This window comes from Equus caballus, chromosome 25 (assembly GCF_041296265.1).
Source record: "Equus caballus isolate H_3958 breed thoroughbred chromosome 25, TB-T2T, whole genome shotgun sequence".
In the NCBI taxonomy this organism is placed as follows: Eukaryota; Metazoa; Chordata; class Mammalia; order Perissodactyla; family Equidae; genus Equus; species Equus caballus.
Window position 1 is genome coordinate 45,388,003 of NC_091708.1, and position 250,095 is coordinate 45,638,097.

At 57.5% G+C, this 250,095-nt stretch overlaps 7 protein-coding genes, 3 long non-coding RNA genes and 3 other non-coding genes across 24 annotated transcripts; 6 read left to right on the forward strand and 7 right to left on the reverse strand.

Annotated features, from left to right (window-relative positions):
* Positions 1-890: 890 nt before the first annotated feature.
* Positions 891-3,595, reverse strand: LOC138920704 (uncharacterized). The gene is made up of 3 exons (XR_011432361.1): positions 1,992-3,595; positions 1,781-1,840; positions 891-1,474 (listed from the first exon to the last, which is right to left on the reverse strand). It is a non-coding gene; the product is annotated as an uncharacterized lncRNA (long non-coding RNA).
* A 15,530-nt stretch (positions 3,596-19,125) lies between these two features.
* MIR9042 (microRNA mir-9042) lies at positions 19,126-19,270 on the reverse strand. The gene has a single exon (NR_128057.1). It is a non-coding gene; the product is annotated as a microRNA mir-9042 (primary transcript).
* Positions 19,271-36,257: 16,987 nt separating this feature from the next.
* On the reverse strand, positions 36,258-40,832 carry LOC138920699 (uncharacterized). The gene is made up of 4 exons (XR_011432355.1): positions 40,718-40,832; positions 40,029-40,165; positions 37,795-39,804; positions 36,258-37,564 (listed from the first exon to the last, which is right to left on the reverse strand). It is a non-coding gene; the product is annotated as an uncharacterized lncRNA (long non-coding RNA).
* Positions 40,833-125,441: 84,609 nt separating this feature from the next.
* LOC106782575 (basic proline-rich protein-like) lies at positions 125,442-140,920 on the reverse strand. Its single transcript, XM_070250898.1, has 3 exons — positions 140,909-140,920; positions 138,121-139,247; positions 125,442-126,085 (listed from the first exon to the last, which is right to left on the reverse strand). The coding sequence occupies exons 1-3, from the start codon at positions 140,918-140,920 to the stop codon at positions 126,076-126,078; spliced, it is 1,149 nt and encodes a 382-aa protein (XP_070106999.1). The 3' UTR covers positions 125,442-126,075.
* Positions 138,363-147,346, forward strand: PPP1R26 (protein phosphatase 1 regulatory subunit 26). 8 transcript variants are annotated; one of them, XM_023629292.2, is made up of 2 exons: positions 138,363-138,540; positions 141,764-147,346. In XM_023629292.2, the coding sequence occupies exon 2, from the start codon at positions 142,085-142,087 to the stop codon at positions 145,715-145,717; it is 3,633 nt and encodes a 1,210-aa protein (XP_023485060.2). In that variant the 5' UTR covers positions 138,363-138,540; positions 141,764-142,084; the 3' UTR covers positions 145,718-147,346. The 8 variants fall into 8 exon arrangements, with proteins under 8 accessions (XP_023485060.2, XP_023485057.2, XP_014591623.3 ...); XM_023629289.2 differs by having other exon boundaries at positions 138,370-138,540; positions 141,603-147,346; XM_014736137.3 differs by lacking the exon at positions 138,363-138,540 and adding an exon at positions 139,143-140,796 and having other exon boundaries at positions 141,603-147,346.
* A 4,778-nt stretch (positions 147,347-152,124) lies between these two features.
* On the reverse strand, positions 152,125-156,076 carry PIERCE1 (piercer of microtubule wall 1). The gene is made up of 3 exons (XM_023629296.2): positions 155,934-156,076; positions 154,833-154,911; positions 152,125-152,571 (listed from the first exon to the last, which is right to left on the reverse strand). The coding sequence occupies exons 1-3, from the start codon at positions 156,074-156,076 to the stop codon at positions 152,383-152,385; spliced, it is 411 nt and encodes a 136-aa protein (XP_023485064.1). The 3' UTR covers positions 152,125-152,382.
* A 227-nt stretch (positions 156,077-156,303) lies between these two features.
* MRPS2 (mitochondrial ribosomal protein S2) lies at positions 156,304-160,742 on the forward strand. 2 transcript variants are annotated; one of them, XM_023629293.2, is made up of 4 exons: positions 156,304-156,440; positions 157,354-157,470; positions 157,960-158,089; positions 159,647-160,742. In XM_023629293.2, the coding sequence occupies exons 1-4, from the start codon at positions 156,332-156,334 to the stop codon at positions 160,224-160,226; spliced, it is 936 nt and encodes a 311-aa protein (XP_023485061.1). In that variant the 5' UTR covers positions 156,304-156,331; the 3' UTR covers positions 160,227-160,742. The 2 variants fall into 2 exon arrangements, with proteins under 2 accessions (XP_023485061.1, XP_023485062.1); XM_023629294.2 differs by lacking the exon at positions 156,304-156,440 and adding an exon at positions 157,080-157,202.
* A 680-nt stretch (positions 160,743-161,422) lies between these two features.
* LOC111770634 (uncharacterized) lies at positions 161,423-177,425 on the reverse strand. Its single transcript, XR_002803998.2, has 3 exons — positions 176,864-177,425; positions 170,822-170,896; positions 161,423-169,708 (listed from the first exon to the last, which is right to left on the reverse strand). It is a non-coding gene; the product is annotated as an uncharacterized lncRNA (long non-coding RNA).
* Positions 177,426-191,012: 13,587 nt separating this feature from the next.
* On the forward strand, positions 191,013-195,331 carry LOC111770668 (major allergen Can f 1-like). 2 transcript variants are annotated; one of them, XM_023629577.2, is made up of 7 exons: positions 191,013-191,404; positions 191,770-191,900; positions 192,424-192,494; positions 193,034-193,144; positions 193,939-194,040; positions 194,205-194,231; positions 195,193-195,331. In XM_023629577.2, the coding sequence occupies exons 1-6, from the start codon at positions 191,315-191,317 to the stop codon at positions 194,228-194,230; spliced, it is 531 nt and encodes a 176-aa protein (XP_023485345.1). In that variant the 5' UTR covers positions 191,013-191,314; the 3' UTR covers position 194,231; positions 195,193-195,331. The 2 variants fall into 2 exon arrangements, with proteins under 2 accessions (XP_023485345.1, XP_070107002.1); XM_070250901.1 differs by lacking the exon at positions 195,193-195,331 and having other exon boundaries at positions 194,205-194,547.
* A 6,200-nt stretch (positions 195,332-201,531) lies between these two features.
* Positions 201,532-205,147, forward strand: LOC111770656 (epididymal-specific lipocalin-10-like). 2 transcript variants are annotated; one of them, XM_023629554.2, is made up of 6 exons: positions 201,532-201,749; positions 202,344-202,483; positions 202,817-202,887; positions 203,235-203,342; positions 204,270-204,368; positions 204,806-205,147. In XM_023629554.2, the coding sequence occupies exons 1-6, from the start codon at positions 201,639-201,641 to the stop codon at positions 204,832-204,834; spliced, it is 558 nt and encodes a 185-aa protein (XP_023485322.2). In that variant the 5' UTR covers positions 201,532-201,638; the 3' UTR covers positions 204,835-205,147. The 2 variants fall into 2 exon arrangements, with proteins under 2 accessions (XP_023485322.2, XP_070107803.1); XM_070251702.1 differs by lacking the exon at positions 201,532-201,749 and adding an exon at positions 201,786-202,266.
* Positions 205,148-215,848: 10,701 nt separating this feature from the next.
* On the forward strand, positions 215,849-215,979 carry LOC138920843 (small nucleolar RNA SNORA17). Its single transcript, XR_011432752.1, has one exon. It is a non-coding gene; the product is annotated as a small nucleolar RNA SNORA17 (small nucleolar RNA).
* Positions 215,980-217,233: 1,254 nt separating this feature from the next.
* Positions 217,234-217,367, forward strand: LOC111770730 (small nucleolar RNA SNORA43). The gene has a single exon (XR_002804136.2). It is a non-coding gene; the product is annotated as a small nucleolar RNA SNORA43 (small nucleolar RNA).
* Positions 217,368-220,961: 3,594 nt separating this feature from the next.
* Positions 220,962-230,059, reverse strand: DIPK1B (divergent protein kinase domain 1B). 2 transcript variants are annotated; one of them, XM_023629299.2, is made up of 5 exons: positions 229,892-230,059; positions 226,182-226,316; positions 223,684-223,791; positions 223,404-223,580; positions 220,962-222,823 (listed from the first exon to the last, which is right to left on the reverse strand). In XM_023629299.2, the coding sequence occupies exons 1-5, from the start codon at positions 229,952-229,954 to the stop codon at positions 222,011-222,013; spliced, it is 1,296 nt and encodes a 431-aa protein (XP_023485067.1). In that variant the 5' UTR covers positions 229,955-230,059; the 3' UTR covers positions 220,962-222,010. The 2 variants fall into 2 exon arrangements, with proteins under 2 accessions (XP_023485067.1, XP_023485066.1); XM_023629298.2 differs by having other exon boundaries at positions 221,681-222,823; positions 223,404-223,601.
* Between the last annotated feature and the right edge of the window lie 20,036 nt (positions 230,060-250,095).

The window sequence follows — 250,095 nt, forward strand, 5'->3', positions numbered from 1 at the left end:
ACTATGTCCCACCAATCAGTTACGGACCGGATACGACATGAGGCCCCGCGACCAGCCTCGCCCTGACCAATGCCAGGCTGGTGGGCGGTTCTGAGGGTTTCAGCTCCTCACTGACAGGAAAGGGGCGCTAGTTCAGCTTGAGGACACTTGTCAAACACCAGACGGCTTCTCCTCGTCACTCCCTCCCGTTCCCGCGTCCAGGAGGCGCTGGTGAGGGCTCGCAGGAATGTAAAGAGGATGCACAGCCGGAGCTGTAGCCGCTTTCCAAGGATCTGGCTTTCCTTCAATACATACACACACATGCACACACGCACCAACGTGCACAAGCACACGCGTGCTCACATGCACACACCTCCCAACCCCATGAGCCGCAGGAGAGACCTGTCTGGAAAGGAGGCGTTCCTGGGGTGCCACAGAGCAGGGGCCGACACGCGGTGAGGCCGAGACATTAAGCACACGATGGGGAAGAGTCCTCCACCACGTAGAACTGGACTTCAGGGTCGTCCAGCCCGAGAGGGCAGGAGCAGGACCTGTGTGCACCCGCGTTCCCATCACCACGTGGAGAGGTTCAAGTCTTCCCTCCATCCAGAATGACTTCCTTCCCTAGCGCATCTCCCAAGCCCATCTGCCAGCGGCGCCACCTCCTCCTAGAAACCTCCCCAGGTTGGAATCCCCTCTCCCTCCCTGGAGCTCGCTCTGCATTTCGCCCAGACCCCCCTGGTGCAGTGACTGCCTTGAATTATGGTGCTCAGCCTCCAGCTGGGTCTCCGGGCTGCTCCTTAGCACGTGGAGCCCAGCTCCCTTCGCTCGGCCAGTCCCATCCCCACCCCACCCTGGCACAGCACTTCGTAGTCAGAACTTAACGATGTGGATTAAGGCTGCTCCAGCTAGAGAAGCCCAAGGTGACCTGGCCTACATGCCAAACTATATGACCCGGTGGATTTTTTTTATGGTATGAATTAGGACCGCCCCAGGGAGAGAAGCCCGGGGCATCCTCACCTGCATGCCGATCTATATGGCCAGATTCGTATCTAAAGTTATAGGACCGCACAATAACCAGACCCCATCTGCACTGAAATCATTTAATGACTTTTTACATCATCTTTTCTTTTTCCAGTAAAAATAAGTCACGTACCCATGCCTTATAAAATTAGCCTTAACCCTCAACTCAGGGCAGCAGAAGCTCTGACTGCCCATGGGTCCTGTCCCCATGCTATTCCACACTATTCTCTAAATAAAAAGAGCACCTCTGCCAGATCTTGAGAGTCCAAGAAATCTTTCTTTCGACTCCTCAGCTCACCGACCCCGCATCACTTAATACTTAACGTCACGCAGTCTCAGTGGCTCCTGCCTACCAACAACGTAACCGTCTGAAGAGTGAGGGTTTCACTGGCTCGTTGCAAACCCGGACTCCTCCCAGCCAGGGTGGGGCATGGTCTGAGTGACGGCTTCCCTGTGCGAAGGTGACGGTGACCTTGAGAGAGGCAGAGTCACAAATGGAGCAACAGTGCCTTCAGGCAGCCTTGGCTCCCTCCTCCCCTCCCAGCCCCCATCACCCCCCACCACCGCCCGCCTGGCCCTCACGCCCCGCCCAGGGAGCCGCAGGACCCACAGGGACCCACTCGGTGGACACAGAGGCTGAGGCGCCCCGAGTCACACACATGTGCACCGGCCTCACGGTGGAGGGGGACCAGCATCCAGACCCCCAGCGTGGTCGGCGCCTTTTCCACAGCATCCCGCTGGGGTTTGCCATCAGCAAATGCGGGGACTGACATTTTACCTGAGCATCACAGCTCTCCAAGCACAGTTCCATCCATTGTCTGCTGTGGGCCCCCCGACTCTGCGAAATGGCATTTATAATAGAGAGATCAGCTGTCAAGAGCAGCACAGAAAGGACGCCGCAGAGCTCGCCCGAGGGGTCCAAGCCTGGGGCCCTTTCAGATCTCCCCAGATGCTCGACATCTCCAAAGGCTCCCCTTAGACGTGCTCACCTGTGGAGGCAGCACACGGATTACTCAGCCCTCCTGTAGGGAGAGGTCTCCATTTCCACGGCATCAAGACTGACCCCATTCCTGCCTTCCGCCCGCCACCCCCGCAGAGCAGACGCTTCCTCCAGGCTCAGCCCACCAGGTCCTCCGGGACGCCCCTAATGGTTAATCAGACACAGTTGGCGAGATGCCTGCACAAGCGCCAGCGATGACAACCGTGCCAGGAGCCAGGCATAATCACGGCTCGGGTCTAATTCAGGAAAAACAGATCTGACTTCGGGTGACAGCATGCCAGTTCTGAGAGGATTGTAAGTGCCCCGTGGTTCTTCTGTATATGGCCTGATCACAGCCCCCGTTCCTCTGATTACCCCCTTGGGACTTTCTGAGCCGGGGTCAGAGCTGGATGACCAGACAGGGCATCTGTGCCCTGAGTTACAAGCGGGTGGGCTGCACCCCGAGCGTCACTGTGGGCCCTAACTTCTCCAGGAAAGACGTCTCAGAGCCACAGCCTGCCGTCTGCACAGGGGGCTCACAGGGACCCTTTTCTTGTTTCAGATCCCTTTGGGATCCTATTAGCACCGACTCAGAGAGTCCAGCACCGACAGATGACTTAGTACAAACAATAGCATCTAAGGGCCTTGTTGGGTCTCCCTGTCTCTCTTCCTCCTCATGTTAGGAGCCCAAACGCCACCCCCTGAAATAAATATTCCATGGGAGGCGATTTTCCAGCCAGCATCCACTGGCACAGCCTGCTCTGTGCCCTGATGGTGGCAAAGCCTCAATCCAGGCTTGGCAGCCGACAAGGACCAAGTCTTTCCAAACGAAGCAATGTTTGTTTTTAATTACTGAATTAACTACTGACATCTTTGCTCAGCTCCCCCGCGCTGGGGGGGTTAGTGCCAAAGACACTGTAAGCCCTCGGAGCCTGCATTTCTCTGGGTGAACATCTTGCCTGGCATTGCAGCCCGGCCCTCCCTAAACTGACACGGAGCAGCCCAGAGAGTGCAGGGGCTCAGCAGCCGTGGCCCAAGGAGGTGGCCGTGGGGCCAGCCCCACAGAGCTCCGCGGGGCCAGGGAGATTTCTCAGGGTGCCCAAGGGGAGCCACGCTCTTGTCGGCCCAGCGGGAGCTGGCCCTGGCATCCTGACCACACAGCCACAGGGACAACTGAACCCTGAGTGACCTCCAACCCCGACGGCAACAGGGGCTCTCTCACGCCGAATCCTTCCCCACGCCGTGCCATGCCGGTGATCTGTCTTCTTCTTGTCTGATTCTTTGCTTTGAATCAACTCAGTCGGGACATGCTCACTGAGACCGTCTAAACCACGAGGTCGAGCCCTGAGCTGGCTCAGCCTGGGGCCACAGGGCCCACTCATGGATGCATTCCCCTCCCCATAAGGGCCAATCGCAGCCAGGATTCCTCCCACTGCCCTTGGAATTTTCCTACAGGGCCTGGCCGGTGGCCACTGGCCACCCCCAGGCTCTCCCCGCCCAGGTGAAGGCAGGCTCTGCGTGAGTCCCTGCTTCATCCAGAGGTGTCAGCTCTGTCACCCCTGAGACGGGAGGTGCAGGTCTGGGCAGCAAAAGGGGCTTCCTGGGGCTCAGGCAGGTGCCCGAAGAGGCCAGGGCAGGGGGTAGTGACCAGGAGGACTCACCACGGGCCACTAGGGACCCCCGAGACTCCAGGAAACACCAGGGGGGTGCCTGTCAAGAGGACTTGGGGTTCTGTAAAAGCAGGTAGGTGACTGGACCAGAGAAATCCTGGTGACAGCTTCCATGTGGCCCACCGTCACCAGCCCCAAAAGGGGCAACCTCCCCATGGGAGCAGAGGACCCAAATAGAAAGCAATGGAGCCTTGAGAGGGGCTCAGAGTAATGACCAATGGACCCCTGGGACCCCAGGCTTAGAGCTGGTCAGAGGGCAGGGCTGGCTGAGCTGACCCCAAGGACACATAGAATTGGGACAAAAACTGGCTTCTGGGAATGAGGAGCGAGAGTGTCGGCATCCAGACAATGAATGGGGTGGAGGGGCAACCTTTTCCCCCCACATTCCTGAGCCCCAAAGGCAGGACCTTGGCCTGGCCAGCTCTCAGATTACCCAGAGCGCCAAAGGTGACCCCCCCCCAGCACAGAGCAGGGCCCCCCAAGGCTTGTATGTCCCTGTCCAATTAAAGACAGACCCCACTAGCACCCAGGGCCTGCAGCCTGAAGCTGGACAGGGAGAATGTTCAGAGCAGTGGACTTCAGCCTGGGCGGATTCTAGCCCCAGAGGACACAGGGCAATGGCTGGAGGCATGTTGGGTCGTAATGACTGGAGGAGGGCGCTCCTGAGGTCCAGTGGGACAGACAGGCCTACTGTAAGCATCCTGCAGTGCCCGCGACAGGGCCACAACAGACACTGGACCCAGTGTCAGCAGTGCAGAGGCGGAAGGCAGCTCCAGACCAGGAAAGGGATGGTCTTACGAATCCCAGGCAGGACCCTCCCAAGACTCAGGCACCCTCGGCGGCAGCCCCAACCTCAGACGTGGGTATGGATGGGTCTCTACAACTCCACCAGGCATCCCCTTCCCGGGCACGTTTCCTGCGTGGAAACCAAAGTCCACCTACAACTGAAGGCAACTGGCCAACCAGGGCTAACAATCCAGGTGTCTGGTGGACTGTGGCACCCTCTCCATGTCCCCTGGGACTGAGCACACCCTGGGCACATCCTGGGAGTGTAGGAGTGTCTTCCATTCTCTTACCTCCACACGTCCACCATACACACACCACAGACATGTACTCCCACACACATGGGCATGCTCACATGTGCACACATGCACACACATGCAAATGCACGCATACTTGTGTGCACACATGTCGTGCACACATGCACACGTCGCACACACATACAGCGCGCACACACACACACATACATGCTCCCACATGCACAAGCCCATGCACACTCTTCCTTAAAGGGTTGCTCTCCTTTCCTGAGCCCGGCCGCCACCTGGCTCATCCAGCCAATGGGAGGGAAACGAGCTCAGATTAAGACGTCATGATGAAGTTTGATGCGGCCCCGTGCCGCCTCTGTGTCTGCCCGTGAGCGTCGGCCAGGCATTAGTATTCCATGCACTCTGCTCCCTGCTCACCCCAATCCTTCACGGCCTCGCACGGCACCCTTTTCATCCCTTATATTAGGGCTCACATCCTCGCTGAGCTGATGTGGCATCCGCTGTCCTTCTGAGGCTGAGGTTTTACAAGAATAAATGCAAACGACAGCAGTCCGTATTTACAGACCGGACCCGAGGTGGCCAGCAGGGGCCCGGCTGCTTCATTATCCAGGGGAAGCTGCACGATGCCCACTTCTGGAAAACCTTCCAAACTGATTTTGCTTGATCTCTCGGTAGCAATTTTGTTCAAAGCCTCCTTTCTTGTTGCATTTGCTTTTCAGGCATTTTTGGCCCACAGTGATTACTTTATAATCATGGGATTGTAAGACCTGCTGGAATTCACACGGCCCAGGCCTCACTGTAAAGCCGGCCCTGGGCAGAGCTACTCCAGAGCAAAGGGCACCTCCAACGAGCAGAGGTGATGGGTCGTGTCCCGATCTCCTCCCCAGGAGCTGGCAGTGCTCTTGAATCTGCCCCCAGTCTCTCCTGTTCTAGGACTTGTGCTTTTCCTCCTCTCTGCCGAGAACCACACTGCTTGGCAGGCCTGGCTTGCCTGCTCACGGAGGGACCAGCCTGGACCACAGCCCAGAGATTTCCCGGGGATGAGGAAGCACAGGGTCGGCCCTAGAGACGCAGACTCTCTCTTCCAAGCCAGGGGCACTGGGCTCCAGAATGTTCTCCCAGGCCCTCGTGGCTCCCTAGTCAGCACCACTGCCCAGCATGGGCAGGAGACAGCCCACAGCCCCAGCCGGTGCCTCGTCCACCCGGGTTGGGACCCTCACATACGGCCTTGGCTCAAGGCTTCCTTGTTCCTCCTGGCTCCGAGCTCAGAAAAAAGATCTCCAAAATATGAATTATGTATTAAAAAGCCAGGCAGAGCAATCACAGGCAATAAATAATTCTGAGCTACAGACACATTAGTTAGCTGTACAATCCACTTACAAGCCAAACCAACCGTCTTATTAATAACAGGCAGAAGGAGGGGCACTGCTAATATGGAGAGGGGGCCGGGGCGTCGCACGCTCAGGGCTGCCATGGCGCTGGCCAGACTGCTCCTCAGTGTCATCCCCAGGGCATCTGCTCAGCGGGGCCACTGGCTCGGGACGAAGGGGCCGGCAGGGACTTCACGGTGTTCAGACTTGGAAGGGAGGGCGTTCATGGAAGTGCCGCTCTGTTGAAGAGCGAGCGCGTCTGGTTTCACGGACCAGTCTGGCAACGCATCACCTGACTAGCTCTCCTTTATGGGGTGCAAAGGATTCCATGCAGCTCCAGAACATTCTTGATGAACAGATAAGAATTCTATTGAAGTGAGCACCTAAGTGATTTGTGGTTCAACTGGACATTCTTAAGTGCTCCTCGGGACGTTCTGCTCTCTAAGCTATTTTTGCTATTATCTCGGTAAATTTGCTGGCATCACGTGTTTGCAATGTCTTAAAAAGCTATTTGCTAAGCAAAGGTCAGCCTGGACCCAGAGCCTACTTAAACAATCCCAGATTAGCAGGCACGTCCTTGCTGGTGATGGAAGGTGGCTGCCGGACGTGAACACCATCCGAGGTTTGGAAAGCGCAGGGCTGGGGAGTCACGTCTCCGTCATCCTCAGCAGCATTTCGTAGCCGCACTTCCTGGAGCACTGTCTCGTGGACGCACATCGTTGTCGTAATTTCAGAGTGCTTTCTTTGTGCCAGCCCCGAGATGTTTCACGTGAGGCTCATTGGATTTCAGCCATGTTACAAAGTAACCACTCTCATTACCCCTCTTTACCTACAAAACGAGCGAGCTTAGGGTCCCAGGGCTGGCGAGAGGAGCAGAGCCAGGATGCACCACCACAGCTGCCCCGACCCTTGACCTCTGAACTGTTCCGGCTCCCATCACCCTGCAGTAGGGTCAGAAGGGCGGGCATCGACGCCCTGGTTCACAGATAAGGAGACTGAGGGCAGGAGGAGGATGCCATTTGTCCTAAGGCACGTCCCTAGTGAGTGGCGGGGCCGGGGCGTGGTCCAGGCACCTAAGCCAGAGCCTGACTCCAGGGAGCTGGCCACAGTGAGTCCACTCATGCCTTATATCCTGGAAGACGGTGGTGGGCAGGGAACCTTTCTTAGAGCCAAGCTCTCGCCTGCAGAAAGCTCCATCTCCTGCTCCCAAGGGTAGGCCCCTGGGCCCCCACAGCAGAGTCATGTCCAGAACGCCCCGCCCTTGCCTCACCAGCCTGCGTCTCAGTGAGAAGATGCACAAAGGGCCCTGGACAGTCAATGGCCCGCTGGATTGCTGCTGTGCAGACTCCGGCTCTTGCTCTCTCTTCCTCCGATTCAGGGATCCATTTGGCTGAGAGAGCGCTCATTTATCATGTCCTAAAATTGCAGGCCCATAATGCACTTGCCTGCAAAAGAGCCATGCCCACTGGCCCCGCCTCTGCCTCCACAGGGGTGCCGGGGGACAGCGCCCAGGTCGGAAGGCTCGGGGAGCAAGCATCTTTTCCCTTAAGTGAAATTCACGCTGGGTCTATCCAAGCTCCTCTCCACATGTTAATGCCTTAAAAGCTTCAGCTTTCTCTCTGGGTCAATTTCCTTCCAACCAAATATTAGAATTAAGCTTTGAAAGCCTGCTGCCGTGGTCTGAGTGCCAGACCAGGCCATCAGAGCCCGGCACTGCATCACGCCGGCGTAAATATTTAAAGAGATGCTGGGAGCAAAGAGCTCTCAGGAAGCGAGGACTGGGGAAGGGCTGTGGGGGGCCGAGAAGGACGTCTGAAGGTTTGTCTGGCAATGACAGGAGCCATCTGGCAGGGAAATGTCTGAACCCCAAGGGTCGCTCTGACAACGGCCATGAGACTGAGCGATGGGGTTGAGAGCAACTCTGGGCCCCTGGGAGCAACGTCTGGTTCAGTCTTCTCGGATAGAGGAATCCGATTTACAGAGGGGGAAACTTAGGCACAGAGAGGCTGACAACCTGCCTGAAGCATAATCCAAAACTCTCAGGGACAGTTTGACTTGTGCGTTTTCTCCTGCGCTTTGGGCAACCCCAGAATAGCACCGCTGGAAGGAACACAGAACTCATCAGTCCGGACCCTCGTTCCACAGAAGGGAAACCGAGGCCCCGACTTATCCAGATGGGTGGGGGTGGAGAGGAAAATTGAGTCAGGCTTTGTCTCTCCAGCATTCACACGTCCGTTCATTCAGTTGCTCGTTTCACAGATGTGCATGGCACACAATGGACCCTTGAATTAGTGAGTGAATAGACGAATGAATGAGCATCTACTCGGTGCCAAGCAAGTCCCAGACATTGGGACCCTAAGATGGGAGAACCATGGGTCCTGATCCAAAGAGTGGAGGGGGAAGATAGACAACTGGTGACCCCAGCGCGGGGCAGGGACTGGGATGACAGAGCTGCCGTCCAGCTGGAGCACGTGTTGGATTCGTCTCTGAGCCCAAACTGCCGAGGGGGAGGGTCACGGAGGGGAGGATCATGAGCCATCATCAAGTGGATCCTCCTTCCTGCAGTAACTGAGGGGTGGTCCGTGCAAACACGGATGGAAGGCACGCGGGCTTTCCCTCGAAGCCCAGTCTTATGGCGTATTCCATATTTGGGAGCATCCGTTTTGGGCTAGGCGTTGGGCTTCCCCACAGCCTGTGCTGAGTCCGTGTTGGCTGGTGCCCTGGTTGGAGCAAACGCTAGTGGAAAACAACCTTTATGCTTTTTTCTCTGTCCAGGGATGGCACCTCCGCTCTGCCTCCCTCTCATTTCCAGCTTCATAAACCGTCCCTTGGCTAGGGAGCAGGGTGGCCCTGCAGAGCAGCACCCAGGGCGTGGAACAACAGGACAGCCGTGGGTCTGACCTTGGCCAATAAAAGGACATCCTTTCTCTCTGTTTGGTGTCCACATGTGCAAAGCGGGGATGATAACCAGGGCTCATCCTCTGGTCGTCCGAGGATGAAGGGACACGATCCTTGTGAAATGCCCATTAGTGCCCAGCACATGGTAGGGGCCAAAGGATCTCCAGCCTCTGCTCCTTCATCCTCCGTCAACCGCCTGTGGTCTGTCTGGACCAGACCCTGCCCTCAGACATGTGCAGTGCAGCGAAGGATGCAGCCAGGAAAATACAAGATTTCAAAATGGGGGCAGAAGATCAAACCGGTCCTGCAGGGGGCCGTGAGATGCTCTCTGGGGACAGGCCTCCCCCAGGGCCACGGCTCCTCACCTAGGACCGGGAGGGTGTGAACCGTGTCTGCGCTGGACGAGAGACAGGGCCTCAGCCCGGGGTCAGCCCTCAGGCCAGGCTGTGGTGGGAACACCCCCGGCTTGTTCTCTTTGCACCAACACTCAGCACATGTGGTCAGATCGTCTTCCAGAGCTTCTCAGAAAGCCAACAACCACTGGCTTACCGGGCTCAGAGTGCCACCCGGGGGGGGGACACAGCTCCCTGCCACATGGCTAGCAGGGGACACCTGGCGCCCTGCTGGCATCGGCCCCAGCTCTCTACGGAGGGCACTTAAGTCACCACTGTATAGGAGTCCTGAAGGCATTTGTCCCCACCTTCCAGATGCCTCTCTTATCTCATGGGGCCCCCCTCAGTGCCCTCGCTGGCTCTTCCTCCCTCCCTGACCTCAGAAACGGTGGAAGTCCCCAGGCTCTGTCTGCAGCCATCCCCTCCTCCCCGTCTCCACCCGCTCCCTTGGTAAACCCGCCCGCTCCTACCAGAGGAACACCATCTATTTGCTAAGGGTTCCCCGGTCCACACCCCCAGCCCGGACCTGCTCCACCCCTCATGCGGGCACCCAGGCTCCTCCTGGACACCTCCACCTGAGATCCAATAGGTCCCTCGAGGAACGGGGGTGAAGCAGGACCCCGAATTTCCCTCCTGCCCCATCCTCCCACACTCTCGAGCAGCGCAATTTGCTCAGTTGCTCAGACCAAGAGCCGGGAGGCCTCTCTCCCTCATGACTCACTGTCAAAGGCTCGGAACATCCCTTCAGCTCAGCCTTTAAAACTAGCCACAAACAAACATCTACTCACCAGCCCACTGCGGCCCCTGGTCCAGGCCGCCGGCCTCTCCCCAAGCACCCCGGGGCCCCCTCGCCTCCCTGCTTTTATTCTTGCCTCTTGGCAATTGTTTCCAACAACTGCTCATTTGTACTGCCACCTGCACACGTCACTTGCTGCTAAAAACATCTGGTGACCATCCAGAGCCCTGTAAACCAGCCCAAGGCCGCAGCTGGCCCCACCTCCTGCCCCGCTGCCCACTGCTCCCCAGGGCCCTGCCTTCCTGCCGCCTGGCACCAGATTCCTGTCATAGCAGCAGCAAGTCACTGAAGACCTGCTGCTTAAACCACACACCTTAGCTATCTTGCGATTCTGGAGGTCAAGCCTGAAATGGGTCTCAGGGGGCTAGAACCGAGGTGTGGGCCGGGCCTGCTCCCTCTGCGGCTCCAGGAGAGAATCTGTCTCCAGCTTTTCCCAGGTCTAGAAGTGGCCGCATTCCTCGGCTCGTGGCCCCAGCCTCCATCTTCAGAGCCGGCAGCTCGACATCTTCTCTCTGACTCTGAGCCTCTGCTTTCCGTGGCGCAGCTCCTCTCTCCCCGCCTCCCTGACGACACTTCCGTTAAAATCGCAGCCGCAGGAAACACCAGAAGCAGACCCTCGTGGGGAGACATTGTAACCGGATCGACCAGGAGTCACCGTCAGAGCTTGGAACCTGCTTCCACATCGAGGCCCTGGTCATTGCGGGATTCGTCCCACACAGGGCCAAAAAAAAAGCTCTGGGAACCAGGCACGCCCTCCCTGGGTGCCCAAGCACATCTGCCTTGACCCTCCAGGCCCCAAACCTCCGCCTGAGCCCAGATGCAGCCCCAGAGGTCAGCGGGGCCTCACCCCAGTGAACGTGGCCGGGGAGCTGGGCCTGGCAGGACCCATGTGGCTGTTCTAGACGGTGTCTAGGGTTTGGTGGGTTTGATCCATTCGATCTCACAGGAAAACAAACAACCATTGTGAAGCCAGAGCTTGGCAATCCTTGAGCCTGTCGGCAGCCCCAGGGCAGCCTTCCCGCTCAGACTCAGAACAGGGGAATAATCGCAGACTCCAGGGCAGTGACCCCTCCGTCTACACTGGCTAGAGCCCACTTCTGTGGACAGAAGAGCACCGAGGTTTCCTGCGCAGGAACAGTCGGTGCCGATGCCAGTCCTTCCTCGCCCGCAGCCAGGCACGCGGACGACTCCGCAGGAAGCTGCTCACATCACCGAGCGGCACTGTGACAAGCTTCCATCAAGCAAACAGGCTCTCGCTACTCTGCTGACTTCAGAGAAGGTTTCCAGTTGTGCTGTCGGCTTACAGGTTGTATCTCACATTCCTGGGGTGACAGGCTTTCCCACAGCCACGTCACCCGTCACCCAGGGCAAAAATAGGGTTGAAACTCAATGCTTAAAACCCGCCAAATTTCTTGTCCAGGGCTCATGGAAGAGCACGTTTCAAGATAGTAAGAAACTGTTTTTATCACAAGATAAACAATTATTGCACGTATTTCAGCAACATGTTGCTGCTCCCCTGTGTAATTTCCTCATAGATGTAAATCCTCACCGTAGGTTCACACGGCAGCGTTTCTGAAGCACCTGCCATGGGCGTGGAGGGGCACGGCGGGGACAGGACAGGACAGCCTGGCCCCTGCCTTCACGGGCCGGGGACCCAGCAAGCGAGTCCAGGCCAGTCCACTGGGACAAACAGTCATAGCCGGGTGAGTCATAGCGGGTCACAGTGGGGCGGGAGCCCCCCACATGCTGGGCATGGGGAGAGCTCTCTGCAGCAGTGACATTTCGACAGACTCAGAGTCTGCAGAGGGGTCACCTGGGGCTGGGGAGGGGGCAGGTGAGAAGGGCCTGCGTTTCCTGCAGGTGTGTGAACCAGCTAAGGGGTCATCCGCCCAGACGAACGGAATGCCTGGGGTCCGTCCGATTACTCCAGACCCCTGGGGTTTCGTTCAGCTTGCAAATTCTGCATCACTGCCGCCTGTTTCGTTCTGCAGACCCCTCCCCGCTCAGCTGAAGCCCTTGTTCAGTCAGCGCATATCCTCCCCAGCTCCTGCCTTCTTGTTTCTTTTCTTCTCTTTTGCATGTAAAACCAAATCCACGCACCAGCTCTGGAAACCTGTTTCTGGAACAGCAGCTCTCTGGAGCAACGGGCACCGCACGTCATGAACTACCCAGCTGACCCCCATGTCAGGGTCTGCAAGATCCTCATCACCAGCCCGGTTGTTGCATAACACCGAATTATCGGCCTGAGGAAGAATCTTCACAAAGAACTCAAGATTCACGGGAAATTAGCCCGAAGTCTGGAGCTCTCTTGACGGTGGAGCCTCATCCACCCCAAAATGGCCTCAAGTGACCAGCGCAGGGGACGCCACCCAGCCTGCTTCAAGTGCACCCAGCACAGAAAGTACCGTTGTCTCCTTGTTCTGCGCATGTGTCCTGATGCCCACGGGAGCCTGGAGGGAAGCGTGGAGGGACAAGCCCAGAGGACTGTCTCGTGTGACCCTGACCACGATGCACAAGGTCCCTGCCGTCATCACATCCATTTTGCACACGAGTAGACTGAGGCTCAGAGAGGTGGGGAGACGAGGCAGAGGACAGCTGGTGAGCGACTGAGGCAGCTGCAGTGTGTCAGCCTGGGAACATCCCAACAACAAAGACAGCACGGTGACAAAGCCAGAGCAGTGGCCCCAGCTGCTTCCCTTGGGCCAGAGCCGTCCTGGGGGCCTTCTAACCAATGACTGGCAAGTCGCTCAGAGCAGGGCCCCCTGTTTCTGCAGCAGGACAGCGCCCTGAGCCTCCCAGCCTGTCCGGCGCTCCTACATCCTTGAGTGACACGTGTCACCCTCTATCCCTCTCCAGCCCATGGAAATGGCACTTCCAGGGCCACACTTGGGCTGACCATTTGGGGGGCTCTGTCTCCCAGCAGATTAGCTGTCTTATGTGAAGAGAATATTTCCAGAGCCAAGAACTTCCCAGGGTCGTCGGCACCTCTCACCTCCCCCGATGATCAAATTCGACAGCTTAAAAAGTGAACTAGGCCCCAGAGACACAGACGCCAAAATCCCCATTGAGGAGACGTGTTGGGACGTCCCGTGAAATCCCGCCAGGTCTCCGCCCGCGGGAAGCACCGACCCGTCTGACGGGCGCTGGAGCAGTCCCGGGGCGTCGCACGGCCGAGGCCCGAGGCTGCTGGGAGCAGAGACTGGGCCACCTGAGGGTCCCTGGGGTCTGGGCAGTGTCCTTGGATGAGAAAGGAGGGAGTCGGACCCATGAGGAGAAGCCACCTGTGCTGGCCTCGTTTACCCCGAGACACGTGAAGGGGAGAGAATTGGCATCTTTAGGTGCATAAAGGACCGTTATGAGAGAAAAGAGGAGCAGGGGAGGGCAGCCGGAAGCGAGATGCAGGCTTACACTCTTGGCTCTGCTCAGTGTGGTTGGACCACGTGAGCCTCGAATTCAGACAGGCTCAGGCTCAAACATCTGCTTGCCAACGACTGGCTGTGTGCCCTTGAGCAAGTGCTTTGACCTCTCTGAGCCTCCGTTTCCTCATCTGCAGAAGGGGAAGAATAATATCTGTCTCCAGGATGGCCGCCAGGACCCGGAAGCACTGACTATTTCCTCCCCTCCTGCGGTCCCAAAACATGATGATGGAGATGACGGTGGTGGCGGCGGCCACTCATGACTCTTGAGAGCTGACTCTGGACAGAACTAACGGAGACGAATCCTCACAAATGTGTGATGTAGATACTGTTATTTGTCCCATGTTACAGATGAGGAAGCCAAGACTCAGAGACGTCTCTCAGAGAGTGATTTGCCTGAGATCACACAGCTGAAGGCAGGGCAGAGCCAGACCCGCTCCGAGAGTCATCATCTCTACTGAGCCTCCTGGACTCCGTCTTCTCAATAAGTCTGGTGGAGCGGGACTTAAACATCTAACAGATCTTTCCAGACTTAGCCACCTAGACTAGCGCTGTTGAACAGAAGTTCCTGCACTGACAGGAATGTTCTAGATCTTCGCCATCCAACATGGCAGCCACATGTGCCTGCTGAGCCCTTGAAATGCTGCTGGTGCGACGGAGGAGGCAAATTTCTGGTCGCGTTGGGTCTTGATTCATTTAGACGTGGGGAGACACTCACGGCTCCAGGCGGCCGTGTTGGATGGCGCAGCTCTAGACATCATCACGCGTTAACCGAGCCCTCCTCCGATGCTTTCAAGGCGCCCACCCTGCCCAGACAGGCCGGGGAGGCTCACTCAGGAAGCTGCTCACTGACGGTGGACTCCAGTGGCGCCAGGATGGACACACGCTAAGGCCAGCTGGGGGCTCCATCTCCCACCCATGGGAAGGTGTGCGGGGCCCGGGAAGAGTTGTTGTGCCCACCCCGGGCGTGTCGCTGGGATGCTGCCCTTCCTCTCTCCCAGCTCTGGGCCTCCCCGGAGGCTGCAGTGTGCACCCAGCAGGGTCGGATTCCAGGGAGCGAGGCCGTGATGTGAGGCAGGGACAGTCTGCGTGGAGATCAAGGTGAGGCTTCCGGTTTCATATGCTAGGTTCCGGCCAAACTTTGCCCTCATGGTCCCCGTGCCCCTGAGAGACCTCCTTTGCTCAGCTACAGAATGGAGGGAAGAGGGGCACCCCACATCCACCGCCCCGTGGGGTTGTGAGGATGGGCTTGCAGTCCTGGTGTGGAGGGAGGAGCCGGTTCCTGGCGCATCCCCAGGGCTCAGGAGGGCGGCCTCCCCACCACCACGCTGAGAGGAGGCCGCTCACTCCAGGAGGCAAAAAAACAGCCACGGCCATAATAACTTCCTAAAACCCTGGACGCAAAGGCGGCCCCGGCAGGCTCGGGCAGGGCCGCTCCGCCGGGCGGCTCCCACTTCCTCCTAAACAGCACTCCGGCGCCCGGAGACTTCCAGGAAGATTAAGCTGAAAACTCTCTTTTCCAGCGTCGGCTGCGAGAGGAGAGGAAGTTGCCATGGAAACAGCATCTGGCAAATTCACTTGAGTTTTAGAGGCGAGGAAAGGATAAAGAAAATTCAGCGCAGCCCCGGACGCGCTGCCTCCCTCGCTTTCCCCAACATGCAGGCGATGGGGTCGAGGGGGAGAGAAGGGAGTGCTCTAAAACTCGCGGAGACAAGCTATTTAGGATTTGTTTATGGCTCTTTAGTATCCAGCATTCCAAGTCTGGTTTTGACTGTTTTGTTGCCAAAAGGCAGCACCCGACGTTTGGCGTTGGACGAGCGGAATGGCAAGGAGAGGTACGAAGGCTTCCGTGCCGCGCGCTTCCCACGAAGCCAGCTCCTCTGCGGCCTCTGTGGCTTTCAGCACAGAAGAAGGAGCTGACACGGACGCCCACCCTGCCCACAGAGGCCTGGGGCCAATGGAGTCTCCCTGTGCCCATCGCATATGTGCATCCGACGTATTCAAAATAGAAATATTTATCTATTCAATATACGCAAGTTTACATGCGAATACACATACGTGGGTGAAGTATTTACTCAGAAACATTCAGAGCCCCCTGACCACCAGGCTGTGTGCCAGGTGCTGAGAGTTAGGGGCTGAGACCCACAGAGCCTCGTGGAATTTCCATCCCTGGCAGCACAGAGAAGCTCCCGGGTGGCTCCTGCAGCGGGGGGCAAGCCCTGAAATTGGGGAGGATTGTGTGAGCACACAAGAAACAGCCGCCTCACTACATCTGGGACAGGGAAGGAGGATGCCAGAGAGGCTTCATGGAGGAGGCGGCGTCCAAGCTGACTTCTGCAGCACAGTTCAGCCACCTGAAGAAGGGGCAGGTGGAGAAGCAGGCAGCAGGGGCCCCTGCAGTGCGGACCTGAGTGACGTGAAGCCCGGCCAAGCAGGGCGACAAGGACAGCATAGCCAAGAGGCTGGGCAGGACTATCCTCGGGGCCTCATCAGCAGGAAGAAGTTTGGAGGTGAGCCCATCACAACCGGAGTCCCCCACATCCTGGCAGGGTATTCAGCAGTCAGAACCATCCTGGGCTGCCGGGCGGGGTCCAGGTGTCCAAGGGCGGGGACTGGAGCTGACACCACGCAGAGGCTGCAGCCGAGACCCAGGAGGACAGGAGGGCAGGCCATCCGATGGCCACTGCAGGGAGGTGGAGTTATTGGCTCTGCTGCCTCGGCCAATGAAGGGCTGGGGGCCTGTGGGGACCAGGAGAGCCAGGAAGGTCAGGGCCAAGCCAAGATGCTGGAACACTGGCACAACTGGAAACTGGGAAAGGCCTCCTAGGGCCTTGGGACCGGTGCTGGAGGGTGCAGGGCGTGTGCCCTGGGACTTCCATTCCAGGCTCAGGCTGGGCAGGTGGGGGAGGCTGAGAACAGGTCCCTGCGAGAGTCTCCTCTCGGAGAGAGAATGGATGACAAGGCGCTTCCTGCTCACACCCTTGTTTATATGCAAATTGAAACTTTCTAAATTGCATTTATTTCCAAATCTAATTTGGTGAGCCATATATATTCATCATAGAGCATGATGGGACATATTGGAAAGCCCCCAAAAACAGAAATGCCTACAGTCCTGCCCCCCAGAGTGAGTGACAGGCAATGCGCATGTGCACACCTTTCCATTTCCTCCTGTGCACAGAGGAGCTTTCCATCAGTGTGGCACCAGGTCGACAGTGTTCTGAAGGCTGTTCTTTTTAATAGATACAGTCCTCTTCCTGGGCCCCTCTCTGGCACCCCGTAGGTGACCAGTAAACGTCGGCTAAATAAATGGATGGAGGAAGGAACATTTTTTTCCTCATTCATTCTCTTCTGCAATCTTATTTTTCCAACGTTTTGGGTGGCTACCTGATGCTCCACTGTGCAGGCAAGCCGCGCATGTCAACCCTCCCTCATGCCGGGTGTCGATGCTCTCTCCAGGTTTTGCACTATTTCAGACGCTGCCCAGTGGACGTCCTGGCGGTCACGTCTTTGACCTCATCTCAGATGACTGGGTCGAAGGATGCCCACTTCTGCAGGGCTCTTGACACGTGTTCATCCAGTTGCTGTCGGGAGAGGACACACCCACGTCCCCCCCAGCGCCCACGCTCCCACAACCCCCCTTAGACAGCTGCTCCCTAACTGCTTTTTGGAAAGAAAAGTCTATTCTTTGTACTTTGAATCTTCCCAAACCCTCTGTGTCAAAGACTAATTGTTGGTAGTTTTTTCCAATCCACGTGGATCAATACTAGTAAAATGAAGAAAAAAATAACTTTAAAAAAATCCAGAAATTATAAGCTCCAGTGTTTTCTATTGGATTCGACAAAGTTCTCCTGGCAAATCCCGCCTGAGTTTCTCAGTCTGGGGTAGCTTTTTCATCGTGCGCGCTCGCCAGCCAGCTCCTGCCCTGGGTCCCGCGCACAGACCACACCGCGGCGGCGCTGGGTGAAACGACTCGTTCTAGCAGCGCAGACGACCCGTGCCTCAGAACAGCCACGCCATGTGCATCTCCAGTCCCGTGAGGGATGCGGGGAAGGACTCGGTATTCCCATTTTAGAGAAGAGCAAATCGAAGCTCAGACGCTTGCCACGGCCGCCCTGGGATTGTGGGCGAGTCGAGAGGTCAGAACGTGGGTCCAGGTCCTCAGATGCCAATCCAGCACCCTACCGCCGTTTTCCAAAGCAGAGGGACCCTGCCCTCTGACACAATGACAAGTTAATGAGGCTCCCTGGCAGTTGTCCAGCCAGCCAGAGGCCCTTGTCTTTGCCCGCCCAGGGGGCTCATTTAGGCCAGAACAGCTTGAGCGGTGCTCAGGCCGGGGTGTGGATGGAGAAATCGGCCTCCCAGGGTGCCCTCCGTCTAGAGCTGGAGGCGCTGCTGGGGAGCTTCTGCTAGGTCCTGGGAGAAGCCCCCCGCCCCAAGCGCCGGCTGCCTCCCCATTGGCCACGATGCCTCACACACACAGAGCAGTGCCGGCTGAAGGAGCCGCATGTGAGATGAGAGCCTGCGGTGCCCCTGGGCTGAAACGGGTAGACGGATGAGGCAGAACAGCAGGGGCCTGTCCACCTGCCACATCCACGTCCCCAGGCGCACACATGCGGGTATTTACACACACAGGCATACACATGCCCGCGCACACAGGTCCCCAGCTCCTGCTGAGTGAGGACTGCGCCAACAGGTGCCAGACCACACCCACTGGAACAGCAGAAATTGAAGCCCGTCCACACTAATTGTGCTTGGGAGGCAAGCGGAACTCTCGTACACTGACCGTGGGCGTATAATCCACACAAACACTTTGGGAAACTGTTGACAGTTTCTCATCAAGTTAAACAAAGAGTTACCATATGACCCAGTAGTCCTCTTCCTGGGTGTCCACCCGGGAGAAGCAAATTGACGTCCGCCCAAGGCCTGGACGTGAGTGCTCATCACAAGTTTACTCATTACAGCCAAAAGTGGAAAGAAAAACGAAGTGCCCTTAACAGGAGGAGATGGGAAGTGTGTACCATGTGTGGCATCTGGAGGAAGTCTGGGGAGCACAGAGGTGGTCATGGAGGCCCCAAGGCCCAAGCTGGCTGCTTGAAAGTCCACGCCCACCTTTGACATTCAACCAGTAACGGGCAGTGGTGAAGGGTGGCCGGTCCAGCTCCCGGCTCTGACGGGCCGCCCCAGCAGCTGTCCTGGGGCTGGTGCTGACTCGGGGCTTCCAAGGCCACAACGGGCGGCTGGGGCAATCAGAGGACCCTGAGCTTCCGTTCCTCCAGATCTGTCCAGCTGATTCCGACCTGCCGGGCACATCGCAGGCACTCAACAAGTGTCTGCTGAGTAACGAGGAATGAATGTCTTGGGAGAGCTTTGCCCCACTCTTGTTCTGTGGCCTGGAACACCCCTCACCAGTTTAGTAAAGAGCCGGGTCCCGCCTTAATGCGCTGCGAGAGCTCGGCCCTTCTGGGTCCAGTTTTCCCATCTGTGAGACGGGCAGCCGAGCTGGGTGGCCTCTGAGTGTCCTCCCTTCCAGCTCTGCCATCCAGGATGCCACCCCGCCCCAGACCTCAGTGAGGGAGCTGGTTGCACAGACACATTGCACTCTGGACCCACGAGCACAAACAGGTCCCGTCCTACCTCGTCCTCTGGTGATGGAGCTCAGACGTGGACAATGGCCCACGCACCTCCACCTGAGCCGTTTACCTCGCTCGGATCAGGACTGATGTAACGTGCTCTCCAAGTAATCAGAAATGACTTCAGTTTTGAACAAACGGCTTCATCAAAGCCTTGTAACCTTATCTAATCTGGAATTAGATGGTTTGATGTTTGAGGTCTGGTGTGAGCACTTCACCAAAGATTGATTGTTTTCCTTTATGAGGCTGCAGTGACTAACTGTCGAGTGCTGTTTTATAGACGGTGCAGGAGGAAAACATTTACCAAGAAATAGCCCGATCCTGCTCCCTCCCGGATCTGGGCATTGATCACCTAAAATCCACACAACAGCGGGGAAGGAAGCGAATTCCGGGGCTCTCCCTGAAGCTGGAAATGGCATCCGTCGTGCGTGCCAGACTGGGACACAGTGTGCTGCTGCCCGTCACCTGCCCGCGGGTGCAGACGGCGCCTTCGACGTCCACAGGCAGGAGGGGGAATCACGCTCAGAACCTAGGGGAGCTCAGGAGACAGCTGCCCTCTCAGTCAGGCCCCTGACCAGGCAGTCCTCGGTCCCCACCAGGGAGAACATCTTAAGCAGGTGACTGCAGGCCTACACAGCCTGGGCTTGCTCCCGAGAACTGCAAACAGGCCCCACCCAAGGGTCCAAGAAGATGCTCCTTGCCCAGACTCCAGGCAGGCTGCTCGGAGCCCTCTTCTCATCTGGGCCCTGACCTGGGCTTCGGAGTCTGTCTCAGCCCGATGCCGCACTAAATAGAATGTGTCTGCTCTTCTCCTGTTGATCTTTTGTCAGTTTAGTTTAGGCCCAGCTACAGTCCTAAGAGGGCAGAGGAACCGCTCCCCTCCTTTACAACAACCAGATCACCCCGTCCCAGTGAGACCCATGGGCCCCGGGCCCAGACACAGGACCAGCGCCTGGAGTAGAGGTGGGCGGATCCGTGAGGGACTACGGAGGGGGTTCGGGCTGGGCCTCCAGTGGGGAGGGGACACAGGGAGGAGAATTCCCAGGCCAGAGTGAAGCTGGCCTTGAATCGGCCCCGCCCGCGGGTGTGGGCAGGCCTCCACCTGGGGCTCCCTCTCGGGGGAAGGTGGTGCTGCGTGAGGTCCAGCCCTGGGTGGACGCTCCCACCAACACCCTGTTTTTCTTCCTGCTCCTTCTGCTCTGTTTCCCAGGCATCTCTGGCCCTCCAGTGGGAGCCAGGTCAGGGGCCTGAGCAAGTTCCGGGCTTGCGTTTCTGAGGAGGAGAGAAATAGGAGTTGTGAAGGGCCTGCCTGCAACGCCCCAGCCTCCCCATCTTAAGCAGCAAGCCCGGGTCAGGAGGCAAGTCTGTCTCAAGGCGAGAGTCCTGAGCCAGCCTCCCTCCACCCTGGCCGGCAGCTAGAAACGGCAAAACAAGTCTAGGTCTAAATGTGCTGTCAGTCGCTCAGCGCCTTGGGGCGAGTTCTTCAGTTCTGAGGGCGTCCCACTCCCTTCACCACCGCCCGCCACCCACTCCCCACTCCCACCTGCCCTCAACCCCAGATCTGAGCCCTGGGGAGGCTGAGGCTCAGTCTTGGGGACCTGCCACAGAAGGGCAGCTACCACTGCCCTGGGGACCAGGTGTGTGGTCAGAGTTCCCACGCCCCGGGGGAGATGAGCAGGACTCAGAGGCCTGGCCAGTGGCCCTCTGGGAACTTTCTGAGGGTCAGAGACCCCCACCCCGGGTCTGGGGTGGAGGCAGCCCCTCTTCAGGCTCAGGTCCCTTCTTGGAGCCGTGACTACACGAGGAGGCTGTGTGGGGTCATGGGGGGGTTCCCACATTGTGAGTGTAGAGATCTGAGTTCTAGTTTTCTCAGGGAAAATGTGGAATGATTCTAGTCTCCCAGAAGGGGAGGAGGACGAGGGAAGCATCCGGAACATGATGGGTGTTGCTTCTCTGTTTGCTAAGTGAAAGGGCAAAATGAGAATTCACCGTATGATGGATGGTACGTAAACCGTGGAGGGCTGCTCACAGCCTGGAAGAAGAATTCCGGCTTTGCAGCCTCTACAGGGGAGCCGACTCCACCCGGGGGCTCCGGGTAGGCTGTCCACTCTCGGCCAGACCTCGCAGGTCAGCAGCACGAAGCCACCATGCGTAAAAATAGCTGGTCCCACTCTGCGGAGGCATGAAGACAGACACAGACATTCTCATTTCTGGTGATTATCGGAGTGTCAATCCTGTCCCGTCCCATCCTCTCCCTGTCAGACCCGGTTCTTCTGAAATCTTGACAAGCCTCCGGGTCATTCCACTGGCCGCCGAGAGCAGAGAAGCGCCCAGCACCGCGGAGCCTGCAGGTTTTCTCCGGTACCAAGTAATCACCTCCTTGTTGCTTTCGTGCCTGCCGGGCAAGCTCTGTCAGCGGGAACTTCACATCCGAGGCCACAGATGAGTGAACGTCTCAAAGACAGAGGGCACGTGGCCCCCGGCAAGGCAGCTGGGCTCCCCGCGGGCCCGTCCTGGACGGCGCCTGGGGTTCTCCAGGGGCCATTCCTTTTCAGGTCTGTTGGGAGCCGGCAAGGGGTGGGGGGCCTCTCTGGAGGCAACTTAGCAACAGGAGCAAAACAGTAAAATTGGAGGATCCTTTGCCGGGGCAATCCCACTTCTGGAACGTAGGTCCGAAGGACTAATTCAACAAGGGCTGGAGGACATCGATCTCAGCAGTCTCTGAAGGTGAAAACCCAAAAACTCCTCTGTGTAGGGAGCTGACTGCGTTAATGAGGCCACCCAAGGGAGCCCTGGGCGCCAGCACGGGTGGCACAGTGTCAGTGGTCCTGGTTGTGGAAGGATGTCCGGCACCGAGCGTTCACAGAACAAGCAACTGGCTGTAACTCCCAGACGGTCACCCTCGATGAAAGAACGCAGATGCCGACGTGAATGCCAGGAAGGCGATCAGCGAAACACGGGACAATGACATTCTAAGTGATTTTTTTCTTTTAGATAATATTTTACTTTCTAATTCTTCAACAGCAAGCCTGTAATACTTAAGGAGAAAAAGTTAAAATACTCCTAGACACAGGCACTCTCAGATGCTCACACGCCACTCACACCCCAGGAAGTTCTCCTGGGCAGAAGCCAGGGGCTCCGGTGGAGGGTGGGCTTTCCCTCTTAAGAGCACACTGAAGTTTGGCTACAAAGCCTGGTCCCAATGCCGCCCGGCCGGACTCCAGGCTGGCGCCTTCCTGGCCCCTTCCCACGAGACGCCCGAGCCGTGGGCTTGCTGGCCCCTGGGCTCAAGGTCAGTCTGTCCTGGGGGCTGGGGGAGGAGGGTCAGGCAGGTTCCAAGCCAGGTCCCTGGGGAATGGCCTGTCCTCCTGAAGCTTCTGCAGCTCTGAACTGGGGACATTGGCAATTCTCCTCCCCCAGGGCTGTTTCAAAGATGAAGCAAGGTGCGGATGAGAAAGGATATTATAAAGGTAAAGAACCGCGTAAATGAACGTGATTATAGTCGCCGCCCTCTCCCTACAGAGCACAGAGAGACAAAGGGGGCGCCGGCCGGGGTGCTTGGCTACAACCTCCCTTCTGCAGCTGCAGTCCCGGCCCCATTCCCGCCCCTGCGCTGGCCGTACACACTCAGAAGCTCAGGGGCACTCTGCATTGTAGCCTAAAAAAGCTGAGAATAGGAGGTGATTATTCCTGCCCCCCCTCACATGCACACACAAAAATGCTGTGGTTTATAGAAGTCAGTTGCTAGTAACTCTCTGACTCTGTATTGTTAAATCCCTGGGCCCGCCGCTAACCCATGTGAGTTTGGGTGGGTGACGCAGGATGTGATAAGGGGTTCACTGCTCGTGCTTCCCTGTGCAGTCTCTGCCCCACCACACCCGTGCCTGCTTCTCTCAATATTTCCCTGCATCTATTGTGTTTTCCTGCACGTGTAAACCCCCGGACATGTGTGCAAACAAATACACACCCCCAAACCCCATGAAGACAACAGAGTTGTCTCCTGTACATTTTTGTGTGTGATTGGTACAGTCTGATATTCGAATGGATAGAGGGATGGATGCATGGACGGTGGGTAGATGGATGGGTAGATGGATGGGTAGATGGATGGATGGATGGATGGATGGACGGTAGATAGATGGATGCATGGATGGTGGATAGATGAATGGGTAGAGGGATGTATGGATGGACGGCAGGTGGGTGGATGGATGAGTGGATAGGTGGATGGGTGGATGGGTGGATGGATGGTGGATGGATGGATAGATGGAGAGACGGGTGGATGGATGGTGGATGGATGGATGAATGGATGGGTAATGGATAGATGGGGATGCAGGGACTGGATGTATTCTGTCCTAAGCCTTTGCAAAGAGCAGGCTGTCTGCTCACAATGGCATTCCTCACCATGAGAACTAAGCCACAGTGAGAGCACTACAAACCCCTCCTGGCACCACCTCATGAGGCATCTTCTGACTTTGCCCTTGTGCACGAGAGTAGCAACAGATTTCGCCCTCTGACATCTCTGTCGTCTCTCTCTGAGTCAGAGAAGCCCCGGGGACTTGAGAAGACTCCCTTGCTGTTGTGTAGCCATCGAAACAGATGGTCTGGCCAGGCCAGGTGGAAAGGCCTCCGGGAGAGCTCGCAGCTCTGCGCCAACAGACTGTGGCGGCCAGGCCTTCGGGAATGAACCCTGTGCCATGCCAGTGGGCCAGGGGCCTCTCCAGGGTGCTTCTTGGGAGAATGGCCCACTGGCCCCTGAGCCCCCTGCTCCCTGCAGGCACGGCTGCTCTGCCAGGAGCGGGGGAGGGGAACCACCTGGTGTTCCCCAAGCTTTGGTGGGGGGGCGGGAATGCCTGCACCCAAGGACCAGGCTTGAGCTCAAGCCCTATCTCTCCTACTTTACCATGTTCACATGCAAATTTTATCCCATCTTGGGACAACTATTTCCACTAGAAACTTCTCTGAATGCCAGGAGACTGTCAGTAGGAAAGCATGATCCAATATGCTAATATTTGCTTTCTATGCAGGGGGTTTTGTTGTGGCTGTTTTTCAAGCCTCTTTTTTTTGGAGAAGCAGAGAGCTGTCTCCACGGTCTGCTCCTCCCGGGCCCTCCTTGAGGGGCGCTGATCAAAGAGAGGCAGGAGAGGAAGCGGAAGGAGGTGAGCAGGCGTTCGTGGACTCAGACGCTGCTCTCCTGACCCAGCCGCACGGGGGTCCCATTCGGAGTGATTTCCTTCCCAACCTCCCTCCCAGGGTCTTTCAGAAAGCTCGGAAAATCAACGCACCTTGGAATTTCTTTTAAACAGCTGGGACTCTGGCCTGTGGCCAAGAAGGGCGCGTCTTCCGTGCCCCACACCTCTTCCTCGGCCCTCCCTGCCCAGGCAGAGGGGCCAGCAAACTGATTTGCAGGGAACACTGTGTGACAGGGACCACGGCCCCTTGGGGCACAGGCGGCTGGGCAGGGGGCCTTTATCTGAGGGAGAGGTGCTAGGGGATCCATGGCCCCCTCACAGCCCTTCTGCCCCTGCGGCCACCGGGCAGTCACCCAGACAGACAGACCGACACACCAGCTGACCCTGCATCTAGGTGCACCCCGTGGTACCCGCCGTGGTGCTGCCACCTCTGTCGTCATCTGTTCTTCCTTGCTTCCTTTCTTTCTTTGTTTTTGGAACTTTTTATTTTATTTATTTGGAATTTTTACTTGATCTGATTCCAAACTTAGAGAAAAGTTGCAAAAATAATGCACTGAGCTCCGTCTACACTCCGCCGCATTGTTTCAGCATTTGACCTCTTTCTCTATCTCCCTGTCACGGTCCCTCACGTGTGCATATGGATGATTTTCTTCAGGACCATTTGAAAGTAAATTGTAGGCACGATGCTTCTTTACCCTTAAACACTTCAGTGCACATTTCTTAGAACAAAGACACGTTCTCGCATAACCACCAATACAATTACGGAAATCCAGAAAACCTATATTCCCGTGTTATCATCAAATTACACGCAGCCTGCATTCACACGTCACCGTCATCTCCATCCCGTCCTTAAAAGCTTTAGTTTTCTCTCAGTCCCAGGTCCACTCAGGATCCAGTGTCACACTTGGGATCACAGCTCCTCAGCCCCTTTGACGGGGAGCAGCCCCTCGCCCCGTCTTTGTCTTCCTTGATGTGTAGGTTTCTGACGAGCACGGTGCCATTACTTTGTCAAATGTCCCTCTCAGGTTTGTCCCATGTTCCATCACACTACACGCAGGCTGTGCGTTTGTGGCAGGAAGTCAGTGGGGACGAGGCGTCTTGTCCGTGCACCCCGTGGGCTGCTGGTCCCCGTGTGCTGCTGCCAGGCCTCTCGGGGACAACACAGGGGATGTTCACAGAGGCACGTCCACCCCTGAAGTCCAGCTCAAGGCCGCAGCTCAATGGAACCTGACTGCTTTCCATGTGTGTAACCCTCATCTCCAACGTCACCCTTGACCTCAGAGGTTACGCCTTTGCTCCATCCAAGAAGACACAGGAAGTAGCTTCGAAATCCCAACCCCATCCCACCCAGAGAAACAAACCTGATAGCTGCTGCTAACAGAGTTCTTTTTGCTTTTAGACTGAGGACGTGGGGTCAAAAGACTGTTCAAGATCACTTGACTCAGCTCTTTATCCCCTGCAGTGTGGTCATGTTATTCACTGAAATAAGTTAGAAAATGAAGCAACACACACGCAGGCACACACATCTTGCACTTCGGGACGCTTTCGCCCCCTGTCATTCACAGAGCGCTTCCTGGTTCTGCTCTAAGCCGCGTGGTGTGCCGTGCGCACGAGCCGTGGCACCTTCCACACTGCCCCTGGGTGTGAGCACGTAGGTTGCTTCCAATATATTGCAAATGCCAACCGTGCTGCAGTGAATGCCCTTGTGCACACATGGCTTTGGATTTTTGGAGGAGTAGCCGCAGGTAATTTCCCAGACGTGGGACTCTGAGTCAGGCATAAACGCATGCTCAGCCGTGGGAGATATGGCCAATTCCGCTCCATAAGGATCGCACCAATTTGCCTTCTCTCCAGCCACGTGTTGCGGGCTCTGTGAGATTTGCCCATTGGATAGGTGACAATCGCACAGGTGAGTTCTAACTCATACTTTACGTAAGTCTTTTGGACTTTGTTCCGTTTTCATTTCATCCTTTCTAGGGAGGCAGTGTGGCCTTGCATAAGGAATTTTACATATTCCACGGCAACCTTTGTGCATCCCTGAGCGCTTTGCAAACATCTTCTCACTTGCTCCTCCCAGTCACCCCAAGGGGGAGCGTTGCTCCATTTTACAGATGAGAATACTGAGGCTCAGAGCTGAGAGGCTTGCCCTGGGTGCCCAGCGACTGGGAGACAAGATTCTGACTCTGACGCAGGGCTCCGTGCCCCTACAAATGCTCTCCTGGTGAGTGTATGCAGACCCTTCCCCCCCAGCGAGACACAGGGCCGAGAGCCGCCCCTGCCCAGGTGAGCCCAGCCCAGCTTTGCCTAAACACAGCTGAGTCCCAAGTGGATCAGAGAAGCTGCCTCCTCCACGGGCCCCAGCCCCCTGCTCTCCTTAAGAAGCCTCTAGAAATAATGCTTTTGGTTATGAAATATTTCAAGTACTCGAAAATTAACACGAAAAACACCCATGTACCCACCACCCAGATTTAACAGATGCTCACATTTTGCCATATGTTCCAGAACTGTCTCTCTTTTGACAGGAATAAAGCATCAGAGACAGCTTCCCTCGCCACCCTCCTCTTTCCGTCTCCTCCCTCGCTCTCCGAAGGAACAGCCCTCCTGGAACTGATGTTTCTCCGGCCACGAGTGGCTTCGTATTTCTGCCCCACGCGTGTGTGTCCTTAAACAACACCCAGCGCTGCCCTGGGGGCTTCAACGCTGGCACAAGTGGCGTCACGGTCTGTGGGCCTTCACGGCGTGCTCTGCTCATTCAGGGCGGCCTGTCCACGTGGGTGCAGGTGGCGGTAGCCCGTCGTTTCTCCACTGCCTGCGATCCCACTGCATGCACAGACCTCTGCTTATCCGTCCTCCTCCTCCTGGAGCTCTCAGGTCGTGCTCGACGTTTCACAGTTGCCGACCGCGCAGCCCTGCTTGAACCTCCTGCAACGCCCCCACTGGGCATCGTGCGAGAGCATCGGTGGCGAAGGGACCGGGTCAGGGAAAGTGGGCACCATCAGCCTTACTGGTTTTGCTGAATTGCTCTCCGAAGGGGTTGCACCCAGTGGCGCGCATGGACTCCATGCCTCACCATCAAATGGCTTCGTCTTTGCCGACTAGCAGACATCCTTGCTGCTGTAACTCACGTTGAACTCACATTTGCACAAGGCTGGTGCCATGCTGGGTCTCCAAGTACCTCTCTCGCTTCCTCTTCTGTGTGATTCCCGGCTCTGTGTGCATCAGTCGGTCCCAGCGGGAAGCAGACACGTGGTCAACCTGGGTAACTGATGATTTACGGCACTGTGGGCGGGGCGTGGGGAGACCACAAGGCTGTAACTGCTCCAGAACCAGGAGGGGCAGGGCAGGGCTGTGGGGGTGTTCCCCTGAACCCAGACAGGAGGGGTCTTGGAAGGAGCAGCATTCTCGATTGCCCGAGGGGCCTCGCCACCGAAGCCAGAGGGCACCGAGAGCCGAGGGGAGTGTTTGCCACAGATCAGCACCCCGGGCGCGGGAGGGAGGAACAGAAGGGAGAGGGGACAGGAGGGAAAGTGGACCGCCAACACCCGCCCTTGGTCTGTTTCGGGCAGAGCAGTCAGCTGAGGCTCTGCAGCCAGAGAGAGTAGGGTCAAGGCTGCCCGCACCAATTACGTGCAGGCCGTGGCCTTGGGCTTAATCTTTCCGAGCCTCAGTTTCCCCATCTCTGAGTTGGGGAAAGCAGCAGGACCTCCGGCCGGAAGAGGGTGAGAGTCATCAGAGCCGAGGTGCGTAAAGCCCCCCAGGACGCTCTCAGAAAGATGGCGGCTGTCGGGCCGAGTCTCCTTCCCAGGACAGGGGATCAGGACTCCCAGCCGGGGCCTGGGAGAGCACCGGGAAGACAGAGGCCGTGGACAGTGAGGCCGGTAGCCAGAGAGGAGGCTGCTCGGGCACAGACCGTTTCCTGAGGATGATTTCGGTGCAGATGACTCACAGAGGCGTTGATCTGCACCCACAAGATTGTGGGGAGGCCTGAGGGGGAAGAGGAAATTCCTCTCCCATAGAAGCTTCCAGAATAGTGAGAGTTAGGAAAAAGGTGTTTTCTTCCTCACTTTCCTCTTCTGAGAGCCCTGGATTCAAGAAAAGATTTTTCAGAAGCCTTTTGCCCTGATCTCATTGTCTCTTGGAAACCCCAGGCTCTCAGAAGACAAATCTGACCCCCCACCATCGTTGTCCTCTCTCCTCCTGAAAAGAAGGTGGCCCCAGGTGGACACGGGAGCGGTCAGAGGGAGGGGGAGGCCAGCAGGTGGTGGGCCTGTGTCCAGATCTAAAGGAACAACACTGAAGGAGCCAGCACGTCAACAGCAAGAACGTATGTTGCCAAAGGGGTCTTACCAAAAGCCAACAGGACCCACAATCCGGAAGCAGAGAACACATGGCGGAGAGTTCCCGTGCCCTAAAGCCCCCAAAGATTCGGACGCACAGTGTGGACCTGACTCAGCTCATCCTTGAGAAGTTAGGCGTGTTGAAACTTCTAAGCTGACCAAACACCAAAAGAATAGAAATATAGATCACAACATCCAAAGTAATGGGGGCGGGGGGAGAATGAGGGGAAAAAGGCCAAAAGAAATAAGAAGGAGAGGGAGGGAGGAGAGAAAAGACAGACAGGTAAAAAGCAGTAAAGGAGATTAGTTAAATAAATCCGGTATGTCACTAAGCAGCACATGCATAGTTGGATGCAACAGTGTTGCCCTAGATAGAAAATGGCTCTATGCTGTTTGGAAAAGAGAATATCTAAAACATAGACTCGGGGAACATGGGAGGCTGGAACAGAGGATACTGGACAATTGTAGCCAAAAGACAGTTGAGGTGGCTTCATGAGTACCAGATACAATAGACCTTCCAGGCACAAGCGTCACTGGAGACAGGAAGGGACCATGCACACAGCAGAGTTCACTTCACCAAGAAGCCGCAACGATTCTCAGCTTAGGTGATGGTGCGTCCACGAGGTGAAGACCGACAGCACTCCAAGGAGGGACGCATCCGCCCGCGCGGTGGAGATGCTAACGCACCTCTCATAACTGACACATCAAAAACCCAGGAGCCACACCGGAGGGTTGAATAATCTAATTAAAACACGCACCACCTAATGGACAGTTCAAACGGGCACCCCCCCAACTTCAGAGCGCACATTCTTTTCCAGCACAAAAGGAAATGTTTTTAAAAATTGATGACATGCTGGGATGAAAACACGGCTCAGCAAATACAAAAGCTTTAGGAACATCCAGACCACATTCTCTGAACACAAAGCAATTAAGTTGGCAATCAGCGACAAGGGGAACACTAGAAAAACTCTATGTTGGGAAATCAAGAAAAATAATTCTAAGTAACTCATGCTTCAAAGAAGGCACCAAAATAGAAATTAGAATATATTTAGTACTAAAGGAAACAAAAATACTGCATGTCAAAACTTGAGAAATACAGCTCAAACAATATTTACAAGGAAATTTATAGTGTTAAATGATTATTTTCGAAAAGCTGAAAATGTGTGAGCTAAGCATCCATCTCAAAAATTAGCAAAGGAACAACAGACTGAAACAAAGAAAGGAGCACAAATTGCATAATGAATAAAGTAGAAAAACACACACCAGAGAGCATCGGATAAACCAAAACCGGTTCACAGGGGAAATGGATGAAAGAGACCAATCTTTGGAAATGTTGATCATGAATAAAACAAAATATGGAAGAATAAAAAGTATTAGGAATTAAAACATAATTACGTATGTAACCATGGCTAAAGAGTTAAGAGAATATTCTATCGATAAACAGAAGCTTTATGCCAATGTATTTGAAAGTTTAGATGAAATTGACAAATTCTAAGATTTAAAACATGCCTTCCAAAACTGACTGCATATAAAGAGAAAACCTAAATAGTCTTATAACCATTAAGGGAACTGAATCCGTAATTTAGCATCTCCCCACAGAGAAAACACCAGGCGTAGAAAATTTCACCCAGAGCTGTGACAAGCTTCCATACCAAGGGTCTGGTACAGAATCAAATACTACAAGTCAATCCGAGAGACAGACCCAGACAGCAAAAGCAGCAGAAAGAGACCAGAGCAGGCGAGCCTGGTCGGCGTCCCTCACCCTGTTCACCGCTCTCCCCACGGAGACGATGCAAGAGGATGGGGCTGGCATTCATTCAGGCCAGCTGCAAAGACGGGCTGTCACCCACTGCCACACAGACCCTGCCCTGTCCTGTCCCGCCCACCCAGGCCCAGCTCATGGGCTGCGTTGGCCTCATGTCACTCACAGGTGAGGAGACCTGCGGCCCAAGAGCCCCACAGCCAGGCCTGGGCAAAGGGCGGCAGTCCCTGGGAGTCAGGGGACCCAGTTTCGATATTGCCCCCTGCTCTGCTTTGTGGTGGCGCATGCAGGGACCCCGCATCCCTGGGCTCAGGCCTCCCCTGTGACATGATGGTGCCAACCTGGCCCCCATCCACCCTGCCCTTCCGTATATGTCAGATGCCTGCTGCCCACGTGAGGAACACCTGGACCCTGCGTGTGAACAGGGTGCACCTCCAAGGGCAAGGACACAGAAAGCCCGTGCCCACCGCAGCCCTACGCGGGATGCCTCTAGCCAAGGGTGGCTACACCCCATAGTGCTCAATCCTCCGCCTCCCCACTCCTCTCGCTTTGCCCCAGCTGAGTGGGGCTCTTCTCTCCACTGATTTCAGACAAGAAGGCAGGTCCCCAGACTGCACCATGGAGCTCTCCTGGCCCTGGGCAGAGCCACCTGCTTTCACACGACAAGGCCAGGCCACCAAGAGCAGGGGTGATTGGCGGATCCACTCCTACTTCCTCCTTCCCAAGGCCCGGCGGCTGGAGCCCAAGGCCCGGCGGCTGGAGCCCCCACCACACGTACCTTCTCCTTGCTGACTGGTTACACAGCTCCATCCTCCCGGGGCCCCTGGGGGTGGACGAAGGCATGGCCCAGCCAGGCAGCTCCCAAAGGGCTGCTTCTCCCTGTGCTGTGCACCTCGAGTGGGGAAAGGAGCCGTGGGCTCCCACTTCCGTCTGAGGCCATTTTGAGGCTGGGAACGCCTGAAGTAGCACCAGGAGGTGAGGGGGGAGGTTCGGCTAGGATTCATCCCTCTGGCCGTACAAGGGCCAGCAAGAGCCAACTGGGTGGGCCTTGGAGCCCTTGGAGAAGGATGGTGGAGCCCGTGGGCTGGATGTCTGAGGTAGGAAAGCTGGGATTTAGGGCCAGGTGGCATCTTTGGCAGCACAGTCCATGGCCCCCCTCGCAGTTCCCCTGGGCTCTGAGTGTGGCAAGGACAGGCCCCAACCTCCTCCTGTCTGGAAAGGAAGACCCTGCCTCCTGGCACAGTGGTTTGGGGATCAGAGATGCAGCTGACAGCATGAGGGTGCTTGGCAGCCTGTGGCCAGCACTAATGCCAACGTCCAGGAGCCAGGACTCCCCAGTTGGCCCTCACCTACATGGGAACATGGGCATGATTGGGGTGCACGGCTGAAGGAGGGGAATGTGCCATTCTTCACCACAGACAGGTGCACAGGGACACCACTCGGGCCAGAGCTCCCGGGCCAACCCCACTCACAGGCACAGGAGGGCACAGGGGGTCCACAGGGCTGGGCAGGGAGGTGTCAGCATCGGTCAGACACCCCTGCACCTCTCCCACCCGTTTGTAAGGGGGCCACTCTGGCCTGAGGCTCCTGCTTTCCGGCTTCAGTTTCATGTCACGTGTTGCAAAGACTAAGGATACAGGGTGTAGGCGGTTGGCGTGGGAGCGGGTCCAGCGTCACCAGGCCTTTGGTGGTGGTGGCAGGAGCAACAGAGATCAGAGGGGCTCTTACAGCTTCTTCCCACTCAGGCTTCGGAGCACCTGCTCTGTGTCCAAACCAAAAAGTTCACGGTAAAGGGGCAGGGAGGAAGGAAGGGTCCTGAGAGAGGACAAGAACGAAGGTGCCAATGCTGGCCTTGCTACGGGAGCACTTCTGATCCAGCTAGGCAGCACCCATGAGGCAGGGTTCACCTGAGTGACTGCCACCGGCTGTACGGTGGTGAGTGCGGCATGCAGGCCCACTCAGTCCTCACAGCGACCCCGGGAGGAGAGTCTCAGCACATCCCACAGGGGAGGAGCCGGAGGCTCACGAGGCAGACAGGCCCGGCAGGGCCTTATGAGCCATGGAGGGAGAGGCCCTGCTCCCAGCCGATGCTCCCAGCCACACGCAGGTGAGACGCCACATCCGAAGGGATTGATGGATGTGGATCCCTGTGGATGGCCTCTCTCCAGTGCGGGATTGGCAAGAGGCCCTTGTGGTCCCCATTTTCCCGGCCCAGTTGTCTGAACAGTAAACTCAGACATGACCAATGTCAAAGACCCCATTCTGCTTCTCAATGAGGCCCCGCGGCTTGTGTGGAGGCCACACAGAGCCCTGGGGAGCAGGAAGGCCCCATCACCTGCCTGGTCTCCTGGGGATACCCAGAGGATCCTGCCGCAGGAGATGATCACCACTCTGAACCCCGCAAAGATCAGAGCCCTCAGTCCCGCAGGTCAGCAAAAGGCAGCGGGATGCAGGGGGCTTCACAGGGCCAGACAGTTTGGGAGCACAGAGCGCACCGGAGGAGGCCCCTGTCCAGGCGCGGCCTGGGAACCGGTTCGATCACACGCAGCCGGCTAGCAGGGGGCCTGCCCAGCCCCTCTGGCTGGTCTGAAGAAACACTCAGTGGGGGGAGGTTTCTCCAGACTCTCCACCCTCCACCTCCCAGGGCCTGAAAGGAAGGTGCCGGGGCTCCGAGGAGCTTGAGACCCATTTCAGCCAGGTCGGGGAGACTCCCCTGGGGAGACATGCAGATATTCAGACACTGCCCGAGTCACCCCACCTGGCAGGGCGGCGACATGCCCCTGCTCTGTCTGGTTCCAAAACCCTCATTCTTAACGGTTAAACCCATTGGCTTTAGGAGTTAATGTAAATTTTTCTTTCAAATCTCGCATGGCAAATAAACTCCCCCAAACCCTCCATAATCAGCCAAAAGACAAGATAGGGGAATCTGTTAGTAGCTACGGGTTAATCTCCTTAAAACAAGAAAGGATCTCCCACGGTGAGAAGAAGACCAATAACCTGACATAAACTGGGCAAAACGAGGTGACAGTTAGAAAAAGGCAGAAAATGGTCCTCATCAGAGACGAGCCTGAGAAGCATCCACCTCGGTCACACAGAGGTTCCACTTCTTGCCCCCAGGTTGGCTTGCCGAGCCCCACAGAGGAGGCCGCAGGAGGAGGCCAACCCGGGCGAGGGATGTGGGTCTCACAAAGCGGCATTCCCGTTGATCCTCGGGGCCCTCACGGCACCGTCAGGAGCTGCCCTGGAGCTGCTCCACCACAAGCATGAAAGAGCCGGGTAGTATCATCCCGCTTAATACAACCCAACTGGAAGGGGCTGAGAAGACCCCTCCGTCCCCACCCTGGGGGAAGATGGAGCAAATCGCCCAGGTACACCCTGAGCGAGGGAGGAAGGGCAACACGACGTGATGCTCTCAGTGCAAGAAGGAGGAAGCCAAATGATGCGGCTATAGGCTTGTTCGTGCAAAAGAACATCTGGATGGATAGACCGGAGACGAATAGCAATGGTTCCCTAGGTGGGGGGAGGTGGGAAGAGGAGAGGAGTGGCGGAGGGAAGATTCTCCAAATACATTTTTGCTAAATAGTTTTGACGTATCTCTGCTTCTATATCTTCCTGAAACAAAATTAAGACAAACAGAAAAAAAGATCACCCCACAGACCACTTGCTAATGGCAAAAGGAAGTCACACCTCTTTAAGGTTGGCACCTGGACCAAGTGACCACTCTTAGCATCAGTGCTTCGAGCCCCTGATGCTTTTGGCCCTGCTGGGAGCCAGCCCCACCCACAGTCCTCTTGCCAGAAATGTGCAGCCTGAATCTGATGGAGCCTTTAAGCTAACTTCCTGTTTCAGCAAGTACAGGGGTTGGAGGAACAAGCTGGCCCAACCTCAGGGAACAGCTGGAAGGTGGGACATGCTGTAAGGCCACCAGCTTGAGCTCTTTGGGAAAAAAAAATGTCATACATTAAGATTTAATTTTGCATCTTTGACTGCACTCCTTCTAATCTCTAAGGCTTGTCAACTTAAAAAGCAAATTTGCCTGTTATTTTATCTCAAAATGAGTTTATTCGGGAATAGCCGAAAGAATTGCAATTTGGGATATGCATGCCAAGGGAAACCACAGGCAAATCTAGAGAACACAGGAGGGAGCTGCTTTTATAGAGAAAAGGGGGAGAGGGCAGGGCTGCTCTAAAGGGAAGTCCGTTGGGGGAGAGGAACAGATCAGGGCGGGGATGGCTCCTCATTGGCTGAGCTGTGGCGTTTCTGATTGGCTGGGCTGTTGCTGGGTGGGGAGAGAAGTCTTCCTTAGTAGTAAGCAGTTTTAATTCTTGTTGAAGATGCGAGTCTGTCTCTTCCTGTTGGGTGTAGTTGATGATGTGTGATGGGGTGAGAGCTGTCCCTGCAGGCCCTCCGGATCCAATTTAGTTAAGGATCTTTTATTAATTTACGCAGGCTTAAGTCCTAGTGTCATTTCGTGTACTGAATTAGTAAATAACAGTTTTAGGCTTTTAGAAAATAAAAATTATATTTATAAATTTTAAAAAGTGAGTGTCACAATAAAGTGGGTGAACCTTCTAGCTTAAAAGTCACTAAAGAGATATAAATAAATTGTGTGAAACTTAATTGAATTCTAGTTCAAAACATACTTATGAAAGACTTTTGGGGGCATTTTGGGCATTTTCATACGGATTGGCTTTTCCATAGAGCTGGGAATTATTACTGACTTTTCGGTTGATACCATATGGTGGTTGTGTAAGAGAACGTTCTCTTAGGAGGTGCAACCTTCAAACATCAAGAGGTCTGCATCTTAGTTTCCAATGGTTCCATGAAACCAGAGGGAGACGGAGAGAGAGAGAGGCAGGGAGAGAGAGAGATGGAGACGGAGAGACAGACAGACAGACAAAGAGATGGAGACAGAGAGAGAGGCAAGTTTGTAAATACTTTGCAGAAACCACACTGGGGTGGGGGGGTGATGGGGAATCATGTGCATAGGCCAGGGGATCGGGCCCCCAGCTGGAGCCCTGGCTCCTCCAGGTGAGTCAGGGAGGCCTCCAGTGGCGTGGGGGGGGAGGGGGGGGTCCCCTGTGGGAGAGGAATGACACTCATGGAAGGAAGGCCAACAGCTCGGGAAGTGTGGGGAGGACAGGTATCAGCCCCAGAGCAGCGACCGGTCCTGCATGGAGCGTGCATTCCTGCAAGCAGGTGGGCGCCACTCTGCCGAGAGCGAGGCTGAAACCATCGTGGACGGCCACTAAGGAGGTGACTCTTGGGCTCGCATGGGGGAAACCTGCTGCCCAAGGTCAGGAGCCCTGCCTGATCCCCCAAAGCCTAATGGTTATGATTGTGGTCACATTAATTAATTACTCACTCTGCGTGATGGAATTGTACCCCGTCAACACAGCTAGCTCAGCTCTGTCTCGCAGAAGTCCCTTTCCGGCATGGTCTGAGTCAGCGTGGGCCACAGTGAGACTAGCTGTGCCTGATCGACCTGGAAACCTGTGCCCCCACACCCCTCGTCTCTGGTGCCCCAGGCACCAGCCCCTCCTCTTCCTTTCCCCCAGCCCTGGGCCAGGAAGACACTGGCCTCTCCTGCAGGACCCCCGAGGTGCCGTCAGCGACCTGGAGACAGTGCCAGGCCCCTGGGGACTCCAGCCCACCCCACTGCACGTCCACCTCCCTGGCTGACCGCAGGCCCTGGACACACAGCACCCGGACTAGGGGGAGCAGAGTGAGGCATGCACCTTGGGCGCAAAACTTAAGGAGGCAACACCAAATACAGGAATCAAGATAGATATTTTAATGCAATACATTTTAAGTCAAAAACTAATGCAAAAAAAATCCATGATGAAGAAATACCAAAATCTTTAAAGAAAGAAAGAATCGGTGACATCAGGATTACGGCTGTGCTGAGACATGTCAACCCTGAGGACAAAGGAAATAAAACATCATCGGTAATGGTGATCCAGCCCCGGGGCCCACGGAGGCCGCCCAGAGCCGGGCTCACAGGCCCCGAGGGCGCCAGGGCCCATCCCAGTCAAGGAGCCCGCGTCTCGCTCCTGGGGCCTCCGACCTCTCGTTGCACCAGCTGCTGCATGACATGCACGGCAGGGATGTCTCCTAAAGCCCTAAATGCTCATTGGGCAGCTTTTGCCCTCCTCCCCGGCCGCGGTGCCCACCCAGCCGCCCTCCTGCACCCTGCGGCAGTGAGGCGGTCCCGCACCTGATGCAGGGGGGGCATGCGGCCGGCGTGCTGGGGGTAGCTTGATGGCCTGATTTAATTTATTAATCAGCTGGAAGCTGTGCAAAGGGCGGGTCGTGGAAGCTGCACGTGCAATGTGTGGTCTGTCAGCTGAGCTGCTATTATAAATTTGCTCAGCTGTGACAGACACAGGGTTGTTCTGGCTGCGAGAAAAAATAAACGCCTGACCCGTCATTTTCTTGCCGACGGAGCTAAATGCTCTCGGGGGCCCGCCCGAGGCAAGAGGCGGAGGGCCGCCGCCTCCTCCTAGCGGATCAGTGGGTCCAGAGGTCCAGCCTGAATTTGAATCCAGCTCCGTTGCTCACCAGCCACGCGACTTTGGGCCACTGTTCAGGACTGTGGCTTTCTCATCTCAGGATGTGGAAATAACCGGCCCACTGGTGGGTGCTGGGGATTAAATGAGGAAGGGCTTCGAGGGGAGACGGGGTCATTGTGGCCAAAGCGTGTGGACGCAGCTGGCAGAAGCCTGGATGGCCAGGCAAGTGGGCACCGTCCAGAAGGAGGCGAGCCCCGGGAGCCGTTTGAAAGGTGGCTGGGTCTCAGGGCCAGGAGGTGAGCGGGGCACCTGGAAAGCGAGAGGCACATAATCCAGTGGGAGGTGGCGAAGGGCGAGGCCACGCGGGTGGAGAGGGGCTTCTCAGGGTTGGACAGACGTGAGCCATTGGGTCAGCTGGAAGTCAGGAAATGTTCCAGGAGGACCCGGAGCTGGAGGGGGCAGAGCCGGCTGCTCAACACCCTCTCTTCCTACGTGTGATTTGAAAAGGTAATTAGGCCTGTTCGGATCAGGAACTTGTACCTCCATTATATAAAGAACTTGTACAACTCTGCAATAAAAAGAGAAGTAACACGATTTTAAAATGGGCAAAGGACTTAAGAGGCATCTCTTCAAAGAGGCACTCAAACGGCCAATAAACACGTGAAAAGATGCTCAACATCATTAGTCATCAGGGAAACACGGATCCAAACCACAGAGACGCCACCAGGACGATGATAATCAGGGCGCCAGGTCACAACAAGTGCAGGCGAGGATGTGGGGGGATTGGAACTCTCGTACCTTGCTGGCGGGAGTGTAAAATGGTGCAGCCACTTTGGGAAACAGTCTGGCTGTTCTTCAAAAGGTGAAACATCCAGTTACCACCTGAGCCAGCGATTCCACTCCTGGGTATTCACCCAAGAGAGGTGAAAACGCACATCCTCACAGAAACGTGTACGTGAATGTCCAGAGCAGCGGTAGTCGTAGTAACCAAAAGGCGGCATCAAGTCGAATGTCCATCAATGGACGAATGGGTAACGAAACGTGGTCCATCCACATAGTGGAATAGTATTCAGCCTTAAAAAGGAACCAAGCACAGACACACGCTGGGACGTGGACGGACTTTGAAAACATGATGCTGAGGGAAGAAAGCCAGATCCAAAAGACCACATGGTGTATGATTCCCTTTATACGAAATGTCCAGAACAGTAAATCAACAGAGACAGAATGGGGATCAGTGGCTGCTTAGGCCTGGCGGGGGATGAGGGGTGACAGCTAAGGGGTCGGTGGTTTCTCTCTGTACTGTACTGGAACCTTGTTAACATGCAAACTGGGCCTCAGTCCATCCAGGGAGAGCCTTCCTTCCAACACAGGAGGGAACAGACCATGGGCGACAGCTCTGACTGCCCGTGGTTACTTGCTCCCACCCCCTGTCTTGGAGGGGGCGTCAGGTGGATCTGTTCAACCCCATTTTGCACTGGAGGAAGCGAGGCCCCAGGCCCTGGGGTGCGGCAGGCAGGAGCAGCCGGGCCCCAGCAGCCTGCTCTTGGCCCCGACCTGGGATGCCTCTGGCCGACCTGCCTGCCTGAGGGACCTGTCAGAGCCAGGTCATGGGCCCCAGGACGCTCTCAGCCATGTCCAGCTTATCCCGCTTGAACAAGGTTTATTTACGTTTGTTTTCTCTTTCCAGTGGTTCCCGTCAGCGCTGGCAATAGATGGGTATGTGTTGATGGATTTTTCAATCTGTGCCCATAAAAAGATTGTATTTTGACTAGTTTAATGCTTTGTTGTAGCATGTGCAATCCTGGTGTGACAATTACTGAGTAAATATCTACAGCCCCGCAGGACTGAGAAGGGCCGTGTCCGTGAGGCCCCGGGCAGCCGGACCTGGCCCCCAGGAGCCGGCAGCTACAGGAGTTAAGATTTGGGAACTGCGGGCCATGGGCAAGAGTGGCCGTTCCAGGTTAGTAGAGCTCGCACTGGCCCTGCATCAGGGGACCCTGTCCCCATCCCCAGGGCCAATGCCCGCCGCCCTGCTTCTGGCTGAAGAGGGCGGAGGTGGCAGAGAACCACCAGTGGGACACCCGGTGCTGTCAGTGTGTCCTCAGCTCAGCTGGTGGAGTCTGCGATCCTCACCAGCCGTGAGGGAGGCCCCGTTCCTCAAAGTGGGGACACCTGGCCAGCTGTGCCCTGACAGCAAATCCCCACCCAGGCCCTTGGGACCAAACACTTCCCCCAGGCCTGGCTGAAACATGAGCGGCTGAAAGAGAGACCGTGCACACACATACACACACGCACATGCACATACATGTGTACACAGATACCTACACACATGCACACACAGGCATGTGCACACAGACACATACATGCAGGCACACACACATGCACATACACATGTACACAGATACCTACACACAGGCGTGTGCACACAGACACATGCATGCAGGCACACACGTGCACACATGCACATACACATGTACACAGATTCCTACACACAGGCACACACAGACATGTGTGCACACAGACACGTGCATGCAGGCACACACATGTGCACACATGCACCTACACATGTACACAGATACCTACAGACATGTGTGCACACTGACACATACATGCAGGTGTACATGTGCACACACACGCACACATGTACACACACGCACACACCAATTGGCCCTCCTCAGGTCTGAGTTCCTGGATGCCAGTTTATCCATGGGGCACAGGCCCTGGCTGGGGAGTCAAGGATTTGGGGCCACACCTAGGACACCTTTGGCCTCAGAGGGCTGCACAGTGACTGCTCCTGCGTGGCAGGCCCTGAAGGACCAGATGGGAAGGGCTCATTTTAATGGGGAGGCCAGGCCCAGGGGAGCCTCCTTGATGGACCTGAGCCCCAAGAGGACAGAGCAGGGGACAGGCTGGGGGCGGGGGCAACACCTGTGGTGCCAGAATGTGGCCCAGGTAGACCCAACGGGACACGGGCTGGGCAGAAGCTGAGGGTCAAGTCCAGCCCGTATAGCCTGGGCACCTCAATAACTCACCCCCTCCTCCAAGACTCATTTCCTCCACAAAAACGGAAGCTGTTGACGCCGATGACACTCAGCTCTCCAGTGCTGCCTCTCTGCCTGGCCGGGGCTGAACACTGCACACAGTGTGCTCTTTAATCTTCACGACAACCCTAGGAGGCAGGGCAGCATGATTACCACCCTCATTTTTGCGGAGGAGAAAACGGAGGCACAGAGAGGTTAGGAACTTTTCCAAGATCACACAGCCGTTAAGTGCTGGGCCAGGGTTCAAAGCCAGGCCATCAGATCCGGTAATTTGTAAAATTGTAAAATTACTGCATCCAGTCAATTTGTCAGAAATGACAGAAGGCCTTTGCAAACCCTACACTGCCCTCAAGAGGCAAAGGCTCCTATCTTCCTGGGCTCTGAGCCCCTGGAGTCACCGAGGCACGGATTCCTCAGAGCCTCCCCCGGGGCATCTTCCCACCTAAACGCCAGCCAGAAGCACAAATCGCTGGCCGTTTGTCTTCAGCTCATGAAAAGGCCCAGAGCAAAGATGATTGAGGACACAGACTGTGGGTCCAGCCCCGCTGGGAACTCTCCCGGCCAGGTCTACACCATCCACGCGAAAGGACCAAGCACCTCCACCCCAGCGCCCCCGCCCCCCGGCTCCAGCGGCCCCCCACTCCCCGCCAGCCCTCCCCACCGACCGCCCGCAAGCCTACCCATGGGTTTCCGGCGCACTGCTGTGAATAATTTATCATTTGTTCTTGAGCAAAGAGAGGATATATAAATATCCGTACATACGGGCATGGCGAGCACGCACACGTGTGTGTGTATGTGTGTATGTCTTTAAACCTCGTAAACTCTTCCTCTGATCTAATCCGGAATAAATTATCTGTAATGAAAGCGGTCGGTTTGCTTGCAGACAACACTTTAAATTCTACCACCTCCACTAATAGCAAGGCTGTTGGCGTGCAGGCTTCATCCATTATTATTGTGAGCAGGTTGCTCATGTTTTTAATGCAAAAGAGAAAAAAAAACGTCCATTTCTAGAAAACACAGTGTGTAAGCAAGGATCTGGGCCTCCTGGGGGGAAGACATTTAGCCCCCGCGGCTGTGTTCTGGGAATTCTCTGCGCTGCAGCGCTGCAGGCAGGAGCCGCCCCCCAGAGCCCCTGCAGAAGTGCAGGGGAGGGGCACGCATTGAAGCCCCCTCTCCCGGGACTCGCTGGTCCTCTGCAGATCCTTCTTCTAGTGGCTGATCCTTGCTCCTGACCCTGAACCCTCATGCTGATACCCAGGGTCTCACCAGGAACCCCAACTCTCACATCACAGATCAGAACTCCCCTGTCCAGTTTCCAGCTCCCGTGGAGCCCTGCACCTGGCCAGAGGCCGTCAGCAGGGGGAGGGGTTCCATTTGTGCCACTTCACCAGAAGCATCAGGAGACCCAGTACCTCTTCCCAACAGAGGGTCCCTGGACCAACACCATCATATTAGTCAGGACGGGACAGGCTCTGCTGATGTAACAGGCAGCCAAGAAGTCTCGTGGCTTACCTCCTGAGCCAACTTTCTGCTTTCCCTTTTGCTGTGGCCAGCAGCTGTCAGGGCAGTTCCGCCCAAGCTGAGACTCAGAAACCCCGTCTGGGCCCTTCTGTGGCCCCGTACCCAAGCACATGCCTTCAGGGTCACTATGGCAGGGGAGGGACGGCAAGGGAACTCATCCTGGAAGTGACATGCATCACTTCTGCCCTCAGCCCCAGCCAGAGCCAGCCAGCGGCCTGCCCTAAGTGTAAGGGGATCTGAGAAATGCCTGGGAAAGGAGGACACGCCTCAGAACCTCTGGTCCAGCGGCACGGCCATCCAGGGCGGAGCTCCCACCTGGGAGACAGAGGATCCTCAGGATTCATCGAGAACTGCTGGAGATGAGCGAGGACCCGAGTGCCAGCACGCACCGCCCGTGAGCCTCCTGCCCTCTGAGGCCTCTCTCCTGCCCAGCCTGGCCCCGCCTCCATGCAGGCTCCAGGCTGTCTCCAGCGAGAAGTTTCTGCCAGGAGCCCCAGCATGTTCCCGGCATAGGGCCCTTCCACAGGGCCCCACTGTCGTCGAGACAGAGGCCCTGGTTCCTCAGCGCACAGGCAGTGACCTCGAGGACCCCCAGATTGCTCCAGCCACATGAGTGAGCCCTAGAATCATGCACCGAGTCGGGGTGCTTTACAGCACAGAGTGTCAGCCGGCTAGCTGCTCGGTGAAGGCTAACTGAGATCGTGGCTACAGTCCAAAAAGCGTGAAAGCCAGCACTTAGAAGACCTCCTGGCCATCCCCAATTGCATCTTCCCCTCCCCCCATTTCCAGCTCTCTGCGACACCTCGCTCCCCAGGGTCAGGCACCCCTCCCTGCAGCTCTCGCAGGCAATTGTCAACCCCTGCCTGCTGGCCTGCCTCCCCCTCGGGCAGAGAAAGAGCTCCCAAGAGAAGGCTGAGTCATGGCTCCCACAGCTGGAAGGGGCACAGAGGCTGCGCACTAAGGATGTATGGAACATGCGCATGCCGAGCACAGAGCAGATCTGGGAGTCGCTCGCAGCACACCCACAGCGGGAGGAGGAACTGTCTCTGTCCGGGGCACACGTCCAGCAGGGCTGGCCCTTCGGAGGACTCCCTCCTCGGCTTGTAGATGGCCACCCCTCCCTGTGTCCTCACAGCTTTCCTCTGGGTGTGTCTGTGTCCTCATCTCCTCTTGTTGTAGGACACCAGTCGGATCAGATCAGAACCCACCCTAATGACCTCATTTTAACTCAATCACCTCTCTAAAGGGCCCATCTTCAAATACAAACACATTCTGGGGTCCTGGGGGTTAGGACCTCCACGTATGAGTTTTCGAGGGGACATAATTCAGCCCATGACAGCACTCGATAAACGTCTGTTGAATAGACGATGACAATGACTATAAACAGTCTCCTTGGTGGACACAGTGCATAGCCGACCCAGGGCTACGTATTTGACTAAGGGCCTAGTACTGGACTAAGCAAATACCTCACCTAATTGTCTCACCAAGTCTTAAAAAGGAGTCACTAGCCCCCTTTCCAGGTGAAGAAACCAGAGTTGAAAGAGGATCAAGAACTTACCAAGGTCACGAACCAGGAGCCAGAGCCAAGACAAACCCAGGCCTGTCCGACTCCAGCCCCAGGCTCTTAGGGACCATGCTGGAAAGCCCAACACGCTGGAGCAGCTCCACAAACAATAACCCAAGCTACCCTACCCACCACCACGGCCTAGCACCGTTCCGAGTCCGTTGTCTCCCTCACATCATCTAACGTAGTCTTCACAACAATTGTGTGAGATGGGCGTCTTGATTCTTTTTTCACAAAGGAGAAAATTAAAGCCAGAAAGATGAAGTAATTTGACCAACTGCTTAAAAGATGGATGGATGATTGGATGATTGGATGATTGGATGGATAGATGGATGGATGGGTGGATGGGTAGATGATTGGATGATTGGACGGATGGATAGATGGATGGATGGATAGATGGAGCCCCCTCCAGGGGCTCGCATTTAATTAAAAGTGGGGCCTCGGCACCTCCTCACGGGAGCCTCTCCCGGCCTCCGCGCTCTGGGAAGTCAGGAAACGCTGGGTTCAAGGCTCCGAGCAGCCCTAACACAGCTGGAAATGGGGACAGTCCGGAACGAAGCCACCTTCCGGAAGGACCCTCAGGCTGGAGGGGACGTGCCATCAGGGGCCATTTCCTGAGCTGTGGCCTGAGCCTGTGTGGACAGAGAGCTGCCTCCCAGGGTGGACGCCACCTAACAGTGTTCCTGTGGGAGCCCCTTGGCTTCACACTGTGGGCGCGTGTGTGCATGTGTACACGTGTGTGCGTGCATGGGCGTGGGGTGCATGTGTGTGTACATGTGTGTACATGTAGGAGGTACATGTGTGTGTGAATGCGTGTGCACACGGGTGTGGTTGGGCATGTATACGTCTGTGGGCATGCATGAGCGTGTACATGTGTGTGCCCAATTCCAAACTCTGGCCAGAGCTGAGCTTTTCACCTGCGTCACACAGACGGCGCTGTGCCTGCCTTTAGCGGGAAAGACTGGCCCAGGGGAGGGCTCCTTTCCCAGGGAAGCAGCGGAAACCCCGTGCGGACGGGCTCCTACGGGCTGTCTGGACGGGGAAGGCAAAACGCAGGTTCCGAACTTCGGGCGTCAGCGAAGGGGCAGAGCAGCCCTCCACACGGCGCTGGGTGGTGGCCACCAGGATGGGTGACAGCAGGCTCTTCTCCCAGGTCCGACTTTTCTCCCTAACAGCAAACCTCTCTGGCCCCACCCTTCCTGGGTCCCCACAGCACCCAACACCAGTTCCCTCCCTCGGGCCTCAGGGTCACCTTCAGCAGGGAGGGGGCAGGAGAAATGCTGGGTGGGGGCAGGAAATCTTACCCCAAGACCAGCAATTCTGCCCGATGGAAGGCACTGAAAGTACCACCCCACCATCCCCCCATCCCCCATCACGGGCTTGCTGGGGGCAGGTGCAGTGTCCACCAATCCAGCATCCAGCCGACCAGGGTCCGAGAGAGGACTGTCACAGCCCGTGGTCAGGCCAGGCCCAAGGGTGACAAGCATTGAGGAAGGCCTCAATGGCACCCCCCTCGTCCCACAAGGGGGAGGGCAGGACCTGGCCTGTCACCATGGTGACCCAGCTCCTGGCACACTCTGGCCACCCTCAGAAGGTGCAGGGAGCTGAAGCCAGAGCCAGACATGAGTGCTGGGAACAGGCCATGGGGGGAGGCCAAGCCAACCAGGCGCAGCCTGCTCCTGACCTCCACCCTCGTCAGCGGAGTGAACCAGACAGCTGGACACCGTCTGAGGTCACGGCCAGACTGCTGGATACACAGCAGGGGCTGGACTGTTCTAGGTTGTGGGACTCTGTAGCCATGCGTCCCTAGATGGGCTGGGGTTTCCCGAGCTCCAGCCATGCCTGTCATACGCTTCTTGTCGTTGCTGTGTTGTGGACACTCCCAGTAAAGGAGCAGGAGATGCGGAGGTCCGGGGCCCCCGAAATCACCATCCCCGGCCGCAGGGGCACCCACCCTCTCTGGACTGAAAGCCGGCAGCTCTCCCCCCAGGGACAGTTACGTCCCACCACCCGGGGCTGTGGTGGGGTCAAGTGAGGCCTGTCCAGGGAGGGCGGAGCAGGGTCTGACCATGCGGCATGTGGTCAGCAGACAGTGGCTGCTGCAGAGGATGCTGGCCGCCACTTCCGCTCCTCGCTCCACAAACCACATTCCTGCAAGAATAAGACATGATGACCTTGGGCGTGGGCTTGTGACCTTGGCCTCCCTTGCTCACTCAGCCAGCGCGTCTCGGGCCCCCTCATGCAGCAGGCCCTGTGGGGGCTGGAGCCTGAGGGCAGGGGGCCAGGAACTCCAGGGGCTCAGGGCGCAGCGGGAAGACGTCCATGGACCCGACACTCCCCCTGCTCAACCATCAGAGCTCCCTAGTGTCCGGGGCCCCCCTGGGAGGGCCAGTCACAGGGGCCTCCAGGAGGGCTGTGGCCTGGGGCTGGAGGATGAGCCCGAGCTGGACAGGAGGCGAAAGTGGGGAGCGTCCAGGACGGAGGCTATGAGAAAAGCCACAAGAGGGGAAGGCCGACGTGGGGAGCCGAGCCCCAGGGACAGAGACTCCACTCAGCCAGAGAGGGCCCTCACTCCTCATCCAGAACTTTCTATGCCAGTATGGCCAACAACTTCTGGCCCCGAGTCCACACCATCAGGGTAGGGACAGGTGAAGGAAAGTGAGGACAAGCACACCCTCCGAACCCGGGGAGGAAGCGTGGTCGACCCACGCCGGCATCTTGCCTCTTTACCTGCTCACAATCCCGGTCCCCCAGGGTCAGGGAATCTCAAGGTCCTCCCACAGCCAGCCTTTCCCAGCTGGTCCACCACCACGCACAACTCTGGGCAACACCATTGACATCGTGTCTCAACAGACAGCACCCCCTGGAGAAATGTAGCGTGCAACCCGCACAGCTATATATGGAAGCCCCGGGGTGAGCTCTGTGCCGGCCCTTGCAGCAAACGCTGGTCTGAGAAGCCTCTTGCCGCGAGCAGCTCCAGGCACATCCCTAACCTCCCAAGGCGCTGTGCGTGATCGGCGGGCTCACAAACATCCAGGAACACACCTTCTCCACCGCAGTGTTGTCTATGAAAGTTAAAACTGAAAATAACCTAATTTTCAACAACAGAAGAACGGTTATGTGAATAATGGTGCTGACTCGTAACAGATTATCATGACTCTATTAATAAAGCACGTGTCCCAGCGCAAACACAGACACGTGATCACTGCAGACTAGACAGGGAGGGGCAGGCAGCGGAAGTGTGCGGAGCATCATTTTGTAAAAGTATACGTTTGAGTTTATGAAGCACATAGAAAAGTCCAGAAGTCCCTATGCCAAACCCGTCGTGAGGCTATTTCTGGGCAGAGTCCAGATGTCTGCCCTTCCTTCTCCTCACTCTCCTGCATTTTCTCATGTTTCTGTGATGCATATGGATTGCTTGAGCTACTTTTTAAGATTCCAGGAGTAACCATCAGTCATAAAAGAGACTGCCTGGGACGTCTGAGGAGTGTGGCAGGTCGAGGTACGGGGCCCAGTGTCCGGGCGTACAGGCCAGGGGGCGGGCAGTGGGGGCCCGCTTCCCTGCGGAGCCTCAGCCAGGCGGGGTCGTTCACATCTGGGAGGACAAAGTGGAAGCACCAGGAGGCCGGAGCCGGCCCCAGCCCGCTCTATCTCCAGCCTTGCTCCTCGGGGCCTGGCTGCCACAGCAGGTCCCCAGGAGGCTCTCGTATTGGGCAGGGGGCAGCCCCCAGGAGTGAGGAGTAAAGACAGGGAGTGGGGAGTGGGGCCCACACACCTCTCGCCTGGCCACGCTCACCCGCAGCGCTGGCCCGTCCCCACCCCAGGACCGGCGGAACTAAGCTGGCCAGCCCTTGGTCTTGCAGGGGAGGGGGTTCCTCTAAATGCCACCTGCTCTGTATGAGATCCAGGGCTCCTGACAGGTGCACTCACACCTTAATGTCTGCACCGGTGCGGGAAGTGTGACCCCACACCAGGAGCTCCCCAGACAGACACAGGCCTTGACCTTCCCCATCCAGAAGACCCAGCATCCTCACACACAGGCGCCCAGGGTCTTCCCCAGTGCGGACCAGCTGCCGGGTAGACACCCTACCTGAGACAAGTAGCTCCTGTGCCCCAGAAGGAAAAGGAAGGACTCGGAAGGGCGAATCCACCCAGGGCTGCTTGGGGAGAACGAACCACACTCTCTTGGGGTTTGACTGACAGCCCGGCTGGGCTCCTGGCTCTGTTTTCCTCCATTGTTTCCAGAACGAGTTCTCCTCCGTCCCCCCACTGCTCCCACAGCTGCGTCCCTGCTTCCTCCTGGACCTTCTCTGTGGTTTCCATCCTGGTGACTCAAAGCCAACCAGAAGGGCTGGATTTTAAAATTCTATTAAAATGTCAACGATGTCGTGTGAGCCCGGGAATTTCACATCTTCAGAAATCTTTGCCTCCGTGCTAGTCCAAAAAAAATTAAAAGCCTGCTGCCTGCTGCTCTGTAATGCAAATGCCGTAAATCCCGAAGATTAAGAGACCCCACCCCGCCCCGGGAGCTCCCCTTCCCAGTGTGGCTAGTAATCGGGCCTCTGATTACATTTCCTGTTTGTAACAGGCGAATAAAATATTTAGACGGCATCAGCCGATGGTTGCAGGCACAGCCCGGCGGCCCACAGCTGCACCGCCCCCGACAGGAAGGCAGGAAGACGAAAAACTAAAGCAAAACAAATGCCAGATAAATGCCAATGCATTGTTTTAAAAATTCATGAACACTAACCTCCCGTGCAATTTATTTTGGTTTAAGTAGTGAAAAGACCCATCCAACTTCCCGAAGAGATGCCAGTTAACTAGGAATTTCCGAGAAATCCCGTTCGCTGGCTTCCCAGGGTGTGCGGGGTGTCCCAGCAGGCTCCCGGAGTAGGGGGTCTCCGGAGGCCCTCCAGAACCTGACAACAGCAGAATGGTGACAGCCAGCACACACGAGCATCAGGACCCGGGGCTCCCAGCACTGGCCTGAGGTCTGCCGTCCACAGCCAGCTCTGGACATCAGCTCTGCCAGTGACCGTGGGCTAGTCCCATACACACCCTGGGCCTCGGCTTCTCCCTCCGAGACATGGGGGTAATCAAGCAGGACGCAACTGTGGGTTTGGGGAGGGTCTTGACGGCACCCACGCAGGCATTGCCAGAGGCCCAGTGCCCAGGCAGAGGGGGCATCCTTACCGTGTGACCCGAAAAGGGACAGTATGCTTTGCACTGAGGCCAAATCGGCCGTCCAAACTGGGTACCACGTTGCTGCAATTCCGGAAATTCCTTCCTGTTGTGCAAAAAGCAGAGCCAAGTGCAGGCACCAGAGGGAGAGATGCAGGACCCAGGCCCCAGCCCCATCGGAGCCATGTGGAGGGTGGAGGGGTCAGCCTCCGGGGCCACTGGCAACCGGCGCTCTGCAAATGGTGACAAGCCAGCTCTGAAGCTGCGTGTGTCGGAGACGGAGCCCGTTCCAAGGAGACGTGGGGAAGTGCTGTTGCTCCACACTAGCTAATGGAGGTCTGTTTGTGCAGGAAACCGCTGGCAGGATAGACTTTTATAAAACCTAATTTGAGGTGGAAGGGATCGGTTGCTGCAGAAGGTTCCGGAAGGCATCTGCTGGCCACTGGCAGGTGTGTGGAAAGCAAGGGAGGCAGCGAGGGGCCCCGGACCCAGGCATCAACAGGCACCTGGAGTTCCAGGTGCAGGCCCCCAGCCCAGGGGGCCAATGGAGAAGGACACCCAGGTTGGGCGGACGGGTCTTTCACCAAGAAGTGGCTCAGGGGCACTGGTGGGCCTGGGAGAAATGGGTGCAGGAAAATCTGGGTGCTCGGGGCTGCCTGAGGGCCCCACCTCACAGGGGAGGACACTGAGGCCGGAGAGAAGCCCCTGGTCAGAGCCCCAGCTCCCCACCGCCAGGTGCCCCATGCTCCCCCAGGCTGCCCACTCAGTGGGTCCAGAAGGCAAGAGGCAGGTAGGACGCAGCCTGGGGTGGGGGAGCTCCACCAGCTTCGTGACAGTCCACACAGGATGTGGCCCAGGCTGGTGCTCGCCTTTGGGGGGCTCCCTACCTCAGTTCCTGCCTGACTGCCATCTCTGGTGCCCGGCCTCCCCGTGCCAGCAGGGCCTGCTCACCGCACTCAGCTGGCAGCTGGCAGGGAGAGACCCATGAGGTCCAGTGGTGACTTGACCCAGCCTGAACCTAGCCCCCACGGCCGAGCCTCCCTGTGGTGGAGGCGAACGCTCGAGCCTGGGCTCAGCGAGCACCCAGGTTTCACTGCACCCACTTCTCCCAGGCCCACCAGTGCCCCTAAGCCACTTCTTGGTGAAAACATAAGCCCGGGGAGGCCTGACATCAGGATATGGCTCTCTCCTAGGAGAGGCCTGGGAGGTGGAGACACAGATTTCTTCACAAGATGTGCCCTGTTCTCCATCCACCCAGAGACCCAGGGCTGGCCATCTGCAAACAGATTGGTGAGTGGACGCGGTCCAGGTTGCTGGCCAATGCAGTCTTCCCAGTGGCTGGATGGAGATCATGTGGTTGACCTCCTAGAGCCACGGCTGGGCAGCTGTCCCTGGGCAGGGGCAGGGTGGACAGACCCATCAGGCACAGTGGGCACAGCCTGGCCCTCGGAGTGCCACTGAGGAGCTGGGGAGTCCGAGATCCAGCCTGCAGGAGCCCTGGTGCTGGAGGAAGGGCCTCTTTCCTAATTTGCACAGAGGCGCCGTCAGGGCTCGCGGGGGCCCTACCCAGGGAGCAAGACAAGGGGCTGCAGCCCCCAACATAGAGCATGCAGGACCCCGAGTTCCAGGCCGTCCTCAGCTCCGCTGGGCACAAAGGTCACCCCCTTCGATGGATCCAAAGCTTCCTCAGGGATGCTGGGAAGGCGCGGAACCCCTGCCCTGGACTCTGAGCCCTGCATATGTGCGGTGTGGGCAGGAGGAGAGGAACAGTAGCAGGAACGTGGTGACACCTGTCACTACTGCAGGCCAGGCAGTGTCTGCCAACGCCGCAAGGCAGCCCATTGCGGGAGCCTCGGGTATCCGGTTTGACAGAGGATAAATGGAGGCGCCTGGGGCAGAGCATGGCCCTCGGGGGCTGCTCGGAGCTTGAAGGAGTCAGCCCACCAGCGAGTGGGCAGCCGGGCTCCCCGCCCTGCAGCTGCGCCTGGACCCCAGCTAGGCCCTGCCCATCGCACACCTTCCCTGAAGCCCTTGGTACAGGCGCACTGGGAATGGTGTGGATGGACAAGTGAGGACAGAGTGCGGGACTTCATAATGGACCACAGCCCGCGTCCCTGCCAGGCCCCCGCTCACCTCCGCCCCACCCAGGTCCACCCAGAGGACGTCCGGCCTCTTCACTCCTGCGGCCTGCATGGGCCAGTGCCCCAAGGAGGGGTCCAGCCGTGGCAGAGACACCCTGAGAAATACCGTGGACCAGCAGCCTTCCAGGGCACGAGGAAGCCCCATGCCTGCCTCTCTCTGGCACGTGGACCTCAAAAAACAAAAGAACATATTGGGGCCGGCCCGGTGGCACAGTGGTTAAGGTTATGCCCTCTGCTTCGGCAGCCCGGGGTTTGCTGGTTCTGATCCCAGGCGTGGACCTAACACCACTTATCAAGCCATGCTGTGGAAGGCGGTCCACGTGTAAAATAGAGGAAGATGGGCACAGATGTTAGCTCAGGGCCAGTCTTCCACAAAAAAAAAAAAAGAAAAGACTATAAGGCTTGAGTTCTATGCAGCCACCAAAAGCTCAGCTCACGTGGCTGCAGCCAAGTGTTGAAAGGATGGGTTTGGGCTTTTTCTCCCTACTTTTAAACATCTTTTAGAGATCCCTAGCAACACCTCTGGGAGCCAGCGCTGGGCAGGTGACACGTGTTTAGGTGCATCAAGGTCCCTGTCTGCACCCTTGGGACAGGTCACCCTGGTCATTTGGGGAGGAGGCTCTCCACCCAGTGGCTGCAGGGCTGTGGGCGGCCAGGGTCCTCTGAACCAGCCGAGCTTGGGGGAAGCATCTGTCTTCACCCTGAGACTCCGGACCTGCCTCTCTAGGACCTTTCTCCCTACAGTGACAGCCACAGAGTGGGGTTCAGTGACATGCCAGGTGCGGTAGGCCCCTCGCTGATACCCCCACCTCACTGGGGACGGGACACCCACCACCCACTAGGACCCTCTTCTTGTATAAACCTAAATTTGCCTTTTGGACATCATTGCTGGGATCCCAAATTTGCACAGCCCAGCAATTAGGGGGGACCTCAGAGATAGAGGGGGGAAGGTGGCATCACGTGGACATCAGTGGGCTCTGCAAGAAAGACGTGAAGGGGACAGGCTCATTCTCTCCGCTGTCAGATGTTCAATCTGCAGTGTCATGCTGGGGGAAACAAGAGGTAACACCATCAGAGGTGAGAGATGGCTGTCAGTCAGGCGCCCGCCTTGTTCCCAGGTCCCCGATTGTCTGGCACTGGGGTGCGGGGCGGGGGCCGGGGGGCTGAGCTTTCAGGGCGAGAAAGTTGAAAGCTGCTCCCTTTCCTTTTGCATGACATCTGCCAGGGCCACACTGGACAGGCTACAGTGCGTCACTCGCTCCGTTAGGAGCAAACGGATGAGGGGGCCGGGCCTCCCCTCTGAACCAGCATCTCCCAGCCCTGGGAAGGAGGAGGGGCTTGACGGGGGCTCCTCGGTTCCTTCGGAAGACATGGGCCTGAGGGCCTGCACGTGTATGTGTGTATGTGTGCCTGTGTGTGCATTCGTGTGTGAGTGAACACATGCATGTGCACATATGCATTCTCAGTGTGCCTTTGTGTACATGTGCCCGTAAGTGTGTATGAATGTGTGTTGCATATGTGTGCCTACGTGTGCATGTGCATACATGTGCGTGTGCATGCATTTGTCTACCTGTGTGTATGCATGAGCACATGTGTGCTTCTGTGTGTAAATGCATCTGTGTGTGCACTGTGCATGTGTGTGTGCACGTGTGTGCACTGCTCATGCATGTGAGTGTGAGCGGCTCCAAGTGGAGACTGCCCACCCTGCATGGAGGGGTTCAGCCTGTGAGGTTTACAGTGCTCCCCCATCCGTCTCAACTGCAGCCCCAGCCCAGCCCTACTCCTGAGCAGGACACGAGCCCCCGCCCATCTCCCACCACAGACCTGGCTACTAACCCCATGCTGGCCCTGCCCATGGCGGGGACCCAACCCGGAGCCCCCCTGCCTCCAGGCAGCAGAAAAGGGATAGTGGCAGTGTGGGCGTCGGGCAGCAGAAAATGAGGACAGTCCGTGGGGAAAGCGAGTGTGGCCGCCTTCTCCAGAACTCACTTTTCCACACCACCCTCTCAACACGGCCCTCCCAATGGCTTCAAACACATTTCTGCCAGGAAACAAAACGCCCCCCTCTCCCCTCGTTCGGGATCTCTTCACCTTCCCCAGTTAGCGCCTCTCGTCCTCCAGACCTCGGCTTCAGACTCCCTCCAGAAGGTGCTCCTGACCCCCGGGATCAGCCGGATGCTCCTGGGATGAGGGGTTGTGGGGCAGTCACGTCCGTCGCCCCGTGGCCTGTAGGGCCCTTTGGGCAGGGACAGCATCCCGTGTGCCACTGGTGTGTCCCGGCCCCAGCCGTAGCTGGCACACCTGGCACTCTGCAGACACCTCCCCCCGATGAATGGACGTCCCCCTTCCGGGCCAGGCCCACCGAGACACACGGGGCCCTCGTCTCACTCTCCCACCAGAAGTGGGTGCGAGACTCCTTGGGGTCAGGTGTTTCAGAACACAAAACAGAACAGCTGAGCTCCTGCAATGGGCCAGGAAGCTTCTGGATGCTTCCACGTCGATTTTCTCATTTCAGCTCTAAAGAAGTCTGACTCAGTGATCCAGCCAAGAGCTTGGCTGTCAGGCAACACCTCCTGTGCACAATTCCCCAGCACGCCGGCCCCTGAAAGGTTCCCCAATTCCTCCCACAGAAAAGGGGAGGAGGGGACTAGCCTTGGTCCTGCCCCGGCCTTTTGGCCTCCCCTCTGCCTGGACGCTTTCCCCAGACCTCATGTGATGGCACCCCTGCTATTCAGATCCCAATGCAAATATCCCCCCTTGGCGGAGGCACCAGGGCCCCCACACTCAGAACCTGGGCCCCCGCAGCAAACTCCCCCGGCCTGATTGTCTTATCTTTCTCCACCTCTAGTTGCCTTCTTTTGTTTATCTGTTTACTCCTTATCACCCCTCCCCTTGCAGTGGGGTTCTCTGCTCCAAGCGGGTAGGTATTTTGGGTCCTGCACCAGCTAGGCCCTCAAGGAATGTTTGTTGAATGACTAAAAGAAAGACTGAAGGGCTAAAGACTGTGGAGGCCCAAAGATGAGTCTCCCCTGGACTTGGCGAGTTGTCAGCAGTGTAGGGGTGAACCCCGGGAATCTCTGTGCCTCCCCAAGTGAGGCCAGAGCTGGCAAGGACAGAACCGAGGTTGCAGTGTGTGGCCACACTCCCGAATCTGCTGCACTGGCCCTGCTGGTGACCTCAGGCCCCCAACCCAGAGCCTCAGACCGCTCACAGCGGGGCACATCACCCCAAAGGACCCTCACCAGAAAGCCCAACCCAGGAGATGCACTTGGGGAGCTGCTGGTCGGGATGCTGGGGTCCACTCAGATCCCTTACCGCCAGTCCCTGAGCCGAAAACCACAGATAGGGACGCTGAGGCGGGCCTCCCAGTCAGGACAAGGCGCAGGGTGCTGGTGCCCGGGCACTGCGCCCTCTAGAGCCCGGGAGAAGCCCCTTGCTCCTCCCTGGAGGGCCTGGGTGCCAGGCAGCATTTCCGCTCCTTTCCAACCCCGACTCCGTCTGCATCCGTCGCGGCCTCCCCGGCAGAGCTCAGTCAGCAGGTTCTCACACCTTCCCAGGTTCGTCCACCGCTGCCCCCACCACAGGCTCTGGTTGAGTCTCGTCTCAGCGCAGCCAGGCCTTTGTGGCCAAAGTCAGGAGCCAACATGAGGAGGCTGGGAGAGACAGGGGGAGGCTGGAGGAGGTATTCGGAGGCAGGGGGAGGTTTGGGAGGCAGGAGAAGGCAGGGGGAGGCGGGGGAGGCAGGGGGAGCCTGGGGGAGACAGGGGGAGGCTGGAGGAGGTATTCGGAGCCAGGGGGAAGTTTGGGAGGCAGGAGAAGGCAGGGGGAGGCGGGGGAGGCAGGGGGAGGCTGGGGGAGACAGGGGGAGGCTGGAGGAGGTATTCGGAGGCAGGGGGAGGCAGGTGGAGGCAGGGGGATGCTGGGAGAGGCAGGGGAGGCAGCAGGAGGCTGGGGGAGGCAGGAGGAGGCAGGGGCAGGTTGGGAGAGGTTGGGGGAGGTTGGGGAGGCAGGAGGAGGCAGGGGGACAAGGGGAGGCAGGGGGAGGCAGGGGAGGCTGGGTGAGGCCTGTCTTGTGCCCTCTTCTCATGGTGACCTCCAGGTGGAAGCACCAGGTCATATTCTGAGGAGTCCCTTTGGCAGAGGATCCAGAACCGCCCGGTTGGTGTGAGTGACCCCTGAGCACCCTGGGCCCCAAGTCGGGCCTCTGGGCACTGCTGGGGAGCCTCGAGCCCCTGGAGCCTGTGGATGGAAATGGTGCTGGGTCATAGACGAGGCTGACATTAATGGCGCTGCCCCAGAGCAGGAGGCTGAGGTCCCATTAGGCTGCGACGACTGACCGGGGAGCCGTGAGCAGGGCCTGGAGAGAGCCAGAAGGAAGGGCTCGGCCTTGCCCAGTCTCGGGCTCAGGTTCCCAGCAGCCTTCAGTGTCGAGCCCAGCCAGCTGTGAGGGCGTGTCTCTGCCGGTCTGACCTCAGCTCTCTTGCTGCAGAGACGCCAGGAGGCCCTCAGATCTGCGCTTCTCAAGCCCAGAGTGCACGCGGCTCAGCCGTCAAAGTGCACCTCTAGCCGCTCCAGGCAACACCAATCCTCCCACCGGAGTCCGACCAGCAGGGAGGGGAGTACACGGTGCACGGACCTTGTTAATCAGTCACATGGCACTCGACCATGCAGACGCCTTCTGAGAAATGCGACAGTAGGCGACTTCGTCATTCTGGGAACATCACAGTCACTTACACACACGCAGATGGTACAGCCTCCTACACACCTAGGCTACGTGGTACGATTCTCATGGGACCATTGTCGTGTGTGCAGTCCGTCATTGATCAAAACGTCATTATGACTGTAGTAAGGGGAGGGGGGCCCAGAGAGGGGGAGCAGCATGCCAGAGGCACACAGCCTCTGATCTTGACAAATGACTCCCCAGCCTCTTCCTGCCTCCCCCAGCCTCCCCTGCCTCCCCAAGTCTGGCCCTCAGGTGCCCTGCCCAGGGTGCTCTGGGCTTCCACTGCTGTTCTATGCAGGAGGAATGGGTGTCAGGAGCAGCCAACCGTTTCTGCCCTCATCAGCTCGTGGTATGTGGACAGATGTTCCTCCAGCTGTGGAGATCAGCTGCCTGGAACCATGACACATTCAGAGCTGTGCCTTTTGCATAGTAGGTCAGCCCAGAGATGTTCGTGAGCCTGTAAGAGTCTCAGTTAAACCTACCACCCTCATAAGCAATAGCACGACTTCATAAAAGAATTAATGTTAATTCATTAATATGGGCAGGTCAGGGCTGAGTCTGGGGCTGAGATGAAGTCTCAGCCTGGGGCTGGGACCAGGGCTGAATCTGGGACTGGGATCAAGGCTCAGCCTGGGGCTAGGATCAGGGCTGAGTCTGGGGCTGGGATCAGGGCTAGTCTGGGGCTGGGATCAGGGCTCAGCTTGGGGCTGGGACCAGGGCTGAATGTGGAACTGGGATCAAGGCTCACCCTGGGCCTGGGATCAAGGCTCAGCCTGGGGCTAGGATCAGGGCTGAGTCTGGGGCTGGGATCAAGGTTCACCCTGGGGCTGGGATCAGGGCTCAGCCTGGGACTGGGGTCAGGACTCAGTCTAGAAGAGAGACAGGGCTCAGCTCGGAACTGAGGTACAAAGAAAGAGCTCCCCGGCTGGGAGGCAGAATCTCTTCTCCGGGACAGCCAGAGCCCGTACCACCCACGTGATGCTCTATGGTGCTGGGAGCAGCAAGATATTTCCACCAGCTGCCTGATGTGATCCCCCGTAAAGCCATAAAGCAGAAACTGACTTTGAAATGGCCCTTTCTCCGCCCGTATCCTCGGACATAAATTTAAATAAAACGGCAATTTAAATGCCTGCGACACTGAGGAGGCGGCATGGGGCTGTCTCTCCAGGCTGCGTGGGGAGACAGAATGCGGCCCTAAACCCATCATCCTGAGCCGTGCCAGTGAAGGTCGGCGCTGGGGCAGCGGGGAGAGCGACCAGCACCTGGCACATGGAAGGGGCACCGGGGACCTGCGTCTTCCCCTCCGTCTTCCCCTCTGAGCCTCTGCTGGCCCCCGTTCCCAGGGGGACCGGAGGAGCAAGCTCTGTCCCATTAGAGGAGGTGCCGCAGCTGTCGCCCTGGGTCTCCGCCTCTGGGAAAGCGGGGAATATATAAGGTCTATTTTGTACTCTATTTGGGAGACTTGCAGGACTGAGCGGATTCCTCACCCGCTCTAAGCACTTGTAAATCCCCCAGCTGCGTTTCCGCTGGGCTGGGAACCACAGGGGAGCGCTAACCGGGACTGAGCTGATCTGACTTGTGCCAGAGCCGTGCTTCTGGAACCTGACCCCCAGAGGGCTGGGACCACCCCAGGGCGTCTGACTCAGCAAGTCTGGGGCGGCAGCTGAGGACGTGCATTTCTAACATGTCCCCAGGTCTGCTGCTGGCCCCGGACCCACTTTGAGAACCGCAGTGCTAAAGAATACTGGCCCGGGGCTGTGTGGGGGGCATGAGCAGTGGGCGGAGTAGAAGCAGAAAGTGAGGTGACCAGCAGGGTCTGCAGGCAGAGGAGAGGGGGAGCCGCCCTGCCCCAGGGACCCGTCCCAGCCTCGCGCATTAGGAGTGCCGCTCAGTCATGGCACCCATGCCCACAGCACTGGGCAGGGCACCCATATCGACGGCCACCTGGCCTTGGGCTCCTGCCCACGCTCATCTAGAGCGTCTCTCTCCTTCCTCACACAGCAACCTGGATACACAGCTCCCCTTACAGGTGGACAAGCCAAAGCTCAGGGAAGTGGGGACCCACGACGTCCTCTTGGCCAGGGAGGGGCCGCGGCTGGCAGACTCCAAATCTGGAGCTTCCTTCCCAGACCTCTCTGCCTAACCCTGGCTTTCCAGCCAGGTGCCACGTGCCAGTGTCTGGGAAGATGTGCCACAGCCATGGTGCCCTCAACCCCATCCCGAGACAAGCCCGGACCCACCCCTCCTGGCAGCGTCCGTCCTGTGGACAGCCAGGCCTCCCCGCTCCTGTCTCCACGGCCCAGCCCCACAGGAGGAAGGCTATCAGGCCGCCGACAGGAGCTTCGGCAGCTTTTATGGGCCACCTTTGCCAAGATTTGCAGCTGGCACTAAAAGACAAATGCAACTCGACAATAGAAAGGAAGGAAATGGTTATAGTGATGAGCTCCAGGGGTCTGTGTGTCCCCAGCCCGCGGAGAGGGTGGGAGTTGGGGGGTTGGTCCTGTGACACCAGCGGGAGGTGAGGGCAGGGGCCAGTTATGAAAAGAGGCTGTCAGGCTGGCATCAGGACAGGTGTGATCAGGGAACCTAATGAGCCAGCGAGGAGTAGATGGCTCAGAGCTCCCCGAGGAGCAGTGGGTAGACGTGAGCTCACAGGTGCTGGGTCACAGGTGTGTGCTCACTGGTGTGTGCCCACTGGTCCATGCTCACAGGCATGTGAGGAAAGGGCTTGGGGACCTGTAGAGGGCTTGCAAGTGACAGGACTTATTGGTCATCGAGAAAAGCAGCAGCAGGGTCAAGAACGCAGTCTACAAGCAGAGTCAAGGATCAGAAACTACCTATGGGCACGGGGCTGGGCTCCATCTGCACCTGGAGCACTGATGGGGGAGGGGTCTTGTCGGTCTGGGATTAGGGTCAAGGTCATTCCCCAGCCTGGCAGCACAGTTCTCAGTAGGTGGGGCTCGAGGCTGAGCGGAGGTCAGGGCGGAGCCAATGTCGTGGGTGGCCGGAAGCTGAGGCACCGGACAGCCCAGCAGGGAGTGTTCACGCAGAGCGTGGGCCTGGCTGAAGCAGGCGGACACAGACTAGATGGTGTTCACAGGCAGCGAGGGGCACGTCACTGCTTTTCCTCAGCCAGGGTCCCTTGCCTACAGCCTAGATAAGGTCCTTCAGACCCCTCCCAGCGCAGGGTCAGTCCAGAGCCCTCTCTGCAGGGCTCAGCCAAGGGCCAGGTTTCTCCGACTCTGTTTCCTGCTTCCCTCAGCCCCCACCACCCCCCACCAGCCCCCAGCAGCCCCCACTGGCCATCCATGAGCCTAGATGTGTTCCCATCCAGATCCATTCTCCTCCGTCTGCACCTGCCCGGACCTGCTTCCTTCTCTCCCCCTTCTGCCAACCCAAATGAGGGACCTGCCCATCAGCCCAGCAACACATCACCCTCTGGGACAGAGACAGAGGGCAGGGGGTCCTTTCGCTGATTACTCAGGGTAACACTGGGAGAAGAGGGGGCATTCGAAGCTGTTCAGCAGGAGGTCCAGAGCTCAACTTTTGAATTTCATTTCTAGAATCCCCTTGACCTCCTTGGAGAAGAGACTGATTCTGGGCGCGGAGGAGGAAAAACACCAGCCAAGCCTGGAGCATCCTGTGATGTCAGGAAGTCAGGAAGCGCACAGATCGGGTCGGAGCAAGCTGAGGGGGCACAGGAGCCAAACCAAGGGAGCGCTCCGGCCAAAACAGGAACCGTGTGAGCGGGAAAGGAAGTACCAGGAGTGTTGAAATAAATGTCCGTGGGTCCATGCTCACGTAAAAAACTAACTGAACAAATAATTAAATGGAGGAGAAGAGTCAGCTCTTCCTTAGAGAAGGATTCTAATTAATGAGTGTAGAAGAAGCGAGGGAAACGGAATATGACCATCAAAATGCCACAGCAACAGTTGCTGCCAGCAAGATTCACCAATGGAGGCTCAGAACAGAGAAGGAGAGTTTAAGAAGGAACAATGTATTTGCATAGTCTCGAAGTAGCTCCCTCAAGATACTTATTAGTTACACAGAGAAAAATAGTAACTTTGCAGTAGAGAAATCCAGCAGACACCGGTTTCGTGAAAGATCAGGGTTAATATCCCCTAAGATCTGTCGCCATCACGTTCTCCCAATGTGACACACGGAGAAGGGCACCTCGCTTCCCTCCTATTCCCGCCAAAAATGCCAAAAGTATTTGACAAACCCAGGTGGGGGGATGTTCCACAGAATAACTGACCAGCACTGTCCCTAAGGCAGACAAGAGGACAGAACGAGGAAACGGCACGGATGGGAGAGACCCGGGGACCCCACAACCAAACGCAAGGTGACCTCCCGGACGGGAGCCTGATGGACCGTGCAACAGGGAAAGGGCAGCAGGGAAGGCTGGCGAGGTTCCAGTGAGCAACGTGGTTTAGCTGATGGTGTCACACCACGTTAGCACGCGGCTCTCGCTAATCGCGTTACTGTTGTGAAGACGGGAACATTAGGGGAGGCCAGCTGGGGTGTACAGAAAAATCTCGTCTGATTGTGCAACTTTGCTTTTTATTTTCTTTCTAGTTTGAAATTATTTCAAGTGAAGAAAGCATCTCCTCGGCCATATTTATCTGCTTGGATCCAGCCCGGCCCCCAGCGTCTCAGCCCTCCCTCTGCATCTCTCCTCCCTTCTCCATCCCCCGCACCCTGGACAGCCCTGAGCAAAGCTCTCTGACCTTCCCAAGTGGGGACAGTTCCCCACGAGGAGCTCTGGCACCTTCCTCGCCCTGTGACTCGCCAAGCAGCCCTTGGGGGGAGCCCCACACCCACTGCCCCCTAGTCTGGCTTTGTAGGTTGTGCCCTTATAAAGACGACATCTGCGGTAGGCAGGCCAGCCCTGGCAGGCAGTGCTGTAGCACAAGGCCAGCTCCTAGCCACTGGCAAGTCTATCAGTGGCTGCCGTGGGGTCAGGCGCCCATCTGTGGCCAGGATGGCAGGTCACATGATACCGAATATGGCAACCTATGCACAAAAATCCTTTTTGAAAAAAAAATTTGCCCACCCAAATGATTCTCCCATCTCCCCTTCCATAAACGCCCATCTTAAGTTTTCTGTTTAGAAATTTCTTCTAAAGAATTGAGGTTCCCCAGCCCCACCTAGGGAATCTGGTCAAGGGATGGCGTCAACAGAGGCAGCAAAGAGAAAACCAAACTGCCACCGGTGGCCTCCTGTCCCGCTGCTCCGTCCAGAAGGGCCTCAGCCTCTGGGAACACAGAGAAACACCCAGAACAGTGAGCCCCCTGCCCAGCCGGCTCCCCACCCCAGTCCTCCGGGAACCGAACCCTCTTAGCGAGCAACTGCCAGGCCTGAGTCATTTCCATCCAATCAAGGCGGCAGCAGGAGGCATCCGTGAAACACGCTGTACGACTTCACACTGCGAAATAGATTAATAAACCATTATGATAAGCAAGCTGATTATTAGCATGACAACGAGGCTCTGGAGCTAATTGAAGCCATCCAGCAAAATGTCAGCGCCTTCTTGGGGTATGAAATATTCATTGCACCCAAGCCCCAGCTGGGGAGCGGAGGTTTCTCTACCTTTGCCCGTATGGCCAAATGTCAGGGGCTCCTTCCCCTGTGACAAGGTCTGACCCACGGATCTGAGTCACACTCTCGCGGGGGCCGTGGCCTTCTCCAGAGGGGCATGGGGCTTTGTTACAGCTGTGGCCCTTTTCTTGGTCCACTTCAAGAGAAGAGAGAAACTCTGTGAGTGTGCAGGGGTTCAGCCCCTATTCTTAGGGGGGTCTCAGCTAGGGCAGGGGCTGGGTCCCTGGGAGGTGGGGTGCAGGGCTGCCTCTTCTGGTGAATTTCAGCTGTGTTCCTCTGAGGTGCCCACCCCAGGGAATTTGAGGCCGCCTGCAGGCAAATTGCATGTTCCACAGCCAAGAGCAGTGCTGTTCCAGACCCCGAAAGTAGCCTTCAGCAGCCTTACCCTCTCCCTGTCGCTCAGCCAGCAGCCTGAGTGCCCCTCCTCCAGCCAGAGGCCCTTCAGCCAGCTCCATTCACGGTGGGGCGCAGGATGCGACGGCATCATGTGGACTGGCTGGTCCCTGTGCCGAGCCTCATATCCACTAAGCCTCAAGCTTGGTGGAGGCCAGGAGCCTGTCAGTCTCGGGGTCAGGATGGCTCCTGGTGGGATGACTCCAGGTGGGATGACTCCAGGTGGGATGACCCCAGGTAGGATGACTCCAGGTGGGATGGGTCCAGGTGGGATGACCCCAGGTGGGATGGCTCCAGGTGGGATGACCCAAGGTAGGATGGCTCCGAGTAAGATGACCCCAGGAGGAACGGCTCCAGGTGGGATGGCTCCAGGTGAGGTCAGAGTTCTGGGGCAGGAATGCACTTACCAGACTTGTCCTTCCTCGGGCCTTGCTTCCTACTTGTGAACTGGGTGGCCTGACAGTGCAAGGGGACATGGAGCATGCGTGTAAAACTGATGCAGAACCAACAACTGAAGCTGTGCTTTTTATTATCATTTATTTCTTCAGCAGAGCCCCGGTGGAGTGCCACATCCAGGAGCTGCGAACCCCCATAGAGAGCAGAGGCGGCCAGATGGCGGTGCTGGTCAAGGCAGACCAGAGCTCCCGTTGCCAGAGGAAGGCTGGCCAAGGGCAACGTTTGACCCAGAGAGCAGGGGCTGAGGGGGGTACCCCAGGCATCAGTGACCAGGCGGTGGGGTTACTACGGCCTGGAAAGGCAGTCCCAGCTCCCTAAACCTGCTGGGCACAAGGGTGACCCCAAAGGAAAGGGAGCAGCTCCCCAGTCCCCTCCCGTGGGGTAAACAGTAATGGCCTCTTCCCATATTGTCATGGCAACCGCACTTTTTAACAAGTATCTGACTCTCTGTTGTGTGTTAGATGTCGTGGGATTGACGTCAAGTTTTCTGACACCAACTGAAAAAAAGAAGCTGCTCTACACCATGGCATTTTTTAATTAAGGTGAATTAAAATTCCTCTGGTTTGAAGACATTTTAAAGGCTGCTGTGACAGCCTGGAAATCATTATTGCCCTCCTGGGGCTCCGTCTGACCCCAGCTGTCTGCAATCCGACCTCCCACTGACACCACAGTGCAGACACTCCCAACAGGGCGTGCGACAGGGACAGAGTCCCAGCACCTGCCCCGAAACGTGGAAGCCCCCATCTCTTGCTGGGGTGGGAACGGACGCAGCCTCCGGGGAGCACACGCCAGCCCTGATCAAAAGCTTGAAAAAATATACACCATCACCACGGGGATTACCAGGGAACACCAAGGAAGGGAGTTCTGATCCGTCCCACAACCTGGATGACCTTGAGACAGTATGCTGGGTGGGAGAGGCCAGACACACCCCCACACGCTGTAGGATTCCTTTCACACAAGTGTCCAGAGGAGCCGAGGCCATCGAGACAGAAAGCAGACCAGTGGTTGCCAGGGGCGGGGGGAGGATGGAAGTCGTGCCAACGGGGACAGACGTTTCCTTTTGGGGTGATGAAAATGTCCTCAGATTGGTTGTGGTGTCTGCACAACTCTGTAAATACACTAAAAATCACTGAATTGTACACTTAAATGGATGAATTGTATGGCACGTGAATTATTTCCCAATAAAACTGGTTTTTAAAAATCGCTACACAGGCGCTGGCCTGGTGCTGTAGTGGTTAAGTTTGTGTGCTCTGCTTCCGCAGCCCGGGAGTCATTGGTTCAGTTCTGGGCACGGACCTGCACACCGCTCATCAAGCCATGCTGTGGCAGCATCCCACATACAAAACAGAGGAAGATTGGCACAGATGTTAGCTCAGCAACAATCTTCCTCAAGCGAAAAAAAGGAAGACTGGCAACACATGTTAGCTCAGGGCCAATCTTCCTCACCATAAAAAAAAGATCACTACACAACAATAATACATTCATTCTGAAATATATATATACACATATACCCTCTAGGAATTTTCCTAAGGAAATAATTGAGCATGTGCACATAGATATTAGAATACTTTTTTTAAAAACCGCTTTAAATATCCAACGGGAGGGCTTGGAGTCAATGCTGGTCCATGCGTTCACTAGAACATTGCGCAAACAGTAACTTCCAACGATGTGGTAGAAATGCATTTGTTGACACAGATACGTGTTTGTGAGGAGTTGTTGGGCGTCAGGTTAGAAACAGCAGGTGTGGACATCGTAAAAGCACACGCCTCGCGTACACGGAAGCTGCTAATGATAAACAGGGGCTGCTTCCAGGTAAGGGGTTTCGGAAGATGTTTTTCCCTCCTTTTTTCAATTCTCAGCATTGTCTGGGTTTTCTATTTTGACCTGTCTTACTGGTGTAACAAGCCGATACGAGTTAGTTTTTGGAGACGGCCGGAGGGAGGACCAGCCAGGATCCCGAGTGCAGAGAAGGATGGTTTTGCTTTGAGCAAACAGAGCTGGCGGGGGTGTGGGTGGCGGGCGGCAGCAAAGCAGAGCGGAACCGGCCTCCCCAGCGCAGAGTGCACTTGGCGGGAAGGACCTGGGTGAGACCTGCCCCTCTTTGCCTCCGTCCTGTGTGAAATGGAAGTGATAAATCCCGGGTCCTGGGAGTTGAGCCCCAGAGGCCCCAAGGCGGCCGCTGGCAGGAGAGGCCCGCTATAGGGCCTGAAGCCGGCTCCGCAGCCTCGGCCTCCCAGGGACACTGGCCTGAATGCCAAGCTCGGGCCCCGGGGCTGGGAGGTCGGTGCTGGGCCCGCTCCCTCTGCCTACACATTATTTCCTGCTAATCAGCATCACTCAGCCCCAAGAGATGCCAGCCCAGAGCCCACCGGCTGCTCGGAGGAGCTGCTCCCCGGTTCCGGGGCACGCTTGGCTGGGTTTGGGAAGACTGGGCATGAGCAGAGCTGACAGCCCCATCTGCTTCCTCCGAGGAGCCCGAAGCACTGGGAGCGGGCACGGAGCCCTGTTCAACAGCCAGGGCCCAACCTGAGGGGGGAGCAGCCCTCCCAACCAGAGCCCTGGGCCGCCCCGCCCCGCGGCCCTGCCAAGGTGCAGGAGACTGAGAGTCAGGACCCAACATCCAGACGCCAGCCTGGGGGGCAGGCGTGAGGCCTGGATGCTCCACGCAGATGGGGACACGGGCTACTGCAGAGGGACAGAGACAATGGCTAGAGCAACGGCCCGTGACATTAGTTGAGCGCTCCCTAAGTGCTCTGACGGACCGCTTCCCTCAACCCTCACGCTAGTCGGGCACCCCCATAACCGACGGCTCTCCGGGACCAGTTCAGCCGATCCCATCTGATCAACAGAGTCATTAAGACGATTTTCAGGAACTGAGATCCCTCGTTCAGTTCAGGCCAGGTGAGACCACCAGCCCATCAGCTGGGCCTGCGCAGATGCCCGATAAGTGACCTTTTTGATGTCAAAGATCTGAAAACTCGACCCTCGGATTGTGGGAAGGCCGCCACTTTGTGCACACACATCCTGTGAGGAGGCGTGGAGTCTGACTGCACCGGCGCAGACCGTCAGTCACCTCCTCTCTCCTCGCCTCCGATCACCTGTCCCTGCCCTTCAGACCTCCCGCCCTCCACCCCACAGATGGAGCCCCAGGCCCTGGATCAGGGAGACGGATCCAAGGTCACATGCCCGTCTCCTTGCAGATGGGTCTCACAAAATAAAGCTACAGCTTTTCTCCCAAACGCTGAGCACATAATAATTGGCTTTTTTTTTAGTGCACATCTGGCAAGAGAACCCCAATTTTGTGTAGATTCACCCCCTTTCACAGATGAGGCAACTGAGGCCCAGGAAGGTCATCACCCTGCTAGTAATCGGCAGAGCTGGGGCCCAGACTCCAGTCGGCCTGGTCGGGAGCCTGTGCTCCCAAGCACACGGTGAAGGGTCTGGGACTCCTGAGTCTGGGACTTCCCACCCTGCACCCACAGTCTTCCAGAGTGGGCGGGGCAGCATCTCAGCTCCTTCCCCACGGGGAGGGAGGGCAAGAGGCTCCATCCGAAAGTCTGACAGCGGGCAGGCTGGGCAGGGTGGCAGGACCCGGGCAGCCTGGGTACAGAAGCTCCCATGTGGCAGGCAGGGGCCTGGAGGCTGGCCAGGGGGCAGAAGCTGGGAGCCTGGGCTGGTCCTGGGCCCTTGAGAGGGCAGAAGAAAAGTGGAGGCTGCCCATCGGAGAGTGCCTGTCCCAGCTTGGGTTCCCTGGAAACAGATTCCTGGGAGAGAGGGCCATGTGCATTTTTATCAGGAAGGGCCCGTGGAGACTCGCCTGTAAGGAGCTGGAAAAGGCAGGGTGGCAGGGTGGGCAGAGGGCGAGGCTGGCCTCCAGTGAGGGGGCAGCAGCCGAGGCCTCAGCAGAGCACGCTGGACGGGGCAGGGATGGGGCAGTCTCTGGAGCCGGGAGGCCCAACAGAGTTGCCCCCAGTGGAGGCAAGGGGGTCAGGCCTCTTCACCCCCTGCATCAGCTAGTCATCGGCACAGGCCACAAGCCCCCCCGACTCGAAGGGGCGGCCACCTTGGACCAGGAGGGTGCCAGGGACGAAGGGCAGAAGGCAGCTGCTGTGAGCAGGTATTGCCAGCAGCCAGGGGTGGGGGGTGGGGGGTGGGGGGTCCTGGGCCGAAAGAAGGAATTCAGATGGGGCACCACAGCGTCCTCTGAAGCCTATAAGGGTGCAGAACCCCGTCAGGGCCAGGAGATGCCCACATCCTGCCTAAAGAGGTCTGGGGTGGAGGCCAGGCTCCCAGGTCCTAAGAGGAGCCCTTCCTGGCTCCAACGCCCGGGGCCTCCCCTCTGACCAGCCCCTGCCTTGTGGCAGCCACGCCCACAGGGTCCTGCGTGGGCGGTGTTGCCTCCTTCTCGGGGCCAGTGCTGTTCAGAAGAAGGTGATGCAGGGGCAGCAGGAGGGGGCTGAGACGCCCTTCATTCCCGCCCTCCAGCAGGAGACCACTGCCATGAATCAGTGCCCCTGTGCCGCTCCCCACTTACAGCCCAGCAGGCACCCACGGGCCCCGCTCGCAGGACAGAAGGTGGCAGAGCACCCTGGGACAGCGCCTCCCTGGGCAAGAACACTGGGTTTGCAAAGCGGTGCTTTTTCTCTTTATGAAGATATTAGAGCTCATTGTGGGGACTCCAAACCCAGCTGAGCAGAAAGAAGTCTCCCCAAACCCCATAGAGAGAGAACCTGCTGGAGCTTCACGGCCGCCTTCCCGGGGTACATCTGTGGGTCTGCAGACATAGGGAGTTTCACGAGCACACGTCGGGCTATCCGTGCTACCCGTGATCTGCTCGTTTCACTCAACAGCAGGATGTCCGTGGACATGAATGTGCTTTCAGCCACTCTAATTACAGGTGTCAGAACCTCAGCGAACCACCCGGGGGCCAAGGCCAGTGTGCAGGGAGAAGGTGTCTCCTGGTGCAGGAGGACCTGGAGAGGTGGGTGCCTGGGCAGAGCAGACAGGAGGCCTGAGCGAGGGCTGCAAACCCACGAGGCCTTGGTTTCCTCGCCTGAGAAGTGGGGTTGGCACAGGATCTGTTGACTTTACAGCTGTGGCCACATCTGCTGAGCGGGAAAGCCCTCGGGAACGTGAGGACGGCGAGAGGGAGATTGGAGCTGAGGAACCAGAGACAGCCCAGCTGCAGTAACTTCTCGCCTCAATCAATAGCTATTTCTCTGTTCCAAATTACTTTCTTCTCCCCCTGAAACCATCAGAGGCACCTGCTGCCGATCAGCTATGACACTTTAAAGAAATGCTATCGGAATTTCCGGACTCGGGAGGGTTCTCCGGGCCCGCTGTTTGCTCAGCCGTCTCCAGCAATGCCAACAGAGAGGGAAGACACAGACAAAGAGCGACTGCACTGAGCTGAGCAGTCAGCTGTGGCCACGGTGGGGGCCGCCATGGCACGTGCGAGGCCGCGGGGGCCCCAGAGCAGCCCCAGTGGGACCTCCACACGATGGCAGGGCTAGGGGCCAGACTTTGGCCCTGACCTTGTCGCTCCCCTTCATGGACCTGCTGTAACTGGCCCTCGACTATGTGGCAGGCTGTGCGCAGGGGACAGGGCTACAGAGACAGAAGGAGGGAGTGTCCAGGAGCAGAGGGGGCAGGAGGCCACACAGAAGCACCTCTTGGAGCGGCAGTGTGCTCACAGCAAGAGGGAAGCAGGGCCCCAGGGACCCTAGTCCTCTAAGCACGGACAAGAGACCCTCGGGCAGGATGTTCCTTTGATGGGAACATGTCCCACCTATTCCCAGCTATAGGAGATTGGATGAGGGCCCTCAAAAGGTGTGTCCACCTCCTCACCCCTGGACCCTGTGAATGTGACCTTATTCGGGAAAAGGGTCTTCGCAGATGCGATTAAGGTCAAGATCTTGAAATGAGGAGATAATCCTAAATTAACCAGACGGGTTCTAAATCCAGTGGCAAGTGTCCTTATAAGAGCCAGAAGAGGAGAGACACAGAGCAGAGGAGAAGCCACATGAAGATGGAGAAGAGACAGGATTGATGTGGCCACAAGCCAAGGGACACCTGGGGCCACCAGGAGCTGGAAGAGGCAGGAAGGATCCTCTCCTAGAGCCTCTGGACCCCTTGATTTCAGACTTCTGGCCTCCAGAACTGGGAGAGAATAAATTCCTATAGTTTTCCACCATCAGTTTGGCAGCCCCAGGAGACTCACGGACCAGCCACGGAAGACAGTGCACCCAGCAGTGGGGTAGGTGGCTCCGGTGTGAGACCTGGGTTGGAATCTTGGCTCTACTAGCTGTATCCTTGGGCAAGTGACTCAACCTCTCTGAGCCTCAGTTTCTACATCTTAAAATGGAATAGCACTAGAACCTTCCAGAAGGTCGGAAGTGATTACGTAAAATGACATCTAGTACACGCCAAGCTCATATGAAGGGGCCACCATTCCTAGGCCCCATTTCCCAGAGATCCCATCCATGCCCCATTGTGTCACCTCTACCCAACTTCACCAAAGCCCCCAGGGACCCATGTAGAAGAGTTTGAGGGTCTTAGGGAGTAAGCATGATTCCTATTCTACAGGTACCAGAGCCCCTCCAGGCAGGCCAGGCTCCTGTTCTTCACTCTCACAGCTCCGGGCCATCCTTCACGGCACCCACAATAACAGCAGTGACGATCATAGTTGCGGTGATAGAAAAACACTTGGCAGACATTCTTCTGAGAACTTCACACTTGCGAGTCACCAGCACCTCATAATAAGCATACAAGGTCAGCACTATTGTTATTCCAGTTTACAGGTAAGGCACAGAGAAGCTTGTAACTTGCTCGACGTCCCAGGAGCCGGGATGCCCACCAGGCCATCTGAACCTTTATCCTGTTGACAGTTCTCATAGTCAACATTACGGTTGGATTCACGTGGTGGCCCAAGAGACACCTCTCTCCCAGCAGATTCTAAACAGCCCTGTCTGGTTGTGCTGGCTGCCCTGTCTCTTGGCACATAATAGCTGCTCAATTAGTACCTGAGGAATAAGTAAGTAGCTGGATGGATGGATGATAGATGGTGGACAAATATTGGATGGGTTGATGAATGGATGGATGGATGCTGGGTAGATAGATGGATGACAGGTGAATGGATAGATGGGTGATGATGGATGGGTGGGTGGATAGAGATGGAAGGATGGATGGGTTGGTGAAGGCTGTCCAGCAGAGGTACTGGCTTCTCAGGGTGCGCTAATGCCAGAGGAGTGGAGAGAGTAGAATTTGGAATTTGAGGGCCTGGCCTCAGTCCAGCCCTGCCGATCCTGTTGGAGTGAATTGCTGGGTCCCTACACCATCTCTTGAGGACCCTCTGAGCTCCAGGGTCAAGTCTGTGAGTCAGAGTTTTGAGTCCTTGATTCTTTCCTCACGCATGCCGGCATTTGGAGAACAGAGTTTGGAAAGCATTTTCTGTGTACTCTGTCACTTAAGCCCCCGAGATCAGGCCCTGGGCAATATCCTGTTGGGGTCATCAGCCATGGCTCTCAGGGGAGGTGGCTTCCTTGGCTGAGGTCTCAAAGTCAGGAAACAGTGGCCTGGGAATTAAACGGGACTCTCAGTGTCAAGGGCAGGGCTCTTTCACCAACCTCACAGTGGCGCCAAGGGAAGAACAGGGGCTTGGGGGCCACACAGACGTGGACTTCACTCAGGTCGTCAGCCATCACCAGCTGAGTGACCTCGGCTGAGCATAAACAACGATGCCAACTTTTCAGGTTGTTGGAGAGAAAAGTGTCAGTGCCCCGGAAGCATCCGGCACCTGCGGGCTTCTGAACCGGGATGCACACGGTTTCCGGAGCCCGTGACCCTCATTCCTGCATCACTGTGTTCCACTGAGCATCAGCCCTGGGGGCTTCCTGCAGCTCGGGGCTTGGATCCCAGTTTGCAAACAGGACCTGGATGGACAGGTCAGTCACCAAGAGATTCAGCGGTGGCCTCTGAGGCCTCATCAGGCCATGGCCCAGCCAGGGGTCCATAGCCAAAGCCAAGAGGCTCGTGCCTCAAGTAGCCCAAACCCAGTGGCACCCCCTCGTCAGCGCCACTCTCTGAGTGGATGACACACGTGGACCACTGTGCCCCACCACAGCAAAGAGGGGGCAATGCCGCCTGCCTTTGAGCCAGGGGACCTCCGGATGCTCTTCCCTCGGGGCAGAGAGGCGGCTCTGGCTGTTGAGGCTGCAGCCCTCACCCATGTGTAATTAAGAGAAAGAACGTGATAATGACCTTCTAATCACCGAGGGGCTCTCGCAGGCAGCACCTGCTCGTTCCTGCTAATTGGAGGGAACTGCTGCCAGACACAGACGTGGGGCTGCCCCCCACCAGCTCCCCGACCATCCTGACCATCCCTCGCCTGATGCTGCCTCCAGGGGAAGTTTGGAGGGACGGGACTGCCCCCAAATGTCCCCCGAGTGGGCAAAATGGGGCATCAGGGACTCTGGGGTGAACGATGTGCCCCAGTTTTCCTATTTCAGACTCAGTCAAAGCTCCAGGTGTTTCCAGGAAGCCTCCCCAGGACAGAAAGACAGCCCCTGGCTCCAGGCCCTTGACCCCCGAGCCTCAGTTTCCCACCTGTAAAATGGAGAAAATGCTACCTGCCTTCGTGGAAACGGTGAGAACAAGACTCCATGTGTCACCAAGAGGGCCCAGCGAGTGCCAAAGAACCGTGATTCACTCTGTGCCAGTCACTTTCGGTTTTTACAAGAAAGGAAGGGGAGGCAGGGACAAGAGTCCGGGCGGGTCTGGTCCTGGGTCGCATGCACATGGATGGGGGTTGGAGGGGGGGTTGGAGTCTGAGAACACCTGATAGGCAGGGATGACGGGGACAGTGAGGCTGGCCACTCTCAGGACAGGCCTGGCCTGGCTGTCCTCTGCCCATGAGTTTCTAGAACAGGAGATCCCAGCTGGGCTGATAACCACACCAGCTGGACCAGTTAACTGTGGCCGACATTAGACTGTCTTTTCAACCTTGAAAAATACATTAAAATTAAAATAAATAAATAAATGTAGGAATTAAAGTCTGAAGGATGCACACGGAGCCTTGGCCAGGGGCTCAGCAGGACTGGGGCCCCATCCAGCTCCCCACTGTATCTCCAGCGCCTGACCCTGTGCAGATGCCCAGGGACCGAGGGGCCAAGTTGGTTCTGGAGAGCGGGGCCCCCGCAGGGGATGTAAACAGGTGTTTCTCCCCCTGCAGACTCCCAGAACTCAGAGGTCTGTGTGGCCCCGGCTCCTGGGCCTCAGGAGGCCCCAGGCCTGGCTCTCCGCTCTGTAGTGAAGTGGGCTGCTGACGCCCTCTGAGCATGCTCAGCTCCGATCACTGCCCCTACTGCCCACAAGCTCCTTAGCCTGGCGCCCTTGCCAGTTGCAGCCCCTCCAGCCTCCTGTCCTGCCACTGTCCGCCTCGTGATGGAAAACCGCCAGCCAGCTCCACCCTGGGAAAGAGGAGGGCAGCCCTGCCTTCCAGGAGCCGGCCAGGCACTCACCCCGGGCCTCAGCGCTCCCCAGTGGGGCCGAACAGCCTCGCAGCATGCCGACATCAAACAGGCCACCCCGGAACCGTGATGCGGAAGACAAAACTAGACCCCTCCAAAGCTCCTCTAGCACAGCCCAAACCAAGGCCTCAGAATGCCCTCCATCCCCTCTGCTGGCCAAGGCGAGCTGCAGCTCCTTCACAGCCACAGCCGCGCCAGCTCTGCCCCGGCCCGGAGAGAAGGTTTGTCAAGACGCCCGATCCTAGGATGAGCCTGCTTCCTGAGAGCACCAACCCAGAGCAAACCCCACTTCCTTGAACCCCCCCGAAAATCACCCAACACAAGCCCGAGTCCCACTCAGTCCTTCCTAACGCCCTGCTGTGGAGACACAGGGGTCCCCAGGGTGCGCATTCTCCATCGCTGCAGCCAGTAATAAACCGACTTGCTCATGCACGGGGTGTCCCCGGGGGCCTTTGGTTGGAGGACACGGACAGCACGGTATGGCACCACATTTCCTCCAGTGCTCCTACTGGTCTCTCGTCCAGGAATGCCCTGAAAATGCCCCTACGCCCTCTCTCCACTCACCAATACATACGGCCAATTCCTACCCGTCCCATAAATCTCCCCCAGACGGCCCCTCCTCCAGGAAGCCTTCCAAGCCCTTCAGACTGACTTTGCTGTCCACATCTGTGCCCCGGCCCCCTCGAGTCCCCATCACAGTCCTTGGCAGGCTGTGCTGTGGCTGCCTCGTTCCCCGTCAGACCTGCAGCACCATGAAGAGGGGCAGAGCCCTGACTGCCTTGGCCTCCCCGGGGCCCAGGGCCAGGCCCCACCAAGAGGAGATGCACGAGGAAAGTTCAGAAGCGGTCTGGTCTCTGGCCCACTCAGCCTGGCCAGCCAGCGTTGTCAGCATCCGGGTCTGTGCAGCCCACTTGCCCTGATGTAGCAGAAACCAGAAAGCGCCAGGTAAACGCATGTCACTTCTGCACGTCCCCCAGCCCCTCCCCACTCTCTGTGGGCAAGAAGCTGGGCGGACGGCTCCTGACGGGGGCCGATTTCCCTCATCAATCCTCTTGGGAGCCAGTGGCCTCTTGAGGGCGGACACTATGCACCACAGGTGGAAAGCTCTAGAAAGTGAAGGGGCCCTGGTTTGGTTTCCCAGACCTCTAAGAGAATTCTCTGGGCCTGGGGTTGGTTTTAACAAGGGTAGTCTTTTGAAACTGTTTGTGCGGGGGGGGGGAAGGGGGGGGAACAGCAGGGGGGATTTCTTCAGGAAAGGAAAGGCAATAACCAGTTTGACGTGAACACCTGTGCTGGGGAGATGCGCTCCAGCCCGCTGAACTGGAAGCCCCTTCAGGGCCATGTCCTCACCTGGGAAGCGTTCCCCTCCCAGGGCCACTGCCCCGAGGAATGCTGATGCCACCCGGCTGCCCCCCAGCCCCATGTCCCCACCCGAGGCGCCAGCGCAGGACATGGCCCAGCCTCGTCAGCAGGACTCAGTTGGCACCCAGGTGGGGCTGCTGAGAAAGTGGCCCGAGCACTGGCGGCACGAGCCAGCTCAAAAACTACCCAGGCCAGGAACTTTGTATTTTGAAAGAGGAGCCCTGGACCTCCATATGCAAAAAAACGAACTTAGACAGCCCTTACTCCTTTTATAAAAATTAATTCAAAACGGATCATAGACAAAAATGTAAAATGACTCAACTCCTAGAAGAGAACAGAGGAGAAAACCGAGATGACCCAGGGTATGACAATGACTTCTTAGATTTAAAACAAAATCCACGAAAGAAACAATTATCAGACTTCCTTAAAATTAAAACCTTCTGTTCTGTGAAAGATGCTGTTAGGAGAATGAGAAGACAAGCTGTAGACTGGGAGACAATATTTGCAAAACACATCTGATAAAAGACTGATATGCAAGCTTTACAAAGAACTGCTAAAACTCAACAGTAAGAAAAAAAAGATTAGAAAATGGGCAAAATATCTGAACAGACATCTCCCCAAAGAAGATACACAGACAGCAAAGAAGCACGTGAGAAGAAGCTCCACACCGCCTGCCACTGGGGAAACGCAAAGCAAAACGAGGCACCGCCACACGCCTATTTGAGCGGCCAAAATCTGGACCACTGACAGCTCCAAACGCTGGGGAGGACGTGGGGCCGGGAATGCTCACCCACTGCTGGTGGGGACGCAAAACGGTCCAGCTGCTATGGGGACAGTTTGGCGGTTTCTTACAAACTAAACGTATTCTTGCCGTATGACCCAGCGATGGGGCTCCTTGGTATTTACCCAAAGGAGATGAAAATTTATGTTCACCAAAAACCTGCTCACGGATGTTTATAGCAGTTTCATTCGTAATTAATTGCCAAAACTTGGAAGCAACCAGGACGTCCTTCAGCAGGTGGTGGATAAATAAACCGTGATCCATTCAGACAAGGGAATATTATTCAGCGCTTAAAAGAAATGAGCTATCAAACCACAAAAGACTTAAAGGAAGCTTAAGCGCTTATTAAGAAGTGAAAGAAAGTCTAAAAAGGCTAAGTACTGTGTGTCTCCAACTATGTGACGTTCTGGAAAAGGCAAAACTGCGGAGACAGTAAAAAGCTGCGTGGCGGCCAGGGGCCGGCTGGGAAGGGACGATGGGCGGAGCACAGGGGACTTTTAGGGCAGTGCAGTGACTGTGTGACACCGTAATGACAGCTGCAAGTCGGTATACAGTTGTCAAAACCCAAAGAATGCACAACACCCAGAGTGCATCCTCCACTCGGCTCCACTTACATTTTCTGTAAACCCGAAAGTGCCTAAAAAAAAGTCTATTACTTTAAATTTTTAAAGAGGAGCCCAAAAGAAAGAAGCCAGAGGGTGGCATTTCAGCCAGCAGGAGGGCTTCCCTCATGGTCTTGCAGCAGGTGGGTGAGCCGGCCCTCCCCGCAAAGCCGGTGCCACCAAGCTCAGGCCTGGAACGTCTTCAGACGTGTGACCTCCAGCCAGGGCTGCAGGAAGGCAGGGGACCCTGGAGGGCGAGCGTCCTGAGAGTCACCATGCTGGATTCCAAGGACCTTACTCACTTCGCTGAGTCAGCGCCCCTTCATTCATTCATTCATTCAAAATGTCGCTGGCATGCCTACCAAGTGTCCTGCATGTTGCACCTCCATTTGTTCATTTATTTGTAGACTCAGTCATTCATTCATTCACCGTCTTCTCTGTCTAGGAAGAAAGCAAACATCAGCTTCTGCCCCAGACAGAGCGACCACGAACCCTAATTAGTGCTGTCAGAAATAACGAGGTTTCTCGGGTTCTCATTACCAGGGAAATCATTCGAGAGAAGCTGCCTGGAGCACAGCGGGCCGGGTCGTCTCCCCCAGGAAGGTGCTCCCACCGAGCTGAGCAGCAGGTGAAGGTCAGTTGAGCACGGAGCCTCCGGGAGGGGAAGCTGCTGGCCTTCCCTGGCGGGGGCACTGACACCAAGCCGAGCAGTCGGGCGGGGAACTCGCCGCCGGAGACGGCCCTGCCAGCTGGAGCAGAGGTGGCCAGGCAGCCACGAGGGTCACTGTCCTAGTCAGCCAGCATGCATCTAGGCCTTTAGCACTTGTTTGCTGGTGGCTGCTGTCCACAAAGGAGACACAGAGATCCAATTGCTCGTCGGTGCGTTACCTAATTCCTATTCATACGCCCGTTTATTCAGCCGTGCGAGCGTTTTTCACGTGTTCGATGAATATCTACCGTGCGCCGAGCACCTTCCTAGGGAGCCACACATTCGTTTATGAGTCAACGCGTCCGCAGGCTTCAGACATTCAGCTGTTCAATCCCACAGGTGGTTTGTGGGACAGAACTGCCAGGGCCCCTGGGAGAGCAGGGAGCGCTTGCCAAGGAGGGGCCTCCAGCTCCGGGAGGTGAAGCATGGAGTAGCTCCAAGTCGCCTGGGCAGCAACCACCCTTGCAAGTGGATCCCAAACACCAACAACGGTGAGCCTTCCCGGTAGCGGAGGTCACACCACCTCCAGGAAGTCTGCAGGCTTGCAGCCTCTTGGCTGCAGAGTCCAAGTCACGCAGGCTGTGGGCCCCATGGCCCCCACGAGTCATGGGGACCTGCCTGGCTCAGCCTCACGATGCCCAGCAACGTGCACACTGCGGCCGGTGCACCAAGAGCTCGCTGTACAATGAAATATTCATCCCTGCTGGCAAAGCCTGGCCCTGAAATACAGTTTGGAGAAGAAAAAAAGAGTCATCAGGCATATAATAGTTGTGTTAACAATGCTTTATTTGGAAGTGAATTCCACCTGACGGCGTCCCAGCCAGCAAGAATCAGGGCCCAGCCAACTGGTCCTGCCAGCCATGGGATGATCTCTCATTTCCGTGACATCGGGAGACGGGCTCGCCAGCGGGAGACACACCTGGGCAAGGCACAGACCCAGCTTGAGGTTATGGCCCACGGTCCTCCACTTAAGGCAAGCCATGAAATTTTAACAACTTCCTGAGGTTTGCCAAAACACATCTCTTAAAGGGGAGAGTGAGCGAGAAATGCTCTGCGTGGAGACTGCACATCCAGTCTGGCTGAGCCACAGGGGCGAGGAAGAACTCATTCTTTCCCTGACCAGCTTCCCCAGGGCGGGAAATACCCTGCACCTGCTGCCTCCATCTCCCCTCACCCCAGCTGCTTGGGCCCCCAGGTCACTGCCCTCCGAGGCGGGCATGCCCACAGGGTCTCACAAACTTGGACTTCCCCGACAACCCCAGCTCAGCCCCAGCCTCCAGCTTCCTTCCTTGGAAACCCCTCCCCAGGACAAAGGCACCCCTCGTGCCAAGGACAGTGCCCCTCTGGGAAGGGCCGACTCATGCCCACGTGCTCCTCTGAGCTGCTTTCTGGAGGTAATTTCCATGTAATTAGAATACAGGGAAACCTCATTATTTCAGACACCACTAATTAGGGGTTTGTGATCAGCCTGTCTGAGGCCCGCCGAAGTTGACATTTGCTTTCTCCACAGACAGTGCAAATTAACAGCCAGACAAGATCGCAGGGACCTTTAAAAAGCCAGAAGCAGCTCCTGGCCAGTGGCTGTCAGTCATCAGGAGCGCTGTGTACGCAGAGGGCACTAATTCCCAGTCTTTCTTTCTTTGTCAATAGGGTAGGTCCCCAAAGCGTGGCCAGGGGCACCACTGCCTCCACCCCATGTGTGGGCTGGTGCCATGCACAGGCTGGTGCCAGCTGGTGCAGGCTGGTGCAGGCTGTTACAGGCCGGTACAGGCTGGTGTAGGCTGGTGCAGGCTGGTGCAGGCTGGTACAGGCTGGTGCAGGCCGGTACAGGCTGGTATAGGCTGGTGCAGGCTGGTGCAGGCCGGTGCAGGCCGGTGCAGGCCGGTGTAGGCCGGTGCAGGCCGGTTCAGGCCGGTGCAGGCCGGTGCAGGCCGGTGTAGGTTGGTGCAGGCCAGTGTAGGCTGGTTCAGGCCGGTGAAAGCTGGTGAAGGCTGGTGCAGGCCAGTTCAGGCTGGTGCTGCCTGGTGCAGGCTGGCATAGGCTGGCGCAAGCTGGTCCAGAGCAGCCCTGGGAGGGTCACACGAATCTTATTGCCTTTCCACAGAGGAGGAGACTGAGGCTCTGAGAGGGCCCGAGGCTCACTCGGGGTCACACAGTGAGAATACCACAGGCCCCACTGCCTTAGGGTCTGGCCCGCTCTCCCAGGGCAGTCGGTGGAGAGGAGGGGCGCAGGCTGGGAATCAGACCCTCCGGGCGGGCTCTGAGCTCTCTTCGCTAGCTCTACCTAATTCTGCCTGTCTCGGTGACGGGGAGGACCAGGGCAAAGGGACTCTTCTCTTTTGCAAATTGTGAGATCCTGGGAGTCAACAGAGAGAGGTGGCAGGATGGGGAGCACCGTGTGAGCCAAGGCCTGGAGATCCGTGTCACTAGAGGCACGGGAGCCAGGGAGGGTTCTGGGACAGGAGCCCGTGTAAGCGTCCAGGAGCCCAGATCTCCGTTCCTATACTGCCAGGCTCCGCGGCGGCCGGGGCTGCAGGGGAACGAGAACTGCCCAGGAGAGAAGGGGGCCAGGGAGGAGGTGGGCATTGGGGCACATTTCCGGAAAATTCCAGCTCTCCCCATCGAGTCTTCTCCCCATACAAAGGTCATCCCTTTGCCATGGAAACCGAGGGCCCACACACCATTACCTGGTTCTTACCCACTCCTTCTGTTCCAGGTGTTTGAGAGACATGCCCACTTAATCCCACACCTGCCCCTGGGGCGGGGGACCCATGGGTGCTGCATAGATGTGTCCTGTCCCACCCAAGTCCACAGCCAAGGGGCCACGCTGGGGTGCGGTGACAGGGAACCTGGGAAAGTCACATCCACCCCAAGAGGGGCCTGCTCTGAGGGGCTGCAGTGGGGTCCTGCTACGGAATCTTCCATTCCATCGTCCCTCCAGCAGGTGTGGCTGCTACTCCAAGGAGACCCCAGTGGGGTCAGGCACGATGGCAGTCACAGCGGGCAGAGGGTCCCTGGGACCCTCCTCTGCCCAGAGAGGCACGATCTTTCTCCATCTGCAGCCCAGTGGAATCCCCGGCTGCACAGGGTCTCCATGCTTCCTCCCCCGGCCCTGAGCCCACTCCTGCTGAAGGAGCCCCAAAGGGGCGTCTGCCCCCTTGATTGGTCTGTAGCTGGGAGCTGGCCCGGTGAAGGCCAGCAGCCACCCAGCCCAGAGGCCTCCAGGTGGTTCCTGTCTATGACCGGGAGGCAGGGCTGGGGGCGGGGTTGTGGGCCAGCTTGGTGCCTGAGAGGTAAAGGGCTTCAGAGATCATTGGTCCACTCCTCATCAGGTGCTTGCTGGACCCCCAGTGTGGCCCAGGCCAGGTGTAGCCCTGGGACACCGGAGGCCCCTGGACATGAATTTCAGGAGCACCTGGTCAGTGCAGGGTGACGTTTTGTCCAGCCTCAGAGGTCACGTGGGAGCAGCAGGGGTTTTGGCAGGAAAGCGCACTGGAGGGAGAGAGGGAGGAGGGGAGGGAGGTGGGGGAAGCCATGCTGGCCTGGACTCTAAGGGGAACGAGGGCAGAGGGCCGGGGCAGGTGAGGCCCGCATGGACGGGAGCGCACAGGGGGAAGGGAGCCAGAAGTTGGGGTGGAGGACAAGTGGGGGGGGCCACAGCGACACATGCAGGCGCACCCTTGGTCACAGGAACTGGCAAGTGGGCCATTCAGCGTATCGAGAGTCAAGCTTCGTCCTTTCCTCCGTGGTCTCTCTCTCTCTCTCTGACGTAATGCTTTTTATTTGCTCTTTAATGGCATTCTAAGTAAAGAAAAATTTTAAATGTGAATTATTAGCGTGAATTTTATGATCCACGCCTGTTTATTGTCCCATTGTAACATCAGAGCGTCTAACTCCTATGTGGCATCTCTGACATCACACAATTTTCTATTTCCTGGCTCGTCCCCGAGGAACACCTCGATGGAGCCGGAGGAGACAAGCCAAGCCGGGCTCAGGAAGGGTGGAAGGGGGAAGAGGGCCCCCACCCCGGCAGGAGCCGCCCCCAGGAGTGCTCCTCGGATGCTGAGGGTGAGCGCAGAGCTTCCAGGGGCACCGGCACGGGCCCAGGCCTCACAGCTGTTGGGTTCCCCTCCTGCCAGCTGCCAGCGGATATGCCACACCCGAGCTGGAGGTGGCACCTCCCCTTTCCCACGTGACCTCCCCTTTCCCACCACCTCAACGCACTGCAGCCAGGTCACCCTGGGGATACCACAGCATGCACACCAGGACATGGTAGGTACCAGGACATGGTGGGTGCCTGGATGGGGGGTGGGGGAGAGGCTCACCCTCACCAAGCTGCCTACCCGGTGTGCCTGGGCGGGCACTGCGTCTACCACCATGCCCTACCTGAAGACACCACAGAACACACACCTGACTCCAACCTCCAGTGCCCAGGCTCCTGCAGGACATAGGGCAGTAGTGGGCACTGGGCAGGAATGGATAGGGGAAAGTCAGCCTGGAGTCTAGGTGATGAGGGCCAACCCAGGTGGGATGTGTGGCGAGAGAAGCTTGGTCCTGTTGTTCTCTCTACAGTGGGCTGGATGCTGGGGAAGGGAGGGAGGAAGGGAGGGAAGGAGGGAGGGGGAGGGGCGAGCATCTCTCAGGAAGCGAGCCTGCTCAGGGCCTTCTCTGCCGTCCCAGCAGGGTCCTCAGTCGGTTGGTCTGCTCTGGTGCAGGTGCCGGGCTCCACGCCGCCAGCCAGACTTCCCCTCCCTGAGTCTCTGTTCCCTTAGGAGGCAGGAAAGTCACGGCGGCCAGACCCTGGATGTGGTCAGGATCACAGGCCATGCTACATCCAGGAATGGCCCAGAGAAGGACAGGGTGCCTTCCAGCCTGGCCCCACCATGACCCTGGGAAGGCTGCCTCTCAGGGATTCAGGATGAGCGTTGACGCAGGCCTCGCTCATCCCCGGCACCGGGGTCCTGACCCAGCACTGCCCCACCCCTGCCGCCCTGCCCAGCTCTGGATACTCTGTGCTCCTGGACACTCACTCCGACCCCTCTCTAGGATGTCCCGCCTGGGAGCTGCCCAGGCTCGCTCCTCCTACGCATTTTCTACGAGTCACCGTGGTGGAGTCCCAGGTGGCATCCAGACCTCGTGTCTGGCAATCAGTGAGTGTGTGAGTCTGCATATGTGTGTGCACACGTGCACCATCCATTCACACACATACACACCCCCCGATGGGGTCTTGTCCACACCACCACAGCAGCGTTTCACATGTGGAAACCCCATCTCTCCAGGGTCTCTGTGTCTTTCTCCCTCTCTCTCTGTCTCACCTCCCCACCCCTGCCCCCGCCCCCCACCTTGTCCTTCTCCAAACTGGGAAACTTCCATTTTGGGTTCCAGCCCACCACCGTGCACAGGACAGAGGAGCTGGGCCGGCCCGCTGCTCGCTGGCATGAAGGATGATCATGGTAATTTATTAGACTCTCTGTTGGCAGTTTAATCAAGTCAGGGCAGCACCTGGTTCTGGGCTCATCCCGTTGCCAGGAAACCCTCAGCCTGCAGCCCCCACCCCATCCCAAGTAGCAGAGACAGTGGAAAGCCACTCTTGTGGCCGAGGCCAGGGCTGGGGATGGCTGGGAACCAAGGTGGCCTTTTCACCTACTGACCCTGCAGAAAGGGCGGGGCTGACGGAGCTCCCACTACTGTGGGGCCCCTGCCTGCCCCTGGGCCCTCCCTGGGCACTGCCGACCCGGGGCCCTGCATGTCCACCCTCCACCCTCTCCCCAAGATGCCTGCTTCCACAGACCCTGGGTTTGTCCCTACCTCTCCATATCACAGGGCGCCATGGGGCATATTTCTTTGCATGTCTCTCTGCCTATAAACTATAAATGATCTGAAAGCAGGACCATGCCTTGCTCATCCTCGTCTCCTCGACATCCTGCAGGGTGTTGGTGCTTCAGACAGTCAGTGGGGGGGGGGGGGGGGGGCGGGGGAGGGTGCCGAGAAATGAGGGAGGAAGGGAGAGAGGGAAGGAAGGAAGGAAGGAGGGAGGAGCGACGCTGGTGGAAGTGAGCAAGCAGCTCCCGGAGAAACGGTGGGCGGTGGGCAGTGTCACTACAGGAGTGGGACCTGAGCAGCTGACCTCACCAGGTCATTCAGGTGTGAACACCAGGGCCACTACATGTCCACCTGGTGTGGCAGAGCTGGCCGTCTCGGCCCTCAGCATCCGAGGACTGTAGAACCCCCTTCCATGGGAACAGTCAGTCCTCTGCTCTTCCCATTTTTCTCGTTTCGATAATTCTTGCAGCCCATAGTGTGTAAATAAAATTATTCTTCCCCAAAAAATCATTAGCAGGGCCCAACATTAATTCCCCCGCAATCTGCGTAATTAACTGCATGTAACGCAGGGCATGAAAGGACCCGTCGGCTAATCACCAGGCCCCCACTCCTGCACCTAATTAAACCTCCTGCCTGTTTATCCACTTACGGGTCCTCGGCAAAGATACAAGCCACAGGGAAAGCCGATGTAATCAATCATCTTTTTGCGATTTTCAGAGGGTGTGGTTCCGCTGCGTGGATTTGCATGCCGTCCCCACGGCCAAGGTCCCCCAATCCGCAGCCCCAACTCTCCCGTGGCCATGACTGGCTGAGCCGTGGCCCTGCAGGGGAAGGAGGGCCACCTGCCACGGTGCCAGGTGAGGGGGCCACAGAGAGGGGCGCCCAGGAGCCCAGGGGAACACCTACCCTCGGGTTCCACACCTTTGCCACTGCCACCGTTAAACCAGATGGTGCCACCCCGCCTGCCTCTGTTAGGCTGGACTCGGATCACTTTTCCATCCTCAGGCCTCCTGTTTGTCTAGTCCCGTCAACGCAGCGGCTCATGGGGCGACAGAGAGAGATTCGGTCCCTTTGCTACGGGGCCCCAGCCAGCAGCGCCTCCATGAGGCCCCCTGCCTGATTTGTGCTATTGGTGTAGAGCAGATCAGGGTAAAGGGACGGCGGCTGAGGGGAGGCACGGCGGCTTTGGGAAAGTTCCAGGAAATGGGGACACGTCTGAGCGGAGACGTAGGTCGTTGGGTCTTCCCGTCCCTGCTTCCCTCCAGCTGGCCCATGGCACCACCCAGATGCTGGCCCCACCGAGACCCAGGATGGCTCGATTGCCCTGTCACAGTCCCTTCTCTGGATGAGGACAGAGACGGGGCTGCAGTGGGCTCACTGGGGAGCTCTCCTGGGAAGAGCACTGTCGCGGTGAAGGAAGCAGGATGGGGCAGAGGAAGAAACGGAGCCGCGACTCGGTCCTGACGAAGGCCTCTGCCCAGCCCGGGGCGCTCAGAGCTGGCCCAGGTCGGAGCGAGGGGCCAAGACTCTCCAGGCCCCACGTCCAACCCGTCTGCGATGCTGGCTGCTTCCAAAGGCGTGGACTGGGGCCAGATCGTGCTCTTCAGCCGAGGGCGAGTCTGGAGAGGGTTCCACTGAGAGCTATTGGCCACCATCACTCACGGCAGCAGGGGGAATGCAGGGTTCAGCTGCCGGTGGGGGGGGGAATGTAGGTGGTGTGGCCCACCAGCCACCACACACACAGCCCTGCTGCTGGCCCAGCACTGTCACTACCACCCAATGCTCCCATCTTCATCCCCTCTCCCCCCGCTGCCCCGCCCCTTCCTCCCACAGCTGCCCGCCGCCCACCAATGTGGACCAACGTTTCCCAGCCAGCACAGAGGGCCTCGGGTCCCCAGAGTGAGGGTTGGGGCAGAGCTCTCGGGTCAGAGCTATTACTCTGCCTTGATTTGGGGGTCGGGGGCATTCGTCACCTCGGGCCCCTACGGCCCTCCACACGCATATTGAAACCGGGCGTCCTGCCAAGCCTGTCTCCGGCAATTTCCTTGTGTTAATAATGCTTCCATTAGCCCCGTGCAGCAAATCTGTCACAACCAGCCCCCTCCTGGCCCATATTTTTTGCTTTTAATTATGATCAGATGTGGAATATTGAGTAGCTTGATGCATTCTGGACGTCTGCAGAGGTTCCTTTTTAATAATGTAATTGTAAGACTCTAATGACTCATAAGTGGGTCGTTACCGAAACATGTATTCAGTGGGGTCTCCGCCGCTGGACATTTCTCCACTAAGGAGAGAGTTTAGGGGGAAAAATCTCAGGGTTGCAGATGGCCCGGTGAGTAAGTATAGAGGCAAATCCTCTCAGGTCCCAGCGGTGGGGCTTCCCTCCTGCCAGCGAGGGAAGCCTCGGCCACAGAGCGACCACAGGTGAGCTCTCTGTGACACCTTGCAGCCGAAAGTCAGACCGCCTGCAGATCCACCATTGCTCATTCCCACGTCACGAGAGGACCCCTCGCCAGGAAGGAGAAGAGCTCCCCACACCTGAACCCCATAAATGCACCTCCCTTGGAGCAGGACAGTTGGGGACTCTGGATCAGGCAGAACTGAGCTCGAACCCCACCTTTCTGAGCCTCCCCAGGCTCCCCCCTAAAGTGGGGCATCGTCAGGTGGGGCAGTGAGAGGATTCGAGGCCATGGGTCTGCTGGCCCTGTGCATGGCAGATGGCGGTCGTCTCGCTCCCCCCGCTGCGGTGTGAGCTCCATTACTGGGTGGCAGGGGCTCGGCCAACACACGATCGGGGTGGTCGATGGGGGGTCAGAGCCCGGGTCTCTAGCTTTGGGAGCGATGAGTGGAGGCACAGCCTTCGGAAGCTTTTAGGGACTGAGGGCAGCAGGGGAGGGGAAGGTCAAGGTCAAGGACATCTGCAATATGCCATGCTGTGTGGCACCAGTCGAGCTGCCTGCCTTCTCTGAGCCTCAGTTCCCGTAAAAATGGGAGCGTGAAAATCGGATTGCAGTGAAAGGACTCAGTCAACCCTGAAGTGGGGGGGGAAAACCAGAGTCGGGGTACCTTGCTGCTGGTGAGGGAAGCAGAAGGTTTCGCCTATTCTGGTAATGATGGCCAGCCCACCACCTTCCCACCCCAACCCTTCCACCGCACCCCACCCGTCTTCCCTCTTGGACTCAGGGGCCTGCTGGCTCAGGTGGCTGGGGAGGAAGCATTCTGCTCCATCACCTCTCCCACTGGCCGTTGCCCCTTCCATGAGGTCCCATGTGCACCCCTGCCCGTGTTCATTCATTTAGCAGAAATTTGTTGAGCACCTACTCTGTGCCAGGGACCAGCTGGCCAGTGGGGACATAGTCTGGGGAGGGTGGGGGAAGGACAGACCCTGAGCCAATGAATTCCCAGAAGCACTGTGGTTGTGGAGTCTGGCCCTGTGGGGTGTGCACAGAACCCCCATATCTGGGATCCACGCCCTCCATCAGTGCCCCCGCCCACCCCGGCTTTCTCGCTGCGAGTTGGGTCTCCCGGGGCAGCTCCGTGCAGCTTCACAACTGTCGCTCAGTCTCAGGCCTGCAGCCTCCTGCCCGTTGTCAAGACTTAGCCAAGCAGGCCATGGCCTCCTGGACGGCGTCGGGGGGCAGGAAGAGGGGACAGTGGGAAAGCTGGTGGGATCCAAGCAAAGTCTGGGCGGCGAGCAGTCCGACGTGCCAGCGTCTTAGTGACGACCTAACACAGTGCTGATCGCCGAGAGGCTGTTGAGAACTCTCTGGACTATCCGTGCAACCTAGCCATAAATCTAAACTCGGTCCACAACAAAAAGTCTGTTTAAAAAATTCAGTCTTGTCTGACTTAACACCTCCATCTCAATATTGGTCGAAAGTGCCCCTCCCCCAACTCAGAATGGGAGGGGGCTGCCACAGCCTGGACTGGGGGCGGTCTGCTCTGTCCCTCGGACCAACCCTCTGGGGCTGGGCAGGGGCACTTCAGGGTGGGCTGGCTGCTTCCTGCTTCCTGGTGACAAGCTGATGTCATGCTATGCTTGGGAGCACGGCTCCGGAGGAGGGAGGACCCAGAGGGGGTCTCACCCCCCAGGTCACTCTCTCTGTGGCCCTGGACCCTCCCCAACCTGGCTCTCATCTATAATGGGGGCTGGGGGGCAACACGTGTCTCACTGGTTGTTGTGGGGACTAAAAAGGTAATGAATGGAAAAGGCTTTCACAGTGTGGGACACAGAAAGTGCCTCAAATAGTGAAATGCATACTTTCTAGTGCTGCTCCTGTCGCAGGTCGGCTTCTCCGAAGCAGGTGCCCCAGCCGAGTTCAGGGTGCACGGTGGACCTTAGGGACCAGCACCTGTCAGACGCAGGGAGAAGAAGGGTCGGGCCGAGGAGGGAGGGGACGGGGGTCTCCATGCTTCGCGTAGGCCAGCCCTGGCTCACTCGGACCCACAGTGAGGGCAGCCCCTCAGGGATTCCCGGGGCGTCCGTCCCGAGGGGAGCTCAGGGGATGCTGGAGAAGACCACGGCCCCCAGCACTGCATCTGGTCTCAGGGCCAAAAGTGACCTTCAGGGTCTTCCTGCTCTGCCCTCTGTCTTCATTCCCCTCCTCCCAGCCAGCCCTGTGCTGGTAGAGTGACCCAGACCTCTTCCCCAAGGGACTGAGACCAGTGGACGCCACGGACACCTGCCCAGTCAGCCTCCTTTGCTGGAAAGTGGGCCCCCAGGTCTGACACGACATTCCAGGGGAGCCCACACCAGTGGACCAGCCGCTCTGAACGTCCTCAGACAGCAGCGCTGGCCAGGGCCCTGCAGACCCGGAAGAGGTGCCTGATCCTGGGAGAATGGACCTCTGTCCCCTCCCAGGGGAAGGTTCCAGTGTTGTCAACGAGGACTCGTGCTCCAGACAAAATCCCACGTGAGTCTTCAGGCCCGACCACTGGCAGTCACAGAAGCTCTGCCTGGGGGACCCCATTGGGACGCCGCCCCCGCACCACACTTGGTGACAGCGCACACTGCGGTCTCTGAGGGAGCTGCAGTCAAGGACTCAGGGCCCCCGGCCGGCGCTCTCTCCTGAGCATCTGCACCTCTGGCCCAGGCAGCTCTTTATCAGGGGCCTTTGGCTAAGGCCCCGCTCAGCACCTCTGCCAAGACCTCCTTATTGTGGGGGGGCCTTGAAGACGCTTTCCCCCACTCTGACTCAGCACTCTGCACTTTTCCTCAAGCAGCCCTTTCTCTCCCTGGCCCAGGTCTAAAAAACGGTGGGAGTTTTGTCCGTGATTCTGAGCAGTGGGAGGACCCCGGTCTGTGCAGATCCCCCAACCCTCCCCAGGCGCTGGTCCGTGGTCCGCAGGGGACGGGAGCAGGGCAGTGGGCACCGGCTCTGGCTCGGCCTCTCCTTGCTCCAGTGCAGTGATGGATCAAAGGCCTCACTCTTCCTTCCGTTCGGCTTATTGTCTTAACCAGCTCCTCCGACCCCTGGCAGCGCAGCTCTCGGCTCAGCTGAGCTCCTGACAGTCGACTTGGTGCCAAGAGGCCGGTTAGGCTCCCAAGGAATGGTGCCATCCCAGGGATCAGCGCTGGCCTCTGTTGCCAGCTGGTTGGCCGTCTGGCGGCAGCAGGAGCTCGAGCAGTCTTTCATGGGCCACTGCGTGGCCTCCATCTCTACCACCGCGGCCACTTGGCCCTGTGCTCCCCAGGCTGGCTCTGGGCTGGCTGACGATGGAAGCTGGGTGACATCAACAGGCTGAGTCTTGTCTACCAGCTGTTTAGTGCCCCTCTGGTGGCCTGGACATGTGATACCAAGATCTGCACTCTTGGTACCCCTGCCACATGCCCCCCCACATCCCTCTCTGCCAGACTCCCTTGTTCCTAATTGTATTAGTCAGGCTGCTCCAGAGAAACAGAACCAATAGGATGGGTGGATAGACAGACAGAGAGATGATAGACAGATAGAGAGATAGATGATAGATAGATGATAGATAGATAGACAGGTGATAGATATAGATAGACAGATAAATATAGATAGATACATAGATAGATAGATGATAGATAGATAAATAGAAGATAGATGCTAGACAGATATAGATAGATAGATATAGATAGATGATAGATAATAGACAGAGATAGATAGATAGATGATATAGATAGATAGATAGATAGATAGATAGATAGATAGATAGATAGATAGATGATAGATAGATAGATGATAGATAGATAGATAGTAAGGACTGGCTCATAGGATTCTGGAGGCTGAGAAGTCCCACAAGCTGCCATTTGCGAGCTGCAGACCTGAGAGAGCCGATGGTATAATTTCACTCCGAGTGCAAAGGCCTGGGAACCAGGAGGTGATGGTGTAAGTTCGTGTCCAAGAGCAGGAGCAGACTGACACCCCAGTTCAAAAACAGTCAGACGAGCAAACATCCTTGCTGCACCTTTTGTCCTATTCTAGCCCTCAACAGATTAGACATGGCCCACTCACACAGGCCGGGGCTGGGGTCGGGGGCCATCAGCTGTACTCAATCGACTGATTCAAGGGCTAATTTCATCCGGAAACACCCTCACAGAAATACCCAGAATCACGGTTAACCAAATACCTGAGTGCCTCGTAGCCCAGTCAAGTTGACACATAAGATTAACTGTCACACCCAACTTCCAATCATTTTTCTCACAGGCCACAAGGCCAACTGGCCGGGCATCTTCCACCGCCCATGAGCCTATTTACACTCTAACCGTGGGCCACTTCTCTTCCTCCACCACAGGGATGGCCAGGTGCCATGCCCAGAGCTCTGCCCACTGAGGACCCCTGGCCACTGCCTTCCCGGGCCGCCCCCGAGCGAGGCTGTGGCGTAGCTGCTGTCCACTTGTGGCCTGTGCCTTCACACCAAGCTGACCCCCCCACAGCCGAGCCTGGGCTTTTCCCTCCCCGTTCAGCTGGTCATACAGGTTCAGCCACAGAGTATAAGCATGAGCGGAAGGAGGGGCCCCGGGGCAACAGCAGTGGTCCTGTGGGGGCCTGGACCACCCACTCAGCAGCCTGTTTGTGCCTTCTGCTCCAGTCGTGTGCGATCCTGGGTCACCTCCATCTTACAAGGGTTTGCGCTTGGCACATCCGACTTACGACTGTGTGGATCCGAGGCAACCCAGCTCACGACGGGATGTTCTGGCCACACGGTCACGCGATCTCCCAGAGTCAGGCCTTCTGTCTCGCCGAGGGCCCAGCTCACGACGGGAGTCGTTTCCATGAAGCATGTGATTCTCTGTTGCTCCAGGAGTGCTCATCCTGATCCTCCACTGGGACTTGCCGTACACTCCGTACCGCATCTTTCCTACCACCGAGCCACCAGTACCTGAGTGTCAGCCAGATCCTGCACCCCGGAGGGAGCCGTTTCCTGCTCCAGGAACCATGAGAAGCTGACAGCAGTTTGCATCACCCCATCCATGGCGCACTGTTCTGACGGGTGGAATCTGCTGCTTCTGGAACCTGAAGGCGCCCACCAGGCAGGAGGTGCAAGGGGCAACGACTGATCTGTTACTGTGGAGGGATGCTCCAGCACGCTGCTGACCACTGGGCTCCTAGAATATCACAGAAGTGGCAGGTCCCTGAATCTTTGCCCACCAGGGCGCCTCCACCGGGCTGCCACCTCCACCGGGCTGCCACCTCTTGCTCAGCTGACCGATGAACACATTACCCATTTCGTGGATCAATATGATACTCTGTGAGGCGTCCTGGTGGCCCAGATATTTTCTTAATGTGTTGTGATGGAGGGCAGAAGAGTCACCGTAGCCCCAGGAAGAGATGTACATATGCTGCTCCCTGTGCGGCTGTACTCCCGCACCCGGGCCTGGGCGGGGTGGCTGGAAGGCTTGGCTCTGGGGGTGCCTCTCCTCATCCGTCAGCAGCAGGGCATCTCCACGTGGTCCCCACAGCGGTGGGTGCATCAGCCTTCTTCCAGGTCAGCTCAGGGCCACAGAGCAAGACTCCCTGAGGCCCAGGTGGAGCTGCAGGCTGCGTGGGGCCCAGCCTCAGGAGTCGCACGGCCTCACTTCCACCGTGTTCTGTCGGTCAAGGGAGTCCTGAGGACTGACCCCGATTCAAGGGGGCTATTTGTCTCCATCTCTCAGTGGGAAGATAACAAAGAACCAGCAGCACTCCTTAACTGACCACAAGCTGCTTGGCCAGGCCAGGGTTGGCCCCCTTGTCAGGGTCATTGATGAGTCAGACAGACCCCCACAAAGCATGGCCTCTGGGCTGAACCCCTCTCTATCCTGGCTCCCCTGGGGAAGGACGCACGGCTTTCCCTTCCTGTCCCCACGTGACTGCGTGCCTCTGTGGTCTGTGGAGCAGTCAGTCTGTGGGACGGGGTCTCTGGGTGGGTCAGTGTGTGGTTCTGTGCACATCTCTGGGTCTCTGGGACTCCCATTCACCCTGAGACAGTGACCCCTGACCTTCACCTTTGGGTCACTGCCCACTCCGCAGAGGCAGTGAGTAATTTCCCTCTCTCCTTCTCCACGCCCGCTCAGCACCAAGCACGTCCTGCCAACAGCAGCAGAGCCGCCATCCGCTGCCCGCCAGCCCTCGCGCCTGCGGGCACACATTTACTGGGGCCTCGAGTCAGGCACTAACAGTTCCAAACTACACCCTGATTGATGGCTCTTTCCTGCAAAGTCTGCTGGGCTCCCCGAAGACCACATCTTCCCTTCTACAGATCCATTCGTCACCCCTGCAGCCCAGCCCAGGGCACAGCAGGCGCCGTTCCTCCTTCCGTAACCGGGCTGGCCACCAGAGCTCCAGGAGCCCTGATCCCAGCCACGTGTGGCCGTGGCCCACAGACTCCATGGCACCTGGTCTCCTCCACTCTCAAATGCCCCCCGCAGAAAACCAGGCAAATGGTACCACAGGCAGTGTCCTCATAGACGGTGTCCCCACTGGATCCGCTGGCCCTGAAGGCGTCTCAGCCACTCGGCTGGACCTCCGCGGCTCCCAAAACACACGGTTTGCCTTCTCCCGATGGGACTGCTCACTGGGCCTCGCCGTCTCCTAAACACGGCGGCCCCCATCGTCCAAGAGCGCTGCCCACTCCTCGGGGAGGCTCGCTGGAGGTAGGCAAGTACCACGCCCTCCTTCCAGCTGGATGGGACCTCTTTAAGGTTGGTGGCTCCAATGTGCGCCTGGAGATGACACTCACCACCTGAGTGCTCATCTGAGATGCTCCAACAAGTCTCAAGTGACCTGCACATCCTAGAGCCAGGTGCCAGCCCACACCTGCCCCTCCTGCTCCTTCGGAGCCTGTAGGAGGACAGGAAGCATCCTCTAAAGGCTGGGAAAGCAGGACGGGGGTTTCCCTGAAGAAAACATTGTCATGTGCTGTGTCCCACCCTCACTCCTACGGGCCGGGCGGCAGGCGTTCCTCCTGTCACTGCAAGTCAAGCGAGGGGACCCCGGGGCTGGGCACCCCTACCTGGGCCATCCAAGGAGAGAGGCTGTGGTTGGAGCTCCCCACAGGACAGAGCGAGGAGTCGGGGCTGTGTGCCGGGGCTGTGTGTGCCGGGGCTGTGTGCCGGGGCTGTGTGTGCCGGGGCTGTGTGTGCCGGGGCTGTGTGTGCTGGGGCTGTGTGTGCTGGGGCTATGTGTGCCAGGGCTGTGTGCTGGGGCTGTGTGCTGCATGTTGAATGGGTTTCCCCAGGGGAGAGCGTGGACTCGGGCCATCTTGAAAGAGACCCCTCCCACAAAGACCGCTTGGAGTGGCCAAGTGACCCCAAAAGAGGGAACAACAGTGGGTGGCCGGTCAGCAGCCCTCCTTTACCACGAGGAAGCTGCAGGTGAGAGATCCCCAAAGTTGGGGTCTTCAACACTCACGCAAGGACCCCCAAGGAACTCGTCCCACCCAGCAGGCACCGCAGCAGTGACAAGGCGCCACCCAGGGCGCCCTTGGCCCTCCCGGACTCTGCTGGAGCCTGGTGGGTGGGGGAGGGGAGACCAGTTGGGACTCAGAGGGTCAGCTGACAATCCTTCACCCCACCTGCTTCCCTCCTGAAGGGGCCTCACCCCGGGAAGGCAAGGGCTTGACATCCGATGAACGTCTGGAGACGTGTGACTGTTGGGCCAGACCAGACTCTTTACCACTTATCAGGGACAAGGGAGGTCATCCAGGCAGGGAAAGAAGTGCCAAGGGAGCAAGTTCAACAGGGAGCATGAGAGAGAACAAGGTGCAGCCTGCCCAGCCTCCCTGGTCCAGCCCTTCCAATAAGCCCGTTAGGAACCCAAGCGTCCCTCGACGGATGAATGTAGAAACCAAACGTGGTCTGTCCAAACCATGCAATATTATTCAGCCTCAGAAAAGAATGGAATTCTGACACCTGATGCACCATGGATGGACCTTGAAAATACTATGCTCAGTGAAATAAGCCAGGTACAGAAGGACAAATTCTGCAGGATTCACTCATGTGAGGTCCCCAGAGGAGTCAGATCCATAGAGAGAGAAAGTAGAATGGTGGTGCAGGGGCTGGGGGAGGGGAGGGGTGGGGGAGTTAGTGTTTAATGGGGCAGAGTTTCAGTTTTACAAAAGGAGGAATCATGGAGACGGAAGGTGGTGATGGTTTCACAACAATGTGAATCTACCTAACGCCGCTGAACTGTGCACTTGAAAGTGGTTAAGATGGCACATTTTACGTTGTGTGTATTTTACCTCAATTTAAATTTTTTTTTAAATAAGCCTGTTACACATGTATTTATCTTTATCAAAAATTCTCTGGAAGTGCATGCACCGAATGAGGGCACGCTTACTTCTGGCCGGGATGCTGACCCCTGGCCACTATTACTTGCTCATTTCAATCACCTGTCCTTGAATTTTCTACAGGAACACACATCATTTTTGTTGGAAACAAAGACACGCGGGCCACTTCGCTCAATGGAACGGGTAGGGGGTCCAGACAGCCAGACCATCTGGTGGGACTCAGAGATGGATGCTGGGGGACTGACCATACCCAGGCCCACAGGTCAGGGTGGAGTCTGCCCTGAGCGACCCAGTGTGTGACTAAGCACTTGGAGAAGAAGCAGAAAAGGTCATTCCTGGTGTCAGAGAGCATGATAAGGGGCAAAGAGCAGGGTCACCCATCTTGCCCCCCAGCTCTCCATGTGCCCCGCGCCCCACCCCAGCCAAAGCAAGAACGGCCTGGGGGCAGAGCCCACGGTTCAGCAGAGCCGACCGGGGGTTGACAGGCACCAGCAAATCACTCCTGGCCGTTTGAGCAAGTGGGTTCTCAGGCATCCGTAAATGATGAATGGTTGCCATGGCAACAGCCCCCGGCCCATAGTTCACCTCCTGGCGAATCAGGCGAGCTCTAGCAGTCCTGCAGAAAGCCAGGCTGGAAGGGATGGGGGCTTCAGCCTCCCACCTTTGTGCCGGCCAGACCCCGGGGCTCTGAGCTTGGGGGTGGACGCTGCCGGGGTAGATGGGGTTTGGAGGGAGCAAAAGGGATGGGTTTGAAGCAAGAAGAGTGGTGAGCAGCAAAGCTTGGAGAGTGAAAGAGAATTGAATTCAACTCTGGGCTGACACTCCCTCTGTGCTATATTGTCCAGGTCATGTGACTCCTCCATGCCTCAGTTTCCCCATCTGCAAAATGGAGATAGAAAGTGTACCTGCCCCGTCTGGGTTTTGTGAGAATGGAATGTGATAGAATATATAAAGTGCTGGGCACATATAAGCAGTCAATCAATGTTATCTAGTGTTATCGCTGTTGGTGAACAGATTTAGATTATAAGAAATAAAGAAAGAAATATTTATATATAGTGTACATATATATATAGGTACATATATGTAAATATATATATATATGTACCCACGTAGTTACCACTTTGTGTGGCCTCTATTCCTCTGTGTAGATCCGTAATTCCATCTAGCATCATTTTCCTTCTCCTGAAGGCCATCCTTCAACCTTCCTTCTAGTGTGGGTTGTTGGTGATTAATTCTTTTGGCTTTATATATCTGAAAAGTCTTTGTTTCACCTTCGTTTCTGAAAGATATTTTCACTGGGTATGGAATTCTACATTGACAATTCTTTTTTCCTCGAGCGCTTCAAAGATCTTGCTCCACTCTCCTCTCACTCGTCTTTGATGAGAAATCTGCTCTTTTCCTCGTCTTTGTTCCTCTCACTGTAATGTGTCTTTTTCCTTCGGCTGCTTTTAAGACTTTTCTCTTCATCGCTGGTTTTGAGCGATTTGGTTACAAGGTGCCTTAAAGTGTTTTCTTGGTGCATCTTGTGCTTGGGGTCTGTTGAGCATCCTGAATGTGTGGGTTTAGGGTTTTAATCAAATCTGGACATTTATCAGCCATTAGACATTCAGATATTTCTCTGTCCTCCTCTTTCTTTGGTCTCCTTTGAGGACCCCAGCTGCACAGATATTAGGCTACATGAAGTTGTTCCATGGCTCTCTGAAGTGCTGTGCATATTTTTGAGGTTTCTGTCTCTCTCTGTTTCATTTTGGATAGCTTCTATTGCTATGTCCTCAAGCTCACTAATCCTTTTTTCTACAAAGTTTAATCCCACCTGGTGTATTTTTTGTCTCAGCCACTGCAGTCTGTGGTCTTTATCTCCAGCAGTTTGATCTGAGTCTCTTGCATGGCTTGCATGCCTCTGCTCAATGTGTTGAATTTTTCCTCTGGCTTTTTGAACACATGGACTACAGTTAGAGCAACTGTTTTAATATCCTCGTCTGCCAATTCTAACATCTGTGCTACTTCTGGGTTGGTTTCAATTGATTGATTTTTATCCTCCTTGGGGGTCGTATTTTCCTGCTTTTTTGTGTGTGCCTGGTAATTTTTTATTGAGTGCCCGACATTGTGAAATTCATTTTGTTGGGCCCTGAATCTTCTTTATTCCTATAAATAGTCTCAACCTTTGCATGGGGATGCATCTATTTGAAATGGTTTGAACCACCGTTCAGGTCTTGCTTCAGCTTTATTACCCGGGACCAGAGTGGTGGTTAATCTGGGTTTAATTATTCCTCCGGATAGAGGCAAGACCGTCTGACTGCTCTCCCCAGTGACCCGTTAATCATGAGGTTCCCCATCTGGCTGGTGGGAACAAACACTGCTCCCAGCTCTGTGCCAGCCCCGAGGACTGTTTCCTCTGATCCTTTCACGTGGCTGGGCCTCTCCCCGGCCTCGGGGGCTTCCTGGCACGCATGCAGCGATGAACACTCAGAAGAACACTCAGGGCCCCTCCTAGTCCCCCACACAGACTTCTTTTCCTGGGCAGCTCTCTCCTCCGGGCTCTGCCCTGTGAACTCTAGGATGCTTGGTCTCCCGGGGCCCTCAGATCCATCTCCCCAACTCAGGGCCTCCGCCAGTTTCCTCTAGGGGTCCCCCTCTCTGTGCCACAGCCTGGAAACTCCCTCCAAGCAGCAAGCTGGCACAATTGTGGGGCTCACCTAGTTTGCTTCCACCTCTCCAGAATCCTGTCCTTTGTTGCCCCACGTCCAGCGTCTTGAAAACTGTGGTTTCATAGATTATGTCTGGATCTGGGGAGCGGGGGAGGGAAATGACCAAAGCTTTGAGCACATTCCTACTTGGACTGCAAGTTGGTCCTGAGTCCCGAGCGTGGGGACACGGAGCCACGCAGAGCCAGGCCAGACCCACATCCAGCCTACACCACCAATAGCAGCAGCATTGTCACTGTCATTTGTATTTTAAGGGGAGACAAGGAAAAGGGGAGGGTCTCAAACCCACTGGGCCTCGTTTTTCCGCCTCAGTCTTTGCAGACAACGTGAAAAGATGCTCCTCAGCTCTCGGTTCTCTTGGTGGGTGACGCGGGGTGTGCAGAGGTTATCTGTAAACTGGAGCCCCACTCACATTCTCTGAGGGCATTCCGAGGAAGCAGCGACAGCCAGACGGGCCCAGAGCGCGGGAGCGTGGGAGCCCATCAGAAGCACAGAGCCCACGGGGAGCTGGACATCCAACGCCCAGCGCCCCCTAGATCAGAGGCCGGGAGGACGGTCTGGAGGAGAGAAGAGAGGGACACATCTGCCCAGGCAGCAATGAAGATAAGATGCCTAAAGAACACTGAGCTCCCGCAAATACTATTTCCATCACCGTCACCGTCATCATCATACACAACCAGCTACTGCAGAAGGCCGCAGCTTGCCCTTCTCTGCGACACCCCCTCGGCTCCACCTCTGCAGGGTCCACAGTGCTGGGGCCCATGCAGCCGTCTCTGGACAGAGGGCTGGGCGTTCCCCCTGGCTCTGCCTCTTGCCCGTCTCCTTGGTTTCCCTGAGCCCCAGGAGAGACAAGCCAAGTCACCGACCTCCAGCCAACGGGGCTCTCTCATAAAAATTTACCACCAATCCATGAAATGTTTAAACACCGTATTTCACTGCTAAAGAGTGAGGCAGGAGCCAGCACCTTCTGAGAAAGGGTACAGACAGGCATTTTACGGAGCAAAGCAACAGAACAAAACAAAGATGACCGGCGAGGGCTGCAAAGAACAGGAGATTCTGTCCTGGGAAGAGCTACACGGGGGTGTGGGCAACAGGGGAGCAAAGGCTGGTGGGAGGGACGGCCCGGGAAGCCAGCGCCTCCCAGTGCGGACTCTGCTCCTGGGCAGCCTCTCTGCAGCTGTCCCCTCACCCACAGCCAGTCAGAGCCCCGTCCCGGCTCAGAGCATCCCAGGTGGCACCTCCCAGCAGCCACAGGACGGATGGAACTGTTCAAGTCTGCAATTCCCAGATGAAGAGCCTGAGATCCTAAGAGCTCCCATGACCTGCTCAAGGCCCCACGGCTCTCAGTGGTGGAGACAGGCTTGACCCCATGTGAACCCAAACCCTGCTCCCACCTCCCACGCCTCAGGCCCTGTTTCAACACAGCAGATGACCCCTGACCTTGTGGGTGAAGTGGAGCAAACCTGAGCTCAGCCCCACCCCCCTTCCCCTACAAGCACTCACCCTAACCTCCATCTGTTCAAATGCTTTGCACTCGGGTTTCGAGAAAAGTGTGGCACACGTTGACCTCAAGATCAGCGCATGCTGCCCTCCTTCTCTGGAAGGGGACCCAGAGGTGGGCTAAGGACTGCCGTCCTTGGGAGCATGCATCCCAGGCAGGGCAGCTTCAAGGGGGGGCAGCCCGGCAGCCACATGGCCCCACACTTGGGTCTCTGCTCTTGCATCTTGAAATTCTTCATAATTTTTTAACAGGAGCCCATGCTTTCATTTGGCCCTGGACCCTGCAAATCTCATAGCTGGTCCTGGCACCGGGCAAGGGAGGGTATTTTTCCTGAGACCCCTGCACTGCCGGGTACCTAGACGATGTGTCTTCTGGAGGAAGCTTTCTGCATTCTCTTCGTCCCCAGCGGGGTGTGGTAAGAAATGGGAGGGAGGCGGGGTAGAGAGACAGCCACCCTGGAAAGCAGGCACAGACTGCAGCTTCTCCGTGGGCCAGATCTCACAGTGGGTCTTCCCTGCCCCACCCCAGCCTTGGGGGCCCCCAAGGTCCTCGCCAACCCCTGCCCTGGATGCCCTCCATCTCTGGGTGAGACTGGAGACTGGCCCCCCCAGCCCAGAGAACAACTGTACTCGCCGGTCTCCCAGATGGGCTCAGAGCTGCTCAGAAGACCCCTGCCTGGCTCGGTGGGGGGTTAACAGCCCAGACTGCCTCACGGAGTGTTGTCGGGGTGAGCTCAGCTGGAAGGGCCAGGACCTCCCCCTCATTCCCATCATGCAGCATGTCCCACAACTGCAGTGAGCCTGGCAGAGTACTGGGCGCAGGGGACGGGGGAGGGGCATCTCCAGACAGATGGACCCTGCTGTGTCCTGAAGAACAGGAGGCGAGGGGCACTGGGGGGCAGGATGAGAGGCAGGCAGTGCAGTGTCCACTGTGGGCATCCCCAACCTGTGGCAGGAGCAGGTACAGGGTTAGGGGGACGGTGGGAGCACCAGGAAGTGAGGCCGATGACTCAGGATCTGGAATGCCAGCCTGAGCCATGGGGACTTTCCCTGTGCCCCAGGGCCACCAGCAGAAGCTTAGGCTGGAGAGGGTGAGAGCACTGGCAGACTGTGAGCCTCCTGATGGGCAGTGTGAGAACGGAAATGTGGAGTTGGAGCCATGGCTCTGTCAAGGCTGCAGGTGGAAGATGAGGGAGAGGATGGCACACCTGCTGGCAGTGTGGCCTTAGACAGGTGACCGCCCCTCTGAGCCTGGGGAAGATGCGGGAATCAGTGCCTTACTCAAGAATTAAATACATAAAGGTCTCAGCCCAGAGCAGCGGGTTCCAGACGGGAGGGTCCCCTGCCCCTCAAAAGGCCGCATCAAATTGGCTCCAAACGGGGACAACAGGACCACTCGGAATGAGAGGTCCCTGGCCCAGGGGCCCAGGAGGCTGCGGGGACATACAGCCCAGCCTCCATCGCACTCCTCTCCACGGCTGGAGCCTCCCCTCCACATCTCTCCACCAGGAAGGGGGTGCCCTTCCCTCACCTCTCCATGCTCCCCCATAGGGATGAGGACGGGCTCAAGGGCACCTTGAGGCCTGGCTGACCCCTGCTCCAGCGGGGCCAGCCTTCCCTGCCACCCTCCCACTGTGGCAGCGTCTCCGTGCAGACCAGACAGATACAGCCACTTCCAAGCCCGAGTGCCAGCCAGCCCGGGAGGCCGGTGACTCATTACGCTCCCCAGGGAGGGCCTTTCCACTTTGTGTTCTTTTTAATGAGGCTCTGGGTCTGAGCCTCCGAGCACCGCCTTTAATCGTCTGTAGGCAGGTCAGGCTGCAGCCCCTGCAAGCCCCGGCTTGCTCAGTTCTCATGTCGCAAGACGTGAGGCAGGTGCCTCTGAGAGCAGAGAGCAAGACCCAGGAGAAAGGAAAAGGAGCCAGGAGCAAGTCCCCACCCCTCCAGATCAGGGTCCCTCCCATTCGCAGGATACCCGCGCCTGACACCCTGGCCCCTCCTCCTGGCCCCACCAGCTCATCTCCAGCCCCCCAACCCCATTCCCTCCCAGATGCCCATCTCCAGGCCTGTCTTTCCGGTCCAGCCCACCGTCAGCTAGACTGCAGCCACGCTGCAAAGGGGCCTCCTCCCACCCCTGCGTGACCCAATCTGAGGTTTTCTTCTCTGTCGCCCAGCGGCTGTGAGCACCACGAAGGCAGCTGGGCTCTGCCGTGTTCACGGCTGTAGACCAGAGGCTCTCAGTGGAGCCATTCTGCCCCCCAGGGGACACTCAGCAATGTCTGGAGACACTGTGGTTGCCACAACTGGGGGCCTGCTACTGGCATCTAGTGGGCAGGGACCAGAGGTGTTGCTCCACACCCTACACTACGTGGGACGCCCCCACGACAAAGAATGATCCGGCCCCAGATAGCAACGGTGCCGAGCAGGAGAAACGCTCCCTGGTGCGGGACCAGACACGTGGTGGGAGCTCAATAAAGGCGTGCCCACGAATGACCGAGGAACAAATTCACCGCTAACAAACGGGTGAGCAGTGAAGGCTCCCCCAGCCGTGCAGAGGGACTGAGGTGCATCTAAGAACGCGGGCACATGCACCTATGTCAGAACATTCCCCTCAACAGGGAAGAGCCCATCAGAGTGCAGGGTCGTTGCTCCTGCCCAGAGCACGCGCCCTCCACCCTCTCTGGTCCACACCCCTGCACCCCACACCCTTTACCCAAGCCCCACCCGCAAGCTGAAGTCACACCACCCACGGCCAGTGCGGCACCTTCTTCCACTGGGAAAGCCCCGCTCCCGGTCCACCCTCCCAGGCGGCACGCATCCCACAGAGGAGCAGGCTGAGCCCTCCCCAGGAGCCCCGTGCCCCGGGACAAGTCACCAACTCCCTTGACCTCAGTTTGCTGCTGCCTTTACACCTCCCAGGACTGTCATGAGAAGAGAACACAACACTGGATATGGAAACACCTGGTAAACTCTGAAGGGCTGTGCCACCGGGAGGAGCATCCCTCTGATCCTGTTGGGCTCCCCAGGACCAGTGCCTTCTCCACAGGGCACCAGAACCCCTGGTGTTTTGGGGGCTAGGAGTCCAGGGCCCACGTGTGCAGCTGGCAACTGTGCCGGGAGCCAGGCAGCCCACGAGCGCCAGCACACTCGCTCAGAGAAAGAAGGCACGAGGCAGATGGCTCGTGGGCAGGCTGGTGGCACCACCCTGTGTGGGCAGTCGACGCAGACTTCTTTGTGCTGCCTCCTCCGCGTCATAGCAGGAGGCGCCATGGGGAGAACTGGTTTGGCCCAGGAGACAGGCCTCCGGAGGGTCAGCTTAGCTGTCTGTCCTCCAGGAAGCCTTCCATGGTCCCCACTCTACCCTGCCTCTAGGCATGGCTCCTCTGGCACCCTTAGCACCTGTGCTGCCTTCATCCGCCCATCCCACAGCCGTGGTGCAGCCATGGATTGTTCATCTGTTTTCGTTCATCTGTTGCCCCATGAGACTGTGGCTCTGAGAGGGCAGAAGTGGTATCTGGCTCTTCTCCTTTGAATCTCTCCCTATTCACTCCCAGCCCTAAACTGCCACGTGTGACTTGCTCAAGAAAAACATGTATAGAATGAGAGGATGCATGGATGGATGGAGGCAGGCCTCCATGGATGGATGGTGGGTGGATGGATGGTGGATGGATGGATGGTGGATGGATAGATGATGGATGGATGGATGGATGGATGGATGGTGGATGGATAGATGGTGGATGGATGGATGGATGGATGGTGGATGGATGATGGGTGGATGGATGGATGGATGGATGGATGGTGGATGGATGGATGGTGGATGGATAGATGGTGGATGGATGGATGGATGGATGGTGGATGGATGGATGGTGGATGGTGGATGGATGGATGGATGGTGGATGGATAGATGGATGGATGGTGGATGGTGGATGGATGGATGGTGGATGGTGGATGGATGGATGGTGGATGGATGGATGGATGGTGGATGGATAGATGGATGGATGGTGGATGGTGGATGGATGGATGGTGGATGGATGGATGGATGGTGGATGGATGGATGGTGGATGGATGGATGGATGGTGGATGGATGGATGGTGGATGGATGGTGGATGGATGGATGGTGGATGGATGGATGGATGGTGGATGGTGGATGGATAGATGGTGGATGGATGGATGGTGGATGGATGGATGGATGGTGGATGGTGGATGGATGGATGGTGGATGGATGGATGGATGGTGGATGGATGGATGGTGGATGGATGGTGGATGGATGGATGGATGGTGGATGGATGGATGGTGGATGGATGGTGGATGGATGGATGGATGGTGGATGGATAGATGGATGGATGGTGGATGGTGGATGGATGGATGGTGGATGGATGGATGGATGGTGGATGGATGGATGGTGGATGGATGGATGGATGGTGGATGGATGGATGGTGGATGGATGGTGGATGGATGGATGGTGGATGGATGGATGGATGGTGGATGGTGGATGGATAGATGGTGGATGGATGGATGGTGGATGGATGGATGGATGGTGGATGGTGGATGGATGGATGGTGGATGGATGGATGGATGGATGGTGGATGGATGGATGGTGGATGGATGGTGGATGGATGGATGGATGGTGGATGGATGGATGGTGGATGGATGGTGGATGGATAGATGGTGGATGGATGGATGGTGGATGGATGGATGGATGGATGGATGGTGGATGGATGGATGGTGGATGGATGGATGGATGGTGGATGGTGGATGGATGGATGGTGGATGGATGGATGGATGGTGGATGGATGGTGGGTTGATAGTTGGTGGAAGGATGGACAGATGGATAGATGGACAGATGATGGGTGGGTGGCGGGGTGGATGCACAGATGCATAGATGCAAGGCTAGATGAATACACAGGTGGATGGATAGCAGATGGACAAATAGAAGATCGGGTGGATGTAGTATAGATGGAGGCACACATAGATGAAGGGATGCATGGATGCGTGTACAGACATGCTCAGCACACAAGTGGAGGGATAATGTATGGTGCAGAAAAGCAGGAGGTGGACAGAGGCAGGGCTTGGGCCTGGAGCCATGGCAGGAGGCCCGAGGACAGCACGCCCAGGGAAGCAGGACCATTTGCTGGGCAGAGCCGGGCGCCGAGAGTAATTAAGCCTGCATGCACATCCCCGGAGCCCCAGCAGCCTCGTCTTCATGAAGGTGCTGATGAGGAGAATCTCATCAGAAACAGAAACTGAGGTCTGAGCTGCTCCCAGCCCTGGCACCGCCACCCTCTCAGTCTCCCTACAGCCCTGAGGCCGCACGCCCCTCAGAGAGAGGGTCTCCAGGAGTGAAGAAACCCTGGGCCCGAGCAGGGGCGGGGGTCCCGCCCAGGGTGAGTCACACGACCCTCTGAGTCGCCCACTTGTCCTCTCCCTCCACCAAGGAAAATTCAAAGATCCACATACGAAGGACTTTAAAAAGCACCCAGCTCGGGGCTGCCCTCGGGGTTCGGCCGGTCACCGATGGCCCCAGCCTCCCGGCTTCCCCTTCCTCATGTCCAAACAGTGCGTGCGGGTCCCAGGACACACTTCACGTATCCCGCTCATCTGAGCCCCACACAACGCTGTGCATTAGCTCTCTGCCTCTCAGTTTCCTGAAAGGGAAACTGAGGCTCGGTAAGGTGAGGTAACTAGCCTTGGCCAAGAGAGCATAAGGCCAGAGAGGCCAAACTGAGGAAGCCCAGACTCAGGTGTGTTGCGGTCCGCGGGCAGCAGCCCCTCCAGCACCTGTACCGCCACAGCGGGGGTCTGCCCACCGCCTGCTGACTCAGAGCGACTTAAACACGCACCTGATGAACACGGACGCTCCAGGGACCCCGAAAGCTCCCGGCATCTGGGAGGCAGGAGGGAGGCGAGGGGACCTACCAGTGCCAAGAGCCCCTCCCCAGAAGCCAGTGGGCACCTGGGACACATGGGCCTCCCTGACACTGGCACACCTGGGAGACAGGTGTGGTCATCTTGTTCACAGGTGAGGGAGCCAGGCCCAGAGAGGTCTCAGCACCTGGCGCAGGCGGAGGGTGGGGCCCCCGTTGCGAGACTGACACCCACCACGTTAGGAGACGGGTTCCCTTCTCAGCTCTAGTGTGCTGAGTGACCCTGGGCAAGCCTCCTTCCCTCTCTGAAGCCCACCTCATCTCGCCTAAAGTGCCAGAGTGAAGATGAACCGGCCCCTGAGGCCTCTGTCAGCTCCAAGGGTGGAAAATTCCAGTCCTGATCAGCCTCGCAGTGCCCAAAACCCGTCCACGTCTGCAGAGTGTGGGACCGGGCACCCAGAGGGGCGGCCCTGGGGAACCTTCAGTGTGACCATTTTATGAGCAAGGACTGGGCGTCTGAGCCAGCTAAGGATTTCTCTGCTTGGTGACCCAATTTCTCGGAGAAGGGGGCTGGATTTTGTGTCAAGTTGGAACAAATTAAAATGCATTTGTCTTCCATTCGGAAGGAGTCCAGCCCAGCGGAAGAGGGTGCCGTCTCATTCCAGCGTACCTGGTGCCAAGGCCATTCACAGGGAGCGGCACACGCACTCCCGGCCCAGGGACAGCGCTGCGGGCACTCGGTGGGGGTGGCTGTGAGAGAGCCTGACCCCTCAGTCCGGCCTCCGCCCTAGCCTCCATGCCCCACAGGAGCCTCGTCCACACTCTGACCACAGCCATGATGACCCAAGCTTTTGGAGGACACTCTCTGCTTCCTCAAGGTGCCTGTTCTTGAGGAGGTGACAGCTGGTGAGTCCCTGGCACATGGCCGGCACTCCCCAGCGCAGAGAGCGGTCCAAAATGGCACTAGTGGTCAGACTGGCCATAACAACAGGGCCCACGATGTTGAACACTGGGTGCCAGCAAGCCTTCGACTCAATTCACTCATTCAACCCTGACAACCAGCACCAACCTCATCAGCACCTACACACGGGGACACTGGGTTCCGTGCGGCAGACCACACCAGGAGCAATGGCTTTTTCATTCATTCATTCATTCATTCATTCAGCAAGTCTTTTTGGGCACCTACTGAAAGCCATGTCCGGGGCTGGGGGCTGGGTTTGGATGAGGCAGATGGTCCCCATGCTCGTGGGTTACATCCAGGGCAGGGAGAGACAGGCGACATGGGAAGTGCATACACAGCTCGGTAGCGACATCAAGGCCACGTGGAGAAAATACCGGGTGCTGGAGAAGCAGATGGGCCAGATCTAAGCCTGTCATGGGGCCTGGGAAAGTGTCCTAAGGAAGAGGCTAGGAAGACAAGGCCCAGAAGGTTGGAGAGGTCAGCAGGCTGGGGAGGGGCGAAGGGACACTGAGGCTGCTGCAGGTGGACAGGAGGCTAGTGGGTGGAGACGGCAGGCCGGGGCGTGGTCACAGATGCCCCGAAGCCAGGAGGTGGAGTTCTCAAGGCTGCTGTCAGGGAAGAGACTGGGCGGGACAGAGGGCAGCGCATGGTCCTCGGAGAGACGCCGAAGGCCTGGGCTGGGGTGGAAGGCTGTGTGCACACCCTGGGCAGGGGCTGCCCATAGAGAGCAAGGACCCACCCCTGTGCCCCTCACTGGGAGGAGATGTCAGGCCCCTGGGCCCCCACCTGTGCAGCTCCCAGCTTGCCTTAGCCTGGCCTCCACCGCCTGCCTCCCCCACCATCCATCTCACCCCCACCCTTGCTCCAACTCATGCCGCTCAGCGCCCAGCCTCTCCCCGCCGGCCCCTGCTCCTTCTCTCCCACCCGCAGAGCAGCCTCCTCTGGGTCCCTCATGCTCTGGGTTTTCTTTGTCTCCTAGAGGACTGCAGACTCAGCTCAGGAAGACGTCCACGTGTCTGCCTCCTCTGCCCCGCCACCACCCGCCACCGCCCAGCGGCACCTCCCCTGCCTGGACCACCTCCGGGGGCTGCTCTCCCCAAACCTGCGCAGCCACCCTGCGCCTCAGCCCTGCTCCCACCCACCTCACTTGCACCCTTGGCCCCCTTTGCACAAAACAGATGGTGGAGGGGCCCAGCCACACGCAGCCAGACCTCTCAGGGCGACTACAACGCTTCCCACATGAGCCCCAAACACAGATGCAGGTGTCCCGGGGCCCAGGAACCTGCGCTTTCACCCAAGCACCAGGATCATTCCCATGTGTGACCAGGCTGAGGGCTGCAGGGCAGAAACCGAGCAAGGGGGACACAAGCCCAGGGAGGTGGGGGCCCATGGAGCCATGCAGAGGGCAGCACCAAGCCGGGCCACCCAGCCCAGGCCTGCCCACTCCTGCCTGGCACCCACTGGGGACCCTGCTCACATCCCCGAGCATCTTGGCCGCCCTGGCCCACCGCCCTCCAGGTGCAGATGCCCCCTCCACCCACCACTCCCAGGACACACCTGCACACGCTTGCTCACGCCACATGCACACGCAGGCGCCGTGCTGCACCCCCACCCCAGGCAGCTCACCCTCCTCCCTGTCCCCCTCCCCAGCCACCTGGCTGCCCTTGGTGGGTTCACAGCACCCTCTTGTGGACAGTCACAGGCTGGCACTCATCACCCAGCCTCGGCAGGCCAGCTGGTGCCCCTGCCCGGCCCCACACAGGGGATGGGGCTGCTGGAAGCAGGAGGGCAGACGGAGGTCTGAAGGGGACCCCTACCAGAGGCCAGCAGCCCCGAGGTGACTCCTCCAGTGAGGAGGGCAATAGCCTCACAGGCAATGAAATGTTGCGAGTCTTGCACTGGGGGATGACCTCAAAGGTCTCATCTACCTCTGACGTTTCAGAGCCCAGGGCCCCAGGGTCATCGTTCACACATTCATTCAACTCGCATTTTATTGAGGGCCGAGGACCCGCCAGGAAGCAGGCTGGGGGCCCTGCTCCCGGGGCACCCAGTCTGGAGAGGCAGACTCATGAACAGAGCTGTGTGGTCACCCTGGCAGAGACATGCATGGGATCATACGGGAGCCTCAAAAAAGGGGTGCGTCCCACCCAAGCCAGGACTGGGGTGTGGGGCAGGGGCCGCACCAGTCTGGGTGCACTGCAGAGACTGGGGAGGGGGCAGAAGAAGTGGCCTGGAGTCACAGGAGTGAGTGGGGAGGGGTCAGCAGGGACCACTCTGGGAGGGCCTGGGCACAGGGAGCTGCGGGGTGAGCAGAGGGTGGACACGGCCAGATGGACGAGACAGGAAGAGGACCTTGGCGGCCTGGGGCAGACCGCTGCCTGCAGAGGGGTCCATCACAGGGTCCAAGCCAGGTGGGGGGATCTGGGACAATAAGAGAGGGGACAGAGGCGACAGAGCCATGTAGAGGCAGAGTGAGCAAGGCTGTGACTGGGTGGAGGTGGAGGTGAGGGGCTCAGCAGAGGGGAGCCCAGGCCAGGGCAGGGACCCAGGAGGGATCTCTAGAGGAAGATGGGAGTGGGGGGCAGCAGCCAGGGGCTGCTCAGGAGGCAGCAGTGTCCTGTGGGGCCTGGCATTGTCAGCACACGGGCTGGAGGGGAGGCGCAGAGCCCGGCCCAGCCTCATGGCCTCACCTCCCGCCTTCACGCATGCCGATCTGCTTGTTGTCGCTCTCTCGACTTGAAGGGAGGCTCCCAGGGTGAGGATTCTGCCCCTCTGTCCACGCGGTGGCCCCAGCACCTGCGTCCACACACCATGGGACATCCACTGAAGGAAGGAGCGAGTTATGAGAAAATGCCGCTCCCCGAGTTCAGCTTGGGAAAGTGGAGGAACCCATTTTCCCATAAAACAAAGTTACAGATTCTGGTGCCAGGGAGCCAGGCATTTTGTTAGGAAATCATTGGGGACGAGCACAGCGGCGGGCCAGCGAGGGAGGTGGAAAGGCGGCTGAAGCCCAGATCCTGCTCCACATGGAGGTCCTGCCAGAGCAGTGAGGGGCAACGCTCACCGGCTGTGCGTCAGAGGAACCCTGGTGCCCAGAGTCCCAGACTCGGGGCCCCACCCTGGTGGGAAAGGACCCTGACCCCAGCCCGGAGGGGTGACCCCGGCCACATTCCAGCAGACACTCAGCTTCACTCAGCCGCCCCTTCCTGGTGCATCTCCTCCACCTCCTCGGAAGGCAGAAGGAATCATCCTGGTGTTTCTTGAGGGGGGGCGGGGGGGGAGCTGGGCGAGGGCGGGCCTGACCAAGGGGGAGAGCTGACCTGAGGCTCGGACCCAAGGGAGAGGCCAGCCCTAGCCCCTCTCCCGCCTGCAGGGACTGCCACACCTTTGGGCAGCTGCTCGCCTCCGAGAACCTCAATCTGAATTTCTTCCAAGCCAGGAGGGTCCAGCTGCAGGAAGGAGCAAGTGGCTCACAGCCCCCTGGCCCCGGGGAGGGAGGGGGGTCCCACAGGCTCAGCTGTGGCCAGCCCTCGGCCCACAGGATGGGACTGGTCACCTGGGGCTGCACCCCATGACCAATGGGCTGGGTTCTCGGCACAGAGAACAGAGTAGCCAGATGGCCCAGGGCGTCCACTTCCAGGGCGCAGCTCACTCTCCTCTCTCAGCTGACTGAGGCTGAGTAATGTCCTGGTTCTGGCCCCAGCTTCAATAAAGTACACCTGATCACTAAGAGTGACGGTTAATTGTCAACTTGACCGGGCCACGGGCCCAGATATCTGGTGCAACATGATTCTGGGTGTGTCTGTGAGTTTTTGGATGAGGTTAACATTTGCATCTGTGGACTGAGTGAAGCAGATGGCCCTGCCCAACGTGGGTGGGCCTCGTCCGATCAGTTGACAACCTGAACAGAACCAAAAGGCTGAGCTTCCCCTGAGGAAGGGAGAATTTCCTCCTGCCTGACGGCCGTGAGCCAACACATCAGCTTTACCTGCTGTCGGACTCGGACTGAAATCAAGGCTCTCTCTGGCTCTCGAGCCTGGCGACGGCAGACCTTGGAACTTCTCAGCCTCCATGATCATGTGAACCGATTCCTCACAGTAACTCTCCCCCAGTATATGCACATCTATTGGTTCTGCTTCCCTGGAGAGCCCTGACCAACACAGTCAGAAAACGTCACCACCCCCAAAAGGGGCCCTGACTCTGCCCAAGTCTGAGTCTTGGGCTGCGGTCACTCCTGCCCGTGGGTCTCCCACCTCCAAAGCCGCTGCCCCAGAGGCTGCTGGGAGTGTGCTCCGCCAGCAGCTGCACAGGTCCCAGAGGCCTCCAGCCTTTGCCGGAATCGTGCAGCCTACGAGACTGCCTTAGCCAGGACAGGGTGTGCCCAGGCTCAGCTTGCTGTGCCTGGAGGAGCCACGTCCAGCTGTTGGCTCCAGCGCTCCACGTGCATGGAGTCAAGCTGTGACTGGACAGCTGCCTGGGGGCAGTAGTGGAGGGAGCATGGACTGTGGAGTTGGATAGAACCGGTCCCCTTCCGTAGGTCACTCATCTGTGACTTTGGACAGACTTCGCTTGTCCGGGCCCGGCTCCAGCCCAGGCCTGCGTGTCCCCCTCTGAAAATCAGACAGTGATGTCACCCACAGCAGGGGTTGAGACAGGAGCTCTGACTCCTGGGAAGTGCTTGAAACATGGAGGAAGAGGGCAGTGGCCGAGGGGACAATGCAGGGAAGGGGTGCCGGGCGGGAAGCGTGCCAGGACCTTCCTGAGAACACTCACCATAGTTTAGGTTGGGCCACCCACCCTGGTCCCCTGGGACATTCAGCAGCTCTGCCCCTCTTCTCCCCCCCGGGAAGGCCAGCTCATCAACCAGGCAGGGAGTGGGGTCCCCTCCCAGTGGAGAGCCACCCTCTAGAGACCGAGGTGGGCAGGGACAGCCACAGCTGGCATTTCACGGAGGGTTCCTTCAGGGGTCTTCACAGGAAACATCCCTGTGGTGAAAGAAGAGAAATTCTCTGCTCAGCCACCGCAGTACCTCACAAAGTGCAGGAGCGTAGCGATGGCCCAGGAAGAGGGGTGAACCCCACCCGGAACAACGCTTCCCGACTTTATTTGGCTGGAATTCTTTTTTCACGCCATGCCTATTAACATCCCACAGAACAGGAGTTCTGAGGAGCACACCTGGGGAAATCTGCCAAAGCACGGCTCAAAGCAAGTCCCAGAGTGTGACCTCTGGACTCCGCGCGGTTCTGTGACACCCTTGTCCCTTCCCCGCCCCCAACTCAGTACGAGAAGGAGCTGAATTCTGACAACTGTGTCCTCAGAATCTCTTCTCAGCAGCCCACTTGGGACAAGGAATCTTGAAACGGATGAAGCTGCTCACAGCCGAGTCCACACATGGATCAGAACCTTTCCGTCTTGTAAACTGGCGTTGGAGGAAGGCCTGGAGGGAGAAGGCAGGCCAGCGCTGGCACCGGGTCGCCTGAGGCCTCGGGCCAGCCTTCCCCTCTGCGCCCAGGTCTCAGCCTTGGACCTGAGCTGGACTCTGGGAACAGGTGGGAGAGAAACGCGTGCCCAGGCGATCAGGTGGGGCCTCGCCATTCCCTTCTGTACGACATTGCTCAGAATTCTTGACCCCAAGCAGGTGTTAGGTTTCAGGGGGTGGTGCTTTTGTCCCTTTGCCAGCTGGACTCAGCAGCAGAAGCAGAAGCAGCTTCCTCCCGGGCCCGTGACACACACTCGTCACTGGCTCACGCGTGGCCTCTTTTACTGCACTTGCCGATTTGTCCGTGCATTTGTTTACTTGTGTATTAATAATATAAGGAACACCGTCAGCCCTCAAACCCCAGACAAGAGCTTTAACTTATGCGCCTCGCCATCCTGCCTTCCCGCCTTCGCACCACCCCGGAGATAAACAGCAGCCTGCACTCCGTGTTTCCTTGCTTGCTTTGGGTTTTGTAAACAGTTTCATCATGCGCATTCGGGTTTGCTGAAATCATCTATCGTTCAGTTTGAGATACTTTCTTGGTAAGATCCGCCCCCATCGCTGGGTGTGGCTCATCTCATGTGCTGGTGGCTGTCTGTCTTCCCTCATCTGAGAGATGCCTGCCCATGGCTTTTGCCCATTTTGCTGTTGAGTTGTATGTCCTTTTCTTATTGGTCTGTAAGAACTCTTTATATATGCTGGATACTCATCCTCTGTCAATTATTCACAATGAGAATATCTTCACCCAGTTCTTAGCTTGCCTTCTTGCTATCTTTAATCTGTGTCTTAATAAACAGGAATTCTTAATTTTAATATCTTCAAATTGATCTATCTTTCCTTTTTCAGCCAATGATCATGGTGTCTTACTTAAGAGGTCCCTTCCTCTTCCCTCCTCACACCCCACAGGTTGGGAGAGGCTGGGGCACTGAGAGAGAAGAACAATAATCCTATGGATGGGGGATGTCCAGTAGGGAGAAGGCTGGGGGGAGACCCCGAGACTCCCCAGAGTGGTGTGAGGGGCCTGAGCACAGAGAGAGCTTGAGCCTGGTTCTCTGGGCTGGGAGTAGGTGGCCTTGGGAGGAGCACACCCAGAGCAGCAAGCCCAAAGCCCCAGCAGGAGAACAGCATCAGTGAGAGGCCCTCTGGATCCAGTTACAAACATCCCACCTCAAGGGGCTAAAAGCAAAAGGAACATTTGCTCCCGCACATCCCGCGAGGGCCCTGGCCAGTTCATTCAGCAGCCTGACCACTTCCACCCTAGTCCTCCCAGCTGTTCTCATCCTCAGGCTGGTGCTCCTCAAGACTGCAGAATAGCTGCCACAGTGCCAGGAACCACACCCAGGCCCGCAACACCCAGGGAAGGAAGAATGGTCTCTTCCTCAAATGTCTTTGAAGAGTAAGAGAACTTTCCCCGAAGCTGCCTTTATCAGCTGACTTCAGACCCCATCACCAGAACTGCCCCGGCACAGGGTCTCAGGGGCTGGTCATTTCCGCCATGCCACGTGGCCTCTTGGTGGCTGAAAAGTCCTGGATGGGCACCTCCTGCCCATGGGACATCCCTCCGTGCCTCCTACTGCCCTCCCCACAAAGCCCGCCCTCCTCGTGTCGCCCAAGGGCCCTGAGGTCCAGCTTCTGCTCGTCACCAAGGGCGAGAGCGAGGATTGAAAGACACAATGCCATGAAGGCTGCGCCCGAGTCTGGCACATCTTAACACCTGCAATTGACATTAGCTAAAACAATAATTATTATTATCTTCGCAGCCTCATCACTCAGTCCCAGGCCCCCTCCATGCTCTTGTCCCAGGCCTGCTGACGTGGTGTGCTCTCCCTCCCGATCCTGCCACCTGGAAGCCCCGCCTCCCACCACACCCCCGTGGCACCCCCAGCCCCTCCCCAACTTAAGACCTCACTCAGCATCACCTCCTCTGTGAAGCCTTCCTGGGCCCTCTTGCCAGCCTCCCAAGGCTGGGTCAGGAGCCCTCATTCTCCACCCCCGCAGTGCACCCCTTAGCACCCGGATTATGGTCATTGCACCGTCCTGCTCTTCACCAGGGTCCCCCTTTGGACTGGGAGCTCCCTGAGGACTGGGTCGAGCCTCGGGCTCCTCTGTGAGCCCAGAGCACAGCGCTGACCGGACTCGGCGGCATCAGTGGCCTGCCGCCTGGGCTGCAGCTCCATCGGCCCAGCCAAGGCGGCCTGCGGCTGCAAACCAGAATCAAACCTGTGGGAAGGGGAGCAGAGGTCAGGCAGGGGGTCTGGGCTCAGCCCTCTGACCCCCAGGGAACAGTGTCAAGACATTCCCACCCCACGGCCCAGGTGCTGCCGGCTCTGGGAAGGGAAGCGCGAGGGAGGCAGAGCGCAGGGAGGGACACAGCCACAGGGACCCAGAGCCCAGCTCTTCCAGGACAGAGCTCTGTCCCACAGAAACGGAATGGGGCCACATTTTAAAAAGAAACAGGTGAAATGAATTCTGATAATATATTTTATTTAGCCCGACATATTCAACCTACCATCAGTTCCAATGTGTAATCAATGTGAAAATGATTGCGTTACTCTGCATTTTTCTACTAAGTCATCAAATGTACGGGACCCGCACAGCACCTGTCATTGGGACCAGCCGCCTCTCTGGTCGCCACATGGGGCTGGGGGCGACCTCGATATACACACACAGCAGACAGCGCCAAAGACCCCCCACCTCCTCGCCAGGGATGGGTGGATAAGAAGAAAACCTGGGACAGCACTTTTTTGAAAAGAGAAGCCGACAGTCAACACCAGCAACGGCCGGGAAAGGGGAACGCCTCTGTGCTGAGCCTCCACGGAGCCCGGCGCCGGCCGCGCCTCCCGGGAGTGGCTGAGGGCGCTAGGGCTGATTTTTCAAGCACTTAAACACCAACAAGCCATTGACCCTTGCGCGTCCGAGGAAGGGCATGACTGCCCCCTGCTGGACACTCTCTTCCCTACGCCCCAGCCCCTCCAGCGGCGGAATCCTGGCGCCCAGCGGGCAGAGCCCCCATTTCTGCAAGAGGCGAGCTCCCACCGCCCGGCTGGGGCTTGGGAGAACAGGAGCCCCCTGGACCCAGTTTCCCAAAACCCTCAGAAACGGGGTTGGCACCAGAGTGAGGAACTTGCCTTGGAGCAGAGAATAATTTAAGGGGATGCCAGAAAACTCAGCAATCAAGATTAAAAAAATATTTTACATAATTTTTTAAATTAAAATCAATGCAAAAATATCTGTGATGAACAAAATAATGAAATGCTAAATAAATACAGGGTCTGACCCTCGCCTCCCACTCGTGCAGTCTCGGTGGTGCGATGGGGTCCTTCTCGGCTGCAGGGAAGCAACCTGTCGGCCCCGGACGCTCCCAGATGCCAGAGGTTCTTGCTGGAGAAGGTGGGTGTGTTAATCCCTTCGGCGGCCAGAACAAATGACCATACACTGGGGGGTTTAAGAAACGGAAGTGTCTTTTCCCACAGTTCTGGAAGCCGGAAGTCCCAGATCAAAGGGCTGGCCGCTCGGTTCAGTGAGGCTTCTCTGCCGCCTCGCTGTGTCCTCACACGGCTTTCCCTCGGTGCAGGCGCAGTGAGAATTCTGGTGTCTCTTCCTCTTCATAGCAGGACACCAGCCCAATCGGATCAGGGCCCCGCCTTCATGACCTCATTTAACCTTAATTAGGTCCCTAAAGGCCCTGTCTCCAAATACAGTCACACCCGGGCTAGGGCTTCAGCGTATGGATGTTGGGGACACAATTGAGTCCCTACCATGAGATGTAAATACATGAAGCGAACAAGGCCCTCCGCGCCTCCCCTCTCCTCGCTGCTTCTCCCGGGCTGACCTCAAACCTGCCCAACTCTCTCCAGCCCTCGGGCAAAGACTCGGGTTAAGCGTGGGCCCAGTAACCTGCAGGATCCTTGGCGTCCACACAGCTCAGACCAGGCTCCCCTGCCCCCCTTCAGCAGCCAGGCCGTGGGGTCCACCGTGCAGCCGCTCCCAGCCAGCAGGGTCTTCTGGATTCAGGGCCGACAATGGGAGGAGCCCACCATAGCTTTTTTTGCTCCCATGAGGATTCTGATGGCGGCCTCTGAGCTGATAGACGCTTAATTTCTGAGACTCCCCACAGAGGAGCCTGCAGTCACCCCGTGGGAAACCCAGGACAGCCCCGATCGTGCAGACGGGCAGCCTCTGTCCGCGCCTGTCCAGGCCCCGCCCCGTAGGACCTGCCCACTGTGGAGAAGGAAGATTGACTTTGGTTTCTCCGGGCACCCCCAGCCAAACAGAACTGATTTCTTGGGTGATTTTGCAAGAGGTTCCAGTCTCCTTTTTGCACAAAAGTCGGCTGGGGGGTGCGAGGAGGCTTCAGTTTACAGCTTTCTCTCTGGGAGGCACAGCCGGCACTGGGACCCGGGGGAGCCACACAGAGCATTTCGCCTTCGTGGCCGTTCCCTGCACCAACCACTCACTTCCCTCTTTTTATTTTTTTTAAGTACTTTCCCAAAAGAATTGAAAACAGACATTCAAACAAGACTTCTACACAAATGTTTATATCAGCACCGTTCACAACAACCGAACGTGGAAACAACCCCACTGTCCCTCCACAGATGATGGACAAACAAGATGTGGTCCAGGCACACAGTGGAATACTAGTCAGCCTTAAAAAGGAATGAAGGTCTGAAACACACTGTGCAGGTGAAAACATTACCCCGAGGGAGAGAAGCCAGGCACAGAGGGCACACAATTCCTTTTATATGAAATATCCAGAACGAGCAAATCCACGGAGACAGAAAGCAGACAGGAGCTTCCCGGGCGTGTGTCGGGGGAGCAGAGGGGGGTGACTACCTAAAGGGCGCAGGACTCCTCTCGTGGTGATGAAATATTTTGGAAGTAGATGGAGAAGGTAGTTGCACAATGCGAATGTGCTAAATGCCACCAAGTTGTGTACTTTAAATGGTTGATTTTATGTTATGTGAATTTTACCTCCATTTTTTTGAAAAGTGCTTTCATCCTCGCAGGAAACCCCGAGCTCCAGCAGGGACCTGGCTTTGAAGCCTGGAATGGTTTAGAAATCCGGGAGCCCCAGATTTTCTGGGGGATGATGGGTCTCACCATTCATTCCTCGTGCTCCAGAGCTGGTACATTTGCCCCCGAAACACAAGGACAGAAGTGTGCTCCTTCATTAACAATTTTTGCATGAAGCTATATTCCAGCCTTGAAGACGTCTTAGGGACTCAGGTGCGGCATCTATAAAACATGGCCCCAAGGTCTTTGACCCTCTTCCCGTTGAGAGGTGGGGCCTCTGTCCCTCTCCGTGAAGCTGGGTGGGCTGTGACATCTTCCTCCCACAGAGGATGGTGGCAGGGGGACCAAGTATGTCAGAGACCGGTCAGCACACGCCAGACAGCCTCTCCCAGTACTCCTGGAAGGCCAGCTCCCTGGATGTTCCCTCTGGGGAAGCTCCATCTCGGAAGCCAGCCACCATCCTGGGAGGAACCCAAGCCACGTGGAGAGGCCACGAGCGAGCGCTCTGGTCACCGGCTGCTGCAGAGCCCAGCCCCAGGCCACCTCTGACATCAGCACGCTCCCAGGAGGGCCCCAAACAACGTGGAACAGAGGCAAATCCCCCCCACCACAACCCGCTCCGAGTCCTGACCCCCGCCCCACGAGCATCAGAAAGCCAGGGCTGTTTTAACTTACGCCATTAAGGTTGAGGCGGTGTGTTTCACAGAACGAGGTAATCACACCGTCAGCTCTTTATTTGACTGACGGCTGTCCCATTGCTTCCAATTTGAAAAACCCGAAATTGATACCGTTTTCTATCTAAAAACTCATGTTTTGCAAATGTCTGAGCTCTCCTGTGTAAAGACAGCGAACGGCAGTATCTTCAGAAAGTACGGAACCCAGTAGAAAGCTCTATTAGTCAGAACGTTCCATTGCAGGCGGCAGAAACTCGACCCAAACCGGCTTACCCCAGAAAGGAAGGTGCCAGCGGGGGGGGCAGCCTCAGCCTGGGTCCAGGGACCAAGGGAAGTGATCTGCCACTCTCTCTGTTGGCCTCTTTCCCTCCTTCTGCAAAAGAAACTTCTCCACGCTGCCAGGGGAAGGGAAGATGTGGCCACAGGGTTCCAGGTTGACACAGTCTCATGTCATCAGCCCGGACAGAAGCTCTCCCCCTTCAGTGTGTGTCACATGTGTGGACCCACACGCACACGCACACACAGGAAGCATTCTATACAGAGAGCCTTTTGGTCATAATGTGTATTTCCTTATAAGCTGCAGACACACTCATGCACATATGCATAGATGCAGAGACACACGTGTGCACGTGTGTGCACACACGCACACATGTTCACATGTGCATGCACGCACTCTCTCACACACACACACACCCTGGATTTTACGACCTTTCCACACTCACATCTCAGCACTCTGCCCCTCTCCTCTCTCTGCCCTGCCCCTGGCTCCCAGGTGGAACGTGTGCTCCAACAACCCCAGGCAGACAGCCCAACTCTCACTTTCCAACGACACTTTCTGTGAGGAAGGCAGACAGACATTTTAAAAGACATCTAACGGAGGGAAATGTTTGCACTGAAATATAAAAACGGCTCCTCCAAGGAGCATTTTTAATCATCGCTTTGAAGCTGGAAGCCTCCTGTGGGGGTGTGGAACTTGGGAGAGACATTCTTATTTCTCGCTGCATTACTTCGCCTCTGGAAGGACCCTGAGGGGCTGGCATCCTCATCCTGGCCCCTCTTACGGATCCTCAGGCTTTCTCGAGGCGCCCCGCCTGAAGACAGCATAAACGCTCCAACCTCAAAGCCGTCCTCCGGCTTGAGAGGAAGGCATGGCTGGTCCTGGCTGCCTCGCCCCTCCTCTCGCCCAGCCAGCCTCGCACCTGGATTCAGTCTACAAATATTTATTGAGCGTCTTCTCTGCGCCAGACATGTGCATCCATCAACTGAAACTTGCCTTCAGGTTACATCATTTAAACCAATTAATTCTCCCGTTGCCTTAAATCAATCATGATTTAAAAAAAAGTATCTATGATTTGTGAGTTACAAGATGCTCTACGAGACCGCCGTTCAGTGGGAGGGGCAGCTCTTCCCTCTACCGTAGACGTATTTTTACACAAAACTGTAAAACTTCCCAGATGATTTTCTGCCAAAATCCAGATGCCTGCTTCCCTTTTCCTGAAAGATTCATTTACAGCAGGGTTTGCCAATCGCAGTACCCCTGACCTCAGTGCTGGACTGTTCCTCATCGCAGGGCCGGCCTGGGCTCCATAAGCTGTCGAGTAGCACCCCCGCCCTCAGCTCACGGATGCCAACACATCCCTGCCACCTGGGACAACCAGCAGCACCTCCAGACTCCGGCACACTGACCCTGGAAGGCCGTGCCACCTCCAGTCAAGAACCATCAACTGAGAGGGAAAAATTTTCTTAGATTTTAGATCTTTTTTGAGTCCGGTTAGAGGAGCTAAGGGTCTCATTTATGTGCCGTGGGAAAGGTCTTTGTAAATCATTTGACCCAGTACATCTTCTTGAGGAAAAAGTCCCACCGAGCAGGGCGTTTCTACGCGGCGATTTCCCCATGGCACATTTTGACTGACGTCTTCCCCCATCCCCTTAATGCCCTCATTTTCTCCATAATTATGCGAAGCATTCTTTCAGATTTCTATTTTTGACTAAGCCTTGTCATTCCTGACACATTGTCGACAGCCGCTCCCAGTGATCACGGTTTGAATGAATTTCCTGGGAGGGCGACGTTAGCTCGGGGCCTTTCATCTCCAACATCAACAGCAAGGGTGTCCCTATCCCATCAGAGCCAGGGTCGCTGCAACGCGAGGCGCAGAATTGCCTCCAAAAGAGAGGGCCCCGAGCCTGGACGGGAGCCAGGGTTTATTTCGGAAAGCGCTGTCCTGGTTTGATATTTCTTATTTCTACGAATCTTTCTGAAGTTCAGCTCCTCTCTGTGAATCCTCGTGGTCTTGGAGGAGGTGGCGCCCCCCGACTGCCCTCCTCCGTCTTGGTGGAATTCTCGAACATCCAGCCTCACGGGGGTCCGGGGAGCATCCAGAACCAGGGGTCCCGAGTCTTCGGACAGATCAACGACCTGTGCACGCTTTTGTCATGCGAAGTGTCCAAAATGAAAAATCATTCTTTTTCCCTCATGGCTTTTGCACCAACAAGTATAATACTCAGCAGCAAGAAATGAGAAAGAGAAGCGCCCAGTGCTTTTTCTTTTTAAAATAAAACCTAGTGAAATTTGTACTCAGTTATTCTAGCGGAAAGCCTTTGTTTAAATTATTTGAACTTAACAAATCTTCCTAATACACACTTCTTTTAAAAGCTAAAGTGCTAAAGCAGATACCCCTAACACCAAGGCGAATCCAGATATTTCTTTCAGGAAAAACGATGGTTGACTTCAGCTGAAAAAACAAACCTGAACAGCGTCTCCTGGCGGGGGTCGTTGTGTGTTTTAAAAACCGTAAATGTTTACTTGAAAGGGAGAGGGTTTACTTGAAAGGGGCCTGCTGGTGGGAACGTGGCCGCGTAAATCAGAACGGGCACTTTCCGCTTCCCAGAGATCACATTCCAACCACCAGGACAGTTTTTTAAACTCCTTTTTCAGAAAAACTAAGAGATAACATAAAGTGCAGACTCTGAAAATTCATGTCAGGGAGGTGAACTAAAATTAGGTGGAAGTCCCGAGGAGAAAAGAAGCTCCGAGGATGCTGAGAGGCTCCAGCGGCCGCGAGCTCGGGAAGCACCGGCAGACGCAGCTCCCGGAGACCCAGGGGCTCGCTCTGGGGGGACAACACTTGACTGTCACAAAGGTGGGGCTGCAGGAAGAGGAGGGACTCACGCTGTGGCAGAAGGCCACCCAGGCCAGGTGGGGTGCAAAGATTCAGAGAAGGGAGGGGACACACGTCATTTCACAGACCAGCTGTGTGGGCAGGAGGTCGACCACCTCCGGGGTAGCAGGGAACGGGCCGGCCTCCGGGTTGCGACGGCTGGAAGCTGCTGCCTCCTCACAGGACGCTTCCCGCAGAGAGCTGGGCCAGCGCTGGCCGCAAAGGCGGAAACCAACAAGCGGGCCGACATCTGACTCAGGGCTTCTGCACAGCCAAAGAAACCAGCGACCAAATGAACAGGCCCCCTGCATTCGGTCAGCCCCCCTGAGCCCCACCCAAACTTCAAGTCATGAACAAAATAAACCCCATTGCTGTTGTGGTCACTTTAAGCCACTGTGTTTTGGGGCGGTTTGTCATGAAGCAGTATGTAACTGAGACAATTAAGTTAGAAATCAATAACAAAAAAATTTAGCAAATCCCCATGCTTGGAAATTACTATAAAGTTACTATGAGAGTTTTTTTAACTAAATGATAATGAGAATTTAATATGTCGAAACTGATGAGATGCAGCTTAAATCATGCTTGGAATTTTATGGCCTTGAAAGCTGCATAAAAATAAGTAAGAAATGCTAAAAATTAATAGCTAAGCATCCACCTAAAAAAAAAAACCTAGAAAAAGAATAGTAAAGTGAACCCAAAGACAAAGGAAGGAATAATACAGGTAATAGTGGGAGTTAATGAAATAGAAAAGCACTTAGAAAATTTCAACAAAGTCAAAAACCGGTTCTTTGAAAAAACTAATACAATTGATAAAATTGGTGGCATTCAGGACAGGCCGCCCCAAGAGGCACCACCCGGGTATGCAGATTATTTCAAGCTGAAGACAATAAAGGCTCAGAAGACTCAGGAAGAACATTTGACCTTCCCCCAAACTGCCTAAAAGAATCGAACATAGAAGGCCTGTTCCCGGAAGGAGCCGACACCGTAAGACAGCTACAGGATAACGTGAAATAGGTGTGAGAGAAAGGCACCAACCAGCCAATTTTGGGCCCAGCAAAACTTGTTTAGCAATCATTTGCATTTCCACCTCCCCGTAAATTGCCTTCCTCCCTCTGAAATCCCAACCCACCGCCCACAGCATCCTCCTTCGCCTTTGGCTGAAGATGATATTTAAGCTGGCAGGTCGGCCATTTTGTCGAGTTCCCCAGTTTCCTGGGTTTCTCCCATGCACACATGTGAAAAAGCTTTGTGTGATTCTCTCCTGTTATTCTATCTCGTGTGAATTTAATTCTTAGGCCGCCCAGAAGGACCCAGAGTGGGTAGAGGATTTCTCCTCCTCCCCAACAAAACCATGGTGAAAAGATTAATCCAAAAAAGAGACAAGGTAATCAATATCAAAAATGAAAGGGAGACATCACTACAGACCTTATATGCACACATACAAAAGACACCAAAGTGAAATTATGTGCAACTCTACACCAATAACTTGGGAAAGTATTTTAAGTGGACAGATTCTAAGAAAAATTATCAAAAACCTTGTTCCTATTTCCCAAGTGGCTAACCCTTTGATTACCCAGCACTCCCACAACTCGTTCTGGGGACTGGCGTCTGCATCCAGGTCACTGGCTCCTCTTACCTGTCACCCATCCCTCATCTGCAGTCACCAAACCCATCAGAAGACCCCTCCCCGTGCCTTTTCTTTCTCTGCTCCTGGTACCCCGTCCAACTCCAGCCCAGGGCCCCTTAAGCAGGACTTGGAGACCCTTCCCCATGAACCCTTGCAGACCACCTGACCCAAGGGCCCCTCTTTCTTGCCCTTTCCTAGTCTCCGGGGACTGTGAACCCTGGCCTTCCCATCCCAGTCTTGTGGGCTCGGCCTTTCTTGCCAACAGGAGTCCTGGAGGACCATCCGGGAAAGCTGGGTCCTTGTGCCCGTGGCTCTCAGGGCTGTTGCTCAGTGGGCACGTAGAATATGACGGTGGCAGGGACCAGCCCATCAGCCATCCCACTGTGCAGATGGGAAAACGGAAGCTCAGAAAGGACAGGTCTCCCCGCCCCCCAGCCCCCTGTAGCCTTTTCTCACGGAAAAGCTGTAGGATGTCCATCCCACGTCTCCCTCCTGAACACAGCTGTGCCAGGCATGCCCTGCACCCAGCCAGGCACAGAGAGCCAACCAGACCCAGCCCTGCGCTCTGGTGTGCCGTCCAGTGAGGGGCAGATGGGGCAGCACCCCAGGAAAAACAGAGCCCAGCAGGTTAGGACGCTTCCCAGTCCTCGAACCAGGAGACTCCCTTCTCCCTACCAGGCTATAAACTAGTTGGTTCTTTTCTTTTTTTGCAGGGAAATATTCACCCTGAGCTGACGTCTGTTGCCAATCTTTCTTTTTTTTCTCCCTCCCCAAAGCCCCAGTGCATGGTGGTATATTCTAGTTGTAAGTCCTTCTAGTTTTTCTATGTGAGCTGCCACCACAGCATGGCTACTGACGGATGGGTGGTGTGGTTCCTGGGTGCGGGATCCAGGCCCCTGAAGTAGAGTGTGCCCAACTTTAACCACTAGGCCATCAGGGCCGGCTGGCTCTAGTTGGTTGTTTTTATAAGAAATGCAATGAGCCTCTCCAAGGGACAGACTTCGCAAAAAAAAAAGAGGGGTTTTCCACCAAGTCTCTTTCATTCTTATTCCAAATAATACCAAGTGCTAATCGGATGTTGGTGGCACTGGCTGGTCAGCTCTCTGCTGACCAGCGCGTCTTTTTAGACTGCTTTGAAGCTTGTAACCGTGAAGTCCTCCCCGACCTCTCCCGCTACCTACTGTCCTAGAAGAAGTTGGAAGAGACACCCACCCACAAGTAGGACCAAGGCAGCTGCCACTGCCTCTCTTCTCTGCTGGAACTATGGCCAAGTGACAAGCAGGTGGCATTTCTCACAAGCATGCACTGGGGCCTGACACGGGTTGTCTTTCTGAGCCCAACTCCCAGTCACCGTCACAGACCAATTTGTGGGTTGGTTGTCCACTCCTGTCAGTCACGCTTGGTGGGGATGCCCTGTGGGTCAGGTGGTCTACATGGGTTCACGGGGAAGGGTCTCCAAGTCCTCCTTTAGGGGCCCTGGGCTGGAGTCGGACGGGGTACCAGGAGCAGAGAAAGAAAAGACATGGGGAGGGTCTTCTGATGGATTTGGTGACTGCAGATGAGGGATGGTGACAGGTAGGAGGAGTCAGTGACCCTGGAAGGCAGGACAGGTGCCCAGTCGCACTTTCGAGGAGCACAGGCAGGAAGAGCAGGCGAAGGTGCCGTTGGAGAGGGAGGAGGAAGCCCAGCTGAGGGGCCAGAGTTGGCCCAAGAAACAGCTCGGTGAAAGCCAGCACCTCAGGACTGGAGAGGATGGTGATTATAACACGGCTGTGTTCCCTCGAAGCCAAGCATCCTCCAGCAGTCACATGACTTCTCTAGGCCTCGGTTTTCCGCTCTGTGAAATGGAGTCGGTAACGACACCGCCCCCTTGGACTGTTGAGAGAGGTACAAGAACTTCGAGTGCAGCTCCTGCCTGGAGAGCGGCCTGACTGCGCGTGGGCTGAACACATCAGTGGTCCTGCAGAGGGAGACAAATTCTGGCTGTGGAAGCACCAAGGGCAGGTGCTGGACGGGGAGGGCGAGGAAAGTTCCCAGGGGGAGCGCTGGAGCCAGCTGAAGCGGTTTATCTTTTCCAGGACTGATTACGCTCAGAGAGACAGAAGGAGGCAGGTGCAGAGCATTTCGGAATGGTCAGGGGATTCCAGGAAGAGGTGGCTACATCGGGTGGGTGGGCCGGGTGGCCCTGCCTTGGGGCCACTCCGTTGCAGACTGTAATGTGCAAAGGAGGCTTTAGAGAGGCGGGGCTGGTGTTCCAGGCAAGCTGAGGTCTCTGCAGATGGTGCTCCTGGGAGAAACATCCCGGGGGTGCCGGGCCTGACACTGGGACTGCTGTCTGGAGGCATGAATGCATACACGCTCTGGCTGGCCAGGGCCTACAACCCCAGAGCACGCGGGGAGCACGACCGACCGCCACCGTCCTTCCTGCCGCAGTGAGAACTCACATTCAGCCTGGGAAAGGCATGAACCCGTGGTGGGCCAGTGCCTCTTGGAAAAGGGAGCCCCTGGGGAGTATGGACATCCCGCTCTCAGTCACCGGGAAGTGCTGGGCCCTGGAGCCACAGAGGCAGGAAGGCAGGCCTCAGGTGGGCTGTGGTGAAGGGGGTCTCTGAATACACCCTGGGTTGGGGGGTCTGGCCTCTAAGGGCCCCTTGAGTGGAGGCTGGGCCCATGGGCCCCAGATGGGGGCAGAGAGCAGCCTGCTGGGGTGTACTTTCTGTCCTCTCCATCCTTGGGGAAGCGTCCCAGTGGATAAAGGGCAGTGGGGACCTCTGGGCACCAGGGGTCAAGGGTTGCAGAAAGTGGATGCTGTCAAGCCCTTGGGCTGGACAGACATCAAGCTTTACCACTACTAAGGCGGGGCACATGAGACTGCCCTCCTGCAGCCCGAGGGAGGGCCCCCTGAGCCTGGGAGCTCGGGTGTGATCCTGATCACGCCCTGAGCATGGCGAGCGCCATTTAGAATTTAAAGGGCAGGGAGTCAATGCACCTTCTGCCACTCGGTTGTCTCCGGAACTGCAGGCGGTAGGGCGTTGCCTCCTGTACCCATAGGGAAGCTGAGGCAGCTTCCAGGGCCCCTCAGCCGCCACGCAGCAGGGCCATGATTCGAATGCTGGATCGGCTGGCTGGGGAGCCCAGGCCAGTCCCAGGTGTGTCCTTGCACTGTCCCCACAACCCCGCCCTGTCCTGGGTCACTTTCTCCCTACTTCCAGCTGCCTGTTTCACTACAGAAAAGTTCAGGCCTCGAGACACAAATATGTTAGAAATGGTTGCCCATCGTGGGTGCTCTCACATTTCCTTTTCATAGATTTTATAGATCTCTGAAATTTCCCACAATAAACCTACGTTGCCTTTAAAAGTCAGAGAAAGCAATACAAATATTTTAAATAGACTAGAGATTAAATCATTTCCTCCCCTACAAAGACTCATGCTCTGGGGCACAGCCTTCCGGACCTGGAAGATAAGCCCGGGGGCTCAGGGGCACGCAGTCCAGCTGCATCTAAGTTTTGCAAATACAAAAAGTAACCCAGGGAGAATTCAGGAGAACAGGGTAAGTCATCAGGCAGGCTGTGGGCGTCAGGGTGAACAGGGGGCTGGATGAAATCGCCCTGGGACTAGTCATTTCGAGTGAGCTGAAATGCTTCACATTGTGGCAAGACAAGCGTGGGGCTTCCAACATGCAAGGGGGTCTGGCCTGCTGGGAGGAGCAGGAGCATATAGATTTCAACAGATAAATGTCCTGTCGATGTCAAGTTGTTTTACACAGCTGGGGAGGCAGAGGGCTAGGGGAGAAGAGGTCGGGCTGCAAGCTTCCCGGCTAGCCGGGTCTGGCTCCTCCCTGGGTGTCCTAGGTGCCTGGAAGGGAGCCCGTGCCGTAGGCATTGGCCACACATCTAATGGGTAAATAAAAAGGAAAGGAATGACTCGAACAGCCACCCAGGAAGGAGGGTAGCTCTGCCCCTGGTTCTGAGCCTCAGGGCCATTCTTTTTCTTTTATTGGCTTATAACACTGTGTAAATTTCAGGTGTACATTATTATATATCAGTTTCTGTATAGCCTGCATCACATTCACCACCAATTGTCTAGTTTTCATCTGTCACCATACCTATGTGCCCCTTTACCCCTTTCACCCACCCCCCCACGCCCTTCCCTCTGGAAACCACCAATCTGTTCTTCTTATCCCTGGGTTTGTTTATCTTCCACAGATGAGTGAAATCATACATATCTGTCTTTCTCCCAGGGCCATTTTTTTGCAGGAGAAGATTCGTTCTAAGCTAACATCTATTGCCAATCTTCCCTTTTTTTTTCTTCCTTTCCCCCCCTCAAAGCCCCAGTAGAGAGCTGTGTATAGTTGTCAGTTCCTCTCGTTCTCCTATGTGAGCCACCACAGCATGGCCCCCGACAGATGGGTGGTGTGGTTCTGCGCCCAGGAACCGAACTCTGGCCACCGAAGAGGAGCCCGCTGAACTTTAACCACTAGAGCACCAGGGCCGGCTCAGGGCCATTCTTTAAGACGAACTGCAGGCGAAGCTGGCTCCTCAAGAGGTGCCTCTGACTTTAGAAATCAAAGCTCCCAGCCCAGCCTGTCTCTCCTCCCTGTGGGAAGGGTGCTGGATATTGCCTGTCCCTTGTCCTGGTTTCTGTGCCCACCCACAGCCCCAGGCCCAAGGTCTCAGCCAGGAGTCCACAAGCTAAGTTCTCAGTGAAGCCGGCCCTCGGCTCTCCCGGGAGCTCACCGTGCCGCTGGAACCCCCTGCCCTGCACCTCCGGCGGACTGCAGGTGGGGCAGCCTCTCGGGTCCTTCCACAGAGGAGGCCCAGTCCCTTGGGGCCCACGCGGAGTCGGCAGCCCACACACTCAAGACAGCACCACAATTGGTGGGTCTCAACCTGTCTGAGCATCAGAACCACCAGGAGGCCCCCAGCCCACCCTCAGAGCTTCCGATCTCATCACCCTGTTGAGGGCAAGGCCAAGGGCGGAGCCGACCCTGGGGGAGAGTCTCAGATAGGGGGGCCTGCTGAACCTGCGGTCGGGAGGACAGCAGTGACGTCCGGGATCAAGGCACTTCTAGCCCAGGCTGGACCCCCGCCCCAACATCCTCTCTCCTCCAAGAGACCCCTGCCCTGGCCGCCCCTTCCCCCACCCCGGCTTCTATCCACTTCCAGGACCCTGACATCACCACCACCCCCACAGCCCACAGCAGGCACCCAGGAAATGTTTGCAGGACCTCAGTGCTGATGGGCTGGGGGGGGCCCTCGAGGGCTATAGTGGCCAGCCTGGGCTGGGGCTCGCGGTGGAACTGGCCAGAGTCACATGGCTTGGGGCCCTCCGTACTGGGGCTCAAGTGAGGCAGGGGGCTTTAGAACTTACTAGAAGTTTCTGGACATTTAGTCTTGGCCCCTCTTCCTTACCCTCCCGGCCTCTCTGCTACCGTGTCGGATTTGCAAGCTCAATGTAACCTAGAAGGGCCTCTCCCTTAGCTGCTCAAAGGCCACTCTGCGAGCCCCAAAGAAGCCGGGGAGGGAGGACCCAACTTCTTTCCCCGAGGGGCTGTCCCTGGCCCGGTGCAGAGGGAGGACCCTCAGCCCGCCCCAGCCCAAGAGTGGAGGGCTTGAGTGCCGCTCCTGGGGAAAGGGGGCCTCAAAGGCCTCCACTAGCCATCGGCCCAGGACACTCACTCCCCCCACAGCCATGGCCCAGGTGCGGGGTGCCAGGCGGGGCATCTGCCGCCCCCAGGGATGTTCAGAGGAGACCCAGGCCCGAGGGGCCACCCTTCCCTCTCTCCCCTCACCCCACATTCCAGTCACTCAGCCATCCTGCCAGCTCTCCACCAAAACCAACCCAGCGTCTGAGCCCGCCACCACCTGTCAGCTGCCACTCTGCCCTCGAGTGTGATCCCACAAGAATCACAGGATGCTTCTTACCCTCTTACAGTCGGGAGAATTAAGATATGACACACATGAAGTAAAACGCACCCTTGTGGAGCACAGCTCCGTGCGCTCTGACGAGGAGTCACCATGGGACGCCCCCACGGTCATGAGGAGAACCTTCCATCGCCCAGCGCTGCCCTCCCACTGCTCCGTAGTCAGCTCCTCCTTCCCCTTCCTGCCACGCTAAACCACCATCGGCCTGCTTTCTGTCACCTTGCGAGTTCTAGAAGTTTATATAAATGGAATCGCACAGCGCTCTTCTCCTGTGTCTGGCTCCTCCTACGTGATAGAATGTTTCTGAGACTCACCCACATCATGCCTGCCAGTCCTTGATCCTTTTAGCGCTGAGCATCTTCCATCGTACGGAAATACCACAATTTCCATAACCCATTCAGCAGCCAATAGACAGGGCTGTTTCCCACTTCATTCTATTATGAATAAAGCCAGTGTGAGCACCGGCGTAAAGGTTTTACGTTGACACGTCATTTTAATTTATCTTGGGTAAGTACCTGGGAGTGGAATTGCTGGGTCCCATGATAAGTGCACGTTCACAAGAAACTGCCCAACTGCCTCCCAAAGTGGCTGCACCCACCTTTTGCGATTCCACCAGCAGTGTCTGAGGGTGGCAGCTGTTCCACACCTTCCCCGACACTGGTATGGCCAGTCTTTCTATTGCAGCCATGCCAGCAAGCGTGTAGCAGGATCTCATTGCGGTTTACAGGGATCCTTTTAAAACCTAATTGTGACCTTCTTTTCTCAAAACTGTCCAAAATCCTCCTGGCCAAATCTAGGACAAGTTGAACAAAAAAGTTAATAGGAACTAATTATAACACACAAACTCAAATAATATCCCATGAGTCCATACTTATATACACACAGACGTGCACGGATCAAAGGGAGAAGGGAAAGTCTTATGTAGAATGCCAAAACTGGTAAAGATAGAAGATGGACTTGGAAAAACCACCATTTGGCAATCATCATGGTAATATTTTTTTCTGGCAACACTCATCAACGGATGCTAATACTTGTGGGCGAAAGTATGGTGAGAAACAGGATATTTACATAGTCCCAAAGTCTCTCCCCGACAAGATTCCTATTCATTCCAAAGGGAAAATGGGTAACTTCACAGCGGAGACTCGTGACTCACACCATGTCCATCAAGCGATCCACATCCCCACCGCCAGCAATGGCGCTCCTGTGCTCCTGGCGGAAGGCACGGAGAAGGGCACAAGCTCCCTCCTCTGGAGCTCCTGGCACACGTGCACAGCTCACTCTGACCACAAGGAAGCATCAACAGGAAAAAATCAAGGGTGTGCTGCCAAATAACTGGCCTAAAGCTTCAAAAACGTTGTCAGAGAACAAAAATTCGACCGAGTACACATAAAGATCTAATTGGCTTTATTCGGCGATTCATAAGTGGGCAGCATCGCCCCCAGCAAGGAGACAGGCGTTCTGAGCAGCTGTACAAGATGGAAGCCTCGACGACGTGGAAGAGTGGGTCATCTCAGCAAGGCCGCCTTCTTCCAGGGGAAGACAGGCCGCCGTGTCAGGCAGGTTCCCTCCTTAGGGCTGGTCAGGGAACTCCCGAGGGGCTGGTTTAAAATCCCACCCCTGGGAGAGGCTGAAGCTGCCGTGAGGTGAGGTGTCAAGCCTGGGTGGGTTCAGCATAAGTGACTCCATTTGGGGCCTGTTGATTCTTTTCAACCACATCAAGGTCATGAGGACAAAGACAGACTAAGGAACTGAACTGACTAAAGTAGCAAAGGGGCCCAGAATCAGAGCTGCCGGCGACCTCCGAGCGGGTCCCGGGCTGGGGGAGAGGTTTTCTTCTGCCATGAAGGACGTCTCTGTGTCCATCCGTGCTACGTGAACGAGGTCTGAAGAGCAGGTGACAGCAGTGTGTTCACATTCATTTCCTGATCCTTATCACTGTGCCGCGCTTAGGTAGGAGAACGTCCTCGTTTCTGGGAAATGCATGCAAAATTCTTTACAGGTGACGGCATCATGGCTGCAACTTACTCTCGTCTACAAAAAAAAATAGAGAAGAGAAGGACAAAAACAGACGGGATAGAATGTTAACATTTGGGGAGCCTAGGTTAAGGATATAAGGGCACTATTTGTACTATTTTTGTAATACTTTGTAAAATTTTCTATACATCTGAAGTCATTTCAAAATAAAAGGTTTATTGAAATAAAACCCTCCAACAGCAGCTCACTGCTCTTAGAAAAAATCGAGACCCGCCTATCGCGGCCCGGCCACCTCTCCTGCCGCGGCCTCCAGCACCCTGCCTGCCCCTTACATCCCGTCACCCGGCCTGCTTTCCGCGTCCCGGAACCCAGACACGTTACCGCCTCTGCGGCCTGCAGGGAAACCCGTCCCCGTCCACTGGCGTGGCTCATTCCCACCTACTCAGCCCGGCTCTGACGTCACCCCCCCAAAGATGCCTCCCCTGAACAAGCACCCGTCCCTCCTACCTTCACTCCCCGGCCTCACCCTGTTTTTCTTCACAGCCCTTTTCCCCTCAGCACACAGCACGTGATCTCTCCTTCAGATCGTATTTCTTTCTTCCTTGTGAAGCCCATCCCTCCCTCACAGGCCACCATGGTGTGCTCCTCTCCCAACCACACTTTCCCTCTGGGAACCTCTCTACTCCACCAATATCTGATTAGGTTCCATCCTCTCCGCTAGCCTGTGCCTCCCATTCCTTCTTCCCGCAGGGTCACCATTTGCTCCTACAGGACCTTCTGGTGAATTATTCTTCCTTCGTGCCACGAGCAACCTGCACACCTGTACATGGCTACCCTGCCCAAGTCAGCAGCCCAGACAGGGAGTGGAACTCTAGTCCTGCCGCTCTGCTACTCAAAGCCCTTCTGTGGCTCCTCACTGCATTCCGATTAAAACCTGGACACGCCTTGCTCCGAGCTCCCCCAGCCTCACCTCACTTCGCCTCATTGGAGCACTCACCTCAGCCCTAGGGGCCGATTCTCACCATTATGATTCCCCATCACATGGTGGTTCCCGGGCAGCAGGGCAGGGCTCCCGTTCCCAGGCTCTGGCAACATAGAAGGCGTAAGGAAGCGTTTCACGAGTTCATTGCTGCTTTCCGTCCGTATCTGCTGGGCTCCTCCAGTCAAGGGCCTGTGCCCGGCTCTGAGGATGACCCTGCAGCGTTGAGCCCCCGCTCTGCTGGGGCTGCGGGTAACCACGCACACAGCACCCAGAAGACCGAGGCTGGTGGGCCAGGGAAGGCTCCTCCCGAGTCAGAGCCACTGACGGGGATCGAGGTGACACCGAAGCCACAACCCTGCAGCTGCCACCTCTGCTCCTCGGTGAGGGCGGGCACCGCCTCCCGCCTCCCGGCCCCTCCTCTGCTGGCATCTCACCCAGGCTGGGAGAGGGGCAGGGCATCTTCCTGCCCAGCGCTCCCTGAGGCCCGCACGGGGGGTCCTGCCAGGGCCCCACAGCAAGGGCCAGTGGCACCCTCCAGCTCCGGTCCGAGGGGTCTGCTTACTTGCTTACTTTAATAAATCATTCAAACACCATACAATTCACCCATTAAAGCGTACAAACCAACGACTTTCAGCATCTTCACCACAGTGCAGCCAGCACCACAGCGGGCTGAAGAGACACCACAAGACACCACCAGAGAGAAGCCCCACGCCCTTTAGCCATCGCCTCCCTAACCCCGCCGCCCCGCCGGAGTCCCCGGCTCCCCCCGATCTACCCTCGGTCTCCGCAGAGGTCCCCACGGACGACGGGCTTCCTGTAAGTTTTATTGGCTTTCTGAACGAGCGCTCCGGCTCTGCCAGGCTCGCCCCGGGGTCTCCCGGGTGCAGGTGGAGAAGGTCCTCTCTGAGCCTGAGCCCCTCGCCGTGGCCTTGCACAGAGCAGCAGGTTTTCCTTCCAGATCCCAGGGGACGTCGAGGGGAGCCGAGCCCCGCTGGACGTCTCCCCCAGGGACGCCTAACTAGTGCCATCAACCCAACCTCAGAGTCACTTTAAGAGCTGCTTAAATATGGGCACTTTGTCAACAAACGTTGGAGAGGGCGTGGAGAAAAGGGAACCCTCAGACACTGCTGGTGGGAATGCAAACTGGTGCAGCCACTATGGAAAACAGTATGGAGATTCCTCAAAAAAATTAAAAATAAAAATACCATATGACCCAGCTATCCCACTACTGGGTATTTATCCGAAGAACTTGAAATCAGTAATACAAAGAGACTCATGCACCCCCATGTTCACTGCAGCATTATTCACAACAGCCAAGACGTGGAAGCAACCCAAGTGCCCATCCACTGATGAATGAATAAAGAAGATGTGGTATACACATACAACGGAATACCACTTAGCCATAAAAAGAGACAAAATCATCCCCTTTGCAACAACATGGATGGACCTTGAGAGTGTTATGTTAAGCAAAATAAGCCAGACAGAGAAAGACAAACACCGTATGATTTCACTCATCTGTGGAAGATAAACACACACGTGGACAAAGAGAACGGATTAGTGGTTACCAGAGGGGAAGGGGGTTGGGGGGTGGACACAGGGGTAAAGGGGCACATCTATATGGTGACTGACAAATAATAATGTACAACTGAAATTTCACAATGTTATAAACTATTACGACCTCAATTTAAAAAAAAGAAAGAAATGGGCGGTTTGAGCTTACTCCAGGCCGGCCCCCAAGGACGGACTGACCATCACTGAAGACCTTCGCAGCAAGACCGCAGACAGCTGCCGCTGGAGCTAAAACAGGACCAACTATGCCCGAGGGGTTACCTGCCCAGAGAAAGGTCAGTGTTGGTCAAGCGGAGCGGCCGCCTGGGGAGCGGGGAGTCTGGAGCTGGCGCGAGGCTCCGACGGGTCCGGCAGAGAACTCCTGCCTGCTGGGCACGGGACCGCTCAGCATCAGGGCGTTCAGGCCCAGCACGAGGGGATTTCCCAAGTAAGGGACTCTCGCCCCTTAGAAATCAGTTCTTCTTGACTTTTTCTTCTTTACTTTTACTGCTGTTAAAGAAAACCTATTACCCAACTTAATAAACCTGTCTTGTTATAGATACAAGTCACAATTTTGTGGGTAGTGACCATGATTCTGAACGTCAAGGGCACTGTGGTTAAGTCATGGACCTGAGTTAGGGCACCTGTGAGGGCCGATGTGGTGGCTAAGACCCTCCCTCGTAAGGGGAGGAGGCTTCCCAGATAATCTGCAAAACCCTCCCAGGATTAAGACTCCCCTGAAAAAACCAGCCCGCCCCATACTTCAACTAGGCAGGCATGGAAACACTCCTGGCTGCCCTCCTTTTCCAGACTTCTCCTCCTGCAGCAGAGTCTGGGATGGGAGGGGCCAGGCGACACACCCTGGGCTCAGAGCCCCGTTCATTCTTAAAAATCCAGTAAGAGGAGCACACGGCCAAAGTAAGCAGAAGAAAGGACGCAGAAAACAGGAGAGGAAGCCCTGGAAGTGTGAGACCCGATCCAGCAGGTGCACCACCGACTCGCAGAGGAGACACTTCTGGTCTCAGCTCCCACATGTAAAGGGCTAGGAGGCCGTCACCCCATCCTCAGAACAAGAAAACTGCACAAACAGAAACAACAACTTTTCTCAGACCCATCAGAGAACTGAGGTCGCAGGGCAAACTGCCACCCCGAAACCTGGAAATCAGGGAATTTAGAAAGTTGCGGCCCAGTCTGCTCACCGGGAGCAGAAGCCGCTGAGCAGAAACCAGCAGACACACTGATGGGAATCGTGGGAAAGTGCTGCAGGCTGAGTGTGCAATCGTGAGAGAGAAACTCCTGGGGCCACGGTCTGGGGGGCCCACACTCTCAAGGGCTTTCCCTCCAGGAACCCCACCAGGTGCTCTGAGAAGACCCCCTAGCGTCCCTGGCAGACAGAGGGGGAAAGAAATGCTGGTGAAACACACCAGGGCCTTCTCCGTCCTTGCCTTCCCTTCCAAGTGACCCGGCGAGGGCCCTGCTGTCCCCACGCTCTGGGTGCTGCCGGCCGCCTCCTCCGCCTGCCACTCCACAGGCCCCATCCAGCCGGTTTCCCGTGGGTGGCAGCCGGGGCCAGGGGCTCCATCACACAAGCCCCGCCCCCTCGGCCAGCCCTTGGGGCTGCCGTGTTCTTCATCAGGAGCCCAGAAGGTCTGATCGTCCCCTGTGTGGGGGTCGGCAGCTGCCATTCCCTACGCTCATGAGTTCCCAGGGAGTTGCAGAATGGTGATATTCTGCTCCTGACATTCCATTTTATTAGTCGGAACACTTTAATAAAAAAGACTCTCTCGTGTGCGATTCGGCTCCCCCGTGGCACAGCGCCCATGGAAAAGGCAGGGAAGATGCTGAATCCTTCCCCTTCACTGGCCTGTCTTCCAGGTAAGGAACTGACTCCTGTTCTCCTCCACAGGCGGCCAGCTGGGGTTCCCGACAGCGAACTCATAGATTAAAACCTACTTATGAGTTTCGATCCATCGCGATGAGTGTCTTTATCCCAGCGCAGGTTCTGCCACCTCTGCCATACACGGAGCTCCGCAAGTTCGACTCACTAACTCCTTTCAGGAGTGGCCGGCAGGACAGCGTCCCCAGCCCGTCTCTCCAGGGAAGGAGGATGGTGCTGTGAGCTCCCTTGAGGCAGAGGACCAAGGCGAAGGCTGCGGGTTGGAGCAGCGAGGCGGGCTCCTGCGCGGGAGAGCCGATGCAGAACCAGAGCGGCGTGGCACGCGGTAAACTTGCTCCTGGGATCAAGGCCTCAGGATGACGTTATTCCGTCCATTTGAGACCTTTGATGAAGCCCTGACACCAGCGGTAAGAAAACTAGAGGTACCGGCAGGGTCGAGAGTGTAACACATTTACTAAATTTGTACCATTTTTACCAAGACACGACATGACTCCTGGGTCTGGGGAAGGCCATTCTCTCTCTGCCGTCGGCCTGTCCTCAGAGCCCAGGGTCTCTCGACCCCCTAGGGACGGGCCGCCCGAGAAGCAGCTCTGTCCTCTCATCTGCACCTCCAGCCGAGGGACGGAGTCTTTGCTTGGACGTTTCTCGAGAAGTGACCGCCTCCTCCACCTAGTTTCTCAGCTCTGGGTTCTTCGAGAGAATGTTCACTAAGCACCTCCCCTTTTTCAGTCACAGACTTTCCCCTCTTGGTTCCTGCTCTTCCACAGCTCTAAAGGCTCGGGACGGGAGTCTTCAGACGACACTTGGAGTGACTTCCTCTGCAGCCCGCATCTCAAGACGGGCTATGGGTGTCCTGGGAAGACCGAGCAGACTCACAACAGAGAGGCCTCTGCTTTCTCTAGGTGTTAAGTGCGAAGCGCAGCTTTGTTCTTTCCCAGCAGTTCAGCAAAGATACCAGGGAAGATTCACAGAGCAGGACCCCCTGTAAGACTCACTCTCTCTCGGCTTCGCCTCTACAGGCTGAGGCTCTGGGGGGCAGCGCTGCTTCTCCAGGAGGCCCAGGGTACCAGGTGGCTGCGAGAGCAGGGCCCGTGCCCGGAGGAGCTCCTCATCTGCCACAGACGCATTGGCAGCAGCCCTGCGGCCCTGAAGACCTCAGACTGTGCCAGCACACTCTGCTCCAGACTCGCACACAGGAGCAGCTTCTCAGCCAGAGTCTGAATGGCGCTCCCGTCCCTTTGTATCCTCGACGACAGAGACTGCAGATAATAACAGCGGCTTGGGATCCAACAGGGCCTGCCGGCTGCTGCCTCCTCCCCCTCTGCCCAGACCACCTGCTTCCCAGCCAGCCTTCCGCGGTAGAACTCATCTCCTGGGATGTCTTCCCCTGATGCGCAGCCCGACTGCACACACGGAAGTGTCTCCTGTGGTGTGTGCCTTGAGGCTGGGGCCGACGCTAGGCATCCTGAGGCTCTCTCGAGGTGCACGAACTACACGGAGTGATACGCAAGGTCACCTCTGCCCAAGCCATTAACTCCCCCAAGCAGCTAGTCACTGAGCTAGCTACCTGTATACGCTGGTCCTGTGTGGCCAGGTTGAAGCTTCTCTCTCTGGATTCCACTCTGAGAAAGGAACTGCGTCTAGGTTCCACACCTGTCTTACTGGTCAACCTCCGCCTGCCGTCAGCAGTGAGGCTGTGCAACCCCTCTGCCGCTGCTACCGGAGACCACGGTTTCAGAAGTGGGTGTAAAGTTCAGTTGCTCTTTATGAGGGGGCGCGTCCTGCTTCGTCGACAGAGCAGAAGGTACCAGCTGGGCAGTCGTTTCACCGGAGTGTGCCCACCTTTGTGCCCTGCCGGCTCTCGCCGTGCACAGGCCACCTCCACAGGGGCCTGCCGGGAGCAGCTCCCCTTGTCCTTCCCTCCGTCCTGGACGTCGGGGGAGAGGGGTCAGGCAGGTGGACGACCACACTGTACCACCCACGTCTAAGAACGAACACGCTCGCCCCTCACACTCAGGGGAGTGAAACGCTGTCGGTCGAAAACTAAAACAGTAAGTGACAAGGTAGACTCCTGGGGAAAAGCTGTGTCTGACTTTCTGATTCAAGGGAGAGAAAAAAACCCGCTGCCCCCGGCTCTGTGCCCACCCGGTTCATTCCTCCCCCTGGGTTCTGCTGCCTCTGTGCTTGGCCCCGAGAACCCACCTGGGGAGGGACGGTCTCCTGCTGGACCCACCACCAGCAAGGAAGACGGGTCCCGTGGGTGGGCGCGCACGGCAGAGGCAGCCCACCCTAGGACGGACTTAAGCCCACACCAACGCCTCCCACGTCTCCCCCCAATTCCGAGGGGCCCAGTGGGTCCCCATCTTGGTCCGCAGACCTCTGGCCTCTTCTGCGTCTACAAGTTCAGGACGTGGCTGAGAGGAAAGCGGGCAGACATTTTTCCTAGTCATGTAACAGAGAGAACTATTCCCGAGAGAGAACACGGAAAGTGTTGTCATGGGGGATATTTTTGAAGTTTGCTTTAGTTTAAAATTAGATGGCGCCTTCTGGAATCAAGAGCAATGGTTTCACGCTCCCCCGTGGTCATCTTTCAACTCCTTTCCATCTTGGATGGTCCAAGCATCTCTATTTCTCTCCAACGGCACCACACTGATGTCCACACAAGGAACCAGGACCCTTTATCGAGCTCTGAGGACACTGGAGACCATCCCACACCTCAGACGGAGAGTGAGTGATTCAGGATGCAAGCAGGTCTCTGTGCAGAAATAGAAAGTTTCCGTACTGCTGTTCCAAAACTCGGCGAACGTGCAGTAGATGCTCTCTCCTTTCTGCCAAAGGGAAATCGAAATAGAATCGTTTCTACAGATTTGGAGAACTTTTCTGAGACTCGAGTGTGAACTTTCTCATCTTCACTCGGCGCCACATTCATTCACCGAGAGCGCAAAGCTTCCTCGTGACGAGCTTCGCCAGAATTTGTTTCTTTCGTCGCATTTGCCATCATTTTAATCCTGATGGCTAAAATTCTATTTCAGACTTTTATATCTAAGTCTTACAATCTTACGAATTCTTGACATATTTTCAGCAGCCTCTTCCACTGAATATAGTTTGGGTAAAATTTCCGAGTAAGATTTAACAAGTTGATGAACTCTTCGCCTGAAATATGGAGAGAGCGAGCTGCCGGCAGGGTTTCTGAGGTATAAGATCCAAGTGTCACTTCCAAAGGACTAGAGTCCTAGACAGTGTGTGGTGGACACAGGGCGGCCACCCAGACTCCGTTCAGGCAGAGGCGCCAGGAGTGCAGCCTGCACCAGCCACAGCTAAGACCCCTGGAGGCTGTGTCCCAGCCCAGAGGACATGCCTGGACTGAGGTCCCTCCTTCCCCAGGGCAGCCCATGTCCAGTGGCCCCCGTGGAGGGGTGTAGAGGCCCGGCCACCTGCCCCAACTGGGACCATCTGAGGGGTCATCTCAGCTGAGGCCACCATTGTATCCACGTCACAGCCAGCTCCCCGTCCGCCCAGTCGCACATCCCAAGGGTGCTCCTCGCTAACCTCCTGCACACACTTCCTCTCAAGTCTGTGCAGGACTGACCTGAGGTGAGGCTCCTGTCCCCGAGCTCAGCAGGGCCTAAGGTGCCCCGTCTCTGCTGGCCTTTTGTCGCTCTTGCCTTTTCTCCATATGTTTGTCCCACCTTGGAAGGGGGGCCCCACCATCCCAGCCCTGAGCCCCCAGTCCCGGTCACCTCCGGGTGCCACCCCCAGGTACCACTGGGCTCTCCAAGGACAGGAGCAAACTTCCCAAAATTGCTTAATAAGAATAAGGGCCTTTGTCTAATTGCTTTTCTGCAAAGAACCAGAGAAAATTATTTTTCCCTTAAATCTTGCATTGGAAAATATCCCACTCTTTTTTGAATAAATCTGAGGCGACGTGTCCTCATTTTCCATTCATGACGCACACTGGGCCCTCCTCAATAATTTCACCTCAAGAGGCTTCTTTTGTGCTCCAGTTTAGAATGCCACCTTATAAACAGACTACCTTAAAGCCAAGCTGTGCCCTGAAATGCTAAGTGACAAAGTGGGTAAAGTTCGTGCCAGGAGAATTCTGAGAACCTGACACTCAAGAAACAAAACTGAATAAGGCCGTGAAAGGTCATTTAAAAACTGTTTTGCAAAAACAGAATTCGCAAACATTGAATCGAGTCGGCAGTGACCTGGGCCTGGCCCTGGGGAGGGTATGGACACGACTGCATTTGCATACGTGAACGTTCAGACATTTCCATTATATAGTTCATGAGTTAATTTTTTTATATATGAAAGCAAGGCTCGTGATTTAAAAACTGAAAGAGTATAAAGAAGCCAGCAGGAACGACGAGGATCTCCTTGCTGGCCCCCCACCCCAGGCCGCTCCCCAGAGGGAATCGCGCAGCTAACGGCTGCTCGAAGGTCCAGGAGGAAAAAACAAACCTGCACATCCGCTCTGCCCGCAGCGGGTTATCTGCCACGCCCGCCACCCGCGTGTGAAAGCACATGAGGATGAGGCTTCACACTGACCTGCTCCCGTGCCCACCTCATCCTTTCCAAAGAGGCTTTGCAGGACGGCACCCCATCATTTGTTTCACTGTCCCCTCCGGTTGGCCGTTTAGGGCTTTTTGCTTTGCTGAGTGAAGGAGAGGCCTTGCAGAGAGGCACCTGTACAAACAGCGTGAGCACAACCTCAGGACAGATTCCTCAAAGCGGGGTCAGCGCACTTTACATCTCACAGACATGCCAGCGAGGCCACGCTGTCCTCCCGCCCATCACACTTCCTCTGTGTGGGGGGACATCGTGCCTTCCTTCATCTGAGTTCCTTTAATTAGGAGGGTGTCACTAACTCTTTAGACACAAATCCAGGGCCTTCTGGCTTCCCTCACTAACACCCCCGGGCCCTAGCCGGCTGTCTAGAGATCTCTCTCCTTGATATGGAGAGGAACGCGAGGTGGGCCCTCCGCTCCCTCTACAGAAGGGCACACGGAGGGCCGGAGGGGAGCAGTGACCAGCACAGGGCCCCAGAGCCAGATCGGAGGCCCTCGTGTCCACTACCCAGCCCATTGCTCTTGTCCCTGACCCCACTGCTGGCCGCCTGGAGGACAGCAGAGCTACTGACTGGTGTTCTAGAAGCATCAGCCCGGGGCTGAGCATAGAGATGCTGGGGGTCCCTGCTCCCTCGGGGGGAGAGCAGGGGTCCCCACTTCTTGATGGCAGATGCGTCTATTGCAAGAACAGTGGGAAGGCGACCTGCAAGCTGATGCCAGGAGGCCCCGAACCCACACAGTGAGGAGCCTGATTAGAGGGAAACTGAGTCTCCGACGCACCTCGCACAGGAGCATAACAGACGCCTTTTCTTGTTCCTCCGACAAAGACCTCAGAGGGCACAGGAGGTGAGGCCCCTTAAAGTTAAAAAATGTAAATCTAAACATACATATGTAAACATACACACACAGATATACATCTGAAGGTCAGTGGCTTCAAAAAGGAGAGAAGAAAGCGCTCTCCTTCGAGAAACTGTTGATTACCCTTCACACACTCCGGCATTAATTCCACAGAGAGCGTTGACTCGTGCCCCTTCATGTCTGAAACTGTTCTCTCATTTTGAAATTTAGCCCTTGGACTGGTGAACGCTTATGAAATCACAGCTGGTGAAAGCCACCCTTTGGGGCCCTACCCCAAAGCCAGAGACTATAAAAGAAAACTCGATAGATTGGCTACATGCCCATGTAAAACTTGTGCATAGCAAACAGAAAGCTAAAGCCAAAGTTAAAAGAAAAATGACAAACTGAAAAACAAATGTGATCTGCACGAGTCTATGGCAGCGGTAGGCTGAAATCCTTAATATAAAAAGCTCTAGAGTAAGAAAAAGACATACAGCTAACAGAAAACAAAATATGGGCAAAGAACAGGTACAGGCAATTGTCCAAATGGCCAACAATAAAACGAAAAGATGTCCAACACGCCCAGCCATCAAAGAAATGAAAAGCACTGTGCTGCCAGCCTCGTCTCACCCAGGAGACGGCCAGAGACGCAATGGAACGACACGACCCAGGGCTGGCAGCAGGGCACGGCAACCTGCTCCCCCGCCAGGTGGGCGGATGGCACTCTCTGCGGCGTTTCTGGAGGGCATTTTGGCAAAACGCGTCCGAGCCTTTGGCCTCTTGGCGTGTCTTCTAGGAATTTACCCTGAGGAAACACTCAGACAGCTTCCAAAGACATATCATCAAAGATGTTCGTCACCGTACTATTTAAAAACTGCCAAGAAACATGCCAAAATATTTATAGTCGCTATCTCTGGGTGCTTACGTTATTCATTAGATCCGTTTCCCAAACTTTTAGCTGGGAACGAGTATTCCTCTTATAATGAAGAAACACTGCCTACTCAAACAATTCACTGAAGCATTAAAACAATGTTTTCACGGGTTTCTTGACACTTGGTCCCCAAATTCCCCAGACCGGTGAGACTAGAAATATCGCCCTTCTCATTCCCTGCAGGAAAAAGTCTCTGGTTTTTTATCCTATCAAACCTCTGGCACATTCTAGGCAGGAAACAAAGCCCCAGTTCACCCCCGCATACATCTGGTTCAGGCCCAGCAGGCCAGCAGGGACAGACAGAGGCATGTGTGTCTTGCTTGTGGTCTGACCCTTCCCCTCGTCGGGCTCCATCCCCACAGGCACCAGCATCTCAAACAGCACGTGGACACCACGGGCTCCAGGCAGGTGAAGATCTCAGGACTATTTGAAAAAACTGGGAAGATGTTTCAGGCCACTCAGTCAGGGCAGAGGCCAGAAGCAGAAGCTAACTTACACCCACAGTGGGTTCCTGGAAGACAATATTCTCCATCCTTCCCAAACCAGGCCAGACGTCTAGGAAAGGGGGGCCCGGTCTATCTAACATCTGTCTCCTCCTGTCAGACCCGGGCCTGCAAATAGAGCCGGTTCCCTGATTCCTCCCAGCCTCCACTCCATCCTCCCCAGAACCCGGGAGGCTGGGCCCAGAGCAGGCACACTCTCAGGTGCTCAGGGATTACTTCCTGAGTGACTGAGATGCCATCCCAGGTCCCTGATACTCTGAAGCTCTGGGCTTCTATTAAACACAGGCCTGAGCCCTGCCTGCCTTGCTCCCCTGCGGCCGACCCTGGGCAGGGAATTTATCCATTCTCAGCCTCAGGTTCCTTATCTCTAAGTCCAGGGTGAGGCAGTCAGCACAGACACGTAGAAGCATTTGGCAAATCCAAAGGCAAAGGCAGCTGGAGGCCTGGGCAGCTTTCCTGGAGAAAGAGCAGGCCCTGTAGCAAGCAGCTCGGGGGACCTACGGGATGGGGGTGGGGGGCAGAGGGGACCAGCTGCTTCCAGGGCTGGGAAGCCAGGCTCAACCTTGAGCTCCATGCAGACTTAAGACAACGAACTTCAGCTCGGCTAGCCCAGAGGAGAGGAGCTGTGGGCACGGTGCCGGGCACACAGTGGACACTGGACACGCAGGAGCTTCTAGTAACACGGCAGCTTCGAATCACAGCAACAAGAGAATCCCGAAGGAGGCCATCAGAGGCTTTCCTACAGCCCACACCCTCTCGGCTCCGAACTTCCCACCGCTGCGATCCTCCAGGCAGAGCGGGCGGCTGCCCGACTTTCAACACTTACTCAGCGCGCCCCTCTGCGAGGGGCGCAGATCCAGCCCCGGGCACGGGGCGGTCAACAGGACCCCAGGGTCCCCGCCTCCTGCAGGGGGTGGGGTGGGAGTCAGGCATCACGCCAACAAGTAATTCACCGACTGCAGCAGGAGCATTTCTGGGGTCCCCGTGCGAGTCTGGGGAGGGGCGGCGCGTCCCCGGAGGCTGGCGCCGCCCCCGGGCGGAGGGCGGGCCGCGGGTCGCGGGTCGCGGGGGAGGCGCCCGGCGCCCGCGGCTCCTCCGCAGCGCGGCCGGCAGGTGGGCGCGCGCTCGCCGGGCGGGGGTCCGGCCGGGCCGCGCGCCTCCCCCGGAACTCGGCCGTGCCATTCCCATGATGCCCAGCCACCGGGCACGGCTTCCGGAGCGCGGCCGCCGCCTCCCGCCGCCGCCGGTAGGTCCGGGGAGGGGGCGCCTGGGGGGTCGCCCCGCCCCGCGCGCCCCGCCCTCCCGCGCGCCCCGCCGCGCCGGGGCCGGGGCCGGGGCCGGGGACGAGGGGCGGCGGTGGGCGGCGGGCGGCGGGGAGGCGCGGCCGGGCCGCCCGTCCCCTCCGCCTGGGCCCGAGGGGCGGGGCGCGCCAGGACCTCGCCGCCCCCTCCCCCGGGACGCGAGGCGGGGCGGGCGGGCCGGGCGCCGGGGCGGGGGCGGCGGGGGCCCGGGGCGGCCGGCCAGGGGAGGGGGGCGGGCCGGAGGGTGCAGGCCGCGCCGGCGCCGGGCTCCCGGGCAGGGGCGCCGCGCGGACGGCAGGCGGTCACCTGGCCGCGCGGGGTCGCGGCCCCGCAGGCAGCCCCGGCCCCGCGTCTGCGCCCGGCGGCCCCGGCGCGCGCGTTCCTCGAAGGCGGCGGGGCCGGCGCCGCGGCCGGGGCCGGGGACGGGGCCGGGCCCAGGTGGGGCGCAGGTGAGGCCCGGCGCCGCGGCTTCCGGCCCGCCCGCTCCTCCCTCGCCGCGAGAAGGCGGTGCAGCCCTGCCCGGCGTGGCTTCGGGGAGGGTCCCGGAGCGCCGCCCCAGCCCCCGAGCCCACGGACCCCAGAAACATAGCCTCGGGGGCTCCGACCTGCGTGGAGGCCGCGGCCCTTCCCTGCGGGAGGTGCTCGCCCTTACCTGGCCGAGGACAGGCCCTTGGCAGGGTCAGCACTGGGGGCGAGGGCCCCCAGGCAGGGACAGCCTGTGCTCAGGGGTGAACGGTCAGGACAAGGTCAGCAGCGAGGGACTCGCCTTGCCTCCAGCCCCCCGGGCGCAGGCAGTGGCACCGCAACTTTGCTTGGGGGACACGTTGCTGTGGTATTGTCAAGGGTCACCCTCTGGCAGGCCAGGGCCCGGATTCGAGCCCACGCCCACTTCAGGTTGGCCAGACAGGGCCCTACTGCTGCCCGGCAGTCCTGGGCCAGGCTGCTTCCCCCACGTACCCCGACCCTACCCCCTGAGCCTCGGCGAGACCCCCACCCAGGAGGTAAGGACCGGAGCTGAACTGATTTTTGGTGAAGAGAGAAATGGACTCGGGGGCATTTTGTGGCGGGAGCCAGGCTGTTAAGATGGTACGGTTTTGTCCTCCCCTGAGGTTGGTGTCTAGACTGAGATGATGTCCAGGTGCCCTCCACGTTTTAAATTGTGGCACCGCGTGGCCTTGGTACAGGGTTGAGTGTCCCCACAGCCACCCTCCAGACCTGACTCCTTGGCTCTCGGGGCGCAGGGCGCAGTTCAAGAAAGTCGGAGCCCCTGGCTTCAGCTCGCAGTTCTGTCCAAATACAGTTTAGGGGCGTTTTCCAGAATGATTCATCTCATGTCGTTGATTGTTTTAAAGCCACAAGCTGTCGCTGGAGACGCCCTCTGAATTTTTAACCTCGTTCTTTCACTAGGTAATTTGACAGTTCAGACAACTTTGCTAGGAGTCCACGCTCTGTCTATAGTCATTGAAAAGCCGTGAACACGGTTCACAGAGTTCAGTGTTTCCCTTCCCTGGACCTTGCTGCCTAGTGTGGGAATCTCTGCGGCCCAGTGCGAGCATGGCTGTCCCTCGGCCCACATTTTGAGATAGAGTTGTTGTCCGAGTTCATAGTCACGATTTAGACCCTTCACAGCCCGAGGCCAACACAGACGTCACATCATCTCTGTAATTTTGCTGAGGCGGTTTGAAGGATGACAGCAGCAGAATGGGCGCAGCCCCCTAGCCAGTGAAGGAACCGCCACCACTTATGTTGGTCCCCACTGCTCTGTGACAGTGGGGGAATGTCGCCGAAGGGCGATGCTAGGGGAGAGATTATGAGCTGTAGTGGGAGGCCAGAATCCGAGGACTGGCGGATGGCTTCACATTCTTCTCCCCACCCCCATCCTGAGTGTCAGATCTGTGGCCCAGCGTAGTGGTAAATTAGTTGTGATTAACTATATTTGGTCTCAGGGTAAGTTCTTCCAAATTTTAATTTTGAGCCCTTAAACAAATGCTATTTCTTTCCCAAAAAATACTGACTAGCTGTAGCTTTGGCCTCTGAATTAGGTGTCTCTGATTCTCTTAATCCTGGCAGTCAAAAGTCTACTTAAAAAGTGGGCAAGGATGCTATGGAGTATCGCTGGAGCGATGAAGACCGAAGCTCTGAAACATTTTGCAAACATTGCTGAGTTGTCCAACTGAAACCAGACTGGAAAAGAATTTCAAGTAATTTCAATAAATTCTTTCACATTTTAATTTCACTTCTTGAGCACAAATCAGTCACAGCAAATGACTTGCTTCTGACTTTGTCACGCCCTCTGGTTAATGCTGGTCACACCTGTTTGGGCATGCCTGTGCCTAGGTGGCCGGGCCACGCTTTCTTGGAAAGGACTGTGGTGTGTAAACACAAGACTATGTGCTTGTCAGGAAGGAGGCTCCTGGTAGAGAAGGATCTGGGTCGGAAGCAGAGCAAATACACAGGCCAGTTCCAGCCCACCCACTGAGGTTCCAAGCGTGGTGACGGCCTTACCGGGCACCGTTTTTGGGGCGGAACTCCATCCGTGCTGCAGGGCTCGCCTCTTGCGTCTCAACTGCTTTGCCTTCCAGTGTGGGGGGTGCTAGGGGGTCAGAGAAACGTGAAGAATAAAGCTGTACGATGCATCTTGTGTTTCTCTGACTGTCTGCAGTCCGCAGTGGGGTCCTCTCTGCGGCGTCCCGGCTTTAGTGTAAAGGCTGTTTGTGAGCAGGTGTTGAGTGTTCCCAGGACCGGCCCAGCAGCTCTGCTGACGCAGCCGCATTTGCTCTGAGATACGGAAACTGTGGAGTAACCACACAGGATGAAAAAGGGCATGTGACTGTGTTTGGGGAAACTTTTAGGCTAATTAGCTAAAAACAATGATATGGGCCCATGAGACCATATGGCAAATATACATGTGACGTTTTTCAATCAAAAGGCTTTGGTACAACTGACTCGTTGAAGATGTTTGGGGAGATAATTCTTGAATTGCTCATCACGTAACTTTTTATTTCAGGAGCTTGTCATTCACGCCAAGAACGGCCCTGCCTGTGAAGTCTCCCCAAGCCCGGGTTCATGACAGTCGTTCGCTCTAACCTGCAGTGAAGCACTGACAGACCATCTCATCGGCCCCCTTGACAACCTTTCAGGGTAAATAAAACCTCTCTTCTCTTACAGACAAGACAGAGGCCCAGAGCAAGAACGCAGTGCAGGGGAAGGACATTCGTGTGTGCTTCTGTGCGAGCATGGTGCGAGGCGGCTCGGAAGTGTTCTAAGTGAATCTTCACAGCAGCTGAGAACGCTGAGGCCCAAGAAGCACGAGTAACCGGCCCAAGGGCCCCCAGCTGGCTGGGCTCTAACAGACCCACTGCTGCTCCGGGGCCGTGTACGCTGTTAACCGACAGTGGCGTGATACCAACGTGCGCTCTCCTCCCAGGATGTAAAAGGGGCAGGAAAATAAGGACTCGCCTTTCTGCACGGCCCTCCCCGTCCGCTAGAATGTTTCTCATGAACGCCCCTCCTGTGGTTGCTCTCCAGTCGAAATGGGAGGCCTTTGGCCCACCTGGGGGCTTTAGGTTCCCTGGGTGCTTCTCAGAGCCGAGAGAGGGCGTGGCGAGAGCAGCGGTGAGCGCCGAGGTGCAGATGATCATCAGCACGCTGCAGCGCGACCAGGCTGCCCTGGGCATGAGTGCCGAGCATGCCCTGCAGAAGAGCCAGAGGGCAGACAGAGGCCGAGACACGGGGCGGGCCACCAGCCCCGCCTTCGCCACCTGTGGGCTTGCTGCTGATTTTGACCCCAAGGGGGAGGAGGAAACCACAGACTTTGGCCCCTTGGTGCTGGATTCAGACAGTGACGACTCCGTGGACCGAGACATTGAGGAAGCCATCCAGGAGTACCTCAAGGCCAGGAGCGGGGCCACCCAGCCGCCCGGGGCCGCCGCCGGGGACACACAGTGCAAACCAGAGCCTCCTCAGAGCAGCGGCCCCACCACCCTGGGGCCCCTAAAATCTGCGCCTGGCTCCGGAGGCATCCCCGGAGGTGTCCCTGGCAGCCACGGGGGCAGCAGCGAGGACCAGGGCTCCGCCTCCCCCGTTAGTGTGAGCAGCGATGACTCCTTTGAACAGAGCATCCGGGCCGAGATAGAACAGTTTCTGAATGAGAAAAGGCAACACGAGACCCAAAAATGTGACGTTGCCGTGGATAGAAAACAAGACCCCAATGACAGTTTGGCCAAATTGGCGTTTAGATCCAGCAAAGAGCCGGTTGTCAAGGCCCCTCGGCAGGATCTGACGGGAGCTTGTAAGGAGTTTGTCTTCCGGAAACCTCCCAGGTTCGCCAAGGTGAACACACAGCCCAGGGGCCTCAGGTCTAAGGTCACCCCTGAGCCCGAGGGCTTGGGCGGCACGAAGCCAGCAGCCCCCAAGCCGGTCACTGCCTGCTGCCCTTCAGAAGCAGCCCAGAATAAAGGAGGAGCCAAGAGGAGCGTCGGCCCCGGAAGGAGGGGAAAGCGAGTCAAGAGCACAGCCCTGGTGCACGACGCATCTGATTCCAGCAGCGACGACGGCATCGAGGAGGCCATCCAGCTGTACCAGCTGGAGAAAAGGAAGGAGGCAGGCGGGGACCCCCTGCAGAAGGTGCTGCCCGGAGAGGAGAAGGGGCCGGACCCTCCCGCACACAGCACAAGCCTCTCCACAAAAAGTGCCTTGCCCGAAACCCACAGGAAAATACCAAGCAAGAAGAGGCCGGTGGCCACGAAGGCCGTGGACCTTGGCCCAGGTGGCCTTGACCCTGACCACCCCTGCAAGCCACCAAAGGAAACCAAAGCTGCACCCCCAGTAAACACCACTGCCAAAAGCGAGCCCATGGACCGGTCCTCGTGCCGGGCAGACACGTCCGCCGAGCTGATGTGCGCCGAAGCAATCCTGGACATTTCCAAAACGATCCTGCCAGCCCCCAGGGAGGGCAGTGACAGACCCCCGTCCGCCAGCCCGCTCTTCCATCCCCCAAACGTGCCTTCCCGCTCCGACGGCGACAGCAGCTCCGTGGACAGTGACGACAGCATCGAGCAGGAAATCCGGACGTTTCTGGCTCTGAAGGCTCAGTCGGGGAGTTTGCTGACCAAAACAGAAACCTGCCCGTCGTCCACACATTGCCCACTGCCGTCGCCTGGCCCCAATGGCCAGGCTGGTGGCCTCAAGACCCCTGTCTCTAAAACCCTAGACCTGTCACTGGGCTGCAAAAGAAAACACAGAGGAGGCAGCAGCGCTGTGCAGCCGTGTGCACCCAAGAAAACGAGGGAGGTGGCGAAGGAGGGTGCCCAGGACGCTGACCACAGCCAGGGGAAGATGCAGCCCAGCCAGGAAAAAGCCAGCGAGGCCCCCGGAAGGGAAGGCGAGTCCAGAGGCCAGCCTCTGCCCTGCAGGACCGGCAGGCTGGGTGAGGAGCACGTGGCCCCGGAAGCGAGAGGCAGCGTGTCACCAGGCCACAGGAAGGCGGCCGAGGCAAGGCGCGGAGAGGAGAAACAGAGCTCCGACGACAAGAGCAGCTCGCTGGACAGCGACGAGGACCTGGACACCGCCATTAAGGACTTGTTACGGTCCAAGCGGAAGCTGAAGAAACGGAGTAAGGACCCCAGAGCTGCGAGCAAGAAAAAGGTCAGGTTCAGCACCACCGAGACGCAATTCCTGGATCAGCTGGGCGGCTTCCAGAAAGATTGGAAGGACAAGAGCCCGCACTTGTTGAAAAGCTGCCTCTCAAAGCCCAAAAACGATGGCCAGGAGAGGCCGGCAAGGAAGCCCTGGGGCGTCTTCTGCAGAGAAACCGAGAGAACAAAGGCCACGGGCGCCAGGCCCGGGGACGAGCCCCCCGCCCTCCGGTTCCGGAGGAGAGCCTCCGAGGCGGCTTTGTTCTGCAGCGAAGCCGAAGCCGGTGGACTCCAAGGGCCGGCCCCCAGCCCCAGTTCCCTCTCGGACGACAGCAGCTCCGTGGACAGCGACGACAGCATCGAACTGGAGATTCGGAAGTTTCTGGCCGAAAAGGCCAAGGAGTCCGTGAGCGGTGCTGAAATTCAAGGAAGGGACCTGTCTGCTCCAGGCCCCGGGGCCAGGCCTGCACCAGAGCTGCCGGGCAGGAGGGGGCCACCCGCTGCCACAGCCCCACCCGGCGTGTGCACACGCAGCCAGCGGGCCGCGGGGAGGCCCTCGGTCCCCGGCGGGTGGAGCAGCCCCTGCGCCGAGCAGGCCGGTCTGCCTGTGGCCCTGGCCAGAGCAGAGCTGGCAGCACCCAGGAGCACCGGCGGCACTGTGTCTGCCAGGGGCTCGCCAGCCGGTCGGAGAAGCACGCTCGCTCACAGAGACCAGAGCCCGCGGGGGCCCGAGCCTGCTGCTGCAGACGGGGCTTTCGGGCCGCTGCCGAGCAGCGCGGAAGCCGGCTCCCGGGCCGAGGGCCCCGTGGGTGCCTTTCCCGGGCCCCCTCGAAGCCGAGTCCCACTGACTCGGAACCCAGGAGCCAAGAGGGAGGTCCCCCCAGCCAGCCTCACCCTGCCATGGGGTGACTTCGCCCCACAGAGTCGACCACAGAGCACGTGGGCCCTGAGCCCGGAGGGCAGAGGGGCAGCGTGGAAGGGCGGCCTCGGGAGCGAGCGGGAAAAGGGGCCGCAGGGCCAGAGCTCGGCCGGCCTCGCCCTGGACCCCAAGAAAGGCCTGCCCTTCGCGGGCTTCGCTCCGCTGCTCTCCACGCAGGCCTTCCACTTTGGGAAGAGCGTCTCCTGGGGGGGCAAGCCGGCCGGCCTCTTCAGCGGCCCCCTGAGCCTGCCCCTGCAGGGCCCGTCCTTCTCGGCCTTCCGAGAGAGCCCGGCCGGCCGCAGCCCGCTGTTCGGAGGCCCGCACTTGTTCCTGAAGAAGGAAGGCGGACACTGGCCGAGCAGGAGGTCCCAGGCGGGGCTCAATTTGCACAACAGGAGGAGCTCGGGTGCAGAGGAGAACCTTTTAGACCTGCGGTATAGACGGAGGGTGGTGGACAGAGATGATGAAGACCCGGAGGCCTTGGGCAGCGACGCCAGTGAATGCAGTGACACCTCCGTGGAGGAGGGCGGCGGCCCCTTGGCGCAGGGCAAGGTCCTCAAGCTGTGAGGACGCTTCCTGGTCCACAGCGCATTCGTGGAAAGCACACACATGTGCGTGCGTCCATGTGTGGAGACGCTGCTGTGACCAGGAGAGGAGACTGGAAGGCACTCTACGTGGCCCTGTACATATGTACACTAACATGAAACGTTTTTATTTAACACACGTGTCCTGGTAAATATGATTTTTGTAGCTTTTTTGTAAATTATTTAAAGTGTTGTAAAAAATATTTTTGGAAAATAGAGTTGTCCGGTTTTGTAGGGCGTTCCTAACCGCAGTTCCCCTGTCTCCGTGCAAGTCTGGGTTCTGACCGGCACGGCCCGAGGCTGAGGCTCCGGGTTGGGCGCCGGTGGGAATGTCCAGTTGTGCCTGCAGCTCAAGCCTGAGGAAGGCAGCAGTTGATGCCCCCTCGCCCCGAGAGTCACCAAAATGCCCCCCAGGGTCTCTGTTGGGACATTTCTGGACGCACTTCTTATAGAAAGGACCCCCTGGTCCCAAGAGGCCAGAGCATGTCTTCTGAACACTGCAGTCACAGCCTTCGACTGCGAGCTGTCGCAAAGCACAATGGCCAGCACACTGACCGCTCCTGTTGCCTGTAGAAAGCCCTGGGGAGATCTCGGCGGCAGGTCCCTCCAGTCTAGTCCTGAAGCCCCTACTGTCTCACGTCCAGTCCTGGTCAATTGCTCCATGATTCTAACAGCTCAGTAAACCTCTTTTTATATGGGAGCTACTGTTCTTCATTTTTAGTCACGGTTCTAAAAGGTAACAGACAACCTGTGCGTTTGAAATGTTCTTTTCTTGTTCTGTGCCAGCGAATAAGCAGAGTGGCTGTACGAGTTTTGGTGCCCAGACGCCTTGAGCGCCGACGGCGTGCAGAGCCCGGTATCCTCCAGGGAGGAGCCAGTCGGGGTGTGCTCCAGCAGCTGAGCAGATGCTGCGGCCGGCTTTCTGAGGGGCTGCCTCCCCGTGTGCAGGACGAGAAGGACCGTTTCCCACACTTGGGCCTATTTTCCCTGCTCCCGTCCTCTCCCAGGGCCCTCAGGGTCTGAGCACAGAACAGGAGAGAGCAGAGCGTCCTGTGCCTTCCGCCCTGAGGCTGCTGTAGAGACATGGACACCTGTATCTTGGGGGCTGGGGGCTGGGCACTGACTGGTCACAACGTTTACATGCAACTGTCCGGCACACTTTCACCCGTTGTCCAGTTTCACGACTCGCCATTTCAATTTAGCCATGACGGGCCTGGAGCAAGGATTCTTTGCAGCGAGTGCAGTTGGCATTCTCACTTGCAAGTGACTTTTCTACACATTGTGCACCCCTGGGCTTTAGCAGCAATTCACTTGGGTACCCAAATGCAGACATGCACCGGCGCCCACGGTCAGTGTCTGCTGGGTCGGACGCTGCGCCGAGGGGCCCTGTGGACTCTGGGACCATCCAGTGCCTGCATGATGTGTGTTTGATATCTCTGTTGTTGAATATTTGTTCACATAAGTGCTTCCAGGAAAAGCAATTCATGTAACCCATGCTTTAAATTTTATTTAATTTTTAAGGAGTGCTTTTAACACTCGAAAACAAAAATCAGCTTGTTTTGTATATAAGAACTGTTTTTTTAATGCTAATAAATCCAGCGCTGCTCATGAATCAGTTTATGCAGTTTGTCCTCTGCACAGTGGCCTTGGCAGGAACTGACATGAGAACCCAGTGCCTGGGACCTGCGGGGTCCCGCCTCGCCGCCAGTGCGTCTGGCCCTGAGCACCTCTCGGCTCCTGCTGCCCATCCCAGTCTCCCCCACACCGGGACCCTTCACACTTTCCCCTCTTCCTGCCTCCCAAGTTCCCGTGGCCTCTGCGACACGAGCCCCGTTCCCTGTGGTTCCTGGGCACGCAGGACAGCCTCCTGCATGCTGCCTTCCATCAGCTCTGGTTAGCGTGTGCCGACCTAACACACATGTCCAGGACAATGCACGTGTACACACGTCTGCCTTGACGTGCACAGCAGTCAGCAGGCGGCTTACGTTCGTGGTGTATGATTCACTTACTGCAGAGAACGCTCCAGGAGCCTGCCTTCCTCTTCATGGGGCATGCTGGTCCATTGCGAGCTTACGAAAAGTGGTGTGTCCTGACTGGGGTGGACTCAGAAACGCCCAGGTGTCCACGCACATTGGCGGCAGCGTGCCCTCCCATTGACCACTCTGCCCTGCTGCCTGTGGGGTCTGGCACTGTTGTCCCCAGCGAGACGCTGAGCAAACTCCCCTCCTGCTTGGGGTTAAAATGCGAGCCCTGTGCAGAGTCTCCTCTTGGAGACCGTGAGCCTAGGGCACCGGAACCTCCTCTTTTCGTGCCTTCAGCAGTAGTTTGGCGCCTTTAAGCATCAGCTGAAGGGTGCTTCTGTTCATACGTGCCTTGTTTCACAAACGGGACAGAAACTTGATTGTGCCGCGTCATCCCTGGGCTTGCCGACAGGCCACGTTGTGGGACGGCTTTTACTTCCGTACCCCACACTCCAGTTGGACTCTGCATGTGCTGGGGCCAAGGTCAGAGGTTCCCCTGCACCCTCTCTGGAAAGGGGGCTGCAGCGGGAGTGCTGTCGAGGAGCGATGGCTGGCTGCACGTTGGCAGCCCCGTGCAGCACCTCCGCGGACCCAGCCTGACCATGCAGCCGCGTATCACAGCATCCTGGAGCTGCTGCGTGAGACACAAATGTGCACCCACTTGTGGAAGGAGAGTCTTGGGTGGACGATATGTTGCTAAATCCAGCTGTCATGAGTAAGCCCTAGAGACAGGCCCCACCCAAGGGCCCCCGCACCTCCCAGGAAGTGGGGTGGTGGGTGTGTGCCTGGGGCCAGGGCTTCATTCCATTTAATGCAAAGAAGGGGAAGAGGCCTGACTTTAGGAGCTGTCTAGTGCCCTGGCCTAGGGTGTCCCGGGGCCACAGTGTCTCTGCAGGAATTGCCCCCTTTCCCGGAAGAATGAGCGTGTTTCAGAAGTCCCAACAGAACAGGAACGTGAGTGGGGAGAGGGAAAAAGCCCGTGGTGAATGTTCGATGTTCGCCAACCACATCTCCACAGAGAGGAGGCTCTTCCGTGGGGGGAGTCCTCCTCACTCTTGCTCAGAATCTGAACTGTCAGATGGCAGGTTTTTCCAACCTGAGATACGCTTGCCGTGGGAAGTCAGGCAATAAATTTAAATACCAGCACCTCATCTCCTCACATGAACGTATAAGAGGTATTGCCACCCTGATGCCCCCTCCCCGAAATTAACTGAGGGGCCTGTTTAGGGCGGGTAAAGAGCACAGATCCTGTGGTCGGTATCTGCAGACCACAGCCGGGTTCACGCCAGGCCAGGCTGCTGGGGACGGGGACCGAGCAATGGTCGCAGAATGTCTACGGCTCCTGGCATTTCGTGTGCTGGACCTGGAGACTTTTTTTTTCAATGTCAATATATTTTACTGTATATTTGAAACTGTTTATTCTAATTGACTACAGTTAAAAGGTGACTGATAAAAATAAAGAAATGTAAACAAAAATATACTTCGAGTGAGAAGTTAATGGTTTTAAGCCAACCCAGCATCTAAATTAAGCGATTAGGAAAGTGTTATGAAACTTTACTTTTCAGCGTTTCATTTCAGAGTGGAATAAAAAGGCCAGATAAAGCAAAGACCTGCTCGCGGACGAGGAGACGTTTCAGGAATTGCCGTGCGCTTTATTAATACTTGGTGGAAACGGTGTTTGTCACGCTAAATGCTTCCATCGCCTCTTCTGTAGCTGTTCTAATGGGATTGACGACTGAAAGAACCAAGTGCAAAGGTCAGAATGGTGACGGGGTGTCATTTTCCTTCCACTTCAACCATCTGTTCCGTTCGCCATAACCAGACGGCAAGCGGCTTCTCACAGTGCTCACTTAGACCTGTCAAGCTAAACTTTTCTTTTCCCGTCAACACATAAAGATCCCAGCTTGAAAATATGTTAAAAAGATAAAGTTCACGAAATTTATAAATCACTGGAGAGCCTGCATGACTTGTGCAAATACGTAGAAAGTTAGGGCCAGGTCTGTGGGGTCAGAGACTGATGACCTCGCCCCTCCCAGGACATCCCCCAAGGCGGGTCGAGCCCAGGACCGGCCTCGGGCGCCTCCTTTGGACCCTAGTTTTCCCATCTGAAAACAGACGTACAGGAGTCTGACTCACCCTAGGTGTGAGCGTCGGATGAGGTGAAGACACCAAAGCCCTTTGAAAACTTCAAGACGGCAGACGATGGAGAGGAGGACGGCCACCGCGCACGGCTCCCGGGGCCCAGGCGCCAGGACACGGGGATGGCAGCTTCAGCCGGAGACGGTCACTGAGTTCCCGGGAAGATGGGCATGTATGTTACAGCAAAGGTATTTCTGTTTTCCATCTTTGCAGGCACTTATTTCATGTGGAATAAATGCAGAGTCTAACTTTACATCAACTCATCAGCAACTGTTGCAGAAGCTGCAGTTTATTGGCTGCGGCCCACTAAGGCACTCGCTGCCTGATTATGGTGCCGGAATTAACTTCTCCGAGCCCAGCGAGCTTGGCATCTGTTTCGTTGGTCAACTCGGGCTAGACTGATGCCCCCAGCCCGAGCCTGGATAGCGCCCACAGCAGAGAACGGGGGTCTTGTCCGGGTTCGTGGCCTCTTGCGTGCCTTTGGCTCCACGGAAGCTGTCTCCTTGCACCGGGCAGGTGCTCAGCTGCTCTGAGTCAGGAGGCGAAAACAGTTACTCGGCCTGATGGCTTTATCCTCCATGGCGCTGTTAACCTGCTTCACAGTCAGCTGACAAGGGAGGAATTCAGTTGTTTTGGTGAGTTTGGTTGATAAGGCGTTCTTTTTCTTTTTTTTTTTATTTCAACAGAGGCCAAACAGAAGGATTCTTGGTATTTTGGGCGGAGTGCTTTTTGTTTGTTTGTTTGTTTGTTTGTTTTTGCTGAGGAAGATTCGCCCTGAGCTGACATCTGTTGCCAGTCTTCCTCTTTTTTGTATGTGGGTCGCTGCCACAGCATGGCCACTGACAAGTAGTGTAGGTCCACACCCAGGAACCAAACACAGGCCGCCAAAGCAGAATGCACCAAACTTAACCACTAGGCCACACGGCTGGCCCTGTATTTTGGTACTTTTAATGAAGCGTTGTAAAAACTAATTTTCAGTTTGATGCCTGGAATCTCTGCTGGTTTTCCAGCTAAGGAGAAGGACGTTACAGACACCTCTCTTCAGGCTCAGCTTTGTGTCTTATTTTCGGGCTGGCCCCGTGGCCGAGTGGTTAAGTTCGCGTGCTCCACTGCAGGCGGCCCAGTGTTTCGTTGGTTCGAATCCTGGGCACGGACATGGCACTGCTCATCAAACCACGCTGAGGCAGCGTCCCACATGCCACAACTAGAAGGACCCACAATGAAGAATATACAACTATGTACCGGGGGGCTTTGGGGAGAAAAAGAAAAAAAATAAAATCTTAAAAAAAGAAGTATATTGATTTTCTCTGGAAACCATTTCCACTGCAAATTGGACATTAAGAATGTGGCCAAAATGTTTACTTTTGTGTATTAATAATAAAATGTTTATAATGAAGAAATAACCCATCATGGTGTTTAATTTCTCCCCAATTTGTATGTGAGTAAAATCTCTTTGGGTAAAATCTCTGTAAACAAGGTATCATCAATGGTCTGCAACAGTGATTTCTTCCGGCTGGTTTCAGCCCTTTCCAAATGCCCTGCAATGAGCGCGTCTTGCTCTCATGAAGGAAGTGGGGAGTCTCTGTCTGAAAGATGCAGGCTGTCACAGAGAACTGTTCTCCTTAAGGACCCTCGAGACCACAGTGGACACTGATTGAGGACTAACCACTTAGAGATAAAAATCCACTTAATGGAGTTATTACCCCCACCTGAGAAAAAGGTTATTCCCTGCCTGCTTTTTTTTCAACTTGTTATTGAAAATTTAAAGTGAACACAAAGTGGAGAACTCCCATGCACACACCACCCCTTCCACACGGGCCACCGTGCCAGCCGTGTTCATCTGCTCTGCCTCCCGCCCTGAGCCCTTATTCGTGGCCGGAGGATGTTCACTGTCACTCCACGTGTACCGTCGCCTCATGAATCGGGGTGGGTAGTGGCCCCCGCCTGCCCCAGCCTGGAGTTTTCCTGACAGGGTCTGCTCTCCCCCTTCCTGGCCCAGCCCTGGTCCATGCCCCCCGCAGGGCATCATCCCCTCTGGCCACGGCCTCGTGTGTTTGTGCAGATTTTGGCCAGGGTGCTTTGGAGAGACAGGAAACCTCTCCATAACTTGTCATGAGCATAGAAATGGCTCCCAAATAAAGACGCAGGTGGAGTTATCCAGGCATTCGGGCCGCGATGGGGGTCCCCCAACTCGCACAGGCCTGCGCCTGGAATACAGATGTGTCAGGGATTCAGGGTGTGGCAGCACTTTTAATGGAAACTCAAGCCGTGAGCATCTTTTCCATCTAGATGTAAAATAGAGAAAGCAGGACATTACAGCCCCGTTTGCATACTTTTCTGATCTAGAGAGGAAAAATACTATCAGGGAAAGCACTGAAGGCTGAAGGCCGCATCTTTACAGTTGGGCAGATTATCAAAGATCCGGGATGACACTTCTCCAGGTGGCCACTGCTGGAGTCGGGACCCGGGAGTGGTTCTCCAGCCACCCTCAGTGGCAGATGGACGGCTTGTTGACGTTGTAACTGGGGTGGAAGTTGAGCCGGTCGTAGGAGGTGATGTAGTTGTCGGGACCCGTCACGATGCTCTTCTCCATGAAGACGTTGAAAGTATTGTTCTGGAACATTCCACCTGCTGCAAGTTGTCTGGAAAATTTATTCGAATTTGGATAAAATACTTTCTGGAAGTGAAAAGGGAACACAAGGATTAATGATGTATTATAATACTCTTCCACAATCAGTCGTTAGGTATTTTTGGAAGAAAAATAAGAATTTGTAAGGAAATGTCATCTCCATTCCTAGGAAGAGAGAAGCCAAGTAGGCAGGATGGCCTGGTTGGCCCCGGACCCTCCCGATTTATGCCTGATGTCCGGGAATAATTACTGATCATGCGTTCTTTCACATGGAGAGAAGATCAATCCCCTGGGTGTGGTTATGAACATTCACTTGGGGTCGGGCCCAAAGCACCCCCCGTTCTGCTTTTACCCACTGTGACACTAGGGCCAGTTACTGGACCTCTCTGAACTTCAGTTTCCTCTTCTGTGGAAAAGAGAGAACCTCACCATCAGTGGGCTGCAACCTTGACCATATATTAGAATCCTCAGTAGGTCCTGAAGGAAATTCCGATGCCCACACCCCACCAGCCAAGGGGTCTGGGGAGGGGCTGCCCTAGTGAGAAAAAGGTTATTCCCTGCCTGCTGTTTTTCTAACTTTTTATTGAAAATTTAAAATGAACACAAAGTGGAGAACTCCCATGTACACACTGCCCCTTCCACACGGGCCGCCGTGCCAGCCGTGTTCGTCTGCTCTGCCTCCCCGTAGCGAGGTGGGGGTGTGGGGAGGACACAGATGAGGCCACGAGTGTGTGCAGGCACCCAGCGGGAGGAATTAGTCCAGCAACACAGCATCATCAGGTGACCCTGAGATTTCAGACCTCAGTGGCCGGGGCGGCTGCCAGACATGTGACGCTGGACTGGGAACTGTGCTTAGGGCTGCCTCGTGCCAAGCAGGTCGCCTGGCGTTCTGTCTCCTTGGCAGGAAGCAAGTGGAGAGAGAAATGGCTTCCGTGCATTTTCTTCAATAGACTCTATCTTTCAGAGCGGTCTCGGCCTCCAGAGAAGCTGGGCAGCACAGTACCCCCCCCACCAGCCCCCCGCACAAGCACACAGCTTCCCTCGTCGGGGCAGCTTGCATTCGTTGGTACATTTGTTACAGCTGAGCCAACATCGATATGTTATTATTAACTAAAGTCCACAGTGTAGTTAGGGGGTCACTGGTTGTGTCTACACTCGTGGGTTTGACCAGTGTATAAGGACATATACCCACCAGTACAGTATCACACAGAATAGCGGCCTTCAGCATATTTCTCTAAATGCAAACAAAGCATCATTATTTTCTGTTACCACGTGGCAGTAAACACTCAGAGCTGCTCAATGAGTCTCACGACCACACTCAGGTCAAGAAACTGACAGCCGGGCTCCAGACGCAGGGGGAGAGGCGGCAGGAAGCCCTCCTGACCTCCTCAGGAGCGCCGGGAAGGACCGGCGCAGGGCCAACCCCGCTGCTCACGAGGCAAACCTTCTCTCAAGGTCTTTTTTATAAAAGCCAACGTTGGGACCCATGCTAGTGAGCGAACATGTTGGTCTTTTCCGTGGAAATACCTCATCCCCAGGGAAAGTCTGGAATCATTCAGTTCTGGGAGAGTGACCTTCAGAGGCTCTAGAAACTTCCTAGGTAAATAATCTCCTTCTCATGAGCGCTCTATCTCCCATGCAAAACAAATAAATAACAATTTTCCAGATCTTTTAAAATGATGAATACTCCAGAAGAACAAACAACAAGACTGTCACCCCAAAGTGGGTGGCCCTTCTGTCCTGGGTACCCAGAGGATGCGTACACTGGCCCCTCTGGCCCTCCAGCTGGACCCAGCAGGGTTGTCCGGGGGTTCTAGGAGGGCCCCCTGGAGTGCGAGGTCCATCTCAAAAGGGGTTGGGGTTCCCCAGAGGCGCAGACTCCTGCATCCACCGACTCGCGACCTGTGCGATCGGCCAGTCGGCCTCTTCAGGTCAAAGGTTAATCTCTCATAAAATACAGTATCATTCCAGAAAGAAAACAGTTCTTTATGTATTTGCCTCAAAACGTACTGCCTTAAGCCGCAGAAGTTGGTTGTGTGTGTCTGTGTGAACAGGGCCAGCCTTTGGCACGTCACCAGCAAGTCTACCCGCACTTTTTTCATCCATAAACATTTCATTGCTAAATTCATTCGTTCGTTTATTTCTACCATGCCTTGTTCCAAAAGCACTTGAGGGTACCCTCCCCTTTCGTGATGCTGGAACTTTGGGCCCCTCCCCACCGCCCCATGATGCGTGGCCCTTCTGAGAAGCCCAGGGTTTGGGCCTCGTCCTGGAGACACCGCCTGCACACACGGCCCCCCTTTGCTTACCGGCATCTCATGCACCGTGGGGGCCCGGCTCCCGTAAGTTTGGTTACTGGTCCTGTACACTGAGGCGGGCTCCTTGCTCCTGGGAGATGAGAAGCAGACCCTATTTCCCTTCATTCATCTAACTCTGCCCACGCCACAGCCTTCGAGTCTGGGTGGTGAAGCTTGGTTGGAAACGCCTGGCGTTGCCGATGCGGCCGCGCATGTGGGCTCCCGTGGTGAGCAGGGCTGGCCTCCCCGACCCCTGTGCTCACCTCTGCCCTTGCCCTTCCCCAAGGCAGGCCAAAGCCCTGAAGAGCTCCCAGATGGGAGGTGCCGGCCCTCAGCCACAGCGGGGCCCGGGCCCACACTGTCATTTCCTGGGTGGGTGGGCAGCGGTGGCTCAGCCTCCAGGCCCTGCCCCCCGAGGCGGCCCCTCTACCTCTGGGCCTCCCTGAGAACACCTCCCTGCGGTCTCTAACAGTGACACTACCAGTCAAGCAGCTTAACTGAGTGGCCTGTGGGTTTAGACACCCCAGCTCTGCTTCACGCTAACTATGAGACCTGGGGCAAGATGCTGACTTTCTCCATCCCAATGGCCTCTCCTGGAAATGAGGACCAGACCAGACCCCACACTACAGAGCTGCAGGGGGACTACAGGAGGGAGGGCGGGGAAGGGGTCCCCACCCCACCCCCGTGTCCTAGAGTTTGCAGTCGCTGGAACGCTCACAGCTCACTGACCGGCAGCGTGCCGCCGGGGGTGCTGCCCATTGCCTTCTGCAGAGGGTCCTCTCAGCCTAGACGGGGGAGGAGACTTACCCTGCCCCGAAGCGGGGGAGCTGGGACCAGAGCTGGGTTTTGCGACTTCCCGGAGTGGGAGGGGATGATCACCCACCGCCCCCCTGCACCTCCAGGAGGCCCACTCGCTGGTGTGCCAGGCCTTCCATGTCACTTTGGCAGCTCATTTGGTGGCTGATAGTTGACCCCCTTTGGACCGGGGTGCCAGGGCAGGCTGGGACCTGGGGGACTCTCGCATGCAGGGTTAGATGGGCTGCCCGCTGGACCAGGGGGCCACTCTCGTCTGTGTATGCCAGGTAGACCCTCACGGGGCTCCACCGTCCTCACCTGTAGCCCCGAAACCACGCGGGGTTGTTGAACCTGAGCGGCAGGTCCTCGTGTACACAGTAGTAGTCGCTGGTTTTCTCCGGGGGTGCCTGGGCCTTGGCCTCCACGGGCTCGGCGCACTCTTGGGGGTTCCCGTCCGACATTTCGCCTCCGTCCACTCGAGCTGCTGAGTCGGGGAAGAAACAGAAGGCAGGAAACAGCCTCTCCGCAGCCGGGGCCCCGCGGGTCGGCGCGGCGTCCTGTTGCTAAGCGACGGCCTGGTCACCTGACCGGTAGGTCGGGTCCTTAAAGGCGCTGCGCCTGCCAGGCCAGGGCTCCCCTGCCGGCCCCTGGGGCTGAAATGGGAAGTCTAGAACCTTCCAGGGAGAGTAAGGAAGCGCCTGGGTTGGCCCGGGGTGATGGACTACTTCCTGGTCTTGTGGTGCTGGGTACCCGAGGTGCCTTCGGCGCCCACCCAGCGCGGTCCGATGGCATCTTTCGGTTATCAGCGCTCATCCTGCGCCAGACGTACGCGAACATTTTCTTAAACGCAGAGGAAAGCGGATTCCGGGGCAAATGAGACCCCAGGTCCTGAGACTTCATCACAAATTGCCGGAGTTAAATTTCTCCAAGGCCGCTCGGCAAGCAACGATCTGATTGTACTGTGGCCGCCAGGCGTGCTCCGTGACCCCGGGGCATGCCCCCAGTACCCGGACTCTTAATTTAGACTCCAGATTTGCCTAACTTTATGGAGTCTTCCTAAGCCAAATATCGTTTAAAAATTAAAAACGATTTTGGAGAGCGAGACGTTGTATTGGACTGGCCGGACGCGAGGAGGGTCCCCATCGCCCGGCGGGTTCCCGCGGGGACGGCTCGTGGGCCTCCTCGGCCGCCGCGCCTTGTGCAGGGAGGGGGCGAGCTGGGGCGCGAGGGGCCCGCCCTCAGCGCTGTTGCCAGAGTCGGGGCGAGGACTCTGGAAAAGGGGACAGGGCGAGGGGACGTGCCCCGCAGGCCCCGCACTCGCCCCGGCCCCGGCGCCCCCAGCACGGCGCGCGCGCTCCGAGCCGGGCAGCCGGCGGGGGCGCCCGGGGCGGGGTGGCCGGCGGGGCCCCGGGGGCGGACACGGCCGGGCGCGCAGTGGCCCCTCCGGGCCTGCAGGCGGCGGTGCGGCGGCGGCGCGGGCCGCGGCGGAAGGAAGCGCCGCTCCGGGAACCGCGCGCCCGGCCGTGTCCGCCCGCCGCGTCCGCGCCATGGCGCCCGGCCCGGCCCTGCCCCGGCTGCTCGGCGCGGGTGAGCGCGCCCGGGGAGCCTGGGGGCGGGCGCGGGGCCGGGACCCTGCTCCCGGGGCCCGCAGGCACGCTGCCCGGGCCGGGCGCGAGCACCGGAGGGGGGGGTCACGGGCCGCAGGCGGGCGCGCGCCACGAGTCGCCTCTCTCCGCAGGTGTCCGGCCCAGGCCGCAGCTCCTCACGCGGACGACCCCCGGGCCGGCCCGGCCGAGCGGCAGGACGCTGGGAAGCGCCGCGGCCCCCGCCGTCAGCGAGCCCGAGGGCGACAGCGGTGAGGCTCTCCGGACCAGCGTGGGGTCCAAGGGACGCGCCGGGCCTCCGCGGTTTGGGTTGAAACGCCGGCCCCCAGGAGTCCTGAGGGCCCTCGCGGAGGGGTCCGGCCGAGGGAGGGAGGAGGGGCGGCCCCCGAGCCGGGTGTTGCGCGCACTTAAAGCAGGCCCGGAGCCACCCCTCGTGGGTCCCAACTCTGACCCCGCCCTCTGAGCAGCTCGGTCGTCCGCCCAGCTGAGAACGGGGCCCGGGCCTGCACCCGCCCCCGGGTGGGTGGGAGAGACCACCGTGGTGCAGCACTGGGACTCCTTTCCCAGTGAGGACTGACGGGGTGTACCCAGGAGCAAAGCCGTGGTCAGAGCCCGTCCTCTGCCCCGAGGCTCCTGAAAAGACCCGGTGGCCCTGGGCACCTGCTTCGGGGCCTCTCCTCCCCTGGAGAGTTGGGAGCAGAGGAGCGGGAGACCACAGCATCCTCTCCTCCCTGTCCTAGGCCTCAACGATAGGATCCTCAGGGAGCCCCTCAAGCACTCCGACTTCTTCAACGTCAAGGAGTTGTTTTCCGTGAGAAGTCTCTTTGACGCCCGGGTGCACCTGGGACACAAAGCGGGCTGTCGGCACAGGTAGATGCCAGCCCTGGCTGAGTGGTGGTTCCCCTGGGACAGGGGGCTCTCCTGCCTTGGGGTCCAAGGCCACCCTTTGTAGTGGCGTGTGTCAGTTTGAGTACAGCCCCCTCTTCCTCCCATGGGGTCACCGAGTCCCGAGGAGGGCAGGAGCTTATCCTCAGACGCTGCAGGGCCCTGTGCGCTGGACCACTGACCTTGGAGTGAGGCTCAGGGCCCTAGGTGGGGACGGACCTGCTGCTGGCAGGTTCACAGACAAAGGCCAGCAGCCGGGCTCGTGGACTAGGAGAGGGTGAGGGGGCTGGCCCGGCCACTGCATCTCGAGGTCACCGAGTTCACGCAGAGGAGCAGTTAAGTGGCCTGATCTTTTCACGGGTGGTTCTGGCCGCTGAGGCTGGATTGGAGGGGGGGCGGAAGGTCAGGGAGGGAGGGGTGTAGATGGCAGGGAGGCACTGCGAGCAGAGCCGGGGCTCCAGGGGTGGAGGTGCCAGGTGGGGCAGAATATGGTGCAGGTGTCACTGTCCTTTACCGGGATGACCAAAACAAAGGGAGGCCTGGGGGACATCAGGAGCTTGGGTCCTGTGAGGGGTGACCTTTTGGCCACCCCAGTGCAGATGCCACACAGCAACTAGGAGCAGCAGCCTGGGGCTGGGGCGCCACCACATCAGTGGGACATGTAGGAGCATCTGGAGAGGAGGGTCGAGAAGAGAGGAGGTCCCGGGGGCGGCAGCCCTGGGCATCCAGACGTTTCGGAGTCCAGGAAGAGGCCGTGTGGCTGGGGAGCAGGGAGCGCGGGAGGGTGTGGTCTGCTGCGGGATGCTGCTGAGAAGCCCTGGGAGGTGAGGGCAGGACAAGGCCCATGGCTGGGGCAGGAGGGAGGTCGTGGGTGCCTTGGGCAGAGTGTGCTGAGAGGAAGGGACAGAATCCAGACCTGAGGGAGGACGAGGGAGCTGCTGAGGAGCAGGGGAGTCTCTCCTGACCCCACGCCCTGCCCAGGGCCAGCAGTGGGGCCCTGCCCTCGGGTTCCCCTCCCAGGCCTGACTGGCCCTGCCCCAACCCCTCACACATTGGCCCAGGGCACCCCCTCTGCTTTGTCGGTCCCTCAGCCCAGCCTCAGAGGGACCTGGGTCGAAAAGCCTCAAACACAACAGTCATAATGACAGAAGCGACCGCTGAATCAGAGCACTGGGCACAAAGATTGAACATCCAGACGTCCACGTGGGAGCAGTTCTGTTAGCATCCCCATGTGATGGGGGACACATTCAGAGGGTTAAGCTGTTTGTCCAAGCCTTGGAAGTGGCTGGCTACCCAGGCCTGCCCTGTCCACTCCCAGCCGTGACTCAAGGGACAGGGGTCCTCACTGCCGTCCGTGGTCACGGCAAGGGGCGGCACATCATGCAGCCCTGGGGAAGGTGTGGCCCTGGAGGGCACAGGCCTCCCTGCCCGAGTGCCCCCCCAGAGGAGCCTGGGGGTTGCTAGTGGGTCTGGCTGAGAAGGGGCCAGTGGGGTTGGCCACGCGAGCCCCATTCACTCTCGCCTCGGTGGGGTCTCCGGCAGGTTTATGGAGCCGTACATCTTCGGGAGCCGCCTGGACCAGGACATCATTGACCTGGAACAGACTGCTGCGCACCTGCAGTTGGCCTTGAATTTCACCGCCCACGTGGCCTATCGTCAGGGCATCATCCTGTTCGTGGGCCGCAACCGGCAGTTCTCGCATCTGATCGAGAACACGGCCCGGGACTGTGGCGAGTACGCCCACACCCGCTACTTCAAGGGTGGCCTGCTGACCAACGCCCCCCTGCTCTTGGGCCCCATGGTCCGCCTGCCAGACCTCATCATCTTCCTGCACACACTCAACAATGTCTTTGAGCCCCACGTGGCCGTGAGAGACGCAGCCAAGATGAACATCCCCACGGTGGGCATCGTGGACACCAACTGCAACCCCACCCTCATCACCTACCCCGTCCCCGGCAACGACGACTCGCCCCCCTCCATCCAGCTCTTCTGCAGGCTCTTCCGGACGACCATCAACCGCGCCAAGGAGAAGCGGAGGCAGGTCGAGGCCCTGTACCGACTGCAGGGCCGGGCGGGGGCTGAGGGCCGGAGTCCAGCCAGCGCTCCTTCCCCGGGAGCATAGGCCAGGCTGGACTTGGGTCATTCCCCGTGACACGCCTGCTCTCCTCCTAAATAAAAACAGCAGCCAAACCTGTTCCTAAGCCGGGCAGCCCTTCCCTCCCCCAGCCGTGGTCCTTAGCGCGTTTCCAGTCCCTCCAGGCACTGGGTCCCTGCCATTAGTAACGGTTCTCAGCAGCTGCCCTCCCAGGGCTCCACTTGGCCCCCTGGGGCCCAGCAGGCACACAGAGGCAAGTGGCCTGTCCAGAAAGGACCCAACACGCTTGTCCCTGGAATCTGAAGTCCATCCTTCTACCTTGAAATTGGTCTTTGTACGTGAGGCAGGTTCATACACCAGCTCAGTTCTTCTCAAACAAAATGGCCCCAGGCTGGGCTGCCTCCCCTGCAACCTGGCTTCAGGGCCTGTTTTGTAAAGTGAGGTTGCTGGGCGAGCCACTTGGAAGCTCCCAACTGGCTTCAGACAGCCAGGCAAAGCAAACAGCATGACTCCAGCAGAAATAAAACTTAGATTTGGGCAGAACGCGGCTCAGGCCTTTAGGTTCCGCAGTGGTCCGTGTGGATTCAGTTTCCTTCATCAGATGCCCATGGAGCACACGGGACGTGTCCCTGCCCTCCATCCTGGAGCTTTGGGGAGACGGGCCGGCGTGTGGAGTCCCCAGCTGCCCCTCAAGGGCACCATCTTCAGTGTTGGGGCTCAGGGCCCCCAGACCCACCCACAGGGCAGGCCAGCCCGGCATGCAGTGGCATCGAGCCTGCATCCTGCACAGGCCTACTCCCTGGGCGGCCAGGAGACGTAGGGGGCACCTGTCACAGGGACTTCTTGATGCTCGCCCCTATGGGGCCTCCCTGGGAACACTTGGGCCCGGGATGAGGTGCAGGGCCCCTCTTCCACGATCCCTCCTCTCGGCTCTTGGCATGTATGTTCCCAGTGCCCGAGCATCCAAGGGACCTGTCTCTGCGGAGTACTGGGGCACGGGGTCTGGTGGGGTCTAGGACAGTGGTCTTCATGTGAGCGGACACATGCCTGCCTCTGCCAGCCCAGGTCCTACAGAAGCACATGAGGGGAGGGGAGGACAGGAGCCCCATGTCCTGTCAGCTTCCATTCAGGGGTGGGAGTGGGGGGCACGGTGGAGACTTCTGGCATCTTTCAGGGGGTACCGTGAGTACATGGTCTGGAAGGCGCAGGGGACCGGGCACCAGTGAGACCATGGCAGTCAGCATTGCTTTAATGTGCAAACCTGAAGTATGAAAACACAAGTTGACAGGCAGATCTGTGTGGGGGTTCCCTCCAGGGCTGTCCCCGACAGGATACTGCCCTTGGTGTGTGCGGATGACATTTCCCCGAGCTGAGTTTTGACAGAGAAACCTGGCTGGGCCCCCGTCCCTCACAGCTCCAGGGAGGCCAGCTGGGGGAAGCCAAGACCCCTGAAATCAGAACACAGTGTAAACTGAACAGGCGCTGCTGGAACCTGGACGGGGCCTCCTGAGGCCGAGGGCAGTGGAGGGCCCATGCCACCTTCAGAAGCAGACCGCTTGGGGGGGCGGGTCACTGGCAGCTCCAGGGCTGGTCAGACGTGTGCAGGACAGTGGATGACATGCAGGGAGGCATGAACACAGGAGATGTCAGATCGGCCGTGTTTTCTCATCCTTGATTTATGGGCTGGTGGGAGGGAGGTAGCCCTGGGAGGGCCAAGGTGAAGGGACGGGGTTGGGTGTCCGGGCCAAAAGACCCTGCTGGCTCCCTGGGGTGGCCGCCACCTCATACCCCTGTGGGAACCGCGCTGGTGGCCTGCCTGGCCCCTGAGGGTCCCCCTGGAACCTGCACTGGACACAGGCCAGTGAAGACTAATGGGGGGGGTAACAGTTTTTATTGGTCACGTGCTATGTGCCAGTTCTGGGGGTGCTGGCAGGGGTGGCCCCACCAAATGGGTGACTCAGTGGACAAGTCGACACAAACGAGCCGGACAGTTTCAGGAGTGGGCAGGACCTAGAGGGGCGCAGGCCGCTGGGGCTGAGCAGGGGTGGGGGCCGCTCCCCAGAGAGCTGCCAGGGAGGGCCTGGGCCTCTTCTGAACTCGCTGTGGAGGCTCTAGAGGGGCTTAGGTGAAGGGGGGGGGTGGCCTTACTAACCCCATCCTTGGCCCTGGAGGAAGGGGACCACCAAGTTTGCCACCCTGGAGACGAGCTCCAAGAGAAAAGGCCAGAAACGGCCACAAGAGACTGAGTGTGCCTGAGACCAGGACAGGAGGGGCCAGCCTCCCGTCCTGCCGCCGGTGGCTGACAGGCCTTGTTCGAGCTGGCCTCCCGTGGGCCCTGGCGGGGCCACGCCCAATCAGCTGGTGTCTTGGGGGCACTAGCTGCAGGCACCGGAGCCAGGCCTGGGAGAGCGGGGCTCACGGCGGATTTGGAGCACAGAGTGCCGCCATGGAGGGTCTGCAGTGGAGGAAGGCCTCCCGCCCGGACGCTGCCAGCCATCCGCAGAGGCCCACCCAGGGCTCTGCCCCAAGAGCGGCCACAGTCCCAACCCAAGGAGCTGGGCCTGTCCCTTCACCCACACCGTTCAGCCCAGCCTTGGCCAAATGCAAAGTCACTTTTCACATGGTTGCAAGACTCTCCGAGCCAATCTTTCACACCGCTGCACTTCAGGACACGAGCACGAGTATTTTCCTACTGTCTGTCTTTTGAGCTGTCCCTCTTTATGCAAACATGAGTCCCAGTGTGAAAATGAGTCAACCGTGTACCTGGGTGGGAGGTGCAGGGTGGGGGCAGTCAGTGCAGACACGCTGGAGAAGCTGTGGAGCACCTCGTACCTGGCTTCCGCGGCAGCCACCTCTCCTGTGTCACCCTCCTCCTGTGCACCTGCCAAGCCTTCACCACCCAGCAGGTCCTGGACCTGCTGTTCAAAAGGTGGGTGCCCCGCCCCTGCACAGCACCGTGGCTCCCTGCCCACCTCCTGGCTGTGTGTCTTGGGAGCGTCCCTTCACCTCTCTGAGCCTCAGTTTGCTCAGGCCTGGCCCTGTGGGCAGGGCTGCCAAGGGCTGTGGTTGTCCTGATTTAGGACTTTCCTCTCCCCCGTGAAGCAATCTGCCTCAAGCCTCAGCACCCTGTGGCCTTGGGCACAGCTGCTTTCCCATTTCTAAAGGAGCCTTCCAATTCCCTGGGGGGTGGTCCCAGCCTGGGTGCAGGCAGAGCAGGAAGCCCTGGGGACTGCCCGGGTCCCAGGCCCACTCGGACGTCAGCAAGGTGCTGGCTGGGCTTCATTCATTCAGCAAATGTGTATGAAGACCCCCAACCCGCCATGTACAGACACGAAAACCCGTGTCCTCCTGGGCTCCAGTCTGATTGGGGAGTCAGCCAGTCCCACTAGACATCATATCAGGTACGGTAGATGTGACACCCTCACGGCCTCCTCTAGATATGGATGCATCCTCCCTTACTCCGACGAGGACGGTGGACCCCAGGACCAACTGAGAAAGTGAGTGGGCTTCGGGTCTAATGGGATCTGAGGGGCTGTGGCTGGGGGCGCGGGAGGGCCGGGCAGTCCCCTGGCTCCCACACATCTCGTGATTCCTGCTAGAGGGCTGAGGTCTGGGGGCTTCTCCTGTAGGAGGAAAGGAGTCAGAGAGCTGCAGATGGGGTCCCGGGCCCCCTGGGGAGCAGAGAGGAGGCTGGGGGCTCAGAGCTGGCCCCTGAGAGAATCCATCCCCACCACAGCCCATCCCAGCCCTGCTAGGCACCCCCTGAGCCGAGGGCCCAGGAAGGAGGTGTGGGGAGCCACCTGCTCACACATCAGCCTGGTGCCTCAGTCCTGCGAGGCCAGCTGCATGTGGGGCTGGGCCGGCTGTGTCCCCATTCCCGAGGATAGTGTCGGGGTGGAGACGAGACCCACACAGGCCTCACAGAGAGTAAGACAGCACAGCGGTGTATGAGCAGCAGGCTGAGGTGCCACGAGGGCCCCGTGAAGGCTGGGCAGCAGGACACACTCCGCCTGGTCCCTCCTCCCGCACATGTGCATGCAGCACCTACTGTGCGCCCGCCAGTGCGATGAACAGAGCAGGCACCGCCCTCCCTGTCCTCGTGGAGTTGACATTCCAGTGGGGAGGTGCCGGGGGACAGGCAGGAGTGCGTCGGGTTCCCCGAGGAAGGGAGAGGTGGTCCCAGTGTTGACGGAGGGCTCCCTCCCATGGAGACTTCGCAGGCCCAGCCTGCTGACCAGGCCTGCCCCTGCTGGACCGTCACGTGGGGGTGGGCTGGGGTGGACTGGCCTCTGGATGGGCAGGGGCGGGCCCAGGAGCTCAGCCCCCACCCCACAGAGGTACCAAGGGAAGACCGCATGGAAGAAGAGGCCAGGCCTCCGACTCTGCTGCCCACACGCCTACCCTTAGTGTCACTTCCTCCAACCTGGATACCTGGCTGGACCAGTACCCAGAGGATTTCCATCAGCCCCCGGACTGCATGCAGCTGTCCATGCAGTTCAACATGCCAGACTCAGACCTGGAGTGCCGCGCCCACCTTCTCCTGGCCCGGCTGGAGGACCTGGCGTCCACTGAAGCAGAGCCAAAAGGAGAGCGCCCGGGGAGGGTCAGTCCTGGGCCACACAGGGCGGAGCTCCTGGTGTTGGCCAGGAGCAAAGGCTGGCCTCAGAGCGCCCATCTGGTGGACTGCAGTCAGGGGAGACGTCCCGTAGCACGTTCTTGTGCTGGAGCTTCTGTAAAAGGCAGTGGCAGTTTTCTCCTTTGCAAAGGCACGGTGGGGAGGCAGACGTGTGGATCTCCTCTTGCAGCTTCCTTGCCGTCTCAGCATCTAGAGTGGCTCCAGCACCAGCTCCTGTACAATCTGAAGATTTAGATTCAGCTGCAGAAGCAGCAACAGAACTAAAGCGAGATCCAGAGCCGAGGCTCCTCCGTCAAGAGCTGCACTGCCACCTGTAGCAGCACCAGGGCCAACGCCGCCGTCAGCTCCAGCAGCAGCTCCAGGAGAGCCAGAGCCAAGGCAGCACCCGCCCACTGTGGAGCCAGGGCCGGCTCTGCCCCTGCTCCTGGAGGAGCGCCGGAGCCAGCGCGTCCCGCTGCCTCTGCGGGGAGAGCCATCCCCTGCTCCTGCCCTGCGGGCGGGCGGGGGCCAGCTCGGAATTCACCGTCCCCGGAGGGAGAGCCAGCTCTGGGCCCTCCGTCTCCACCAGCCCCTGAGCCGCTCCTCCCAGCCGCTCCTTCACCAGACCCTTCCTGTCCCTCTTCTGTTATGGTTTCGGCAACAATTTCATTTTTCCTTTTACTTTTTTATGGTTTTTTATACTTTATGATTTGAAATTTAAATACAATTTCATTTTTTTAGCATTTTAAAACTGTACAATTCGTGAACATTGAGTCCATTCACAATGCTGTGCAACCATCACCACAGTCTAGCTGCAGAGTATTTCCCTCCCCAGAAGGAAGCCCTGTCCCAAAGCGCTCACTCCCCATTCTTCGCTCCCTCGGCCCCGCAACCCCGATCTGCTTCCTGTCTCTGTCCTTTACCTGTTCTGGATGTTTCCTGTAAATGGAACTGATTAATTTTTGTTTTTTTATTTAAAATAGCATTTTTATTATTTGGAAGGGAAATCCCAGATGGGTTAAAGATGAGATGTATACAGTGAAGCCCTATGGGGAATATGAGACACTGTTCTAAGAGTGACACCAGAGCCAGAAGCCAGACAGGAAATGCCTGGCTCTTCCTGTGGCCAAAACAGAAACAAGAAAAACGTAGAAAGCTGGAACGACCAGCCACAAGCTGAAGAGCATTCCTCACAACCCAAGGCCAGGGAAAGGTTTCACATCCCCGCGGTCCAAAAACTCTGGAAAGCCAATGTTTCCAGAAGGGACAGAGAGCAAACCCGGGCAGTTCCAACGAGAGGGGACGCAGACGGCGCACGCGTCAGAGCTGCTCCACCTCCCCGACGAGGACACGCGCCCCGGACACTGTGGAGACAGCACTGGGCTCCGTCAGACTGGCGGGCTGCTAGGCTGCTGGCGACCAGCTGCAGTGACAACGTGAGGAAGCAGAGGCCCCGGCAGGTCCCCTAGAGACAAGCGTGCAAGGACCGTCCTCTCTGGAGAACATGTGCAGGACCATCGAGGGTCCCAGGCGCGCATCTGCTGGCAGCGCGAGTCCCAGTTCAGCTCCCAGGAATTCTCGCCCAGTGTGTGCACGTGTGTGCATGTGTGTGTGCACTTGCGGGTGTGAGGCAGGGAGGATTCCAGGGCATGTGCTCTCCCAAAGTCTGGCTTCCCCAGGGGGACACTGCCAGTCAATCCTCTTCCTCCTTTGTATTTTCTGTGGCCCAGCATCAGAATTCAAAAAGAGCCCTGCTGTGGGGAAATGCAAATCAAAACTACACTAAGATATCACCTTACACCCGTTAGAATGACAAAAATATCTAAAACTAATAGCAACAAATGTCGGAGAGGTTGCGGAGAAAAAGGAACCCTCATACACTGCTGGTGGGAATGCAAACTGGTGCAGCCACTATGGAAAACAGTATGGAGATTTCTCAAAAAACTAAAAATAGAACTACCATACGATCCAGCCATCCCACTACTGGGTATCTATCCAAAGAGCCTGAAGTCAGCAATCCCAAAAGTCCTGTGCACCCCAATGTTTATTGCAGCACTGTTTACAATAGCCAAGACGTGGAAGCAACCTAAGTGCCCATCAACAGACGAATGGATAAAGAAGATGTGGTACATATATACAATGGAATACTACTCAGCTGCAAAACAGAACCAAATCATTCCATTTGCAATAACATGGATGGACCTTGAGAGAATTATGTTAAATGAAATAAGCCAGCAAGAGAAAGATAATCTGTGTATGACTCCACTCATATGAGGAATTTAAAACTATGGACCAAGAACAGTTTAGTGGATACCAGGGGAAAGGCGGGGTGGGGGGTGGGCACAAAGGGTGAAGTGGTGCACCTACAACATGACTGACAAACATTAATGTACAATTGAAATTTCACAAGATTGTAACCTATCAATAACTCAATAAAAAAAAAAAAAAAAGAGCCCTGCTGTGGAACACAGGCCATTTCCAATTTTTCACTCTCAGCATCGTGCTGAAGGGAACATCTGCATCCAGAAATCTCTATTTAGGACAGAATCCATGAAGTGGAGTTCTGGGCCAAAATGTATAGAGTTTTTAAGGTATTGGCCACAGTTTCCAACACCCGAGTTCTCTTTGTCAACTTTGAGCCCTGTCTGGGAAAGCAGTGCTGCGGACACCCTGGGGCTGAGACCTCATGGAGGGAGAGAGGAGGAGGAGCTGGAAGTCGAGGCAACCTGGGAGTGACCTGCCTGGCAGGGAATGTCCTGCCCCTTAGCCCCAGGCCTGCCCCACCCACGAGGGTGATGTCCTGGACTCCTTCTCGAGCTGGTGCTGGAGCTGGATCTACCTCCAGAGACAGTGCAGACCTGGTTCTGCAGTGTGATATGGCTCTTGAGCTGGCTCTAACTCTGGCACTGGAGCTGGTGCTCAAGCTATTGCTGTAGCTGGCTCTGGCTCTAGAGCTGGTGCTGGAGTGGCTTTAGCTGTGGATCTGCTACTGGAGCTGGCTGTAGCTATAGAGCTACTCTTACTGCTGGTGCTGGAGTTAGTGATGGACCTAGCCGTGGACCTGTGCAGGAGCTGTCCCTGGGGTGAGAGCAGGTGCTGGAGCCGGCTCTGGCTGTTGGGCTGGCGCTGGCTCTCGTTCCGAAGCTGGCGCCAGAGCTGGCTTGATCTTTTGTGCTGGGGCTGGGGCTGGCTCTGGCTTTGGAGCTGGCTCTAACTCTGGTTCTGGTGCTAGATCTGGTTCTTGTGGCTCTAGTTAGTTGAATAGCGAGTCCCGGCTCTGGTGGTGGGGCTGTTTGTAGCTCTGGTGCTGGCTCCACTTCTGGAATTGGTGTCGGGGCGGGCTCTGGAACAGGAGTTGGTGATAGAGCTGCCTCTATCTCTGAAATCGGTGGGAGAGTTGGTACCAGAGCATGGTTTAGCTCTGATGTTGGCGTTAGGCTGTTGCTGGAGCTGGTTCTTTCTCCCCAGCTGGCACTGGCTCTAAGTCTGCTACTGGTATTCAAGCCAGCTCTTGCTCTGGAGCTGGTGCAGAAGCCGGCACTTGTGGGGTTCTAGCTCTGAAGCTGGTTCTGGAACTGCTGCTGAAGCAGGCTCTAGCTATGAACTTGGTGCTGACTCTAGCTCTGGAGCTGATGCCAAGAATGGCTCTAACTCTGGAGCCAATGCTAGAGCTGGGGCTGGAGCTGACTCCTCCTTGGCACTGGCTCTAAATTGGCTTTTTTACTCTAAAGTGAGCACTAGAACTGTCGCTGGGGCTGGCACAGGAGTTGGCGATAGAGTTGCCCCTATCTCTGGAGTTGGGGCTTCGCTAGTGTTCAAGCTAGCTCTAGCTCATGGAAGAACACCAGCCCTGAAATGAAACCAGCAGTGGAGCTGACGCTGGAGCTGTCTCTATCTCGGGAGTTGATGCAAGTGTTGCAGGTGGAGTTGGCTCTAACTGTGGAGCTGGTTTGAACTCCGGTGCTGGAGCTGTTGGTAGAGCTGGTGCTGGAGCTGGCTCGGGCTATGGAGCCAGTGATAGCTCTAGCTCTGGAGCTGGTAGTGGAACTGGATCTAGCAGTGGATCAGTCTCTAAAGCTGGTGCTGGAATTGGCTCTGAGTCTGGAGCTTTGACTGGAACTGGGTCCAGAGATCACTCAGCCTCTTGAGTACTGGAGCTGGTATTGAAGCTAGCTCTAGCTTTTGACATTGTGCTGGAGTTGGCTCTAGCTCTGGAGCTGGCACTGGAGCTTTTTCTAGCTTGGAAGCTGGTGTTAGAGCTAGCTCTGGCACTGACACTAGCTCTAGAGATGGCTTTAGCTCTAGAGCTGCTTGTGGCTCTAGAGTGTTGCCAGAGCTGGTACTGGAGCAGGCTCTAGTTTGGTTCCTGTTGTTGTTACTCTGGAATTTGTGTTAACTCTGATTCAAACTCTAGAGCTGGTCTGGAGCCGAGAATTAAGTTGATGATAGAGCTGCCTCTATCTCTGCAGTTGGTGATAGAGTTGGTGTTGAAGATGGTTCTCGGCCTGGAGCTGGTGCTAGAGATAGTTCTGGAGCTGGCTGTAGTTCTAGGGCTTTTGCATGAGCTGATGTTGGAACCAGTTCTGGCTCCGGAGTTCATGCTAGATCTGGTGATAGAGCTGGCTGTGACTCTGCAGCTGGCACTGGCTCTAAATTTGGAAGTGGCACTGGAGCTGGAACTGCTGCAAAAGCTAGTGCTGGAGTTGGCTCTAGCTCTGTAGGCAGTACTACATTTAGCTGTTGGGCTCATGCAGAAATGGCTCTAACTCCAGATTTGGTACTAGAGCTCGTGTGAGATCTGACACTGGAGGTGGTGCTGGCTCCGGAACTGGAGGTCAAGCTGGCGCTGGAGCCGGCACTAGCTTTGGAGCTTGTTTTAGAGCTGGCACTGATGCTGCAAGAGGACAAAAGTTCACCCACATGACTGCCTTTCCATGTGCCCTTCCAAAAACAGAACACATCCCCCTGCCTTCCAGAGAAGCCCCCGCCAAGAATCCCCTCTAGAAAGTCTTCCCAGACGGTGGGCAGTGTGCGCATCTATCAGATACATTTCTTTTCTTCTCTTCCTTATCTTCTTATTATATAACATAATGTATAAGATAAGATGTGTCAATAATAGTTAACTTCACATGACAGTATTTAAGTGACAGGATATCAGGAGTGAACATCACCCAAGAACTCGGCATCCTCCTTGGGCAGAGTATTTGTGTGTTTTGAGTTGTACACAGGATAGCGGTCCCAGGTGAGGTGGAAGAAGGACTTTGTTACTGTCTTATTTGTAGATTAAATGCAGCTAAAGGAGATGTGGGTGGGGCCAAGAAGAGGGAGCGTGGGCTGTGATAGTTAGTCTTATCTGTCAACCTGACCAGACTATAGTATGCACTTACTGACTCAAACTAGGCATTTAATCTACGTGTTGCTGTGAAGACATTTTGTAGATGTGGTTAACACGTACAGTTAGCTGACTTTAAGTAGAGAAGATTACTGTCAACAGTGTGGGTGGGCCTCACCAGCTGAAGGCCTTCAGAGCAAAAACTGAGATTTCCCGGAGAAGAAAATCTGCGTCCAGACAACAGCATCTAGACCCCCGTCTGCAAGCCTGGCCTGCAGATTCCGACCTGCCGGCCACGGGGTCACACGAGCCGAGACAGCAAAATCAGCCTCCCTCTCCCTCCCTCTCCCTCCCTCTCTCTCCCTCTCTCTTCCTCCATATACACACAGACACACAAAGACCCACATCTGTGAGTGTGTGCACGCGCATATGTATCCTGTTGGCGCTTTCTTGGGAGACCCCTAACAAACACAATGCTGGAATCCCTCTGTCCTTCCCGTTTCCACATTAGAGTCACTGCTATTTAAGGGCTGTAGACCCCAACGCCACAGGAAATTTGCAGACGAAGCGTCTGTCCAACCCAGACCTTGTATTACATGTCAGGCTCTGCTGGCACTGCCCAGGGATTGAGAAAGGCCCGGCTGAAGACAGGCAAGTGTCCCCAAGGCCTCTTACCTGTAACAGGCCAAAACGTGGAACAGAAGGCTCACACAGTGAGGCCAGCCAACAATGTGGTCAGCACCCAGACTCCTGGAAGAGAAAGGGGATAGAAGAGGCCTCAGAAAATAAACCAAAACCAGTATTTTCAGAATGCAGACTTCCACACCAGAAAGGTCTGCACAGAATATGTTACATTCCCTTTAACACATTTCTTGGGTATGTCAAGTTTTTTGCCTATGTATTGTTATCTTTCAGCACACACACCGGTATGCGCCATTTCCTGCAAAATCCTCTCCTTTAATGCTGGATATTTTCACCGTACAGTCAGGAAAGGGAAGAGAAAATGGTGGTGTATGCATGCCAGAGGGAGCCACCACCCTTGGAAGTCATCATTAACACGTGAACTTCTAGTCCTCACTTGTCTGGAGCGGGCCCCCTGCCCCCAGTGACACAGCCGCCAGGGCAAGGAGAGCTGTGACCAAGAGGGCTAGACTATTCATTTATTAAATTAATAAAAGAAACTTTGACTAAATTGGAGTCGGGAAGGTTTGAAGGGGGAGTTCTCAGGCCTCATCACATGTCATCAATTACACCAAACAGGAAAAGATGCACACTTACAACTCACACAGGAAGTACAACTACTTACGACTGAAGGGAGATTTCTCTCCCACCCAGCAACAGCCCAGCCAATCAGAAACGCCACAGCCCAGCCAATCAGAAATGGCACAGCCCAGCCAATCAGAAACATCACAATTTAGCCAATCAGAAATGGCACAGCCCAGCCAATCAGAAACATCACAATTTAGCCAATCAGAAATGGCACAGCCAAGCCAATCAGAAACATCACAATTTAGCCAATCAGAAATGCCACAGCCAAGCCAATCAGAAACATCACAATTTAGCCAATCAGAAACACCACAGCCCAGCCAATGAGAAGCCTTTCCTGCCCTGATGTGTTCCTCTCCCCAGCGGACTTTCCTTTAGAGCAGCCCCGCCCTCTGCCCCTTTTCTCTATAAAAGCAGCTGCCTCGTTGGTTTGCTGGATTTGCCTGTGGTTCGCCATAGCATGCCTGTCCCGAATTGCAATTCTTTCGGCTATTCCCAAACAAACTCATTTCGAGGTAAAGTAACAAGCAAATTTGCTTAGGTTGACACATTCAATCATCTGCTTTGCTCCCAGCGAGGTTCTGTGTGTGTGTGTGAGGAAGACAGAGGGAAAGGGAAAGAAAGACGATTTCATGGTTTAAAAGCTGCTATAAAAGCTGATGCCCACTAAGTGCAGAAAAACCATTTGACAAAATCCACACCCTTTCATGATAAAAACACCGAAGAAACTAGAAACAGAAGGGAACTCCTGCACCTGGTAGAGGGCGTCCATGGACAATCGACAGCTCGCGTCCGCCGCACCTAGTGGGGAAGACTGGAGGCCCTGCCCCTGAGGTCAGGAACCAGCTGAGCAATGGCCACTCTCACCAACTCTGTTCTACACTTTCCTGGAAGTTCTAGCCATGTCAATTAGGCAAGAAAACGAAATGAAAGGCATCTGGATTGGAGGGGAGGAAGTAACACTACCCCTGCTTGCAAACGACATGACCACGCACACAGGAAATCATAGAGCGTGCACAGGAAAACTGCTGGAGCCAATAAACCAGGCCAGCAAGGTTGCAGGATACAAGATCAACACAAAAAGAATCAATCATACAGGAAAATAAATTGGTGCAGCCACTGTGAAAAACAGTATGGAGGTTCCTCGATAAATTAAAAATAGAACTACCGTATGACCCAGCAATCCCACTTCTAGGTACTTATCCAAAGGAAATGAAAACACTAACTCAAAAAGACATCTGTGCCCCCATGTTCACTGCAGCATTATTTACAATGCTAAAACATGGGAGCAACCCAAGTGTCCCTCGATGGATGAACGGAGGAAGGAAATGGGGTATATACACAATGGAATATTATTCGGCCAAAAAGAGAAGAAAATCCTGCCATTTGCAGCAATATGGATGGACCTTGAGGGCATTATGCTAAGTGAAATAAGTTAAAGAAACACAAATACTGTACGTTCTCACTTATATGTGGAATCTGGGGGAAAAAAAAAAAAAGCTCATAGCTACAGAGAACAGATTGGTGGCTGCCAGAGGCAGGGGGTGGCAGGTGGGCAAAATGGTTCCCGAAGGGGCTCAAAAAGTATAAACTTCCACTTATAATATAAACAAGTCCCGAGGATGTAATGGACAACACAGTGGCTACACTTAGCAAGACTGTATTGCATATTTGAAAGTTGCTAACAGAGCAGATCTTAAAAGTTCTCATCGCGGGGCCAGCTCCGTGGCCGAGTGGTTAAGCTCGTGCGCTCCGCTGAGGCGGCCCAGGGTTCGAATCCTGGGTGCAGACATGGCACCGCTCATCAGGCCACGTTGAGGCGGCGTCCCACATCCCACAACTAGCAGGACCTGCAACTAAGATATACAACTGTGTACGGGGGTGGGGGGGGGGAGGGGTTGGGGAGATAAAGCAGAAAAGAAAAAAAAAAAGATTGGCAACAGTTGTTAGCCCAGGGGCCAATCTTTAAAAAAAAAGTTCTCATCGCAAGAAAAAAAATGTGTAACTATGTGAGGAGATTGATGTTAACTACACTTATTGTGTGATCATCTGGCAATCTATACATGTGTCGAATCATTATGTTATACCCCTGAAACTAATATAATATTACATGTCAATTTTAAAAAATCAATTGGATTTCTATACACAGCGATGAAAACACTGACGATGAAAGTAAGAAAGCCAGCTAACTCACAGCAGCATCCAAAACAACGAAATACCTAGAAATAAAGTCAGCATCAGAGGTACAAGACTTGCACGGTGAAAGCTACAAACATTATTGAAAGTATTAAGACCAAAATAAGTGGCAAGACATCTCTTCTTCACGGATCAGAAGACTTCATGCCGTCAAGGTGGCGACGCTCCACAAACAGGACTACAGACGCAGTGCGGTCCCGAGCAAGAGTCCTGCTGCCTTTTTCTGCAGACAAGCCAATGCTAAAATGTATATGGAACTGCAAGGGAGCCAGAACACCCAGAACCATCTTGAACAAAAGAACAAAGACGGAGGACTCACACTTCCCAATTTCAAAACTCATTACAAAGCTACGTTGGTGAAGACAGTGCAGTACTGGCGTAAAAACAGACATACAGATCAAGGAAACAGAATCGAGAGTCCAGAAATAAACCTTCGTATTTACAGTCAATTGGTTTTTGATGAATGATGAGACAATTCAACAGTTTTTTCAGCAAATGGTATTGGGACAACTGGATATTCACAGACGAAGAAAGAAGCCGCACTCCTTCCTCACAGCACTTGCAGAAATGACCTCAAATAGATCCAACAGCTAAATAGGAGAGAAAACCATAAACTCTTAAAGGAAAACGTGTGGGAATAAAACTGTTTGACCTTGAGTTAAGCAATGGTTTCTTAGATAGGACACCAAAAGCACAAGTATAAAAGATAAAATAAATAAACTAGACTTCATCAAAATTACAAACGTGTATGTATCAAAAGACAGTATCCAGAAAATGAGAAAACAACCCACCGAGCAGGACAAAACGCCAGCTAATCATACATAAGACACGTGCATGTAGAATATATATTGAAGACCTACTATTCAATAACAAGGAAACTAATAACCCAATCAACAAATGCAGAAAGGAACTGAGCAGACATTTCTCCAAAGATGTAGAAGCAACCCAGAGGCCCGTGAAAAATGTTCAGCATCATTATTAGGGAGGGAAATGCAAACTAAAACCACAGTTAATGGGGTACCACTTCCCCTCCACTAGGAAGGCTGTAATTAAAAAGACAGACACTAAGAAGTGTTGGCAAGGAGAGGTGGGAATTAGAATCCTCATACATTGCCGGCAGAAATAAAAAACGGTGCAGCCCTTTGGAAAACAATCTGGCAATTCTTCAAAATTTGAACAAAGAGTTTCCATTTGATCCAGCAGTTCTACTCCTAGGTATGCACCCCAGAGAAAGGAAAATACATGAAAAGCTTGTACACAAATGTTCACAGCATCATTATTCATAATAGCCGAAAGATGGAAACAACCCAAATGTCCCTCAACTGATGAATGGATAAACAAAATACGGTACATCTGTATGACGGAAAATTATTTGGCATAAAACAGAATGAATTACTGATACGTGCTACAACCACGGCCGGACCTTGAAGACACGCTCTACAAAGGGGCCATCACAGAAGACCACACGTTGTATTACTCTGTGTGTACGAAAGGTCCACAATGGACGAATAGAGAGAAGAAGTAGATGCGTGGTGGTCGGGGGCTCTGGGGATGAGGAGAGATGGGAGTGACTGCTGACGGGTGCAGGGTTTGCTTCCGAGGTGACGAAAATGTTCTATTGTGACAGTTGCACAGCTCTGTGAATACACTATAAGCCACTGAACTGTCCACATTAAATGGGTGGATTACATGGCATGTGAGCTGTATCTCAAGAAAGCTGTTTTTAAAAATAAAAAGAAAGGTAATTTTCTTTCCTTTCAACCTTGAGATGTGTCTCTGTCTCCGGAGAAGCAGGACCAGGCACTTGTCCCAACCCCAACCGACTCAAAGGACAGGGCTCACAGCCCCACCAACCCACCCCCAGGGAAATGGGGGAAGACCTCCTGGCAAAGGAAGGCGGGCGGTGCGGCCGCAGCCAGCGGGGTGCAGACTGGCTCCACCAGCAGCATGGGCGAGGCAGCCCTCCCCCCAACCTTCTCGCTAATTAAACTTCACCTTGGATGCAATGCCTCGACCTCCCCAGGGTAAAGCAGGTGCAGCTTCAAGTGTCTGTCTTGGCAAGAAGGTAACCGGCAGAGCGCAGAGTGGAAATTTTATCTTTTGATTTTCAAAGAAGCTATTCCATGTGAGAAATAAATCCAAGGGAGCAAACATGGGTGGATATGGTGATGTGTTCGCGCTGATTCGATTGGACCGAGGCACTGAGGCTGCCTTAGAAACCTGCCCAGAGCAGCGCTGGAGACAGGATGGTCAAACATCGGACTCGGAATCAGCGAGTAGGACTCATGGGGGTGATATTCAGGGACCTGTCAGGTGGGACACAGTTCCTCCGGAAAGACTAGTGAAAGTGCCCAAGCTCCACACGAACTCTGGGGAGACGGAAGGAGCGGGACCAGCGCATGTCCCGGGGAACTTTCCTGACACACAGGCGTGAGAGAGTGCGAATCATTCATCTGAGAGCCGGGCCCCTCTGATTTTTATATTTGCTAGCTTTTGATCCTTAAGGGGAAAAAAACTATTTGCATTCCCTGTTTCATGGCTTCAGGAACATCTGGTAACATAAGGCATCCACTGGCGGAGCTGAAAGAACTTCTGGAAACAACTTAGCCCCACCGTCCTAGCTCCATTTGACAGATGAGGAAATGAGGCCCCGAGAGGGAGCCCGACTGGTCCAAGGATACAGTGGGAGTGTCTCTGCCATCTGGTCCAGGGCCCTTTCTCATTGGGGCACCACGAAAAACCCTCCTCCCTCTGCCAGAAACGAGCTGATCATTAGAATATGACATTTTCAAAGAAAGCTGCCTTTTTACCATGAAGTGACCCTCAAGCAAAATCTGAAGGATATCAATAACTTCCCATATATTTTAAAGAAAAGCCAAGGTTGAGTGTTTTATTTTTTCCCAAAGGGTAAAATATAAGATCATTTTAGTTCTTTCCCCAACACAGAAACAAAATAGGCTACCGGACAAGAGAAGACTCCAGGGCAAGCTGCCATTTTCAGTTCACCCCCAAATCGATTTGAACAAAATGACCTGAGTCCTGACCCTGTGGCCCTAAGGTAACCCACGATAAATGCAGCAACTCATGACAAAGGAGCTGAAACGCACGCGTCTTCTCAGCCAGGCAGCAGCACCCTTAGCCCAGGAAGGAGCGCTCCTGCCACCAGGGGCTCGTCCCTCTCTCGGGTGCCGGACGGGGGCGGGCACCGTGGCGGTGGGGTGGTGCCGCCTTGGGGACAGGGATCAACTCTCCTACCTGCAGGCCTGCGGGGGGGCGGGGTCCCCTCTCCTTCACCAAGGCGACGGAGGTCTCCAGATGGTCCCTCCATACACGAACGAGCAGACCTCCAGACTAGGGACCAGGATGCAGAGCAAAGAGGTCACAGTGTCCCCTGAGTCCGGCTTAGAGGGTGAGCTCTGGGTGAAGGCCTCTCCTGGGCTCGGAGGCCAGTCCTTGCGGCGTTGGAAACTTCCGAAACCGCCTCTGGGCGCAGGCTGCTCCGAGACAGGAGCCCCCAGCTCAGTTCTCCACCCCAGAGCCCGCTCGACCAGCCCCAACAGGGATCCAGGAAGTCTTCCAACGCCCCAACCAACGTACAGTCACGGAGCAGTTAGACGACGACTGGAACTGGCTCCCAGCCCCGCCCGGAGCCGTTGGTCCGGCGTGTGCGCGCGGCGGGGCGAGGTCACGTGCGCGCCGGCGGCCAGCTCCCCTGGGGGTCCTGCCGCTGCCGAGGGAGGCGCGAGCGCCCCCAAACGCGGCCCCGCCACACCCACGCGGGGACAGAGTCCCCGCTGCTTCCGCGGAGCCAGGCGGAGGCAGTTTCACCACCAGCCCCTCCGGGGGCGGTTGGGAAACTGAGACCAGGAGAGACAGGGTCTGGTCTGGGACCCACGAGGGGGGCAGAGTCCAGAGGAGAAGAGAGGGTTCCGGCCTCCTGGGCCAGCCTCAACCCTCCCATGGGGTTTGCTTTGGGAATCACAGCCCCTAAGACCCTGGAGGAGCCCTGCCCACACCATCCCACGTGGGGCCCTTTCTTCTGGCATCCCCACGTGGGCACACACACACTCACACACACACACACACACACACACACACTCTGACTGCCCGGCTGGGGGTCAGAAGGGGAGCACACCCTAGGGAAGTGACGGGGGAAAGAAGAAAGGTTGGAGGCGGCTCTGCCGTGGGGCAGGGACATCCAGTCCCCTAGCCACACGCAGCGCCCATAGCATGGGGAGGGGGAGAGATGCCAGGCTGGTGGGCAGGGGGTCCCCAATGTGCCCAGGGGGCTGCCTGGGCCAGGCCACCCCCAGAGCAGCCTGCAGAGGACAAGGTCCCAGGTCTTGTGTCCACCACTCTGGGCGCCTGGCAGTGGGATGTGAGCCCCTACTGTGTGTGTGGGGGGGGGGGACTTCAGGAGAGAAGCCCTCCGCTCACTCCTCTGTAAACTGAGGTGCATAGAAGAGGTGACCCCAAGGGTCCCACAGGCTCCTAGAAGGCTCTGGTGACCTTAGTGCTCCACCCATGACCCATGTGCTCCGAGTCCTTGGGAAATGCTTTCTGCTCCCTGGAGGTCCTTCTGAGCAGAGGGCAGCCAGCCTAGAGGCTTGGGGGCTTGGGACCTGGGTAGTGCAGAACGTGGCAGAGCACTGGGCCACTTGTCCAGGGACCAGGGACAAGGCCGTCCTTGGAGCCTCGGGGTCCTCATTTGGAAGTGGGGCGGAGTCATTGCCCTGGCTGGGCTGAGGAGGCCTCATGAGTGAACTGGACACGCCAGGCTCAGTGGAGGGAAAGAGGGGACAAGGGAGGCTTCCGAGGTCCCGCACGTGGCCCCTGGAGCCTGTAGGTCCTGCCCCTTTGCCCCTGGGCCCTGGTGGATCCAGTGCCTAGACTACACCCAAAGGTGTGTGTTCTGTTTTCTGGTTTCCGGTCCGGGTCTGCAGTGCTGGGGCTGACCACCAGGGGGCGGGCTCTGCCCGCTGTGCTCATGGAGCAACCTGATCAGGGAAGGGACACCCACGGGTCAATCTGGGCTCCCCCCTCCTCAACCCCACAGGCACCTTCTATCGTGGGCATCCTTGTCCACATTGTGAGCTGCTCAGAGGCGGGAGGAGGCTCTGAGATCCTCTCCTTATTCTTGCAGCTACTTTGCCCCCAGCACTCACCCTGAGCAGGGCCGTGTTGGGCCTGGGGGTGGACGGCACCCACATGGTCCCTGCTCTCCAGGAGCTCACAGCCTGGAGGAGGGAGGGACAAAGTGTGAAAGCAAATCCACATGAAAGAGAAGAGCAGGGACTACAGGGAAATGAAGCAGGTGCTGGAGGGAGGGCCGGGAGCCCCTAGGTGGATCCAAAAGGCCTCTGTGGGGACATTTGTGCTGGGACGAGAAGGTCAGTGGGCAGAGGAAGCAGGGGCGAGGGCAGGCAGGGCTCTGATGGCTTGGGGCCGGCTGCCGGTCACTGTCTTTGCAGCGCTCCACCAAGGAGATGGGTGAGGAGCTGGTGGACGGGCTCATCCGCTCCGTCTCCCCGAGGGAGGGGCAGGTGCGCCCCACGGCTGCATCAGCAGCTCTGAAGGGAGGGCGGGCACCTGGGGCCGCTCCTGAAGGAGTCCTGGAGCAGGTCAGGACCCGCCACCCCTGCAGGCGGAGCCGGCTCTGGAACCTCCCTTGTCGCCCTCCCCCGGGCCACACCTTCCACCCCCGCCCCCACGAAATTTTTCCTTCCCCTCCCCCGTTATTGTTTCTGTTTGTCTTTTTTATTTTATTTTTTTCTTTTCCTTTTTTTTGTGGTTTCCTTCATTTTATGTTTTAAATTAAATATAAGAGCCACAGCTAGAAGGACCTGCAACTAAGATATACAGCTGTGTACCGGGGGGATTTGGGGAAGATAAAGCAGAAAGAAAAAAAAAAGATTGGCAACAGTTGTTAGCTCAGGTGCCAGTCTTTAAAATAAATAAATAAATAAATAAATAAATAAAATAAAATGTAATTCTTTATCCTTTTAAACTGTACAATTCATGAACATTGAGTCCATTCACGATGCTGTGCAACCGTCACCACAACTTTTCCCTCCCCAGAAGGAAGTCCTGCCCCAAAGCGCTCACTCCCCATTCCTCACTCCCCCGGCCCTGCAACCCCTGACCTGCTCCCTGTCTCTGTCCTTTACCCGTTCTGGATGTTTCCTATAGATGGAATCATGCAATTGGTGGTGCTTCTTGTGTCTGCCCACATTTAAGAGAGGACTGATTAATTTTGGGTTTTTTAGTTTAAAATAGCATTTTTGTTATCTGAAAGGGAAACCCCAGCCCCTAAGAATCTCTGGAAATAGCAGTCATCTCAGTGGCAAGCTGTCGTGGAAGGTCAAGTGTGCAGCTGCCTGAGGCTGGACTGAGCAACAGAGCCGCCCACTAGCCAGAAGCGTAAGAGGGAGAACCAGGCAACAAGACAGACACGGGGGCCTTGATGGCTCCCACGTATCCCTGGGGGACTCATGAAGTAGAGAAAATAAAGAGATAGAAATATAAAAAAGAACGTAATGGAAATTCTGGAGTTGAAAAGTACCATAACTGGGATGAAAAATTCCCTAGAAGGGCTCAGCAGTACATCTGCGGTGGCAGAGGAAAGAATCCGCAAGCTCTGAAGGCAGATCAACAGAAATAATCCAACCTGAAGGACAGAACAAAATGAGGACGAAGGAGCAGAGCCTCACAGCTGTGGGACACAATCGGGCCTTTCAGTCCTCACACGGGAGTCTGAGACGAGAGGAGGAGGAGAGGGTGCAGAAAATATTAACTAAGTGTCTACTTAGTAAAGAAGAAGGCAATAGAGGAGGAACAGAGGAACATGCAGGAAACAAACAGCAAAAGGGCAGACGTGAATCCAACCATGGCAGTAATTCCATTAAATGTAAATGGATCAAACACTTCAACTGAGAGGCAGACACTCTCAGACTGGCTGGAAAACCGCCACCCAACTCCGTGCTATCTGCAGGAGAAATGCTTCAGATTCGAGACACAGGTAGGTTGAAATGAAATGATGGAAAAAGAGACACATGCAAACATAGCCATGAGAGCTGGAGGAGTTCCGTTCATATCAGACAAATAGACTTTAGGGCAAAGGAAATATTACTAGAGACAAAGAGGGACATTTCATGATGAATGAAGGCTCAATTCTTCAGGAAGATAAAATCATTGTAGAGGCCTATGCATTTGACAACAAGGTCCCCCCAATGCGTGAAGGTTCCAGCTAGTACACTACGGCCAAAAAACAAACAAGCACCAAAGCCAAGGCCAGAAACGAGAGAGGAAAGACAGAGATTAAAGCTCCCACTTGGAAAGGAAGAAATGAAATGGTCTTTATTCACATTCAACATACTTCTGTATGTAGAAAGTCCTAGGGAATCAACAACAAGAAACTATGAAAACTAGTAAATGAGTTCACACAGTCTCAGGATACAAGATCAAAATACACAAATCAGTTGTATTTCTACACACTAGCAACAAACTGTAAATGAAAACAAGAAAAAATTCCAATCACAATAGCCCCCAAAGAATAGCAGACTTAGGAAAAAATTTAACAAAAGAAGTGGAAGATTTGTGCACGGAACTATGAAACGTTGCTGAGGGAAATTCAGATGTTGTGAATAAATGGAGATATTCCATGTTCATGGATTGGAAGACTCGATATGGTCAAGATGGCAAATCTCCCCAAATCGATATATAGATTCAGTTCAATCACTGTCTAAATCCCAGTAGGATTGGGGAGGGGGGAATGGGTTGCAGAAATTTACAAGCTGATCTTAAAATTCATCCAGGATTGCAAGGGACCCAAATAGCCAAAATTATCTTGAAAAAGAAGAGCGAAGTTGGGGGACTTATATTTCTCTTTTCAAAACTTCCTATGAAGCTCCAGCAATCAAGACAGTGTGATGCTGCCATGAGGAGAGACACACAGGTCAATGGAGTAAAATTAGACTCCAGTGATAATCCCTTCTCTTTATGGTTCACTGGTTCTGACAAGGTGCCAAGACAGTTCAACAGTGAAAGAGTACTGTTTTCTACTAATTCTGCTGGGATAATTGTATACCCACTCACAAAAAGATTAATTTAGGCCTGCACCTTGCAACATACTAAAAGATGAATCAAGATAGATTATAAACCTAAATAGAAGAGTTAAAACTATAGAACTTCTAGAAGAAAACGTAGGAGAAAATCTTCATGACCTTGGGTTAGCCAGAATTCTTAGATATGTCACCAAAAGCATGACTCATTTAAAAAAATAAATAAACTGGACTTATCAAAATGAAAAACTTTTGTGATTCAAAAAACGCTATTATGAAAGTGGAAAGAGAAGCCACAGATTGGGCAAAAATATGTTTAAATCATATATCTGATAAAGAACCTGTATCAACGATATATGAAGAACTTTTAAAACTCAATAATAAGCAATAATAATAAGCCATAAAAATGAACAACTCAACTAAAAAATGGGTAAAAGACTTGAATATGCATGTCACCCAAGAAGATATATGAATGGCCGAAAGCACATGAATAGTGACTCAGCATCATCAGCCACTAGGAAAATGCAAATCAAAATCCAAATGCGATACCAGCTCACACCCACTAGAATGGCATCAGTCAAGAAAAGGGACAGTGACAAGTGTTGTCGAGGATGTGGAGAAATTGAGACCACCATGCACTGCTGGTGGGAATGTGAAATGGTGCCCCCACCATGAAAACAACCCGGCAGTTTTCCAAATGGGTAAACAGAGTCACTATGTGACCCAGCAATTCCATTCCTAGGCATAGACTCGAGAGAATCGAAGGCACATGTCTACACGACAACTTGTATGTGAACATACATAGCAGGATTATTCATCGCAGCCAAAGGTGGAAACAACTCATATGCTCATCACCTGAAGAACGGACAAACAAAATGGGGTCCATCCATAGAATGGAACGTCATTCAGCCATGAAAAGGAACGAAGCACAGACACCCGCTACAACACAGGTGAGACCTGAAAGCATGATGCTGAAGGGAAGGAGCCAGATGCGAGGCCACATGCTGTGTGATTCCCCTACATGAAATGTCCTAAACAGAAAAATCTACGGTGCTGGAAAGCAGATTTGTGGTTTCCAGGGGCTGAGGCAGGATTGGGAATTGATTGTTGGTGGAAGGGAGGGACCGTTTTAGGATGGCAGGAATGTTCTAGAACTAGATTTTGCTGAAGGCTGCACAACCTTGCAAATGTACTGAAAATCATTGAATCGTACACTTAGCATGGACGAGTCTTCTGGAATGTAAAGCACATGTCAGCAAACTCGTTAGAAGACAGTAGTCAGGAGGTCTAGAAGCGAGTCTCTGCCTTGACTGAGGCAAAGGATGAAGAGAGGACCTAAAAATCCTCCCGGAACTGAACAGCAGTGTCTAGAAGGCTGCTCCCCTGCGGGGGCTGGAGCAGAGCTCAAGGTGAGGCGTCACTGAGGGTTACAGCTCGGTCACCGTCCAGTTCTCTGACTGTGTCTACGGTACCTACCACCTCCCCTTCCCCAAAACCAGACAGAGAGCAGACGGAAGCCTGCGGATTGCTGAAGAGAAAGCTCCTGCTGTCTCCAGCCTCCGGAAAGCTGGTGGTGGGTGAGCTGACCCTTGGGAGTGCCTGGCCCCGCTGTCTGGTGGCCAACGCTGGGGGCTTCGAGCCAGCGACCAGCTTCACTGCCCCACAGAATGGCTGAGCCAGGGAAAGCCAGCGGGCACATGGATGTTGATGTTGTCTTTCCACGGAGCCGGTGAACTGCGTAATTGTGATGTGCGTTTCCCCATGGAACAGCCAAGCCGGTGAAGCCAGCGTGCACACAGATGCTGATGCTGGCTTTCCACGGGGCCGGAGAAACAATCGTTTGAGCGTGAGGACCTCAACATTTCGAGATAGGCACGGTTCGCCTCTGGAGTTTTAAAGGTCAGTTGCTACAGTTTTCAAGACACATCCTGTTGCTTTGTCCAGGTGCCTCTCTCCTTGTGGCTGGAAATCAGCAGGGACGCTGCCTTTGACCGTGGCCGGTGCAGAGCCCCCCAGCTCACGGCTCCTGACCTCTTGCTGCCCAGCACCCACCTCTCCATTGATGTGCACACCGTCGTGACCGCACCACCCTCACACCCACACCACCCTCACACCCACACCACCTTCGCTGTCTGCTGTCCACAGCCCAGCCATCCCAACCCTCACGGCATCCGCGCCAGGTCACGCACCCAGAGCCCTTGTGCTTTGCCTCACGCTGCTGAATCAACCCGGCCACATGTCGGCTCGTGTGGTTGGAGTCTAAGCTTTGGGCAGCCTCCCATGATGTCACTGAGGACCTGGGAGCTTCCATGCCTCTACTCAAAGGTCCACAGAGTTGGCTTGTCCTGACGGGGGTTCCTGTTGTGGTTCTCAGGTGCCCTCTCCGTGTCTCCTCTCACGTCTCCCTGGCTCATTCCGGAACAATCACCACGAGAGGGATGGGGTCACCGTTAATGAAACAGACTCACCCTGGAGCTGGGAGAGCCATCAGCGTCCACGAGGACACTGGTCTGTGTGGGAGGAAGGACGGAGGAGGACTGGACGCCGGGCGGCCACCAACAATGCCACCAACAGTGCCACCAACAGTGCCACCAACAATGCCACCAACAGTGCCACCAACAGTGCCACCAACAGTGCCACCAACAATGCCACCAACAGTGCCACCAACAGTGCCACCAACAGTGCCACCAACAGTGTTGTCAGACCCCTGGCTTCCTGCAGGGACGTGGTCCCAACGTGCACTGCGGCCCAAGGACACTGTCAGCCGGCTCACTTACTGGACTCTAAGACGCCCGGGAAAACCCAAAAGAACGTGTTTGATGCCTGCAAGGAAACAACAACTGCCTGAGGGACACGACGGGCACAGATTAAATGGAGAGTGAGCATGAAAGGGAGAAACCACGGCAAAGATTTGATCATCCCCAGATTAATCAGGTACCTAATGGCAACTGCAGCCTAAGCCCCGATGATTGTTGTTTCCCCTTTTTATAACAGAAGCGCCTGACTGAAGCCTCGATTGCCGAGGCGTCCGTCTCTGAGAGGCGTTCCTTCTGAGGACGTTCTCCAACACGCGTGCTGCCAGCCGCAGACCAGGTGAAGGACCGGTGCCCCCACCGAGGCTCCCGCGTTCCAGAAATCCTGGTTAATTCCAATTTCTCTTCCCGCGCTTTAAATTCTCGCACTTGTGTTTTAAATGCACAAAGAGAGAACCCACGAAACTCCAGGCCCCACCCTCGACCCCAACAAAGGCCGAACCCCAGGCCCTCGCACGCATTCTCTCCCTCCACCCGCGGCCTCGCTGGGTGGCCAGGCGTGCTGTGTAGTTGCCAGGTCCTGTCGGTAGGAAACGTTTACTTCTCACAGTTGTTGCTGAAGGGCGTCCTGCTGTCATCACGAGACCCACAGGGGCCGGTCCAGCCAACACTGGCTGCTGACAGGCTGAGACCAGCAGGGAACAGCAGCCCAGACAAACTCCCGGGGAGGACCTTTTTTTTGGGGGGGAGGGGGAGTGAGATTATAGGCAATTGACGTTTTTTTCTTAAAAATGTAAATTTACAGTGCAAATATATCGCCTTCTATTCAATGCAAACAACCCTTTTTGATTCTGATTATACAAAAATCAGAAAATGCTGAAAATTCAAAAGTGGGAGTTAAAAATCCTGTCTGGGTGAGCCCCACACCAGAGGGCCGCCTTCCTATCAGTATTTGGTCCATGGTGGGGTCATCTCATGGGCCGGTACCACCAGGGGCTCGCAAACCAGAAAGGAAAGAAACTAGAGAGAATTTTCAAGGATGTGGCAATTCAGACGCGGCCGTGCCTGGCGTGTGCTGGGGTGAGCCTGAGATGGGGGCAGCCCCTCAGTCCTTCTCAGCTCCGGGCACCTCTTCAAAGTGCCGGCCCAGCCCGGCCGTGGGCGGTGCAGGGGGTCCTCGTGCAGAAGGCGCTGCAAGACCTGGGGAGACGGAGGGCGCCATGGCCGCTGGGTGTGAGCCCGTCTGCGTCTGCACGGGCTCTGAGCGAGCTGCCCCTTACCTGCTGCCCCCCGCCCTCCTCCAGCTCCTCGTCGGGGCAAAGCCAAGGGGCACACGTCAGCCCTGGATGAATGCTGGTGGTCCCGTAGGTGGCAGTGGGAGGACACAGGGGCAGACGTTTTGTAGAGCTTCGGACGCCTGTTGACATTCACCACGTGGGCACCACTTGGTCCAGAAATTCCACTTACGGCAGTTAATGAGACTCATCCTGCTTCTGCTCAAAATGTGTTCCAAGGATGGTGTGTTTTTCATGTGGAACACATCAAAGTCACATTAGTGGTAAAACAGGCCCGCTTTTAGAATGTCGTGCACGTGGGAGGTGGAAAGTTCTGGAAGGTGTGAGCCGTGGTCAGCCACGGGGAGGGGCCTGTGTGCGCTGGGTGGTGGGTGACGGTGACGGGAGCATCACGTCTTCCTCCACGTGCTTCTGAATGTGCTTCTGTCGGCAGATGAGAGCAGATCAGAGTACAATTAAAATGTTAAATCTGTCTTCATGTATCTTCAATATTGAAAATAATTGTTTTTTTGAAAATCGAGGTTATGGCAAAAGATCAAAGACACTATAAAACTTCGACCCTGTGGCTACCTCGTTATTTACTCATGCATTCCCATATCTCGGACATTTAGGTCGTTTTTAAATTTCACGATTACGAGACTGGCATAAGTGGTTTTATCCGTAAATCTTTGTCTGCGTCTCCGTGCCTTTCCCCAGAAAGCACTTTCCAACCACAGGATGTTTGTGCAGCGCCAGCCCGGGGAGGGGCTTCCTGGAGCTCACCTGGGGGAGGGCCGGCGCTCATGTAGACAGGCGGAGGGTGGGGCCTCCTCTCAGGCCGGTCTCAGGGCCCCACCTGCACACCTCAGCCTCCCGCCAGCAGCTGTGTGGGGGGTGGGGGGCTGCTCCAGGGGCGGAGGGCCCGAGGCCTGGGGGCCGGCTGGGCCGAGCGTCCAGGAGGCGAGCGGGGCAGTTTCAGGCTGCGCCCTTCAGACCCCTGCTGTGACTCCTCCCTCTCCGCTGCTGCTCTGTGTCCTGACTCCCAGGGTCGTCAGGGAAAGCGCACAGGCTGTCACCCTGCAGTATAGTTCAGGGGTGGTTCCCGGGCTGACCCTCAAGCTCCCAGCTGCAGAGCAAGGGGTCCAGTCCCCCAGGAAAAAGCCTGGCTACCAGCCTAGCGTGTTCACGGTGAGGCCCCTCCACCCCTGCGGGCTGAAGGCGCCCAGGCTGGCCGAGGCCGTCCTGCCAGGACCCTGTGTTGACCGCACCAGGGCCCCCGACGTGGCTCCCAGACGCCAACCCTGGGTGAGGGCTGCCTTCAGAATCCCCGTTCCCTGGGATCCGCCTTCTGCGATGAGGCTGCGAGGAGCTCTGTGCTGGCGGAGCAGGAGCGGAAGGCTGGCAAAGCCTCTGCAGGAGGCCACGTCTACTGCCATCAACCTGGCAGCCGAGGCGGGAGGACACGGGTGTAGGTGGCCTCCAGGCACGTTCCTGTTTGTGTGACATTCACCGTGACACGGAACAAACTGGCGGTACAAAGGGCTCCTGTGTTCTGACAAGCCAAGGGCCTTGCAGGAGCTCAAGGAGAAGAAAGAGCCGGAACGCAAACAAGCACAACCTCTCCTGAAAGCAGACCCCTGGGCAAACACAGGGCCCTCGGCTTCCCGGCCGCACCCTGGGCTCTGCGGTCAAGTGCAGATCAGCTCACGCTAAGTCGATTCGGCTCAGCTGGGTTAAGTTCAAGGCCATTGGGAGCCCAGCCCTGGGGGAGCGAGTGAGCCCAGGAGGTGGGGAGAGGCCAGGATCTGAACCGTCGAGTGACGAGGGTCCTTCACGACACGCACCATGCACTGTGACACGGGACACGCAGGGCGGTGCAGCTGTAGGCCGGGCGGTCAGGCCCTTCTTCCCAGGAGGTGGCGGCTGTTCTGGGCTTGGCAGGACGACAGCAGAGGCTGGACGGACGCAGGACAGGGAGGTGGACGAACACGCCCCAACTCAGGCAGGCGGGGGTCACGGGGTCAACTTGTGGAGCCTCTGGGGGCCAGTCAGGAGACAAGGAGGCTCCACATGGACAAACTGGCACAGACTGGTTTAGAGCAAAAATAATAAAAATTATGAAACCAAAATAGATATGAGAAATATTTATTTGGAGTGAGAAAAAGACTCAGAAAACTCACATATTTAAAGAGCTGATAAGGGGGCTGGTCCGGTGGCAGAGTGGCTAAGTTCACGTGCTCTGCTTCGGCGGTCTGGGGTTTGCAGGTTCCGGATCCCGAGTGCAGACGCAGCACTGCCTATCAACCCACACTGTGGCGGCGTCCCACATACAAAACGGAGGAAGATGGGCACACGTGTTAGCTCAGAGCACACACACACACACACACACACACACACAAAGCTGATAAGTACCATGAACATCACCAAATCCAGGAACCACCAGCCACTCCGACTCCTTGCCGCCCGGCCCACCTCTAGAAACCTCCTTTTCCTGGTCTTTCAGCCGCTGCTCCTGATTCCTCTGAAACTGCTGTTCCACTATTCCCGTAAAGATAACTCACACTCTGCCCCACACGGGGGATTGAAATTCATTTTTCATCACTGATCTTGGGATGCAGAAGACACGTAACTTCCGACACGGATGTATGTGCTCACTGTGGTTCTGCTGTGGGTCTTTGGTCCATAAATAAGAATTCTGATCAGTTCTGTTTTGCGTGGTTTCCATCTAAACAGCATAAAAGCGTGTGGTGCGTTGACACACGTTGCACCGTCAAGCAGTTGGGACAGAGCGGGCTCGCGTTTGACCAGACTTCACTGAGAACTGAACCCGGCTCACAGGCGTCCACCCCGGGGGCGTGAGGGAACTGACCGCACACTCGCCTCGGGCTTCGCGCAGAATGAAGCTGGTGTCTCCCCCCACCGCTCATGTGCCTTCTGAGTTGTGACCCGTAGCCGACACAGGTGGGTCAGGACGCCATGTGCGTCAGTCCAGAGCAGCGGCAGGAATATTCCCGAAAACCAAGACGACACGGGAAGCCAGCTCGGCACTACAGTGACCGTTACCCTCTACACGTCCCACTGAACCCAAAACTGCCCTCGGCCCCTGAACACGAGGAGAGAGATGGCTCCACAAATTGACAGAATCTCGTGATCACGGGAGCACCTGGCTGCAGCGTGGAGGAGGCCCAAGGGGGACGTCTAGTGTCTGTGTGAGGCCGCAGAACTGCGGGACCCCAGGCATGCGAGCCTGCGACGTTGCTGGCGGTTGCCATTGCTCTCACTCGGGGCACAGTTCACGCCCACCCACAGCCGGTGAGAGCTGCCGAGAGCCACATCCCAGCGACGCCTGTTGTCAGAGGGGCTCCGAGACGGCGTCTCCACTTGGTTCCAGTCGGCAGTGACGCTGAGCACCCTCAGGAGCCCCGCGGCCCCAGCCCCTCCTCGTGATTGCCTGTCCCGTTTGCTCTCCCCCGGTTGTCGTTTCCTAACTCTTTCGTCCGTCTGTCCGTCCGTGTGCTCTCCATCTCGAAGCCCCACAGCAGTCGCGCCCATTGCAGACATTCCCTCCAGGCTGACCTTTGACCTCTGTGGTCCCTTCAGCGCTTCCCTCACAGCTGGGGGGGTCTGTCTCTGGGCCGCAAAGGTGTCAGCCCTTGTTTCCTTTACAGGGTTTGAAAGGTTTGCTTTTCGTACGTAAGCCTTTTAATCCGGCTGGAATAATTGTGAGCGATGTGAGGTGGGGAGGTGAGCTTGTGTGTCTTTCCCGCGTGGACACCCAGTTCCACTCCTGTAGTGTTTTCCCCACAAGGGTTCTTGCCCGCTGTGCTGTGCGCCTGCTTTCCCGGCTCCACCCAGGGCTGTTTCTGGGCGTCTCTTCCACCCTCTGAGCTGTCGGTGTCGCCCTGTGACCACACCTCTCCCCCCGGCCCGGGTCTCCGAGGCTGACCCCTGCGGCCTGCCTGCCATCCGCACACCTGCACAGCCGCTCAGCCGCTCTCGTCTGCCTCAGCTCACGTCCCGCGTCACTCCCGATGCCATTCAGTTGTTCTTTCCCAATGTTTCCAGCAGTCTCCCTAGATGTCGATCTAGTTAATGTGTTTTCCCCAAAGAGCCAGTTTCACGTGTGCAGCTTGCTTTCACTGGCTTTTGAGTTTTCCATTTGCTACAGTGTCCACCTTCGATGTTTATCATTGTTCCTATTTCCTGTCTCCTCGTTGTCCACGCTCTGGCCGCTCTCATTTCACGGTTTCTCGTCCTGTCTCGTCTCCAGGCGTCCTCATCACGCTCCTCTTCTAAAGTGTCTTCACTCGTCCCGCTCCCCGGAGTGAGTTCCGGTCCAGACCGCTCACCTTGAGCCTGTCTCTCTTCACCTGGTCTTGCTGTGGGTGATTTGGAGCGTGGGGCACCAGCTCCCTTTCGGGCGGGATGCGGAACCCATGCACGCTTGCCCCTTTGTCGCCTTGTTGTCATCGTGCTCCATCTGCCAGTTTTGTCGTAGCCTCTGCCTCCCACCCCCGGCCCAGGCATCTGTTCTGCTGCCCGACAGGGGGGTGTGGGGACTCACAGAGAAAGTCGCTGCTCGGAAGACAGCTCGTCTCCCGTCTGCTTTGGAGGTGACATCACATCCTCTCACCTGCCTGGGCCAGGGCTGCAGCCCCACTCACCAGGCTGTGCTGCTCCTGCGTCCTGATTTGATGTGTGTGTGTGAGCATGTATGTATGTGCATGTTTGAGTGAATGAGTGTGAGTGTGTATGCATGTGTGTATCTGTGTGTGAATGCATATGCATATGTGTAAACGTGTGTGTATGTGTGTGAGTGTGTATGCATGTCTGTGTGAATGTGTGTATGCACGTGTGTCTGTGTGCATATGTGTCTGCGTGTAGGCATATGTGAATGTGTATGCATATGTGGCACGTGTGTGTGAATGTGTGTGTGTGTACATATGTTCACATTTCCATCTACGTGTCCTGGTTTGCATTCTTTATCTCTCATCTGCTGCTCCTCTGTACATGGAGCAGAGAGGGTGTGTCAAAGTGACTACTTATTGCACATCTTGTCAGGAGTGTAGACATGCTCTTTAAACACACCCGTCATCACGCTCACATAGTAGGTCCCTCTTTCTGGATGCTGAATCTGAGGTTAAGTAGCCTGACCCAGGAGGGCCAGCTGAGACCAAGCCTGTGGCTCTAAGGTCCAGCCCACATCCTCTCTGGCAGCGAGCAGGTCAGCCCAGCCTGCGGTGACAGGCGGGAGGGGGGCCGCTGGCACTGCTCACGTCCCTCGGTGCCTCTGCTCACGGAAGCCTCCACTCCTGCACTCCGACTGCCCCTCCTCGATGCTGCCTGCAGATCCGTCCCTCTAGATGGTGGCGCTGCCTCGATGACCCTTCGTGGTTAACCAGAGCCGTTCAGCAACGTCCAACAATAATGACATTTCATCTGCTCCACTGCGGAACTGGCCACGGTTTATGGCCAGGAAGGGATTGTCAATTGTCTGTGCCAAGTTCCCGCGGGACCCTGGGCCAGCGGGTATAAAGGGCGGCTGTGTGAGAGGCCAGCACAGCCTCTCCGACCCCAGCAAGTGACCTGTCAGGTGGCCGTGAGCACAGACCCCTGGAGATGAAGACCCTGCTCCTGACCATCGGCCTCAGCCTCATTGCTGCCCTGCAGGCCCAGGACCCCCTGGCCTTGGGCGAGGAGACTCCGGACGTGAGGCCCAGATGGGGCAGGCTGGCTGGAGGCGGTGTGGGGAGGGGCAGAGACACTCATTTTAGGATCAGGCATTAACCCCTGGCCCTGAGGGAACGGTCAGACAGAGGGGTCTATGCCCGATGGCCCCAGGACACAAGAGGGCCCCTGGGAGCAAGGGCACTGGTGGTCCCGCTGACCTGCAGGGGCCGGGAGCCGGCATCTGGGTGGGTCTGGCGAGGGTGCCGGGCTTGTGCTGGGTGGAGTGGTGGGCTGGGAAGCGCTCCAAGCCCCCAGCCCTGGGGATGAGGTAGAGTCTGGGGCTGCAGAGCAGGAGGGGGAGGCCGTGGGGTCGGCCGGAGCTCTGATGGAGGGAACATCCCCAGGTCTCAGGGAAATGGTATCTGAAGGCCGTGACCGCCGACCAGGAGATTCCCGGGGAGAAGCCTGAGTTGGTGACTCCCATGACCCTCACGGTCCTGGAGGGGGGCAACCTGGAGGCCAAAGCGACCGTGAAGTGAGTGTCAGCCGGCTTGGTAGCTGGCGACATCCCTCGGCCTTCCCTCCCCACATCAGGAGAGCCAGCATCTGTGAGGCGAGCAGACCACGCCGGTGTCCTTCTCAGGCCCTCCTACAACACTCAGCCCTGGCAGCTTTGGGGGAGCACCGCCATAGAGGGTGCCTCATGCGGGGGCACTGTGCAGGGGAGAGACCCCCAGACTTAGGGCACTGAGGAGGGGAGGGGCCGCAGATGGGACTCGTGGGCCGTGAGGGGCAGTGCTGGCTGATTGAAGAGGCTGCACCCCACCCCCCGCCCGGAGGGAGCCCCAGGGAGCTGTCACCCGTGACTGAAGGCCCAGCCAGTGCCTGGACTTGAGGTGGGAGAAGCGTGCTCCCCCACCAGGCCCACCTCGGACCCCAGGCTGCTGCTATGGGCATTGCCCTACGGCTGCTCCGAGGCAGGGGCAGTACGGGGGCTGGCTGTGTTTCCAAAGTGGGCACACCCAGGGCAGCATCACCACGTGGCTTCTGTGTTCCAGGGTGAGGGGTCAGTGCCAGGAGACGAAACTGGTGCTGGAGAAAACCAATGAGCCCGGCAAATACACGGCCGGTGAGTCTTGGAGCCCCAGCCAGGTGGCGCCCCACACACTGGGGGAGCCGGGGGCAGCCTGTGCATTTCTGGGGAGGCCTTTTAGCCTGAGAAGCCCCGCTCCTTTCTGACCCCATTAAATGCACACCCTCTCTCCCTCTGGTCAGTTTGCCCTGAAGATATGATCACTTGACACTAAGAGCCAGGAGGGACACATTGTCCCAGGAGGGACTGGACCGCCCAGGGGCCCCGCTGGGTTATGGCTGTGCCCACGTCAGGGGCGAGGAGCAGAGTCGTACCTGGTTGTTGGGGACTGAGCACCCCATGCTCCAACCCCATGCCCCGAAACCTCTCTGTGGTCCGTTGGTTGGGCATGTGACCCTCTTTCTAGTATGGGGCTCTCCCGGTGTGTTGGGTCCTCAAGAGGTGGAGACCTCACGGCCTGAGCAGCTGGGAGCATGTGGAAACTGGAGGGTCCGCCAGGCTGGGCGCTAGGCGAGCTCCAGGTCTTCCTGGAGGGTCACATGGCTTATTCAGCTCGTGCCACCGTCCTTCCGCAGACGAGGGCAGGCGCGTGGTGTACATCTCGCCGTCGAACGTGATGGACCACTACGTTCTTTACTGTGAAGGCGAGCTCCGGGGGAAGCAGATCCGGATGGCGAAGCTCGTGGGTGAGGGTCCCGCATCCCAGCGCCTGCAAACCCTCCTCCCTCCCCCTCCTCCCCGTGCCTCCTCCTCTTAGGAGAAGCCACCGGCGGCTCCTTCCAACTGCTTTTCCGGAAGGGAGCACTCATTCCCATCCCTGGAGCTCAGGATCCGGGTTTCCCAGTCTCGGTGTCTGCAGTGGGAACACAGGAGGGCAGAGGACCACTGTGGGGACAGGGATCCAAATGTCACAGAGGTCACTGGGTGGGCCACTCGTTCACAGGGACCACCCCTTGCAGCGTCCACCTCAGGAAGGAAATTCCAGCTCCTGGGGCTTAATTCCGGGATGGGGGGAGCTCAAGGAGGCATTGGGGCGTCAGGACTGTCTCTGCCTGAAGACAAGCGGTCCCCAGGGGCTCTCCTGCATGCTCCCCACCGCCAGGAGCGCAGCAGAAGTCAGTCCAGCGGGGACGGCACGGGGTCCAGGGGCCCCCAAGGGGAAGTGCTCTCCTCTGTGGCTGGGCAGGTCCTGCCGGTCGTCCTCACTCCAGGAGACCCCCAGGTGTGCTCATGAAGAGCACCCCGTTCCTCCCAGGCCTGCCGCACGGCGCCCACTGGGCACTCACAGCTCCCAGTCCTCTCTTTCCAGCCGAGCCCTCCTCCCGGCCGGAGGGACCTCGGGGTCCAGCCCCAACGTGGGTGCATGGTCTCCTGCCCGAGCTTCGCGGCGGCCCATCCATCTCTGCCTCAGGCTGGGCTGGAGATGCTAGCCTGCCCCCGTTCTGCCCCTCACCCTCGCGTCTCCCGATTTCACCCACAGGAAGAGACGCGGAGAACAACCAGGGGGCCCTGGAGGATTTTAAGACGTTCGCGAGAGACAAAGGGTTCGACCCGGAGAAGATCTTCACGCTCACGCGCCATGGTAGGGAGGACACCCTCGCCTGATCCTGCCCGGGCCCCGCACTGGGACGGACAGCAGAGCGAGTTTAGAGAACGCTAAATGTCCTTCCTGGGGTCACGTGACGTGTCGGCCCCGACTGATTCTCTGGGGTCTCCTGAGCCGTGTGTGTCTCCTTTTTTCTGCAGAAACCTGCTCTCCAGGAAGCGATTAGGGTAAGCGATTAGGGACGTGTGGTCTATCTCCCACCCCTGCTCCCACCGGGACAGGAGACCCTCTCGGCCAGGCTGGTGGAGAGCCTGCTCCTGGAGTCGCCCGGGCCCCTGAGCCTCGCCTGCAGATTCGGTCTCGCAGAGCAGTGCCCGGCAGTGAGGAAATCCCTCTGGAGTGAGCGCTCCAGGGGCTGGGGTGCTGGGGGAGACTGTTTAGCTCCTGACACCGCGGTGTGCCTGCCAGCAAGGGTGACATCCCTCCTCACCCCTGAGTAGTCATCGTGACTTTGTTTACCCAATGAGCTGCTTAAAAGATTCAGAAATACGGCACCCATGAGCGGGGTACTTCAGACCTCCTGGGGTCCTCACCAACTGCATGTCCTTTTGGAAACTGGAGTTTCAGTGACTTACCCAAGGTCACTGCCCAGGGGTGGGCAGAGCCAGAGCCCAGAGAGCAACCCCGTTCCCTCTTTGCCCTCCCGTTGGCTGGAAGTGGCCCCGACACACTTTCATACGAGAGCGTGGATGCTGCGGGCAGCCTACAGGACGGTCCCCTCGAGGTCCTCAGATCCAGCGGCCAGAGCCTGAGGACACAGCACCTACCCCCACACTGCAGCCCCCAGAACCCGGCGCCTGCCCCCACGGCAGCCCCAGAACCCAGCACCTCCCCCGACATGGTGGCCCCAGAACTCAGCACCTGCCCACACATGGCACCCCGAAACCTCGGCACCTGCCCACACACGGCAGCCCCCAGAGCCCAGCATTTGCCCCCACATGGCACCCCGAGACCTCGGCACCTGCTCCCACACGGCAGCCGCCAGAGCCTGGCTCCTGCCCCGATGATAGCCCCAGAACCCAGCACCTGCCCCCACACGGCACCCCCAGACCTCGGCACCTGCTCCCACACGGCAGCCCCTCCCGGCCTCCCCCGTCCTGGTCTCACTGACCCTCCCCCCCTCTCCAGGACGGGGGGCACCGTGGCTCCACAGCAGCCCTGAGGCGGCACCACCAGGACCCTCCGTCCTGCAAGACACAGAAGGAGCCCCTGACCAGGGGGCCTGGGTCACCTCCTGCCACCCCTCCTGCACCCCCACCCCCTCCTCCCCAGCCCTGCATCCCCCTCCTGGTTCCGCATAAAGAGCTTCAGCAGTTCCCGGTGCCTCTGCCTGTCTGTGGGTCCGTCGGGTGGGCTGGGAATGAGGAGGATGTAGGCAAGCTGGGGCGGGCAGGGCGGGAGGACCCAGCAGCGTCCTGGTTCTCTGTGGTGGGTGGTGCAGTCCAATGGGCATGAGGGTCCAGGCGGAGGGTTGGGTGCTGCCACTCTGCCGAGGGTCCTCTGGGGGCTTTCTGCAGGCCTGACGCCCACGAAGCCAGGTTCTGGTGGTCGTGTGGTCAGGGGCAAGGACCTGGTCCATGGGACTGCACACGTGTGACCTGTGACACTTGAGCTCAAACTGCCAGCTCTGCTTCCCCTGCACTGGTGGCAGTTCAGCTCACATCTCGGTTCGGCTCTTCCAGCCTTAGCTGGGCTCCCTGGGGCCTGCCCTGTGCGTCCGTGATTGAGGGGTTAGCCTGAGATGGGGGCAGCTTATGCACAGAACTTGGGGCTCTCCCTCTCCAGCTCTCTGCTTTCCAGGATTTCCTCCTTCACTTTCCTGCAGCTCTACTCACCCGGGACTCTGTCCTCTGGTTCTTGAAGGCAGCAAGATCACAGGGTTTCTACCAGAGGCTTATCTGCTCCTCCTGGTGGAGACAGGGGCCTGCCTTCAAGACAAAAGCTATGAGCATGAGAAGCCCACCAAGTGCCGTTACCTTCCTCGGGGTGTTGACTGACCGACAGCATGTTTGCCGCTGGTCCCCTTCAGAGGGCTGTTTTCGTGGTCTGGGCAGAGGTAACAGTGCTACCTGGGGGAGGCTCGGACAGGTGCTAGCTGCCTGGCCATGAAGGGAAGTGGAACTTGCTGCCGTTTAGTAAAGGACCTGCACTTTACAATCCCAAGAAGAGGGCTCGCTTCAGATAAGAAATGGCCCAAGTCACCAAATTCTTCCATCTGCTCGTGGAGTTGCGTGTCACTGCTGATCTGGGGAATCTCACCCAGCTTTGTGCAGAGTCACGATGAAGAGAAAGCAGAACGTGGGGTCCTAGGTGAGGCTCCCCAGAGTCCGACCCCGCGCGGAGCACTCAGATCGTTCTACTTGTCAGTCCGGCCTGTGGTTGGCTGAGGGCTGACACAGGGACGTGACCAGCCAGCAATCTGGTCTGCACTGTGCTGGCCTGAGCGTGCACCTGCACCCAGAGAAGGCCACCAAGCGAGGAGTCACAGGGCCTCGCAGTAGGGAGCTGCCTGTGCGCAGCAAGGATGAGCCTGGGGAACAGGGTGGGGCCCTCACATTACTGCCTGCCCCGACCTTTACACTGCTCAGACACACTCAGCCCCAAGCCCCTGTCATGAAGCATCACAGATGTGGCCATCACAGCTCTTTCAGAGGGGAAAAGGTCTTTGGCACGAAGATGAGCAGGAGAAGCGGCAGCCCCTGCTCTGCGATGGCTTCTGAGATGTCGTTGGCATCTGTCCCATGTCTGGGTCCCATTCACTCTTGAGGTTGCTTGCCAGGGGGGTGGGGTTGATCCGTACACTCACCTCTGGGGGTCCAAGGCCCTGGTTCTGAGCTCTTCCTGGACTAGGGCCCCTCCAGTTGCTTCGTCGTGGTCCCTGGGCGTGGGAGCACAGCAGGCGCTCCAGTGAGCCCCCGATTTCCAGGCTTGCTCCCCTCTGCCTCTATGAAGTGGCAGCAACTCGAGAAGCTCACAATAATCAGGGCCAATCAGCCGGCTGATAGGAAGCAACTCCTTTCTGTACCTGCTGGTCCGCCAGCACGAGGAGCCAACGACGACCTGGTGGAGGCCACCGCGGCAGGTCTGGTGGAGCGCGTGCCGTGGCTGCGCCTCCCCTCGCGGGAACCCAGAGCTCAAATCTCACGGAACCCAAAGCCACAGGGATGGAAATCTCATAGCTTTAAATGGTTCTGTTAGAAAAAAAGACGTGCTTAAGTCAACGGGCAAAGCCTTAACCTTAAGAGAAAAAAAGCAACTTATGCCCAACGTAAGAGAAGGGAAATAATAAGGATGAGAAGTCGACAATCGGGGAAGCCACGTGAGCACGCAGGTTGCACACGATGCCTGCGCCCCCTCGTGCTGTCCCTCGCCATCTGACTCTGCCCACTTGTGGACGATGCCCGTCGGTCTCAATGCACATTCCTGGTCCTGTACGTGATGCCGCGGCCGCAGCCTGCGGATGCTTCTCCTCCGCAGCCGCCCGTGTCAGGCTCGTCAGTGGAGGGGGCAGGAGAGCACTGCGAGGGAGGGGCCCCTTCCAGGTTCCGGGGTGTCTGCTTTCTTCTTCTTTCTTCTTCTTCTTCTTCCTTCTTCTTTCTCCTGTGATGCTGGGCTGGCAAACAGGACACCTAGGGGCGTTCACCCAGTGAGTTCAGCAGCATCCCCATTGGCGGCTTTCCAGTGAGTTCCATGGGCTCCCTAACCCACCACCCAACCATGGTACCTCTCTGCCTTCCAGGGGCCACGGTCACCCCCTCTTGCGAGGTCTGAATCCCGTCCGCCTTTGTTCCTACACGGGGTGCTCGGCCTCTGCCTCGGGGAGGGGCACTCCGACACCTGCTGTTTCTGTACCCTGGGCAGCTCTCTTCACCTTTCGTACCCACCCCTGTGTAACCAATTATCAATTCTTTCTATTAAACTGTGTTCGGATGGCTGCATGCTTCCTCCCTCCTGACTCTCTGGTCAATGCAGGATCCTTTCTCCATTTTATGCTAAAAGCAGTTCTGGCATCTCGACCTCTGAGTGCCACCACGAGGCAGCTCTCAGCCTGCGGGAGCCGCCGCCGGCTGCCCAGGTCGCCCGTGAAATCCAGAATTTCTGGTACGCACACACGCACTGACAAATTCAGCTCCACCCAGAGTGAGCACGCAGCTCTCCTGGGGTAGCACCTTCAGAATCGAGTCCCACGTAGCTCCTCATGGAGGATCTCCAAGACGGCAAGTCAAGTGCTCTCGGGCAAGGGAGGAGGGAGGAGGGGTGACTCTGTTTGGGGAGGTTTGGCAGCTTGGGCAGGGGTGGTCGAGGTGCCCTCTTCACCTGAGATCACATAAATGTCCCCATTCTCTGTGTAGGGTCCCCACCCAGCAGAGCCAGACGCCCAGGGACGCACAGCCGTGAACTGTCTGGATGTTGACAGGGCTCACATCTGTGCCTGACCCTGCCCGTGTGAGAGGAGAATGACCTCAGAGGGGCCTCAGAGGGGCTCGGGCTGAAGCTGCCAACGGGATTGAAGCTGTTTGAGGCCCAGGGACAGGCGAGAGGAAGAGAGCTGTGGGGCAGCGCGTCAGAGAGAGAAGTGGGGCCTGGGTCCCAAACCCCGGCCAGGCCGGAGGGAGGGACCCAACCAAGGTGGACCAAGCCTCTTGAGCCCTGGGCCCTGGGGTCTCACACCGCCCAGAGCCCTCAGAGTGATCCTGTTTGAGGCGGAGTGTCCATCCTCCTGGAGAGATCCACAATCTGAGAGCTGAAGAGACTCAACGACTCCGTGCATCCCAGAATTGTTGAAGGACCGCGTAGCACACCGAAGGACTTGACCGTGCACTGGAGCTCCGGCCGTGAGCCCAGGTGACCAGTCGCTGCGCCCAGGGAGCATCAGCGCTACGAGGGGTGAGTTCCCATGACTGCAAACTCTGGGCTCGAAGCAGCACACACTTCTTACCTTATAGATCTGGAGGTCGGAAGTCCAAAATCAGTCTCATGGGGCTAAAGCGAAAGTGTCCACAGGGGGTTCCATTTGGAGGCTCCGGGAGAGTCCATTTCCTGGGCTTTTCCAGCTTCTAGAAGCCTCTGCACTCCTTGACTCGTGGCCCCTTCCTCCACCTTCACAGCCGGCCTTGTAGCATCTTCTCTCCTCCCTGGACCTCCACCCGTGTCCTTAGAATCCCCTTCTCCTTCTTGTACTTTCTCCGCCCCCTCCTCTTCTCTCTGTCTGTCTCTTCTGTCTTTCTCTCTTTCTCCCGCCTCCCTCTTTTAAGGATCCTGTGGTGGCATGGGGTCCACCCGGATAATCCAGGATGACCTCCCATCTCCAGATCCTTACCTTCCTCACATCAGCAAAGTCCCTTGTCCCATGTGAGGCAGCACATGGCTCTGGGGATTGGGGTGTGGACATCTTGGGCACTGCCATTCAGCCCACCACATGGAGAAATTGACACACAGTATACTGGGTTGTGGGTAAATGAAGTGGATGACCCGGGGAGCCATGAGTCCTTAATAGAAAACCACTAGGGAGTGACACAGAGAGACGTGGGGGCGTGGGGTGGGTGCGTTTACCTGCCTCAATGCCCCTGGACAAGGTGCCTTTTGCTGCCTAATTGCCCCTTTGCTTTGTGACTCTCCCTAGGGTTGAGCCCCATGTGTCGCAGGCCTCCCGGCCACCGGCCTCCGCCACGACGCGCTGGGGCAGTAAGAGCTGCCGGCTCTCCTCCTCCACGGTGTCCGCGTGTCCCGGGACACCCCTCCTGCATCCTGGGGGCTGCAGGGCTCCTGGGGGCCGCTCCTCTTCTCTGGAAAGTCTACGGATGCTCTTTCTTCCTTTCCAGTAGTTTCTAAACATCCTCTATTCTTGGAGCCCAAAAGCTTCCCAGGACGTGCCCAGCCCGGGTCTTCTCTCATGCCTTACAGCATGTTGAGCGTTTTCAACCTGCGCTCCCCAACGCCTGCGAGATTTCTGCAGCCTGGGGAGATTGTACAGTCTCCCGTCTCCTCTGGGATGTCTAATAGCCGCACGCAAGGACCCCTCAGCGTCCCCCAGGCCCTTTCTTGTCACCCGCGGCCTCCTGCTCAGCTCTGGACCCTGAGATCTCTTCTCTCCGCCTTCTTCTTTCCTCTGGGGGCTCTCTCTCTCCTCGACCTTGTCTCCCTAGTTTCTCCATGTGTAAACCGTGTACTGTCACTCCACAGTCTCATTTTGTCCTGTGACCGTCTCTTCAAGGGACATTTTGTCGTCTTGAGTCCATGGCATCCTCTGTCGCCTCCTGCACCTTGTTCATCCTGGAGAGCCGCCCGCAGTCAGAGCTCTGTGGATCCTTGCTGTGAGGGCCCTGCACCCCGTCCTGGGGCCCAGTCCAGGCTCGTCCACCTGCAGGCGACCCGTGAGTGTCGTAGGTCGGGCAGCCCCTGGCTCTGTGGACGTTTTGCTAGTCTCCTGCCAAGATTCCTGGAGGAAACCTGTCTGTCCCCAACCTCCGTGGGGCAAAGGCTACAGTCTTCCTGGCCTCAGGCTAGAAGGTTCCCGACTGTGTGCCCCCGTCTGGAGCTGGTCCAGCGCTGGCCGACCAGCAGCATCTTGCGGCATCTCACAGGGTGTGGCACTGCCCTTCCATGCAGGGCCTGGGGGCCCCTGGGAGCCCTGCTCCCTCCAAGAAGCTGCAGTGGACCCCTCCTGCCTGGCTCCTGCCCGACTCCTGCCCTGCCCTGGGCTCCAGGCCTTGCCTGTTGAGGGCCCAGCTGCCGCCCACCCGAGAGCCGATTCCCAGCTTGGAGAGGAAGCCCCGGGATGTCTCCAAACCCCCTTCTTCCCTCCTCTCTCCCTCTGACTTTGTTTCCCTTCCATTTCCGTCCTCGCTGTAGTTTCTTCCTGCTTCCGTGTGTGTGTCTCCACTGGTCTCTCCGGAGCTGGTTTCTTTCTCTGGATCTTTCTTGCCATTTCAAACAAGGCCTTGACTTTCATTATAACTTGTAACTGTTTGTTGGTCTCATATGTATGAAAGATAATGTTTCACTTAATAATTTGTTTATATCCTTATAACTGATTGGATTTCTATTGTTCACAGTTGGTTTTTAGTCTATTTTCTCGGGCTTTCTACATATACAATCACGTCCTCTGCCTGCATGGTTGTTGACTTCCGTCTTTGCTGTTTTTACACTTCTGTTTTTTTCTCTTGTCAACTTGCGCTATGTGCCTCTCTCCTGGGGGGGTTAGAACAGGAGGCCCAGGGGTGTGACAGCTCCAAGAGACATTTGGTGACCCCAAGCCCAAGGGAGTGACCTCAGGAGCATGATGGTGCCAGGGACTGGGGGAGGGGAAGGGGTGAGCATTTAATGGGCACAGAGGCTCCGTCTTCAGGGGCCTCCCAGACAGGCAGTGCCCACTGGCGGCTGTGCTGCCCCGAGGGCTGAGTGCCCGGGCCGGCCCTCTGTGCCTGGGGAGGAGAGGACCCAAAGCCCCCTCCCTCCCCGTCGGCCCACCCCAGGCTGGCCCGAGACTCCGGGTTGGCTGGATGCCACGGCTGGGCCAGGTGGGCAGGGAGATTTAAAGGCAGCATTGGGGCAGCTGAGGGAGGAGGGCGAGGATGGGGCCGGGGCGGCTGCTGCCCGTTCTGGCCCTGGCACTGGTGCTGGCTGTGGGGTCCCAGCCGCAGGAGCAGATCCCCAGGGAGGCCCACAACCTCAACTGGAACAAGGTAAGTCACGGGATCCCAGTCCCCGGGGCCAGGCGCCCGGGCACCCAGAAGAAATCTTCAAAGGGCCATCCGGACAGAGCGGGCAGCACCCTGAGGCTAATAGGAGGTTCATGGGCTCCATGGGCCGAGAGCCCCAACGAGTGGGCAGAGTGGAGGGCCCCAGACAGGTGCGGCCTGAGGTCACCTGGAGATGCCAGGTGGGCAGAGGGGAGGCGGAACGAGCAGGGCATGTTCTGGAATAACAAGACCACTGCCTGGGTGGACTGTTCCGGTGGGGTCGGCCGTGGGCACAGGCTGAGCGGACTGTGGGAGCGTGGGTTTGTGGCAGGAACAGTCAGTGGGCAGGGTGCAGGGGTGAGCTGGAAGGATGGGCCCCCAGGAGGACCACGTGAGAAGCCAGCTCACACGCAATGCCCACGGCCCAGCCCTGTGCTGCCTCGGGCCGGACCAGCTGGGCACCTGCCCTCCACGGCCTGGGGTGGGCAGCTGTGGACTCTGGTGGTGGGCTGGGCCTCAGGCAAGTGTCACTCGTCCCATGAGTTCTGGGGTCCAGGCTGGGAACTAACCTCTGTGCTTCCCCCTCCCTCTCTGCAGTTTGCAGGGTTCTGGTACATTCTTGCCATCGCCTCTAATGCCCCAGGATTCTTGCCAAGCAGAGACAAGAGGAAGCTGGGGGCGTGCATGGTGAGGGTTCACAAAACGGGCCAGCTGAAGGTGGTCCTCGCCTTCAACCGGTGAGTGTGCGAGGGTGGGGTCCTGGCACGCCCTTCGCAGACCCCTGGCTGCATCTCCCCTTCCCCAGGTGAGGGGCAGCCAGACCCGTGGTGGGTCTGGAAATCCCACAGGGATCCCCACAGCCCAACCGCCATCACTTCCTGCCCCTAAAGTCGAGAAGGCTGCCTGGGAGAGGCCTCTGCAACCACGGGCACTCGGCAGGTGGGGTTGTTTGGAGCGTTTCCCATATGCCATGGGACCCCACCAACCCTGGTCCAAATTGGAAAATTCCAGAACAACTGAGCCAAGAAGGGGCTCGCTGGCCGCGAGCTCTCAGCACCCCGGCCCTGCAGGTCGCAGGGGTGCCAGTCCCACACGTTACTTCTGCGGAAAGACAGGAAGAAGGCCGTGTTCAGGAACACCCGTACGTCTGATGGCCTGGCCCGAAGAAAGACCTGGGGTGGGAGAGTCCTGGCTAAGGCCACCGAGACACTGGACGTGATGCCCCTGACCACACTGCCCCCAGCTGCCCCTCTGCCCCCGAGAACGTGGGTAGGCAGGACAGACACCCAAGCACAGGGTGGCCGGGCTGGCCGTGGTCCCCGGGCCTCACCTTCCCAGAGCCACATGGCGCGCGTGCGCCCAGGCTGGGCCTGGAGAGAAGGATCAGGTGGCTCTGCGACCGACCCCTTCCAGACCCCAACTGGGCGGCCGGTGCGTGGGCGGGCGGTCCAGGCGCAAGCAGCGGCTCTGTGCCCTGTGCCCCTGCAGTGAAGGGCATGGAGGGCTTCGGCGTGCTGTGCACCGACCACAGCTCCGGCCTCGTGCACCTGCGTCTGGGCCGGGCCGGCCGCTCCTCCAAGACCCTGCTGCTCTTCAGTGAGCCCGGCCGCCCCCAGCCCCTGGCCTGGGCCTCCTGGGCAGCGAGTGTGGAGGGTGCGGGCAGGGAGGGGCACCGAAGGGGACAGAGGGGGACCGAGGAGGGTGGAGCTCAGAGGTGAGGACATTGGCAAGAGGGAGGCCTCTGCCCAGGCAGCTCGGTGCCACCACAGACCAGCACAGACCGGGTGCTTCCACGCAGACACGTGGTCCTAGCAGCTCAGGGTCCAGCACGCTGCGGGCCTGGCGGGGACCCTCTGCCTGCTTTGCAGACGGCCGCATTCTCGCTGTGCTCGCATGCCTGGGGAGAGAGGTCTGGTCTCCTTCTTCCCCCAGGGGCACCAGTCTCATCACAAGGACCCCACACTCACGTCCCCGTCTGACCCTAATTACCTCCCAAGGGCCCACCTCCTGACCCCATCACACAGGGCTTCAACATGCAGTCCACAGGGGTCAGTCACAGCCCAGGAGGTGCAGGCTGCAGCAGGGGTGACGTGGGGCTGGGTTGGGGTGGGTGGACAGAGCTTGGGGCCCTGGACATCGAGACCACACAGGCAAGTCTTGGAGGTGACCACAGCACGGTGAGTGGGGGAGGCCACTGGCCACTGCAAAGGGGGCAGTCAGAAAGCAAAAGTAGCTGCCCCCCACAGGCTGACAGTGGGAGGAGGGGAGGAGAGGCAGTGGTGACAGCAAAGGCTGGATGTGGAGCCCTGAGGATGTTTTGCCTGGGGGTGGGCTGGGTGGTGTGGAAGTGACCGGGGTCGGGGAGGGGCATGACCTCACTTCCAGGCACCCCAGTGGGTGGGATGAGCAGCCCTGTTGGAGAACGTGGGAAATGCCCCCTGAGGCTGTGGGCTGTGGGGGTCCGGTGCAGCCCCAAATGGCCGGACCTGGAAACTCTGACATGACTCTGCTTTCCAACCGCAGGCAGACAGACCACATCCAGCTTCCCAAGCATGAAAAAATTCGTAGACACGTGTGAGATGTTGGAGCTCACAAAGAGTGCAACCATTCTCCCAAAAGACGGTAAATACAGTTGCAAGGCTCTGGGTCCAGGACAACAGCGTCCTGGCCCCACCTGCCCATCCCACTAGAGAGCTGACTCACATGGGGAAGGAGAGATGAGAGGATGACAGTGCCACCTTTTTAAAGATCTGAAGCCAACTGTGAAGGCACGCCTGCATGTGCGTCCCCATGCCTGCCTCCTGGTCCTCTACCAGCATCAGCTTGTCACCCCGGCAGGCCCTGCACAGGGAGCAAGAGGCGGTGCCCAGGGCACAGATGCTCTGTCTGATCGGGTCGCTGAGGCTGTGGCTAGAGGACCAGGGGCTGCGTGGCTCTGCCCTCTGCGGTGCCCAAGACTAGCATTTATGAAACGAGGGTGAGCCAGCACGTGTCACGGGCAGAGGTGGGCTCCCTGAGAGCGGCCCCAGCCCTCTCATCGCCTCTCTCCTCTCCCACAGCCTCCTGTGCGCACACCATCCTGCCGTGAGAGGGAGCCGCCCGCCTGCTCTTTCCTTCGGGGCTTGGCTTGCGGTCCCCCTAGACCCCCGGAGTGTTGTTCCAGGTTGCAGGTCTCATACCCAGATGCTTGTTGAGAAGCCTTTGGTGACCCCAGGACATTGAAGGTCTGGAACCCAGGGCCACGGCTCTAGCCCAAAAGGAATCTTTCATGATCATCGAGCTGACTGGGCAAGGAGATGCCAAGCCAGACCCCTTCTTCCTGTGTCCTCCAGACCACATGGCAGAAAGATGCTGCTGTCCCCCATCTGCTGTGAAATAGACCACGGTCTGGTCCAGTGTCATCCTTGCCATGTGCCTTCTCTGTAGAGTCTATGCCACCGTTCTCTGTGTCCTTGACATCCTACACTTCCTCAGGAAGCTGTTCACTGCTTGACCAAACATTTCCAAGCACCTATCATGTGCCAGGCATGGTGCTGGCTGCTGGGGGAGAGCAGGGAGCAAATCTGCACAGTCCCCGCAGAACCAATGCCTTATCAGGAGAGGCGGACGCTGTGCAGACACCCAGGCACACGAGGACAGACTCAGAGAAACAGATCTGGAGGCAACAAGTGCAGAACAAGGGCAGGGCTGACTCTCTCCAGGTGAGGGAGGAGGGGTCAGGGAGAGCTTCTTGGAGGAAGCGGCATTTGAGCTGAGAAACGGAGAGTGGTGGGAGTTAAGTAAGTTATGGTGGGGCTGGGGGAGCAGGACATCCCCGGAAGAGGAAACTACCTTTGAACCCCAGAGTGTTGGAGACGGAGGGAAGCACGTGGACTCAGGGGCCATGCGGAAGGGCGACGTCATGGTGGGAAAGGCAGGCGAGAGAGGTGGTTCAGTCCCAGGAGAGGGAACCCCAGAAGAGCAGGGCTGGGGCTGAGGTTGGAGGAGCTCCAGGGCCCCCTGTTGGAGTGTCTTGTAGGAGCTGGAGTTCAGAGCGGGGATCTAGGTGGCAGAGAGACACTCTGGAGTCCCTGATCTGTATTTGGTAATGGACGTCACAGCACGGATGAGATCATCTAAGGAGAAAATAACAGGATGGAATCAGTCAGCCACAACCGTGTAACAGACAACCCCAAAGCCTCTGAGCCATAAAGTAACACAAGGTCACTTAGCTCTCCCATCTGGGTGTCAGCTTGGGACCGGCTGATGTAGGTGGGTCTCTGTTGGGCAGCTCTGCCGATCTCCGCTGGGTTTGCTCTTGCAGTTTGGGTTGGAGGTGCAACCAGGAGGTGGGTTGGTTGGGGCTGGCTCATTAGAGGTGGCTCTGCTCCACACGTCCCTCATCCTTTACCCGGTGGGCTAACCAAGACATGTTCATCTCACAGCAATGATGAAGGCACAGCAGGTCAGGAAAAACTCGAGTCCTTTAAAGGCTCAGAACAGGCGCACTGTCATTTTCGCCTCGTCTCTGAGTCAAGTCACAGTGCCAAACCCAAAGGCAGGAGGCCGGGAGATGCACTTCGCTTCTCCAGTGGGAAGCCCTCGGCTAAGGGCGCGGGGGCAGGAAGGGGGGACGGGCCAGCCCCCACGCACAGTCTGCACCAGCTCTCACTCTCGGCCACAATCCTTCAAGCCACCTCTGCGGGTCGTGTCTTCACCCCACCTTCCGTCTCAGCTCCCCCAAGCCTCCTCAGATCAGGGCAGCGGGCTTGAATCTGGGGGCCTGGGGTCTACATCCTTCAGCGGCTCCTCTAGATTGCACGCCTTTGAACTAAATGCGAAGTCATCGGACTCCCACATGCTCACCCCCCACGGTGGGACAGAGGGCAAATGACTTCGACACGCCCTGCATGAGAAAGAAGAATGGGGGACACAGCAGCCGCGGCCCATGGCAGTTCTGCAGTCCCGCTGGGACAACACTGCCGGGTCTCGTTACTCTGGGGGTGGGGTGTTCCCAGAAGTTTATGTTGGGGTCATGGTCCATTGACCTCTTGGCTCTGTCCTCTGAGACCCCCTTCCTTTCCCACGTGCCCCTCACTCGCTCTGGCCACCACTGAAGGAGGTGCTGGGACCTGCACCTGATCCCTTGTGGAAATCAGAGCCTTTCTCCTCTTTGCACCACCCAGTCACTGCTTTTGCCAACACAGCTCTTTCAAGTGCTTTGTGGGTTTTCTATGTACCTGGTTCTGATTTACTCCAGGTGCCAAAAGCCACATCCACAGTTCCTTAGGAAACTGCCTCTTTCTCCAGATTTGATTATGAGAGTTTTGGGGTCACCAGCTTGCTGACGGACTGTGTCTCAAGCAGCCTAGAACCCTCTGGGACAGCCCGAAAATCTACTTGGCACACCTTAAATCTTTCAGAGGTCCTGACCGTTGACTTGCAGAGCCTCAAAATGAATTCATTTGGGAACGGCCAAAAGAATTGCAATTCAGATACGCAAACTACCGTGAGCCATAAGCAAATCTGGAGAACACGGGAGGGAGCTGCTTTTATAGAGAAAAGGGGCAGAGGGCGGGGCTGCTCTAAAGGAAAGTCTGCTGGGGAGAGGATCAGACCAGGGCAGCAACAGCTTCTCATTGGCTGGGCTGCAGTGTTTCTAATTGGCTGGGCTGCAGCGTTTCTGATTGGCTAGGTTGTGGCATTTCTGATTGGCTGGGCTGCAGTGTTTCTGATTGGCTGGGCTGCTGGGTTTCTGATTGGCTGGGCTGTTGCTAGGTCGGCAGAGAAATCTTCCTTCTGTAGTAAAGTAGTTTTACTTCCTGTCCAAGATGCAAGTGTGTGTCTCTTCCTGTTCTGTGCGATTGATGTGTGTAATGGGGTATGAGAGCTCCCCCTGCAGGCCCTCCCCACCCAGTTTAGTTAAGGTTTCTTTATTAATTTCCACATGATGAAACACGTCACACGACATCCTGATTCAGTTTGTCCCCCAGGCTGGGTCTGCCTGCAGCATCTGCATTTGGTTTTGTTCCATCTGTGTTTTAATGGCCATGTCGCCACGTGGGCACACTCACACACTCACACACACACACACACACACACTCTGACTGCCCGGCTGGGGGTCAGAAGGGGAGCCTACCCTGGGGAAGTGATGGGGGAAAGAAGAAAGGGGTGGAGGAGGCTCTGCCGTGGGGCAGGGACATCCAGTCCCCTAGCCGCACGCAGGGCCCATAGCATGGGGAGGGGGAGAGATGCCAGGCTGGTGGGCAGGGGGTCCCCAAGGTGCCCAGGGGGCTGCCTGGGCCAGGCCATCCCCAGAGCAGCCTGCAGAGGACAAGGTCTGGGAAGGAAGGAGGAGGGCAGGGCCAGGCCCGGGCCTGGAGGGAGGAACTGGCTGCCTATGCTGTGTGACAGCACTGCCCTAACTTAGTGCTTACAAGAACATTGACCATCTCACAGCTTCTGTACCAGGATCCAGGCTCCTCAGCTGGGAGCCCCTGCCTCAAGGTCTCCCAGGAGCCTGAGGCTGTGGTCTCAACTGAGGCTCAACTGGGGCAGGGTCTGCCTCTGAGATCATTCACGGGGCATTGGCAGGATTCCATTTGGATGGGGGGGAGTCCCAGATCTTTACCGTCTGTGGGTAGTGACCTTCTGTCAGTTCTTTGAGCTGGGGCCTCATAGGGCAGCTCATAATATCTGATCTTGCTTCTCCAGAACAGTGGATCCCAGAGACAGAGAGAGAGACAGATAGACAGAGACAGAGAGGAGATGCAGAGAGAGTCAGAAAGAGAGACTCACAGAGTGCTGGGAGCCACTGTGGGGGCTGCCTCCCACCTAGGCTGAGATGAGCACTTGGACCTGAGTCTAAACAGAATAGGAGGAGCCGGGAGGTTGTATGCTGGGGGGACGATGTCTGAGTATCACTTCATTTCAACCCTCCCCGGGGGGACCAGGAACAGGCGGGAGGGGAAGTGACTCCCCAGACCCCAGAGCAGACCCAGGCCTGTGTGGCTCCGTTCTCTGTACACCCAGCCCTTGTGTCATCCTTCTGCTTCTAGGTCTGTGCACGAGCCACATGTGACAGCAGCCCACGGGTTGACAGGCTCTGCACGCACTGACAGGTCTGTACACCTGATGACGTCCTTAGGAAGCAGATGCCAGAACGACCCCCACTGTGCAGCTGGGGAGACTGGGGAGGCCTGAGAGTCCCACGGCTTGTCCAGGGTGACGTCACTGGGGAGGAGGAGGACCCAGGTCTGAACCCGGCTCTGCGTCCTCAAAGCTGGGGCCCTGGTTGCACCCAGGCCTCCCCGGGGGCTGTGGGGTGGGCTGTGTTGGGGTGACTGTGTGTGGACAGGCGGGGGGTGGAGGGCGAGCAGTCAGCAGCCCAGGGGACCATGGGGACGTCTTGTGTGAGGAGGAAGCATCGGTCAGGGGACCCCAGGCAGTGACCTCACCAAGCCCAACAGAACATGGCACCCCAGGGATGAGGCACCCACATCCCAGAGACAGTTCCCCCTCAGCTCACTTAGCTGGAGAGGGTGGAGTGACCAATGTGTTTCCGTGCTGCATCCCCACGTCCCGAGGCCGCAGCCTCAGGGAAGCCCGCGGTGAGAGCATCTTCCGACGGTGCAGAACTTGGGTCCTGTCTCACCCCAGACGCCTCTGGTCCTTTACCCAGAGGGACCCAAAGTAACACAAGGAGGCCCAGGGCAGGCCAGTCCAGAGCAGGCCACCACTCTTATCCCACCTGGCAGCCTATGTCCCCTCTCCATGTGTGTGTGTGGAAGGAGGGGTTCTTGTGGGGTGGGAGGCCCTGGCCGAGGGCAGCGGGGGGCTCTCAGTGGGGTCACATGCGCAGGAACAGCGCACGGTGACTGGTCCTTACCGGGCCTCTGTTCCCCAAGCGAGTTATCGCTGACTCCTCCCACAGCCCACGGCGGGGGTTGCTGTCCTCATCTTACCAAGAGGACCCCAAGGCTTAGAGACCTGCCCCTCTGTGCCCTACAGAGCAGCAGAGCCAGGATTTGAGCCCAGGGCCCGTTAGACCCCACGGGGCTGCCGCTCGAGCAGTGGGAGGGACCTCTGGGCTCCAGAGTCCAAGAAGCCTCGGTCCTGGTGCCCAGGGAGACCCCATCCTGTGGGGTATAGCCTGGCCCTGGTACTGGGGGGGCCCAGGGTGCCCAGGGCCAGCCCTTCCCCGGCCACCACGCCCAGCCCCAGGCAGAGGGGGCGGCTCTGTCCCTTGAGTCCCGTGGGGGCTGGAGCCCTGGAGGGTGTGGTCCCCAGGCCGGCAGGACCCCTGAGCCTCAGGAGGCCACAGTGCAGGACAGCAGGTAGAACGACCCAAAGTCAGGGAGGCGGGGGTTCCAGTCCCTGCTCAGCCCCTCTCTGGCTGGTGACCCCAGGCGAGGCTCTGAGCCTCAGTTTCCCCATCTGTGAAATGGGGAAATAATGGGCCTCCTGATGGGTTGTTGGGAGAATTCCCTGAGGAATGACTTGTGGATCTCTGTCCGGTGCCTGGAGCGTGTTGAGTCACCTGCCAGGCTGTCACGGCGGTCCTCCAGGCCACAGGGTCCTGGCACTCAGGCGCCCTCCTGCTGCCCTGCTCCCAGGAATATTCACTGCTATCTGAGGAGCTGAAGAAGATCCAGGACGACAGCACGTCACAGGAGAAGGAGGCTCAGCGCTGGAAGGACAGCTGGACAGGCTCCGTGCGACTACCTGAGGCCTGTGCTGTGATGTCCTCCGACCCCACTATGAATAAAGGCTCATCCTCTAAGGACTCCTGTTCTGTGGTTTCATCCACTCATTCCGTCCTTCACTCAGCACACATTAATTCACCCCTGCCATGTGTCAAGCTTCATCAGTGAGCACAACCCTCCATCACATGGGTGGGCTGCATCTAATCAGTTGAAGGTCTTCAGAGAAAACAACTGTGGTCCCCCTGGAACGAGAGAATTCTGCTTCCAGAGTGCCTTCAGACTCAAGCTTCAACATCAGCCTCCCTGGGTCTGCAGCCTGTGGCCTGCCCTGCAGATTTTGGACTTGCACCTCCACAGTCACATGACCTACTTCCTTAAGGTAAATCTCCGCCCGTATATGCACATCCCATACAGAGCCGCACCCTTCGAGGGGCTGAACAACAACCTCAGGAATCGCAGCCTCAAGGGGAGGTCTCCCTCGTGCCAAAGTGAAGGTGTTGACCGAGAAGCAGTGGGACCAGATGCTGAGAACGGGGCATCTGGGAGGATGCTGATGAAGCCGGGGTTACGGACTCTTCACCTCCACGGAGTGCTCCTTCCAGGAGAGGAGGCCGCTCCTTCCCACCGGAGGACACGAACCCTGCCTGGCCTGGGCACACTGGAATGAAGCCCCTGCAGCAGGGGCCTTGCAAGGCGCTCCTGATTCTCCTCGGGACCCAGCATCACCGCCCTCCTGCACTGCCTCAGCCGAGGAAACAGCCAACCAGAAGCCACACCGCCTTCCCGGAGGAACAGAGGTGAGAGCCGCCAGCGAGGGCTAGACTGACTCTTCTCACCGATGGAGCCTGTGCCGCAGACTGTGGGCCCTGGAGGGTGGCCGCGGTTACAGCAGCTTCCCTGGGGCGTGACCCGCCCTGGCAGCTGCTTGCACCATGTGTGGGTTCACTGCCTGAGCCGATCAGCACGTCCCCTGCCACCCGGCATGCAACCCCTGATCCAGCTGCCGCCTTTCCCATCCCTTTCAGCAAAGACCCCAGAAGCAGTCTGCTGTCAGCTGTGAGGCCAGTCAGCGACACACAGGCACTGTCCCGCCTGAGGGGTGCATTACCTCCGCAGCCTGATGTCACAGTTTAGTTCTCAGGGATCCCGGGCACCTTTCCTTCCACAAGACAGGACACTGGTCCATTTCATTGAGGACAGTATGCTGATGGGGTCTAAGAAGCAAGAAGCAGCAACTAGTCTAGACTTACTGGTAAGACGTTTGCATGTCAGAGGGTGGGAGACGGACCCAATGAGAACTCCGGGGCCTCCTTCCTCAGTGAAATTTCTAGGGGTCCCGTGGTGTGGGCATGGCAAAACAGCCCTTCCAAGGTGAGGGACACATTGTTGACACTGGCCTCTCCCACAACCAAAAAAGGACCCAAGGCCAGTGTGGGCCGCTCTCAGTTAGGAATAAACACGTTCCTCATGTGAGCACACTGCTCTGGCTCATTTACCAAGTGACTCAAGAAGCTGCCAGTGTCGAATGGGGCCCAGACGAGAGAAGGCTCCTCAGCAGGTCCAGGCCACTGTGCAAGCTGCTCTCCACTGGGGCCGCACGAGCCGGCAGGTCCAATGGTGGTGCAGGTCAGCGGCAGCTGGGAGTGCTGTTGGCGGCCTCTGACAGCCCCTCCAGGGGAGTCACAGCGCGGGCCCTTGGGATTCTGGAGCAGAGCCCTGCCATCCTCTGCAGAATATTGTCTTTGGCAAAATGGCTCTTGGCCTGCTGCTGGGCCTTGGCAGAGGAGGAATGCTTGACCATGGGCCACCAGGTGACCACGTGATCTGAGCTGCCATCATGAACTGGGCATTATCTGACCCACATTCTCTCTCCCAGCCTGCACCTCGAGGTCAGGAGGACTTCCCCGGTCCCCCTTCCTGCCACACCACCTTCTCTCTCCCGGCCTGTCCCTCAGGCTCAAGAGGATGTCCCCGGTCCCCCCTCCTGCCACACCACCTTCTCTCTCCCGGCCTGCACCTCGGGCCTCAGGACTTCCCCGGACCAGTTGACAAGGAAGAGAAAGCCTGGGCCTGGATTCCAGATGGTTCTGCTCGGAACACAGACACCACCAGAGGGGACAGCTGCCGCACTCCAGCCCGTTGGGGTGCTCCTGACGGACAGCGGTGAGGGGACATCCTCCCAGTGGGAGAACTGCACACAGAGCCACTGGCTGTTCATTTTGCCTGGAAGGGGAAGCATCTAGATGAGAGATTCTGTGCTGAGTGTGGGGCCAATGGTTTATCCGGATGACCAGGGACTTGGAGGGAACCAGACTGGTGACAAGGACATCTGGGGAAGAGGCCTGTGAATGGGCCTCTCTGAATGGGCCGAAAATGTGAGGCTATTTGAGTCCCACGTCAATGGCTATCAAAGGGGGACCTGAGCAGAGGAGGATTTTAATAAGCACGAGCACAGGACGGCCCGTCTGTGAGCGTGGTCAGCTCTTCCCCAGCCGCCCTGTCTTCACCCAACGGGCTCATGAGCCGAGCGGCCGTGGCGGCAGGGAGGGAGGTGCTGCACGGGCTCAGCAGCGCGGACCTCCACTCTCCAAGGCTGACCCGGCCAGGGCCGCTGCTGAGAGACCGGGCTGCCAACAGCAGAAACAGCACTGAGTCCCCGACAGAGCAGGTCAGAGTGCAGGGCTGGTTGGGGTAGAAGACGTCCACTCCGAATGGGCAGGCGAGAGCCGCCTTCTGGGCTTGGAGTCAGGGAGTCTGGGCTGGTGACAGGGCCCCTCCCCTCCCACAGTGTTGAGTCCTGGGCCATCCTGTGCTGGGAGCCCACAGTGGGCAAGAACAAACCCAGGGACTCCCACAGGCTCGAGCCGTGTCCTCAGCTTCCTGAGCTCCAGCTCTGACCAATGACCCTGCCTGGGACTGGGAGCACCGCGGACGCTGAGCTCTGGGGTGTGGTAGGGCCAGGTGACACTCCCTCTGCTCCCCAGGAGCTGTTCAAGAAGGGGGTGCCCGACCACTGCCTGGGCTCCATCTGGTCCCAGCGGGACAAGAAGGGTAAGGAGCACTGGGATCCACCATCTGCACCGCCGTCACCCAGTTCAACAGGGTGGCCAACTGCTTCGAGGACAGAAGCACGTCAGTCAGCCGGGGCCAGGGCCAGGGTTGGGGAGCACTGGGTCCAGGTCGCCAAGGTATTCTGCGGCAGGCCTGGGAAGTCCCTCTCCAGAGTTCTGGAAACTTTTCTTTCTCAGAGAATTAGATCTCTAGCTTCCCAGCTGGTCCCTTCACCAAAGATTCCTCCAGGCTTTGGGATGGATGAGAGGGGAGAGCTCATTCCTTTCTCAAACCAGCCCAGCCTGTCCCCAGGTCCCCAGGAAGCCAGGTCCCTGTTGCTCCTTCTGTCTGTACTGCACTTCCAAGGCGAGGGCACCCCGCCTGCCCAGGGCTGGGGTACTGCAGGGAATAGTCATGGCCAGGTGGCCAAAGGGGACGTCCAGCCTCTAGCCCAAATGGCCAGACCCAGGAGGCAGGTGTGGGTGCCGGGAGGGACTCCCCTCTCTGCTTCCAGGGCTGACACTGGTAATCACAGAGAATCCTGTAGGGTTCTCACCCGGGCGCCTCGTTAGCAAGAACTTACACTGAGGTGCAGCCAGCTCCATAGGTCACCCCACAGCTGCCCAGGTTAGCAACAACTTGTTCGCTTGTGAGAAGCATCAGGGGCTAATGAATCCATGGTGGGCCTTTCCTGACCCACCTCAAAAGCTTCTGCAGAAAAGAGGAAGCACAATGTTGCCACCCACAGTATCAATCAGAAGCTGCACCTAGGAGGGCTCCGGAAGGGGTGAAGGCGGAGTTCCCTGCAGGAAAGCATCCTCCGTGCAGCCTTTGGCAGGGCCTCTGCTGAGCCCCGGGGCAGAGATTTCCAAGGGACTGGGGCCGGGAGCAGCTCAACCAGGACTCCCCAGAGAGCAGGAGGCCCTGCTGCAGGGAATAGAGGAGTGGCCCCAGCTTCAGGGACGCTCGTGGGGTGGGAGAACGGGACTGCGGAAGACACTGTCGAGTCTTGTGTGCCTGGCACTGTCGTAGGGCTTTGCATAGGTTGCCGCAGTCCTGCCAGCCATGGGAGGTGGGGACCACCCTACGTAGGAGGAGGACCCACGGCTGCACAGGGATCGCCCCCATCGGACCGAGCCGGAGGCCGGGGCAGGAGGGTGAGAGTTCCCGCCGGCTGGGCCTGGCTGGCTCTGGGAAGGGCCCCGGGGGCGCGACAGGGGAGCCCAAGGGGCGCGACAGGGGAGCCCGGGCACCAGCGCACGCCGGGAAGCACCACGCGGCGCGGCGCGGCCAGGCGGGTCCGCCAGAGGGCGCTGCGGGGCGGGCGCGGTTGGCCCTCGCGGGCCGCCGTACGCCCTATAAAAGGCGCGGTGCGCTTGCCCGCATTCTTTCCGGCGGTGGCCGCGAAGGTGGCAGCCATGGTGGAGTCGCGCGGGCTCCGGGCCGGACCCTCGGGTGCTGACCGCCCGCGCGCCCTCCGCCAGCCTCTCCGCTCCTGGACGCTCGGGGCGCTCCGGGGCTGCCTGGTGAGTCCCCACGGGCGGGGCGGCCGAGCGGGGCCCTCGGGGGGCCGGGGCGGGGAGCGGGCTAGTGGGCCGGGCCGAGGGCGCCCTCCGCCCGCGCTCCCTGCGCTGTCCCAGCCCCGCGGCTGCAGGCGGGGTGGCGGGGTGGCCGCAGGCGGTGGCGGATGCGGCGGGGCGCGGTGGCGACCCTGTAGCGCCGGCTGCCTCCTCTAACTGAGGCTGCGAGAGTCACTTATGCTCCTGCTTTCCTTTTTATTCTAAGAAACGGGCTGACTGCCACTGCTTATTGCCCGTTGTCTACAGTTAGGCCGTTTCTGAACGACAGGGAGCGGGAATGCTCCCGCTTGGTGAGGTGGCCTCCTGCTGGGACGGGTGACTGCTCACAGTCCGGGTCCCTTGGTCACCTGATGTCTGCAGTGGGCTACAGCGGCTGGTACTTTATTGTATTTCATACGCTGCCGCTATATTGTCACCTGCTTTTCCCAGGCACCCCCGGTTAAGCAGGCAGTACACGGGGAGAGTAACTGGGTTTGGAGTTTCCTAGAAACATGTAGGCCTGGTGCAGGGTCTCCCAGGAGACCAAATGGGCAAAACACAGTCCGGGTGAAGTGCCTCCATGTGGTCGCGTCAGACTCTTGTCATGTGGGTTTTTTTCCTCTAGGGAGCTTGCCTGCTGGAAACGAAGGGCCTGGAAGGACATGCTGGGGTCCCGGACGAGTAGACACATTTGTGCTGCAACAGGTTCGCCCCTGAAGCATAACTTTTTGCAAATTCAACCCGTTTGCCATGACATCCTATGGTCGGGGAATAAGAAATTGAACTATTTATTTGACCTCCCGTATACACTGCCCCTAGAGGCGTTACAGATGTGGCTGCGGTGTCACATTTGTGTCATTGGGTGGCAGAGAGAAGAGAGGCTTGTCTACGCTCAGTGTTCTGGCCTGTGGACGCCTGGATGATGAATAGTCTGACACTTGACAGTGTGCTGGGCTGTTGGTGTCGTTCACTGGCAACCTGAAGCCTGTGGTGTAGAAGCTCTGATTCTCCCTGGGTCTCACGTGGCCTCAGATCACGAGGTTATCATGCGCTTGACAGCGGGAGGGAGGGGTGGGCCACTGGCACACGATGAGTGGGAAATGCGGTTGGGGTTCACTGAGGCCGACTTGCTGGAGAGCTTCACATTGAGTGAGAAAAAATGGTGGCACCAGAATTTTCCTCTGAGGGGCTGAGCTGAATAATGCCACCTGACGGTCTGAAATAATTCACGTTATCTTAGGGGGGTTAGAATTATACAAAGCACTCATAGGTAGCTACTCTGCGGCTTAAAAACAAGTGTTCTGGGCGGGTGCAGCTGGAAACTCTAGAAATAAAGTTGCAGGATTTAAACTTGACAGACAGTTCTGCAGGCCAGCTGTGCCAGCTTCCTCCAGCACGCAAGAGTTTTCAAAACTCCAGAGCATTGTTTCCTGTGTCACCTTGTCCCGTCTTGTTTGGTGGACTTCGGGTCCCTTGGTCAGTAGCTTCTCAGGAGGACCCTCCTGGCTGCGCTGTGCCGCCACGTTCACCAGACACCAACCTGCCAGGTGCTGGCCCGAGGCAGCTTCAGTCCTTCGATCCTCACTTCGGGCTGGCCATGGAGGGTCTGAAAAGTGATGGTGGCATCATGAGTTCTGAGTACTGCCGGTGGGAGAATAAAGTAGGATGCTTGGTGGCTAATTTGTGCTACACACCTTGTCGAGGGCGGGCAGGTGTTTCAGAATTATCTAGGAGGAGTAGAGAAGATTTGTTGGTATCTGGTTAATAGTAACAAGGGCAGCCAGCATCTATTACACAGTCATACGTTGCTTAATGCAAGGGGGACATGCTCTGAGAAATGTGTTGTTAGGCGGTCAGGCGTTTTTGTGAACGTCGTTGAGTGTACTTAACCTAGATGGTATAGCCTGCTGCCCACCTGGGCTGTACGGTACCAACAGTCTGCGACCACTGTTGTCCATTGACCAACATGTTATTGTGCACCACCTGACTACTTGATTCTGGGCCAAGTGTATTTGTTATTTGTTATTACGGGGAAAAAGGTGACAGCCTGGGAACATCAGCTCCAGGGGTGAACGTTGGCTGGAATGAATGACCTTCACGATCCAGACGAAGGTAAGAGGAGAGGCAAAGGCCAGCTCCATCACGTGAGGCGGAGCCTGGCTGCCTGTGGAGGGTAGGGGTGACTGCCCTGCAGATGCTGGACCTGCCAGCACCACAGACGCAGCTGCTCTGCTGCACCTGTGACGTCAGGGCAAAGAGCAAGTGGCTATTTCTACGCTCAGTGCTCAGAACAGTGAGCACTAAGAATGGTTTGTAGCCTGACATTTCCTAGATCTGCCGCCAGGCGGCGTTTGTTCCCGAGTAGCCTACGGTCAGACCTTCGTCCAGGCTTGCAGCTGGGAACCCGAGCAAGACACGAACCACTGAGTTTGCATTTCTTCCTCTATGAAATGAGGCTTGTTCAGAGGATTGGTTGAGATGTGTGTATGTAAGCATGTGGCAAGCTTTTGACACAGTGGGATTGACCAGGAGGGTCTCTTTCCAGGAAGTGATAATCCTGTAGGTCTGTCTGGAAGGGACTTCTTAGAAGTCTGTGGGCAGATGTGACGTGCCTCCCTGGCTAGAACGTGGAGCTGGTGTGAACCGCCTGTGTCCTCTCTGGCATCATTGCTTTTGAGACAGGCATGGCGCTAGCAGGAGCAGGAGGTGGTTTGGCCAGTGTGGGAACTGGAAGGAAGGCCAGAGGTTTGCTCCTGCGTTTGTCCTGTTGAGATGAGTCGGGGCCCCTCTGTGGGCCGACGGTTGTTCTGGAAACGATCGTCCAGACCGGCATGCTGGGGCATGGGGTAGCAGGTGTAACTATGGCTGCCCGAGAGCTCGACGCCATCACCACCAGACCAGATCTAGAGCCATCTGCTCGGCCAGAGAACTCACTGATTTTAAATTCAAAACATAGTGAGACACTTTGCTTTTATTTCCTGAAACATTTACGTTTGAGGATCGACGAAAAGCTGTAGATTAGTGGTTCTCAACCAGGGGCAGTTTGTGCGGCCTCCCTTCCTCCCCGGGGGCTGCGCAGCAATGCCTGCAGATGGAAAACAGGTGGGCACGAGGGCTGTTGCACCTCCTCAGTGCACGGGGCAGCCCCACCGCAGGACTGCAGGGCCCTGAGTGTTGGCACTGCTGAGGGTGATAAACCCCGCTGGGGAATCCCATTAGTTTCGGGATCTCCAGGTTGGGTTCCCTGAAGCCTGTTCGGGGGATCCATGTTAAAGGTAAGACGCCTGGTCCAGCGCACTGTTCTCTCCTTTTCAGATCCCGAGGCCCAGGAAGCTGTGGGCCGGCTGGGTGCTGTGCAGCTGCTCAGTGGAATAGATCTGCAGATGTGTGCGCTGTCCCGTCAGGACTCGCTTCAGGACAGGTACGTTGGGGGGGGGTTGGGGGGGGGCTCTGACAACATTTCTGGACCCTTATCCTCATAGTGGGGGCTGGCTGTTGGGGTCATCAGCTCATGGGGTAGCCAATCAGCCGCCTGGAAATGACGATGAGCCCTTGACCCGGGAAAGGCACTGCCTGGCAAAGGTGCATGGATAGGCTGCCGAGGGTCTGCGCCATGGCCCTGCCACCCACGTGAGGGGGCTGGCGTTGCATTGCCCGGGGGGGGGGGGGGTGCTCGTCTGCAGCTTTTCCCAAGTGAGCAGTGGGTGGTTCTGAGGCCTCTGCCATGCTCAGGCTTGTGCTGGCGTCGGGTACAACAGGTGGCCCCCAGCGGGCACGTCTCCTCAGCGTCCAGGTGTGGCGCCTGTGCCTTCGAGAGGAGACTGAGAATTGAGCACACGTTTGCCAAGTGCATTGTATGATACATTGCCACATATCTGGTGGTGTCACTGAGAGGGAAACCGCCCTGATCTCCGTGGGCAGAGCTGGGTGGCAGCAAGCCTGCTGTCCTCTCATGAGGCCGGCTAGCTGTCAGCGGCCCTGGATCCCCTCACCTGTAAGTTAGGTGGTGGGATGGTTAGTGCTGCCTAATGAACTGCCCAGAAACTATGACAGCAAACATTGGTTGCCTCGCTGTGGCTGTGGCTAGGGCTGGCCTGACTCGGACGTTCAGGCTGGCGTTCTCGTGGGGCTGGGGCATCTGAAGGCTTGACCAGGGCAGGAAGAGCTGCTTCCGAGATGGTGCACTCTGGCTGCTGGCAGGAGGCCGAGGGTCCTCCAGGGTGGCAGCTGGCTTCCCCCAGTGAGTGAAAGGCAGCCGGGGCAGGAGTGTGATCAGTCCTGCTTGGTTCTAGGGTCACACTGACCAGCCCTGGTGCGCATGGTGTGGGAGGTGGACGCGGGGAGGGGCAGGAGCTGCCCAGGCGGCGGTGCTTGCGGCAGCACTAGCAGAGTGGGGTGTGCTGTCTTTATGCTTGGTCCCTAATCCACCTCCTGCAGGGGCGCAGCTCTTACGAGGATGATCCCCTTGAACTGGTGGCTGCTCTGGCTGCACAAGACTGAGCAGCCGCTCGAGTTTCCCCCTCCCCTCTGTTGTGCACTTGAGTTTCCTGTGGCTTATGCACAAGGTGACGCGTGGGGCTGGGATGACGATGGAATTGCGGGAGTAAGTGGGCTTGATCACGAGGGAGGACGACGAGGGGCTGGTGGACGCATCCCACCCGCTTTGAGCCCAGCATCTGGCTCGGTGTTGGGAGGGCTGGAGTCGGGGATGCAGGCTGGGCTCGGGCTGGGGCTGTCGGCCCTCCAGGTTGGTAGCTAAGTAGGAGCTTGTTTCAGACACAAGGTTGCTACAGGGGTTATGTTTTCATAGCATTGAGGATTTGTTTTCAGTCTTTGAACCTGCACGAGGCCGTGTCTGTTTGTTTTTGACAGGAAACTGGGTGGCCAGTAGAATGTTCAGAAGGGGAGCTGGGCTTGGCACGTGTGGGGAGAAGACGGAGGTGGCTCCAGCAGCCGTGTCTTCACATTCCAGAAACCTCCGTGCTTTGCTGTCCTGAGGTCTCCAAGCTGAGGTAAGAAGCCTTGACTGTTGACCAGGTTGGGGGTGTTATCCAGCCCCAGAGGCGCGGCCAGTGGGTCATCTCAGAGATTTTCTGTCTCTGTGCAGGTGGGCGTCCTCGGTCCTCCAGGAGAGCACGTCGAGGGCAGAGAGCCAAGAGGGGAGGGAGGTTCCCCCGGCTCACGACACAGCAGAGAAGATGTGACTTGTCACGCTGCTGTCTCAGCACTTTGCTGCCAGGGCGCGTCCAAGAGAGCTGGGGAAATCACAGCCGTGAAGCGTCCTCCGATGGGAAGGACTCAGTAGGCTTAGGAAGGGATTTTGGGCGGAAAGTAGGCATGTCGGGAGGGGTCTGCAGGGCTGAGGCGCCTGGCACTGTTAGAGTAGCGTTGGCCAAGGCAGTTCCAGAAGACAAGGGAACTAAAGGTGACAGGAAGTGCGGTGAAGAGGACAAGGTGCCCTGGGGGCCCGGTGGCTGTGCTTTCCTTGAACAGGAGTGTTTCCAGAAAGGCACCTGGGAGGCCACTGTGGACTCAGCTCTGCTTTTGGAGGAAGATGAGCGAGCTGACAGAGGGTGTCCCTGCAGAGCGGCGTCAGGGGACGAGGGACAGCCTGTGCCATCTGTTGTGGGCAACGGGCGAGCAGACTCAGCCACAGGGTTACCCAGCCCCCACATCTCGGCGCCCTCCTCCTCCTCCAGCCCTTGGGCGTGCGGGGATGAATAATCTCGCAGGCAGGGCCTTTGCACTGCCCGGAGCCTGGCACCCTGAACTGTTCTTCACTGTGCGTGGATTCTCTTCCCCCCACAAGGGGGAAATCTAGATGGAAAAAAGTTAATGCATTTAGGGTGAAGTTTAAGAGTTAGTTCTAAGAACACGGGTATTACAGTCGAAATTTTGGAAAATGTTTTACACAAAAGGTGTGAAACAGATTGAAGGAGTGGTTTAATGCATTTTCAAGGAAAGTGTGTAGGCAAAACTTGAGAGTAAATTGGTCTTGGATAAACTGTATCTCGGCTTGCATTTTCTTCACAGTCCGATTAACTGGGCCTGGACATGAGAAAGCTGTGTGTTCTGGGTGGCGCCTCACCCCGCCGTGGGGCAGGGGCTCAGGCTCCTGGGCTTCTGCTGGGGAGGGGCCGGACAAAGAAAATGAGATGCTGGGCTCTTCCTCAGATCATGCATTTTACCTCTAGTGGTTCATTAAAATCCGTTTAAAAAAGTAATTCCTAGACTGGGGCTGTGTTGTTGTGTACCAAGCGTTATAGGAGAAAGTTTTTAATGCAGAAGGTGAAATTCTCATGAATGGGTAAATCCGTGCTTCACCACTTGTTACCAGAACCCCTCTTTCTTGTGGTCCACAACCTTCACCATGAACCGTGCCATAATCCAGCTTTGGGGGCTGGCCATCAGAGACTTCAGGAGCCAGGAAGCTTCCAGCATCCTATTCCTGCCACCTTGTCCCAGTCAGTCACCCCGGCCCCCAGAATGTGGGTCTGGGAGTCAGGAAGGGCCCCCTGCCCCTGGGGTCTGCATGCTGCATCTTCTGTCCAGACTGGAGGTGAGAAGCCACCACTTCTGAGTGACTGATGGAGGGGTCCGCAGTGGGGTGAGGGGTACTCAAGTACTCACAGGAAAAGTGTGTGTTTAAATCATATATTCTTCAAAGTAACAAAAGCCAACTTGGCCTGACCCTCAGCTAGCCCTTGGTCAGGCTCCAGGTCCTCCTTCCTGCCCTGGAAAACATGGGGAGGGAAGGGGCGGAGCGGGCGAAGGAACCTATGCGACTGCCCCAGATCTGGTTGCAAGGGAGGGCCCCCAGCTCCTGTGGTGCTGTCCTTTGTGGGGTGGCAGGGGGAAGAGGGAAGGGGACCCAAGGGCAAGAGTGGCTCCTTGTGAGTGGGGGGGAGCGGGGCAGGAGGGCCAGGCCAGAGCAGTGGCGCACTTGGTGTGGGAGCCTTGGGGCCGCCCATCAGGAGTACTTGGTGTTGGAGATCTTCTTCCAGAGCAGCGTCTTGAGGTGGCTCAGCACGAGCGAGTGGTGCGCCTCCACCTGGCTGGCCAGCCCGCTCAGCGTGGTGCAGGTGCGCAGCTGCCTGCCCAGCTCTGCGTGCAGGTCAGCGGGGGCGCCAGGCAGCAGGTAGTCCCGCAGCAGTTCGCACACCTTGGCCAGGTTGGGCTGGATGAGGTCACCCTTGCACTGCCGCATGAGCTTGTCGCAGGGGGCCCTGCAGTCACGCCCGTACGTGCAGTCCGAGCTGTGCTCACAGTGGCGGCCCTGCAGGAAGCGGCGCACGGCGGCCTCGGGCGCCACCTGCTGCAGGTCGGCCATCTTGAAGTCGTACTTGGCCGTGTAGCCCACGTTGGCCAGCGTGGTCTCGCACATGTAGAAGGTCCCGTAGGAGCCGTGGAAGAGCTCCTCCACGAACTCCAGCAGGCCGATGGCGATCTTGGCCCGCCACGGCCACGCGGGCCCCAGCCACTGCTGGAGGGCACTGTGCAGGGCGGGGGGCAGCAGCGGGCGCAGCAGGGGCGGGAGCGCGGCCCCATGCCAGGAGCCGTGTGGGGCGCCCTCGGTGACGTAGAGGTCCCCGCAGTAGCCCAGCAGCCTGGAGGCGTGCTCCTTCTCCTGCAGCGACAGCAGCAGTAGAAACTCGTTTCTCTGCAGCAGGGCCCACATTGACTTGGCCTCGGCCAGCGACACCCTGCTGTCCTGGTTGAAGTCAGCCATGAGCAGGACCTGTCCCACCAGCGCAGGCAGCGAGGGCAGGTCTCCCAGGTTCGCCTGACATTTGGGACCAGAAGAAAAGGAGACCGGGTCGTTTCAGAGCCGGCAAGAGCTCGACCTCGACCTCAGGTGCTTCTAAGTGGGCAGGATGCCAGCCTTGTGCTCCTGAGACCCAGCCTCCGACCACACAGATGGAGGGAGAACCTGGGACATGGGAGGCCCCCAGCCACCTCCTCGAAGCCCACCCACCCACTCGCATCTCTCCCAGAGCTGCTCCCTCCCAGGGGGCTTTGTGTCCCTGTGTCTCCACTAGTGCTTGGGAGCCTGGGGGTGGGCACCTCAGCACAGAGGTGAGGGCACTCTGGGTGGGATGGGTCACTTCTCATCTTCTCACACCTCACTCCTGCAGCACCCACCTCCCCCATGCACACGCAGCTCCCTGCTCTCCCCAGCAGATGCCCCCCTGGGGACAGGGACCTCCGTGCCTAGTGGGTGCTCCCCAAGTGAGCGTCTGCTTGGAGCTGGGGAGGCTAGCCAGGCACCTGGCTGCCGTACAGCCCCCACCCAGCCTGCCTCCTGCCCTCTGCGCACGTCCCTGGGTGTGAGCTCGACGTGGCCCCCTGCAGAGCCGACTGACCTTCAGAAAGCCGAGGGTCATTTCCCGGAACTCTTTAATCGAGGTGCCCCGCGTGGGCTTGTCAAACAGCACCAGCTCCCGCCGGGGGGCCGAGTCCGACCCAGCCTTGGAGTTCAGGCTCTCCTCGATGCCACACTTGATGGTCACCTCCTTGCCCTGCCAGAGCCCGCTGTACACCTGGACAGGGCCACAGGGATCCTCCGGGCAGATATGTCCCTCGCCTTGCACCTCAGCATCTGAGCCCCGGGGCCTAACCCCAGCCCGATCCCGCCGGCCTTACCTGCTGGCCTGGGACGGAAGAGAGGCAGGTCCTCCACTCCACCTTGTGCAGGTTGCACAGGTCCTGGCAGATGGAGCCCGAGATGATGCCCTTGTGGTACTGGTCACACTGAGGAGAGGACAAAGTGCCAGGAAGTGGCACAGGGCGGCGGGGGCTCGGAGTTCCTCCCCTGGCCTGCTCCAAGCCCTCCCCTGGAGGGGCCTCCCTCCCCCACCCTTGCATGTTGCACTTCTGGGTGGGCAGGCTGAGGTCCTCATCTCATCTGCCAGTTGCCCCCTGGTTCTTAGGCCACGCCACTTCTCAGAGGGGCCCCAGCCGGCTGCAGCTGGTAAGCAGGCAGCCTCCAGCCACACTGAGCCACCCTGGGGGCCTGGGCACCCTCGGGGGCCTCATGCTCACTGCGGCCTGAAAGCCACCAGCTCCTCCCAGAGCCAGCAGCTCCCCCACCGACACGTCCCCATCGTCCTGAAAGATGCCAAGCTTCTCATCGGCACAACTGCTCCTGAGCGGGTGTCCAGCTCTCCCCGGCTCGACCTCTGTCTTCATCCAGCCTGGCCCTTCCCTGGGGACTGAAGCAGGAGCAGCAGGGCCCGTGACATGAGGCGGGCCCGCCCCCGCCCCAAGTGCGCCTTGCAGAGGCCCAGGGCCACGGCTGGGTCCACAGGGCGCCACCCACTTCCACTGCTGTGAGGGAGCTTGCCAGCCGGGTGAGGAGGTCAAAGATGGGGAGGCTCCTCCCAGCCCCTCTGTCGCGGGGTGTCACGGGGGTGTCACCACGGCTGTCTGTCACCTCAGGCTCATCCTGCCCGCCTGCGGGGGCCCCCTCATTAGCCAGATGCACAGGGAGAAGCTTTCAGCAGTAATTAGGTCAGCCTCGGCATAGCTGCCGCCTCCCCCTGCCCCGCCCAGCCCTCTCCCCAGCTCTGGACAGGGCCTTGCAGCCCCCGGCACCCCAGGGGGCTGGGCTGACCCAAGCAGAAGGCGAGGGAAGCCGGAGGGGATGGAGCCAGGCTCTGCCCTCCGGTGGGGGGTTGTGGCCGTCTGGAGCGAGTGTGAGTGAGTTCCTGGTGCCATAGATGCGTTGCCATGGAGCCCAGGCCCTTGGTGGAGCCAGGGCTGGAGGCAGGAGAGGGGAAGGAGTGTGCAGAACATGGCGCCACTCAAGCATGGGGAGGAGGGAGGGCAGCGAGGTGGGGCCTCCGGGACACAGGGCCAGGACAGTAACAGCACTGAGCCGAGAGAGGCCCTGGACTCAGCAGTGTGGCCCAGGAAGGAGGCATCGGTGCTGTGGCGCCATGAGAGTGACATCGGCTCATCAGGAGAGCAAGGACAACAGAAAAACCACACGCTTCCGTCCCCCACCTCGTCTCTCTGACCCCCCGAAACCCCGCGGAACTGCAGGGCCTCCGGGGGTTGGTCTGCCAGGGAACGTGGGCGGGCAGGGGTGACCCAGGGCCAGCAGGCTGCTCTGCTCTGGCGCACACTGTCACCCAGCCAGCCCCCAGCCGCTGCCCGCCACGCTGCCCACCAGGGCTGGGGAAGGGGCTTCCGGAGAAGCTGAGGCGGGCAGTGGGTCCCGCGGCCTGAGGTGTCCTGTGGCCATCAGGCTATGAGCAAGTCACCTCACATCACAGCCTGTCTCCATCTGCAGATGGGGTGGTGTTGGGAACTCAATGGGCAGCCCCCAGCCGAGCCCCCCAGGCCTGCGAGCAGCTGATCTGTGACCCCTGGTCCTGCCCCCTACCTCCTGTTGTGTGGCCTTGGACAAGCTGTGGAACCTGAGATGGCTGACACCCCCACGAGGCTGGAAAGGAGGGGGTGTCCCCACAGCCCCGCGGACAGGCCTCAGGAGAGCTGGGCATGGCAATGACCTCCAGGAAGGCTCCCAGCAGCCCGGAGACACCCCCGCTGGCTGGAAGGCCAGGGCACCCTGGGAAAATGGAAGCTGCGGTTTCTTCTTTTTGGGAGGGGCCTATTCTTCCCCTGCTCCCCAGCGGCCCCCTCAGTCCTCTGCACGTTGGGGGTCTGCTGCCAACACACGTGAGGGGCTCAGAAACTCCTGTGGACGCTCGGATCGTCTGCTCACTGCACCCCCCTGGCCAGTCCCCAGCTCCTGCCTCCCAGGTCTCGCTGCCCCGACAAGCCCTCCGCCCACGGCGGAGTCTCCCTGCTAACACTTTTGTCCGTCCCAAATATCTCTGGAGTGCGCCCTGTCTGTCTGTCCCCAGCTGCCCACCCATGCCCTCCTGGGCAGCTGCAGTGGCCTGTCCTCAGCCTCCCCCTTTCCTCCCCGCCACCCCCAGTCTCTTCCACATCCAGCCAGAGGCAACTCTGCACGGTGCAATGGGATCCACCTTAAAACCCACTACGCGGGTGCCTCTGAGGATGGAGAGCCACATCCTCCAGGGGCCCACAGCCCAGGAGCGGGCACCGGGCAGGGAGGAGCACAAGGACTGCCGCCCACACCTGCCCACGAGCCCAGCCGAGGCGACACTTACGATGACCACCTGGCAGACGTGCCCGCGGCAGAGCTCCGCATAGGACGAGTAGTGCACGTACGCCAACCAGCTGCCCGCAAAGACCCCCAGCCAGACCAGGAAGACGTACTTGACCCTGAGGCCCGGGAGCCGGCCCTGCGGGGGGAGGGAGGAACGTGAGGAAGCACCACATTCGGGGTGTGTGGACCCCATTTCACAGACCCCAGCCTTCCCAGCCGGCCCCTCCAGCAGCCAGCACCCCACCCTGCCCCACCCTGCCCCAGCGTCCACAGCTGCCCGCCCCTGATGCCCAGGGGTGTCCTTGGGTCACCCCCTGCACATCTCCAGGCTCCCTCGGCACGCCCACTCCAGAGTGGGGGCAGACGACTGGCGGCTCCCGGACTTTTAAATCTCACAGGCAGGCGAAAATTTCAAAATAACAGGGGGTTCAGGGTAGGCAGCTCTTTATTTTGCTGAATAAAGGCATTTTTTACAAATTTCCCTCCTGTCTTGCCCTCATTTCATGACCTTTAACCTCCACACAAGGTCAGGTTGGAGAATCCCCACCTATGTGTGTTGTCCTCTGACTGGTGGAAAGTTCCGGCTAGACCAGGGCTAGTGGACGGAGCCAGGAGGCCGCTCGTGCAGAGGGCAGGACACGGGCGGCACAGCTGCCCTGCGAGCCTTTAGGACATGCAGCCCCGCGCACCCACGGCAGCACGTTCCCAACAGCCAAAGTGGGGACACAACCCAAGTGTCCATCGGTGGGGGAACGCATAAACACAACAAGGCCTATGCAAACCACAGAGGATCACACGGCCTGAGGAAGGAAGGACGTCCCGACATAGGCTGCCACCTGGATGAGCCTGGAGGACGCCACACGGAGTGAAACAAGCCCGGCACCAAAGGACAGGTCCTGTGGGACTCCATGCATATGAGGGCCGAGAGGAGTCAACTCCAGAGACAGGAGGTGGGGTAGAGGTGCCGAGGCTGGGGAGGGGAGGGGGTGAGTGTTCAGTGGGGACAGAGCTTCAGTCTGGGAAGATGAGAAAGTCCTGGAGACGGATGCCGGGGACGGCTGCACAACAATGAGAATGCGCTTAATGCCACTGAACTGTGCACTTCAAGTGGCTAAGATGGTGAGTTTTATGTTATGTATAATTTACCACAATAAAGAATAAATCAGCCCCGCCCCCCGGGCCCCGCTGCCTGAGGCTCTGGCCCAGGCGTCTGGGGCAGGCGGGGAACTGCCTCCACGGAGGCTGCCCCTCTGCCAGGTTTCCCCAGCTGACAGGTGGAACCGCAGGGTGGGAGGGTCTCAGAGCCCTGCAGCAGGTGGCCTGGGGTGCTGTCTCCCACCCAGCCCCCAAGCCCGGATTCCAGGGGCACTGCCTCCCCTCCCCACTCCCTGCCCTGGCAAAGCACAGGCCTCGCAGTCTACTGTCCACAAGCAGCCAGCTGAGGGGGCGGGTTACCATGCAGTGTCCCTGACCAGGCAGCTGAGCCCCAGAGCCAAGGACCAGGCCCCAGGGACCAGAAGAGCAGGATGGCCAGGGCTTCAGACCAGCCTGCTCCAAGAGGAGGCACCAGTGCCACTGCTGGCACACGCCCCGCCACCTGTGGGCCGGGCAGCACTCCGTCCTGGTTAGTCCCGGGTCCCGGTTAGCTGGAGACTGGCCCCAAGAAATGGGGCCACTGGCTCCGCACTGAGGACAGGGCACGGGCCTCCCCTCCCACTTCCCTGCACCCACCCACAGGCTGGCCTCCTGGGAGGGGCTGCAGCAGGAGCACTCCTAGAGTTGGGGACGGGCTCGGAGCCTCAGTGGCCACTAAGAGCGGGACTGGCCCAGGGCACGGTGAGGGGCTGGGCCTCAGGCCCACGTCCCTGCCACTGCGCCTGTTTCCGTCTGATTTCTTCAAACGGAACAACAGGAAAGTGCAGCATTGTGGCGGGGGGGGGGGTGGCGCTGGGAGCTGGGGGTTGTTGTGGCAGGACAAGGTCGGGCTTCTTCCGGCTAGTGGGGAACAATGCCCCAGGCCGTGGTGAGCTCCCTCTGCATGGGCTTTCAGTTCCCAGAGAGCCCTGAAGGCCGGCGCTGGGGGTCCTGGGGCACAGTGGGAGGAGGGCAGGCTGCAGCCAGCGCTGGACGCAGGGGCGGACCCGGCCTCACAAAGTCACTGCAGGATCAGGAGCCTGCCTGCGGGGCCCACCCCAGACACTGCCCGCTCCCCCACCAGACCGCCTCCAGGCTGCAGGCCTCTGCATGGTGGCCCCTGTCCCAGCACACCGTCCCCCACTAGCCAGCTCTGACTGACCCCCAGGTCCTCACTGGGCGGGCACCTCCTCATGGAGCAGTCCTTGACCCCTATGCCGCTCCCCTGCCCCGACCCCGGGGGGCCTGTCTCCACACTGCAGGGTGGCCTCTGGGACAGGGCAGATCTTACTCATCGGCGGGTCCCCTGCAGCTGCTCCTCCCCCGGCCCCCCGCCTCCCGGTGGAGCCACTTGGAGGATGGGGAAGGTCACTTGGGGCAGTAACAGCCCAACAGTCAACGGCCCACGGGCCAGTGCCCTACAAGAACCACCAACCCAGGGGGATATCTCACAGGCGGGGAAACTGAGGCTCAAAGTGTCCCAACACTAAGACTGGGGTGGGTTGGGGCTCAGACCACTGGGAACCTGCTGGAACCCCTCTCCCGCCCATCTGGGCGGAGCTCGGAGGCCGGCGCCCAGGGTCTGGAGCCCCCTGCTCTGGGCCTCCCCACAGCAGCCTGGTCCAGGCCCCTCCCTCAGGACAAGGTGGGGGCCAGTGCACACCCAGCCTCCTGCCCTGGCGGAGGACCCTCAGCTCCCACCTTGCCCAGAGCTGAGCTGAGACCACCATGCTGCCCAAGGCCCCCGGCGGGCAGGGAGGGCGTCTGCCACAGACACGCAACCCGCGTGTTTCCCAGCTCCCACCCTTCTCCCAGGAGGGCAGCTGAGGCCAACCAGGCCCAGGGCCAAGGGCACGACCCTGGCAGGGACCCGCCTGCTGTGGCCCCAGGACAGCCCTGGGAAGGCCAGGGAGGTGCGGGCTGCTCTGACAAGGCCATCCTGGAGGGCATCTGGGTCATCGGGTGGGCCCGAAGATTTGAGACTCCGATGCGGGCCTGGCTTGGACCACGGAAAGCAGAGGTGACAGGGCTTCCGACAGCTGGCACCCAAGGCAGCCAGGGCCTCCCCTGCAGAAGGGGACTTGGCCAAGGTCATGGTGGGGTCAAGACACACCCCTAAGCTCAGTGGCTGGAGAAGGACGCGGGGGAGGCTATGTCCTTCTTAGGGCTTTTGATGTGTCCCAAGTTTTCCACACCAAAAAAACAAACATTATCTTTTAAGTAGAGGAAAAAGGAACGGACTTGGTGTGGTTTCTGGGCCTCTGGGAGCAGGGTCCCGCCCGCAGGGGCGGGGGGAGGCCTTCCTCGGCCCCGGGGGCAGGGACCGCCACTGCGCAGCCTCCGCGACACCAGGACCCTCCGCTCGCCCCATCAGCACCCGCCACCCCGGCCCCCACAGCCCCCTCCCAGCCCCCAGCCACGCCGAGGTCCGCGCACCCCACCACTCCTTCCCCTCCGGTCCCGAATCCGGCCGCGGCCCCCCACCCCACGCCGGCTGGCCGCGCACGCCCCCGCCGCAGCCCGGGCCCCGCGCGCGGGGGTGGGCGCCTGGCCGGGCCGGCCCGGGGGCGCGCCTACCTGCAGGCCCTTGGAGAAGGGGCAGAAGAGCACCAGGTGCGCCAGGCGCCGCAGCCGCCGCATGGTGGGCGCCCGGCCGGTGCGCGGGCCCCGCTCTGCTCAGCCTCAGCCCCGCGGGCCGGCCCGCAACGGCCGCCGCTCCTCCTCCCCTCCGCGCCCCCGCCCGCCCGCGTCCGCGCGAGAGCGCGCGCCTCTGACGGCCGGCCGGGGCGGGGACGCGCGGGCACCGGGAGAGGAGGCGCGCTGCGGGGCGCGGGGGACGGAGGGGCGGGCCGGCCTCGGCGGGGGCGCGCGGCTGCACCGGGAGGGGACGCCGCGGGGCGCGCGGGGGAGGGAGGGGCGGGCCGGCCGGGGAGAGGGCGGTGCGCGGCTGCACGGGGAGGGGACGCGGCGGGGCGCGCGGGAGGGAGGGAGGGAGGGAGGGAGAGAGGGAGGTGGGGGCCGGGGGCGCGGAGGGAGGGCCGCGGGGCTGGGGGGCGCCCGTGGCCCCGTCCCCTCTCCGCTCTCCCCCTGCGCGCCCCCGCGCCGATGCGAAGAGGGAGGACGCCGAGGCCCGGGTCACTTGCGCCCCTGCCCGCACCCTTGAGGGACCGGGGCTGCCACGCGCGGGGCTGTCGCGGGCGCCCCCGCGCAGGGAGGCGGCGGGCGAGCCAGGCAGCCTGCAGAGGCCCCGCGCGGGGGGAGACGGGAGGGGCAGCGAGCCCAGGGATGGGGCCCTGTCGGGGCGAGGCCGCGAGCGGGGGTCCCGCACCGACCACCTGGCCTGGAGCGGCGGCGTCTGCCTCGGGAGCCCAGCACCGTGCGCCTTCCTGACCGGTGACTCTGGCGCGTTTGCAGACGCACCCGCGGGCCCCTCCGCTTCCAGGCCACAGAACAGCACCCACCCCGAAGACGTCGGGCCCCCTCCTCGAGCGTCCCCCAGCCCCGGCTCTGACAAGCTCTGGCTCGTCTGAGGGTCGCAGAAATGGAATAAAAAGGGGACAGCCTTCGGGGGTGGCCTGCGCCCCGGCAGAGCACGTGGAAACCCGGTGCCCGCTTCCCGCCGCGAGCGCCACTCCCGCGCAGATGCCCCGCGTGCTCAGCCGGCCCCCCGCTGGAGGACAGTTGTGCTGTTTCAGGCTTGGGGTGACTGGGAACAGAGTGCCACAAACTTTTGCGTCCAGGTTTCTGTGTGAAGGTGAGTTTTCCGTTTACTCGGTGCAGAAGGAGGAGGGACTGCTCGGATGCGTGGCCGGGGAGGTGTCACTGCGAAGACGCTGTCCACCGCGGGGGCCGGGACTTCCGGTTGCTCCACATCCTTGCTAGCACTCGGTATTGTCAGTTTTTACATTCTAGCCGTTCTACGGGGTGTGCAGTGGTGTCTGTGGTTGTCATCGCATATCCCCCACGACTAATGATGGTGAACACTTTCTTCATGTGCTTAGTTGCCACCCGTATTATCATCCTTGGCAAAGTGTCTATTCAAATTTTTTACCCATTTTTTTTTCTTTTGTATTGTATTGTTTCCCTGTTACTGAGTTTTGGGAGTCCTTTATGTCTTATGGAAACCAGTACATTCAGAAATATGTGATTTGCAAATATGTCCTCCCAGGCTTGTGGCTTGTCTTTTCGTTTTCTTAAGTGTCTTCCACAGGGCGCGAGGTCTTCATGTTGATGAGGTCCAGTGTGTCCGTTCTTTACTTTCACAGTTTGTGCAGTTCATATGTATCATTTCTAAGGAACCTTTTCCTAACCAGGGTCACAAAGATCTTCTCGCGTGTTTTCTTCTGGAAATTTTATAGTATTAGCTTTTTACATTTAGGTCAACGATTCAATTTGAGTGAAATTAAAATTTTGGCACAAGGCTATGGGTCAAAGTAGTGGTTTCGTTTTGGGGTTTTGTTTGTCGAGTGTTTTGCACACGGATCCCAGTGGTTCCAGCGCATCTGTGGTTTTGCGGCTGAGTCTCCAGGGAGGCTCTGCCCTGTGAGCTGCTTCCCCAGCCTCCTGGAAGGGGGTTTTCCAGCAAGTTCCAGAGGGCAGACTTCCCCAGTTCTGCCGGCACCACAGGGACTTCTCTGCTGTCCCATGAGCCACAGTGGCACCCTCCCAGCAAGTTCTCATCCTGGGGCAGGGGACTCCAGCTCCGCCCTGGAGGGGACTCCTGTGTCTGCTCCGCATGGCCATAATTCTTGTATAATTCGGCTCCTCTGTCGTCGTCCATAATTCTTGTAGTGAACGTCCCCATTCAGATCGCTGTGTGGCTTCTGTCTCCTGATGGGACCCCAGCTGGTACAGGTCAAGTGCAAAAGGGACATGGGCATTTTTATAAAACTTGCCGAGACCCACTACACCCCACACTTTGAACCACATGGCCCACCCTTGGGTGCCCAATGTCCTCAACCCAGTGTTTGTCATCCTGGGAACTAGGCCATGTCGGTCCCACGGGAGAGTCCAGGTAGCTGACCAGAGTTCAGTTTGCATCTCCTGGCCCCCTCTTGGACCACGCTGGCTGGCCAAAGGGCACCCTTAGGAGAAAGAAACGGCGTCTTGCTCACGAGGGTCGGGGTAGAATCCTGAATATCCACAAAGGACCTCGACAGCCCCCTCTCATCCTGGTCATTACCAAGGAGGTGGCCGAGCGGAGGTGCTCCTCGCCGGGGAGAGCCACGTGCAGTGACCGAGCTGCCTGACTAAGCAGTGTGGGCCAGGAGGAGGGGACAGAGGTGAAGTCAGAAATTTTCTTGAGCGAACTTGGGAGAAGGCCATTGCAAAGCTCAGCAACGCCAGGCTCTGCGGGCCGTGACACCTTGAGCACCAGCCCCTGTTGGGTGATTTTGGCAATGAAAAAAGCACCATTGTCAGACTGCAGAGGAAGCCGAGAACATGACCCCCCTTGGTCTCAGGCCGCGATGGTGCGGCCAGTCAGCTGCTTGGCTGCAGCGGCAGCACCGTGACGAGTGGGTGGGGAGGTGGGGAGGCACAACCTGTAGCCCTGAGGGGGGTCGAGGTCTGATGGAGCCAGTTAGCCTGGAGCCGGGGGTCCACGCCCCATGCAGTGACCGCCCCCCCCCCCCCCCACTGCGAGACAAATGAAGAGTCCTGTCTGGGAGGCGGCGGTTGCCTCTGCAGCAGGATTACCAAGTCCATTACATTGCGCCCCATCTGTGATGTTGGGTGTCACCACGCGCAGAGCCATGATGGGTGCAGGGGGCAGTGGTGGCGGGCTGGGAGGTGCAGGCCGCAGCAGCAGCTTCATTCTAGTCGGTCCCATTGAGCAGGTCCCGCCGTGAGCATCTACACGTGACCCAGACAGTTCAGCCAGCAGCTGTTATTCATTTCCCGGGGCCGTGGCCCAAAGAGAGGAGTCTTTAACCTGTAATTTTCCATGCGGTGAACTCCGTTGGTTTCCTAGGGCTGCGTAACAAAATATCGCAGACCAAGTGCCCTAGGACACAGGGAATTTGTTCTCCCACAGTTCTGGAGGCTAAAAGTCCGAAATCAAGGTGTCTGCAGGGCCGCCATCACTCCGAAAGCTGGAGGGAGAATTTTTCCTTGTTTCTCCCAGCTTCCGGGGGTGCTAGCAGTCGTTGCTGCTCCTTGACTTGTGGCCACGTGGCTCCAGTCTCTGCCTCCGTTGTCATCTGATGGCTGTCCGCCCGTGTGTCTCCTCTTTGTCTTCGTGTCTTCACATGGCCTTCAAAGACCCTACTTCCAGATAGGCCACATTCTGAAGTTCCAGGGAATATGCATCTGGGAGACACTTTTCAACACATTACACAGACCAAGTGGCCACGTTGGAAACAGCCCAAGAGTCAGGGAAAATAAAACACATTTCACCAAGGGACCCCAATAAAATTGGCTTAATCAGGAGAGCAGTGTATTTGTCTTTCATGTAACACTCTGAATATAAGCATCCAAGGACTGAGACCCCACGTTGTCAGGGATAAAATTCCTTCTGCTTTGTTGTGTGGCATCCTCAAGACATGGCTTTTGTCTTGCAGTCCAAAGTGGCTGCTCCAGCTCCGGCCATCACCTCCACACTCCAGAAAGGCAAAGGAGGAAAGGCAAAGGGGAAGTGAAGAGCATGCCTTTCCACTTAAGGACAGGACCTGGAAATACACATTGCTTCTGCTCACATCCCATTGGCCACAGCTTAGTCATATGACCTTACTTGCTGCAAAGAAGGCTGGGAAACGTAGTCTTTCTCTGAGTAGCCACGTGTCACCCCTCAAACTCCAGGGTTCTGATGTCCCTCAGTCTCAGGCACAAGTATGTTGCAGGAAAGTGGAGAAATGGAGACTTAGGCCCCCAGGCAGATTGCCCTTCCAGATGTGGCCCATCCCACTGCCCAGGCCCTGATGACCTTTGGGCTGAGGTCAGGGGTCACACAGTTCCATTCAGACAGTTCTGGAATGTGTGGAGAATGGGGAGCCCAGTGCATCGTGGGGACGCCATCAGGCCCAGGCCAGGCCTGGGGAAGGCAGTGTCAGCACTGAGGCCCAGAGGATGGGAGTGGGGCCGGGGGAGGACTGGTGTTCCAGGCAGAGGAACAGAGTAGGCAGACGTGGAACAGCATGCATTGCTGTGGTGTGTGCAGTGTCGGGATGGAGGCCTGAGGTAGGGAGCAGGGTCCTGAGGGGGGACCCAGTGAGGGGTTTGGACTTTGAACTTCAGCTCCGAGCCGCCAGAACCGCCATAGACAAGTGCACGGCCAGCCCGCCTGGTGGATGTGCAGTTCAGAGGCCACTCCGGCCGGGAGAGAGAGTCCAAGCAAGGGGGCCTGCGTGGGCTTCTGGGGGCCCAGGGCACATCCCCAGCAGGGGTGGGGTACAGGGGAGAAGGGCATCCAGGGCTCTCAGGGGCCCAGGGCCACTTTCTCAGCACGGGTGGGGGCTTCTCAGGGGAAGGAAGCCTAGAGGCTCTCAGAGCCCTGGGACCACCTCCCCAGGTGGAGGTGAGGTGAGAGGGGCACCTAGGGTGTCAGGGCCCGGGACCACCTCCCCAGGCACGGGACAGTGTCTCTGCAGGGGTGAGCGTTGCTGATCCCTGGACAGCAGTGCAGCCTCTCCCCTGCATGTCTCCCCTCTTCTTCTAAGGGCGCCGGTCACTGGCCCTAGGGCCCAGCAGGTCATCCAGAGTGACCTCCTCTCGAGATCCTTACCTAATTATGTCTGCAAAGCCCTATTTCCACTTAAGGTCACACTCATAGGTTCCAGCTGGATGAGGGAGCACCATGCAACCCAGGAAACGACAAAAACAAGTTACACAGCAGTATGCGTAGTATGGTACCTTTTTTCTTTTTTTTTTTTAGTGAGGAAGATTTACCCTGAGCTAACATCCGTTGCCAATCTTCCTCTTTTTTTGTTTTTTTGCTTGAGGAAGATTATCCTCGAGCTAACATCTGTGCCAGTCTTCCTCTACTTTGTACGTGGGATGCCACCACAGCACGGCTGACACGTGGTGAAGGTCTGTGCCCGGGATCCAAACCCACGAACCCGGGCTGCCGAAGCAGAGCACATGGAGCCTTAACCACTCAGCCATGGGGCCGGTCTGGTACCATTTTTATTATTACAAAGCATGTGTGCATGTGAGTGTGCGTGTGCACACACACCAGCATACGTGTGTGCATGTTTATGTTCAGAAAGAGGCTGGTGACAGTGGGTACTTTGGGGGCCGGGCTTGGGGGAAGGAGAGGGGCTCGTGTTCAGTTTACAATAACAGGCATGTGTATTTCTGCATTTCTAAATGATCGAAACTTGCTTTTATAATTAAGAAGGGGGGCACGAGGGAGGAAGCAGGCTCAGCGCCCGCTCCCTGGAATTTCTCGGGAAGCCCCTCCCTGACCACTGGGCGAGCTGGCCGCCGATGAGGCCGGGGCGGGGCGGGGGGCAGGAGGGGCGGCCTCCTTGCTGAGAGGATGCTTAGTAACTTGGAAGAAAGCAGTGTGGTGAGAAGGATGGGTCAAAGAATAAATGCCCGCAACTGTTTTCACAGTGATAATTTTGGTGTCACATGGGGACAATCTGGCAAGCTTCCACGTGTCTTTTCAAAATTTTGGTCATGTTGCAGGACTTTTTAAGGGGGGGTGTGTGTGTAGATCCTCTTGTGTTCGTTTCCTTTTTAGCTGATGGTACCCGCTCTTGCTATTTGCTAAGTAAAAAGTGGGCAGCAACCTCACTGTGGGCTGCGTGGTGCCCCAGTTCCCATGCTGAGACCCTAAGCCGCATGTGACGGTGCTGGGGGCGGGGCCTTGGGAGGTGACCAGGGTTAGATGAGGTCGTGAGGGTGGGGCCCTGATGGGCGTAGGGCCCTTATGAGAAGAGACCAGAGTTCTCTCTCTCCCTCTGTCTCTTTGGTTTCTCTGTCGCTGTCTGTCTGTCTGTCTGTGCCTCCCCCTCTCCCCACTACGTGAGAACACAGCAAGAAGGCGGCCGTCGGAAAGCCAGAAAGAGCTCTCACCAGGAGCCAACCCTGGTCTCGGACTTCCAGCCTCCAGACCTGTAAGAAATAAATGTCTGTTCTCTGAGCCCTGCAGTCTGTGGTGTTTGTCTGGCCACACAATGGAATATTACTCAGTCATGAAAAGGAGTGGCGTTCCGACACCTACCACAACACAGATGAGCCTCCAGGACATGAGGCCGAGTGAGGGAAGCCAGACACGACAGGCCGCACGGTCTCTGATTCCACTGATATGAAATGTCCAGAACAGGCAAATCCGTAGAGACAGGAGTGAGATGGGTGGTTGCCAGGGCCTGGGGGAGGGGGGACGGGGAGCACCTGCTTACCGGGTGTGGAGTTTCCTTTGGGTGATGAAAATGTTCTGGAACTAGGTAGAGGGGCTGGTTGCACAACATTGTGAATGTACTAGATGCCACTGCATCATACAGTTTAAAATGGTTAATTGTATGTTATATGACTTTCATCTCAATTAAAAACATTCAGGTAAGCAAGAATAAATAAATAATGTCACCTGAGAAGGACCGGGGCCCAGCGGACGTCTTGGCAGCAGAGACCCCGAGCCAGGACCGCAGAGCTGAGCCGGCCTGGATCCCAGACCCGCCCAGCTGTCTGTTGTCTCTGGCTGCGAATTTTGGGTGCTCTGTTCTGCAGCAAGAGGTCACCGACACGGGTGCTCCTGGAACTGGGCGCATGGAGCAGACTCTCCCATGAGGAGAACGTTCCGGGAGGAAGACGAGCAAGTGACGAGGAGTCCAAAAGGCATCTAAAAAATCCCTCAGCTTCTGGAAAGTACGACCAGTCCACACTCCTTGGCAGGAGCTGGAAGGTTCCCGGGACTAGCCCCTTGCCCTGTCTCTCCAGGGGCCCTGCTGGACCCCACACTCCAGCCACAGAGAACTCGTCGCTTCTCAAAAGCAGCCTCCTCTCTTTTCTGGCCACACACGTGCCGTGCCTCTGCCTAAAATACTCCTCTCCCACTTCTCGCCCTGGTATTCAGCCTTTGGGTCTTAGGTGAGACCTCACCTCCTATAGGAAGCCAGCCCTGGTTACAGCACACCCCAGGCTGAGCCAGCTGCTGCTCCTGCGCCCCCAGCCCATCCGCTCCTGTCCCCACGCTGGTGCACACTGTCTGCTTCCCTCTTATACCCATGAACTCTGAGCTCCCCGGGACTGGCAGCTGGCTTGTCTTATCTTCCGTGTTCTGGAACCAGCAGAGATTGGCAAGAGTGAGTGTCCTGCGGCCACCGCAACAAATTAGCGCCAAAGGTGGCTGACCACCACAGGAATTTGTTCCCCCAGTTCTGGAGGCCAGAAGTCCAAACTGACGGTATCAGCAGAGCTGTGCTCCCTCTGGCGGCTCGAGGGCGGGGGGCTGTCCTTCCTGCCTCTCCCAGTTTCTGCTGCCTCCAGGTGCCCCTGGGCTAGGGGTAGTGTCACTCCAGTCTCTGCCTCTGTCTACCCATGGCCTGCTCCCTGTGTCTGTCTGTCTGTCCTTGTGTGTCTTTCATGAGGACACTGGTCATTAGACGTAGAGCCCACCCAGATAATCCAGGATGGTCTCCTTCTCTCAAGAGCTTTAACTTAATTACATCTGCAAAGACCCTTTTTCCAAACGAGGTTTCCACTCACAGGTTCTGGGTGTGCGGATGTGGACGCGTCTTTCGGGGGCCATCATCCAGCCCACTGCAGGCAGTCGGGAGCACGGTGACTCCAGCTCCACGGGGCTCCTGGCTCCCTGGCAGCACGGGGACCATCCCTCCCCTCACCCTGACTTCCATCGCCAGGATTCCCACAGATTAAGGTCAAGCAAACAGGAATTCAACTCAAAGACTGACCTGCTTACGGGCAGCGAGAAGACGGGGTGACAAACGGCAGCTGTGGACCCCAGGAACCCTAGGCTGGACTCGTGGGGACAGAGCAGCCAAGTGGACGTGCGAAGGGAGGAAGGACAGGACCGTGGAGAGGGGTGAGCAGCTCCGTTGCTGCTTCTCTGGGAGCTCGGGTCCTCCCTCGGCCCCCACGTGTTTTTCTAGAGGGTGGAGGGAAATCCAGTTCACCACGTGCGCTGGCTGATCGACTGGTGATGTCTGCATGGTGGGCTGTGCTCACAGGGGTTTTGAGGCCAGAGCCAAGTGGTGTGAGCCATTAGTGATGTCTGCCTTGGGCTCCAGAAGGCAGGTGGAGGTGTGTGTGCCAGACACATGCTCTGTGAACTCCACATACCCTGCAGCTCTAGGACGCTTTGTTCCCTGGGAAGGATCAGAAGTTAGATGTTCATTCATTCATTCATTCATTCATTCAGTATTCACTGAGGACTTCACCCTGACTCAGGAGCTAGAGATAGAAAGATGAGGAAGCCAAACCTCTGCCCTAAAAACCAAAATCAAAGCCCACCCCTCATGATGCGGCAGAGACAGCTCACGTTAGTCCAGCTGTGGTGTCAAGCGATGAGGGGGCGCCATGGGTGGAGTCCTGGGGGCGAGGCAGGTGGGGGAAGGTCTCATCCGGGGAGGCACATCGTGCTGGGCCTCAGGGATGGGTAGGGGTCTTCTAGGCCAGGAAGGGCCCACAGGCCTGGGGAGCAGCCTGTGTGAAGATGGGGAGGGAGCGTCCAGTGACATGGGGAGTTGGGGGCTTGGGGCAGGTGACAAGGTGACTTGGTGGGTGAGCAGAGCCCAGACTGTAAAGGGGATGGAAGCTGAGAGATCTGGGTTTCACCCTCTAGGGGAGGATGGGGGAATGGGGGAGAGGGAGGGAGGACGCCCCGGGGGAGGTGGACGTGGAGGAGGGAGGAGATGGCCGTGGGGACGAGGGGGAGGAAGGGGGTGCCCCTGAGGGAGGTGGCCAGCCTGGGTCTCCCCTGGCCCTCCCAGGGCTCCTGGGACGTGGAGAATGTGCAGCTGCTGCTTGCTGGCCTGTCCACGATCTCGAGACAGATGGCTTCAGGCCGCTGAGTCCCAGCACCCACCGCCCCACCGTCCAGGGCTGCCCTCAGTACGGGATCAGTTAAGACGAGCTGCTCCTACCTCACCTCGCGGCTCCATGCCCTGGCGAGCATGCTCACCTTTCCCAAAGAGGGGGTGTCCTGGAGAGCCGAGGACCCCCAGATCCAGGGACCAGTAGAGAGATGAATCAGCTTGAACAAGGGCAGGAGGGAGGTAGTCTGCCCAGAGCAACAGACAGGAATTTCTTGTTGCTCTTGGAATTCAGTCAGTCAGTTATCAAGAAGCCACTGGTGGGCGCTCAGGATGGAAGCATGCTTACTACCCGGCCCCAGACTTACCAAACACACACAACCGGGGATTACACGCCCGGTGCGAAGGCAGAGAGACATGTGCACAGAGAAGAGGGGCACCTGAGCTGGGAAACCCAGGAGGGCTTCCTGGAGGAGGGGGCTCCAGAGCTGAGTCCTAAAGGAGGTCCAGGGGAACCAGAGTGAGGAGGCATCAGTCAGGAATGGGGTTGGCGGAGAGGCCGGAGCCGGGGCAGGACCCCCAGTCTGTCTCTGTCTCTTTCTGTGTGTGTATGTCTCTCTCTGTGTCTCTCCCTGTCTCTGTCTCTCCCTGTCTCTGTCTCTCCTTCTCTCTGTCTCTCTTTCTCTCTGTCTCTCTCTCCTGATGCAACCCTGGGCCTTGCTGGAGGAGAGGGAGGAGGAGCGGCTGCTGGTGACGCCCGGGCCCTGCTCCCCCGGCCTGGCCTCCCCACCGCTCCTGGCTGCCCCACAGGGGCCAGCAGTCCTTGGCTGCTGGGTGGGGCTTCCTCTGTTAAATGACAACATCCTTGAAGGATGAAAAACCGTGGCTGTGCAGATACAGGTGAAGACATGCTGGACGCTCTCTGACTCGGTGTTAGAGGAGGAAGCCAGGCAGGGGGTACACCCCGTTCACGGGAGTCAGAGAACCACGAGGAACGTGGAGATGCAGATGCGCCAGGCAGGGCACCGCCACACGCCTGCAGGTGAGACGACCTCGCAAGACCACCTCCCAAACCAGCCGACTTGCAGGTGGGGACAGCCGCCCCAGACTGTTCTGAGCTCACTGGGCTGGGGTGGGGTGGGGAAGGCGGCCCCACTGCTGGGGATAACACCTGACCACACTTTTAAATTGTTATTATTGTTGTTGTTGAGGACGATTCGCCCTGAGCTAACATCCACACCAATCCTCCTCTATTTCATATGTGGGTCCCCTCCACAGCTGGCCACCAACGAGTGGTATGGGTCCACAGCTGGGAACCAAACCCAGGCCGCTGAAGTGAAGCGCGCCAAACTTAACCGCTAGGCCACGGGGCCGGCACCTAATTATTATTTTTATTGCAGTAAAATACACGTAACAGAAAATTTACCATCTTAGCCACTTTTAGATTTTATTTTTTTCCCTTTTCCTCCCAAAAGCCCTCCAGTACATAGTTGTATATTCTTTGTTGTGGGTCCTTCTAGTTGTGGCACGTGGGACACTGCCTCAGCATGGCTTGATGAGCAGTGCCATGTCCACGCCCAGGATTCAAACTGATGAAACACTGGGCCGCCTGCAGTGGAGCACGCGAACTTAACCACTCAGCCACGGGGCCGGCCCCGTCTTCTTAGCCACTTTTAAGTGCACAGTTCAGTGGCAGTAAGCTCGTTCCCATTGTCGTGCAGCTGTCCCCACCATCATCTCCAGGACTTTCATCTTCCCAGACTGAAGCTGTGTCCCCACTGAACACGCACCCCCTCCCCTCCCCCAGCCCCGGAGCCAGCACCCCACCTCCTGTCTCTACAGGTTTGACCCCCATGTAGGTGGAGTCCTATAGGATTAGATCTTTTGTGTCTGGCCTGTCGCACTCAGCACCATGTCCTGCAGGCTCGCCCGCGTTGTAGCGTGCGTCAGAACAGAGTAATAACCCACTGTGTGGATGGGCCACCTTTCGTCCACCCGTTCCTCTGCCAATGGACGCTTGGGTTGTGTCCACCCCTCGGCTGTTGTGGGTGTGCAGGTTCGAGTCCTGGCTTTCGATCTGGGACGGCTCTCTCAGCACCATTCCGCATGAGCCGTCGGCACTCGAGGACAGCCAGCAGAGCCACTCCGGGGAACTGGCCTTGGAAGGGGGCTCTCAGCACAGCGAAGTTGCCCCAGCGGGGGGCCCACGGCACCATCATTTGCCCCATTGAAAATGGGGGCACCCCCTGGGAGGGCTGGCTGGATCCCCGCACGGTGGCACACTATGCAGCTGGTGCCGGCTGGCCTGACCCCAGGAGACCCCCAGGCACTTTGTGGCGGCGACAGAGCAAGGTGGAGAACAGACGTCGCGGTCCTGTTCTGTGAAAGGGGAGCTGAGCACGTGTGCAGGTGCGCGTGCAAACACACAGGGACTATAAGTGCGCGTGGACTGCGGGACAACGTGTCGCCCAGCCCCTGCCGGGGGAGACCAGCTCGCTCCAATTTCCAACAGGCAGAGTGATGGGGTGAACTCCCTGGTGTGGGCATCCTGGCCTCGTGGTGAACATCCCACCGAGAGAAACTCAGAGGGCAGAGCTTGCCCCGTCATCCGCGGGCCCCGCGGGCTGGGGCTGGGCCGGTGCGGGAAGGGGAGATTTTCCCTAAAGGTGGTGGCCTGAGTTTCCTCCGCGGGACAACCACGGACGGATCAGAACCCACAAATCCTCCCCTGGTGGCTGAGGCCTCGCCCACAAGGCTGCTCTGTGAGGGCTCTGCTTTCTGAAGGCGGGCTCTCCCCCAAGGGCGCAGCATGTGGGCCGGGCCCCCAACGGAGCCCTGCAGCCTGCAGGACGGGCTCCTGGGACAGTGCCATCTCCATGGGCTGGAGGCTGGGTGCCTGCCAAGCCTCTTTATGTTTTGTCTTGCCAGCCAGGCCACATTTCCCTGGGCCGGCCTGGGCTTGTGCCACACACGAAGAAGGTAGGAAAACAGACCCACCCTCTGTTCCTCCTGGGCCTGCCACAGGGCGGGGACGGAGCTCTCCTGGACACGTGGGGATGACGCAGGGCCCAGGATCTGCGCCCCGGGCTGGCTTCACCTGGGTCTGGGCAGTGCAGCACGGCGTTCAGACTCTCTGGGTGCCCTTGGGAGGCCCCGACCAGGACGGACCCCTGGGCTGGGCACCTGCAGGCCCTCACGCACGCCCCCTCCCGTCTACGACTCCAGCTCCTCGCTTTCCTGGGGTGTGCCCGGCTAACCCTAGGGAGCTGGTGTGTTGAGAGTGAGCACCAGGGCGGCTGGGACTCAACAAACAGCCACTGTCCTTGGTGGTTATTCTATTCAGATGGCAGGGTCATCATCCCCAGCAAAGCAGGTGGGGCCCTTTCCCGGACGCTGGCCCCTAGAGGGGTTTCTGTGGCTGGGGCAGGCAGGGGACCCCCCTCCCCCTCCCCCAGGGGCTCAGGCAGAGGGGAACAGGTTCGCCACAGAGCCCTCACCCCCTTGGCCTGCAGGCACACTCTGCCCCTAGTTTCCAGTGACACCAGTCTCTGGACAGCGTCACGGCTGCTGCCCTGCTGGGTCTACCTGGACACCGAGCTGGTCTTACAAAACCCAGGGCCCAGGGGTGCGGTGGGTCAGGACCCCCAGGGTAACTGGGAAGAGCCCTTCTGCTGGCTAGGATGCCTCTGGGCACAGAGAGGCTGCCCAACCGGTCTGACCACACACATACCTGAAAGGGTGCAGTCACGGCTGGTGTGACGCCCCAGGACCCTCCCACGTGCCTGTGAAAGGCCCATGGTCCACCAGGCCCGTAGCTCAGGACCCAGGGCGCACAGACTTTTGGGGGCCTTCGGAAGTGTTTTCGCTTCCTTTCAAATCAGAAGGGGAAAAGTGAACTTTTAGGGTTGAATGTTAACATCCGTCTTTATGCCAACGCCGTCACAGAACGTCATCTTCCTTATGTTTTTATGGAGGAAGGAGCCGTGGGGCCACGTGCTGAGAAACCCCACAGGCTCCACTGCAGGCCCACGCTGGGGGGACCAGCACTGACTGGCAGAGGACGGACGGACGGCACAGACGCATCAGTGCAGAACAAAGGAGGGAGGAGGGAAGAGAGAGCGAGACAGAAGGAAGCGGGGTGGGAGGACGATTACCTCCCACGTGCTAGACACAAGGAGCCGACAGAGCACTGTGTGCCCACAGCCGTGGTGGCTGGTTGTGGGGCTCTGCTGCCCCCAGCCTCCAAGGAGCCGACCGTGTGCCACAGGCACACGACACTGGCAGCCACCGTGTGCACTGAGGGGACAGGAGAAGACAGCCTGTGCCCCCGGGGGACCGGCCGAGGCCCTGGGAGCAGCAGCTCTCACCCCGTCTGGTGGACTCATCCACTGGGGTGGGCAGTGGGAGGAAGGGAATGAAGCTCATGGGGGCGGAAGTTGGGGGGAGAGATGCTCCTGCCGCAGCCCCCACCCCCTAAACACAGGACACCTGGAGGCAACTTCGCAGCCTGGTCCAGGCTGAGCCGCTGGGCACCATCTCAGGGATGCTCCAGGCCGACCACTAGAGTGGGCACCAAGCAGAGCCCACTCCCTGCTCACAGTTCAAGGGGCAGCTTTGTGCCCATCAACCGGGCCACAGAAGCGAGCTGCTTCCACCCTCCTGGGATCCGTCCACCAGAGGGCAGTGCTGCCCAGCCGTTTGCCGAGGCCAGGCGAGCTTGGCAGGTGGCACGGAGAATGCCGAGAATCCGGGGTAGGCGTAGGGGACTTGGCCTAGTCTGGGGAAGGAGTCGCCAAATAAAACACAGGACACCCTCTTAGATTTCAATTTCACATCAATGATGAATAACATCTTTTTAGTATAAGTATATCCCAAATGTTGCACGGGACATACTTATGCTAAAGAAATTATTCCTTGCTGATCTGAAGTTCAAATTGTGCCCAGCGTCCTGTATTTTTATTTGCTGGGCCTGGCGGCCCTCCCAGGGGACAGCACGGGGCGGGACAACTGCAGGGTAGCAGGAGGAGTGAGTGGGGCTGCAGCTCACGTTCCAAGCTCATTAGCTCGGCAACTGGTGTCCGGATGGGTCACCAGGCAGCCACACCTGCCCTGAGCTGTGACTCAGGTGGATGTTGGCAGTGACCTGGCTGACATCCAGGCAGAGGCGGGGAGAGGCCGAGCAGCTTGCAGTGAGCTCGGGGACTTTGCTTCTGACCTCTCATCTGGAGGCAGCAGGGCCCTCATCTTTTTTTTTTTTTTTTGAGGAAGATTAGCCCTGAGCTAACTACTGCCAGTCCTCCTCTCTTTGCTGAGGAAGACTGGCCCTGAGCTAACATCCATGCCCATCTTCCTCTTTATATGTGGGATGCCTACCACAGCATGGCGTGCCAAGCGGTGCCATGTCTGCACCCAGGATCCAAACCGGCGAACCCTGGGCCGCTGAGAAGCGGAACGTACGAATTTAACTGCTGCGCCACCGGCCGGCCCCCAGGGCCCTCATCTTCATTCAAGACTCATATATTTGTCCAGGCCTCTGGGTGGTGGAGGGGGTGGTGAGGGTCAAAGGTCAGAGAATGGGTTCTGCTCACTCTAGAAGGGATGGCTCTAGTCGTGGTCAGTGCTGTTGGCGCTCCCTAGACTTGTGCAGTGCACAGCCTGCATAACCGTGCCCAGCGGTCCTGGGCAGTGTCTCTGCTTCCTTCTTCACCCAGGTGCTCTCCCTCATCTCCGATGCCTGGCTTCCGCTCCCACCACGGCCCCTGTGCTCCTTGGTTCTATTTAGGTCATGAATTCACCTGGAGTTTAACTGCGGTTTATGAATGGAGATGGGACTCTGACTCACCCCCCATCCTGGGGAGCTGCTCCTCGCCCCAGCGCCACCCTCTCGTTTGAGTGAGTGTGTGTGTGCATGCACACAGGGGGCACAGGCAAGAGCTCAGACGCCCAGGCCCCGGAAGGGGGTCTCCAGGGGAAAAAGAAGAAATGGAGAGGGAGGGCAGACAGACCCGCAGAGGCCCCTGAGGCCCACAGGCAGGTGGGCTGCGCCTGGCCCGTTTCGATGACTGTGGCATTCTTGTGTCTGGCTGTCCATGCGGAGAGCCACCCCAGCCCCAGCCGCTGTGCTTGCACAGAACCATGTCAACCATTCCTGCTGGGGACTTTTTCCCAATGACCTCCAGAGCCCCTCGGTCCCTTCCTGTGGGCAGTGGACCCAGCTCAGCAGGCCAGGCCCTCCGATGGTCCCCCGACTTCCCGCCAGCTGGCAGGCTTCATACGGCCCACAGGCTCCTCCTCTGGACTCGTAAGGGGGATTCCCTTATCCCCTTACTTGTTCATTCTCTTATTTATTGGCTCCCAAAGACTTGTGGGGCACCTGCTGGGGATGCAGCAGGGAGCCCCACGGACAGGCCTCAGGGGGCCAGGCACAGAAACAAAGAACAGCAAGAGTGAACCAATGGGAGGAAGCTCGGTGGTGGGACCGGAAGCCACCCGCCTCTGCCCGCAGAGGCGAGGGCCTGGCAGGACCCTGGGACGCCGGCTCCTCCCCCACCCTCACAGGCAGCACAGGTTCCTGCGGCCCAGGCTGGGCCGGACTTGGAGAGGATGGAGGACACCCTGGAAGCCCTGTGTGGGCCACCCTGGGTCACCCAGGAGTGTGGCCCTGGGACGGACAGGCAGCGCAGCAGAAGGGACCCATGCCAGGTGAGGTTCCCCAGTCCCACAGGCCCCCTGAGAGCCTCATGTCCCCGAGTCCCTTATCATCCCCACTGACCAGGAGACACGGTGGCCGCAGAGGGGAGAGTCACCGGCCAGCGACGGCGGGCGGAATTCAGGCCGGGTCTCTGCAGAGCGGAGCTCCCGGCCTCCCACCTTCCGCCTCATCTGGCCGAGGGACCATCCTGAGGAAAAGGGAAAAATCGCTCCCTAAACCGGGGCACTGAGTCCTCAGGTTGGGTTTGCCAGGGTGACGCCAAAGGCCCTTCCGGACCACATAACGGGCGGGGCTCGCCGTCAGAGCTGACGGACATCCCGACCAGAGGGACAGGGCTGGACTCAGGGCCCACGGTCAGGTGGGGACAGCACCATATTCAGGGGAAGGGCAGAGCCCTCCCCACCTGCCCCCTCCATCCTTCCCCAGCTCCCGCCCCCCAGCCTGTCCCCCTCACCGTCAGAGGCAGGTCGTTGGCCTTCGCATGGAGACGACACCCCAGCCCTGGCCCCCCGCTTTAGGGCTTGGTGCCTCTTCCATCCCCAGCAGTGAGAGGCAGGCCGGGGGCAGTCTGCTGGCCTCCAGCCCCGTCCCGTCCCGCTGGCTGGCCTGGGGAGCCCTGGGGCAGCTGACTGAGACTGGATGCCAGCTGGGCCAGAGGAGAGGTGGCCTGAGGAAGAGCACTGACAGGCCCGGCCTGCCCACGTCTGACCCTGGGCTCCAGCACCTGCGCCAAACTCTGGCTCTCGCTCGTAATGTGGGCCAGGGACTGGGGGTGTCCCCTCGCTCTTTTGGGCCCTGTGTTCCTGTCTGTCCAGTGGCTGGGTGAGGCCATCTCTGGGGACCCATCGGAGACCCGGGGTACCAGCTGATGATATAGGAAGGCTGGCAGGCCTGTTAGGGGGCCAGGCTCTGCGGCTGGAGCTTTGACGCATGAGCCATGGGCACGAGAGGCCGTCCATGGGGACTGCTGGCTCAGGGGCCCAGCTCCTCTGGGAAGGTGAGGGGCCCATAGAGAACGGGCCCCACCCCCAGGGGCCTCCAGCTCCAGCTCCTCCTGGGGCTTTCTCTCCCTGCTCTGTCCGACAGCACCGCCCTGACCCTCTGTCATTCGCTCTGTCCTTCTGTGTCCCAGGCCAGACTCCCTCTGGGGAAGAGAAGGATCACGCAGGGCCTCATTCTGCCCCTCCCAGACCCTCCCCCAAGCCTTGTGACCCAGGAGCTCCGGGCAGTACATCCAGATGGTGATTTCCTATTGGGCCCTGAGCCTGGGCCACATGTCACCAGCTCCACATGCCCTGGCCAGCAGCCCCCAGAGCCCTGGCCAGCCAGCAGTCCTTTGCCTTCCTTCCCTGTCTCCCTGGGGAGTTTGTGGTCCTGGCATCGCCCACTGCGGAGACCTGGGAATCGGGCCCAGACACCACACCTCATCTATTTTTAAGCACAAGCCCATGAAAGATTCACAGGCTGCTTTATTTACAGGTGGCGGGATGGCCTCTGTGCCTTGTGGCACACCCACCACGAGGTCAGAAAACATGTAGGCTGGGCCAGCTCTGCCTGAGGGCCCCAGGGCAGCCTAGCCCGCACGCAGGCGCCGCCCCTCCGTGCAGGGCCTGACTCTCCTCGCTGCTTCCCTTCCTCCTGTGCAGCCTCCACATCAGCCTCCTGGAGATGCCCCAGAGCGGGCAGAGGCCTCATGGGGGGCTCCTCCCCCGCGCTCCCTGACCAGCTTTGCAATCAGCTGCTCCCCGTCCACACCAGCCATGATCCATGAATACCAGGCTTTCATCCTGGTATTTGTCTCTCCAGGGCCGGTTCGAAGGGAGAGGAATCCTCCTTCTCCTGATGCGAGAGACAAAGTCAGGAGCAGGCCTGGGGCTGGCATTCTTTCATCTCAGCCACACTTGGTGAGATAAGCATCCCATTTGACAGATGAGGAAACCGAGGCTCAGGTGCCTTGGGCAACTTGGAGTTTGAAGCCAGATCACTGGACCTCAAAGGCTGGTTGCCCGTCTCTGCCCCTAATGCCACGTGCCAGGGAGGAGTCACACAGTTCTGCTTTGTCTCAGCTTCCAGAAACGGGGAGTCTTGGCCCTTCCCTCCAGACACCCAATCTAGCCCCAGAAACATGAAGACCACAGAGCCCCACTCCGACCCCGGCCGTGGGAGGCCACGGGTGGACAGGCAGGTGGGCTGGTCAGCCTCTGCCTGCTCTGCCGCCAGAGCCAGTGTGCCCTGTGCCACCAGCTCCCAGCGCCCAGTGACATTTCCCTCCCCTTGGCTGTGGGCTCCTGCGGGCCTCAGGAGGTGGTGCCAGCTCAGCCTTGGTTGTGTCACCTGGTGTCACATGCTGTCTGGCTGGGTCCCGGCAAATGCGCAGGAGGGCCCTCAGCTATTGTCCAGCAGGGATGGGACTGACTCAGCATCAACCCCACCCGGCACCTTCCCTGGGTAGCTGTGGGGACTCGGGGCCCTGAGAGGTCAGCCAGGACGCCGGCACCTCCCCGCCCAGCAAACCAGCACCTCCCTTCTTCCCCCGGGCCCTTGGGAGGAGCCGCGTAGGACCCGTCCCAGTCCCTACTTAGTTGAGAATCACTGATTTTAGAGAAAAATCTCTTCTCTCAGTATCTCCAACCCAGAAGACTTTCTGAGCTTTCACGTTCCAGAAACAGAGAGTCTTCACTAGCTTTCCAAACAGGATATTACCATAAAATAGTAAATATTTGTTTTCACACCCGTGGAGACTGACGCCTGTCCACGAGCTGCTCGCCAGCCCCCAGCCGCCCCCCTCCTCCCTCTTGGAGGAGGAAAAGCACACATTTTCTTCCAACGCTTCCCCAAGAGGAGGCCGGAACTGGGAAAGAGGTGGAATGAGGTCACAGCCTCCCCATCTGCCTGAGGACGCAACAGTGTCGTCCTGAACCACGGTCCCTGGGAGCAGGAGGGCAGGGCAGCCCGCCCAGCACCAGGCAACCTTCCCACGGCAGCAGGTGGGGGATCCAGTGACCGAGGTCAGCCTCCTCCCCTGTCCCTTGCTGACTGGTGACTCTCACCTCTGGGAGCCCCACTTCCCCATCTGCAAAATGGGGAGGCATTTGCTCTTGAGAGGTGCCAGTCGTTGTTCCCAGAGCTGGTCACACAGTGAATGGAACAGGCCAGTCCCAGTTGAGTGGCCGTTCCAGGCTGGGGGAGAGGACAGCGGACACACAGCCTGCAAAGGTGTGACAACGTGGGAGGAAGAGCGAGGAAGAATGTGAGGCAGGCGAAAGGATGTGAGTGATGGGTGAGGCTCCTTGGAAAGGGAGGGCAGCCGGGAGCGAAAGGACCAGAGCCCAAAGGCAAAGCAGCCCTTTCTGCCCAGCACTCAGGTTGTGAGGACTGGTCTCCACTCATCCCATAAGGACCCTCTCAGGACCTCGGGCTGAAAACATCGCCGACCCGGCTCTGAGAAGCCCGCCAGCCCGGTGACCCGCCTGCACCCGCCTCTCTGCCTGGCTCCCTCCAGCAGCACTGGCTGTAGGGCATCCACCTGCCCCCACCAACGTTCTCTCCCGGAACCTTGCTGTCTCCACCCACAGCAGCACAAGCGCCCAGTCTCCTGGGGACTCTGGGGAGACCCCTGCAGAGGGGTGGCAACATCCTGTTCAAGGAGTAGAAAGAGCTCGTCTATTTAAACTGATGCAAGAAGATGGCCAGACGGACTTGGAAAAGACTGGACTGGGGAATGCTCTGATAGCTTTCATTGTAAAACGCCCGCTGGTGTAATGCAATGAATGATGCTCCACTTTCCGGAAAACCTGACAACACCTGTGATTGGGCTACTAAGCCATGCAGAGAAACCTCACCTCCCTCAGGGCCAGAGGGCCCCATTCGTCTCGGGAACGAAGTTTTTGTATTTATCAGCAAAAACAGAGCAGTTTTGGGTGGCGTCAGTGAAGTATTTCAGTAACAGGTCACCTCTGCATCTGTAAAAACGGAGAGGCCAGTAACGTCACTCTTAACGCCCTTAGGAGCTCCAGACATAGGTGGGCATTTGTAAATTGCAGCAAGCACAGGACCCCTGCCCACCAGGTGGAGGACTTGCTCAGAGAGAAAACTTGGTTTTACACCCTGGCTCTGCTTTGAGACCTGAGAGCTGC

What these genes read in the sequence shown, in the direction of transcription:
- MRPS2 (XM_023629293.2), top strand. Translation starts at nt 156,332, where the DNA reads ATGGACTACTTCCTGGTCTTGTGGTGCTGGGTACCCGAGGTGCCTTCG. An exon ending in GCGCTCATCCTGCGCCAGAC is followed by an intron (nt 156,441 to 157,353) that starts GTACGCGAACAT and finishes CTCTCTCCGCAG; the next exon opens with GTGTCCGGCCCAGGCCGCAG. An exon ending in AAAGCGGGCTGTCGGCACAG is followed by an intron (nt 158,090 to 159,646) that starts GTAGATGCCAGC and finishes GGTCTCCGGCAG; the next exon opens with GTTTATGGAGCCGTACATCT.
- LOC111770668 (XM_023629577.2), top strand. Translation starts at nt 191,315, where the DNA reads ATGAAGACCCTGCTCCTGACCATCGGCCTCAGCCTCATTGCTGCCCTG. An exon ending in TGGGCGAGGAGACTCCGGAC is followed by an intron (nt 191,405 to 191,769) that starts GTGAGGCCCAGA and finishes GAACATCCCCAG; the next exon opens with GTCTCAGGGAAATGGTATCT. An exon ending in GAGGCCAAAGCGACCGTGAA is followed by an intron (nt 191,901 to 192,423) that starts GTGAGTGTCAGC and finishes TCTGTGTTCCAG; the next exon opens with GGTGAGGGGTCAGTGCCAGG.
- PIERCE1 (XM_023629296.2), bottom strand. Translation starts at nt 156,076, where the DNA reads ATGTCGGACGGGAACCCCCAAGAGTGCGCCGAGCCCGTGGAGGCCAAG. An exon ending in GCGTGGTTTCGGGGCTACAG is followed by an intron (nt 154,912 to 155,933) that starts GTGAGGACGGTG and finishes CTCATCTCCCAG; the next exon opens with GAGCAAGGAGCCCGCCTCAG. An exon ending in CCACGGTGCATGAGATGCCG is followed by an intron (nt 152,572 to 154,832) that starts GTAAGCAAAGGG and finishes TTTCACTTCCAG; the next exon opens with AAAGTATTTTATCCAAATTC.
- PPP1R26 (XM_023629292.2), top strand. Translation starts at nt 142,085, where the DNA reads ATGTTTCTCATGAACGCCCCTCCTGTGGTTGCTCTCCAGTCGAAATGG.
- DIPK1B (XM_023629298.2), bottom strand. Translation starts at nt 229,954, where the DNA reads ATGCGGCGGCTGCGGCGCCTGGCGCACCTGGTGCTCTTCTGCCCCTTC. An exon ending in CCTTCTCCAAGGGCCTGCAG is followed by an intron (nt 226,317 to 229,891) that starts GTAGGCGCGCCC and finishes CTCCCCCCGCAG; the next exon opens with GGCCGGCTCCCGGGCCTCAG. An exon ending in ACGTCTGCCAGGTGGTCATC is followed by an intron (nt 223,792 to 226,181) that starts GTAAGTGTCGCC and finishes TCCTCTCCTCAG; the next exon opens with TGTGACCAGTACCACAAGGG.
- LOC111770656 (XM_070251702.1), top strand. Translation starts at nt 202,117, where the DNA reads ATGGGCCCCCAGGAGGACCACGTGAGAAGCCAGCTCACACGCAATGCC. An exon ending in GTGGTCCTCGCCTTCAACCG is followed by an intron (nt 202,484 to 202,816) that starts GTGAGTGTGCGA and finishes CCGGCCCTGCAG; the next exon opens with GTCGCAGGGGTGCCAGTCCC. An exon ending in AACCATTCTCCCAAAAGACG is followed by an intron (nt 204,369 to 204,805) that starts GTAAATACAGTT and finishes CCTCTCCCACAG; the next exon opens with CCTCCTGTGCGCACACCATC.